Below are 268,850 nucleotides of genomic sequence, written 5' to 3'. Positions count from 1 at the left end.
CAACAAGTTGAGCCTGGCTTTTTTTTTGGGCTGTGGGGTGTAAAAGTAATTGCCAGTTTGGGACCAATTACGAAAATTTCACCATTAACTCAATTGTTGGTTCTGTGCAAAATGTAAAATGGATTCCCGGGCATTTATCCCCATAGTTCTCCGCGGATGATTGCCCCAACGATTTCTCTATTAGCCATAACCAGGGTAAATAGGCAATTGACTTGAAATTGGCAATTATTTTGTGTCTGTTTCGGAGACAGGCAAAAGTTAAATGGTAAATAGAGAGACTCAGACAGACGTCCATATGTGAATGGTTGTCTCTGAGCATTTTTCCCTCTAAACCTGGGCCTGGGTCTGGGTCCCGTGAAAAGCCCATGTGCATTATGAATGAATAATGTATGAATGAAAATTGCATGCACGTGCCCTCGAGCTATAAAATGTTGCACTCTTTGCTGTTGTTGGTTTTTGTTGTTAGCGGAGTCTGCGTAGAGAAAGAACTTTTGCTAGAATTGAAGTCAGACAAGGAAATGCCAAAGTTTTTTTTTTACATAAGAAACTACTATAACTATTGAAACTGTATAAGGTTAACTGAAAATAAAATAAAGATTAACATAATAATTAAAACTTTAATATTATCATATAGTTCATCTAAATCAGTTTAAATAAAAACATATATGTTAATTTTTACTCTCTTTTTAGACCTAATGAAGTTTTGGTTAATTTAAGAATTATACAATTTATGGTTGTTATATTTAAGTAGAAAAAACAATACTATTTCCTTTGACTTCTCAAAAAAGAACATACCTTTCAGCTCTCTTTTTAACTTGATAGCTTTTAAGATCTAAATAGTCTCCTTTGCCTTCGTCACGAAACTGATTCGAAAGAGTTCGTCAAGTTCGTCACCTCAGTCTTTTGTTTCGCAGCGCCTCCGTTGATGTCTTCATTAGCAACGTCCTACGATAAGCGTGTTTAATGCTCGAAATTTGTTTTTAATAACCCCCAGACGCGGACGCTTTTTTAATTAATTGAGTGAAAGAAAGGCAAAGCCTTTTGTCACAAATCCATCGGCAGCGGCGGTAGCCCGACGATTTAAATGCAAATCCATGGCTGCCAGTGAGTGCATCGGATCGTTAAGTTGGTCAAAAAGAAATTCAATTTGGTCACTTTTGGCCCTCCAATTCTTAAGCATTGTTAGATGCAGTTATTAAATTTGACAGTTTACAGTTGGCGATAGCTTTGAAGCCATGCCGCCGCGGCTACTAAATTACTTCGAGTTGTCGCATTATCAGCAGGTTGTTTGATTTTCTGGTGCAGCGACGGCACTAGATGAAAGGCGGCGAAAAGCGGTAACAAAAACCGATTTCAATTAGCATTTTGATGGCTCTACAAATGAGCGGATAGAACAAAAATCAACGCCATTGATAGGCCCATTGATAGCACATCATAAAGCAGGCGATCATTTGTCGATCGATTCGTTGTCGTTCATCTCGTTTCATGACACTCGAAAAAAGAGAGTGGCTTAAATAGCGATTTATGTGAATTAAATGAAGGTGCCTAAAATTCCTATAAATATACTGAATAATTATTAATTTCAAATATAATTTATAACTATTTTGCTTTGGTTCATATACACCGCGGCCTGCCCCCAGTGTCGCTTACATTATTAAATCATTTGGAATTTATGATACGTCACGCGATTTTCGAAAGACACAAAACCATCAAAGTGGCCTCCAACTGAGCCAGCTATGACAATCTTCGGGGTAATTAAGTTTTTGCCAAGTGACAAATTAATCGAGCGCAGCAATTGCCGCAATGACCGTCTGGGCCCGGACCGCCTGGCATTAATCAATGAGATGTCAATTCAACTGCGACTCGGGATGCAATTTTACTCGTTTTTTTTTTTCGTTTGTTTCCTCCGATACATCAACGTTTTTGGCCGCAAACAAATGGCAGGCGGCGAACGGGCATTCAACGGGCCAAAAGACAAGACGTCAAGCATTTCGGTTTGGCAATAAAAGTGTAAGCATTTATCTTGTAGTTCGTTGGCGTTGACTTCGCCCCGAATCGACGAGGTCCGAGGTCTTTGCATTGTGCGTAGACCAAAAATAGGGTCTTACTTTTCTCTTTTTGCATTACAAAAGTATTGAGTTACCGAACGATTTGTCAACGTTTAGCTACATAGTTATAAGCCAAGAGCGGGCACCGGGATCCAAAACATTTTGTTAGCCTCGTTAAGATTTGTTGACACTCGTGTTAATGTTTTGTGTTATTTTCATTTCTGCGAGTTGTTTTTTGTTTTCCTGTATTGGCAGACCACCTGGAAAGCTACAGTTGAGAGCCATAGATCTGTGGGAAAAAATATCTAAAAATAAGAGGAATACTTGCAACTGTAAGCCTTGAATGCTAAATTGATGTTTTCAAGATCTTTAAAACTATATCCTGAGTAAACAATTATTAAAAAATTTATTTCAATTAGTAAATCTAAAAAACAAGAATCCCATTAATAACTCTCCTATCCCATAAATGATTCCCGATCATTACAAGCTCCAATTTCCCATGAAAAACAAAACAACCACTGAATATTACCAATCCAAAGACAATATCAAACGTTGGCCGCATTTTCTTATCGCCGTATTTATGACCAAAGCGATCCAACTTATCCGACACAGTACACCACTTAAGGGAACCTTTTATGTTTAATTTAATTATGGTAAAATCAGTTGATGCCAGGCGGCTTCATTTCATTTAATTTGATTCGATTCGATTTCTTTAACATCGCAAATCCATATAGTTATGGCTTCCAACTTTGAGTCGTGTTCCAATTTCACCTGAAAATTCGATACACTTGGCACAGGTTTTCCACAGGTCGATGGGTTCCCAATACCATGACGAATCGAGTGCCCAATGTCATGTTAAATAAAATTAATAGAGAAATTAGGCAAAGCGTTTGGGACTTGACCGGAGAGTGCGATGCTGCGGACCCGCCTTTAATTGGGTCGCATTAGTTTTGGGCCTTAAGTGGTGCATTTGTCTGGGATGCCCCTGCAATTAGTCAATTAATGAAAAACCCATAAATATGCCGGTCGATAGCCGAAAAGCTCTCGGAAATGGCAACTGCAACGGTCAACCGATCTCTGCTCTGTGTTGGCCATAAATTAATAGTCCATTATTTCTAAATTTTTGTCCACTTCAAACTGTCGTCGCCGAGTCGCCCAAAGCCAACTAACTAACTGCCTTCGTTTGCATTTTAATCTCTCGATTGGGCCACAAATTAGTCCAGGCCCGGACTTTGTGTTGACTTGCCAGTGCGGCCAATAACTTAGGCCAACGGACAGCATTTGGCTCACGTAATGCTGGAAAACGAAAGCAAAAATGCGTTTATTTTTTTTCTAAGCCATACTTTTTTGTTGGAGGGGAAGAAAAGTTATGTAAATCATTTTGTGGCTGCGCACATTTTTCAAAAATTGCTTAATTTCCTTAGCATGCAAGTACACATAAGGCAGAGGGATCGAGGGATAGGTTAGCAAAGAGATTAAAGTTTTTAAGCAGAGTTAAGTAAAATATACAAATAATAATAATAATGTTTTCAATAAGAATAATGTTTGATGAATATCAAGATTTATTTTCATTTGCAACTCTCTATAAATTTTTTATATATATTTAATAGCGAGCATAGTGTCAAAACATATTGGAATACTTAAAAGTAATTTGTTGTAATTTTGTGTGATATATATAATATATTTTTTAAACCATGTGTTCTTTTATATTTCGGCAATATGTTTACTGTTTCTACAATAATATTTTAAGTACAGATTTTAACCGATTAGCTGTATTTCCATATCGCATAATTGCCAGCCCTGAAGTCACAGAAAGCCAAGGCAAAGTTGAGTCAAAAACCAAAAGCCAAACTTCAACTGTTTCGACCATTTTGCCAGTTGGTCAAGTGCTGGATAAAGATGAGGGGATCCAAGGGGGAGCTGCGTTGCAGCAGTCGGCAAAGAGCTTTGGGCACTTTGCGAACTCATTTTCCGACTCAATCAAATCAAATAATTTATGCCTCGCGAAATTAACTGGCCAAGTGAGTGGAGGTCATGCCACATGTGAGGAGAGTCCATGGTGCACAACTGGCAACTGGGACCCCAGAGCACAGTTAAATCTTTTGGCTGGCCATAAAGTGTGTTGATTTTTCCATTTGCCAGACCCTAAAGCGCTGCAATGCGAAATAAATAAATGGAGGAGAGGAGTCCGCTTGGAAAATTGCCTGCGATCGGGGAGTGTTTGAGAATGAAAATCTGCGTTGCGTTCATTTAGCCAGTGCGTCTTATTTATTTATGAGAGATATATTATATGTATATACAAAAAAAGGTAGGAAAACTAAATCTAAAATATAAAAATGTGTATGTGTGTGTATGTACAATCCGGAATCCTTGAGCATTGGTTTACTCAAAATCGAACTCGAAGCCTTCCTCCTGGTACTCGTATTCGCTGTTGTCGCAGGTGACCTGGACGTACCTGTTGCCACACCACTGATGGTATTCGTTGGGCGTAAAGTTGGCCCACATCAGATCGCTGAAGACTTGCAGGGGCTTTGGGTTCCTCTCCTGGTTGCGGATGCTAACCAACTTGTTCAGTTTGTCCCAGGTGCTGTGGTATCCGTTCAGAGCCAAGTGCTCCAGTTGGGTGCACTCGGCCACCATTTCCAGGAGCTGATATTCCCGCACTATCTCCCAGCCGCTGAAGCTGAGCACCTCCATCTGGTGGCAGGGAATGTGCTGGCGATCCAGGAAGAAATCGTTGTGGTACCAGTTCTCGCAGATCAGAGCCCTCAGTTTGGGCAGCTCCAGGAGCAGGCTGTGCTGCCAGCGGGAAGGAAGCTGCACCACCTCATTGTTAAGTGCAATCCGGGTGATCGAGTCACTCTTGGCCACCACAATCTGCTGGAAGATGGTCTCCTCGTCGGCATTCAGCTGCCGGGAATCGTCATATCTTACGGCCAGCTTCTGGAGCTTGGGCAGCTGTAGAACATCGGATAACATGCACTCCACGGTGCTCAGGTTGATCTTCAGTACCTCCAGATTGGGCAGCTTGATGTCTGTGAGTCTTACGCCACTGTCGAACTGATCGGTGATGTCGAGAACCCTCAGTTGGGTCATATTTAGGCAGATATCCTGCATCCAGCGGCTGTCCAGGGGCACCGAGTGGTACAGAGAGTGGAAAACTAGCTCCTCCAGTTTTCTGAATCCCCGGATATATGCTCCCGAGATGTTCATGCAGGTCATCAGTCGCTTCAGGTTGGGCAGCATTGCTGTCAGATCCCTGATGTCATCATCGACCACGATATCAGGATTACCCGCAAGAATGCAAGTGTCCACATTGGGAAACCTGGTGATATTGATGTCGCACAAATGTGTGATGTAGTCGTAGAATTCCGCAAAGGATCCCACTCCATCTTCGTGAACATGCAGCTCCGTAAAGCGACTGGCCATGTGCTCCATGAAGAAGACATAGTCCTCAATGTCCAGGAGCAATAGGAAGGCGGTATTGGGTCCCATGGTGAGATTGAGCCGCTTCTCCCAAATCTTGAGGATCTGTGGCACAAACTGGGGATACGCCCTGGCCATTCGAACCTGATCGCTCAGATTGTCGATGGCCTCGAAGATCTGCTCGAAGAATATGATGTGCAGGTTGTCGATGTAATTCGGTTCCCGCTCCTCCACCGGTGGCAGAGTGTTGTGCTGAGCATCCAGGGCGCTCTTGTAGAAGGCAGTATTGTGCATTGACGACATGCTTGTATAATTTTTAATATTTTTTCTCTGATTGACAGAAGTAACGATGCTACCTCGATGGTTGCTGTTGGTTGAGTGTGCTATTCGAGTGTCGAGCCTATGGTTTTATGCAAATTTAGGTAGCCGATTAGGGAGTGATTCAGGTAGTTACTGGCGAAGAGGATCACATCACACATTATCCTTATCCCAGGCCCACCAAAATTTCTACTAATCCTTTGCGCCAACAGCTGCGACAAGCTTACCTGTTCCTGTTACCTGGACGTGGAGGATCGTGCCCGAGATTTGCGGATCCTCATAAATCGCACTCCTGCTCCTCGCACTGCCTGCAATTTGTAAGCTAAGGAAAACCCCTATCTGTACAGTTATCGCAGAGAGTCTCGCTAGTTTGCATATTACACGAACCAAGACGTGTTCCCAGCTACCTCCACTCCCTGCCTCAGTCCAGATTCTTGGCCGGATGCGTTGGACAAAACGTGGTCAGCATTTGGTTCGCTGGAGCTTCTAGGAATTGCTAACAACAAGCAGCCACAGAGAATCGTCTCAAAAGAACAGAATGGACTCGGTGAGCTCCAACGATCTAATAATCAAAGCAGTGTCTTCTTGTCTGGCAGCTTAGCAGGCGATTAGAGGAATCACAATTGGAAGTCCAGAAGTAAGAGAAATACACATGGAAAATTTTATGATATAACAAATTGAAACTTTAAGAAATTTCTAAATAGTTTGACTTATTTTCTAATTTTTCAATTAGTAGAGAATGAAATTCTTATATATAAAAGGGTTATCAGAGGTTGCATTAAATCATACTAAACATTATTAAATATACCCCGTAATAATTTGGCTATTTGTATTTGACAAATGTATTCTGTTTAGTTCTCTAAGAACTTCATACCCCAATAGGGTTTATAGACTTTTCTTTGAGTGCACCAGGAAGGTTCACACCAACTCTTGGCCAAAGCTAGACAATTTCCTCTCCGTTTCCCATTGATAATTTTGTGGATACCCCGTGGGGTTGTCAATTGTCATTGCGTTGCCTTTGTCAGGAACTAATGGTATTGTTGCCAGTTCTGTGTGTGTATGTCTATGGCCTGTCAAAGCATAAAACTGGGGAAACCGACAATGCTGACAATCTTGGCAACTTAATGTCTATATAATGCACATTTATGTTTTGGCCTGGATGGTGAAAATATTTTCATTTGTTCATAATTTTCAACAAGTGTTTGCTGTGGTACACCCCAAAAAACAAACGCATATTCATAAATTCTCAGCGTTGGGAAAATGTTGCTTCACACGAGACTTGTGACCGAGTTGAGATCTCTCTCTGATGCAAATGCACTTGTCTCTGGCTTTCAGTTTCAGGTCTTTGGTTATTCGGTTATAATATTTTTTGGTTTGTTATTTGACTGTCTTATCTGAGATCAGTGTCGATCAAGGCAGCAGACGAATTGTGAAACACGGGAGACTCGAGACTGCTTTAATAATTTTGACGTAATCACATCACAACAATCTACCATGGAGTCTGCTTTTTGGCCTTTTGACTTTTGTCTGGCTCCCAAGTGGACAGTTCTCGATATATCTCTTCTTACTCTCCCTGTGATTTGTTCATTTAAATGAATTACAATATTTTATCTTTACGCTGAGATCGATGATGGAGCTTAAAACGTTCAGGAGCATGTAGTTCCCTCTCCTTTTTTTCAGGGAAGTGAAATCAAAAAGTTGAGAACTTTCCAAGCAGCTGCCTGGAATTCCAATAGCAATAAAATCCAAGGATCAGGCAGCTGCTCCTGCTTCTGCTGAACCAGGTAAAGCCCTTTTTGGCCAAATTACTTCACACCCCGACGACAGACGACGAACCAACACGATCGGCAAGAGTGCACTGCACGTTTTTTAATTCATTTGTTCTAAAACTTAATCAGAGTGCAAGGCTGCGTTTTTTTGGGCAGAGACAAGAAGTCGTGATTGCGCAACTCATAACTCACACAGGCCAACTTGAACTTGGCTTCACTGGCTGCCACTTCACACTCCATTCTCCACTCTTCCTCTCGCCATTTTACATTGTTTAATTAAAAACCAAGCTGCTGCTCTGGCAACACGTAGCAAGATGATGACAACAACAGTGGCAGCAACAGCAGCAACAGTGGCAGTGCAACAACGGAAGGCTCTTCAGATGAGGGGCAGCACTTCAAGTGGCTCAAAAGGACGACACGTTTTGGCTTCTGTGTAGAGCTGTTGTTAGCTGCGGCAGTTGCAGTTGCAGTTTGCAGTTTGCAGTTGCCAGTTGCAGTTGCTGTTTGCCCAACTGAAGTGAAAATGCAGTAGCAACCACAGGCAGGCCACAAGAGGCGCACCACTTGCCACAATTACCGAGCCGGGCTTTTGCAGCAAAAGTAACAAAAAAATCTGCAGTCTGTCTGCGGCTGCTGCTTAATTTTCAGACAGCCTGCGATTATATTGCTCCAGAAATATACGAAAATTATCGTCAAGATGCTTCTTCAAAGGGGGTATGATGGAAGCTAAGGATAACTAGGGATTTCTTATAATATAAATAAATTTTCAATACATAAAATAGAGCTAAGTTCTATAAAAGATCTTAACTATCAATATTTATATTCTACAAATGGGCTTTAGGGTTTGTAGTTGCTAAGCAGATTCTAGAAATTCCCAGGTCTGAATTTTGTGACATTCGAAGTAGGAAAGTTTTCAGAAGTCCTTTCTTCGGTTAAAGAGAAATAAGAGATGAGATGTGATATATAATTATATGTTATATATATTGACCATGAAGTTTTGTTTCTAAAATACTCTAGGGTATATGATATTCGATTTCTCAATTTTGATTTGATTTTATTTTGGATCAAGTCTTGGTGTTTATAATTCGCGAATCATGTTGCATTGTTCGGGGCGTCTGCAGCAGCTGTAGCTTCTGCTTCTGCTTCTGCTGTTGATTCCGTTTTCTGTTTCGGTGGCGATGATGAGGAGCTTCACTTTTATGGGCCCCGGAGCCCCGGAGCCCCGGATCCCAACCATCCAGGCATGATGGGGCACATTTGGCACATGGATTTGAAACCCTTGGCTCCTGTGAGCTCGGCTCGCCTTTAACAATGACAATTGTTAGTGCCGCCAGTCCAGCACGGCCTGCGGCTGATTATTTTGACTTGATAACGAGCTAAACAATAAAAACAAGCATCAGGCCAAACAAACTGAACAGAACTGTTTTGCCAAGTCATGTTTATCAGGAGACCGGGACACAGGACTCATCCTCATCCCCCGGGCTATGTTTGTCTGTGTGTTGTAATCAATTTGAATGCCTTTGGGGTTCTTTTTTTATTTAGTTAAATCCGAGTTTGTTTAGTCGCTTGTTTGTTGTGATTTCTTAAGTTGTTGCAATTATGTTCAGTCTGTCGCCAATGTATTCTGCATAAAAGTGAAAACAAATTGAAGAGGAGATATCCCAAACAATCGAGAAATTAACATGTTGTCAGGTGTGGAATTGGTAGCACTTTGTGTCATTTGACACTTTGAGTTGCATTTCCTTCTTCTCGGCTTAGCAGTCGTAAATTTGCGATCCATAAACCGGCCAAACAATACGCTACTAACAATCGCTAACAAAATGTGGAACGACTATGATCTCCTTTTGTTGGAACCCCAAGGCGATTTGCATAAGAATGCAGATGGATGTTCCACTGCATTTAGTCACCAAACGTTCCTCGGTCATAAAGTAGATCCAATACTTGATGTTGCCCAAATGAACTCCAGATGAAGTGTATTGTGCCAAGCGGATATCTATTGTGTTCGATGCCGATGCCGGCCAATGGAATGAAATTTATTTAAGTGTCGTTTTACTGCAAATTGTTTTGCTTCTGAATGTCCAAACTATCGATCTGAGATCTCAATCCTAAAAGAAAAGCATTGATTGTTTTGCTTCTGAATGTCTTAAGTGGGGGATATACTATTGCAAGTCGTTATGAAGATAATTGTTTGAGTGATATATTCAAGTTTGGGACATTTAAATTGACTCTTAAAAGAGAATTCCAAGAATTCCAACTCACCCACAAATTTCCCAGGGGACCGCACAGACAGTGAACTCTCTCCCCAATCCTCCTAGCTCTGAATATCTTATGTTTTCGCCTTCGTTTATCATTGTACACTTGACTTGACCTCCCGTTCCAATTCATAAATCAACAAATCATTAATTTTTCACTCCTCCGAATAAACTACACGCCCGAGTGCCTTTGGACCCCGTCTTAAAAAACCCTCAACGCGATCATAGAGAACGAATAAGATTGAGGGTAAGATGAGAACCCTTTCGCAGTGGGAAATATTGGCTCCCACAATTAATCAAAGTTGAGTTTCGAGTTTGAGGTTTAAGGCAATGAAATGGAACACGCACACCCCGGTAATTTGTTTATTGATCCATTGTGTTGAGTTGTGCCTATATATTGTATATACGAGTATAACCAAACATGCTAATTAAATGTGAGACTCTGGAGAGGGGGAGGGAGATCTTTCATCATGGAAATCCATAAGCCACTTCTGAAAATCCGTATCCTGTCGGCCTTTAAGATCGCATTCCACCGAGCGGCATGCTAAGTAAGATCGCTTATCGACGGTTCTTAATAAATATCAGTGCAAGGCGATAGCACTCACACTATTTATTATACAAACATATTGTAGATTGGTCGCTTATCGTTGCATATGATCAGTCGAGTCGATCCCTGCCGCAGACTTGCGATCCGGCCAGCGATCGAACGATCGAACGATCGACCGATCGCCGATTGATTGATAATAGCACGAGATGCTGTATTACTGTACGGCTGAAACGGGTTAGCTGAAAGGAAAAAGAGTAAACAGAAAACTCATTAACGCAATAATTAAGACGACAACAAGGTTTTTAAGATAACAGACAGCAGACAGAGACAACGACATGCTACAGGGTACACTGTTCTTTTTTTTTCGGTATCAATACACTGGAAAAGTATGAACAAAGAGTAGAAATTCAGGTAGAAAGTGCTATAAAATTAGGGGAAATTTTAAAGTGATCAGTCAGCAAAGGTAGTAGCAAAAAGGGTTCTGTAAGGGGATACTAAATCGATATATGATGATGTATTGAATATATATTTTAAGTTTAACCTTTTTTTGTTGGAAATAAATAAAAAAGGAATCTTGGGGGATAAGTAATGCTAAGAATCCTTTAAAAAATGCTTATTTTAATTTGTACTCTCTTATTTCAGACTTCTTAATATCTCTGCTTGGACTAAATATTTTCTTCGAGTGCTTAGGAAATATACATTACGGATCTGGGCCAGACTCTGTGACGCTGACGGGCTGCTTAGGCATTTGTCTTGAGCGGGACACGAGGCGACTCTGTCACTGTCTCTCGTACCTGCCCTCGGGCCAGATGTGATAATGATAAAGGGTTTCTACATCAATCGCTGACAGTTGGGCTACCACACTTTTCATTTGTCCCGCCTGTTGCTCCTTCAATCCTGGCTCCCCGTTCCCTATACCCCTTTTCCCGAGTCCTCCTAAGTACCACTTCTTGGTTCGCGATGCCTGGCGGTGATAAGATATTCTGGTTTTTCCCCCTCTTCGGAGAGAGGGATATTTATTGTGAAATTGATTTTTTATTACACTGTCACATTTGCAGAAGACGATCGCACATTCTTCTCCTTCTCTCTCGTTTTCTTGGCTTAAAGAAGGTTAAAAAAAAACTGAAACCGCATTCAAGACCGGCAGCAACGGGCAATTTTACGCTTCATTTAGCGTGACGTTTAATTGGAAGTTGCTCGATCTTTCGCTCGACTTGTTTCCAGTCCGCGGGATCAGGTGGAGCGGGATCAATGCAGGGAGGGGGTTGGAGGAGAGAGGCGGATCAGATCGATTGCGATCACTATCTCGCACTCTCTCTCTCTCCCTCAAATGATCGATTGTTGCCTTCAGTTTAATTGATTTTTGTTTTGACTCGCTCTTGAATTCGGTTATTTTTATATCTATGTTAGATAAATGCAATGACTAGCCAAAAAAACCGAAACCTATACTGCCCTCTCATGGTAATTAAAATAACCAAGATCTAACTGGAAGGTGTTAGCCATAAAGGTTTATTCCGAGCCCTCCTGGCGTTATTTAATTATGGCGCTGATAAGGCTCCGCCTAGATGGAGGCAATTATTCATCGGACGGGATGCAAACAAACGGCAGTCTTCTGGGTGGAACTGAGATCGGCTTGCAATAAATAAACCAAAATGATAAATGGGCCAGCACTTTTTTAAATGTATTTTAAATGCAATTCGAATACCGGCAAATGGGTAGCAAGGGGCATCGGAAGCACCAGCAGCATCAGCGGCGCCTGTTGAGTCTCATTACGAGGATAATTTATGACGGGCAAGTGTGAAGGACGATGGGGACGGTGGACCCAAGACAAGTCCACTAAACCTGTCGACAGAACTCAAACAGAAGGAAAAATAAAGAAGCTAGTTGAAAATTATAAAAAGGAAGCCATTACAGAAAAGTAAATCAATAATTCCTTATAATATTAAAACAAGAAAATCTTTTGAAATTAGGAGAACTTTTTTATTATAAAGATAAGGATCATTTTCCTTCCAGAACCCCCTATAATATAAATCCAATATAATCTTGGAAAATATATATGACATGTTGAGCATACGTCACATTTCATTTGGAACAACTTAATTAGATTGCTAATAAGTCACCCAGTTGTGGCACTTGCCACTTGAGGGGAACTCCCAATATGCCACTTGGCGCCATTGCTGACAAGTGCTTGGGTGGCAACAAAAGGAAAAGACCTCAATGAAAAAAGGGGAATCCCCCTACACACTTTTTGCACATGTTTATGGCTTGTAAATCGTGTAAATGATTGAGGGGGCATCATTAGCATGCAAAGGGTGAATTAATGAGCACTGAAATTAAAGTAAATGCATTCTAAAGTATACTTTACTTTTGTCATTAATAAATGGGAGTGTTTGTAATTAATAAATATATACATACTTATATTTCTTTTATTTACTTAAAAATATACGACTATAAGAGTATTTTTTGAATTTGATTAAGGATTGCTGTTATTTAGAAATGTTATAAATCTCATAACTAAGTCTAAAAAGCATTATTTTAAAATGGAATACTTTTCTATGTTAGGTTTAGGTTATTTTCCCTACACTATAAGAAGCTGCTTCCCAGATCCCAGCTATATATTCTGAAACACTGTCTTTTTCAGCTACTTTCTTCGATCTAAACCAGATTGTCTTTGGGGACACCAAACTGTGTTCCATTTAAGCATTTGCATCTTAAATAGTTGAATCGCTTTTGTAAAATGGATGTTTGTATGCATTATTAACAAAACATTTATGAAGCTGAAAACTCGGGGCCGGCTCTTGTTTGGCTTTGTTAACACCTGCTGTTTACATACCGAAATCAGCATCTAATTGTGAACTGCCCATATTCCGCCTCTTGGATTGGATTCGAACTCAAACTCAGACTAAAACTGAGACTCCATTATATCTTGGAGCTACATAAATTAACATACGCTTTGCTCCAAATAAACTGACATAATTGCCGTTGAATTTATGGCTGCTGCAAAAGGGGTTTCTTCTCTAAGACAAAGCCAAAGTGTCAAAGCAAGTCATTAGGTCGAAAATATCCAAATGTAAGGGGTTGGGAGTTCAATTAATTAGGTATTCGTATGCCTCTGTGCGTTGTTTTTGTTATGCCAGATATTTTTCACTTTGTCGCCTAAAGATGCCGACTCAACCGATCGAGATAAAGAGATACCAGGCACAAATAAAAATGCGATAAAATCTGATCGGAAATATTTTCCTTTTAATTTTTTCGGTCCACTTTGCATTTAGAGGCGGGGAGGGACGAACAGCTTAAACTGAAATAAATTGCGGTCTAATATATTATGGGCGGGGAGAGATGAAAAACGGTTTGGAGGGTGCTGGAAAAACCTTTTGGAGATTGTTTTGCGGCAATTTTCCGGGGCTAATTTGCCAATTTCGAGGCACGCCAAGTGAGATTGATCATAAAAATTGATTTTTTCTTAGTCCCAAGTCGTGCCCCAGCGACGAAGCCAATTGAATTCAATTGCCTTGTGGTTAGATCCGATGGATAGAAGGTGTTGGTTGGGAACGCCTTGGGCCTTAAGTGAAGTGAGGCCGCTGGCTAAGTGATTTGCTTGTCAAATAAATATGTTTGATTTCCCTTAGTTTTCATGGAGCTGGGAAATTTATGAGGTCCCCTTGGAATGTCCAACGAATGCTAAGCTCCGATAATGAGGCTAAGCCAAACTGGAGTTAAAACTGAAGTTAAATCTTTATGATAGACCCAAAAAATTGTGTACCGTCCATAAAATAATTAAATACTACTCAAAACACACTGAAACTCCAAGAGACTTGGGGGACAGTCCCAGTTTGGATCATTAGGTCCAGAAAGTTTTTCGTGAGCCCGCATACCTGTTAACAATGTTAACAAGGCTGTTATAGTTTTCTAATGAAGTCATTCTGGTCGATTTCTAATTGGGAATCTTTGTGCCTGCGGCTCTGAAACTCGCTTTCTAATTAATGAACGATGTCATCGATGTAATGCAGCCATGCAGGCATTTATATGCATTTATTGATTTGCTCTCTTGCCGCGTCTGCCTGATATATTTTGAATTTTTATGGGACTTTAACAAGACGAAACTTTGAAGCCGAGTTAATAACTTTATTAGCGGTAAAGGCTCCGTCGCTCTGTCGAGGCTTTCCTCATCGTGTTGCGTGCCGTAATTTAATGGGCCCCCAAATGGAATTTATAACTCCAAATGAGTCTGAACTATATTTTACAGTAGTTTAAGCTGGTTTTATGACCCCCATGTACCGTAACGCCATTACCAAGATTACCATAGACACACACCGCTCTCTGCATCCTAGGCCCTTGCGTTTCTGGGCCCCTCGAAGGCCAAGACTCCCAAACTCACTTTGGTTTTGGCTGCGTTTTGTGGTCAATAAAAAATGGTAACTGACATTTTTCGTTTACGAAAATGTCACAAATTCACAGCGGGACTGTTGCCAATACAAGTGATTTAAATTCAATAAATCATTGCAAGTCGCTCTGTTCCCTGCCGCAGTCGCAGTCCATTGATGAGGCCTTGGGACCTCTTGAAAAGCTCTTTCATTGGGGGATATGGCCACAGACGCAGCCTCTGAGCCGTGGATACCTCAATCTTGGGAGTAAGTCTTTGGCTCTGACCAGGCCATCAGAAAAAAGTATATTCCTGCTGCTTATTGCGATTTAATTACAGTTGGAGGCACTCGCATTTGGTGCGTCCTTTGCCAAGACATTATCTCATTTAAATTGGCAATTAAGTAAGGCGGAAGGGGAGGACCAAATGGCAGAATGATTTGAGTTATGTCTGCGTTATGACCTAGATCAGGGAGGCCTTAGTTATAAGACTAGATAGCTAATAAATAAATCCCAGCCTTAAGTTTCTAATGGAGTTTTATTAACGAAAATTATTGATTGCTTGGATTTATAACTTACAATTTCAATAAGATCTAAATGGAAATTTTAAGAGATAAACAAAATAGCATCCTCTTATTCGATGTATATTTATTTTATGATATTTTCTGTATAATATCCCCCTTAAAAATCACATATTTAAAAGTCAATTCTTGAGTTCTTTTCATCTTCCAAAGAGCTTAGCTCCACTGACTTACCTTCACGCCTTGAGGACCCTGACCTGCCCATCGAATCGAATTGAACTCTTCTCCTTAATGAGAATGGTGGATAAGTCGTTTCTTTTTTTTATTCTTCAGCCAGACCTCACAGCACCAGCAAACTTTTGACTTTGACTCTTAACATATTTATGGGTTTTTGTGTTGCCGCGTGCCGTGTGCCAACTCAAACTTGCAGATACTCACCCATACACACGACTTTTTGTTGGCAAATAAAGAAAAACAACGAAGAGATTCAGCCACAGACGCCCAGCCAGTTTTTGGAGGATGGAGTGGAAAAAGGGAGGAGGGCCGCCTTTTTGGCATTCATAAATTTGTAACTTCACTTGGCGTGACAATTGCAACACATTCGTGTGTACATTAGCCCGATCCCCAAGCCCAATCCCAATCCCCATACCCAATCCCAATCCCAATCCCTATTCCAATCCTCCCCTGGTGTCGGGATGCCGGCATATGTCTGGGATATGTGGGGAAATAGACGTTTCATTGTCGCCTGGCTCTTGGAGCTGGGCTCGGATCTGGCCCCGGATCTGGAACGATCTGGGCTCTGGGGGCCAGCGCCGCTTTTATTTATCGGGGGCCGGTGCACCGGGCATGTCCAAAGTGGGGGTCACAGGAGTGTCGGGCTCAGGCCGGGGGATCTTCGATCGCGCGTGTGGCGATGTGCCCTGGAGCTGTGGGGTTTTTTTTTGTTTTTGGATTTGGAGTTTTGGCTCTCGGTTTTGGCCTGTCCATTATAATGTTGTTGTTGCTCTCATTGTTGGACGCCGCCGCGAATGCGACGATAAGAGCCATGTCCGCTTCAGTTCCAGCTCCAGACCGAGCCCTTTCATGTTCACAACATGTACCTTTAGCTAGTTTTACAAGATGTTTCCTGTCGTCGCAGCCGCATCGAATTGTTGTCAATATGCACTGAGAAAATTATAGATTTAAGGCTTGTATTGATTATAATTGGAAATTTATACAATATCTTGCTTGCTAGTTGTAAAGCTCTTAGGAAAAAGAGATCAAGGTCATCTAAAATAACGTATACGCAGAGTTAACCAGTCTATCTAAATTATAAAATATCCTAGAATATTAAAAACTAACTCCGACTTTTGCTTGGGCCATTTGATGGACCTTAAGTTAATTACATATAAAATGCAGTTTCAAATCCTTTTACAAATACTAATTTTATTTCCCAGTGTAGTCAAATATAAAGGCAAGCAGAGACAATGAGGACTCTCTCTCCTTGTTGCCATTTCAAGAACTCGGACATTCTTAATCATTGATTTAGACATACGAAAATTGATTAGATGCAAACCCCCCCAGCAAGCGGAATATGAAAATGTTGCATGATGGAATTTATAGAGCTCCCCGTGATAAATAACAATTTGCGCCGGGGAAAAATAAGAGAGTTGATGATGAGCGGACGAGGACACTTTTATGACCATCTCTCTCTCCCCTGGAGCTTTATTTTTTTTTCGCATTTTTCTTACCTGATTGCAATGGCAATGGCAAAAATCAGCGTTTCATAAATTCCAACCGCAAATGGCCAAGCACTTGGCCCGGCAATTTATGCGCCTGTAATTGGGTTCCTTCCTTAGACGAGGAATAAAATGTGGTCGCAGCGAAGGAAGGAGCGAAGCGGGACGGGACGACCTCATAGCGTTATCAATAAATTCAAATTGACACTTCACACTCGATATGTCACACGATACTCGCCGGTCGACACTTTACGCCAAGAAGGCAAAACACGAATACGCAAACTCCGACTCCGACTTGGACCCTACTCAAAACTGCAGGAAATAAGGTGGAAAAACCTGCGACAGATATCGAAAGGGAAGGAAGGACGTCTTGGAATACCTGAGATAGGGACAAACTCGTCGTTGCTGGGCCCTCTCTGGCCCTGTCCTCAGAAATATGATTGCGATTGAACACTGCAGGTTCATGTAATCTCTTAGCCAGAACAAACTTATTAAATGAGTGCCAAAGCACCAAAAACCGGCCGATAACCGGCCGCCATCGGGGGGACAAAAAGATAAACGCATATGATCATGTAAAAAAAAATAAAATGCATTAACCGACCATCCTCGAATCGGGCGCCAGCACAGAATGGCCAGTCCCAGTCCCAGTCCCAGTTCCAAGTCCCTGTCCCAATCCCAATCCCAATCCCAGTTCCAGTGCCAGTCCCCCGAAGAGCATCATTAAAACAATCTGCAGAGGAGCGCCGCCGTCAAATCAATGGAATCGGGTTAGGTTCTTCTCAGAGTATTCTCAGGCAGTATTTGGGCTGGAGGAGCGGTTAGCCGCCGCCAGTGGTTGACAGGAAGAGGCAGCCCAGCGATTGCCACTTATCGCTGGACTTTTGTTGGGTTCTATAGGTCCACAGATGACCTGCAGAGGAGCTAGCTTTTTGGGGGAACTTTTTAGAGTGTATTATATTGCATTTTTTAAATTCAAATTGTATCGGAAATATATTAGAAATAAGCTTAAAATATTCTAATTCTTTAAGTCGATATTGACAAATCCAAGTTTAAAAAAGTTTCGGAAAGCATTCCTCTGCTAGTTTTTGTTAGGTTAATAAATATGCATAATCTATTTAAAATTTTAAAATCTTAAAATTTTTGGCGATTTTGGAAAGTTTTAACGATGTAACTCCTTAATTGTAACTGCCGGAGATGGCTAAATCAATTTCCCTGATGATGCTGATCAAGAATATATATGGTTTATAGGGTTGGAAATGACTCTTTCACAGATTTTCAAGTTTCGGACTAAAATTGTAATACCCTGCAAGATTATGCTAGATGTAAATATAAGGATTGTATTTTACAATATATATTTATTTTATTTTGTTTTTATTGCCATTAAATATGAACTAGACTTGAGTAAATATATATATTTATTTTATTTTGTTTTTATTGCCATTAAATATGAATAGGTTATATAAACATTGAGTAAATTATAATCTCACTATATAATAATAATATTTATTATTAAATATCCTTACTTTTCTCCCTAACTACCCTCTTTTTGTACCGCACTTTGTAGAACAGAAAGCCCCACCCGATGCAATTGCAAATGCAATGGCCGATAAAGTTCACATTAAGAGTCTCGTTTTACAAAATGTAAACATGTTAAGGGTTAATAAACATAAATAATCTACGCTTATTAACGGGGCACCAAAGGGAATGCGACTTTTATCAGTCGCCGAGTGCATTTTGCAAAGGTGTTTGTCTGTTTTGATTGGATTGGCACTGTCACTGGCACTGGCACTGGCACTGGCACTGTCCTCCTTCGACACGCTCCCAAAGTAGCCGCAAGGAGTGCAACCTGTACGGTGCAAATCCGTCCGTCAAGCATCATGAAATATGTGTGTGCCAGCAGCAGATAGTGGTGCCAAAGTGACTTAATTAGCTGGGGAAAGCCGTGCCAACTTTATCGCCCTTTAATTAAGTTGCAGCCAATTTGTCAGACAATTAAATGTGTTTTCTTTTTTTGTTGCCATCTTTTGGTGTCGCTCATTCCTGGATTTGTGTGTGGATTTAGAGCTCCTCCTTTATTGCGGCAGGTCGGAGGCACAAAGTCCAAAAATAATGCAAAAACTGGTAGTCCACGAACCGGACTCTGGCTAGTAAGTAGCTACTGCCAGACTACCTACCGACTAAGCCAAGTCAAAGCATTTAAACATCACCTTAGGCCTCATTAAAAACAAAATATTATGTAAATTTCATTAAATTACACACAAATCAATGTTGGTGGGTCCACCGGGGGTGGGGTGTGTGGTGCGGTCAGATTCAGATCCCAGGAGCCGGTGCCGGTGCCAGTGCCAGTCCCAGTCTGTGGACCTGCTGCTTGTTGAGCCAATGAGTATTCAAATGGACACTTGTCAAGCCATGCATGCGGCTACTAAATCATATTAAGACCAGACAAGGATTTCCAGACTGAAATTGGTGTAACATGTAAGCCGTTCCCGGCCAGCCAGCTGAGGGGGAGGAGGAGGAGGTGGCTGTCAGGAGCGGAGTGTGGGGAGAGAGAGGGATCTCTAGGCTCTTCCCCGAAAGGGGGAAAGCTGCGCTACGCATGATGTTCACTTGACACGCAAGGCGACAGGAGCGAAGAGCCGGTGATGGTCCAGAGAGGAGACTGGGATGCTGCGACATGTGCTGGCGGCCCCAACAAGATCGCTTTGGAAAAATATATATATATTTTCATTTAATTATGTTGAAGTTACATTTTTTTATATTATTTCGACTCTCTATTTAAATACCCTAGCTGGAGGGGGACTTTGATTTGTGGTCTAGGTTTGATGACGATCTGAAAGTTTATTAAAATAGCAAAAAAGAAATATTAAAAAAACTAACCATACTTGATCCTAGAAAATATAATAATCTATATAATCAATTGCAATTAAATTCCATTTAAAGTATCTCACATTTAACTTAAATCAAAGAACAATCTCTATTTAAACAAAATTACCTAAATAATCTCTTCAAGCTACTCCAGAAATATATATATATTTAAGGGAACTTTCCACTTCGCATTTCCCACCCAGTTTTTCCTACTCATTTTCCGTGCTTTTCCTGTGACACACCATGGTGATGGGAGAAATGTAAACATTTAAACTCCTGCCCCGCTGTCCGGCATTTCAAAAAAGGCGACGGACAGCTCCTTGATGCTGACCTGACACCGCATCATCATCATCGCCGCCCCGAGGAGAGCGAGAGATCTCTTCCAGCTTAAACTGACGTGCCCCTGTCGCAACATGGCTAAAACTCTTGCGGCTAAAACACAACCCGCTCATTAATCAACATGGCAATGGGATGCTGATGGGGAAGCGGCGGTCCCGACCGACTGCTGGTCAACTGGTTATGCAATCTGCAATGGGTTTGGCCTTTTATGTCAATTTCATCTAGTCATAAGGCAAAAAGGCATACACCTCCACGCAGAAAAGTTTTTCAACTTTTTATGATTATTTTATGCTTTTGAAAGAGAAATTAGGGTTACAATATTTTTGATCGATTTTTTATGAAGTAGTGATTTGTAGAATGAACAAAAAACACTAATATAAACCAATTTATCCTCATAATCAATGATTGGAAATCAAAGATTCAACAAAAGGGCTTTTAAATCACTTTAATTAACTTTGTTTATCGGGTAAGCCTTCTATTGTAATATCCAATTTCCTTAAAACCTTATTTATTATTTGTCTTTTGACCCTATTTCCTCAGTGCATTATCTATCGCTTCCGGAAGTCTATGCCTCCTACTGCACCTGAGTCGAAATACTGCAAGATCCCAGATCCTAGTCAAAGATCCAGCTCCATCTCCATCTCCATCTGAGCCTCCATGTCGGGCTTGGCTTTGCTTTGTCATTGCCGTTGGCTTGGATCTGATATGAGGCAGAAACATATGTTGGCCCCCAATCCGGCTGCTGCCCCTCTTTGATTTTTTTTTTTGGGAGGGTATCCGTATCGGCAGAGCCAGCGCCATTTGAGATTAAGTAACATGTTGCCGGGGTCTGTCTGCGAGTCGGCGGGGACCTGGTCTAACCATTTGGTTGGCCAATAAACGAAGGCTTATCTAAACAAAAAATCTTTAAATTGATCTAGCGAAACCTTTTAGCATATTTTGTGCGATTTGGCAGGCGATCAACGCACCGGCAGCCGCATTACCAACCGCATCGATACCAGGGTCCAGTTTTTCAGTTTTTCCGGGGCGTAAAAGAGTTGTTGCCTTGCCTTGCCTTGCCCCCCTGCAGTCCTGCCTTTGATATCAACATTTCTTTTTGGGCAACATAGTCCGAGAGTCGGTGTTGGAGTTGGACTTGGAGTCTCTCTCTGTAGGACCGTAAGCCGCCCCATTAAAAACTGCCTGGCCACAGTCATAAACATCTGAGCTATCAAATTACAGAACGATTTGTTAGATGCCGACGATGCAAAAAAAAATAAAGAAATATCAGCAACAGGCGAGTGCGAGAGCCCCAGAAAAACGCACCAAGGAAACCTCAAGGAAAAGCAGCAAAGAAAACAACGCAGTTGCTAATGGATTGCCTGGGATTGCAGCGGGTTCTTCGGGGCCCTGACTTGGTTTCGCTGAACTCTAATAGCTCATAGCATGAGGTAAGTCTAGGCGGAGTCTCTGCACTGCAAACAATTGGGATTAAATTAATGGAAATTTAATTATGAATCGAAGAAACCATGAATCGGTAATCAATATCAGATGGCACTAAAGCTTCCTGGAAACTATAGAGTTTTAGCATTGATATTAAATATTTTAAATAATATTTTCCTAATTCCAATTCTATAGCCTTTCCCATTTTTAGATTCAATCCCAATCTTTGCCTATATCTTATGTTAAACCTTTCTAAAACTGAGTTTTGAAAAACAATTTTTCTTACAGTACCCAAAGTTTTCGAGAAGACGACTCAGCGTGTCGGCTTTGCCGGCCGATATCTTTGTTATAAATCTGTGAACCGAGTTCAACATGGTCCCGGGGATCCATGCTGGGTTTGTTGGTGTGGCCCGACCAGAGAGTTGGAGGCAGGAGGTCCGCATCTCGTAAAAAGCTCGTTTGTTGCCTTTTGGCACGCGCAGAGAGCAGCTAAAGGTTAAGCTGGACAGCTTAACCTGACTCGGCGGATCGAATGCGAAAGCTTCCAGCTAACCCAAACCCAAAACCCAGGCCCAAACCCAGGCCCAAGTCCAAGACCAAGTCCAAGTCCAAGCCTAAGCCCAAGACGCCATCATAAACGATTGATGGAGGCAATTTTACAACTTTATAACAGCGACCAGGCCGCTGTCCGACTTGACTGACTGACCATAAATGTCTCGCCGAGCTGCCAAATGCCGTCCAATCTCTGAAGCTGTCAACCCGGGTCGAGATCACGAGAGGGAGAGCCTCCGAGCCAAATGACATCATTTGCATGCTACCAGAGAGGCCGGCTAAAAACTAAAAACTAAAAAACTCCGGCAAGAGTGAGCCATTAACAGTGCTTTACAGCTGGGAGCTCCGTTTAATTGTTGTCCACGTTTGGGGGCCAAAATCAATAGTTGTTTGTTCCGCCTGCTGCGAGCCAGTCCGCCTCGTAAATAAATTGTTTCCTAAGCTCGCCGGCTCTTTCCTAGCCAAAGCCTTTTTGGCCGTCTTTTGCCAGTTTATGGCTTAGACAAAAGCGACCGTTCCGAGCCGTTTCGAGCCGTTTCTGACTTTTATGGCTACTGGTGGTGGTGCTTGGTCACTCCAAGCATCCATCTACTGCCAGTCAAAAGTCACCGCTCGCCATCGAACTGACTTGGGAGGGATTGCAGAGGGAACAGAGTAGATCTCACTTTGCCGCTTTTGGAGGGGAAACTTCACAGATGCAGATACATTTTCGAATTTCGAAAAAATGCAGGAAAAGTAGGGGAGAGTCTCTCAGAGAGGGAGTAAAACCATGGTGAGACTTCAAGCGACTGTGGTGAAGAGCAAGAGATCGAGGCATTGGCTGATCGCGAGTTGAATTCGGTTCCAATTTGAAACCCAGTTTGAATTGGTTTCTGGTTGGGATTTCTGCTCATACCTTACCTTACTTTGATCAAGTCTAATAAAGTTGATACATAGATCATACTGGATAATCCGTAATTAAGCTCAATCAGTATTAGTTAAAAGACCTTGATCAAGGATTTACTATTTTTAACTGATTTTGATAGGTTTTGTCGAGTTTTTATGGTTGTATACCTTTACTAGAACTTTAAGTTTGAGTTTCGGTTATATCACTAGATTTTCAAAAGGGATATATTACTATATTCTAGATAAAAGCTAGGATTACTTGGTCATTCTTGAGTTATTTATTGATCTCTGAGAGTTTATATTACTTAAAAATAACCTCTACCAATTATTCATAATATTTTCACAACTCCATTTTAAACAGGAACCCTAACAGAGTGTAGGAGTTTAGTTTGTCTTTACCAATTCACTTTCATTTAGAATAAGCAGCACCGGCGCCGGCGCCGTTTGTCAATGGATCTGTCTGCGAAATATGATCTCGCATAATCAAGCCTAATCAGAGACTAACCCTTGCGTAGAACATGTATTTTCACGCCATTAAATTAGCCAAAGAATGCGGAAAATCCAAGCGAGTAAGCGACTCCAGCAACTAGTTTCAAGTAGAAATTCAAAACGTGAATGCAACTGCAACTGCAATGCAACTGCCTCGGCGGCGACTGCAATTCACTTTGTTTAATGTGCACTCTTTGGTTTTTTGAAGAAGTTTTGCCCTCAGCTACTTACGGACAATCAGCACGAAGGCGTAGACCCCATCTCCAGTCTCCAGTCTGCAGTCTGCAGTTTCAGTTCCAGTTCCCGGCTGCTGCAATAATTCCTCCGCTGTTATCCAGCATTAGAATTTGTCTCTGCATCGGCCGGCGGCTTTGCGCACGCGCCACCAGAATTGAGTTCGAGAACTGGGAACGGGAATGGGATCGGGATCTGAAACTGAAACGAGAACGGACCAAAGATACCTGGTATTAATGAGGGGTATATTCGAATAGGATAGGAAGGATTGCTGATATTACTTTCGTACTTTTTTTTAGATCATATTTAAAAAAATAAAAGAATGTTACGTATACATAATAAAATCTATATAATTAAACATCCCAAATATTTTCGAAATATGTTTTTAACATACTAATATTTCAGCTTCCCAAGTTTCTATCTATCTTTTAATACTGTATAGAAGGAATGCAAAAATCTACTAGTTAATGTATGTAATGGATACCTCCACTGTCGAATGCAATGCAAGTAATATAAGAGATGCTCCCCTGGTTGGGATGCAGGCAACCGCATCCATTCTGCTGGGCTGGCTGTTTGTTATGTGCACTCTGTCGCCGGCGGTAGAATTATGCTCAAAGTGTTAATCAGGAAATCGTTGCATGTACATACTCCTAACCGAACTCCGCCCCCTCTAAAAAGGCGTTGTTATACTGAACCCCGAGCCCTTATAATACCCTATAACAGCAGAACGGCGTCCGATCTACTGAGCATTAACTTGTTGATTACCGGAGAGAATAGAGGAAGCTACTTTCAATTGCCGCCGCAGTGAAAGTGGAGTGATTTAGAAGGAGTCATAAGCCCATTATCGGATTTATTGCCAGACTACAGACTACTGTTTCGAGAACGCCCACCCCCAAGTCGTAAGTCATAAAGCACCAATGGATGATGGTGATGATCATAAATCAGGATCTCAGCTCTGTAATCGAGCCGTGAGCGAGGAACGACAATTCAATTGGGATGACAGTTTTACAGCCGCCAAAACAAAGCCAAAACAAGGCAATAGGGTCAAAACAAACGGAGCTGTGACCGCACCCAGAGACAGATATCTTTCCCGATCACTAAACTAGTTGAATTTCAATTAACAATAAAATTGAATCATAAATTGGACAAGGGCCACACGCAACCCGCAGCATACGGTGACGATTGTTATGATCGGCTGCTGTCCCAGATGAAAACATTGGGGGATACAAAAATAACAGATCGCCGGTGGTCCCCCCCCCCCCCCGCTAAAAAAAAGAAAATTAAGTCTAGATAACGACAGCCGGGTGGGGAAACTCTAGAAGAAATTGAATTATCAATGCGACAAGGAAAGTGGTCGATACCTATCCTCCCCTCCCCCAGGTTGTAACGATCGTTCGCAGCGACACCTTGAGAGCGCCGCACCACCATGGGATTGGATCACCATATAACCACCAACCGTCGGTGGATCAGATCGCCAGCGGTGTGTGTGGCATACTTTAAAATGTCACATAAACTTGAACACTGATTAGCACAACAAAGTCGGTGCATGACGACGGGAGGATTAAGGCCTATATCGAGCCGGCTGGAGTTCGTTCTTTCTCTCAACCGATTTTGCTATATAAATCAAAGAGCCGAAAGCTCTGCTTTACTCTGCTCCATTGTTTACACATAGTGCGTCACAGACATTTTGGTGGCATTAACTCATTTGATTTAAGTAGCCGACCATCTCGGTGTTATGACAATACCTTAGTCGCTGTGCTCGTGTGGGGTCCAGAGAGACCTCCCAGGAGAAAGAAATTTCCGAGCATTTTTTTGGACCAGTTTGAGACAGTGAATGATTGAGATACTTAAGAATCAATGGGTTTTCTTTATTCACTTTTGGTATTATTTAAAATAACTGTATGCTGAGATCGATTTAATGGAGATTGCGAAATGTGTTTATATGATAAAGTTCATTGGCATTTTATAAACGATTTAAGGTGTAAAGGTATCGGTTTGTTAATTCCTTATTCAATTAAAATCTATATAAATACTTTACTTAAAACCTGTCAGAATATTCAATATAAATAAATTATAATATTGAAAGAATTCCATTTATAGAATTAATAGGAAGTAAAGGTATCTTCGTGGGGTAGATATTCATTCTAAAATGCACTCAATGAAGTACCGACCTAAAAGCAATTATTATATTCATTTTATAGTTTCACCTTTTATTAATTTATTATAATGACAAAAAAATTAGAGCGCCGCCAATAAATATTAATCGTTTTCCTTGTTATCTTGGCAAATCTCATTTTTTAATTTCGGGCGACAAACTTGCATGCTCAATGAGGAAGTTTATTTCAAGCACCTTAAGCTAAACAAAGTTGGTATTAATTTTTAATTGATCAATTATGTTTGCAACAACAACAACCACAGCGGTAATAACAGAGGCAATAGTCGGAAACCACAACTAAAACTACCAGCAACAACAACCTCAACGGGAACCCAAAGTGGTGCAGCTTAAGGAAAACATAACGCCGAACGATGCCTGTTGCTGATCATAATCGCAACGATTTAAGTGATTGCCATTCCGCAGTCTTGAATTGTGGATTGGGGTGGAGTGCCAGAGCTGGGTTGGGTTGTTGGGAAGTACACAGTGGTTAAAGATTATATTTAACAAGATATTTAATAACAACATAAGGCATTTTGAAAGGTTTTCTTAACAAGACCAGAAACTAAGTTTGGGAAGCCCAAGTTTATAATTAATTTAAATTATAAGATCGAATTGAAAAGCAATCATACAAAAGAATATAATATTCGCATTCTTTAATTCAATATTTATCGGATTTTTTATATGAAAATTTTTTCGTAAGATAAAATTTGGGAAAAGTAATGTAACTAAGCCACATCGTTATAAGCTTCTGACTAAAATTATAATACCATGCAAGGTATATAAATGGGTGCTATACATTCCGGGGAGAGGTATCTACAAAACTCAGATATATTTATTTATTAACCTTTAGTTCATGGTAACAGTTTATTTATAAATGTATCTAAACATGACTTGGATTTCAAATGATATTGATTTGTATTCTAAAAATCTACTATACTTATATTTTCTCATAGTGTTTTTCAGAAGGTGGGTGGAGCTGCAGTCTGGGCCTTCAGTCTGGCTAGACTGGAAAGCCAACGGTTAATGCCAAAACAAGCACAACTACCGAGTGTAGGAAAAATAATAAAAAGGAAAACCACCTAAGATCGTGCCTGCACCTGTTGCACGGTTGCCTTTTGCTGAGGGTCGCACGCCGCTCCATCGGCTGATCGGCTGATCGGTGGTGTGAAAAGGCATTTGTTGGTCGACCGCCGATGATGATGGCACTGATGATCACGATCACGAGAGCGCTGAACGCAAATAGGCGGAGTCTTAATTTAATTAAAAATTATTAGCAGCAGCCTTGGAGGCTACAACCAGTGGGGTTGCTCTAAGCGGATCTTTTTGCCGCGCAAAACGATCTTTAATGATCACTTTACGGCGAACATTTAGTAGCTGGCAATTGGCCATAGATATGGGAATCGATTTAAGCTCAACCCATATTTTATTTAATTTTTTTTTTTGGGAGGTAATTGCAATTGTTGCTGCTGTCGATTCAATGGTCGGCGGACCTTATTGATCACTCCGCTGATCGCCGGGCTGATGATCTCGGCGACATGTGTTAGATCGTTGGACAACTCATTTGGCCAACGTTGAAATGCCAGACACGTACTGGCCACGAACATGGCGATCAACACCAGGTGAAACGATCATCGGGATCGAGATCGGTTCGATCAGCATCTCGCTGAGATCGCCTGATTAATTTGTGGCGCTGCCGTCGCTGTTGTCGGCCGTGCTAGAAAATTGTTTCAATTAATTTAGTGATTAATCCCAGTACGTGATCGGCGTAACAAAGACGCCTGTCCGGCCAACTGGGTCGTAAAACGTAACGCAGATTAAGTGCGGTCCGGTGGCTCCTTCCAGGCTCTGGGCGGAGTCATAAACCAACTATAAAGATGACCCAATTTCCTCATTCTGCGCCTCCCCTGGCCAATAAAATTCGAACTTAATTTGGTGTTAATGCGGCTCGGTCACAAAAGGCACTGATTTTGATTGCCCCCAGAATGGCCATAAACGGGCATTGAGGAAATTATAAACGCATAAACCGCAAAAAAAGAAAATGAACGAAGAAAAAAAGGAAAACCCGAAACAGTCGCATGCCAGGATCTCAGGTGCAGACGTTGTCTGGTGCATATGCATTTGATTTATTAACCTTTCATAGCCATTCGTGTCGACAACAACAACGGCCGGCAATGCAAAATTAATGCGCATTGAAACGCCAAACATGCAAAGCCTTAGACCAGGTCCACCAAAGCCAAAGCCATTTTCACAGCCACACAGAACCAAAAATAATATAAATACTATAATATTTAAATTGGGGTTATATTGTTTTAAGATATATCTTTGATTGTTTGTTAGAAGAAAAGTGTAGAAGTTGGTTTAAACATATTTTTCGCTTCTTACTTTTGCTACTGTACTAAACATTTCTTTATTTTATGGTATGATCTTGATCAAAATGATCAAAATATATTATGTATCCTTAGTTTGTGGTTCCTTCGGCATCATTTTAAACATTAAATTCCGATTCCTGTCCTATGGCAACTTTTCTTCCTGTGCACTTCCCAGATATATATACCGATTCGGATTCCTGGTCCACAGCCAGCGATCCTTTCATGTGCTTCGACATGTGTTTGATGCCAAAAACAGCGACGTTAGCCAAAAATCTGGGGCTGCCAAGCCGCGGTTCTAGAATCCCGCAAAGCCACACACCACGCAAGACCGCTCGCCGGCTGGTACAGTTATGTCAGCGACGTTTTTGGAAGGCCTGCCCAAATGCCAGACAAACTGGCACTGGCACGCAGCTCCAAAAGATTTACCCTCCTCTGGAGACCCCCCTTTTCCCACAGACTTTTTGACAGCATCGGGTAATTGCGGGGGAACCAGAATGGAGCAGCAGGGCAAGATCAAATACGGTAGCCTTTTGCGGAATGGATCGCAAATCGGCGGTTCGACCGACAACCGACAACAATAAATTTGCGTGCCAACACTTTTTTGTACACTTTAAGATCGGAAAGGGTATGTGGGCTTTACTATGAAGGATACGAAATGTTAGAGGATTTAATTAAGCTTACAAAAAGTGGCAAAGGAATCAGGGAATAAGGTTTCTGAATGTAGAAATAGATGAACCCAAATTTCTTCACAACAAAATCAGTGAATTCTTTTAAACATTTTTTAATTTGAAAATAGAATTTTTTCTCAATAAAAAATTAATAAATTGTACTAACTTTTAAAAAGAAACTAACAAACATTATTTGTTATATTGTATATAAATCGATGACTATAATATATAAACGTAATTAAAGAAGTAGTTAAACTTCGATACAGAAGTACAGAGGACAGGCAGAGAAACTTTCTTTCTAGCAAATCAGAGCTTTAGTAAATTCTTTAACTAATCGAATATACTAAAAAAATTAATTTAAACCCTTATTTTTTAATAAAATTAGTTCTAGGAAGGGCATAAAATCTTCACCTTGCTATGAGCAGGCCATTACCTTAACTGACTTATGCGAACGCATTGGCTTTGTGTGTAACCTGCCCGACATACTTGTATGCTTGTGTAGGGAGGCATGCTTATGTTCCTTGTAAGCGACGCCGGCGTGTGTGGGAAATATTTGTTGAGCCATCGAGCCATCGGGCCATGGCCAGTAGCAGGCACCCAGATCGTAGTCCCAGGGATCCAGGTGATCACCCCACTCCGCCAATGCGGCTCCACAGCCAGGACAGTGCCCACCTGCCCCCTTTTTTTTTTTGCTATCCCAGGTGCAGTTATGATTTATGCGATACTCCTTCTCCGCCTCCTGCTCAACGGTTTGAGGTGAGGCCTCAATGTTTCCAACGGCGTAAATTATATCGGGCTTAGCATAAATCGTCAATTACAGCACATGATTATTATTAGGGATTATGGGGACCAGGCTATGAAGAAAAAAAAGGAAATCTCAAGGAACATATTAAAAGGCCACGCCCGAGCGCCAAGCCCAATCCGGCCGAAAGGTCTGTTTAAACGCACTTTTAAGCGCCAGTTTTAGCCACTCGTCCCCATCCCAAGTTGCTCCTCTCGGAGAGCACGTTTTAAATTATGGCCTAGACCGAGACGGAGGCCAAGGCCCTTGGCCAGAACGAACAGATAGAGTCTCCATAAGCCTTAAGCCCGGATCGAACAGTAGCCAAGAACAACGAAGATCGTGTTGCCTGGGATATCTAATATAATTAATACACCTTTCATTAGATTCGCCGACTCTGAGATCGAGATTTCTGGCTGTGTGTTTTCGTTTCGGTTTCGTTCCGAGGATTCGAAAAGGGCTCCGAAAGCAAGCAAGATATCAACGGTTAAGCTGATTTACCACAGATACAAAGAGATACCTCTAGCCAGCACAATATAAATCAATCAAGAGCATACAAGTTCATTGACAGCTCGCACAGCTTGCCGAGCCCCGAGCTCTTCGATGGTTACAATTTCCAGCCCCACATGATCCATGATCCTCAGCACAGTACAGCTCAGCTTAGACCAGGCATCCAACTGGACCCGGCCAGGCCAAGAGCCAGAGTCAGGCTGTAAGCCAGCAAACCCGCCTGTCAAATTGCCGGACCACATTGTAAGTTATGATTAGCTCACGCGCTTAAAGATTTAAGACCGGAAATGCTGGCAAGGTGGAGCCAATAATTCAAATTCGAATCTCCTCCAATAGTATTTGAGTGATTTGAAATTTGATTTTTGGTTTTGTTTTGTTTTCCGTCTGTCTCGAGGGTTATTGCATTTTCATTTATTTATTTATTTATTGGCTGCTCTTGTGGCAATGCAAACACACCCGCATAATTTTGCCAGGCAGCCCACTCAGATTGGGAAGATGCCAAATTGCCACGCATAGTTTATGCATAAATTATCGACAACAGCCAATGAATTGGTCTGGTTTGGAAGCGGGTTTAGGATCTATGGCCAAAGTGGTTTTTATTTAAATTTGTTTTTGTAAGCAGAATATAGTAAGAAATCTAAGGTAATTTAAATAAAAAGGAAATAATCGTTTCATTTTAAATTTGATGAACTCAAACCAAAATGTGCATTCCTCTTAATATATGTAAAAATGAAACTCATCTTGGTTCGCTTGTCTTTTTTGGTAACAAAATTTTGCTGACCGAAAACATTTTCCCATTGGCATATTTCGTATATAATTGGCTATAAAAATTCATGTTAATGTGCAATTAATCATATTAGCAATTAACTTTATGCTGTTTGGCTGCTCTGCACGAGATCTCGGCGAGATCGTTGCAGATCGTGTCGCCCAACTCCATTCGCGGGATCGTGTCTCCAAAAGCCGGTCTCCATTCCCGATTTCCCATTTCCCATACCCAGAGGCAAAAGGCTCCAAGATCGGCGTCCAGACTTTGCGCCAATTTTCCAATATTTATTTCTATGTTCGAAACGCTAACAACTTGCGTTTCGTTCTGGCCAAATTGAAAAGCCATACGGAAGCTGAGAATCGGCAGCCCGAAGAGTTGCGAGCTGTGGAGCTGGAAGCTGGAAGCTGCAAGCAGGGAGTTTTGCCCAGGAGTGCATAAAATTTAAGTATTATGACCATACACCGGCTCTCCCCGATCTCTGGCTTTACGATGTTGTTAACTGTTGAAACTATCCTAACCACTCATGGGGATCCTCCCATTCCCGGCATCAGCAGCAGCAGCAGGCATCAATTAATCAGTCAGGCGTAACGCCATTTGGCACAAAACGGGCCCCTCGGCCACAATTGATAGTCAATAATCGTTAATTGTTTTCGATTTTCGGCTAAAATCCCCTCAGAGTCCATTGTTTGGTCAACCCCTTTGAGGTCGCCATGGAGACAAAACGCTAAACGCGCTAAACGATGCCATTGTCTTTGGCTCACAGCGTGTGTGCTTTGATGGCTTTTTCTCTTCGAGTGTCTGTCATTAAAGTGGCTTTCATCCACATCCACATGGAGTTCTCTTCAGCTACTGGTTGTGCCACTGCCTTGGGCCATCTCACATTTACCATAAGTAGCCCATAATTAATAACTGCTAACTTACTTAGTGAGGTATTGTTGTGTCTAATGAATCCCATTCCCGACTTTCAACCTTTTGAACGAACCATGAAGAAATGTGTGTATGGTTTTTTCTTACAGTATCACAAGGGTATCAAGGTATAGATTCTTATTTAAAATTTATATCTATTTATTAAAGTTAATAACATGTAACGAATTCGTAGTTGGATTTGAAGGCAAGTGAAATATGATTTATCTTGGTGGGTTTCTATTATTGATTGTTCTTTTGATACCTTTTGCAGTGTTATTTATTTAAGACGATCTTGAAGTCAATGAAGGAGTCATTTCCGACGCTATAAATCATATATATACATATATTATTGATCTGCTAATTCGAGATTTTATTCATAAAAATACACTTTATATAAATTTTCATTACTATAAACTATAAGTTTATTTTATTATTATAATTATTTTCTCTGCAAAACTACATTGCACATATTATAAAAAATAATAATTTTCGGCAATGAACTGATAATGGTTAAAAGTATAAATATTAACATACTGATCAATGCACCCTTTCAGCTTAGTTTTCAGGCTTAGTTTGTAATGTATAAGAACACTTTAACATAAATATTAACAATTTAAAGTGCTTTGATCTAGTATATCTCAGAGGTTTTTAAAAGCACATGACATTGTTAAATCCTATCCCTTTCTTATCCCTCAGTTCTGGATTATCTAAGTAGATTCCTATGGATTTACCAACCCCATAATGATATGCATGAATTTTTTTCGATGCGCTCAAAACTATGCAACATATTGTGTCAATCCCATAGGTTGAGATACTTCTTTCGACTCAATTGAACGAATTTAGAACGAGCGCGTCGGGGTCTGCTCAACACTCAATTACATTTCACTTTCCAAGGGAAGGCCGCTCATATACACACACATGTGTGTAGCCCCTAGCCCCTATACCGTCTGTGCTCCCGGCCCTTCTCCCCCTATTCCTTCACCGGATTATACAATGTGTGGCTGGCGTTTCTGTTCGGTTTCTGTGTGTATTTTTCTGTATTTGTTTATGCGGCTGCCGCGAAAATACATTGCGGAGATGTACTGTGTTGTTGTGGTTCTCCAGGCCTGATGGGGGAACATGAATTCGAATTCGTTCATTTGTTCCCTCATTTAATTGAAGAGATTTATTTTGCAGCGCTCGCCCGGTTGGCTGCGGTTGGGCCTCAGTTGCGATCGGACTGCATGCCGCTACAGTTAGGAAATCGGAGGAAAATCGGAAGCGAAAAGCCATCCACCCAGTCAATCAATATCGCTCATTAATAATAATATTGTTAATATTTATTTGAAATTCGAAATACCGGACTGTACAAACACGACACACATACGCACCGAGTGAGGCTGAGTCAAGTGTGCAGCCGTTTCTGCTTCTGTTTTAGTGCCTAAGTGCCGCATAAATACGTACTAAAATATTTCAAGAATTTTAAGTGGAAACATTCTCGAATTCTGTGAACTTTCTCAATTGTGTTTTTGGTGAAATATTTACATTTAACAGCGAGGGTGATTCCACGGCAGAGACACTTTTGGATACACAGAGGCCACTATTTGGCAACAGAAGCCTTTTGGTTATTCGATTTTTTGTTTTTTGTGTTTTGGAGCAACACACAGATGTGAGGTAAGTCTTTAAAAATACATATACTCGCGTGTTTTGTTGCTATTCCTACGCTATATAGTCAACCATATGTGCAGCCACTGATTTTGGTTTATTTTGCTTTTTGCGTAATTGCGCAAATTATTTGTTTGGTCTACTTTCTGATTGACCGCGCACAGCAGCAATTTGACTTTTCACCCAAAGGCCAAAAAGTGTAAAATGTGTGTTGTGATGTGTTGTGGTTCCACAGCAATTTGTGTCGTTTATCTCGCTATCTGTGTGTATGTGTAGTCAATCGTTCAATTATCTGATCTCTGGCCACGACTATCCCCAACACAATAACGTACCAGGGAACATGGTCTGAAAGCCCCATAGAAATCTGCTTTCAGTTTTTGTTATGGTTCATGCTCTCGAATTGAAAGCACTTTTCCAACGGGGTTCTCCTACATATTCTAATTTATATTTATTTATTTACTTGCCTTTTTACAACTGCGCTGGCCCAGGGCAGAGCTGAGAAAAAATATTTCAAATTCAAATTCATAATTTAGTTTCCATCTCCACATTGGGGAGGGGGACATTGTTTATTAACTAACATCGATGGAGGGAACATGCAATATTTCCTAGCCGCGTAAACAAACATTTCAACTTGTCTGCTTTTTGTCCGTATATATTTCGGCCTGTGTGTATATGGATGCTATATAGATATTCTTATATATTTCTCTGGTATCTGGTATTTGGGAAGCTTTACGATGCCATCTTCTCTACGCTCCGGCTACTGTTCTGTTGATGCCTTCGGAAATCATTCAGTTTGATCTGGCTTCTCTCCTTCCTGATCTGCGATCGTACTCATGAATGATAATTAAGGTTAAGATTGTTTAACAGATTACCCGCTCGATTCCTGGTATTATTGCGATCTCCGGTGTGATCCAAGAATACATGATTATATCCATAGATACATTGCCGGTGTAAACAATAGCTTGTAAATATTATTATTATTAGTAATCTATAGGAAGAATAAATTATATACCTATTTATTAAGGAAAATTTACTTGGACACTAGGTTTACCTAAAATATTTTTATACTAATGCTTGCAATACATTCATGGAAATTTATGAGGGGTAACATGATGAATTCTTAAAGATCTCAGTTCATCAAAAGTTCTTAACTTAATTTAATACATTGTCAAAATTAATTGAATTTTCAAGTTAAATATCTCATTTTTATTTTCCAAACCAAGTCTCTTGAAAAGTTGCTTTTAAAAGTCAATCTTTACCTTCTCCTGCACATTTTCTCCATTGCCCCAAGTAAGATCCAACCTTCTCCCTGTCACGTACTGAGTGGCATATGGTAAATGGACGGATGGATGGATGGATGGGTGGTTGGATGGATGACTGACTGGACTGGACTGGACTAACCGTGCGAAATTACAGACTCGTGCCGGTCTCCACTTGGCATCGAATCCACCGGGGTAGGTGGCGGGGTTACCAAGTGCGTCACTTGGGTTCAACCCGTGCGAAGTGGACGCAAGCTGACCACCGGTTCAATGGATGCGATACGAGATGGATGGATGGGTGGATGGATGCTGTGTGTATACTTTGCGAATACTTTGCACCGTGTTTGTTTATTTTCGGCAATTTTTCGGACTGCACAGGAAATATACTAAGCTGTCCGATCGCTGTCGATCGATGGAGGTGAAGGTCAGTCCTCCAGTGCGCCGGGGGAAAACTTTTTGGCAGTTTCCGATTTGCCGGTCGATTTTTGCCTTCCGGGAAGTCAAAAGGAACATTTTCGAATAACCCCATCTTGCCCAGGAGTCGGTTTACGTTTTCCCCCTCGGAAAACGGCGACAATGTCTGTGCAACACATGTGGCACGATCTTAGGTAGAGATGCTCGGATGCACAGACGGCGGGCCTGATGATGTGCCCACATGTTGCAGTCAACAATAGAGCACCAAATGCAAACCGAAACAATATTTGCCCTTGTCTCCGACTCCGTGACTGTGGGCGTGGCCAGGGGCGGGCGGCGGGCGGATGGCAGTCCGGAGAACAGAGACAACACATTTTATTTTTTGTTTGTTGCTTTTAATTTCTTAAATTTTTTGTTTTGCCTCAGCCACCAGATGTGGGCTGAATGCGACTGGAAAGATCACCAGAATATTGAGAGAAACTGTGTCTGTTTTAATTAAAGATGAGACATAGAGCGAGAGAGCGAGAGTGAGAGAAAGAGAGAAGTAAGAGATAATCGGGGCAAGTCAGAGGGAGAGAGAGAGGGGGTGGTATCGGGCGAGCATATGTGAAAAATTAAGGCTGCCGTTGAAAGCGAAAAGATGCGGGAAGCCAAAGGCAACGACCAGCAAACAGTACAAGGCAAGATTGGTGGGATACCTGACACGGTCTTCAGTTTATTTACAAAAATTAATAATAAATATAATAACAATAAATTAAAAGAAATATGTAATTACACAATTTTATTTGACCTTGATTTAATTTTCAAAATTAATATACAAATTCGATTTTCTTTAATAAATATCATAATGATAATTTGAACCTACCGTAAAGGTAATCATAAAATTATAGTTAACAATTGAACAATTTTAAAATGTAAGTAACAAATTATTTAAATTATGTTTACAATACATTTAAGAATTATTAATTTTAGTCAAGTCTAGTCTATTTAGGTTAAATATGATTGTTTGATAAAGATATGATTGAAAACTGTGAATGATATACCTATACCTACGAATATCTTGAAGATACGATGAATTTCCAACCCGAACCCATATACCCTGCACACACACAGGGTATGCCGCCATTGGAAATATAACGGCAAAAGTGGAAGCTACTCGAGGGCCCACTAAATTGAGTCGTTCTGTTCCGACGCCGGCGCATTGTATAGGACATTGTGTGGGAGAGACAGAGTGAAAGAGAGAAGGAGTGAAAGAGAGAGTGTAGGAGAAAAGAGAGAGAGGGAGATCATACACGATCATTGGGAATTGGAATTGGCATTGGGCACATTCAGTACATCGGACTACTCAGACCAATTTGGAACACTTTTCGCTAGGCTCCGTGAAAATTTCGAACGCGCAAAAAGCCGAGAGAGATTCCATTTTCTCTATATTTCCCCCCTCTAGAGAAAACGTGAGTGACAGGGCCGGAGAGTTGTGCAAAAAATAGCATAGAACATTTAAGGCTAAACTACGTGCATTTGAGGGCGCAATATATATACATATATATAGAATCGGATCGTAAAGTAAACTGGCAACAAGTTGAAAAGAGTTTTTTCACTCGACGAAAAGGTAAACTTGACGCAAGTCTCGTTATTTAATGGCCTTATAAAAAAAAGTGCTGGCCAAAATGTTTTGTGTGTGTCCCGTGGCCATAAAGCTATTTTCGAAATCAATAAAATATGCAATCCGTGAAAGATGAAGAACCTCAGCATTCACATTCTGAGATCATGCCTCTGGACCGTTTTTAATTTATGGCACGCGCTGGACGAAAATCAGAGCGGGAGAGCCGGACCAGTTACCGGAAATGTGCGCGACATTTTAATTAAGCCCACCAAATGGAAATGGCCTTTAATCAAGTCAAGTCCAAAAAGATTCTTCGCAGAAATGCTCAAGCACACACATACTAGAACGACCTGTAAACAAATTGAAAGGCAATTCATTGACTTTGTGTATATACAATGGGATGTAGCTTTCAGATACAAAGATACACTTCCTTTTCCCCATTTATTTTGGCACTTGCCACAGTCTTGAAGCTATTTTGCCTATACATACTAATATTCCCAGCGGATGTGATCATAAATCTAATCGTATGCATTCTTCCAGGTGTTGCAGTCACATTAAACACGATCCAGAGAATCCAACCTGCACCCTCGCAGGCATCCCTCGAATGATCTATGGAATGGGCCATCATCTACGCCCACGATCACAGCTCCTTTGGTGACAAGATGGCTGCCATAAATCCATCAACTCGCTGAGTAAATCACACGCACCGCCCCCGATAATTAAAAGACGCCGCTAAGGCATTGTTTTTTGGGGGGAAAAAGTATTTCCGTTGCACCAAACAAGATAGGTGATCATCCGGAGGATCATCAGCATCAGCATCAGCATCATCGGCATCCGATTGCAATCGCCGGCAAAGTGAATTGGAGTGGAAGAGGATCACTTCAAAGGCACATACACACACACATGTTGTGCTAAAGAGGCAACTGTTGTTGTTTCCATCATAAATTAGAAACTAGAAGATCACCGATCTTCTTCCGCTGTGAGAGGGAGAGAACGCGATACAGAGTACATAGAGCGGAGCACTTTAAAGTGGATTTCCGGTGAATAAAAAACCGACAGCAGCACATGCGACAAAACTCCAACTCCAACAAGGGAGTTGCAGTTGCAGTTGCAGTTGCGTTTGCACTGAGAAGTGGCACTTTTAGGGTGCCTGTGCTGCCCCTCTGGCAAGAGTTACAAAAATAAATATCCTCAAAATGGCTGCTGCCTGGAGCTGCCACAGCAGTCTCTGTCGCAGACGCAGTCACTCACCACTCATAATGTTGAACGGATCGCTATTGGTGATGCTTATGCTGCTGGTGTTGTGGCAACATTCGGTGCCAGTGGCAGGTCGTCGTCAAATCGCCAATAGCCAGGAAGTGCCCAAGGATTACGATAATTTAGCCGCAAAATCAAACAAAACTTCGACGCTTACAAGTAATGCTAACAGCAGTAGCACAACAACGGATTTGAATGATGGAGCTGGAGATGATGATGACAATAAGCCCGATGTGCCGGAGAGTGCTAACACGAAACCCTACTGGCGGTATCCCAAGAAGATGAGCTCCTTGCAGACACGACCCTCGGGTTCCCTGCTTTTACTAACCTGTCACGCCTTGGGCAATCCGGAACCGAACATCACCTGGTACCGGAATGGCACTAGCGAATGGAGCCGGAGTTATGGCAACATCAAGAGGAATCGATGGACTCAAACCATGGAGGATCTGGTGCCGGATGACTCCGGTAACTATACCTGCAAGGCGTGCAATCCTCTGGGCTGCATCCGGCATGACACTCAAGTGATTGTAAGCGATCGGGTGAACCATCGACCTATCCTAATAAATGCCCCAGCGAATCTCACCCTGGTGATCAATGGCAGTGGCCACATGTACTGCAAGTACCTCTCGGATCTGACCAGCAAGAAGGCCTGGATCTTTGTGCCCTGCCAGGGAATGACCAACTGCTCCAATAATCGTACCGTCATGGGTTACGACCAGGATAGGCTGGAATTTGTAAATGTAACGCGGGAGCAGGAAGGTTGGTACACCTGCATCGAGAGCAACAGCTTGGGGCAGACCAATAGCACTGCCTACCTGCGAGTGGTGCGAAGCCTTCATCTTCTGGAGGCTGGTGTGGCCAGCGGAATGGAGCGCACCAATCTAATGTACTTCTTTGTCTTTGGAGGATTACTCTTCATCATCATGTGCACCTCGTTTGTTTTCTATGCAGTGCGTAAAATGAAGCACGAGAAGCTGCTGAAGCAACGAATAGAAACCGTCCATCAGTGGACCAAGAAAGTGATCATCTTCAAGCCCGAGGGTGGTGGGGACTCTAGCGGTTCCATGGACACCATGATTATGCCTGTGGTAAGGATTCAGAAGCAGCGTACAACCGTGCTGCAGAGTGGCAACGAACCGGCTCCGTTTAATGAGTATGAATTCCCGCTGGATTCGAACTGGGAATTGCCACGAAATCAGCTCGTCCTAGGAGCCACCTTGGGAGAGGGTGCCTTTGGCAGAGTGGTCATGGCGGAGGTGAACAATGCCATTGTGGCTGTTAAAATGGTCAAGGAAGGTCACACGGACGACGACATAGCCAGCTTGGTGCGGGAAATGGAGGTGATGAAGATCATTGGACGTCACATTAACATAATTAACCTGTTGGGATGCTGCAGTCAAAGTGGACCGCTTTATGTAATCGTCGAATACGCTCCCCATGGCAATCTCAAGGACTTCCTGTACTCGAATCGACCCTATGGCAGGGACCAGGACAGAGATAGCTCTCAGCCGCCGCCATCGCCGCCAGCCCACCTGATTACCGAGAAGGATTTGATCAAGTTTGCCCACCAAATTGCCCGGGGAATGGATTATCTGGCCTCGCGGAGGTGCATTCACAGAGATTTGGCTGCCAGGAATGTGCTCGTAAGTGATGATTACGTGCTGAAGATAGCCGATTTTGGCCTGGCCAGGGATATCCAGAGCACAGATTATTACAGGAAGAACACGAACGGAAGGCTACCCATTAAATGGATGGCTCCAGAATCCCTCCAGGAGAAATTCTACGACTCGAAGAGCGATGTCTGGTCGTATGGCATTCTCCTGTGGGAGATCATGACCTACGGACAGCAACCGTATCCCACAATTTTATCAGCAGAGGAGCTCTACAGCTATCTGATGTCGGGTCAGCGGATGGAGAAGCCAGCCAAGTGCTCCATGAACATCTACATTCTCATGCGACAGTGTTGGCACTTCAATGCCGACGATCGGCCACCCTTCACGGAGATCGTAGAGTATATGGATAAGCTGCTGCAGGCGAAGGAGGATTATCTGGATGTGGATATAGCCAATCTGGATACGCCGCCTTCGACGAGCGACGAGGAGGAAGATGAAACGGACAATCTGCAAAAGTGGTGTAATTACTGATTACATATTCTAATTACTAAGAAATATGGTTACTTTCGACACCCTCCCCACCAGATGCAATCAATGACTAAATGAAAAGATTTGACTTAAGCTGAAATCTAGGTTTGGATAAAAAAATTAATCCGAGTGGCGCAGAAATTTGATCACAAAGTATAAATTTAGTCACCGAACGATCATCGAACGCTTTTGTAGGATTTAGGACACTCCAAAATTTTATCTTTCAAGTTTGTTATTTAATGATTCATGGATAGGAATGAGAGTATCAAAATATGGTTTAACCTTTACAAAATTTAAATAATTTAAAAACTAAGAAATATCGAATTTAAGCTAGAATATTCTGTGTATATATATGTAGCTCTCGAATAAGTCTGTAAATCTCTTAAAAGTCGCACCAAAATTGCACCAAAGGCGTAAAACCAAAAACTAGGAGCAGATCGAATGTATCCATACGTTATGTTCTATTTAAAATATCTTATAGTCTATACCTAAGAGATTACTGTATTTAAAGTTAAGCTTCGATTAAGACTCGGTTGTATTTCTGTTGTATTTCTTATTGTACTGATCTTTGTAGTATTCGCAGTTTTATACTCGCTAAATTATACTCGTAGTTTGTAAGCACAACAATGTTCTATCCTACAGTTAGTTGCATGCCCGCAGTGCCTTATGAAACAATAAATGTTGTACGTATATATCCCAAAAATCACATCCATAACCATAATCGAGGGGGGGCCGGGAAATGCGACGAGATCATGACGTCTCAATTTGAAAATCTGTGAAAAAAATAACACTCGATTTGAGGCGCACGAGGCACGCGCGTCACTAAACGAAAAATGATGAATGGAAAGGCCTGCGGTCCACTCTGTTGTTGTTGTTGTTTTTTCCTTCTTTATATATATGTATATATATATATATCTATGTATATATTTTTCATCTTTGAACCGCTGCCGAGAGGTGTGAGAGGATTAGGAGGCTGGGACTGGGACTGGGGTTGGGGTCGCGGCGTTGGCGGCGGCTCGTTTGTTGACGCGCTAAATGCCATGAGCGTCGGCGATGCAATTAGACGATAATACAAGGCCCGAAATGGCAGAAGAAAAATAAGTTTATAAAGTATTGTAATTGCGGGAGATTTGTGGAGTGTCCGCCGTCCAGGGGTATTTGCAATGAGTAGTCCGCCAGGGGCCAAAAGTTGGCCGACTTACATCTGTGGACCGGGGTCCCAGCTATCCATGCGATCCAAGTGATCTTGCAACATTGTTCGCGATAGTTGTGGGATATGGATACTGGGGCAAATTTAAATTAAAAAATTGTGTCTTGATTATTAGCCGGTCTAAGCCAGAGATCAACAATAATTGCCATGACTTAAGGTGGGTGTGGAAGTCAACAGAAGTATGAATTAATATTGGCTTTGGGTCTTTATGACCTGTTCAATTGATTGTGAGCCATGTTGCAGATACAAATCGTATTTATTTTTATTATATGTACCTGAATATTTATTAATTGCTTATTGATTGTTTTATATTGCCTACCAATTACTTAGGCATCCCTGCACATATCTTTAAAATATTGCAATACGAATTACGATTAATTAATTGTTGTTTTCTTAGCTTTCTTAATGAAGGCACATTTTGATATTGTTTAGAGAACGAGCAATAAATTCTTGAAGCCAACACTACCGTATCAAATTGTCAAATATTTTCCATCGGCTAAGTTTTTGTTTGTCTAACATCCATTTCCCAATGACCTACTGGATTATACGACAACATTTCCATCGCTTTCCATCCGTGGCAATCATTAATTATGCGGCATTACCATAGAAGATCGCCAACGCATCGGTTTGGATGATGACGAGTTGCCGCCGCCTGGTCCAATGATTAATCTCAATATCTTTTTGTTTAAGGCACACGCTAAACTGCCTTTTTCGATAATTTATCAATTCGAGTGATTTTCTATGATGGGTCCTAAAATTGTTTTGTCTGTTTATTAATTAGGGCCCCTCTGGATCGGCAAGTGGGCGTGGTGCGATGAGCGACTGCATCCACCTAATGATCGGAAGTTTGACACGTGTCTGGTGGGGATTGAAGCGTGGGCAGCCTTCTTTTCGATGTGCTGACCGCAAGCGACGTGGGCCGAGGGACCCCTGCAATTATTGCGTGAATATGTTAATTGAAATTTGTTCATGGAGCCATGAAAAAAACATTTCACCGGCTTAATCGAGCCTCGGCTACCTCAGGAAGTCTGTGATCAGCTCGAGTATGCGGGCACTTACACACACCGGCCCGGGCATAATTCGCAGCGATCAGCCGGCCATCGATCGATCGGCGGGTCTATGTATAAGTCTGGTCCCGCAATCTCTGCAATGTTGCCTGTCTCGAGTGATCAATTAATTTTTGGCCAAAGTTGGCTATTAATTTGCATGCGCTATTTAGGTATACCCTTTCAAATGGGGGATAGCACATGAATGAGGCTTAGAGGTTTCTACTTAAACATTTCATTAAGTATTTTAATGGATAAATAAGAATTTATATATTTTTTATTAGTTAATGATTTGAAAACTTCTGTGCGGCTTAGACTTTAAAATATACTTTAAAATCGTATTTACGCTTAAGGTTTATCTTACTAATGCAAGAACCTTACAACAAGCTACTTTCTTAGGCTTGTTAATTTAAATAGCTTAAAAATTTTAACAAATCCTGGTAAGAAATATCCTGGCAAGAGTATAAAAGACTTCGTTTCATTGAAATCGAACTCCTTTATTGTTGTGTTCAATGTGGTCGATTGGACAGCGTACAGGTTGTCTGCTCGAGTGCCTGCTGGCGGACTGACTGGGCTCCATTTGAAACTATTTGAAAAGTCTACAAATTGCCTGTCTGCCGTCGATCGTCCAGATCGTGGCCGTCAGTCAGTCATTCAGTCAGTTGGTCGATTGCACAGCTTGAGTTTGACCTCGTCTTGGGGCTTTTTGTTTGGAAAGGCAGGCGGCACAGCGATTGGGCCAGTTGAGGTATCATTTCGGCACCGACATAATTGGCACCTTTTGTGGGCACACAAATTCACTGAATGGAACAAACAGAGAGTGGTATTTGACAAGTGTTTAGAACATTAGATATATTGTCATTCCGATAGATCACCTGGAATTTGTTTTGAGCTCGGCAGCAACTTGAACACAACGAGCACCGGAAGTAATAAATTAATAATAATTCATTTTGCTTATTTGAATTAGCAGAGTTGTTTGTGCAAAGATGATTCAGTTTGGCGCACCTGTCAGTGAAATGTTGATTCATAATAGAATCAGCTTTTTTCCCGCAAACATCTACATATTGGCGGAACTAAATCGCGCTTCCTCTCCTTTGGTTCAATGGGGCGTATGAGTAATATTGAGTGGTACTTCACGTGTTTCAAATGCAAATTTTACACTCTTCCATTCATAAAAACACCAAGACACAGTCCGAAAACCCCAAAAACCGATAAAATGAAGCAGAAACAGACAGTTTCATAACCGACGAACCGGTTTGGCAATTCTCTCTGCAACAATTTTTTGAATGATCGAAAACAAGCAAACGAAATCTTTAACGATTTTGTGTCTTTTTACTACAGCAGCAGCAGCAGCAGCCATGATCACTTGACTTGGCTTACGGGCTATGCAAATCCAGCTAACACAGTTTGCCATGTGGGCAGCAGTCAGCCGGAGAGAAAACTGTGACAGAGTCTCAGTCAGATTTTTATGAATGAAAAAACCTGGGGCCGCCGAATCGCGGCGGAGTGGAGGTGACAACGCTGAATAAGCCAAGCAGCGGATGTGCCTAATTAACATTGCTGATTACATTTTGTGTGTTATTAATTAGAAATACTCGAATGGTCGCATAAATTTATGAGTCTATATATTGCATTTGCATTATAATGAGCGAATGGCAGGGGGGCAGACGGGGGGGGATGATGAGCGGGATGATCAGTAATTCATTTCATTTCCCCAACCCTCCACCTTCTCACAGAGTATCTGTCGCCATGGTCCGTGGTCGCTGCATCTGTCGGATTTGTGAAATCATTTTCGTTGAGGTCCACAAAATTACGATCCAGAGGATCCCAAAACAATCCGTACCGAAATGGGGATTCCCTTTGGACTGAATTATTCTTGGAAGCTGTCAGGTGATTTTAAATTGTATATAACGCTTTAAAAAATATACTGTAAATGGTAAGTAATTAAATACAATGCAACTATTCTTTCAAAGTCACTAGATTTATTTTCTTTCTTAAATTTACTGTATATAAAAATATAAACAATTGAACATATAAATTAGATTTGGTATTTGCAGAGTATCTACACATTCCTGCAGAATACAGATTGGGGATCATTTCAGTTACCCAATTCCTTGGCCCCAGCCTTCAAAGGTCTTGTATTGGCCAGACTTTTGTGTTCATTTTTTTGCCGTTGCCTTTCTGCTACTGTTAAACGCGAAATTTATGAACAATTTTCAAAAGAAGTCACGCGTTAAATGTACGACACGAACTCACGCGACATTCCCAGGAGCGGAATGGAGGGGCCTTTCGGCCAAGAGGAGGCAGATGATTTCGTTAACGCATTTGGGCCTGAAAGCCACAAGAGGCCGGCTGCTGGCTGCTGGCTGGTTGGCCTTTTGTATTGCGCCTTGTAATATATTTTATTAACAATAAAATGTTAAGTGCCACAAGGCAGGGGTAAGCGGACAGGGCATCCGACGCGGACTCCTCCAGGAAAGTGTTCGGATTTCAGGCCTTCACGCTGGGCCCAGGCTACTGTGTTGCTGCTTACTAAAAAAAACGTTTTCAAAAAAAAGGAGCGAAAAAAAGAAAAGAAGATAAACTGCGTGCGCACAAATAATCGCGCCATGAATCAAAATCACACCAGTTGGCTATATATAGATATCCGGCTAGCTGCAACAGCAACGTGCTGAGCTAACGAGGGCAAAGCTCGTAAGAGGACACGACCACTGGAGTTCCTCCTCCTCCTCCTCCTGCTCCTGCTCCTGCTCCGGTATCTCCATACCAAGTGCCACCTGTGCGAACTTAGATCAGAGAGCCATAGTCACAAAGAGCACCATGCAAATGCCAAAAGAGGAGGAGGAGATGCAGAGCAACGAAGCTGTAAATACCCTTTCTCCGACGGGAAAACTATCACCACTCAAATGTTACTGAGACTTTATATAAAACCAAAAAGGAAACTAAGTTGGGAAAGCTAAAGTTTATATACCATTTCAGTATTGGGTATGGAAAATCCATCATTACTAAGCTTAAAATATTCTCATTCTTTAAATCGAGACTTATAGGTATTTAAGAAACTCATAACTAGGTCAAAAATTCATAAATTTCAATTTGAAAAGCTTTCCTATGCTAGTTTTTATTAGATAAATAAATCTGCATACTCATTTTAACATTTTAGGAAGTTAAAAACTTGCCAATTTTTGACAATTTTAATGATGTAACCCCTTATGAAAATTTGAAATTTTTGAAAATTTTGAAAAAGAATAGATTTTGGTCGGACATAGCTAGATCGATTCGGCTTTTAATGCTGATCAAGAATAAATATGGTTTATAGTGTCGGGAATTACTGCTTCACAACTTTAGAAGCTCCTGACTGAATATATAATACCCTGCAAGGGTTTAAAAAATGCAAGCTAAAAACGTAACACACAATTTTCAGACCTTTAAAAAAACCTATAATACCCTCCCCGAAAAACAGTAACTGAAAGAATGAAAACCTAAACCAGTTCCTCCTTTTTTTTGTTGCCGTATGCAGAATGCCTCGACAGACCGAATTCGGTGGTTCGGTGGTGCTGCTGCCACCCACAATTGGTCAACAAATAGCGGTCACAATTAACCGTACGATGCAAATGCGTCCCGGGACATTGACAATGCCCATAAAGAGCCAATGCAGATGATGATGATGATGACGATGACGATGACGCAAAGGCGAGCTGGCCCTGAATTCCAGGCCTGAATACTGACTCCCTGTCAGCATCATCAGCGAAGCATTTATCTTGCACCCGCTACCAGAGCTGGGAGCAGAGGTCCAGGGAACAGGCTGGAACAGAGCGGCCCAATGGGTTTGGCCAACAGAAGCAACAGCAGGTGATCAGTCCTGCACGGGGGACCACACAACATTTGCCATGTGCCTGGTCATTTATCTATTTCGGATTTATCATTGATTAATCGGCCGGCGGCAGTCGGAGATGCCGGTAGCCAGTAGTCGGTAGTCGGTAGTCGGTAGTCGGTAGTCGGTAGTCAGAAGTCAGTCCAATCCGGTAACCAGTCCCAGTCGAAATCGTAGTCACCGTCCTAATCGTCGGCATATTTGCATATGCCACTTTATATAGCAAATGGTCTAGTCAATGATCGTTAAGCCGACTTCTGATTTGTCATACCCTTACGAAGGGGTAGCTTTATTGCTAAGACTTGGAGTATCTGAGAAAATTGATAAAAATTAATTTAGAAATTGTACTATTTTCTATAGAAACTAACTATTGAATTTATGAGGAGTTATTGAACAATAACTTGAGTTAAATTGTTCAGTATTTGACTAAAGACTTTTGTTAAAACATTTCATTTAGGAAAGTTATCCTTAGAGCACACAAAACTTCGGCTTTACCACTTTAACCATTCCTTAACTGCAAGTTAAGGCCCTCCCCGAACACATTTATGTTTGTCATAGATCCCGGCTCAATTAGCACACACGGAGACAGCGGAGATGGAGCGGCTGCACCTGCACCTATGCTGGATCGGGTCAGTTCCCCCGGATCTGGAGCCAGAGCTGGAGCAGGAGCACGTGTTAAATGATCCGCTAATTGGCCACAGTGCCACAGTTGCTGGACGCATTCGCCATGCCCCCCAAGGGCCGAGAATGTCTGTCCCGATCCCGATCCCCGATTCTGTGACTTCTGACTTGTGACCAATCAGTTTTCGTGCCGCCTGTCAGCGGCTTTTCCTGCCTCTCTGACCCTGTATGTGCTCGCGTAATCCTGTCAAGCTGTTAAATTAATTTCTGTACCCCCGAGCCCAGGACCTCAAGCTATATGTGCCATATATGCATGTGAGTATGTGTTTTATGCGAAATGGCAATCGGTTGTTGCCCTGCCCCCAAATGCTGCCATTCCCGCTTAGCCCATTCCATTTTGCTGACTGAGGCTGGTCCAGTTTTTCTAGCCGCCACTGGTCCGACCACTGGCCAAAGTGTTATAATCCATCATCGTAATCAACGCAAAAAGTTGATAATTGTGCCCCGGCCAAGCCCGGTTGCCTCACTGTGGCTGTTTCGGTTTCGGCCAAATAACTGTAACTAATGGAAATTGTAACACTTTGGCAATGTTTTTTTAAAAATGCAAAAAATTACAGCCTCTTTTTGGCTCCATCTCGCTCTTCCTGCCGCACTCGGTCTTTATCATCAGCCAGAGCGTATTTATGACGCCTCGTGAGGCATTCAAAATTGATTAGGATTAGGAACGACTACCAAAGACAGTTATTACACTAGGTATTAACAGATTACATGGGGTATGCTGGACAGGAGCAGGGGATTGATCACACCTGTCTGACTTAAGGCTTTATATTACATTTTGGAGTTAGAGAAATTGACAACGTTGCAAAAAAAACTATACTGTAACTATATTGATCTTTGAGACACTGAAAGTATAACAATATCCAAAACAATATATTATTGAAAAAGTTATCATTAACAAAATAATATAATATAACAGATAGATCTAATATGTCAATTAAAATCTCCCAGGTACAGTATAAAATCAGAGAAATATTATAGTATAAATCTCTTATATGTATTGGGTACCATAATGTCTTTAGTATAGAAATATTACTTGAATTTACTCAGCGATTACTGCCGGTCGTTGAGTGGAGTTGGCCACGCATTTAAGCCAAATTATCAGGCCATATAATGCCCGGGTCCCCAATCAAGATATCCAGCTGGCCGATCCATCAAGATATTGGCAACGAGACACGTGACCGAGAGCCGCAGCAAATTAGAGCTTGACAAACCTCCGCTCCGCGGTTTTTGGCCAAAAACAAAGAAACAACAAAAACATTCTCACGCAACGGGGACCAGAGAGGCTTTTTCGTCTTGGCCATAAGTGAGACATTAAGCACAGTTTGCAGTCGGCTTGAACTCCGACCCAGGCCATATTTGAGCAATTTGTGGAGTGAGCCTGTGGAGTATATGACCACGGCATCATTAGGAGTGGAAAACATTTGGCCAGGCACGACCCAAGGCGCTTGATTAATTGCGTTTGGTGCAGAATTTGACTTTTTTGTTGCTCAAATTGCAATGCGCCGGCCAAGAGGCTGAGACTTTTTAGCCAGAGTAATTACCATGCCAGAGCAGCGAGCCCCACAATGGACCCAAACCCGACTCAGTTTCACCATTCGATTCTATTCCAAAATGCACTTAATATGGAATTTCAAGTTCAAACATGGCCTATACCTCTCGTATGCTAACTGATAGCCAATAAAGCATTTAGCCGTGTGGTCGATATGCGACGAAAAAATCTATTTGATCTGGCCGTTTAGTGCGATGATGGCGAATGATGTCATCTGCCAGCAGCTCGAATGGCCCCCGAGAGATCAAAGACTGTCAGATTGGCAAATCTTTTCACAAAATGCTATGCTGTTGCCCGCTAATTTCTACTTTAACTAATTGAATTATTTATGTGAGATCTGTGCAAGGCACGGTTGGAAAAACACTGGAGAAAAAGGTTTAAAAACCATAGAAATGAAATTAGTCAAGGGGCCTTAATAAAGATTACAAATGAGTTGGTTTTCTAGACTCCATTAGCACCTTTGCACCTTTTAAATAGTTTTTTAAGTTTGTTGAAACTATATATATTATGTATATTATATATATTGATTCCACTTGATACTTTACTCCCAGTGCATTTACAAAGTGGCCTAACGATTTGCACACCATTTTTGGCTCTTATCCCGCGTGCGTCGTCTGCGTTTCACAGTCAATTTGCATATGTCGATTGTCGTTGCAAGTTGCCAGTTGGCAGTTGCCTGCCATTTGGCTTCAAATGTGGCCTGCTGCTGATCTCCGATGTTGGCCAGATCTTTGGCCAAATTATGTCGTTATTTGTGCCATTTTTGGCAAACGCCTCCTCCGCCACCGCCGCAGCTGCTGACGATCCATCGTCCATGATAAATTCCGTGCACTTAGTGCTCTCCTCCGAGTATGTCCGTCAAGGAGTATGTCAATTGCCTTGCTAATGGCTGCCAATGGAGTCGAGGCAGTAAAATCCTCTTAAAGTGTTGTAAACGATGTTCGAGAGAGACGGCTAACGAGCCGAGTCGAATTCGCATATGAAGTCGCGGAGATCTTGGCATTTATCATAAATTTAATGCCAGTCGCCCCTCAAAGCAGCATCGGCGGGCGGAGCGATGAGGGAGCGGGAGTGGGGATCCATTGCCATGTCTCAAGGCAATAGGAAGCAGCAAAGTGCAACAATTGAATAGATAATAACTCACGCCCCACCTACCTCCACCCACCCATCGAAGGCAACCAGCCAGGCCAATGTAATAACCAAAATACTTGCCACAAGCCACTGACCGTTGACCACAACAACAATTGCCTATAAATCGAGACTTAGTCTTTGGGAACCGAATATCCTAATGCTCTTGAAGCCTCATAATCACACATAGAGGGATTTTCGATTTGTAAAACTTTCAGGGATTGAAAAATTACTATCTATAAATTTTTGTAGGTTGCAATAGTAAATATTATCTTTTAAGAAACCAATGTAAATGGTTTGTAATTTAATTTTTCAGATGCTCACTTCTGTTATGGTATTCCTAAGAGGCTATTTAACTTAGTACCAATGTAAGCCAACGTAATAAGCCCCAACTGGTATCCGTAGAGCGATATACCTCCTATCTTAAGGGTATTCATAGCAGCAACAACAAGGCCTGTTACTGTTTGGAGCTGGCGCTGTCATATTCAAATTGCTAATATGATTGGTGTTTACAGATTAGAAAACAAATATTTCACAAATATTACCACTAATAATTTTGCCATGTAAACATGCGGCAGAGGAGAGTAGCGGCATGAATGCCCACAACGTTGCGATCGGCGTCATTATCATCATCGTGATGATCATGCCACATGATCAGGCCGTATAAATGCAGCAAGTGTGGCGATAACCTTTTGACTCCATCCAGGGGCAAGGGGAGAAGCGATCTCGGCTTGGCCCGGACTGGAGTGGGGTGGTGGAGTGGAGTGGACTGGGTTTCGTTTTGTGCTAGTGCAAAACTGACAAATTGAATGAATAAAAGAGCAACAAGTGGTCTTGCGGCTGGCTGGTTGCTGGTTAAACATTTTGAATGAAATCGCCGCAGCCGAGTCAGCCAGCTAGCGAGCATGTGGCATGTAGCAAGCTGTGGCAGCCGAGGCGCAAAAACATAAATCGAAACACTTGCCGCATTGTACACACTCAGAGTAAAATATTAAAAACAAAAAAATACAAAGTTATAAATATAAAATAAGTGTTCTAACACGGGTTTGTGTTCTAATAAATCTGTTAGAAAATGTTGGTCTAAAATTATGTGTTTAATTGAGGATATTAGGGATCCAACTGTTCTCATTTTATGAAATTCAATTGGTTTCCAAGTTACTCTGATTTAGTTTTTTAATCAAACCACACAATATATATAACAAATCTTAAAGAGGCATTTATCTTTCGAAACAATAATTAAATACTCTTTGATAGGACAATATCTGCTGTCTGAAAGCTAAAGGTTTAATTTGAAATAGCCTTAAATACTGTCAGTATAAAATAGTATAAAATATTTGATTTGATTTGATTTAGTTTAATTTCTTTCTATAGTAAGATTTATTCGCAGTGTGTCCTTCCTCCCTTTTTGCTCCCTGCCTCAGTTACAACCGCCCACCGCTGGCTCTGCGGGCTGTGTTGGTTTGCCCATTTGGTGCCTTGGTGCCTCGGTACCTCGGTAGGTGTTGCCTTGTGCCTCGAACCCAATGTCTTCTTGCCTAAATAAAAAATAAAAACCCAAGGAAACCAAGGCGTTCAAAGTCTGGAAATGAAGTCGAAAATTGCAATTCCAAAATGTTTGCCCTCGGCTAAAAAGAACGGGCAACAACAAAAGTGGAGTGCAGTGCATTGGAGTGGTCAGTCATGTGGCATCTATTCGCCATTCGTACTGGAACTCGCACACATGTGGCCCGGGTCCTCGGAATAGAGCCTGAGCTCCTCCTGCCCCTCATCCTGCCTGGATTCGCCGGTGCAATGTTTTTTTGCTGTGTGTCGTTTAATGCGTGGCCGCCTCGCGAGGCGCTTTATTAATTCACTCGACGGTTGTTTAATATTTTTCCCTCTTTGGAGCACTCTATAAGGTTGGGGTAAATCAGCTTTATTATAAATTAACTAATAAATAAATAAGTTAACTAAACCATAACTGTTCAATGTTTTCTAATATGGATGGAATAATCCTTGAAAAGACCTGAATGGGGTTTCGGAGAAGAAGCTTGTTAAGAAGAAGCTTTAAGGAGTCTAAGCAAAAGTATCTTTAGAAGTAGAAGTATTCTTACACAAAACTTTACTACTGAGATTTGGAAAGGGATTTTGACAATAATTTTAAGAAAACTTTAAAGATAGTGAACCTAAAAAATGTGACCATCAAGAGCATTCGAGAGTCGTTTTAAATATTTTTGCATTGTTGTCTCTTTTGTGTTGCGGGTGTGGACCTCCAACTGTTGTTGTTCCTTTTTCGTTTCGTTTGTGGCATAAATCGGCCCCAGGTGTCTCGACGAGCATTTCCCACGGATTAGTGCATAAATAAAGGAGGTCAGAGCGGCCTCAGAGTTAACTAGATATTTCAAATGTTGTGGCTCAGGGGTCGTCCTTCCTCCCCAGAGCATTGTGCCCTCTCGATTCAACCCCACCAGGGCACGCACCTTTCCTTTTGGCAATCTGTCGAAATTGCTTTATTACCCCGATCCCATGTCGATCGGTAGAACGGCTTAATTCCGACAGAGCCGCAGCCCAAGGTGGTCCTTTGGCATTTCCTTTGGCTCATTAACACCCCCTGCGAAAAAAAATGAGGAGCAGCAGAACACACGCAGCGCTTCTCACGCTATAAAACAAAAGCAAAAGCCTCTCGACTTCAATTTAAGATTAGCAACAGTTAACACACACACACACAAAATGGAATTGGCGGAAAGGCACCGGGATCTCATAATGATAATGCCTTTAATAACAGCGGTCATCCTGCGCAAGGACCACACCAAAAGTCAGTCAGCGAGCTGATAAGATGGCCAAGTGAGCGGTCTGCGTGCTGGCCAAGATCCCTTCATCGATAATCGCACATTAAGCGTGCGTAAGTCACGTCACAAAGCGCTCGTTTGGGGCCACCAAGGGGTCCGCGGGGACTCGACCATCGAGCACCGGGATGGAGATGATCCGAAGATGCCGGATCGAGGAGACCTTGCCCTGGGTGCGATCGCGATAAGCGCGACTTTTGCCTCGGTACGTGCTAAACCCTCGGGCAGCGATCATTTTAATTATACCCCATATCGGCAGGGTTGGTCACGCCCATCGTCCGTCGATGCGACCCCTCCCTTTGCCTTTTCGACCGGGGTCAAGCAACGCAAATTGCAGGCTGGGTCAATGTTTGTTTAAGCCAGCCGTAAATACTTAATTTGGCCAACGGTTTCGAGCTGACGAAAGCCTCAAAAAGGTAAATAAAAAAAGGGAAAAGGTTGGGTCTTCTTGGAGACCGAATATGATAATACTCTCATACAGGGAGAGGTACCTTTACCAAGATCTTTAATATATTCTGTGAAAGAAAGGGAATTCAGTTTAGGCTTCCGATTTCCTTAAAACAGAACTCGATAGAGTTATCCAAAGATCAATTGCACGGTTATTACCAGCCCCCTTCATTTAGCCAGAAAGTAATCTCTAGAATTTAACACAGAAAATTTATAAAGTCTTTATTGGGTTAATATGACGACGTACGAGAATCGATATAGCAACGATCTAGACTACTCGGACCCGGATCCGCGAGCCGATACAGGAGATGAGGCATCCACCTCAAGGTAGTCGTGCACCAGCTGGCAGATATTCTCCGAGGCTTCGGCAAAGTTACCCTCCTCGAGACCTTCGCCCACGTAGTGATAGACGAAGGCACGCCGCTGATAGAGCTTGTCGAACTTGTTGACCAGCCGGCACCAGGCGATCCGGATGTTCGTGTTGTTCGAAATGGCCACGCAGGCGCGGTTGGTGGGCGCCAGATCACCACCAGGGACATACACCGGCGGCATGCTGCTCACACCGATCTTGAAGCCCGTGGGCGACCAGTCCACAAATCTGAACGACTTGTTCCGCTTGATGTTCTCCAGGGAGAAATTGATCTCGTTGGGGGCGAGGTCGCCGCGGTAGAGGAGAACGCAGGACATGTACTTGCCATGCGAGGGATTGCACCTGACCATTTGGTTGCTCATCTGGAAGCACTGACTCGTCAGCTGGGCCGTCGACATGTTCACGAACTGCGAGTGGGAGATGGGAACCAGGGGAGCGTAGTTTATCAGCGGATAGTGGATTCGTGGATACGGGACCAGGTTCGTCTGCAGCTCCTGGAAGCTAACGTTCGATCCCTGACCGAAGCGCTGGGATGCCGTAAAGCTAGACACCACCTGACCAATGATACGGTTCAGATTCGTGTAGGTGGGAGCAGGCACATTGAGGGTATTCGCACAAATGTCATACAGCGCCTCATTGTCCACGATGAAGGAGATGTCGGTGCAGTCCATGGAGAAGTGGGCCGACAACAGGGCATTGTAGGGCTCCACAATCACCGGTGAGATGCTATGAGGAATAAGGTCAACAGTGGCTTAGGCATTGTAAACGAAGGCAAACTGACTCACGAGGGCGATGGATACACTAAAAACTCAACAACAGTCATCTTCCTGCCAAAGTCTTCAACAATTTTCTCCATGATACGAGTTCCCAGACCAGACCCGGAGCCGCCCCCTATGGCCCGAAATATCAGAAAGGCCCTGAGGTTCCGGCAGCGATCGGCCACACGACGAATGGCATTCATGGAACGATCCAACAGCTCGCTGGCCATTAGATTATAGCCACGGGCAAAGTTACTGCCACTATCGTCCTTGCCGGTGATCAGAGTGTCTGGGTGGAAGAGATTACGATAGGCACCCGTGCGGATTTCATCTGGAAAGAACGATTTCAGTGCTAAAGCCTTGGATAATATATTGGACAAACCAATGACTGTGGGTTCCGTGTCGATCACAACGATGCGGGGCTGCACACATGATTGACTGTTGGTGAACTCAAAGAAGGTGAGAAACGAGTCGTCCAGGGGACTCTGAGGCAGCCTTCCGTTGGCCAAAATGCCATGCTCCAGGCAATAGAGCTCCCAACAAGCGTTGGCGATCTGCACACCGGCCTGGCCAATGTGCACTTGGATGATCTCCCCCTTTACGGACATCTGTCATATCTTAATTTTTCCAAATTTTAATAAAATACTTTACCGAAATAACACACAGATCTGAGTGACAGACTAGGCCAAGAAAAGTTTGTTTACGTAACACAGATTTATTGTCCGCGCGCGGATTATTCAGTTTTCAAAGCGTTAGATACATTTAGATACAATTTCATAGATATTCAGATATACTCTTATAGTTATTTAGGTAATTCCGTGCTCGAATACGTTGCTGGACTGGTCCATGGCCGTTGTAAATTGGAATGTGAGAGAAGATTAGGAGGTCGCCCTATAAAAAATGCACCTGTATCTATCTACCGAGATATATGTGTGTTTGTGTATAATACAAAAGCAGTCGCGAGGTCAAGCTACGTAAGTAATTTACAAAGATTAAATAAATAAAACAATACTTTTCGATTTGGGGAGTGCAAGGACTAGAGTGGTTACAAAATTTATACACGTGATGCCTAAACAATGAAAGCAGTGCATCTCACAACTATAAGACAGTCAAATAGTTAAACATTTTATATTATTTTATTAACTTTATATTTAAGTTAAGCTTGATAAATCTCAGTTCCTATTTGGGACATTTCTGAATACCTTTTTAGTTTACTTTGATTTACAATATTTGGTGACTAGACAGGTGTAACTATGGCCATAACTTTGTTTTTAGAAATTGATTTATGCTTTTAATAAAATTAAACTGACCAGAGAAAGTAAAATATAGGTTTTTTCTATAAATCCCATCACTTGGTTATCTGAATAAATTAACTAAAAGAGCGAGTAAAATTAAAGTAAAAAATGTTTTTAAGTAAAACATATTATAAGGCCTTGATGCCCGGTATTATTTTCCTGCCCTATAGTCCTAAAACACACTGTTCATCTATTATTTTTTTCAACTTTTTTTGTTCTGAAGCTGCTAATTTGTTCAAGACTTTTGGTTTGGGATGCTATCTAAAGGAGTGACTGCTCCAACAGAATACGCTCGAACCCAGGCGGTGGACCATGCGAGAAGTTATCCAGGATTATGTCCAAGATAGCCCCATTGCCAACTAAAAGAAATCATTTTAAATTTGATACGCAAAACCTGACAGGAAACTCACCATAAATTACGGGAAAAAGAGCTGCTCCTCTCACGTTCCTGAAGGGAACCTCCAGATTCTTCCCATTAAAGTAGAAATTCAATTCCACATGATCGAAGGCAACTCCCACGATATCGCCCTCGTCGGGAAAATCTCGCTGCGGCGATGCTATCAAGGAATCGCCAATCCCCACATCGGGCGAAGCCACGCCGGTGGTCATAAGCAGGTCCTCCTGCTGCAGATCTTCGATGGCAATGAGACCCGCGGCCTTTGCAGCACTGCTGTTCAGGATGCCATTGGTTGTCTTCGACGGTTGGGTAGTGCAAGCTGCTTGCACCACTGGGCGGAACTCCTCCTGGTCGTTGTGGCGCGTGGCATTGTCGGAACACAGGCACCAGGACTCGCGGTCTCCGCCGCCGCACTTGCGACTGAGGTCCGTTTGGCGGGTGGCCAGTCCCACGGACCAGCTGCCGCCTTGCTGGATCTTCACCTCGAAGTAAGACTTTGACTGGACTAAAGGGGCAGTAGCCAGGACGCCTCCGGTGCCCGTAACGCGTAGCTGATGCGACAGCAGGATCACATCAGCTCCTGGAAGGTAGGAAGGGTTAATATAAGCTCAAAGTTGCTTCAAAAAATGATACATGACAATGATATTGGCAGCAAAAGAACATAGAAATTTGCAATATTGCCGTAAGACTTGATTTGTTTACCCATATGTGCTGCGTCCAGGTGGACATCGGGCTCCCGGAGGCGACTGGCCGCGGCTACTGGCTTTCTCAGGTGTCCGCCGTTGAGGCAGGTGCGCAAACAGCAGAACATTCCTGTATTTACTATAGACTATGCTAAATTTAATGTAGTTTTTTGGAGGGTTTGTAATTTTAGCCAAACAATGTTTGGCAAAACACAAGAAGCTGGAGCTGCAAATTCATCGATGTCACTATCGATACTTACATGTTACTTTCCATCGATATTAATCTTTATTTATTTTGAATTAATAAATTAATGTGCACTTCAATTATAAATTATTATTTATTCTACTTTAAATATTATATTCGAGAAGTATAGTAATTTTTATTTAGCCTCTAATTTTCTAGTACTATCTGCATAAAACATATATGATTTTTTATTATACCCGTGAACAACGAAAGCGCCATCTTGTTTAATGAAACTAGTTTCAGTTTATCCAAGTTTTAAACCCATTTTATATTTTGTAAAAAATCCGACATTTTATTTAAATATTTTTAAAAGCTTGAAAGTCATAGTTATTTGTCTTTGAAATAATCAAGACTACATCTGTGCATTCACGAAATGTTTTGTGACGCTGCTATAAATTCCTATAAAAACATTTAAATAAGTACTTTTGCTGCCTCTTCGGGAGCACTCTAGCGGCTAAAAAGCGAACCATACCACTAACGCACAGAGCTTCCTGTCAAGTTCAGCGCAAAAGTATGTAATGAACTGTCTCTATCGCCGGTTACTCATTAATGTTCAAATGCCCAAAAGATGCAATAATTCGGCCATTCGTTCTTTATTATTCCTAATTGCATACTTCGCAGCGCAGAAAAATGCCCAGCCACATGCAAAACAAATACAGCCCAAAAGATGCACAGCTTTTATCACTGTGTTTTAATATTTTTCATTGCCTACTTTTGCGATGAAATCAAATTGAAACGGTGTTAAAGTCTAGCATACTGTTTTGGGCCTAGTCAAATAAAAAAAGTCTTCGTCGCTCTCTGCTGCATTCTTTTCATGGGAAATGGAAATAAATATTTATCGTTATTTTTAGAGAATTGTATAATTTTTTAAACTTTGATTGGTCGCAACAATTTTGGTATGAAAATATAGATAAATATTGGCTCAAAGAATGGATTTCAATTTTAGTCACAAGGTGGTTTAAAATGTTAAATTAAGTATGCAGTTTTGTTACCCAAATAGAAACTAACACAGAACAGCTTTCCGAATTAAATTAAATGAATTTTTAGCTTTGTTATGCATTTTTTAAACCTTGATTGGCCGCAAAAATGTTGGTATAAAAATATAAATAATATGGCTCAATGAATGGATTTCAATTTTAGTCCGAAAGTTGTAAAACGTGAATGAGTCATTTCCGACCCTATAAACCATATATATTCTTGATCAGCATTAAAAGCTGAATCGATCTAGCCATGTCCGGCCAAAATCTATTTCTTTGCAAAATTTCCGAAAATTTCAAATTTTTATAAGGGGTTACATCATTAAAATTGTCAAAAATTGGCAAAAAATTGAATTTATTAAAATGTTAAACTGAGTATGCAGGTTTATTATCCCGATAAAAACGAACACAGGACTGCTTTCCGAATTGAATTTAATGCACTTTTGGCTTTGTTATGCATTTTTTAAAATTTGATTGGTCGCAACAATTTTGGTATGAAAATATAGATAAATATTGGCTCAAAGAATGGATTTAAATTTTAGTCACAAGGTGGTTTAAAATGTTAAATTAAGTATGCAGTTTTGTTACCCAAATAGAAACTAACACAGAACAGCTTTCCGAATTAAATTAAATGAATTTTTAGCTTTGTTATGCATTTTTTACACCTTGATTGGCCGCAAAAATGTTGGTATAAAAATATAAATAATATGGCTCAATGAATGGATTTCAATTTTAGTCCGAAAGTTGTAAAACGTGAATGAGTCATTTCCGACCCTATAAACCATATATATTCTTGATCAGCATTAAAAGCTGAATCGATCTAGCCATGTCCGGCCAAAATCTATTTCTTTGCAAAATTTCCGAAAATTTCAAATTTTTATAAGGGGTTACATCATTAAAATTGTCAAAAATTGGCAAAAAATTGAATTTATTAATATGTTAAACTGAGTATGCAGGTTTATTATCCCGATAAAAACGAACACAGGACTGCTTTCCGAATTGAATTTAATGCACTTTTGGCTTTGTTATGCATTTTTTAAAATTTGATTGGTCGCAACAATTTTGGTATAAAAATATAGATAAATATTGGCTCAACGATTGGATTAAAATTTTAGTCACAAGGTTGTTTAAAATGTTAAATTAAGTATGCAGTTTTGTTACCCAAATAGAAACTAACACAGAACAGCTTTCCGAATTGAATTAAATGCATTTTTAGTTTTGTTATGCATTTTTTAAACCTTGATTGGCCGCAAAAATGTTGGTATAAAAATATAAATAATATGGCTCAATGAATGGATTTCAATTTTAGTCCGAAAGTTGTAAAACGTGAAGGAGTCATTTCCGACCCTATAAACCATATATATTCTTGATCAGCATTAAAAGCTGAATCGATCTAGCCATGTCCGGCCAAAATCTATTTCTTTGCAAAATTTCCGAAAATTTCAAATTTTTATAAGGGGTTACATCATTAAAATTGTCAAAAATTGGCAAAAAATTGAATTTATTAAAATGTTAAACTGAGTATGCAGATTTATTATCCAAATAAAAACTAACACAGGACTGCTTTCCGAATTGAATTTAATGCACTTTTGGCTTTGTTATGCATTTTTTAAAATTTGATTGGTCGCAACAATTTTGGTATAAAAATATAGATAAATATTGGTTCAAAGAATGGATTTAAATTTTAGTCACAAGGTGGTTTAAAATGTTAAATTAAGTATGCAGTTTTGTTACCCAAATAGAAACTAACACAGAACAGCTTTCCGAATTGAATTAAATGCATTTTTAGTTTTGTTATGCATTTTTTAAAACTTGATTGGCCGCAAAAATGTTGGTATAAAAATATAAATAATATGGCTCAATGAATGGATTTCAATTTTAGTCCGAAAGTTGTAAAACGTGAAGGAGTCATTTCCGACCCTATAAACCATATATATTCTTGATCAGCATTAAAAGCTGAATCGATCTAGCCATGTCCGGCCAAAATCTATTTCTTTGCAAAATTTCCGAAAATTTCAAATTTTTATAAGGGGTTACATCATTAAAATTGTCAAAAATTGGCAAAAAATTGAATTTATTAATATGTTAAACTGAGTATGCAGGTTTATTATCCCGATAAAAACGAACACAGGACTGCTTTCCGAATTGAATTTAATGCACTTTTGGCTTTGTTATGCATTTTTTAAAATTTGATTGGTCGCAACAATTTTGGTATAAAAATATAGATAAATATTGGCTCAACGAATGGATTAAAATTTTAGTCACAAGGTTGTTTAAAATGTTAAATTAAGTATGCAGTTTTGTTACCCAAATAGAAACTAACACAGAACAGCTTTCCGAATTGAATTAAATGCATTTTTAGTTTTGTTATGCATTTTTTAAACCTTGATTGGCCGCAAAAATGTTGGTATAAAAATATAAATAATATGGCTCAATGAATGGATTTCAATTTTAGTCCGAAAGTTGTAAAACGTGAAGGAGTCATTTCCGACCCTATAAACCATATATATTCTTGATCAGCATTAAAAGCTGAATCGATCTAGCCATGTCCGGCCAAAATCTATTTCTTTGCAAAATTTCCGAAAATTTCAAATTTTTATAAGGGGTTACATCATTAAAATTGTCAAAAATTGGCAAAAAATTGAATTTATTAAAATGTTAAACTGAGTATGCAGATTTATTATCCAAATAAAAACTAACACAGGACTGCTTTCCGAATTGAATTTAATGCACTTTTGGCTTTGTTATGCATTTTTTAAAATTTGATTGGTCGCAACAATTTTGGTATAAAAATATAGATAAATATTGGTTCAAAGAATGGATTTAAATTTTAGTCACAAGGTGGTTTAAAAATTGAATTTATTAATATGTTAAACTGAGTATGCAGATTTATTATCCAAATAAAATCTAACACAGAACTGCTTTCCGAATTGAATTTAATGCACTTTTGGCTTTGTTATGCATTTTTTAAACTTTGATTGGTCGCAAAAGTTTTGGTATAAAAATATAGATAATATGGCTCAATGAATGGATTTCAATTTTAGTCCGAAAGTTGTAAAACGTGAAGGAGTCATTTCCGACCCTATAAACCATATATATTCTTGATCAGCATTAAAAGCTGAATCGATCTAGCCATGTCCGGCCAAAATCTATTTCTTTGCAAAATTTCCGAAAATTTCAAATTTTTATAAGGGGTTACATCATTAAAATTGTCAAAAATTGGCAAAAAATTGAATTTATTAAAATGTTAAACTGAGTATGCAGGTTTATTATCCCGATAAAAACGAACACAGGACTGCTTTCCGAATTGAATTTAATGCACTTTTGGCTTTGTTATGCATTTTTTAAAATTTGATTGGTCGCAACAATTTTGGTATAAAAATATAGATAAATATTGGTTCAAAGAATGGATTTAAATTTTAGTCACAAGGTGGTTTAAAATGTTAAATTAAGTATGCAGTTTTGTTACCCAAATAGAAACTAACACAGAACAGCTTTCCGAATTGAATTAAATGCATTTTTAGTTTTGCAAAATTTCCGAAAATTTCAAATTTTTATAAGGGGTTACATCATTAAAATTGTCAAAAATTGGCAAAAAATTGAATTTATTAATATGTTAAACTGAGTTTGCAGATTTATTATCCAAATAAAAACTAACACAGGACTGCTTTCCGAATTGAATTTAATGCACTTTTGGCTTTGTTATGCATTTTTTAAAATTTGATTGGTCGCAACAATTTTGGTATAAAAATATAGATAAATATTGGTTCAAAGAATGGATTTAAATTTTAGTCACAAGGTGGTTTAAAAATTGAATTTATTAATATGTTAAACTGAGTATGCAGATTTATTATCCAAATAAAATCTAACACAGGACTGCTTTCCGAATTGAATTTAATGCACTTTTGGCTTTGTTATGCATTTTTTAAACTTTGATTGGTCGCAAAAATTTTGGTATAAAAATATAGATAATATGGCTCAATGAATGGATTTCAATTTTAGTCCGAAAGTTGTAAAACGTGAAGGAGTCATTTCCGACCCTATAAACCATATATATTCTTGATCAGCATTAAAAGCTGAATCGATCTAGCCATGTCCGGCCAAAATCTATTTCTTTGCAAAATTTCCGAAAATTTCAAATTTTTATAAGGGGTTACATCATTAAAATTGTCAAAAATTGGCAAAAAATTGAATTTATTAAAATGTTAAACTGAGTATGCAGGTTTATTATCCCGATAAAAACGAACACAGGACTGCTTTCCGAATTGAATTTAATGCACTTTTGGCTTTGTTATGCATTTTTTAAAATTTGATTGGTCGCAACAATTTTGGTATAAAAATATAGATAAATATTGGTTCAAAGAATGGATTTAAATTTTAGTCACAAGGTGGTTTAAAATGTTAAATTAAGTATGCAGTTTTGTTACCCAAATAGAAACTAACACAGAACAGCTTTCCGAATTGAATTAAATGCATTTTTAGTTTTGTTATGCATTTTTTAAACCTTGGTTGGCCGCAAAAATGTTGGTATAAAAATATAAATAATATGGCTCAATGAATGGATTTCAATTTTAGTCCGAAAGTTGTAAAACGTGAAGGAGTCATTTCCGACCCTATAAACCATATATATTCTTGATCAGCATTAAAAGCTGAATCGATCTAGCCATGTCCGGCCAAAATCTATTTCTTTGCAAAATTTCCGAAAATTTCAAATTTTTATAAGGGGTTACATCATTAAAATTGTCAAAAATTGGCAAAAAATTGAATTTATTAAAATGTTAAACTGAGTATGCAGGTTTATTATCCAAATAAAAACTAACACAGGACTGCTTTCCGAATTGAATTTAATGCACTTTTGGCTTTGTTATGCATTTTTTAAACTTTGATTGGTCGCAACAATTTTGGTATAAAAATATAGATAAATATTGGCTCAACGATTGGATTAAAATTTTAGTCACAAGGTTGTTTAAAATGTTAAATTAAGTATGCAGTTTTGTTACCCAAATAGAAACTAACACAGAACAGCTTTCCGAATTGAATTAAATGCATTTTTAGTTTTGTTATGCATTTTTTAAAACTTGATTGGCCGCAAAAATGTTGGTATAAAAATATAAATAATATGGCTCAATGAATGGATTTCAATTTTAGTCCGAAAGTTGTAAAACGTGAAGGAGTCATTTCCGACCCTATAAACCATATATATTCTTGATCAGCATTAAAAGCTGAATCGATGTAGCCATGTCCGGCCAAAATCTATTTCTTTGCAAAATTTCCGAAAATTTCAAATTTTTATAAGGGGTTACATCATTAAAATTGTCAAAAATTGGCAAAAAATTGAATTTATTAAAATGTTAAACTGAGTATGCAGGCTTATTATCCCGATAAAAACGAACACAGGACTGCTTTCCGAATTGAATTTAATGCACTTTTGGCTTTGTTATGCATTTTTTAAAATTTGATTGGTCGCAACAATTTTGGTATACAAATATAGATAAATATTGGTTCAAAGAATGGATTTAAATTTTAGTCACAAGGTGGTTTAAAATGTTAAACTAAGTATGCAGTTTTGTTACCCAAATAGAAACTAACACAGAACAGCTTTCCGAATTGAATTAAATGCATTTTTAGTTTTGTTATGCATTTTTTAAACCTTGGTTGGCCGCAAAAATGTTGGTATAAAAATATAAATAATATGGCTCAATGAATGGATTTCAATTTTAGTCCGAAAGTTGTAAAACGTGAAGGAGTCATTTCCGACCCTATAAACCATATATATTCTTGATCAGCATTAAAAGCTGAATCGATGTAGCCATGTCCGGCCAAAATCTATTTCTTTGCAAAATTTCCGAAAATTTCAAATTTTTATAAGGGGTTACATCATTAAAATTGTCAAAAATTGGCAAAAAATTGAATTTATTAATATGTTAAACTGAGTATGCAGATTTATTATCCAAATAAAAACTAACACAGGACTGCTTTCCGAATTGACTTTAATGCACTTTTGGCTTTGTTATGCATTTTTTAAACTTTGATTGGCCGCAAAAATTTTGGTATACAAATATAGATAAATATTGGTTCAAAGAATGGATTTAAATTTTAGTCACAAGGTGGTTTAAAATGTTAAACTAAGTATGCAGTTTTGTTACCCAAATAGAAACTAACACAGAACAGCTTTCCGAATTGAATTAAATGCATTTTTAGTTTTGTTATGCATTTTTTAAACCTTGGTTGGCCGCAAAAATGTTGGTATAAAAATATAAATAATATGGCTCAATGAATGGATTTCAATTTTAGTCCGAAAGTTGTAAAACGTGAAGGAGTCATTTCCGACCCTATAAACCATATATATTCTTGATCAGCATTAAAAGCTGAATCGATCTAGCCATGTCCGGCCAAAATCTATTTCTTTGCAAAATTTCCGAAAATTTCAAATTTTTATAAGGGGTTACATCATTAAAATTGTCAAAAATTGGCAAAAAATTGAATTTATTAAAATGTTAAACTGAGTATGCAGGTTTATTATCCCGATAAAAACGAACACAGGACTGCTTTCCGAATTGAATTTAATGCACTTTTGGCTTTGTTATGCATTTTTTAAAATTTGATTGGTCGCAACAATTTTGGTATAAAAATATAGATAAATATTGGTTCAAAGAATGGATTTAAATTTTAGTCACAAGGTGGTTTAAAAATTGAATTTATTAATATGTTAAACTGAGTATGCAGATTTATTATCCAAATAAAATCTAACACAGGACTGCTTTCCGAATTGAATTTAATGCACTTTTGGCTTTGTTATGCATTTTTTAAACTTTGTTTGGTCGCAAAAATTTTGGTATAAAAATATAGATAATATGGCTCAATGAATGGATTTCAATTTTAGTCCGAAAGTTGTAAAACGTGAAGGAGTCATTTCCGACCCTATAAACCATATATATTCTTGATCAGCATTAAAAGCTGAATCGATCTAGCCATGTCCGGCCAAAATCTATTTCTTTGCAAAATTTCCGAAAATTTCAAATTTTTATAAGGGGTTACATCATTAAAATTGTCAAAAATTGGCAAAAAATTGAATTTATTAAAATGTTAAACTGAGTATGCAGGTTTATTATCCCGATAAAAACGAACACAGGACTGCTTTCCGAATTGAATTTAATGCACTTTTGGCTTTGTTATGCATTTTTTAAAATTTGATTGGTCGCAACAATTTTGGTATAAAAATATAGATAAATATTGGCTCAAAGAATGGATTTAAATTTTAGTCACAAGGTGGTTTAAAATGTTAAATTAAGTATGCAGTTTTGTTACACAAATAGAAACTAACACAGAACAGCTTTCCGAATTGAATTAAATGCATTTTTAGTTTTGTTATGCATTTTTTAAACCTTGGTTGGCCGCAAAAATGTTGGTATAAAAATATAAATAATATGGCTCAATGAATGGATTTCAATTTTAGTCCGAAAGTTGTAAAACGTGAAGGAGTCATTTCCGACCCTATAAACCATATATATTCTTGATCAGCATTAAAAGCTGAATCGATCTAGCCATGTCCGGCCAAAATCTATTTCTTTGCAAAATTTCCGAAAATTTCAAATTTTTATAAGGGGTTACATCATTAAAATTGTCAAAAATTGGCAAAAAATTGAATTTATTAAAATGTTAAACTGAGTATGCAGGTTTATTATCCAAATAAAAACTAACACAGACTGCTTTCCGAATTGAATTTAATGCACTTTTGGCTTTGTTATGCATTTTTTAAACTTTGATTGGTCGCAACAGTTTTGGTATAAAAATAAAGATAAATATTGGCTCAACGATTGGATTAAAATTTTAGTCACAAGGTTGTTTAAAATGTTAAATTAAGTATGCAGTTTTGTTACCCAAATAGAAACTAACACAGAACAGCTTTCCGAATTGAATTAAATGCATTTTTAGTTTTGTTATGCATTTTTTAAAACTTGATTGGCCGCAAAAATGTTGGTATAAAAATATAAATAATATGGCTCAATGAATGGATTTCAATTTTAGTCCGAAAGTTGTAAAACGTGAAGGAGTCATTTCCGACCCTATAAACCATATATATTCTTGATCAGCATTAAAAGCTGAATCGATCTAGCCATGTCCGGCCAAAATCTATTTCTTTGCAAAATTTCCGAAAATTTCAAATTTTTATAAGGGGTTACATCATTAAAATTGTCAAAAATTGGCAAAAAATTGAATTTATTAAAATGTTAAACTGAGTATGCAGGTTTATTATCCCGATAAAAACGAACACAGGACTGCTTTCCGAATTGAATTTAATGCACTTTTGGCTTTGTTATGCATTTTTTAAACTTTGATTGGTCGCAAAAATTTTGGTATACAAATATAGATAAATATTGGCTCAAAGAATGGATTTAAATTTTAGTCACAAGGTGGTTTAAAATGTTAAATTAAGTATGCAGTTTTGTTACACAAATAGAAACTAACACAGAACAGCTTTCCGAATTGAATTAAATGCATTTTTAGTTTTGTTATGCATTTTTTAAACCTTGATTGGCCGCAAAAATGTTGGTATAAAAATATAAATAATATGGCTCAATGAATGGATTTCAATTTTAGTCCGAAAGTTGTAAAACGTGAAGGAGTCATTTCCGACCCTATAAACCATATATATTCTTGATCAGCATTAAAAGCTGAATCGATCTAGCCATGTCCGGCCAAAATCTATTTCTTTGCAAAATTTCCGAAAATTTCAAATTTTTATAAGGGGTTACATCATTAAAATTGTCAAAAATTGGCAAAAAATTGAATTTATTAATATGTTAAACTGAGTATGCAGGTTTATTATCCAAATAAAAACTAACACAGGACTGCTTTCCGAATTGAATTTAATGCACTTTTGGCTTTGTTATGCATTTTTTAAACTTTGATTGGTCGCAACAATTTTGGTATAAAAATATAGATAAATATTGGCTCAACGATTGGATTAAAATTTTAGTCACAAGGTTGTTTAAAATGTTAAATTAAGTATGCAGTTTTGTTACCCAAATAGAAACTAACACAGAACAGCTTTCCGAATTGAATTAAATGCATTTTTAGTTTTGTTATGCATTTTTTAAAACTTGATTGGCCGCAAAAATGTTGGTATAAAAATATAAATAATATGGCTCAATGAATGGATTTCAATTTTAGTCCGAAAGTTGTAAAACGTGAAGGAGTCATTTCCGACCCTATAAACCATATATATTCTTGATCAGCATTAAAAGCTGAATCGATCTAGCCATGTCCGGCCAAAATCTATTTCTTTGCAAAATTTCCGAAAATTTCAAATTTTTATAAGGGGTTACATCATTAAAATTGTCAAAAATTGGCAAAAAATTGAATTTATTAAAATGTTAAACTGAGTATGCAGGTTTATTATCCCGATAAAAACGAACACAGGACTGCTTTCCGAATTGAATTTAATGCACTTTTGGCTTTGTTATGCATTTTTTAAACTTTGATTGGTCGCAACAATTTTGGTATAAAAATAAAGATAAATATTGGCTCAACGATTGGATTAAAATTTTAGTCACAAGGTTGTTTAAAATGTTAAATTAAGTATGCAGTTTTGTTACCCAAATAGAAACTAACACAGAACAGCTTTCCGAATTGAATTAAATGCATTTTTAGTTTTGTTATGCATTTTTTAAAACTTGATTGGCCGCAAAAATGTTGGTATAAAAATATAAATAATATGGCTCAATGAATGGATTTCAATTTTAGTCCGAAAGTTGTAAAACGTGAAGGAGTCATTTCCGACCCTATAAACCATATACATTCTTGATCAGCATTAAAAGCTGAATCGATCTAGCCATGTCCGGCCAAAATCTATTTCTTTGCAAAATTTCCGAAAATTTCAAATTTTTATAAGGGGTTACATCATTAAAATTGTCAAAAATTGGCAAAAAATTGAATTTATTAAAATGTTAAACTGAGTATGCAGGTTTATTATCCAAATAAAAACTAACACAGACTGCTTTCCGAATTGAATTTAATGCACTTTTGGCTTTGTTATGCATTTTTTAAAATTTGATTGGTCGCAACAATTTTGGTATAAAAATATAGATAAATATTGGCTCAAAGAATGGATTTAAATTTTAGTCACAAGGTGGTTTAAAATGTTAAATTAAGTATGCAGTTTTGTTACCCAAATAGAAACTAACACAGAACAGCTTTCCGAATTGAATTAAATGCATTTTTAGTTTTGTTATGCATTTTTTAAACCTTGGTTGGCCGCAAAAATGTTGGTATAAAAATATAAATAATATGGCTCAATGAATGGATTTCAATTTTAGTCCGAAAGTTGTAAAACGTGAAGGAGTCATTTCCGACCCTATAAACCATATATATTCTTGATCAGCATTAAAAGCTGAATCGATCTAGCCATGTCCGGCCAAAATCTATTTCTTTGCAAAATTTCCGAAAATTTCAAATTTTTATAAGGGGTTACATCATTAAAATTGTCAAAAATTGGCAAAAAATTGAATTTATTAAAATGTTAAACTGAGTATGCAGGTTTATTATCCAAATAAAAACTAACACAGGACTGCTTTCCGAATTGAATTTAATGCACTTTTGGCTTTGTTATGCATTTTTTAAACTTTGATTGGTCGCAACAATTTTGGTATAAAAATATAGATAAATATTGGCTCAACGATTGGATTAAAATTTTAGTCACAAGGTTGTTTAAAATGTTAAATTAAGTATGCAGTTTTGTTACCCAAATAGAAACTAACACAGAACAGCTTTCCGAATTGAATTAAATGCATTTTTAGTTTTGTTATGCATTTTTTAAAACTTGATTGGCCGCAAAAATGTTGGTATAAAAATATAAATAATATGGCTCAATGAATGGATTTCAATTTTAGTCCGAAAGTTGTAAAACGTGAAGGAGTCATTTCCGACCCTATAAACCATATATATTCTTGATCAGCATTAAAAGCTGAATCGATCTAGCCATGTCCGGCCAAAATCTATTTCTTTGCAAAATTTCCGAAAATTTCAAATTTTTATAAGGGGTTACATCATTAAAATTGTCAAAAATTGGCAAAAAATTGAATTTATTAATATGTTAAACTGAGTATGCAGATTTATTATCCAAATAAAAACTAACACAGGACTGCTTTCCGAATTGACTTTAATGCACTTTTGGCTTTGTTATGCATTTTTTAAACTTTGATTGGCCGCAAAAATTTTGGTATACAAATATAGATAAATATTGGTTCAAAGAATGGATTTTAATTTTAGTCACAAGGTGGTTTAAAATGTTAAACTAAGTATGCAGTTTTGTTACCCAAATAGAAACTAACACAGAACAGCTTTCCGAATTGAATTAAATGCATTTTTAGTTTTGTTATGCATTTTTTAAACCTTGGTTGGCCGCAAAAATGTTGGTATAAAAATATAAATAATATGGCTCAATGAATGGATTTCAATTTTAGTCCGAAAGTTGTAAAACGTGAAGGAGTCATTTCCGACCCTATAAACCATATATATTCTTGATCAGCATTAAAAGCTGAATCGATCTAGCCATGTCCGGCCAAAATCTATTTCTTTGCAAAATTTCCGAAAATTTCAAATTTTTATAAGGGGTTACATCATTAAAATTGTCAAAAATTGGCAAAAAATTGAATTTATTAATATGTTAAACTGAGTATGCAAATTTATTATCCAAATAAAAACTAACACAGGACTGCTTTCCGAATTGAATTTAATGCACTTTTGGCTTTGTTATGCATTTTTTAAAACTTGATTGGCCGCAAAAATTTTGGTATAAAAATATAAATAATATGGCTCAATGAATGGATTTCAATTTTATTCCGAAGGGTGTAAAACGTGAAGGAGTCATTTCCGACCCTATAAACCATATATATTCTTGATCAGCATTAAAAGCTGAATCGATCTAGCCATGTCCGGCCAAAATCTATTTCTTTGCAAAATTTCCGAAAATTTCAAATTTTTATAAGGGGTTACATCATTAAAATTGTCAAAAATTGGCAAAAAATTGAATTTATTAAAATGTTAAACTGAGTATGCAGGTTTATTATCCAAATAAAAACTAACACAGGACTGCTTTCCGAATTGAATTTAATGCACTTTTGGCTTTGTTATGCATTTTTTAAAATTTGATTGGTCGCAACAATTTTGGTATAAAAATATAGATAAATATTGGTTCAAAGAATGGATTTAAATTTTAGTCACAAGGTGGTTTAAAATGTTAAATTAAGTATGCAGTTTTGTTACCCAAATAGAAACTAACACAGAACAGCTTTCCGAATTGAATTAAATGCATTTTTAGTTTTGTTATGCATTTTTTAAACCTTGATTGGCCGCAAAAATGTTGGTATAAAAATATAAATAATATGGCTCAATGAATGGATTTCAATTTTAGTCCGAAAGTTGTAAAACGTGAAGGAGTCATTTCCGACCCTATAAACCATATATATTCTTGATCAGCATTAAAAGCTGAATCGATCTAGCCATGTCCGGCCAAAATCTATTTCTTTGCAAAATTTCCGAAAATTCCAAATTTTTATAAGGGGTTACATCATTAAAATTGTCAAAAATTGGCAAAAAATTGAATTTATTAATATGTTAAACTGAGTATGCAGATTTATTATCCCGATAAAAACGAACACAGGACTGCTTTCCGAATTGAATTTAATGCACTTTTGGCTTTGTTATGCATTTTTTAAAATTTGATTGGTCGCAACAATTTTGGTATACAAATATAGATAAATATTGGCTCAACGATTGGATTAAAATTTTAGTCACAAGGTTGTTTAAAATGTTAAATTAAGTATGCAGTTTTGTTACCCAAATAGAAACTAACACAGAACAGCTTTCCGAATTGAATTAAATGCATTTTTAGTTTTGTTATGCATTTTTTAAACCTTGATTGGCCGCAAAAATGTTGGTATAAAAATATAAATAATATGGCTCAATGAATGGATTTCAATTTTAGTCCGAAAGTTGTAAAACGTGAAGGAGTCATTTCCGACCCTATAAACCATATATATTCTTGATCAGCATTAAAAGCTGAATCGATCTAGCCATGTCCGGCCAAAATCTATTTCTTTGCAAAATTTCCGAAAATTTCAAATTTTTATAAGGGGTTACATCATTAAAATTGTCAAAAATTGGCAAAAAATTGAATTTATTAAAATGTTAAACTGAGTATGCAGATTTATTATCCAAATAAAAACTAACACAGGACTGCTTTCCGAATTGAATTTAATGCACTTTTGGGTTTGTTATGCATTTTTTAAAATTTGATTGGTCGCAACAATTTTGGTATAAAAATATAGATAAATATTGGTTCAAAGAATGGATTTAAATTTTAGTCACAAGGTGGTTTAAAATGTTAAATTAAGTATGCAGTTTTGTTACACAAATAGAAACTAACACAGAACAGCTTTCCGAATTGAATTAAATGCATTTTTAGTTTTGTTATGCATTTTTTAAACCTTGATTGGCCGCAAAAATGTTGGTATAAAAATATAAATAATATGGCTCAATGAATGGATTTCAATTTTAGTCCGAAAGTTGTAAAACGTGAAGGAGTCATTTCCGACCCTATAAACCATATATATTCTTGATCAGCATTAAAAGCTGAATCGATCTAGCCATGTCCGGCCAAAATCTATTTCTTTGCAAAATTTCCGAAAATTCCAAATTTTTATAAGGGGTTACATCATTAAAATTGTCAAAAATTGGCAAAAAATTGAATTTATTAATATGTTAAACTGAGTATGCAGATTTATTATCCCGATAAAAACGAACACAGGACTGCTTTCCGAATTAAATTTAATGCAATTTTGGCTTTGTTATGCATTTTTTAAACTTTGATTGGTCGCAACAATTTTGGTATAAAAATATACATAAATATTGGCTCAACGATTGGATTAAAATTTTAGTCACAAGGTTGTTTAAAATGTTAAATTAAGTATGCAGTTTTGTTACCCAAATAGAAACTAACACAGAACAGCTTTCCGAATTAAATTAAATGCATTTTTAGTTTTGTTAGGCATTTTTTAAACCTTGATTGGCCGCAAAAATGTTGGTATAAAAATATAAATAATATGGCTCAATGAATGGATTTCAATTTTAGTCCGAAAGTTGTAAAACGTGAAGGAGTCATTTCCGACCCTATAAACCATATATATTCTTGATCAGCATTAAAAGCTGAATCGATCTAGCCATGTCCGGCCAAAATCTATTTCTTTGCAAAATTTCCGAAAATTTCAAATTTTTATAAGGGGTTACATCATTAAAATTGTCAAAAATTGGCAAAAAATTGAATTTATTAATATGTTAAACTGAGTATGCAGATTTATTATCCCGATAAAAACGAACACAGGACTGCTTTCCGAATTGAATTTAATGCACTTTTGGCTTTGTTATGCATTTTTTAAACTTTGATTGGTCGCAACAATTTTGGTATAAAAATATAGATAAATATTGGTTCAAAGAATGGATTTAAATTTTAGTCACAAGGTGGTTTAAAATGTTAAATTAAGTATGCAGTTTTGTTACCCAAATAGAAACTAACACAGAACAGCTTTCCGAATTGAATTAAATGCATTTTTAGTTTTGTTATGCATTTTTTAAACCTTGGTTGGCCGCAAAAATGTTGGTATAAAAATATAAATAATATGGCTCAATGAATGGATTTCAATTTTAGTCCGAAAGTTGTAAAACGTGAAGGAGTCATTTCCGACCCTATAAACCATATATATTCTTGATCAGCATTAAAAGCTGAATCGATGTAGCCATGTCCGGCCAAAATCTATTTCTTTGCAAAATTTCCGAAAATTTCAAATTTTTATAAGGGGTTACATCATTAAAAAAATTTGAAATTTTCGGAAATTTTGCAAAGAAAAAAAAAAATTTTTATTAGGGGTTACATCATTAAAATTGTCAAAAATTGGCAAAAAATTGAATTTATTAATATGTTAAACTGAGTATGCAGATTTATTATCCAAATAAAAACTAACACAGGACTGCTTTCCGAATTGAATTTAATGCACTTTTGGCTTTGTTATGCATTTTTTAAACTTTGATTGGTCGCAACAATTTTGGTATAAAAATATAGATAAATATTGGCTCAACGATTGGATTAAAATTTTAGTCACAAGGTTGTTTAAAATGTTAAATTAAGTATGCAGTTTTGTTACCCAAATAGAAACTAACACAGAACAGCTTTCCGAATTGAATTAAATGCATTTTTAGTTTTGTTATGCATTTTTTAAACCTTGGTTGGCCGCAAAAATGTTGGTATAAAAATATAAATAATATGGCTCAATGAATGGATTTCAATTTTAGTCCGAAAGTTGTAAAACGTGAAGGAGTCATTTCCGACCCTATAAACCATATACATTCTTGATCAGCATTAAAAGCTGAATCGATCTAGCCATGTCCGGCCAAAATCTATTTCTTTGCAAAATTTCCGAAAATTTCAAATTTTTATAAGGGGTTACATCATTAAAATTGTCAAAAATTGGCAAAAAATGGAATTTATTAAAATGTTAAACTGATTATGCAGGTTTATTATCCAAATAAAAACGAACACAGGACTGCTTTCCGAATTGAATTTAATGCACTTTTGGCTTTGTTATGCATTTTTTAAAATTTGATTGGTCGCAACAATTTTGGTATAAAAATATAGATAAATATTGGTTCAAAGAATGGATTTAAATTTTAGTCACAAGGTGGTTTAAAATGTTAAATTAAGTATGCAGTTTTGTTACCCAAATAGAAACTAACACAGAACAGCTTTCCGAATTGAATTAAATGCATTTTTAGTTTTGTTATGCATTTTTTAAACCTTGGTTGGCCGCAAAAATGTTGGTATAAAAATATAAATAATATGGCTCAATGAATGGATTTCAATTTTAGTCCGAAAGTTGTAAAACGTGAAGGAGTCATTTCCGACCCTATAAACCATATATATTCTTGATCAGCATTAAAAGCTGAATCGATCTAGCCATGTCCGGCCAAAATCTATTTCTTTGCAAAATTTCCGAAAATTTCAAATTTTTATAAGGGGTTACATCATTAAAATTGTCAAAAATTGGCAAAAAATTGAATTTATTAAAATGTTAAACTGAGTATGCAGGTTTATTATCCAAATAAAAACTAACACAGACTGCTTTCCGAATTGAATTTAATGCACTTTTGGCTTTGTTATGCATTTTTTAAACTTTGATTGGTCGCATCAGTTTTGGTATAAAAATAAAGATAAATATTGGCTCAACGATTGGATTAAAATTTTAGTCACAAGGTTGTTTAAAATGTTAAATTAAGTATGCAGTTTTGTTACCCAAATAGAAACTAACACAGAACAGCTTTCCGAATTGAATTAAATGCATTTTTAGTTTTGTTATGCATTTTTTAAAACTTGATTGGCCGCAAAAATGTTGGTATAAAAATATAAATAATATGGCTCAATGAATGGATTTCAATTTTAGTCCGAAAGTTGTAAAACGTGAAGGAGTCATTTCCGACCCTATAAACCATATATATTCTTGATCAGCATTAAAAGCTGAATCGATCTAGCCATGTCCGGCCAAAATCTATTTCTTTGCAAAATTTCCGAAAATTTCAAATTTTTATAAGGGGTTACATCATTAAAATTGTCAAAAATTGGCAAAAAATTGAATTTATTAATATGTTAAACTGAGTATGCAGATTTATTATCCAGATAAAAACTAACACAGGACTGCTTTCCGAATTGAATTTAATGCACTTTTGGCTTTGTTATGCATTTTTTAAAATTTGATTGGTCGCAACAATTTTGGTATAAAAATATAGATAAATATTGGTTCAAAGAATGGATTTAAATTTTAGTCACAAGGTGGTTTAAAATGTTAAATTAAGTATGCAGTTTTGTTACCCAAATAGAAACTAACACAGAACAGCTTTCCGAATTGAATTAAATGCATTTTTAGTTTTGTTATGCATTTTTTAAACCTTGGTTGGCCGCAAAAATGTTGGTATAAAAATATAAATAATATGGCTCAATGAATGGATTTCAATTTTAGTCCGAAAGTTGTAAAACGTGAAGGAGTCATTTCCGACCCTATAAACCATATATATTCTTGATCAGCATTAAAAGCTGAATCGATCTAGCCATGTCCGGCCAAAATCTATTACTTTGCAAAATTTCCGAAAATTTCAAATTTTTATAAGGGGTTACATCATTAAAAAAATTTGAAATTTTCGGAAATTGTGCAAAGAAAAAAAAAATTTTTTTAAGGGGTTTAAATATTAAAAAAATTTTAAAATTTTCGGCATAACAAAACTAAAAATGCATTTAATTCAATTCGGAAAGCTGTTCTGTGTTAGTTTCTATTTGGGTAACAAAACTGCATACTTAATTTAACATTTTAAACAACCTTGTGACTAAAATTTTAATCCAATCGTTGAGCCAATATTTATCTATATTTTTATACCAAAATTTTTGCGACCAATCAAAGTTTAAAAAATGCATAACAAAGCCAAAAGTGCATTAAATTCAATTCGGAAAGCAGTCCTGTGTTAGTTTTTATTGGGATAATAAATCTGCATACTCAGTTTAACATATTAATAAATTCCATTTTTTGCCAATTTTTGACAATTTTAATGATGTAACCCTTTATAAAAATTTGAAATTTTCGGAAATTTTGCAAAGAAATAGATTTTGGCCGGACATGGCTAGATCGATTCAGCTTTTAATGCTGATCAAGAATATATATGGTTTATAGGGTCGGAAATGACTCCTTCACGTTTTACAACTTTCGGACTAAAATTGAAATCCATTCATTGCGCCATATTATTTATATTTTTATACCAACATTTTTGCGGCCAATCAAGGTTTAAAAAATGCCTAACAAAACTAAAAATACATTTAATTTAATTCAGAAAGCTGTTCTGTGTTAGTTTCTATTTGGGTAACAAAACTTCATACTTAATTTAACATTTTAAACAACCTTGTGACTAAAATTTAAATCCATTCTTTGAGCCAATATTTATCTATATTTTTATACCAAAATTATTGAGCCATATTATTTATATTTTTATACCAACATTTTTGCGACCAATCAAAGTTTAAAAAATGCATAACAAAGCCAAAAGTGCATTAAATTCAATTCGGAAAGCAGTCCTGCGTTCGTTTTTATCGGGATAATAAACCTGCATACTCAGTTTAACATTTTAATAAATTCAATTTTTTGCCAATTTTTGACAATTTTAATGATGTAACCCCTTATAAAAATTTGAAATTTTCGGAAATTTTGCAAAGAAATAGATTTTGGCCGGACATGGCTAGATCGATTCAGCTTTTAATGCTGATCAAGAATATATATGGTTTATAGGGTCGGAAATGACTCCTTCACGTTTTACAACTTTCGGACTAAAATTGAAATCCATTCATTGAGCCATATTATTTATATTTTTATACCAACATTTTTGCGGCCAATCAAGTTTTAAAAAATGCATAACAAAACTAAAAATGCATTTAATTTAATTCGGAAAGCTGTCCTGTGTTAGTTTTTATTGGGATAATAAATCTGCATACTCAGTTTAACATTTTAATAAATTCAATTTTTTGCCAATTTTTGACAATTTTAATGATGTAACCCCTTATAAAAATTTGAAATTTTCGGAAATTTTGCAAAGAAATAGATTTTGGCCGGCCATGGCTAGATCGATTCAGCTTTTTATGCTGATCAAGAATATATATGGTTTATAGGGTCGGAAATGACTCCTTCACGTTTTACAACTTTCGGACTAAAATTGAAATCCATTCATTGAGCCATATTATTTATATTTTTATACCAACATTTTTGCGGCCAATCAAGGTTTAAAAAATGCATAACAAAGCTAAAAATTCATTTAATTTAATTCGGAAAGCTGTTCTGTGTTAGTTTCTATTTGGGTAACAAAACTGCATACTTAATTTAACATTTTAAACCACCTTGTGACTAAAATTTAAATCCATTCTTTGAGCCAATATTTATCTATATTTTTATACCAAAATTGTTGCGACCAATCAAAGTTTAAAAAATGCATAACAAAGCCAAAAGTGCATTAAATTCAATTCGGAAAGCAGTCCTGTGTTCGTTTTTATCGGGATAATAAACCTGCATACTCAGTTTAACATTTTAATAAATTCAATTTTTTGCCAATTTTTGACAATTTTAATGATGTAACCCCTTATAAAAATTTGAAATTTTCGGAAATTTTGCAAAGAAATAGATTTTGGCCGGACATGGCTAGATCGATTCAGCTTTTAATGCTGATCAAGAATATATATGGTTTATAGGGTCGGAAATGACTCCTTCACGTTTTACAACTTTCGGACTAAAATTGAAATCCATTCATTGAGCCATATTATTTATATTTTTATACCAAAATTTTTGCGACCAAACAAGTTTTAAAAAATGCATAACAAAACTAAAAATGCATTTAATTTAATTCGGAAATCTGTTCTGTGTTAGTTTCTATTTGGGTAACAAAACTGCATACTTAATTTAACATGTTAAACAACCTTGTGACTAAAATTTTAATCCAATCGTTGAGCCAATATTTATCTATATTTTTATACCAACATTTTTGCGTACAATCAAGGTTTAAAAAATGCATAACAAAGCCAAAAGTGCATTAAATTCAATTCGGAAAGCAGTCCTGTGTTAGTTTTTATTGGGATAATAAATCTGCATACTCAGTTTAACATATTAATAAATTCAATTTTTTGCCAATTTTTGACAATTTTAATGATGTAACCCCTTATAAAAATTTGAAATTTTCGGAAATTTTGCAAAGAAATAGATTTTGGCCGGACATGGCTAGATCGATTCAGCGTTTAATGCTGATCAAGAATATATATGGTTTATAGGGTCGGAAATGACTCCTTCACGTTTTACAACTTTCGGACTAAAATTGAAATCCATTCATTGAGCCATATTATTTATATTTTTATACCAACATTTTTGCGGCCAATCAAGTTTTAAAAAATGCATAACAAAACTAAAAATGCATTTAATTTAATTCGGAAAGTTCTGTGTTAGTTTCTATTTGGTTTAACATGTTAAACAACCTTGTTAACAAAGCCAAAAGTGCATTAAATTCAATTCGGAACATCCTGTGTTTGTTTTTATCGGGATAATAAACCTGCATACTCAGTTTAACATTTTAATAAATTCAATTTTTTGCCAATTTTTGACAATTTTAATGATGTAACCCCTTATAAAAATTTGAAATTTTCGGAAATTTTGCAAAGAAATAGATTTTTTTGCCGGACATGGCTAGATCGATTCAGCTTTTAATGCTGATCAAGAATATATATGGTTTATAGGGTCGGAAATGACTCCTTCACGTTTTACAACTTTCGGACTAAAATTGAAATCCATTCATTGAGCCATATTATTTATATTTTTATACCAACATTTTTGCGACCAATCAAAGTTTAAAAAATGCATAACAAAGCGAAAAGTGCATTAAATTCAATTCGGAAAGCAGTCCTGCGTTCGTTTTTATCGGGATAATAAACCTGCATACTCAGTTTAACATTTTAATAAATTCAATTTTTTGCCAATTTTTGACAATTTTAATGATGTAACCCCTTATAAAAATTTGAAATTTTCGGAAATTTTGCAAAGAAATAGATTTTGGCCGGACATGGCTAGATCGATTCAGCGTTTAATGCTGATCAAGAATATATATGGTTTATAGGGTCGGAAATGACTCCTTCACGTTTTACACCCTTCGGAATGAAATTGAAATCCATTCATTTAGTCATATTATTTATATTTTTATACCAAAATTTTTGCGGTCAATCAACGTTTAAAAAAATTCATAACAAAGCTAAAAATGCATTTAATTCAATTCGGAAAGCTGCCTGTGTTATTTCACTGGTTAACAAACCTGCATACTTAATTTAACATTTTAAAATACCTTGTGACTAAAATTGAAATCCATTCTTTGAGCCAATATTTATCTATATTTTTATACCAAAATTTTTGCGACCAATCAAAGTTTAAAAAATGCATAACAAAGCCAAAAGTGCATTAAATTCAATTCGGAAAGCTGTCCTGTGCTAGTTTTTATTGGGATAATAAAACCTGCATACCATACTCAGTTTAACATTTTAATAAATTCTGCCTAGCCCCGGCTCGGCGTTGTTTAACCATACAAATTTATTAATTATACCAGGCAAACAGAAACGGCTGGCAGCAACCCAGCATCAGCTCAACAGCATGAGCTGATTACAACGGATCTTTTCAACTTTCCTAATGGCCGCCCTTTGTTTACGTTTGAATTGACAAATCAAAGAGGTTACTTCAGGACTTTAATGGCCGCCCTGTGTTTACAATTGAATTTAACCTAATGGCCGCCTTTTGTTTACGTTTGAATTGACCAATCAGAGAAGGTTCTTCACGTTCCCCTCTTTGAAGATCCGTTATTTTAGGACATTTGTACCAGCGGAGCAGCTGCTTGCTCAACATTCTGTTTGCCTGGTACATAAAGACGAGTTGAATAGCGAATTTCGATAACTCAGCTACGTGTGTTGTTGGATTTGTTGTTATATCTTACAAATATGGACTCTAGTCAGACTAATTCAACAATTGGTGTAACCAGGCAAACAGAAACAGCTGGCAGCAACCCAGCAGCAGCACAACAGCACGAGCTGATTATAACGGATCTTTTCAACTCTACTAATGGCCGCCCTTTGTTTACGTTCGAATTGACCAATCAGAGAGGTTGCCTTCTTTGGGGATCCGTTACTTCAGAACTTTTTAATGGCTTCCTTTGTTTACATTTGAATTTATCTAATGGCCGCCCTTTGTTTACGTTTGAACTGACCAATCAGAGAGGTTCTTCCCGTTCCTCTCTTTTAAGATCCGTTATTTTAGAACTTTTTAATCAGCCGAAGAGTTGCTTGCGAAGCTTTCTGTTTGCCTGGTACAGAAAACCAAGAAATTAAGAAATTTGTATGGAGAATTCGCCAAATTGGATTTGCATTTTGTTGTTGGATTTGTTATTTCTTACAGTTAAGTTAAATATTTTGTCGAATCAATTTTTTAAAATCAGCTTTAAATGCTGATCAAAACTTCATTGGCAGACCATAAAATTGTGTTACAGGAATTAGGAAGAAATTAATTCTGGTTTATTTATTTTGCAGTTCACTGTTTGACAATATTTCTGGGAATCCATTACTCCTCGGCACACTTGTCGTAGTTGGCGACCAGCTGGCGGTACAGGTTGGAGACTCTGGCGCTCTTGTGGCACACGGTTCCTCCTCCACGCTGCAGCTGGCCCTGCTGCCGGTTGATGTCGCCAACACAAATCCAATCCCCGCCGCCGACACGCCAGTGATAGATTAGAATGCCGCTCGGACGGGATACGGCCCACTTTGAGTGGTCCTGGGTTGTCTTGAAGTCCACCGAGAGCTCCAGGTTCGAGATGGACTCAACGTTCAGTACCTTGTCGGATTTCTCGCAGCTATTTGGCAGATTTCCGGCACCATCGCGCCACGCCTCCACAAAGAGGCTAACATCCAGAGCAGGGGCCACCACATCGGCGTACAGCTCCACATTGGCTCGTCCACTCTTGCCGAATAGCCGGAACTTCTTGCCGTCGAAGCTGCGCAGCTCGACTTCCTTTTGGAATGGTGACTCCGTACGCCACTGACCATGCAGAGCTCTCTCCAGACTCGGGAACAGTTCGTCGGACCGACCGACCAGGGGATTTCGCTCGTAGTAAAAGTGCGGTTCATTGTAGACCAGCACCTGACCCACCTTCTCCAGATCCTCGGCCTTCAGGGTGATGCAGAGCATACTCTGGGCGTACTGCTCCCCAGATGTGGGATACGAGTAGTCGGGGACAGTGGGATACTTGGGCACCGAGTGGACGAGCCAGATTGCCGTTTCCCCATCGCTGGCCACCACTCCCTTGGCATGTCCTCCGTTGCTGAAAACAGTGCCGTTCGGCTGCTGATCGTTGTAGGCCGCCAACAGGATATGCGTTGGATCGGCGTTCAGGGGATTAAGGGTTTGGGCCGGTAGGGATCCGGGTTCATTGATCCGCTTGCCGGATAGCTGCCAGGTTTCGTAGCTCTGGCTGGTCACATACAAGTACCGGAGTCCAGTGACGTCCTTGCCCAAGTCATTGTGCTGATAATGCTTGGGCAACTTGTACAAGTGCCACCTGTAAAGGTTAAATAAATGTGGATTTTAGTATGGAGTTCGGTTTTCATTTTTACAGAAATTGCAAGACACAAATCTGTTTAATTTGATTAAGGCAAAAATATAGCACAGGGAAAAACAATGATAACCCATGATTAGACCTCCTTAGGGAGAACATCTTACTGCTTGGCTATTAATAGCAATATATAAAATTATATCACACAAGTTCTCGTTGTATCACTTAGTACACTTTAAAGTTATCTTGATATTTACAAATAGTCACTCATATTTGCCAAACGTTTTCAATGCAAATAACAAATTATGTGTTCAGTTATGGCAATATTTAATTTCAATTCAGTAAACCCTTCTTATAGTTTTAGCCGGAAAAATTAAGACAATGAATCCTAACTAAAAAACTCACCAATCCACATCGTTGCCCTGTTCATCCTTGCAGGACACCTTTTTATTAGCCTCGCTTTGGCTCGCAAACCAAACGAGCAGCAAGACGAAACACACAGATCTCATTGCACAACCTACGAGTAGCTCAGTCGGAAGACAACTAAATGGGAGATAATGAATCTATATCAATCAACAGCTGCCCTAAGTGCCGGAAATACAGGGTGTTTCCAAGAGGGGCATCTTTCGCAGCGTCTCCAGGTAGAAAAGCTGAGCAAATAACACTTGAGTTATTCCTGTTTGCATTTATTATCGTTGAGCTGGACTCTAATATGTCTGTGGATATTTGTGTTCAGGTCTTCCTGTTTGTTGTTGTTATCGTTGAGCCGCTCTAAAATGACCCGTTTTGGGTTTTTTGTACTCGGCTTATCAACATCTGAGAGGTTAGGTACTTATTGCCAGAGATCATTTGAGCAGAGATAAGAACATGCACAAAAATGTATATAATAAAGACTATAATACACCCTATTATATCATTAATTTAAATTGAGATAAAAATCAAAATCACCAATTTCTGGATTTTATTGGATTTAAAAAGAAAGCATTTTACTTTCATATTTATACATACCTTTAACCGATCTTGCCTTGCCAAGGCCCAGCCACAACAAATTCCATTTGTTTACAATTACACAAAACAATTGTTAAAGTTTTTATTTATTATTTGTATTATTATTATTATAATTTGTCGCCTGCTGCAAACTGCGATTTGTTCTTTTGCTTCCCTTTGGATGCAGGGCGTATCGTTTGTGCTTTCCCCGATCTAGATCGCTTGAAAATATTATCGTTATCAAATTGTATAATTTGTCTTGGGCCTGACCCCCTGCTATTATTGATTTGAAATAATCTGCATGGTACTTTCAATTGAATTTAGTTTCGATTAGTTCTTATCGCTGGTTGCTGTCTCTGAAAAAATGGTTCACCTTACTTTCGTTTCGGTTCTGTTCTGTTCTGTTCTGTTCTGATCTGATCTGATCTGTTCGGTTCTTGTCAATCAAGTGTCACTGCCAATCGGTTGGTATTGCCATTTAGTTTTACATTTAACTTAACTGTACCGATTTATGTCTTTCTTTGGTTTTGTATGCAACAATACATTTAAACTCACAATACAATATTTTCGCTAAATATTTTTTATGTTTTTGTATCCATTTTTTTATAGTAGTTAATAATTTATTAATATTTTGTATGGTTTCCTTTTTTTGTTTGTTTTTGTTTTCAAATATATATATAAAGAACAAGGCTGATATTTATATTTATATATATACGAGTTTTGTTTCTGCTTTATGTAAGTTTTATAATAATATTTAGCTATATATTTCTTTTTTCATTTGCTTTGAAAAATCAATTTGTTTTTACAATATTAGCAAAAGATCTTTGTTCGATTGTTGAAAAGAAAGTTTGTTTTGTTTTGCAAAAATTTGAAATAAATGAGCCTCAAAATAGACAAATAGTTGCCATTTGTTGTAGTTTCAATATTATAATTAATATTAATCATTTTGTTCGTATTATTTACTGATAAAAGTACACTCAACATTGAGTCATGCAAATAAAAGATGCATTTCCCGTTTGACATTCGGTTCATGTTTAATAATTTATCAATTTTCTCCTTCTTTTATCATTAGAAATTGCTGCGCATAATTTGTGGCTGCTTTTAATTTATATATAGTGTATATATATATATGTAGTTTTAATCGGGCACGAGTTTGATATGTTTTGACTTGTGTTATCTCCATTTTCTGCTGACCGTACTTTCTCTCTGCCTCTGCCCTGATATTTTCAATATTTAATATCAGTTACCTTTCCTACTTAACCTTCTATAGATATACTATACATATGTTTCTGCATAGTACTTTATGTATTACAAATTTACAGCGAATTTTCTGCTCTGTCTGTAGCCAGTTGTGGTTGAGTATAATGCTTTTCTAGGCTTGGCTCTCCCTCAAATGACTCAGAATTGTAAGAGGGGAGAGACTCATATATGTATGTAGTATAATATATGTAATTGTATAGTTGGTTTTAATTTTCTCGCAAAAATTTTCACTAATTTAAAATTCGTTTCTTCAAAGGTTTATCTTGTGTGAGTGTGTATGTTGAATGAGCGGAATGAAACAAATAAATAATTTGTTTAACGAACAAAATATAAAGTTTTATTATGCATAATTAATACCGTCAATTGAAAAGTTCTAAGTTAAGGCTACACAAATGATATAAGTATATTTATATATGGGGTTTATAATAGAGGTATACAATACATATACATGTAAATATAAATTACTTAGAAATTAGTATTGAATTGTTCGTAATATAATTGTTTAGGCAAACATAAGGCAATCAATTGGGCGGGAACTTAAACTAAACAAAGAATCCAGTACGCAACGGAGGCATTCTCGAGACGAAAATCATAGCAAACGCAATAAATACAATAGAGTAGAATATTTGTTGTTAATGAACTATCGATACGGTTACTGTTTACTGTCTTTCTATTACTGCTTCCACATATATACATATATAGATATGTCGTTACTATGTAAGCATATAGCTAGCATTTATGTAAGTAGTTCCATAATCTATTACTAAGCTTCCATTCAGTTATGCTGTCGTCTCCCTTTCCATTTTTGGTAACTGCTTTCTTGCCTTTTTACGCTTACAATGTTTAAAAATTTAAAAACCACATCAAAACATATCGGTTTTTGTTTTGTCTTAATAATGCTTCTTGTAAAAGTTTCTTCTCATTTTGTTCTTTATCCGTTTGCTGATATGTATTTGTTATTTTTCCTCCCTTTGTAATTGTTATTAAGTTTTTTTCTTTTGTTTCCTTCAAAAATGTTTTACATATGTGTGTGTATATATATTCATATAATGTTCCCATAATTCATATTGTTTAGTTTAGGTTTTTTCTGTCATTCATTCGTTTTAGCATTCTTTAGTTTATCGTCTACGCGCTAAGTTTCTCCTGGTGTTGCTGAGATAATCCGATTGGAGTCCAAGTCCAATATTTGCATGCTGCAGATCGGTATAATCTATATGTATATAGCTATGAAATTTCGATTAAAGAATGTCTGGAAATTAAGCCTCGAAGTGGTTATGGGGGTGGGAATCGAACAACCTTGCCACCGCGCTGGTTATCTTTCCTTGCCTTCTTTCTCATTGAAAAATTGCACAAGATTTTCCTAGGAACACACACGCACACACACACGCACACATACACAGGCACACTCCCACACATATGCACTTACACCTGCGATTTATGCGTATGTTCATTGCCTTTGTTGCATATTCTTCTTAGGCTCCTCGACCATCTCTTGCTTAGAATCTAAAAATTAATTTCGAAAATATTTGTTTCATACATTAGCTTCTAATAATGGTTTTTCTTCTTGTTATTTAAGCTTATTTATAGTTGTAAATATTTTTGTTTTCCGTCATCGGGCTTCTTGTTTTAATTTAAATTGTTTTGAAAGGCGCAATTTTATGATATGCATTAGTACAATATATGTTTAATCAAACACTTTCCTTCCTTACTTACTAAAACTTTTACTAATTTAGTTGTTACTGTGGTAAGTGTGTTTCCATTTGTGTGTGTGTGTGTGTGTGGGTGTGTGTGTAAAGATTACAGACTTATAAGTAGACCTCTGTTCTTAAGTTCGAATGATGCTTTCGAACCAACGCGATGCTGGCGAAGAGATGATATTTTCGGGCAAGAGGAAAGCAAGAAATGTAATTGGACGGAATATGCATTTTACATTCGACTAAAGTTAGACAGGGAATTAAATAAAAAAGAAAACGTGTAGAAGAGGGCTAAAATTGTACCAATTAAACAGTGTTTCTCATTAGGTTTATCATATTTTCTCTTAACAATTGTCTTATTACTTCTTCTTTTTGTCAAATATGCCTTTGGTATGTCTAGTCACATCTACCCTAAACTAAGCTTTAAAAACATTTAAAATTAGTGGATTTACTCATGGGTCTATTCTGTTTTGTTTGGTTTTTTTTTTTTGTTTAACAAATTGTGTGAAGCCGTTAACTTAAAGTGTTAAATTAGTAAGGACAACTTTGGTAAAATTTGAAGATTTTATCCGTATATATACTTAAATTGGTTTAAACGAGACTGAACGAACTCCTTCGAAAACATTTAAAAATTATTATGTAAAAAGCTTGCCTACAAATGGTCGTTTATATATGTAACTATATATAGTTGGTTAGCCTTTAAGCCTAACATGGTTTTTATCATTAATTGTAGTTGGTTTCTGCTGTTTTGTTGTTGCTTTTAGTTACAATTGAATTTGTATTTTGTTCTGATTTTAGTTATACATACTCGGTTTATGCCTCGCTACGTAAGATGATATGCAATTGATTTTATTTATTCGTCCTTGTTCGAGGTTACACTCTCCTCAGTCCCTCCTGCTCATTCATTCTGCGCCCTCCCCCCACTAAATCGATCGTTGGTTTAGCAAGAAATGTGATTTGATTGTTCTAGCATTTCGAAAGTTAGTTAGGAATAGTTTCTCATTATTTAACCGGAGTCCTTTAGGTTAGGGGGCCCTCTAGTAAAGTTCAAGTCTTTGTAAGGGGCATGCAGAAAATGCTCAACAAAATGGCGAAAGAAAACATATGTTTTTCTGGGCGGAAAGTTTAGAGTGTCCTGTGCCAGTTTCCGTTAAAGTTTCGGTTTCGGTTTCGTTTAACTTTACATCTTTGTTAAAGATCTGTTTGTTCGAGTCTTTGCTTCACTACAGCGCACTTGCAACGTTCACTTCAAGTCGTCGATAGGTCCTATCGGGTAAGTTTCAAATTCACATTTAAATTTTGTTATTCTTACGTTTTAAACAAATAAATTTCGAAACCAGCTTTCAGTATGCCTCAATATAAATTGAAATTCATACGATGACGTCGACTACTCGTTGTTGTTCTTTTTCTTTTTTTGTAGAGTTTTCTTGTTGAGTAACATTTTTGAAAATTACCTTACTAGTTATACAATTATTACATTAATGCATATATTTAAATTGTTTTGGTTTTGTTTCGTAATATTTTATAATTCTAGAAAGAGAGCTATTTAAAGGGCACATTCGGTTAAGCTATAATTATATATTTTTCTTCTTGCTTTACTTAATTTTCGTTATATTCTGTTTATATTTCTTTATTCCCTTAAACTGTTGTCTGCTTGATACCATAAAAACGAAAGCAATGGGAAAAAAACGTGTCGAATTTTATGTCTCAATTCCATTTGTTGTAGGTCGGGTTCAATCGGGAGTGATAAGGATAAATAAAAACGAACATAAACGTATAAACAAAATCATTGAAAACTCTTAATGGGAGCTAAATAATAACCTTTGAATTCTTGATCAGCTTTCTACACATATATATAAATATAAATATATATATATATATATATATATGGATATACATAGTGTTATGGATATATGTGTATTCGTTTAAGGGGACATATCGGCTGTATTGCATTTAACTTAGTTAAGTAGTTCGCTCAGCTTCCGATCTATCGTAAATTGTATATTTTACTACAAGTTTTCCCGTTTTCATATTTTTGGTTTTCACTACAATCGTTTTTGTTGCCTGTCGAAAAATTTCACTAAACTGGGTTACGGGATCTGAATCCTTCTTTTGTTTTCTGTCACATATAAATTAACTTTCTTTTTTCATTTTTTCCATTTTGTTTTTGTTATTTTTTTTGTTGCTTTTTTCATTGGTTTTTTTCTTTATGTCTATAACTAAAGGTTTCCCCTTCTCGCATGAATCCGTTGCATGCGGAGCGTCTTAGCCCTCAAGTTCAAACTCAAATGTGGTGTCATCAGGCTGCTATGTGACTGACCGCCGGCAGCACGTACGAGTAGATGTGGTGCGGCTGCATCGTCTGCGGCTGCTGCGGCTGCTGTGCTGCTGCGGCTGTTGCTGCTGCTGCTGATGGAGCTGGTGGTGCGGCTGCTGCTGATGGTGGTAATGGTGGCTCAGAGTGCCACCGGGTCAGGTCGCTGTCGGCGTCATCAAAAACTGTTGCTGCTGATGATGATGGTGATGATGGTGGTGGCTCAGGTGCTGCTGCTGTGCCTGCTGCTGTTGCTGCTGCTGTTGCTGCTGCTGTTGCTGTGGTGGTGCGCTGTCTGGTGGCTATGATGGTAGTGCTGAGCCGCTACATGGTGGTGCTGCTGTTGCGGTTGCTGCTGCTGCTGCGCCTGGTGGTGCACTTGCGTCTGCTGTTGCTGCATCTCGCGCTCTAGCTTCTTAGCGAGCAAATCATGCCTTGATTCCATACCCGCTCCTCTGAAAATAATTCACAAATCGAAGGGGATAGTTAGTGTGTGTCAGTGGGGCGGAATGGTTGTTTGGTGGCTAGGCATGCCGGCTATTATGGTGAATTTTTGTGATTCTAGACATGCGAGGAGTTAAGTTAAATATTTAGAGAAACTACTTAAAGATTAGCATTCTTTAAAAATTAAATAATTGCTTTAAATTCCTAGTAACTTCCTTCTACTTTTGTTAGTTTGCGGCTTGTAATTTAATATGATTATTTTTATATCCCTGCAAAGGTATTTAATTTCAGTCAGAAGCTTGATACTGAGTGAAGGATTTATTTCCGACCCTATAAATCAAATATATTCTTAATCAGCATCAACAGGGGAGTCGGTCTAGCCATGTCTGGTAGAAAAATAAATTATTGAAAACTTTTCAACATTTTATAAGGGGTTACATCATCAAAATTGTAAAAAATCTTAATTTGAGTATGCAGATTAATTAAAAACAAGCATAGAAAAGCTTTCCGAATTGAAATTAATGTATTTTTGGCTTAGTTATGATAGTTTAAAAGTTCGAAATCATGATCCTATGACTAACTGTAAGAATATACAAACTTTCCCTCTTGTTCTACATTACTATAGTCTATGAAAACCAATGTCAACTCTTAGTAATTTAAATATTTCTATAATAGAGGATAAGAGTCAGTCTAGTAACCAGATTTACCGCTGTGATTGCTATAAAATTGACTACAGTTTAATCGTGCTTTGCCCCTCTATATGTAAATCGATTTTCAAAAGCAAGCCAACAACCGAGCGATAAATTAAAGAAAAGTTCATGCCTTGAACAAATAAAATAAAAACGCTTGAAAGCTTGAAAGTTAAACGTTGTTGTGGCAGTGGTTAAGTCGGTGTGCCAGCCATGTGGGTTATGTGTGTATGGCCATATGGGTGTGGCATGCTGCGCTTAATTTTTTGCATTTTTTATGAAGTTGTTGCTACTGCTGCTGCTTTTGCTTGCAGCAAATTGAAAAAAATAAATTTATGTGGTCTCTTAGCATTTGAGAAACGTGAGTCACACCACAGACACACTACACACACACTCCATGTGGGGAGTGGTGCTCAAGTTAGTGGATGGCTGGTGCTTCCGCCGGTCGTTCTCCCAACGGAAGCTGCCGTTTTAATGGCGGACGTCTAGGAGGCGGGCTAACCCCTAACCTAACCTTCAGCTGCGTCGACCATAACCTGTGTTATTGTTGCCAACTTTTCGTGTGTTATAATTTGTATTTAAATGCGGCTCCAATTGCTACGGTTATGACCCACTCACACTTGGGGGAGTGGGAGAGGCTGTGCGAGTGGTGGTGGGGCCATCCCTTAGGTAGGTTCTTACTTGTTGTTGCTGATTGCTGCTGGATTGTTGCTTGCTGCTCATGTTACTGCTGCTGTGGTGTTGTTGGTGGTGGAGGTAGCATGCAAAGTAAACGAGCAAGCTTAACAATAACAATTTGCAAAATTTTATAAATAGTTAATGGGGTTCGTTTTTTGTTTTTTGGAGAATACGGGGCCAGGAATAAGGAATGTGGTTGGGTCATGCATTTGAGGGATTTTTTTGGGACCGGGCAACCTTTTTGCGGATTGAATGGCTTATTCTAATATTTATGGGCTAAGGAGAGTATGCAGTTAGTGAAGCAACTAATGACAATGGAGGCGGGGATTGGGGGCTCAATCTAGGGGTTAGATTACTATACACGGGGCACACAGACATAGGCATAGACATAGAAGATACTTGGTTCATTTGGTTCACCCAGAATAATACATACGTCTCTAAAGAGATGATTTTGGTGGTGCTGATTTGGATGATGAAGTTGGTGGTTCTGTAGTGAGTTAACAACAACGCTAGTGGTGGTGCTGTTGGTGGTGGTGATATCTGTGGTGCAGGGTGCTGCCGCTGCCAGCTGAAGATGCTGCTGCAGTTGCAATTGCAGGTGCTGCTGCAGCTGCTGCATCTGTAGTTGCTGCTGTGCCGTGGGCGGTGGTGGTGGTGCAGACAACAGCATTTGCTCCACAGCACCGCTGCTGTTAACGATATATAGGGGTGGTGCTGGCGGTGCCGGTGGTGGCGGTACTGTTGCCGGTGCCGGTGGCGGTGGCGGTTTGGTGTTCATCATGGCCACCTCGGTGATCATTTTGCTGCGCGCAAACTCGATGCGAATGGATCCGCGATCCGAGCTAAGAAGATATTTACCCTGCAGCTGCTGCATGGCTTGGGCGGCGCTCGGTGGGTCCTTGAACTCGATGAATGCCACCGGATGTTGCTGGAGGGCAGCGGTGGCGTTGCTGCCGGTGGTGCTGCTGCCGTTACTGGTGGAGCAGCTTGAGCCAGTTGCTGCTGCCATGGCTGGTGGCGGGTCGAGGTCGAGGGCGAATATTGAGGAGTAGGAAGTTGAAGTTGGTTTTGTTGAGGTCAGAGTTGAAGACAAAGTCAGAGGCATAGAAGTTGTGATTGGGTGCGTACCTTTTGTGTGCATTCGTAGGCGACAAAAGCCAGGCATACTGTGCATATTATATATCATAGTTGGTTATATATATATAATTTTTTAGATATATATGTCGATTATCATGTATCATACAAGAGAGTGATCGGGTGGGAGATGGTGGGCAACAAACGAACCAAGGAAGAGAACGCAAAAGTTTTCGGTTAGTATTTGGTTAAGAAAGTTCACGAGGTGCCGTCAAGAGTGGTGTTATGCTGCTTATGTGTGGTTAGTGGTGGTGGCTGGCTTTACTGTGGTTTCCCGTGTGATTTCAGTGCGGTATTCTTTGTGTCAACAATAGTGGCCTGATCAAGGTCTGTTAAGGAGCGCTTGTCCTGCTTAAATTTACCTAGAGAACACCTCCTTCAGCTCGTGCTCCGACACGAACTGTCCAAGATTGGCCACGAACAACGTGGAGCAGGGCGCATTGGCCGCAATCTGTGGGTTTCCCGGGTGGCTGGCGTTGTTCGTGGATCCAGCGGGACTGGCCAGCGCCGGGCTTGATAGAAAGTGGTGGTGCTGAGCAGCAGCAGCTGCAGCGGCAGCGGCGGCAGCCACATTGTTGGCAGCCGTCGCAGCAGCGCTCTGTGGTGTGGCAGCGGCACTAGCCGCACCACCGCCACCGCCGGCAGCCGCAGCCGCCGCGGCCGCAGCCATGTGAGCCATCGCAGCTCCGGGATGAATAGCAGTAGCAGTTGTCTGATGATGTGGCGGCATGGTCATTTGAGTCTGAAAACGGGCAACGAATCAATTAAGTATGTTTTATATTAATGGTTTGATAAATACAGAAGCTTGCACTTACTTGATGCATAGGCTGCTCCATTACTTTGTCTGTATTTAGTCAGAGATAAGAGCGCACTGGCACCTGCGGATGCAGGGCCGGATGCACTAGCGTGGCATGCTGCAGTGCAGCGGCTCCGGGCAGCTCAGCGGCGGCGGCTGCCGAGTAGGCTAACGGATGATGCCATAGCTCGGGTCCGCCCGGAAAGAAGGGCCCACCCAGATCTGCGAGTCGAGAAGAAGATAGATGGGGTAAGTCAGATGGTAGATCGCCTACATAAGAATGGAGTATTTAAACACAGGTTTTAGTTGACAAAAAATCAAAATGGTAAGAACGAGAACGGGTTTTAATACAAGAAAATAATTTATAAATTCAATTTTGAAATTTTGAAAGTTCGTTGTCTCAGTCTTTCGTTTGAGCGGAAATTGAAGATGGGAGCCATAAAGTTGAATATAATTTTTTAACTTTCTTAACCGTATTACAAGTAGAATTTTCTGAAGACTTTGTTGGCCTAGAATATCTTTGGTTTATTTTCTTCTCTTCTTTTTGTTAAATGTATTATGGTTTTGGTGTACTGCTGAGCGTGTGTGTGAGTTGCACAAAGTGTTACGAGTGATCAAAGTGCGGTACATTATATATATAGTTGTTGTTGTAGTTATTGTGGCTGTAACCTAGTTAGGAATATTTATATATATAGCGACTTTGCGTATGCAGAGATAACAATTTAATACGGTAGATATAGCATACGATAGTATTTACGATATATATTTTGCTGATATGTATAAAGTTGTGTGCATTTGAAGCAAAGTTTGGCTTGGTCTTGTCTCTTTGTTTAATATTTAACATTATCAACTGCTCAATTGTTGGATAGATCGGTGTGTGGGTGTTCGGTGTGTGTGTTAGAGTGTGTGTTTGTTGTGTTCTTCGATAGTTGGAGGTGCTCAGCATACGTTATCGAGTACGCCTTCGGTTCGGTTTTGTTGTACCCTTAAACATAGTTACTTTTGGTTTCTTAAAAATATTCAACTACATACACAAAAGGAAACGAAACAAAATTAAAGAAATTAGCAGCTGCCGAGATCTCATTTTGGTTTTTGTTTTTCTTTTGATTTTCTTTTCATTTTTTTTACTTACGTCCAGTGAGTGGGTGCATCAATGCAGGATGTGAGGCTGTTGTCGCTGTATTGGGCTGTGGTTTGGGTTTGCTCACTTTCGTGTTACTCTTGGCGAATTCCAAGCGAATTGTTTGGGGCATATCGGGATCGAAGCGTACACCCTGCTGTAAATGATCAGATCAAAATACAGCGGTTTGTATATTCTCTTTTTTTAGGTAATTTTTATTCATTTTCTTTCAGCAAAGTTCAAAAGTTTTTGGGGGAGACTTTACATGTAGTTTTATTTTGCAACAATTCGCCAAAAATAATTTTGAATGTCGCGTAAAAGTGACGTTAAAAAAAAACTTGGTGGTAGATTTAGATATATATATATATTTTCTCTTAAGAGATCTAACATATTGCTTGAGGGTGGGGTCGGGAGACATTCAACGAAGATATTGTATTGCATGGTGCCTGCTCTGTAAACGGAGTTTTGGGACAGGTTAGTGGCGGTAAATGGTCTTGTTTTTGGCGATGTGTAATGTTTTCCTTTAACTGGATTTAAAAACGAAGGCAAGAAATGGATTGAGCATTGTGGATTGTTCTTGAACTCGAGATACAAATTATTTAAATCGATTCCTAAGTTTATACATGATTTTAGATCTATTTAGATTTTAGATTTCTGTTTAGCATTTAAATGTATTTGTTTTTTAAACTAATAATTTTTAATAAACCTTACTTTAATGCGAACTTCCTTTGCAAATTAATTTGAACAAATTCCTAAGATTTACTTGATTTAAAAAAATAGTTCTGTGAATAAGTACAAAACCTATTTATTTTATTTTATAGCAATCATTAAAATCTGAAGGTATCATTACTCTAATTTCCTAAAAAATAACTGTGCTCTTCCAGAGGGCGGAGTGGTTTTCTTGGGGGCGTGGCTGGGGGGGGGACATGCACCACAGGCTTGAGAAGTTGCTTTCATTTTGTTGCTTTCTGGTTGTTGGTGCTTTTTGCTTTTGCCATTTTGCCGAGTTTTTGCCAGAGATGAAAGTGTGTGTGTGTGGGTGTGTGTGGGAGTGGCTGTGGCTGTGATGAGTGTATCGGTTTACGTGTGTGTTTGTGTTCTCTGCGTGTCAAAGAGTTTGGTAGAATGAGCAAATAATAGGGGGAAGTGATGCAAATACCATAAACAATACGATAGATAACTCATTGAGAAGTTTGAAAGAGATTGAGAGGGAGGAGGTACACAGAGATTTAGATAGAGAGAGTTATATAGATAGTTGGAGAGCGGGATAGCAAGAGCTAGACAGAGAGGGAAACACTTAATGCGATTGAGTGACATGTCAAAGTTGATTTTCTTTCAAATGCAAGCACGTGTTCGTGTGGATCTTTGATGTCTTTGGTTATAGTTTTTGCTATTTTTGTATTTCTTGATTTATTTGGTTTTTGGTTTTTCTGTGGGGTGATGCAAAAGGAGCTTGGGCTCGATTGTTGAGCAGCGGCGACAGGGGCCTAACGGTATTTAAGCCAGGCAATACGAGTATACAAGTATTTTAATTGTTGGTTTTCAGTACATTTCATTTTGGGGTGCTTTACAGTTTTGTTTGTTGTTAAAAGTGTGTTTGGTTTTTTGCTGTCGCTGAATATAATCATTATCGGACTTTTCTTGTGTTGTCTGACACAAAAAAATCGGCTAAAATATGTTGGTTTTCCTTCGATTATACAAGGCATGTGAAAGAAGGGTTTAGAGACTTGGTGTTAATAATTACCTGGAGGTCCTGTTTGGCGGCCTCAGCTCCAGCTCTTGTATGGAATGTCACGAAGCCAACTGGCTGTGGAATATATAACAGATAAATAATTTATAAAATAATAATTCTTAGAATGTAGAAAAATGAATAGTAATTTAATTTGAGTAATTTATCAATTAAAACAAGAAAGAACACTTGCAGTTTGCAATCAAATTTTAGGAATTAAATCGGAAATCGATCATAGTTAAGCTGACCTTTTTTGACCAATTTTTGTTTAGCAAATGAAAGTTTAAAAAATTTATAACTAAGCCAAAAATCAATGCATTTTAATTCGAAAAGCTTTCATATGTTGGTTTATATTAGGTTACTAAATCTGCATTCCAAATTTCATATTTAAAAAACTAAAATTTTTGCCAATTTTTGACAATTTTAATGATGTAACCCCTTGTAAAAATTTTAAATTTTCGGAAATTTTGCAAAGAAATAGATTTTGGTCGGACATGGCTAGAATATATATGGTTTATAGGGTCGGAAATGACTCCTTGACAGAATTTGAAGCTTCTGACTAAAATTATAATACTCTGCAAAGGGTATTTTTTTAAATATCTTTACTTACCGATGCAGTTTTGCCATTTTTGCTAGTTACTTTCAAAAGAGATCCTTCATAGCCCTGTTTTCAGCGAAAGAACATATTTATTGATGTATCTATTTATTCTCAGATTTGTTGTTATCAAACTCACCTCGTAGGCTCTGAATAACAAATAAAGCTCGCGCGGCTTGGCGTCCATGGGCAAGCCGCTGACGAACAGTGTGCGGACCTGCAAATATGCGAAAATAGATAGGAGAACGGTTAGATGATTGCTAGTTGACAAAAACCAATTTCCTATGATTACGTAATTAAGTTGGAACTGTCACGTTGTATGCCAGTCCCAATTTTGAACTTTGAATGCGTGTAATGCGCTTTTGTTCTATCCTCATTTCCCCTCCTCCCCCGCGGCAGACGCAGAGGAAAGTTCACGACCCTTCCCCCAAGCACACACAAGGGCCTAGTGGTGGTGGGGGGTGAGGGGTCACATGTACATACTGATAATGAAACCAAATGGAATAAGCGCCATAAACGCTGAATTCATTATGACAACGCTAGAGACGTGACTCTTGTTGGGGGTCCGGACTGGGGCATGGGGCATGGGGCATGGGGCAGAGTGATTCCAAGGGCGGATAAAAAGGGAGCGGCAGCAGGTGAGCCAGGTATGTGTGCTGCAGGGACTAAATGAGTCCCAAGCTCTGACAGCTTTTTATTTTTAACACCTAGGCGAAAATGTTTGAGTTGAGGTGGCAAGCGTTACTCTGAGCGATGTTGAATGTGTGTGGAACTGGGTTGAATTCTCACCTTTTTTCGTTTATTTTCACTCCGGGTTTTTTTTTCAAGAGTACATTTTGTGCTGAGAGAGTAAATTTACTTTGTTGCTAGCGAAATGAAAATCATCATTAGGCTAAGGGTGAAATGTTAAAGGATGAATGCCAGGGAAGAGCTCTTATGTTTTTCCATATCTTAACATAAGATTAAATGGTAAAAGCGTAGGGCAATTTTTAAACAGCAAGAGAAAGAAAGTAATATCTTAATGACAGAAATATTCAAAACAATATTACTAAAGTTTCATATCAAGTTCATTACTTTATTTCCACATTCTTGAACACAACCTATTATGAAAAGCTCACAGTTGCACTCTGTTCATATAAACTATTAGCAGTTTAATATATCCAAGTTTCAAGACGGTAAAGTTTATCTCTTTTCCAGCTGCTTATATTTTCCTACCCTCCCCAAAGAGCGTACTTTCAACCCTCTTCGTGAGTGTTGTTTAAATTAAAACGTGTTCTATCATTGCCATCTACCTTCTTTTTTATTTTGCAGTTCCTGCTCTGTAATCTACTGCCAACTCTGGCCTTGTATGTTTTGAATTTGGCTGTAGAAAAATACAACAAGTGATGCAAGTTAGTTACATGCCACGCATATTGAGTTCGAGTGGAGTTGGGGAACCGTCTACCTCTGGAGGGTTCAAGTGCATCAGGAACAGGATAAGGAACAACAAACATCAACAAGAGCAGCAGCTAATCTCTTAGGGCTCTGTCATGTCCTTGGCAGGCAGCAGAATTTTTCGCTAATTAATTAGCTCAAGTCCGGCAGAATAAAAACCCAAGCGCCGCCGAAAACAAGCAATTGATTGTGTTCAGAGAGCAAAAAAAAAGAACGAAAAGAAAGGCAAGGCGGTTGGCTGAGGAAAAGCCTTAGCATGGTCAGTTAAATAGCAATTTAAATTAATTTTTATGCAGTAAGCGGTTTCTGCCACACCGACCTGGCTAATTGAAGGCAATAATGAGTCTGCGGGTGGAAAAGGCAGCCAGCCAAGCGGCCTAATTAGGGGGAGTCGGCCGAGGGGAGGCCTCTGGTGTTGGGGCTAAAAGGCTTTCCAGCTAATGGCAATTGAAATGCAATTATTAAATGCTCCGAAAAGTGCAAATTAACTCAAGGCAAGTGGAGAGAAGATGCTAAACATTTTATTCATTTTTATTTGAGTTCTGACTCTCCCAATTCCCTTTCCCCCTTGGGCACAACTTCCCCTATTGGTTTATCTCTGGATTTGGCTTGTGTGCGCTTGTGGGCATTGCGGATAGACATTTAGTATTTTGGCAACTTCAACTGCAATTGCAACTCCAACTCCGGCGGCCAACTCTCAACTTCAAATGCAAACTTTGGCTAACACATGCAAGCGACATTATATCGAGTCACTTGGAGAAATGACTAAAAGATTTAGTTGTCATAAGGTTTGAATATTCCAAATGAAGATTCAGCTAATCCCAGTTCGGATAGCTGTAACTAAACAGACTGTTTCTCTCAGTGTCATTCTGGTTTCAAGTTGGTGTCTGAAGCTGATTTCGATGCTGTGGGTGTTCCGTATTCCCGTATCTGTATCTGCATCTGATGTTGTCGTTGTTGTTGGCGCTCTTTGCGGGTTTGTCTAACTCTCGTTGCCAAAATCCATTTAAATACAGTCGAATTGTTGTTGCTGTGGCTGCTGTTGTCTGTTGGTCAACCTTGCAACTTGGCTCTGATTTTGGCTTGCTAAACATGCACTGCTCCCCCCTTATGTCTCGACTTGGTATGTATGTTTGTGTTTGCTATTTGCGGTTTGCTGTTTGTTGCCAAGAAGTTAAAGTCCCTAGCCTCTGACTCTTTCATTTGCCGCAATGCCTGCCACTTTCCCCCTTCTCTCTCTCTGAAAACACAACCCCCTTTGTCAGTTTATATTCCTTAGGCAAACTTTGTTTATAATTATGCTCGATTCCATTTGCTTTCCTTCCCCGTCTGCCCTGCAAACTTTGGTGATTTAGCTAGAGTTCCTATACATTGCGCATACGCAGCGTTGTCCTCATGGGAACACTGTGGCGAATAAACTGTCAGCTGACCTTGTCTTGTGTATAACATTGCTGGGCCAACATAAACAGTGCGAATAACAAGCTTTATAAATCACTTGGTAGTCGAGTGTTGACTAACAGTAATTACGCATGACAGCGATACGAACACTGACATTTATCCACATATATGCACTATATACTATATACTAGCCATGCAGCCAGTCACTTACGCCCATTCAGCGCTGACGTGGGCGTGGCAATGGCATATAAAATCAAACAATTCGCTGACCAAAGTAGCCTCCAACCAGCACTTGAACGTGTTACAGGCAGCGCTAAAACTATTTAGCCTTAGCAAATTAACATATTTCCATGCTGGGGCTGTGAAACAACTTTTAAGCTGATTTGTTGCTGATTTTTATCGTTTGGCGGCATTTCCACAAAGCCATCAGCATTGCTTCAATCGCTTTTATTTTCTATAAATATAGTTGGCAATTAAATTGCAATTGCAATTGATGTATGCAAAAACGAATAAACCAGCGAATGGCGAATTGCGAGAAAATTAGAGAACAAAATATGAGGATGGGTGGAAATGAGCAGCAGCTTTTTGATTGAAGCTGATTTATTTTAAAAGTCAATTGATGAAAGCTGGTTGGAAATATCAAAAAAAGCATATAATAATGTCCGCAAGCGATTATATTTATTTGATTTAAAATTATTTGCTTAAATTAAGTCATAAATTATTCCTCATATTCCGATTAAGCCTTTTTTAATGTTAACAAATATGTTTCCAATTATTTGCATTGTTAGGCTTTATTTATTTTAATGTTATTATTATTATGTATTTCTTATTGAATTTCTGTAGTATTTAATAAGCTTTTGTTTGTGCTTTTCCTCTAGCCCGCCAAATATATTTATAATTTATTTTGTGATTTCTTTTCCAAGCAAATATTTTCCACTACATTGACCGCATTTAGGGGCCCGCGCAAGTTTCTGTTTACTTTATTTTTCGTATTTTCCTTTTGGCATCGGGTCAGGCACAGAGTCTTTTTAAAAGTCTGCAGTATAGTTTTCAATGCCTCAGATTTTTTTCTTGTTCGCCCTATTCTGGCTCTACCCTCGACTGTTAGCCAATTAAGTCGAGCATTTAGTCAACTGAAATGCCAGCGGCAAAAAGTTTATGTTACAATTTGTTATTGTTGTATTGTTAGTGCTGCTCTTGTTATTGTTGCCAGCTACTTGTGTTTGCTTAGCTTTTCTTTGCTTTCTCCTCTCCTGGGGAACAACAATAATAACAATAATAGTTGCAACACAAGCAGCAGCAGAATCGCAGGAAAATCTTCAAGTGCCACAGCAGCGACAGTAAGCCAAGGAGGCACTGAGAAAAATATACAAATTAACTAGTTTTGATTGTAAACTAATCAGAAGGATGAATATTGAAAATATTATAATTAAGATGTATTAAAAAATATTACTTTCTTGCGAGTATCATAATTTTATCTTTGATGAATTAATTAAGCAATTTAACCAAGCATTTTCTGTGTGTAATCTTCAATTGTTGGGTGCCACAAGGAATGGAGCGATGAGAGAAAAGAACTGCAACTAAATGAGTAAACCGAATGAATGAATGCATGTGGCTTGACTCTTGTTGTGTTCATTGTAGCTGCCGTCTTTTGTTGTTTCATTCTTCGTTCCCATTGATGTTGCGCTGCAGTGTTGCTTTGCCGCATTTTGCATGCAAAATGTGAACTGAAGTCAGTGAAAGGATAAACAAGAATTGCAAATTGTTCTGCTGCCTGTCTCTTTCTGCAGTTGTTATCCCATCTCTCCGCATCTCTCTCTGTGTCTATGCAGCAGTTCTTTTCTTTGCCACTGCATTGCAATGTGGAAAACGTTTTGTTCCTTGGCATTTTTTCGCGCTGCCATTCGGTTTTGGCATTTAGCTCACGCGTCGGGCAAACATCGCGTATACGCGATGTGGACCGCTCGGTCCTCCCGCTCCTCCGCTCAATTAAGCCTGGTCGAGGTTTTAATCTCTTCACAATCTTACTATTTTTTGTCGTTGTTCCTTCGGCTGTTGTCTTAGCCTTGGTTTGTTGTTGTTTCTTTGCCTTTGGCTTTGGCTCAGCTTCCAGCCATTGTTTAAGCTTGTTTTCTTGCCTTTTCACTCTCGGGCTTGCGCCCCCTCCCGGCGTCTTGTTTGTTTTCTTTCTGCAAATCTCTTTTCTTTAACAAGACAATCGCGGGGGTGCTGCGAATAATTAGCGCCTGTCGCCATTTTGCATTTAATTAAAGTTTATTTGTGTTGGCCAAATCTCGGCATAAGCCACGCTCAAAACTAATATTTTAATTGCACATCATACACAAGCGATCCGCAAAAAGTAATTAAAGTTTATGCACTGGAAAAAAAAACTTTAATTTCTTATGATCATTATGAAAGGTTATGTTACTCATTGATATATTTCTAAGAAAGTTACGAAAGTAATATTGTAAATTAGATTTTACTAATATTTTGTATTAAATTTATAGATATTTTTCCCTTGTGCACATCTCTCTAAGGCTATTTCAGCTTACTTTACAAATTAGCCCGAAATCAGAATGGGAAAATTTGGAAACAGTGAGGATGAGTGAGACAGTGAGTGAGACAAATAGCTAAAGGCCATGCCACGCCCACACACACACACACACACACACACGCAGAGAATTTTCGTAGCCGGCAACTTTTGATTGCAAATTATTTGCAACACACAAACACAGACACACAAATACACCCACATACAAACTAAAAGTCACTGAATTTCATACACTTGCTGACAAAAGTTTGTTGCCAGCAGCAAAATATACTTGTTGTTATTATCACTGTTGTTGTTGTCGTTGCTGCCTGGCTTGGCAGTTTGGAAACAACCAAAAATTTATAACAAGATAAACCCAGGAAACCCATTTTATGAGAACTGGGAATTGCTGCAGTTAAGGCAAAAGTATCCAAAGGGGGGAGCGGAGTATACTCCATGAAATACATAATATCTATAAATAAAACCCTCCCGCCCTTAAAAATGCAACAGCAGCAGCAGCAGCAACTTCAAAATTTTAATAATTAAAACTCATTAACACTTTCACTTGCCAGCGGGTGTAAGGGGCCACGCAGACCTAAGTCCTTGGCCGGACAAAGATTAAATAACAAATGAGCGATGACTTTTCCGGGACGATGGCGTTGCATACTTTTTGGGGAACGACGGGCTTTAGTGCCTGCCTGCCTTGGTGTTGTGTCAGTTGCTCTAGCTTATTAATTATGAAGTGAGCCAAAGAGAAATCTTCCCTCTCAGCAGCAGCAGCAGCTGCCCTTAATTTATGGGATCTTCTGTAATTGCAATGAACTAACTATCGTATTCAGGCGGTATTCCCCTTTGGCAATTGCTACGTGAAAAACGGGACAAGGCCTTCTCAGCACAAAAGTATTAGCAAACAATTCAGCGTTTAGGCCAAGGTAACCAAACAAAACAAATTGCTTCCGCCAGCGGAGCAGAAAGGAATGAAACCAAAAGAAAAAATAGTAGCACAAAAAATTGAGAGCCAGGAGCAGCGACAAATGACAAAACAATGGCGAAATCCTATGCAAACAAAAGTACAGGGGGGGTTTTTCTTTTTACCAAGAAATAAATATCCAGGCAATTTGACAAGAACCATTATTCAAAGTGAAAGATCTTGCAGTGAATGGAAGGGAAGGGAAAGGAGGTGCAAAGGATTAAGATAAATGGCCAAATGAATGGGAAACTTTCTGCAAAAGTTTATTATAGAGACAGTAATTTACTATCGTTACTTTAATTAAATTGCAAACAATAATTTGGTCATTTAATATACACCTCGACGGGTAATCGCCGTTTACACAAATATACCAGAAACTTATATCATTAATTACGCCTGCCGACTTTCATATCTATTTCTTGGTAATTTCGGAAATTCCGACAGCCTGATGATGTTCATTAGCAGAGCTTACTCCTGCCAGCAATTGCAACTTTAGTGTCGTCTAACAAAATGCATATGCGGCGTATACGTGATATGTTGCCACAGCAACAGCAACACTCGCAACTACTGCTGGATAACTGTAAACTGCGTCGACATCAGTTAATTAAGATTGAAGTTGCCGCAGTGCCGGGAGGAGGAGAAGGGCGATGATGAAGGAGCGGCATGGAGCAGCAGCAGGAGCAACCGGAGAAGCTAATTTATTATGCCAAAAGTATGTTGTGGCAGGCCGCAGGGGTAAAAAAGAGATAGAGTGTGTGTGTGTGCGCGTCAAGAGGCAGGGGCAGGGACAACAGGGACAGGGGACAAGGGACATGGGAAATGGGAAAACTGTGCTAAGCTGGTCGTGCATCGTCTATATGTGTGGGTTTTACAGGTGTTGAAGTGCAGGTGTTAACTGGCAGGTTTAGAGCTGATCAACAGCGTTTTGCTTCTACTGCTAATTAAAGCCATATTATTTTTGCCAGCCAATTGTGAACTATAATTGAAAACTTGTTAGCTTCGGAAAAACGAATAAGTTTCGTCCTTTGTTCAGCCTCCTTGAGTTTTTGGGCCAATTTGAAAGTTTGCCACGGGCCACACATTTTTGTTTTCAATTTTCTGGCAAGCTGGGGAACAGAGTGAAAAATCAAAACGAATCATCGCATTTTTGGGTCAATCACGGAGACAGAGAAAGGAGGACATGGATTACGTGCCTAGGATATGCTCTCTCTGCCTCTTTCGTTGTCCACTCTTCCCACTCTGTGCCTGTGCCAGATTTGAGCCATCTTTTTGGTTATCCTCCGGCTAACGAGCGCTCGTCCTGCACTACTTTCGTTACTTTTCCGGCATGTCCTGTTCTGCTCCGATTGACCAAACAACAGGGTACGCATATTAAACACGCTCCTTCTGCTCCTGCTCCTTCCGCTCCTGTCGGTTAAATAAATAATGTTGACCTAAGCAGCGCTGCGGCTTTTCAATCAAAGCCAGTTCAAAAGCTTTGCTTCAAGTGCCAGGAAAAATGTGGTGAAAGGAACTTGGCAGTTTGCTTTCCTTTTTTCCCCCTGAATTTGCTTCAATGCGGCTGTTTAATGATTTGTCCCAATTCGCTTCGTTGCAGCCTTGTGGGTTGGTGCACAACATTTACATATTCCCTTTACAAATTGATTTTGTTGCTGCTGGTGCTGCTGGCTGATTGTTTTTGATAATTAGTTTTGTCGCTAGAAAATAACATTTTTATTGCACAAACAATTTTGATGATATCAATTTTTAAGCAAGTCACCGAGGACATCAGACAATAAAAACATTTTTGCATCCTTGTAGAAGTTCATTTCGCATTTACCGCAAAACAACAATGAAATTCCAACTGAATTATTGAAGAGCTGACAATTATCCAGAGCCGATGTGTCCGCCAGTGTGCGTGTGTCAGGATGACAATTAAACATCGGCCCTGTGAATTGTTGTCAAGCTGTTGTTCGCCAGAATGTTGGGTCCACAAATATGTAATTAAATATTTATAAATGTTATTTACACATTCGGTCAGGTTAAGTGCATTTGGGCCGGGGCTTGGGCGAGGCATTATCGTGGCAGTCGGAGGCGTATTGTCAGTGGCCATTGTGGCCTGATCTGTCCATAACTATTTGAATTGCTGATTAGTCGTGGCCCAATATAAATATCTAAAGCAAACTTAATTTTGTTAAGCAAACAATCGAGGGGAAAATGTAAATTGTCCAAGTAAATCGAAAAGAATTTATCTCAATTTACATAATACAATTTGCTGAGGTCGAGCAACATGGAATATTGGAAACAAATTTATATTGCTGTTATTGATTTCTTTAAAAGTTTTTGTTGATCGAAAAGTTTTTTTTGAAACATAAACAATTTGTTCTGTATTTTAATAAGAGATATTTGACTTTTTTGTGTTCTAATTGAACTGTCTTAAAGTTGTTTTTATTTTTAGAATAATGAAATATTTGTTGGTAAAGGTTGTTTCATATTTTGTAATCTTCTTCTAACTTTTTCAGTAGATGATGTTGTTATACTTTTAATTGAGTGAAAAGTATATAATTTATTTTTCTCAAAAACACTTAAAGGTGTAAATAAAAGAAGCACTTCCTCTTATAGTTTCTAAAATTTTCCAGCTTTTTTTCTTTAGCTTTCTTTTTGGCAACCAAATTTGAGGTGGTTCTTGTGGTTTGCTGGTTTTATGGCCGGGACGAAGCGACCGCAAATTAGAGAAAACTTTTCGCCCCTCGCTTTTCACAATTTCTGGCGACTTTCTTCTTATTTTAGTTATTTTTATTTTTGTTTTTTGCCATTGTTGGGGAACTTTATTAGCTAGTTGGCAGGTGGCCAAACGGAAACAAAGGGAATCTTAAACTTGCAGCAGGATCTGTTGCCCCAGCTTGCAACAGCTTTTGGCTTAAATTTTCATCCGTTTTTGTGCTTTTCAAGGCCTTTTCGGCCGGACTATTTATAGAGAGATAAATGTGAATCCCCTTTTGAAACGCAGGGGCACAGCAGTTTTTACACCCACTTGAATTGCCATCGATGTGCACACGCATCTAATACCCTACACCCCTCCCCCCGTTCCGCTTGTCATTCACAATTAGCCGCTTGGCTAAAAATAAAAGCGTTAGAAGGGGTCTACGGTATGGTATGGTATTGGGGATATGGGGTATATGTGGGGGATATGAGATGGGGCAGTGCTTCAAACTGACTTGGGGCTAAAACGGGTTTGACAGCGTGTGACAATACAGAGACACACACAGACACTTCAGCGGGCACTTGGGAGAAAGAGAGATGCATAGAGAGAGGGAGAGCGAGAGGGAGACAGGCGATAGCCAGCGCTTAGCATATTTTTTCGAAGCTGCAGAGAAGGACAGAAACACTTGGACACAAGGATTCAAGTGTCCTTCAGTCTATTTGGATACTTTGCATTTTCTACCGTTTTTTCAGCTTTCTCTCTGTGTGTGTGTGTGTTTCTTTTTTTTCGTGCTTTGCTGTTGTTTGCTAAATGTGCTCTATTTTTGAGCCAACGGTAGGGGGACGGCGGGGGCCAAGATGAGTCTCGCTCACACACACACACAGACAATGCCACTTTGGCTAATGAAATGCAAACGCCAAGGCAAAGCCATGTCCTGGTGTGAGTATGTGTGTGTGGATGCGGGAGTATGAATATTTATATGAACAGGCGGGTGTGCGAGTGTGAGAGTATAGGTGTAGCTGGAAAATAGCCGGAAAAACACGGCCAGCACTAACAAGAGAGAATCTTCAGCTGCCACATTAATATTTATGCTCAGAAGCTGTTGGAAGCTGAAACGCATACCGGATTCATAAAAGTTTGCAAAGCGTTTAAAGAGCTTATTAAAGCGAATTTGTTTTTGGTTCCAGTTAAAGGGATCATGGTTGTAATTCCAGCGTTAGCTCTCACTTATTTTTATAACAACTCTTTCCAAGATATTAGTCTGGTTTCCAAACATATAATGTTGCTTCAACAGAAAAGTCCAAGAGGTACGCCAAATCTTCCACACCACAAGTACCTTGTTATATATTTTCTCGGTATCTCTAATAGAATTATAACTTATCTTAATCCTGGACAGAAGTTTTCGTTTTAATTGAAATTTGATAAAATTCCGTAAAATTGCTCGTTATTTTCATTTAAGAACTTATCTGAATAATACTTCCAGGAAAATTTTTAAATATTGTAAGCAATTAAATTGCTTAAATCAAACGCACACCGCATTTAATTCTTTATCAACATTTGCAACCTTTAAATAAAATTAAGCCTCACTGTTTTTTTGTAATACAATAAAATCCAATTCAAAGGGATTACAAAAGTAACATTATTGCAGAAATCGTTAAGTGAAAATAAGCGGATTTAATATGGTATTGAAATCATTACAACTATAATAAAGGAAATACATGTATAAAATCAATATTGAAAATGTATTTTTATTTCAACTTGTTAACAAAAATGTTAAAAGTTAGAGGAAAATTCAATATGAAACACTTCCTTGTCTACCCACCAATTTACACTGTGAAACTTCCCGACTTTCGCTAAACACTTTGAACGGTCCTTTGAACCAAATAAAACTTTTGCTTCTCACAAAAAATAAATGACGACTTTATAACGAAAATGATTCCTGAAAGTTGAAAGGTGAAATTTCCGCCCCTTTGACGGCTGCCAATTTGATTTGCAAATTGGCATCTGAAATCTGGTTTCGAAATTAGTTGGGCCAGAGGTCGGGCTCTGTTGGCCCGGAGTTCAAGTTGGGGTTAGGAGTCGATGATTTTAATTAGCGACTCGAGTGGGGAGCGGGCATTGACAAGTGATTTATTCACTGATTTATTCATAAACTGCAACTTGAGGCAAATGTTTGCGGAGCCCCGGGAATATTTGATTGGGTGCAAATAAAAGAGTTGCAAATGCATTTGAAATATTCCGCATATTTATTTTTATTTATTCTGCTTTTTCTGCTCGGTCGGGCAAATTGAAATTAATTACTTCATTTGTTACTGCATTTCCGAAATGGCCAGCAGCAGGGAAATTGCGTTTCTTTTTTATTCTGCATTTTAATTTTCTTCCTTGCTGACTTGCAATTGAATTCAATTAAAATCTTCACGTACAAATATTTGGCTTTAATTTCGCATGATTTGTGATTAACAAGTCATTAAAGTCATTGTTGTTGACGACAGTTTGCCAAATATAACTTAAAGTTTTACCCAAATCGTCCATGAACTTGAATCGATGAGCACAAAAAACGGGGTAGATCCGATGGCCAATGGCCAACCAATTGAGTTTTTATTGCACAAATATCGACACAAACATTCGCGTAATTGAGTCCGCACACCTACGCTCTTATCCCCAACATATTGACCAAATAGTTCCAATAGCATAAAAATGCAGCAGGATACACAAAAATGAGAAGGATGCCAAAAAAGTAGAAAGAACGGAAAAAAAGGTTTTGTTTGGTTAGCGCATCAGAAAGGAGTCGGTAAATGTAAGCTCTGAATTGGGAAACTATTTCTTTTCTAAACAATTATTAGGAAAAATAATATTTTAAATATTTAAGGAGAGTATTAAATTAAAATTTTAAATTGAAAACGTTCTGGGAGATTTTATTTTAACAATCAATTTGTCATCAAATTAAGCTGCTCCCTTTGCCTGGTGAGTGTATAAAATAACATTTTTTTATTGGCTGGCCGACAATTGCGATGACAGCTAGTATCCTTTCTGCATCCTGCATCCCTTTCCCTGGCCCGCTTCCCCTTTCCGTTCCCCCCCGCGCATTACTCTGTCAATAGACATCAAAAATGAAAATTGTAATGCGAACATTTCGGCAAACGCAGCCCGGTACTCGCTCCCGGAATTTGTCCGGTTCGTCAGGCAGTGTGGATATAACATGGCGGTGGCGGGTATCCTGCAGGAAGCACGGTCCCGCCCGTTTGTTGTTTTTATGCAGTGTCCCCCAGTGTCTGTCACACCCTTACACCATCCGTTGCCACTGGTAGTTGGTAGTTGGTAGTTGGCCATATTGACAGCGGCAAATTCATTAATGTCAGACAGGAAGGATGGGTGCAGGTAGGTATTGTTGCAACTCCAACGATCCTCGGAGCCTCCCACTCCTCCCACACTCATCCACCTCCTTCGGTAATCCAAGTTTATATTTCTGGACGCCATTGTTAAATGGTTTGCATGCACAGAGGCAGCCCAAAAGGGTGTGGTGTGAAGTGAGTGCAGAGTGAGTTATTGGAGCACCGTGCTGAAGGCAGGACCAGGACCAGGACGCAGGACGCAGGACAATGCGCGTAATGAAGTGACAGCTTTATTGACAAATAAATTCTGTTTGACAACACTCAGCCAGCGTGCGAGAAAATTCCCTTAAAAAAACTATTGGAAACACTGGAATACACTTCAATCCAACTGCTGGTGGTGGCCAATTGTGCAATTTGCTTTGATCTTTGGCTGTAAAATAAATTGCGTAAATATAACAAATGGCCAAAGGGAGCCCAGGGCGAGGCGAGGAGTGTTTCATTTAAAATTCAAATCATTGGAGAGATGATGGCCCATAGAGCCGTGGAGTTAGATGGCGATGGTGATGGGGCCACAAACATTGCATCACTCAGCGAGAAGTGCACACAAAAACAAACTACAATCGCTCTGGCTGGGGCAGTTGCAATTTCAGTTTCAGTTTGCGACGTGGCGCCATGAATTATGCAACAAATGTGCAGATTAAACACAAAATACCAGAGCACTTAAAATGCCCAGAATAACTAATCCAATTGGGGAGACTGGGGTATGAAACTGCGGATGCTAGATTGCCATCCGCCATTCGACTCGACGACAATGCCAGCCGAAGCGACGAAGGACAATGCATCGACAGAGACAATTATAATTGTTTAAATTATTTAACCAAGTAATAAAGTGAACATAAAAGCCATAGCTTGACCCAAACTAGGAGGAATGAGTGAGGGACTTCCACGAGCTTTGGAATGCTCAGGATACTATTCCCACACGGATGCAACTGACTTAGTAACACAATCCGAGAGGTATCTCCTATAATCGCATAAGTTGCTATTTAATTAAGTTTGCCTAAGCCGCACAGAGACAGGATGTCATAATAATACGCTGAATTATGTGTTGCCAAGGAATGTTGATTTGCAAAATGTATGAAATACTAAAACAGCTTTGCATTAAATGTTAAACTATGTCATAACTTCAGTTGTCTAATTGACTGAACCTAAATAGCTTGCACACTCTATAGAAATTCCAATAGCATTTTCCAGCATTCTGATAATAACCAAGAAATTAATGTATTTAAATTACTAAATTGTTCATTATAATTAAAGAGTGAGGATTGAATAGACATTTACACGTACCAATACCTAAGTAACTATAAACTTTTGGCATACAAATAGTTTCAGATATGAGATTTGCTATTATTTCTCATTTACAAAGATGAGAACTTTAAGATTTTAAGATTATTAAGTCAAGATTTTCTACCTTTCTAGCTGAACAGAAACAACTTATTACAAGTTGTAGTAAATGGTTGTATCATGGTGTAATTTCAATGAGGAAATCGCCCATCTTATCTGAATCATCTGAAACATTTTCCCAAGTCTCATGATGATAAGTTTAGTTGAATTCCAGCTCAGTCCTCAGATCATCGCCAAGTGGAGCTTTGTCTCAAGCTCCACATCTTTGCGGCAACTATCCACAGTGGGCATGTATGTAACTACATCCAAGTGTTCTCTCCCGACAATTGCAAAACTCAATCTCGAACCGCAAGATGAAGACATTTTTCATCCCTGAGAGTGTGAGAGTGTTTATCCCTTCATGTGTGTGTGTGTGAATTTAGCCTCAAGGATAACTTGCATGGCTGTGATTTTTGCGGCGGAAAAGGAATGGAATGTCGCCCGGCGCGTTTGTTTGTTTGTTTGCTCGGAATCCCAAACTGTCTGTCTGTCGGTCGCATTTTATCTTTTGCCTTTTTATGGGCAACCATTTTTTTTATCGCTTAACGTGGCTGAGTTGATAGACCACCAGCAGCCACCAGCCACAGCCACCAGGCACCGCCCTATCCATCTCCTGGCTTATCTTCCCAGCGACGTTTTGTAGCAATTTTTATTGTTTTTGTGTCGCCATCGCCATCGCCTGGAGTTTTGGCTTTTGTGCAGATTTATCAGCCAGGGGATAAGGGGAAATTCGGGGGCTAAGTGTGCAGGGAATAGGCTCTGAGCTAGAGCTTTGCCGGCGATAAGGGCGCCAAAAAAGAGCTTCGGGCTGGCCAAACGTTGAACGATTTATTTTCTATTTGTTGCCTGCGAAATGAACTCAAAATTAAATCAGCCGCAGTAGCTAACAGGCTGCGAGCAAAGAGTTTTCCGATCGAATGCGGGCCATATTTTCAGGCTCAGCACGTTCGTTCGAGTAGGCACAGCCACAGCCACATCCACATCCAACTGCACATCCCGGCTCCTTCTCATTCATTGTCCTGGCAAACAACGTGGAAATCCTTGCCCTGGAGACGCAGTCGTGGCAACTGCAGCAGCAGTTGGCTGCTTGATTTTTATGCGATTTCCGGCTTATTTCACAAATTTCGCGCCAGTTTGGGAATCAGGCAGAGCGCCCAGTCACGTTCCTTCAACCCGAAAGCCTCAAAGCCTCATCAATATTATGGCCCCTGCCTGCGGGACACGGAATTATGATGCAGTAAATTTTATGCCCATTTCCCCGGAGTAGGGGATAAAAAATATATAAATGCATATACATAATGGAACATCAAATGGCAGCTGACGACATTGAGTGACAATGAAAATGCAACCAACAAGGCTCCACCAGCGGCTGTCAGTTGCATGTCAAGCTGGAAAGCTGGGAAACTGGGAAAGGAAACAAACAGGAACAAAGGGGCTGGGACTTGGGCTTGGACTGGGATTGGGATTGGGATTGGGATCGGGAAATGGAGATGGACTGAGAGTGCCAGTGGATTTCCCCGACGACTGACAGCAGGCGACAAAAGGCAAATGAAGCAAACTCTTAAAAGCCACAACCAAAACGCACACACACCAAGCTGGGTTTGCAGTCACAAAAAATTATGTACAAGCAACATTTTTCACACCCTAGCTTTTCTTTCTTTCCCATTTTTTTCCTCCTGAAAATGTGTTTTCTTGGCAAGAAAGCCAAAGTGCGCGACATGTGCAAACTTCTTGCACTTTTTCCCTGCACGAAACTATATTGGATTTTCCGCACACACAAAAAAGTGTCAAGCAAAATTTTGAAGCATAAGCTGCCGACTTAGGTATACTTCTCGCTTGAGCTCAGGTCTATGTGTAATGTATATCCCGGGAAACTTATATCGTATCTCAGGCATACACACAGCACACTCTTTCCTAATCATTCCAAATCAATCAGAGGCTATAACTATGCCCAGGTAGCCAAGGGCAACGTCCTTCGTCCTTCAGATAAATGAGGAATGTGCGTGTTCCACTCGAAGCCACTCGCCAGATGAGATGGCAGAAATTTAATCAAGTTTCCACGCTTCACGATTGATGTGCATATAAATCAACTTAATACCGGCCTGAGAGCGCGGCAATCATAAGCGTCGAGTACCGTGTCAAACGGTGCGTATGCGTGATCTCTGTCAAGGGAACACTTGAAATGCTTTGTGTTACTTCAAAAGTCCTTGATGTTTTGGATGTAATAAAGTTGGAGGAAGCTCACGATTTAATAATGAAAATGTTAGTTTGATTTTAATTTTAGGTGTGACTATACATTGCCTTCTGGAAGGTTAATTTTACCACATTACGTATGTATACGCAGTGTGGGGGGCCTTGAAGTTACAGAATTGGCTGGAGTATGGGCCGCTCGACCGCCGTTCTGATGGCATTTCCCAATCAACGCCAATCAAATCAATGCCGCCTAATGGCATTAACCCATCAACTTCAGTGTCAGGCTCCAGGTCGCCCGGTTCTGTACTCATATGCATCCCTGCTTTCCAATCGAGTCTCTCCCCGCTCCCTCTACCTTCTGGCTGACTGAAGTTTTCCCCTCTTGCACTTGTCGTTTTTGCCTCGATTCGTGCAACTCTTGTGCAAACTTTGCTTTGATTCGATCAGGAAATGTTTTGGCCGTTTTTTTTCCGCCGGTACATGTTTTTTCCCTCAAATTTGTTTTTGCTGCCTGCCGTGCTCTTCGGTTCTGTTCTGTTCTGTTCTGTTCTGTAATTTTGCCAACAGTCCGCAGTGACCTGGCCAAATTGTATTTGACCGAAACGTCAGCAACATCGGCCAACGACATTTGCAATATTCAAGGATTGCTACCGCCATATGGAAATTGGCCGACGTGGGAGGGGCCAGGCAGGAATCAGACTTGGGCCAACTTTAAGCTCAAGTTGCGTCCAAGAATTATACTTTCGGGAGCGGATAAAAGGTCTGGTCGAAACGTGCCGAAATGCCAAATCACGTAACACCTCATTGAGCTCATTAAATGGCCACACTGGGGTTAATCCGAAAGTTCGCCTTAAAGGTTTCGTGAAATTTTAAACCGTTCGCCGGCGCTGTCATAAAAGTTGTTTGCCAGAGCCTAACGACTGGCGAAAGGCGTCCAGCAGCGGCTTATGAAACATTAAACAAAACAGCTTGACGGGACAGACGGAGGGACGGACGGGATTCTGTGGTGTTTGCCTGTCATGTTATTGATGAAATGTTGTCGGGCGAATTTTTCTTGTTCGCCGCCTCCTCTTATATCGTATCCTGATGAGCGGAAAACTATGGCAACAACAAACAAAGGACAGAGAGACTGCCATCAGGCAGGCGCCTGAAAACACATAAAATTTTAAAGGGGGAATGTACTTCGGGCGGTTGCCTAGCAATTCGGCAGACACGAAAATTTAATAGCCTCCACAACGGCTCCCAAACTTGATGGGCCAAAAAGTTGTGGGGGCCACGTCAGAGGGTGCATTAAGGGGGAGCGCTGCTGTGCAACAAAATTTTCAACACTTGCCGAAACATGTCATGAATGCGAACATGAAGCGACGTGGCCAAAAAACAGAAGAGCGATCGAGCAAAGGGGGGAAAATTCTGGGGCTTACCCCTCTGGGCATAAAGTGGAGCACCCACACACGTGACAGGAACCGGCTTCGTTGGCTCAAAGTAGTTTGTCATAAAAAAAGGAACCGGGCCGGGCGAGGCTCTGGGACGAGCGGTAAACAAACAACCGGGGGAGCATTAAAATTATATAATGCTCTAGCATATTGTTCTACAACATTTTGGCAGTTACACACGCCACAAAAAGAAGAAAGAGCGAAGTCAGTTCAATGAACCAAATTCTAGAACTCAAAAGATGGTATTTTGGCAGCCCTTGGGGCCACATTGTAATTCGACTTTTGGCAAACCAAGAAACGAAAATTTAATGCCAAATGCCGAGTGCAATTTTTAGCATCAAATTGCAATTAATCAGCGACCTAGTCTCCTTCAAACCTGCTTTATTTGTCTCAGTCTGAGTGCTGTTTTTTTTTCTTCTATCTGTGCCACTTGTGTAGCCCTCCCTTTTCATATGTGCAACATTTGCACTTGTCGACGGGGGAACCAATCTGTTGACAGCGATAAATGTCCTCGCATTTATAATAATTTGCGACTAATTTATTGCCGGGCACATTCCCTTCTTCGTTGAGTTCGTTTTTGGCTTCGGCTGATCGGCGGGGAATTATGTGCTTATATGCATGATGTATTTGGTAGGACTTACAGATGGACGCAATAAATGAAATTTATGTTGTATGTACATACCTGCAACGAGAAGAGAAGAAAAGAATCAAATTAGAATTTAGATTTTGCATAAAGAGAGCTAAGCATTTAATTCAATTTAATTTAATTCAACTAATATAAATATTCTCACTGAAAGTGTACCAACTTACTTTAAAACCACTTTGCTATCGTAACTAACATTTAAAAACTTTTCAAGACCCCATAATTTATAAAGAAAATCCCTTCCCAGTATACCTTGACTACCTTAAATCTTTTTTATGCCATCTTTCACCGAGTTCTCTGTATTTATGCACATTGTCGCATAAATCTTTTGCATATGCATTGAAATGTGTCTAATGGGAGTTAAAGTTGCCATAAATAAGCAGCTGTGACCGGTTGAAGTCGGGGAGTCCTGTCTTAAAGAGCTCCTGGAATCGGGTGGCAGCAGGAAAGGACAGGGAGCAAGGACTTGTGTGTACGCACGTTCTTTCCTGGACACATGTACAACAACCGCTGGGTAATAACTGTCCTCGCTGCTCGACGATGCTGTTGCTTGTCCTGTTCGAGGGTGTCTCCACCTCCACATCCACCTCCACCTGCCCCACCACCATCACTGCCCAGTTTCAGTTTCAGTGCCTGTTCTCAGCTCAACTTCCGTCTGCCTGGCACAACATATTTCGTATTTTATGCAATGCGCCGCATAAAACTTTGCGCTTAAACCCTCCTGGCAAACACTCGGCGACAAGTGCACCGAAGCAAATGTAATTTAAAGTTTAGAAACTTAAGAAACACACAAAAACTATATAAATACATTTGTAATACAGTTTAACAATTACAACTACATAGATGGGAAATATGCCACATTTGGTAAGTAAGCATTTAATATCTGAAAATTTCTCTTAGTGTTGAGACTGACCAAAGTCCCCGGACACTCACGCTCGCACTCCCACTTCCCACCTCCCACGTATTATCCTTGCGACCCATATCTCCTCCTGCACGAGTCCTGGTGTCCCCGCTCCATCCTTCGGGAGTCCGTCAAGCAAGTGTCTCGACACATTTGGCACGGTTCGTTGGGGGCGCGTGACATGTATATGAGAAATTATACCGTTGACTGCCCCTTTCGAGTTCCGAGGATGGATGCATGTGGCACACGCTGCTGTTTTCATGCTCGACTGGCTGCCCACCGCCATTTTCCCGCTCCCGAACTGGCGATGGCATTTTATTCGATTTTCCTTTTGCCTCTGCTACGTTTTTGCACCTTTTTTCGGCTGGGGAATAATTTATTATTGTTGTTGGTAGCTGGCTGGCTGGCTGGCTGGCTCGCTGGCAACTCCTTCGCTTTTCCCCGTGTTTTTCTTTTTCCCTCGGCAAATGCATAATTCTTACTTTTCGCTTGGCCACAACTTTACTCCTCTTGGCCTTTGGACTTTGGTCTCTTAATTCACTGCAGGACATGTCGTTGTAATGAAATTATTTGTCAACGTAAATGATTTTTTGCGGCTCTTAAAGGTTCTCACTTTCAACTGATGCTGGATCCGGATTTAATGCGACTTTTTATTCCGTTTCTGCTTTTGGTGGCCCCAGTGTAAATGTTTAATGATTTTTTCCGCCAGTTGCAACAATTTTGCCCAAATATTTGTATGGAATGGGGAAATCTCTATGGAGAATCCACCTCGTCAGCTCACTCGCAATCACTTTAGGCATTAAAATATTAATAACAATTTTGTGATGCATATTTTCAGGCTGATGTGCTGGGAGCCAACACCAAAAGCAGGAGCAGGAGCAGAACCAGCAGAAATGGTGGGGAAAATGGTGGAGAAGGTAAAATAAATTGGCAAAATGCAAATCAGCAAAAGGGTAAACTGTTTTTTCTACATATATCCAAACTTTCACCGGGGCATGTGTGACCAACGAAAGGCTTTGACATCGGATCAGTGCGGTTTATTTTTCAAAAGCGAATGAAATTTAAGCTGGCTGACCTTTAGTGTTTTAAAATGAAATATTTAGATATGGAATTCATTTGGCTTATTTCGTATTTCCCTTCTTTTATTATTCGGCAATTCAACTGAGTCTTTTGTCGGAAATGAAATGAATAACTCATCGTTTTGTCAGTTGCTTTATGGAAACTCAAAGGATTTGCTTTCAAATCTCCAGACAGCACTCTGCAGACAGTGTTGCAACAATATTAAGAGATTTAATTTCAACATCTTTTAAGTCTTTGCATTCTGAAGTCATTTCTTAAAATATTATTTTTGATTCGCTTGAATTTGTTCTGAATAAATGTAAATGTTTTTTTCTTCCTATGAACCTGAATGTATCATAGTTTTCGCTTTTGGATATTTGACATAAACTATTAAGTGGAACGACAATTGAGTCCGCTCGGTGGGTAGCGTTCTCGGAGGAGGAGGCTCTCGATTAATTGCCCCGATAGGGAATGGTAATGGGGCACGCCCCTTCCTTTGCCGCCCCTTTCATCTGACATGCATTGTGAGCAGCTAATCACTGTGAAATCTGCCCGAGCGATGATCATTGGACCAAAACGTGACATAATTTGGCCTCTCAATGGGCGGGGGATGTCTAATTGATGTTGCAACTGCTGTTCGGGCTGCACCCCTTTGTAATTAAAGCTGGCAAGGCTGCGCCCATTTCCGCCATGAGAATGCATTTCCACCATTAAGCCGATTCTAGTCATCCGAGGGTTTTCCCCCAATTACACCAAAAATTCGATGTGGATTTCAGCCATATTTAGTTTCAGATTCCGACAGACTTTATCGGAAATCCAATTAGATAATAATATTATTGTTGCGCCACACATTTGCTTTGCTATCAATTATTTTTGGCTTTATACACTGCGTATTTGTTGTGCACTTTGTTTCTGCACTTAAATTATGAATTAGGCATTTAATTAATTAAATAAATTACCAAACTGAAAGTGATTGCATTAATTAATTAATTAATTGCAACGCCATGACTTGTCGTTAAAATTTAGGGATACAAAGTTAAAGCTTAATAGAGAAATACGAAATAATAACGAATGTTTTGTGCAGAATTTAAATCGGTTATATTGGTTTATGAAAGAACGTAAACCGATAATTTCAGATCAAAAAGGAAATGTATATGTGATTTTTACCTCCTTTCTCATTATTCATTTAAATGAAACTTAATAAAATAGTGTTTGGTTACAGAAAACAACTCTATTTAAGCCAAGCTTACAGATTGTAAAGTAGACCACACAGAGGGAGTAATGAAACTGACTGAACTTTTTCCATTTATAGCTTCTCCTTGGCCAGCATGTCATTCATTAGCTTTCGCATTGAAGAACCCTTATTACATTCCAGCCCTGCACTTTCTGCTGGCTTTTGCCGTACACGATAAGCATTTGATTGGTTGCCAGGAAACCTGGCGCACACAAGGGGTTTGTCGAGCTTTATTAAAAATTCCATTTCCCCACAGAATGCTACCAAAAACTGACAAATCAAAATTAAAGTGAACTACTACGCCGGGCCAAGTAGCGACAATGTTAATTGCAATTGTAATTGCAACTCGCACACACTAAACACATAAACACACACATGTGCACACAGGGTGGCAGAAGTGAAAATCACAGCAAGGCAAGAAATCCGCTTTTTGCTTTTTTGGCTTCCTTTTCTCTATCTCTCTCACACACTCTCTCTGTTTGCAGGTGAAATATTCGCTAATTAGTGTGCTCGCAGGGTGCAAAAAAGGTGGACTGAGAGGTTGGAAATACACCTCTGAGGGGGTGAAATGCTGAAAACTGGCGCAGCAAGGAATGCCACTCCCTGGCGGAGTGTGTGTGCAGAGGCAAGAGGCAACAAATGTCTGGTAGCAGCCATACCTGCTACCATTTCAGCGGCAACAATAGAACAACAGCCACGGCAGCGCCAGCAACAACCATCATCAGCTGGAGCAGCAAACAAAAACCAATTACAATTATATCTGCGCTTGGTTAATCATGTGAGGCCGCCATAGGAGCGAGTATTAACTGCTTGATGTTGCTGCTGCTGCTGCTGCTGCTTGATGTTGCTGCTGCTGCTGTGCGCATTGCTGCTGCTGCAGTTTGCACGTTGTTGCTTGTGTTCCGCTTGGTGGCCATTGTTATCGCTGGAAATCCAGAATGGGTGTAGGCCAGTTTACGGGCAGAAGATTCTTAAAAGGGTGCCAGTGCCACCGATTCGAGCGATGTTGCAGCTGCAACTGCCATGGCAATTGCTGGTGTGGCCAGTGCTCCTTAGTTAGAGTTCACTTCCGCTCAATTGTATTTTGGCGCAATGGTTTACCCGCTACGGAATGCGTTCATTTATCTTGCCCATCCTCTCTACATTGGTAGATGAGAGGATGTGCTATCATTGACGCTTTAATACAAATACCTTTAAAGGTATACAAATGTAAGAATACCTTAGTAATTTATCAAAAATCTTCTTAGTTGTAGAGACATAATTTTAATCAAATCATAAAATACAAACCTAACAGCTTAAAAGCATTTGTTATACAAGCACAAGAAAAATGTTTAAATAACATTTTATTTGCCGTGAAAAAGATGAAAAAACAAGAACAGATTTCCCTATATGTACCTATAATTCCCTTACTTTTCCTGGATTTTTATTTTCCCATTTTATATTCTGTTGCACTCTCTGTCAACATAAACAATGACCCACCCAACGAACTGGGGTTGCGTGAATGCAGATTCTTTTTTCATCCTGTTTCCTTTTGAAAATTTGTTTCATATTGTGGCTGTGGCACGTGAGATAAGCGTGAATTGGCATGGCGAAATTTAAGTAAATATGACGCGGTCGGAAAGAGCTTTTGCTGCAGATACAATTTGCATTCATTTCGGACCGCCATTGATAGGGTGGAAAATGCCACACATTACGCATACGCAACGTGTTGCGGCTGCTCCTGGAGGAGGCCGCCGTCGCATCAGAATCACCGATCACGTTGCCTAATCAGGTTGCCAAATCATTTAATGATGCGTCATAGTGAGCCGGCCAGTCGGAGTGCGCCAGGACATTTTAAATATTCGGCCATGACTGGGCCAGAATCGTTTGGCCTTTGCTAAATGCCATGTGGTGGGTGGTGGCAGGCACTGTGTAAATAGTGGGTGGTTTAGGGTTAGAGGTCAACCCAGTCTAGTCATTCGGTTGGCAAATTGACGTTGACAGGCGGCCACACAACAGCAGCAGAAACACAATAACAACTCAAGCCCAGAGAGCAGCAGATGCAGGGGCAGCTGACAACACTTGTTCCATTGATTTGTGAGTAGTTTTTGCTGTTGTGTCGGTTATGGCCAAATTAGTTTATGGCCCAAACATATCAGATAACCAAATGGGTTTGGCACTTTACTTTTTCAGATTTTCAATGCCTCCATTTATTCGCACTCTAGCATATTTATTGATCGCATTTCGTATTTAAGAGCTATGCAAAAATGTGCAAATTATTAAAAGTAACCAATTCGTACTTTTTTCGCTCATTGCCATTGGTTAATTATTTAATTTTGCTTTGTAAACACAACAGTCCTCACACAGTCATTTGACTTATTGGCTTTTATTGCTAAATTGTAATGCCCGCCGGCTAGGCTTTTTTTATTGCATTAACTTTTTCAGTTTATGCCGATATGCTTAACAAGCCAAATATATTTATTTGTGCCACACAAGTTTAACTGCTCTTTTTCATGGTCGCACTGAATCTGCGGTTAAACCACAATCCATGATTCAACAACGACGATCTGGACCCTCCGGCGGATGCCTCAGCCAGATTTTTGCAATTAATTTAATTAGCTTTAGGACACGGACATGACAAAAAAATGTGCATTTAAAAATGCATAAAACGCATGGCAGCAAAATGAAAACATTTTAATAATTAAACCGCAAAAAATGCTTATATTTCTGTTGTATTGTATATTTTTCTGTTGGTCCCAAAAAAGAAAGCGGCAAATGAGCAATGCACAAAATAGGGGAAAAATAAAATATTTTCAAGCGCGTAATTTGTCAGCCTGGCAAAAAGCTGGAGGGCCGAAGGGGCAACAACAAAAGCCAGTGGCAGGTCAGTCAGCCAACTGTGGCAGGACTCAGGACCGAGGACCGAGGACCGAGGGATCAGCGCCTGCCATAATTAGCATCCCACTGTAGCGACCTGCTGAAATAGCAACAGAAATTGCTGGCAAAAGACGTCCAAAAAGCTCATTAGCATAATGTGCGGTTACCTGGCCCAAAAGCCCCCTGCACCTGCATCTCAGCCACTGCAGCGTCGAGATTTTTATCTGCCAGCTTAGACACGGGCTTTATGAGAAATCTGTGGTCCACTTAATGGCTCTCCAAAAAAAAGAAGTAGCGGAATAAATGGCTTAAAAATTATAACGTTCCGCCAACTGTCAGTCTAAATCATTAGCACTGAGTTACCCGACATAATATAAAACTTGTTCGAAACACTCAACATTTTGATTAAAATAAATACTAGTTAGCTATTTATTTCTCGATGGGTTTAATGGGTTAATTTATTAAACATTTACTCCATCTTCTTCAACCATAAATGTACCCTTTATATGTGAGTATTCTCCTTTTTCAGGACATTTCTCTTCAACGCATTTAACTTTTGCATATCATTGAACATAGCTTAGCCCCGGAACAACGTGCCTGGCATGCTGAGCATTGAATAGCTCCTCCTCTCCTTTCTCACCAAGCACAACATATACACAGGACACACCGCCCCCTCGTTGGCTGAAACGTATCGCACATTTCACTTTGGTTTATGAAAAATTCATAACAAAACATTTTTGCCTGTCACGGGCCACGACACAACAAATTCCAAATGGAATTCACTGCCCAACCTCGCTCTTTTCCTATTTAAATGTTAATGCAATTGAAGTACTATTTGCCGTCGCTTCCTTCTTAGCTTGAAATCCTTGAAGTTTTCCCCCCAAAGCTTGCAATAAGCTGTCCGAGGGACAGCAGTCAAATGTCAGTAATTAAATGGAATGTTCTCGCCAGCAGCACATGGGGAGAGCCAAGTGCTTCGGGAGCAGGACTCAGGACTGACTGCAGGAAGCATTAAAGTAACTTCTTTCAATCTCGAAAACATTCAACAATGAGCAGCTTACTGCTGCTCTCCATTTCTCCTGGCAATTGCCGCATTTGTATTGCTAAACCAACAGCAATTCACAACGCCAAGTTGGCTTAAACGATTCCACATAAATATGACAAGTTGTCGCCCGGCAAAGGGCGGAAACGGAAAGGGGATGGGGAGCGGGTGCCAAGGATGATTCCCACTTTTCCGCAGTTGAGACATCCTTGTCCTTGGCCAGGGAAAACATCTCCAAGCAGCGGGGAAGGAGAAAAGCTGCTGAAGCTGTTCAAGTGGCGGGCGACGCTTATGAAAAGTCATGTGATGTATTTGCGGCCATTAAAGTGGCAAAATGGCTGCCTTACACACACACACATACACACACACACATACACACACACACACACACAAGATAGACACACTCACCCAAAGCGGAACACAAACACAGTTAAGCTATTTCAGGAGTGCGTGTGGTAAAATGAATATTTATGTTGGCCATGTGGCGTATACATAATATTTTCATGGCATTTATTAGTTGGGGACATAAGCTTATGGGAAAACCTTTTAGTTAAATGTCAGAAGCTGCGGACAGTTTTCATCTCCGCAAATCATTAATCAATTTTCCACAAATGTCATCGTCACCTGGTCAGAAAAGATGCAGAAGCGCAAGGGAAGGCGAATGAATATTGTGATGTAGATACTGCGGAAGATAATGTTAATGATATTTCCCAGGCGTTAATTAACAGTAAAAACCAGACAGACTCGACTCGTCGACGCCTGGCAGGCGTGACCCTGCAAATAAACTTTAACCCCGACTGTTTCTTACACCGGGGAAAATTCTGATATACCAGTAGACTTTCTCTTTATGGGTTTTTAATATGAATAAATGCATGATTCCCCTTATTAGTCAGCTATTAGTAAAATGGATTTTAGGCAAGTATTACTCATTTCATAACAAACTCTATCAATAGTAAGATACTAGGTTTTTCTCTCTCTGCAGTTGCCCTGCCAACCAGTTAACATTTTTCTGCCAACTGCACTTTTGCACATATGCAAAATGAATGTGGCGAATTCAGTGTTTTTTTTTTTGCATTCCAACCTCACATATATGTATATTTTTATGGTCTGCTGACAAATTACGCGAACTTTCCATTAGCACAGGGTTATGGGGCTGGAAGGTGGTACATACTGCTGTTAGAAAGAGAAGGGGAAGTGCTCCGCCCCGTCCATGACTTGTCATAAAAAGTTTGAACTTTAAAGTGGAGAGTGTAAAAAAAGAGTTATTCCCAGGCTCGCTTGCAATTGCCTTAAATGGCTCTTTAATTGTCTAAGCCAGAATGGGATAGTGGAGGAGGTTTCTCCACCAAATAAGTTTCGAAAGGCAGCCAGGCAGGTGTATATCTTATAGAACACCTGTCGCCCGCAAAGATTAATATGCTGGAGCTCATTAAAATGTCAGTTTTAATATACATATATAGCAAACACAGGGCTGTCCCTGTCCCTGCTCCTGCTCCTGCGGGCGGAAAATTCATGCCGTTGCCGGAGCCTCTAAATAATCTGTCTACATGGCAAGTTCAAGGAACTGCCGTGGGGCGGGGAAACTCCGCCTTTGTTTCAGGCTCCGAGGGGGCGAAAAGAAGAAAAAAAAAACGGGCTACGACTTGGGCCCTTGATATATGGTCCAGCACATCCACCATGCATCATTTGCTGAGGCAAGCACACAGGCGGGGAGCGGGAGATACTAATAAATTTATTACTGCCACGGGCACGGGGGAGTCGGTGGTACACGCGGGTGTAGACACACACGCTAATGATGTAACCACATTTGGTTAGAAAATTATCTCCACATCAAAAGGGGCTGGCGAGGGATGACATGATTTTAATGAGCACTTTCAGTGGTTTTCATTAGACTTAAAGTTTGACTTTAAACCACCTAACGCCGAACGTTGTCGACGGCGGCTTAAAAGTTTCACCATCTCAGCCAACCGTTGCCACCATCTCCGTGGAGTTTTCCCCCCTGGTTTTTCCTCGCTGCTCGCTGCCCGCTGCCTTTCCGTTTCCTGTTGACAAATTGGCTTAGTCAAAGTTGCTTAAGCAAAAGTTGGGCTTTAATTTCGGCTTAGCCTGCCATTAGGCAGCATCTGGTCGTTCTTACCAACTTACTACTGCTATATGTAGATGCCCCTCCGCTCGGCTATTAACGGACCATTTACCGAAATGGATTTCTGATTAGATGGCAAAGCGGCACGGGGAAATCTCTTATCAAAGAAAAACTACGGCTTCGGTTCATAGTTGCAACTGCCACTCAACTTTGCTCTCAGACGATGCCTAGTCAGTCATGAGATGAAATTGCCGCGATAAACTTGATGGAAGTGTCTGCTCTGTCTGCTGGGAAAATTGGAGTGGAAAGCGCACGGCGAACAGAAAACTGAACACTGAAAACTGAAAACTGAAGCGGCGCAAAGATTTATCAAAACTGGGCAATCTGCCGGAGTCTGTGTCTGTGTTGCCGAGTGTGTAAAGTAATTTGTTTACCAAATGACAGGCCAGGCAGTTCTTGCACCGGGGAAATGGCCAGATTTCAAATGAAATATTTAATTATGCGCACACAGCAACAAGTTTTTCCTGCCTCCTTCTTGGTTTTCTTTTTCCCTGGCAAATGGCAACGTGCCGAAATGTCCATGCAAATCCACTTTGCACCATCTTACAAATGCCAAATGTGTTTAGAATTTTTGAGCAGCTCGCCGCGGCAATTTCGAGGGAGTGGGATTTGAGGTCTATTTTTAAAGCCTTCTCAAGGTGGAGCAGGAATTTAAAGAAGCAAGTTTTAAGATAAAAGATTTTATATGAAAACCAACCCACTTGCAACATTTAATAACATTTTGTTCCCTCCTAATTGCTTTCTCTTTGTGCAACATTTTCCGTTTAGCTAAAAACAATTGCAACTATTTGATTTGCGGTTGAGTTTTGTTTAATTTAAACTAGAAATTATTCAGCAATTTTAAGCTTGCAAAACTGGGTTAAATGTGCGCTGAGAAAACTCATTTTGGTTAGTCTTTGCACAAGAAATCAATTCGGAATTTGGAATTTATTTCTATATACAATTGAATAAATGTTTTCTTTGGTTTGACTTTCATTTCCTAATTGTATGCTTTTTTAATCATTTCTTTTGTCTGACGAAAAGCTCATGAATGAATTTAATTGCATTATGCGATTGTTAAATGTTGCATATGTAGCATTTATGAAAGGTTAGTTTAATTATTTGACGTAGTGACTGATGACTGGTTGATGGACAGATCATAGCCCGATCAGTCAGGGCCGTCTAATTCGATTAATTCGTTTAATTAAGGCTTTGCCAAACATTGTTTCCCCCAGCTCACACTCAGAGTCCGCACTCAAGGCGATCAACTTTTGAGCCAAATCAGACTCTGGCGCCTGATTAATATTTATTATTTCATTAGCTCATTACACCACATGCAATTGTGGGTGGGGTGCGGTTTGGGGGGTAATTTGAGCCGAAACCCTAAGGCCTGGGCGTGGCCAAGACCGGGAGTGAGTGTGTGAGTAAGTTGAGCAACTCTTTGGGGGTAAGGTTGGGCAACTTTTGCGGCCACTCGGGTTGCATAAGGCGTACGGGTGTAATCCGAGCTCAACCGCATTTGAATGTAAACATTATTCCTCTTGCCAGTATGTATGTATTAGAGGTTATTATTATTTCTCCTCTCGGTTTTTCTGTCATGTGTTTTGTACAACTTTTTGCCATTTTCCATTGTGTCGTTTGTCTGTTGGCAGCGAAATGCCATTAACTTCCTGTACTTGCCGCTGTTAATTGTTGTTCTTGCTGCGTCTAATTTGTCAAACATTAGGCAGAGGGTCGTAAATAAAATAATCAACTCACAAACAGGCGACATTTCTGACATTTTGCAATGAAAATGTTCCTTACTTATCTTCGCTTCTTTATATATATTTTGGAATCGGCGAACCATGAAGGTTGAATGATGGCACCAGATGATACGCAATCTATACAAAAGTGGATGTACATGTATTGTTTATCGTGGGAAATTTGAGGGGTTTTGTGTTGTCAAAGCTGCGGCTTAGAACGTAATAAAAGTTCAGTAAATTTAGATGCAGAAGATGATTCAATTTGATATATTTCTATACAATTGAATTATTAATGCTTAAAGTATTTAAACCGATCTTCTCCTATAGTACCTTTCTTTAGAGTAAACCCATTGGGTTTGTATTTAATATTTAAACGAATTTTTCCCATATTAATGATTTTTTATCGAATCGGTGGACTATATATATACATATATATAGCTGATTCAAAAAAAACTATGATCAGTAAGTATCTATTAGCAGTAAGTAGCTCTGAACAGTAAGTATATATAACCAGTTAGCAACTATGATCAGTAAGTATCTATGACCAGTAAGTATTTATGATCAGTTACTAACTTTGAACACTAATAAACAACAATAAAACACAGATTTTATAATTGCCAAAGGTTGGATTTAAACTCAAATTCAATTAGAAACGTATACTTTCAAGAAGAAGAACAAAAATAATTGTGTTTGCAACGGTGCTTAAGTACACTGGTTGAGAAGCGCAGAGGAGGGCACTTTTTTGAGAGATAGTGAATGCGAGGAAAGTATTATTTTTGAGAGAGAGAGTAAAAGAGAGGCAAACAAAATTTGGTTTTTTGAGAAGCGTACGAAATGTCTCATTGTGTATTTTGGAATAATGAGAATTTGAGTAAATAAAAAATATGTGATAAATCCGTAAATTTGATCAAAAATAACTATCTATAACCATTAATTAATTCTGAACACTAAGTATCTATGAGCATTAAGTAACAATAATCAGAAATATCTATGACCAGTAATTAACTATGAGCAGTAAGTAACTCTGAACACTAAGTATCTATGACCAGCAAGTAACTACGATCAATAAGTATATATGACCAGTAAGTATCATCATTTTTAATGATTTTTTTAGAGTGAAGATTTTCCTCTGCTGACTCTCCATCTTCTGAGCCATAAACTTTATCAGCAACAATAACAATCACAAGGGAAGCAATCTTTACTGTCTCACTCACGACAATTGTCAACGGCAATGACGTCGTACGAGACACAAATTAGCATTAGTATGAGTAATTAACTTAAATACAATAGAACAATTTAGTTTTCGCCAAATTGCACACATCCAGCGAGCGCTAAACAACAACGAGACATCATTAGAGGGGGCAACATTGTCCAACACAATTGAAAATTTTGCATGCCAAATAAGGCTTTGGGGAGGGTGGAAAATGGGGCTGGGCCGAGGATTGGGGTTGGGGCTGGGACTGGGGCTGGGGCTGTCGACATTTTGGACTGTAATTACGCGAGAGCACGTCAACTGACCGCTTCAACGACTATCGGAGCCATCGTCCTCGGCCCCCTCTCAACCACCCCCCTCCGCATTATGTACCATGCATATTTGATTTTCAGCTGGGATTATACATATATGTGCTCGTTCGCTTGATATCGTGCACTTAAAGAGGATGTTAGGAGGGGTGGAGTTACGTGGAATCGGATCTGTATAATTTGTGTGCGATTTTTCAGTTTTTTCCACCGACTAAATGGACATTTCATGACCCAAATTTCTATGCCGGCTAATGAGCATTTGATTGAGTCGGGTTTTTATACTCCTCCCAGCCAAGCGTAACTGAATATGATTTCTATATACTTGCGTGTGGTACGAGATAAATACCGATAGATACATGAAAATAGATAATCTATATAATGAGCACATACCTGCAAAGATAGGAAAGCAAAAAACGTACATTAGTCAAATGTAAAAATATATTTTTCATATATGTTATATATAAGAATTTCTAACAAATGCTGAATCAACAGTTAAGCCACGGCTCCAAAACCCACTTAACCCATGCTGACCGACGACAATTCCTTCTCACAGATTGCCAATGGCCCTCGAAATGGCTTTTCCTCTTTTCATTGCCAACAATGGCCATTCAAAAAGCTCGATGATGTTTTCTATGCGCCAGAAATTTTTTCTTTCCTTTCTACTCCTTTTTTTGTGTGTGTTTGCGCTCCTGCACACATTTTTCTTTGGCTCCAGCGACATTTCGGAATTAAGCGGTGATTCCTTTCTTATTTGCCGCCTTCCTGGGTCGCCTTTTGTGGCGTAAATAGGCGGAAAAGAAAATTATGTTTACGCAAAGGGTGCGGGGGGTGAACTGGAGTGGGGAGTGTTGCAAGGGAGTTTCCGCAGGATTCAGGTTTCAAAAGCACACTCCCTTTTGGCTAAGGCCCTACAGTGGGCAAAGAGGCATAGGGAAATGCTTGAATTCATTTTATATTCAACAGAATGAATTATAAAAACCATTAACCTTAAGTTTTCTTCATTTTGCCAAGGGTTTATAAAAAGAATGTTGTGAGCAAATACCTTAATTGTTCAAATAACTAAATTTCTAATAAAATACATCTTTTCTATAAAACTTTATAACTATGCCAATTAATTAAATTTAAATAAACTCCCATAAGCTCAGTACTAATCTAGTTAAACTTTCAAAATCCATTTATTGCAGCCTCGGTGCATCCTTAGTTTGACTTGAATAACCCTTCAATCGAATCAGTTCGATGGATGTGATGGAGGACCACAGTGCATCCTGCTAGCCATGAAACTCGCACCCCCTATGTGGCACGCAAATTAAATGAATTGCTTACCGAGCCACAAGGATACCCAGCACCACCCCCATTTTCGCTGCCATTAAAATCATGCTTCAATGGTTTTTGACCATTTTTGTTGGCTTCTTTTTAGCCCTAGCTGCCCGTTTCTGTGGATGTTGTTGTTTGTCGGGCTTCAATGAAGTTTTTCCAGCTTTGTTGCAGCGCCAGATGAAGGCAGCACAAAAGTTTCAAGCCAAGTGGCAAAATGGAGCACGGTGCATGGAACATGGAGCATGGAGCATGAAGCATGGACTCCACCCACTGCACCCAGTGCTCCTTCTAGGTAAATGAACCTGTGGAACAGGAACACTTGCCTGCTAAATGATTTACGCACTTTGCAAAATTTAATGGAGCAATTTTCCCCAGTCAGTTGGGAGGGAAATCTTAAGAAATCGCCAAGGGGCTGGGCAACCCGAAGAGGATTCGCCTTTAATTTGTTATACCATCAAGGAGTGTTCTCTATTAATATTGGAACATTTCCAAGTTATTTGCAATTGGGATCGCCTTAAATTGATGATAGTTTGCTTTAAAAATTTGTTTGAAAAATGTTTTACTTTCTAACTTAGCTGCAATTGAAGTTAGTTAAATACCAGTTCGATCCTTATTGTAAAGGTTTTGTTCCCAATTTGCATCAATATCTCGTGTTGCAATCAATCTTGCAGAATTTTTTGCTCAACTATTTTCCGTATCCCAGCAATTACCATTTTGTACTATTTATCCATGGGCAGGCTTCGGTTTCGTTTTCATTTTTTTGGCGTTATTCTGTGGAATTCCTTTTTTGCTTTTTGCTTTATTTATTGATGTCAGTCCCCTTGTTGAGGAACCTGACAGCGATTCTTTTTGGCTTGCATAAAACATCAAAAGCTGTGTGAAAACAGAATCCCCCTGCCAAGGCTTTAACACGCCCCTCCCTTCGCCCCTCTTTTTACATGCTAAACAAATAAGGACCACCGAGCGGAGAAATATGCAAAAAAAAAAATGGCGAGAGAAAAACCAGAACTGCGTCGACTGATGGCGGCAGCCCCTAAAGCTGTGCTATGATTTTATTTTTTTTTTTTCGAAATGTTGCTTGTTGTTTTTTCTGTAGTGTAGTACATGTTGTACTTGTTTGTTTTTCGTGCTCTATTTGAGTGGGGGAGAGCGAGGGGGACAGGCAGGAAGAAAAAATAAAATCGCATAAACAAAAGGCGCCCTTAAGTTGATTTCCGGTTTCCGCTCAAATGGCTGCCAGTGCCCTGCCACCACACCCACCGTCGAATTTTCGTGTGAGAATTCCGTGCGAGATTGAGTGCAGCTGCAGGGTAATTGTTGCTATGTGTGCGTGCGGGCGTGTGGGCGTGTCTATTGGGGTGTATAAATTTCATATTTTATGATTGACTCTCCCCCCCGGCCCCCACTGCCAGTTCGAAAACTGAAAACCAAACAAAACCAACGATTCAACCAAAAAGCATGAAAACAAAACTTAAAGTTTTCAAAGCACATCAAGCGAGAACACAGTTGGTGGTCAAAGTCTAACAGATTTGTTAAATAAATTTGCTTTAAATAAATGCATTTAATATATTTTAAAAAATTTCATATTCTAAAACTTGTTAAAGTATTGAAGAAACTCAAACATTGAGTCGGGCTAAACTGGAAATCAATTGGTCATTGATTATTTTATTCAGTTCAATAACTAAATAAAATTGAATTAAAGCTGTTCTTATTGACTAGTGAATTTTACTATTTACTTCCACTGAATGTATTTTTTTTTTTTTTCATTCCTGATTGGATGATTTCGTTGGTGGTCTAACCCTCAATAAATTCGTAAAAAAAAGCTGGAAATAAAATATCAATGTAAGCAGAATGTCTGCATGAGTGCAAAAGGTTACAGCGAAGTGGGAGGGAAAACACATGTTCCTAGCTGCGGCCTAATTATGATGGACGGCAAACACTTCTGGTGTTCTGTGCCCACTAATGAAGGCCTCCCAAGTGCGACAGATCAAACACACAGCACGCGCCGTCCAAGAATTATTTCGACTCTCCGAGGAGCTCAGGCGGAAACAAAGCAAATAGTCACACGGAGAAGACGCACAACTCGTGTGTCGTGTGGCATGTGGCATTGTCATTTGTCTTTCGTCTGTAGTGGATGTTGATCCTGCCCCTCAGTCCTACGAAAGCTTCCTGATTGCGTGTTGTCAGCACATTACCGCCAACATGTCCAACACATTAACGTTGTTGGGGTTGCAAGGAAGAGGTTACAGAGAGAGAGAGAGAGAGCACTGCCTAAGAAGCGGCAGCTATAGGTTCCTCTATTTATTTAGTGCCCCACCACTTGCCACTGGCCTCAACAATTCCCGGTCACTTTGGTGGGTCATTTGCAATTTGAGTGAAAACAAATAAAAGTACTTTGTCCCTCGTCAGCAATCTGAAAAGTGGGATTGAAAAAATAGATGGCGATGCGATGGATGTGGCATGTTATCTAGAACAACATTTTGCTGCCAATTACGCCCTCTTTGTGGTTAATTATTTTTGTATTTTATTTTAAGCTAAGCATGTGGGGCCTATAGAAATCCTTATATTAATGAAACCAATTTTAGAGGCATTAAAACGAATTGTGCAGGCTATTAATAGAATACCCCAAAGGTTAATTCATTTCATTTAGATTAATTTAATTGAAAAAGAAAAATGACTTAAGTTTCCTTTGAGTAGTTCTTACTTCTAAATCTCTCACAATTATTCTTTCCTTATTTTAATATTTTTTTGTTCTCTTAATAAAAAGCACATGAGGTTTTTTAGTTGAACAATGAAAACCCTTTCTATCTTGAGCTCTTCATTTCTAAGTGCGACCCAAATTCCACCGCAGTGTGTAAATTAAATTTTCCGCAGGCAGAGCCGTAAGGTTACTTATAAATTTTCAATTGATGCGAATACACTCTTCCCGCTTTCCCCCACCCCAAACTTTACCCAACTCTATCAATATTTAATTAAGCTTAACCTTTTTTTTCGCTCATTCGGCGTTGTCCGCAGTAACTTCAACTTCGACTTGCCAACAGTTTGTCCACCCCCCGAAAAGAACAACAACAAGGGACAACTCAAATGAAACTTCAATTATTCCACGTAAAAAATAAAATAAAAAAGGGTGGGGAGTGGTCAAGGCAGGTGTAAAGGGGGTGGTGGCCATAAACTCTAACTAAAACGAGAAAAACCTTAAGGAGAAACCGAAGCTTGGAATACCCTAAGAAGATAATTTTGTATTGATATACTAAATATAATTTTTATTAAATATTGAAATCGAATGGAATTTACATTAAGAGAGCTTTAGAAACTATAAAGGTCAAGGTAATTCAGTCAAGCTCGTTTCTATCTTTAGAAAAGCCATAGGAAATTGTAATATTATTTTCTATCATTTCGGAGAATTTCTTCTCTGACCTTGTTTATATAAATATCCATAAAATTCTACGAAAATTCGAGGGAGCCCATTTATGGTTCCTTTTTAGATACATCAGTCCGAGTTCAGGGTTAAATTCGAATATCCTCTGAGAGGGAATGAAAGAAAACAAGAAAGGTGGGCGATTTTTTCCTGCTGTACTTTGTTGTTTTGGCCTCGTCACGATTTTGTGTTTACATGGAAAATGGGGATGGGACTTGGAATGGGAATGGAAATGGGAATGAGGATGGGACATCCCCTCCACCAGTTGCTGTTGTTGGGTAGAATCTTTTCATTTACCTTTACCGCTGCCGTTACCTTTGTGCCGGCCATCCCCAAAATGGCCGTTTGCACTTATTTGTTTGGTGATTTGTTTGACTTGCGTGTCGATGATGACACAACACAAAACAGCAACAGTGGCAGCCGCAGCAACAACAATAAACAACAAAGGGAGCAACAAAAACGCTAAGTGAAATTTTTACCACCCAATGGCAGGACCACCCACAGGACACGAAACGACAGAGAAAAAAGGAAAACCCTGGCAAAAACTTATAATAATCATAAAAAAGGCAGCAGACGGCAGATGTCGCATTGCATACAAAAAAAAAGGAGTGAGAGAGCGGGACTTGGGAAATGGGAAATGAGTGGGAAAACGTGCAAAGTGAGGAAACAGCAAGCTGACCGAAACCGGAAATTGTTGCAAATGTCAGCAGCATTTTTTGTATATGCGTGTTTGCAGCCAACCTTATTTATTGATGGCCAAAAAGGGGGTAGAGAATAGGTCAAAAAGTGTTTGCCAGTAATGGCAAATTTTATACGAATTTTCACACAAAAGTTCGTGCCAGACGCCGGAGAAAAGAACAGACGGAAGAAGAACATTTTTTATTAAATTTTATTTTACAAAATGGTTCCTGATATTGAAGACTGAATTATAAAAGGATTTAAAACTTTTTAGGACTTTACTTAAGTTGTATTTAAGATTAAATAGAAACTAGTTTTCTCTTATAATTATCTACATCAAATTGCTCTTTTATTTTGAAGGAAACATCAGCGAAATATAATCTTCATTAGTCCAACATATACCATTCCTCAAAGTGCAAAAGCATAATCTCCAAGCAAGAATCACCCACAACAATTAAGTCCTTATTCCCTTGAAAGAAGAATGAACCCACTCTCCGCCAGAAATGAAATCCATTTTTATTATGGTTTAATTACTTGTTTTTGCTCCATTTTTTTTTTCTCCATCCTTTGGCCGATGTTTGCTGATGGGGAATTCTCGTTTATGAGGCGTTTGCATGTTGTGTCGATTTGATGGCAACGCATAAACAAGAACAAGAACACAAGACCGAGAGGGACCCAGCGGAGGGATAGACAGAGACAAAGCACTGTATTTAGAGAGAGACAAAGCAGCGACTAATGAGTTTTAAGGGGGTCAGGCGATGGGGCTCCCGGGTGCCATATCCCGGATGTAATGAGCAGGGAAAACAAAATGCTAAAAAGCAACCGCAAAATGGCCAAATCCAAAATGAGCAGCAGCACCAAAGCTCCGAGAAAAGGCGATTCCAGGACCAGTTGAAGGAATATTAATGATGAGAAAGGATGGGGGAAATAAGCGATGAAAATAGGGCTCCGTATGGGAAAAATCCCAGTGGGAAGGCTGAACACAAACGTGGGCAAGCAAACTTCACCGACCTGCAATGTTTGCCAGGGTTTATGGCTGCACTTCCTCCTCCTTCTCCTCTCCTCCAGCCTCGCTTTCTTTCCTCAGTCTTCCCTTTCGGCCCACGCATATAGGTAATTAAGAATTATGGGGAAAAGGGAGTCGAGGCCGAACAGAACTTATTAATTTCTGCATTATTTAAGCGTGTAATTTATGTGTTCAGCTGGCATTTTTAATTGCATTACACGGCGGTAGGTTAATGCATGTTAAATGCATAATGAGTAGAGTTTGGGGAGCGGCCAACGGAGAAGTGTCATGCGAGGCGACATTCCGTGGCGTTTGTTTTATTAATTGAAGTTTAATCAGCGACAGCTGCCACAAGTCACGTGCCATTTCCCATTTCCCCAATGGCCAGAAAAGGTCAAATCCACTGATGGGTTCGATAGGAAAGCCACTTTAACTATGCAGTTCAGTTGCAACTGCCCGGCAGATCTCAGATCTCTTCTTAGCCACTTTCTCTGGTAATGCAGCTCCTTTTCGATTCGGTTTAGCCTTTAGTTTTTCACAAATTATTTCCGATAACATCTTGCAGAACTTTTGCGCTCCTTTCTTTTCTATCCCTTGGCGCCCTTTGGACCTTTTAATAATTTCATTTAGTGGAAAATTGTCTTAAGCCAAATTGAATTAACCCACCTTCCCACCATTCACTGGTAGCTAGAAAGGCATCTTCTTCGTTTTAGCCTCTTTCGCAATTTCATAAAGTTTGCAGATACACTGAGAGGAACAGGGACTATTGTGACCTTTTGGAATTATATGTGCTCCTTTGTAGATACCTCATTTAAGAATTAATGCAGCTGTTGTTATTTTCCAACCTTGCTCAAGTTATTTTTAGTGTATTTGGGTCAACTTTTCCAAAACCCAAGGCTTGGCACTTGACTTGGCCTAATGGCGTTCAAGATGCTTCAAGAACTTGGCCGCAAAGTGGACATTGTTAAGGGGCGGGTCTGCCTGATTGGAAATGGAATTTAAAAGTGGCACCGACGGGCCAAAACATTTGGCCACGTAAAGCAATTTGCCAACTGCACCGATGTCGACTTAAAAGCCTTGTCAAATAAAAGAAAAATCCTTAATAAAAAAAAAATCTGAAAACCAAACTCTTTGGCATTTTCATGGGGTTAAGGGAGAACGGAAAAGAGCAAGGACAAACAAAATGCAAATGTAGATAAGTAAATAAAATACAACACAGTTGACATTTTGTTTTCAGGGGGGGCGTGAATTGTTTAGCCAAATTCATTGGGCCAAAAGCATTTGTTTTCCCTTTCTACATAGTATTTTCTCTCTCTTTTTCTGTCTTTCCCCTTTGCTCGTTTTTATTTTTAGCAAGAGCATTCACATATATAATACTACATATATGTGAGCAACAGTTGCAAAAACTTTTCTCTGTGCTCTCGTGCTCTCTGACAGTCTGACGCGTGCCACCTAGTGGCCAAAACTCACAACTTTTGATATTCTTTTGGCCATTATTCTATTTGCAATTTTGCGCACAAACAACGGAAAATAAATAAGCAAATTGAAAAAAATGCAAAAGCAAAATAATGCAAACAAAATGGAAACCTGCAAGCTGGAAGCTTCAGGCACCAAGGAAAGCGGAGGCTTCTGCCATTTTGCCACATGGCAGTTTCCGTCGAGTGCACATGACAAAAATGTGGAATGTGCAGGAAAATCGAGAGCAGAGGGGCACTTGAGGGGCAAAAGAATTCCTTCGGCAAACTGGCAAAAAGTTAAAAGTTTAATTGTGCGCAACTTTGGCCAGGATGTGATGTCAGCCCAGGCGACCGGGCGAAAGGACTTCTGTGACAACTTCTATTAAGTTTATTTTATATATGTGATATTCTCGCATTTTGCATTTAAACAAAGCAGAACGTGCTGCCACAAACTTGTTGGCGGCACCAGGACACCAATGGGGTGGCATTTTGGGGGGTAACTGGACGTCAGGGTCACTCGATTGCAATGCACACACATTTTTATATGGCAGGTTGCGCACACTTGACTGCTCGATGGCCCCAGCAGTCTGCCACTTTGCATCAGTTTCAGGGCTCTTGGGCAGCATCCAGGTTTCTCGGGTCCCCACCTCTTAAGTAGGTCCTTCTTCCCCCAAGGGAACTAGTATGGTCACTTGAGCACGGCAGGATATATCACATATACCTTGAAAATGAAATACAATCCTTGAAAGGTAGCTTCATGCTTAAAACTACCCTTTTAATTATTATTTTTTACATAGGAAATTATAATTTTTTTAATTAATTGTCTCTGTGTAGCTCTCCCAGTTGAACCTTAAGGGAATTGACTCCTTGGCTTTCACATAAAACGTTTAAATGAGAGAAAAGCAATATGTTGCCGCCTGCAGATGACAAGCAAACACACGGGGCCAGGATGCAGACCAGGTTCGGGCTTTAGTAACGGCTTGAGGTCTGTGTAAAATATTTACCAACCATCAGCCGCTGTCATACTTTTTTAATTGACTTATCAATAATTCATGCACCTGGCACATACACAAACACACACAGGACACACATCGAGAGTGGGAGGCAGAGCCGAGAACGAATACTCATAAATACAAATGAAGTCAGATTGCAGTGTGAATGAATAGCAGGGATGGAAAATGGAGAGTGAGTGGGAAAATGTAAGGGGAACACGGGGGCTGGGAAGAAGGTGAATTGCATTTCCAACTCTTTTCCCCTCCTGCCATGCACAGGTCAACGACTCAACTCGCATTTTCCTCCCTTTCTTTCGCACTGCCGCTGGGAGATAGCCTTCGTTTACTTTTCGGCTTGATATTTATTTTGATTAATTTAAGTCTCCTAGTCGGTAATATTTTCCATTTTCATGTGCAACTTTATCTTCTCTCCTCTCTATTTTTTGTTTTTTTGGGCAATGACTGCAGAGCAGGAGCGAAAAATGCAAGTGGAGCCAAGTGATTGATGCATTTTTAATGCGCATTTCCGTAGGAGAATGCCAGCACTAGCAGTAAGGTTCTTAACACTTAAAGGAATGTCCCAGCATATTTCTGAAATATTTGGAGACTCAAAAAGGCTCGTTATTGGACTTTGGTAAAGATTTAGGACTTTGGGATAAGGTTTATATAAATCCTTAAAAGTTTATCCTTGAATTTAAAACAAACTTTAAATATTCAGGCAAAGATTATTCAAACTAAATTATTATTTGTTAGAATATTAAACACAAAATGAAGTGTAGTTCCTATAAAAACTGGCAATAAAAGTGTTAGTGGCAAACTTTTAACTACCAAATCGTATTTCTCCGCGTTAAAGGCCTTCAATAAGTTGGCCAAAATCACGCGCGCATAAAAATCCATAATCGCGTTGGAAATGAGGAAAGTAAAACAAAAGTAAGAACATTTTTTTCTGTTTTTATCAAGGATGAAATCAAATTTAACGCATCGCTTGGAAAGGGTAGAGGTAGCCCCCAGGCCCCCCAGCTCTCTCGTCTTTTAGCCCAGAGCCCGCCCAGCTGCCTTTGTGTGAGTCTAAGGCCACGTACCCACTTGACATGAAGGCAGTGCAGCGAGGCAAACGGTGGTGGGTGGTGGCTAAGTCGGGGGGTAAAAGGCGGTGGGTGGCCCGGTGGCCGGGCACGTGCCGCGCGGATTACGCGTGGCATGCTGCTGCGAAGAAATATGAAAGGGAAGCAGCGTGAAATATGTGTAGCATAAGACAAGGCGCATAATCAAAATGTTAGCAGCAGCAGCAGCACCACCACCACCACCATTGGATGCACATGCCACTTACACAACTGCACAGGACCTGCCCCACCGTTCTCCCCTTATTTTTCGGCTTTATAAAGCAGCAGGATTCTCTCCTCTACTCTGTTGAAAAACAAAGGGCGCCAAGCAAAAATTGCACGCCCGAGCTGCCAGTTGATGTAGCGCTCCATTACGTTAGGGGAGGCTGAAGGGGCTGTTGCAACAGCACTCGACATATCGATCATCATTGCAGCCATTGCAGGCGAAAGTCTTTAAATACATTGAATGAAAGCGAGTGATTGAAAGCGAGTAGTTTTCACACATATGCACATTTGTATTTATATTTATATAAAGCACTTCCGGATGGGGATAGTTGTGGTTTTAATACAGTGTGGAATATGTGGAATATGTTATTATTCAATAGGGCCCCTTGAAAAAATATATAAAAAAGAGATAGAGATGTAGAGAAAAACTCAATAAATTTACCCGAAGCAACTTGGCTTTTTAATCGAAACACATTCAATAAATAAACCTTTTAAATCATTAAAGCTTTTAAACTCTTTCAAATTTCCTTGAAATATTCCTGCAAAATCGCTTCAAATGGCTGCACAGACTTTAGTGAAAAATGTATATATTCCCATACTTTCTCCATCCTTATTCTGGCAATTCTTTAAATAAATATAAACCCCTCAGCATAATCCCCAGAATGATTTGCATGGACTCGGCTTTTGTACATAAATGTAAATTTTAGCCCAATATTCTAGTACTCTACTTAGACTTTGGAGCCGCCAAAAAGAAACTTTTCGCGACTTTCCACAAGCTCATGCAATAATTCAGTATGCAGGACTCCGGCTTTCGGGTTCCGTATTCCCCAAGCTGTCACTTTTGCCGCATTTCGCTGCTGGGCCCATCTCTTTCGTATTTTTCCGCCTCACTTTCTATATGTTATTTTTTGTGGAATGAAAACTGTCACTCACCTCTTCCTCATTGCTGGCCGTATTCACGGAGTCCATGCTCTGGGAGAGTCCCAAAGGGGCCAGGGCCATCTGGTTCTCCATTATGGCGTTGCTGCTGCTGCTGTCCCTGCTGCTGTTGCTGGTGTTCAGATTGTTGTTGCTGTCGCTAACGGCGGATGTTGCTGCAGTTGCTCCTGCTGACGATGCCGACGGTGCTGCTCCTGTTGCTGTGGGGGCGGCGCTAGTGGCGCTGCCTGCCGGCGAGGGCGTGGTTGGCGCGGAGGCGGTCGCGGAGTTGGACTCGTGGGAGTGCGATTCGTGGGCGGGACTGTCCGGCAAGCTGCCGCCGCTCGTCGGCACAGCTGCAACGGATGTTGCTGCTGGCACAGTCGCAGCTGTTGCTGCCGGGCTGGCGCTGGTGTTGCTGCCGCTGTGCTTGCTGCTATTAGTACTGTTGCTGTTGCTGCTGCTGCTGCTGCTCAGCAGGATGTGCTGTTGCTGCGGCTGCGCTGCGTATCTGTAGTAATGGGCCAGAGATTGCTGCTGGGCCTGCTGTTGCTGCTGCGCCTGCACCTGCTGTTGCTGCTGCTGCAAGTGTTGATTGAGCAGAGCTGCTGCTGCCGCCTGATTGAACTGGGCCAGTCGCTGCTGCTGCTGCTGTTGTTGCTGCTGCTGCTGCTGCTGTTGCTGCAACTGGGGGGCAGTGGCGACCGCGTACGCAACCTGTTGCTGCTGCACCTGCGCTTGCTGCGCCTGCTGCTGTTGGTGGTGGGCGGCAACGGCGGCCGCGAACTGCGTGGGATGGGCGAAGCTCAGCTGGTGGTGGTGCGGATGCGAGATCGAATGCTGATGCGAGATCGGATGCTGATGCGAGATCGGATGCTGATGCTGGTGCTGGTGAGCAATGGGGTGGCCCTTAACGGAGACGGAGACGGGCACGGGTACGGTGACGGGCAGCGGTACAGACACGGGCACCGGCACGGGAACGGTCACCGGCAGCACAGAGACGGCGGCGGCACACTGGCGCTTGGGCGACGGCGACAACACCTGTGGGGCACTTGCTGGCGTCTGCGGCAGCGTCGGCCTGCGTTTTATCGCAATCGACGAAATGGTGATGGCTTTTTCAAACACCGCCTGCTGGTTGTTGTTGTTGCTGTTGTTGCTGCTGCTCTGGTTGCTGATCCGACTGATCGAACTGATCGAATTAACGGCCGGGTGGTGGATGGGGCTGATCGGATGGCTAATGGCTGCTGGAGTCGTCGGCGCTACTGGCACCAAGTGCTGCAGTTGCAGTTGCGGTTCGGCGGCTGCTGCAGCGGCGGCTGCGGTGGCGATGAGCAGTTGATGATGGCTGCCCAACAGGTCCTGATAGTTGGCTATTTTGACGAATCACTTTAACTGCAAAAGAATAGAGAATGTTTATTTAATAATATATAATTTTAGTGAATTATAACACGGTATTTTGTTAATAATTAAAGTTATGTTAACGAATTTTCAAGTGTCAGTGCTAACATAATGTATGCCATGAAGTGGTAAAACTTTCTTTTTGACTTATGCCGATTTATTTTTAAATAATGACATTAAATTACATTTTATTATTTAAATATTTCCTATAATTTATTAATCCAGAAATACACTTTGAAATATCTGTTGCTACAGTAAGAATATAAATCATAATCCTGCAGAAAACAGAGTAATGAAGGTTTCAAATTTTGACTCTGAGTAGAAAACAAATATTTGGCCAGCGTGTGAGTTATTGTTTTTTGGCATATGCAAATAGCATTCAGATACTGCTGAAATACTTTTAGCTTATTTAACATAATGCAAATGTTTACACAACGCAACAAGAGATGAGGAGATGGATGGGAGGTCTGGAGCAACGCTGCATAAATCAAAAACAAATATGACGACAAAAATGTGTTCGATGGATGGGGAAGGCAGAACAGTGAAACCCAGAATTGACTGAACTATGAATATGACTTTTTATTTGTCTTTCCGATTGTAAAGCAATCGAAAAGTAAATGTTTTTCTTTAAATTCGCATGACTCGAGTGGAAAGAAGAACAATTTATCAATATCAATTAATCGAATTTCACTTATTAAAGCAATCAATTAGTTTGATATGAAAAACAGCAATAAATGTCACATTGTTAATATGAAAAGTTCCATCTCTTGATGTTTGTCATTGCTGATATTTATAAAGCAAGCTGCATTTTGGACTTTAATCGTTGGTAAATATGCAAGGAATTCCACTTTAGTGGGTCAGATTGGCAACACAGACAGTCCCTTTTATTTCTTGCAGTGTCTATTTGCGTAGTTGGGTAAAAAAAAAATTTAAATACACCGAGGCAACGGCAGCGGAAAGAGAATAACAGCAACCGCAAGGCAAGCAAACAAACTAAACAAAACACACAGATACACTCCGGAATTCACAGGGGAACAGGGGTCATAAGGGTATCTGAAACAACTTGAAAATTGAGCTGACAACAAACCAAAATTGTATTACAAACGCACGCTCCAGCTGGCAGAAATATGCACATAACTAAAGCCCAGATCTTGAAGATATGTTTGGGGATCTCTATATATGCATATGGATGTGCGATGTGTTTATGTGCAAATATATGCAAGGTAGAACCACAGGCAGGGCTTTGAATGCGGATTATACATAGTAGAGTGGAGCAAGGACAAAATCGAACCCAGAATCGAACCGCCAGCATCCCCGAAAAGCACTTTGACGCCTGGTGACACAAGATACTTTGCATATCTCGAGTTATGCAAGCGATAAACGAAGCTGAGATTTCAAAAGTTTCGAGTAACTAAAACCTTATCAGGTTTGAGGAAGAAGAAGTTTAGCAGAGACCTAATACGAATTTAATATGACCCCAGCAAATCAACGGACAAATGACGATTCGGGGATGACAGCAGCTATAATCCCGTATGATTAATAATTGACAAACAGACCGCACTATGCATATATAATAGACAATGAAACATGTATAGTTATGTGCGGGGGCTTCTTCTTTGCATTTATATCAATAAATTTATCGAGTGGTGTGAGATTTATGGCCAAAAATTGCGGACACTTTGCGATTAATGAGCGGACAACCAGGCGTATACGCAATGTCCGAAGAACATGAGAAATATATCATAGTTAGAGCGCATCAAACAAAACACTAATATCAACCATTTATGGATAAAGCCATGAACTTGATTATTGTGTTGCGCAAAATGATATAAATGAAATTGATTTCCGTGTGGGCAATTAATTAATTTTCGGAGCTGTTCGAACAACAACTTGTTGCCATAATATGCCGATGCGATGTGGTGGTGATGATAATAATAGAATAGAAAATTCTCCCCCTGAGAAATTATCCCTTTGATATTGTATTCTCTTTCTCCCTCGGAAATTCTCAATGCACTTTTGCAGCAATAAGTAAGTGACTAACACTAACAAAGTATTGTTTGCATAAGCAGCAACAGCGACACAATGGAAAAGGTGGACAAAAGGGGGTCTCAATAGAACCCAGAGAGTAAAAATAATGACGCTTTGCTATCTACCACATTTTGTTGTTTTCTGTCTATCCCATTGCCATGGAAATTAGTCAGTACAAAAGTACGAAAAAAAACTGTATGTGTATAGAGAAAAAAAATTGTAGAAAAAGCGAGTCATAAATATTGCTAATGAATTTCCCGCACGCTTTGCTGAGCTCAACAACAATAACAACGAAAACAGAACCAAAACCGAACCGAATCGAGTCTCTCTGCTAACTATATAGTATGCTGGAACGGAAGTTGGGAGCGGGAGCATTTGTTGTTTTTTGTTTTTTGGTTTTGGCATAAAATAAATATAATTAAATGTAATTTTTATAATGACAAATGCTTTGTTGTCGGCGGCGCGCCCTCTGAGCAATTATGGCAGCGCGCTCTCGACACAGAAAACAGGGAAAAAAGCAGCCATAAGGTTGATGCGAAATCAAAATGTTTTGTATCCCGAAAGCCGCAGCTCGAACTAGAGCAGCTGAAAGTTAAATTTCGTTGATCATCGATTTTGGTGGCTGGAATAAAAGGCCCAAAATTGAGTTTTGCCTCGACTGAAGCTTGTTCCATGGCTTTGAGCCCGCTGGCAATGTCGATTTGCCTGCTGCTCGCTCGATTAGCTGGCAATTGGACGGATGGGAATGGCTATGGGGCTATGGGGCGATGGGGCGATGGGGCCCTCAGCTCAATCAGTCGAGATTCGTTGTAAAAGATAGAGATACACACACACGCGAGAGCTAATAGATGCACGCCCACGATCCTCGGGGGCATTATGATGATCAGAGCTCGGTCGCAAACGGGTTTCGCCATAAAAATAAAGATGATTTTGGCCAGATCACTTGTCAGCAACTGAAATCGCAATTAGCATTGCTAATGCGTGAGGATAGACGACGGCCCAAAGTACTCGGTATCTGTGAGTACGCCGCAAGTATCTGCGGCTCCCACGTGATCTGCTTTTTCGTAGATTGCTGCACATTCCGCACTTGAGATACGAATTGTTAAAGATACTCGTTCAGCTCACGGGAGATGCAAATGTATCTCGTTTCGTGTCAAATGCCCAAATTTGTCAACAACTCGTCGCAATCATGAAGATGACGATGACGATGATGATGATGATAATAGGAATAATAACAATAACGACAACTATTATTAAAGACGGACCCCAGAAAGACACTTGGATGAGCTGACACGCCTAGTGGCACTAGAATAATAACTTGTCTCCAAAACCCAAGTGGTTTTAGCCATAAAAATGGGAAAAATATCTACCGTGTCATTGTTATTGCCACCCATACTCGAGGCAGTCGCATAATTAATATTTAATAAGCCAAGTCAAGAGCGTTGCCAAAAGTTTTCTCTAGTGAAATATTCTGTTTCCGAGCAACTCCTTTACCCCCTTTTTTTCACTTCTTCATGCATGTGTTTTCATACACTTGTTTGGGGCTTAGTTACATTTTATATGACGTATTTTCTATATTAAATATTTACCCTAAAATCTATACATTATATACTTAAAGCCTTTATGAGTTATTTCGAATATGAAATCTAATAACTGGTAAGAATCGTTTGAATCATCTAAAGATGGCTTAAAGCTTTCATCTCTGCCTTTAATTTTGTACATATTTCGGTACTTCAAAATTTAATATAATTTTTGCAGTGCATGAAATATTCGGTTTGTGTTTGAAGCTCACCTACCAAAATGTTTGTTTTCGTTTTCAACTTATTCCCTTACTGAAGAGAGGGAGAGCAGGATGTCTTGGTTTTGGCTCGTTGCGATGCCTTATGTGCCGCATATATTATGATGCTCGAGCAACATTTTTTATAACTTGGCATGCTCCAATTCTTTGGTGCAAGAGCTCGGCTCATGCCTCACGGCAGCCCGTCTCTATTTGCCATCGGAAGGGGGATTTAATGGAGGGAATGGGAACGGGGACTGGGACTGTGACTTGGACTGGGCGGGAGCAACTTGAGGATGAACCATTCGGAATGTGTGCGCAAGTATCTGCAAGATAGTTTGTTCTGGGCAACTTTTCTTCCCTGCCTGCCTGCCTGCCCTGCCTTTGGCTTCGAATCTTTATGTACACTCGGCAATGTATAGAGAGTCGAACACAGAAAAAAAGTAGAGTGTACCTCCTTCGTTTTTGAGAAAATTACAAAATCCATTAAGTTGCTTGCACGCAACTTAAACATAAATCCATCATACGCCATGTGGCACACATACAGAGCAAGGAGACAAGGACAAGTCGCAAGTGGGGGTGGCACCACTAGCACTAGCATGCAGCTCCAGATCCAGATCCAGCTCCTCTTCTCCGCCTCTGCTGATTCGGCTGCTTTTATTATCCACGCCATATTTAATGCACAAACATTCAGACACTCGAGTAGGTAAGTAGGTTGGGCTAAGTCTACATCGACGTCTATATAGAGAGATATATATACATAGTAGGTAGGTAACCGCCCCCGTTCCCCCTTCGAAGACATTTTCCTCTCGGCCTGCAAGGCTTTCAATTTAATTTCCTAGCCATCCAACTGACGAACTTTGTACTTTGTTCGTTGCTTTCGAAACTGCTTTCAATGCAGCAGCAGCAGCCTTTGATGGGGGATGTGTGTATCTTTTGGCTGATGGCTGGCGATACCATAAATCATAGAACCGATTACGCCAAATTGCAAACGTTAATGTAATAAAACCTCGGACCCAAAATTGCCCGTGGGGATAGAGGGAGAGATCTGGGAGAAAAGTAAAACTCACGTCTCTTGGGGGAGAATTGAGGCGAAGCGAGACAATAGACAGCTCTGTGTGTCTGCAGAATCTAGTTCAAAAGTTCAAGCAAAAAAGCGAAAAAGCGGAGATTGAAAGGCAACAGAAGACACGATCGCGGAGAAAGGGAGTCGCAATGAGACTGCACGTTTTGGAGCTTCTGTTTTGGACCACAATCGGAGACCCACTTTGGAGGCTTTACTTTATAACAACAAGGTCCAGCAATGAGTCTTTGTGGTTTTTCACTTTGAGTATGCTTTCATCCGCATCAAAGTGTAATGCCAGCTTGGCCAAAAGACCGCAAATCAAATGCCAGCAATGTGCAGCAATGAGTTTCGTGTGGGTGACAAGTACTCATCGTATTGGTTTTGTGTTTGCACCGAGAGAAATATGAAATTCCTGTGCTGCAAGGTTATTATTCAAAAACTCAACTTGATTTGCCTTTTCTCGCAGTGCAGTTCGAAGGAAGCAATATCGACCGATTAAGGTGAGAGAACTGCCCCTGGTCGAAGGCAATTTGCAACCGCAATGTACGAACTTAGGTACCGATGACAAATGCCATGACGCCTGACAAATGCCATTGCTGTCTCCATCATCATCAATGTCAAGATGCCACCCATTTTGCACCCACTGTCCCTTTGTTTTCAGCCATCTCCGGATCTCCGGGGCCTGTGTTCCATTAGTATTCGCAATTAATTTCCATCTGTGCTGAATTTTTTTCAAATTTCTAAGCTCACCGCCCAGGGAAACGAAAAGCAGCAAAAGGCGATGGAACAAAAAAAAAAAAAAAACAAAATCCTATACAAATCGCTGGGGAAAAATCTCTAAGCTTGGATATATAACTTTATATGTCTCTTACTCTCTATATATATACAATTTTTTGTTATTCCGACAATGGAGGTTAATTAACATTAATTTTGCATAATTAAAGCAGAGGCAGAAGTCAAAAACAATAGTACGAGCCACTGAAATGTAGTGGGGCGGCCGGGAAAATCTCCACGAGCAGTCACCAGATTATCTGTCAGTGGGTCAGTGTCAAGGGTTTTCCCTCGAGGAGTGAACAAGGAAAAGCTTTTCGGCCCCTCGAACTCGATTTATATTAATTTCCATTGCCAGAGATGAGGAGATAAAGCCGCACTTGATTACTCAATTATTTTGCATAAATTAAGAGTATTGTCTTTGACATTTAACTGTTGGCTTTTCGCAAATCCTTGGCCAACCACAAATGTCTGTGTGAGAGACGCCAAGACAATTTGTGGTCAAAGTTTAATTGTCAAGAAAGAAAGTTCAAGATTTCTGGTTGTGAAGTTGTGGTTAAGATAAAAATTAGTATTGTCATACGAGAAAAATGAAAATTGTATGGAAATTTAAATGACAAATATTTGATGTATTTGAAAATTAAATTATTACACATAAAGCGTATTAAACATATAACAAAATGTGACTGTTTTTTCTACTAGCTTGACCACAACTGTATGAGCTTGGAGCCTACATATTTCTACTTCCGCTTGGCCATTGAACAAAGTGCTCTCCTCTTTCTGTGCATTTCTGAAATTGCCTCAAATCAAGCTCAAAGTGCGTGTGCGTCTTCTGCCTTCATCCGTTTGTTGCTCTTTTTCTTTTTTCTTTTTTTCATAAATTGCGCTTTGTTTATTATGCCTCCGTTGCCGCTCAACGCTGACCCGGCTTGAGAATGATGTCATTAATTAATGTGAATGAGTTCAGTATGATGTCAATTAGCTGCGGAAAGCGCACTTGGCGGCAGAAGGCAGAAGCAGCGACTCAGCAAAATTCAATGGATAATTTGTTGCTGGTCAGAAAGCCACCCACACTTTGGCAAAAATAAGCACACTTGGCTCAAAAAGGGGACGGTGGAGTATAGAATTTTAAATAAATGTATACAATAATATTAATAACTTAAGGAAAATTGTTGGAATATTGTACCCTTCCAGGGTATTGCAACTTTAGTTAGAAGCTAGAAACTAAGTGAAAGAAGTCATTTCCGGCCCTATAAATCATATATATTCTTGATCATCATCAACAGGCAAACCTATTTAGACATCTCAGAAAGAAACAAAAAATTTACAAATTTCTTCAAAATTTTATAAGGGGTTACATCGTAAAAATTGTCGAAAATTTGCAAAAATTTTAAATTTTAATAAAAGTCAAATAGAGTTAATAGATTTATTAACCTAATGCAAACTAACATAGTAAAACTTGACGAAATGAAATTAATGCTTTTTTGGCTACGGTATGAGTTCATTAAGTTTTGATATTTTATCATAAAAAATTCAAAAATTTTAAGCTGAGTTTTGATCGATTTCCGATTCTATAATTCATTTCAGATTCCCAAAATTAGTTGACTTTCTTGTTTGGGAATAATCTTCACATTAATTTGCAATTCCTGTTGGAAAATGATAGTTTTTTTATTTATTAAAACGTGTATTTATTACTTTTCCATGAATTTTATATCAGAACCTAGCAGATTTGATTTTCAAGTGTAAGTACATCTACTGCACTTGGATAAAAACGCAGACAGACCCACTGGCGGCTTAAACAATTGCGGAAGCTCTTGAGATTCCTTCTTCTCATTTTTTTGTTGCTTATAAAGAACATCTCTCTCGATTACCATAAGCAGCTGCGCTGTGCTTAGGCAAAAGTTGAGGACTTTATCTTCGGCAGGCAGGAAACTTTGGCCCAAAGTACTTAACAATAGTTAAGACCTACTCCCAGATGCGGCGAAGAAAGAAGGCTGGCTGGCGCAATCATTAAAACTCAACTCCCAATGGAAGCGGTATACCCGAAATATAATAACACTAAGTAAATGCAATAAAATGAAAATCCAACTGGGGAAATTTCGCAATGATTTATTGTTGTTGCCGAACAAAAAGAACTACGGCGAAAAACAAAAGCGAAGAAGAAAAAGTAAAAGGCATTATGCTGATCAAACTCGGATGGAAAACTTTTGGTAGCTCTGCTTACTTACGAAAAGATTTTTGTGTTTTTCTTTTGGAGCACTGAGAACTGACTTCGATTTCAACTCACCTGCAAAAGATAAAAGAGAAAGAGCCATTAATTTATTATTTATTACGATTTCTTCTTAATTCATAAAGTAAACTTAAAGTTTTCGTTTCCCATGCAGCATCTCTAAGCTTTGCCCGCTACTTGTAGGGTTAATTAATAACGCTAAACGAATATTATTTTGATTTATGGTCTTTTAAATAAACTATACTTAAATAGCATATATATAAAAATATTTTAAAAATACCTATTATCACTTACAGACTCGCAAAATAACAATTAAAATTCAGTAGGAGGAGCCGGAAGATGTGTAAAAGAAAACAAAAGAGACGTAAATGTAGACAGAAGCTCCATAAATTTCTCCTTTTTCAATATTCGAAAGTTCCCCAGGCCTTGGATGGATTTTCTTCCCTTGCAAACCCAAATTGCATGTTCCAAACAACCGGACAAACGATTGTTTAGAGCCTGGTCAGTGATTTTTTGGTCTTTGTTTTTGCAGGCCAATTGTTGCTACAATTTGTTAATGCAAAAGGCGAAAGGCAAAATTCGGACCGAGTTCAGTTCCTATTCCAGTCTCAGTCTCAGTCTCGGACTCAGTTTAGTTTAGTGATTTTGTGGTATGTGTTTCTGCAACGAAGGCGAAACAATTTCTGTGGTCAAGAGCCTTTCACCAAACAAGAGCAGTTGAGAGGGAAAGAATAACATAGAGTAGAGCACCGAGTTCATAGCTCACGAACTCCCATCCCCGAGATTGAGTCGGCCCTCTTTTTTTGGGGGGGCTGGTCATGTTATCGCCCCTCTTTTTGGCCTGGCTAAATCTGCCATTGAGCCCCCTCTCAGTTGTGGCCATTACTCTGGGCCATCCCCTTGGTCTGGGGAATTTGTTTAGACCCAACCGAGTCTGAGCCCCGTTTAAACAATGTGGCTTTTTGTTTATTCCTCTTCACTCCTGGCCGACTTTTTGGGGTTTCCCCCCACAGGCATTGGCTGAGGATGAGGAAAAGTGGTAAGTGAGACTTGCAATCAGCTTGCATTCTTATCTGTCAATGGGAAATCAGTCGGAATTACCTCTCCAAATCAAGAGTATATCAAAGTACCCGCCTGTCTTTACTAATGATGAGCAAATAATGAGAAAAAAAAATATTGCAACTAGAGAGCGAGAGGTGACAGATAAGAAAAAGCCGAGCGAATTCTTTAGTCTCTGGGCTCTTTGCCAGCAGCTATATACATATATTCCTCAATTAGCTTCTGGCGGGTTAGACAGAGAGATATATACATATAGAGACAGAGAGAGAGAGCATCCCACACATAATAAACTAAGTGCCAACCCTTGAACAACAAATAAAGCGATATTTACTTATGAGCAACTCAAACTTACTCTCCGAATCCTTTTTATCCTTAGAGACAGGTTTTGTATTATATTTACACATGCCATTTAGTGCAGAGACAGAAATTAGGGTAACTTTTCTAATAAAAAGCTTATAATAACATAAAACATTACAGTATCTTTAATTATGTGATTTCTTCAGTCTTTAATACTACAAAATTATGCTTAAGAACCCTGTATAATGTCGCGGTATTATCGATTATCTAAACCCTGTATAAACATAGACTTTCTGTGACTTTAATTACCTCAATTGTTCAGTGTTTAATAATATAAAATTTAGCTAAACAAACCTGCTTAATATCATATATAAAATTTGTATAACTATATTTCAGATTATCTTTAGTAAGTTCCCAGAAAACCCCCTGATTTTTCGTTCTCTGTAGCTACCTGTTTCCCAGTTCGCATGGGGTGGCAGATATTTTGCCTGATTGGGGGTGTCTGGGCTCACACACAGAGTGTACAGGTCTCAGATTACATGCTGGCAGCCCTTTTTTACCATTCCTCCTTCGTTTTTTTGATGGATGGATGGATGGTTTCCCTTTTTCCTTTTGCTTATTTACTTAAGCAAGAACACAGAAAACTGGTTGTCGCCGCCAGAGTGAAGAATCATGTGAGTTGAGCAGGAAAAGTGACAGCGGAAGGGGAAGTCGGTTGTGAAAGGGGTTTGGGGGGGATGGGGATGGAGATGGGCAAGTGACAGTTGGCACCACGGAAGTGGTTTTGATTTAAAACCGCTTCGCGCCGAATGACGCAAGATAAACAGATGCTTGCCGACGGAGAACAGGTGCCGACAGGTGTGAGAGAAGAGCGAGAAATATAAGCCAAAGAGAAGGCTAAAACAAAAGTCAATTAGGATATGGGAATCTTAGCCGAAGTCGAACTGGTTTTCGATTTATTTGATTTACTTTCCTGAGCTTCCAGCAGGTAACCAATTTAAGGAGCTTCATAGGAATACTATCTAAATATTCTGGCATCTACATGACTTTATTTTTAAAATTTCTATCAATTTTGTAAGCAATTTGAAAGAGGAAAATACTACTATCAGACAACTATCAGACTTCTAAACCATTCTTAAACATTTCTTGCTGCAAAGACTTTATTTAAAGTCAAAATGTTGTTGAAATTTGTATCGTTATTTTTCCCCATCATCAATTTAATCATTGTTCCTTCGTTTTCTACCAAATTGTTCACGCAATTTTGATTGTTCTGATGCGGTTTATCTAATTTGTAATTACTGCTGAAAATGAAATTCGAAAACAAAGACAGACAGAGGGAGAAGCGAAACCACAAAACACAATCACAGTGAATGCAAAGGGAGAGGGCTTATGGAGGATGAACGGGGAAGTACCAGTTCCAGACTGGCTAAATCCCCCCACTGGGCATACTGGCGGCTTATTGGCAATCAAATTTGGAGCAGAGCTCGTGTCTTAGTCTGGGAATATCGTGGGAACGAGATGAACAAGGGTGGCTCAGACCTCGTGGAGTGTGGAGTTTCAGCTGATTAGCATAATTGACTTTGTGTTAAATTTAGCATTTAATTAATGTGAGTGTGTGTGTGTGTGTGTACAGAGCAGGCGAGGTGGTAACAAACATTTGGTGGAATTTGGTGTTTCCCCGGAGCCAATATACCTAAGCACCGGATCGATTTGAGGAGTAACCCAGAATTACGGAAACACCACGCACACTTACGACCAATTGTTGTGCCTCCTTTGGCGCTCAGTTTGGCAAACACATGTGCTCCCAATTCCAAGCCGAAAACTCTCCCAGCGCCGGCACTTGAACAAAGCCCGGCCATAATTGACTTTTCCAGCGGAGCAGCAGAAGCCGGCAGGCAGGCAGGCAGGCGGGCAGGCATACCACAACCACTTAACACCTCCCAAACCACCCACAAACAAAAGGAGAAGGCAACGGCAGAGCCGGCAGAGCAGAAGGCCGCAGAAGGAAAGGCGCTCTAGAAAAACTTTGGGCCAACCCCTCGGCAAAGCACTTAACATGTTCATCAATTGCGCTCTCGCCACTCGCTTCCCAGACACACAATCCCGGTCCCGGGCCCACAGACACCAAGACAAAGTGTCCCGGCTCACAGGGCAGCCGGGAAATGGAACGGAATGGGCTGAAATTCCTCTGGGTAGTGAGTGGTGGGGGATGGGAGAAAATCTGGGCAAGCCAAAACAATGCAACGCTCCAAGCCACGAAGAAGCCAGAGCCCCAAAGAGAGTGCCGTGAAATCGTTTGGCGACAGGAAAGACGGCCAAGAAAGTAGAACACATTTTGACAGTGAAAGAAATTTGATTGGAAAAGAATGAATTTGAAATGCAAAGTCAAGTCAAGTATAAAGTTTATCAGTACAACTTTACCTCTAATTGAACAACAGAAGTTTATGATTTTTGAAACAACATATCATATATATGAAGCCTTATAATTTGTTGTACCATTTTCTCTCTGTGCACTGTCGGGGGAGTAGGTTACACGCCTACGCTAGAGCCACTGTAATTTGTTAGATGCTCCACGCCAAAAAGCCCAAGCCAAGTCAAGGCCTCAAGATGTTTCGGGCTGTAATTCAAGCTGAGCTTTAGCCGCAAGGGGAACCGAAATGAAGAGGAGTCCGCGATGTAGGCGATCATAAAATCTTGGCTAGCTAACTTTGGTCAATGTCTAGACTCTAGACAAGAATCTAAGGCTAATGAATGTCATCGCGAAGAACTAGTTAAACCAGTTTAAGGAGCATATGGCAACTGGGGGAAATGGAAGAAAAGAAAAGATGCGAATGCCCTTTGGGCACAAGAATTTTCCCCCAGGCACTTTAATCTTCATACTCTAGATGACAGGTGATGGCCTTTATTTTGGGTTAGTTAACTAACTTTAAATAATTATAAATATTAAAGAGAAGTAAGCTTAGCATGAAGGAGAATTATACTATAATCTTTAACTAAAAAAACTTAACATAACTCTTAAAAGGTGTAACTAAAACTTGTCACTATTTAGTTACAACCCTTTTTTATATTTTGCTGAATTTATATGGAGTATTGGGTATCTCATGGTCGGTTTTTTTTCTATTTCAGTCTCAGAGACATCTCGGCGGATGATTAATTTGCGCTTTTGACCGCACACGCTGAGTGGCTGAATGGACTGACAGAAAGGCTGGAAGGTTTCTTCACTCAGCGCGATGTCAAACTCAAATGGGACAGAGCTCAGGCTGATGAACACTTTGTGGAGGTTTATGCAAATGAACAGTGATTGGGGGGGCAATGGAGTTGTCCGGAGAGTAGCTGCATAAGTATCCGCATAATTACCCATAATGAGTAGAAAATGGAAAGTATCCGCCGACTGGGTTAAGCAAATTGTGGTTGAGTGACCGAGGAGCGAGAGGAGAGGGGAATTGAAGGTAAACAAAGATTTTCCCATTGCCTTCGGTCTTCGATTTGCACATAGCACACAGCAAATAATGTGAACATAATGAACAGAAGCACATAGATCCAGAGATTTCAATTCAATTAAAGGACTATGCTTGAAGGATTAAAACCTCTTTGTTAATGCGCACTTTTAGTGATTGTTTTTAATGGAAATTTTGCCGCTCTGTTGTTTTCTCTCTGTGTAGATACACCAGTACACATCATCAAGTTTAGGTGTAAACAGATACAGAACCCGGGGAGCCGGAGGTGTTAGCAGTTGCGCAAATTTGCATGGCGTCAACAGGTGGCACCGCTGGCAATGCCAAAGCGCGAAATCTATTTATTTAGTTACACATTTCGCTGGGGCTTCGTCTTGCTTTCAACTTCAGCCAACTCGAGTGTGTTTCAATTTTTCAACTTCAACTACTTCGGCAACAGTTTAGCCTGCCACAACACACTCTCCTCCTCCTCCTTCTGCGGCTGCGGGCAATGTCAGTCTGTCCACTCTGCTGCACTTCATTCCAGTTGCTCCTCCATGGAATCCACACCGCCGACGAAATGCAAATGTGGCAGCCAGGCAGCGACTCTGGCGAAATGATGCAACAGTCAAGCTCAGCGGAAAAGTCGAGGCAAAAAGCCTCGAGTCAACGTTTTTCTCGTTCGATCTTCGATGCCTTCGAGGTCTCGACTCCAGTTGAAGGCAAACAAAGACAAGCCCCGCGGCATCGGATACTTTGTAATAATCCCCAACTAACAGTTGGAAACACTCGCAGTACAGCGCTAAAATATCTCCATATGATGTGGCTCTGGGGGGAACGAATGGCTTTCTGCTGCTGCTGATGATGATGATGATGATGATGACGATGTTGAAGGCAGTCTGTCAGTGCAGTTTTGCCGAACAGAGATGACTTCGTGAGAGGAAGTGCTTGAAATGTGTTTAAATATAGTTGTGGGTTCATAAATAAGATATATAGTTGCAAAATTAATGACAAATAATCGATGATTCTCTTCAGGAGATCTTTTTCTAGTTTCTAATCTAAGTGGTTATTCTTGTTTCTCTGATGATTCTCATTTAAATACTCAGTATATTTATTGCACAAGACACTCATGACTTTCCCGGGCATTTTCCTTTTTCACGCCACCATCTCCGGGGGCCACCACCACATCACGTTTCCCTCCGAGTTGGCCTCGCTTATTGGCATTCACCATTTCCCGCTGATTTCTGTTGTTTTTTCGTCGAAGATATTGTCTCTTGAGCTTGGCTTCGGCTTCGGATTCGTATTCGTATTCGTTTTGCTTTATTTTACTTTTATTTATTTATATATGTACATATATATATCTCTTCTTTTTTCACTGCGGCGCGTCAGAAACTCGTGCATGGGGATCAATCTCTCCATTAGAGTCGTCATCGTCATCGTAGCTGGGTTTCTCTGGTTATTGCATTGTAAAGACAGAAGGCAATGTAATGATGTTTGCGTCATGAGCGGCATTTCTAGCTCAAGAGTGTGGATTGTCTCAGGCCATGGATGTATCTGTATCCAAGTAGCTGAGTATCCGAGTATCTGAGTATCTCTGTATCTGTTGTCGTGGTGCACTTGTAGAGCTCCGTCGCCCGTCACTCACTCGTCTCGCATTTCGCATTTGCGGGCGAATATTGTGTAATATGCATTGTTGTTGGCTCTGCCAGGAATTGGGTAATCCATATGGCCAATATCAAATATGAACCACCTCAACTGAAAACGAAACTCAACAAATGAGAGCTGTATATAAATACATATATTTGTGTTTGTTTAGATATTTATAAAACTTCCATCTCTGCACATTGAGATGGATTGACGCGAAACATTTGCATCTTTTGCATAGTTTATCAATTTAAGGTGGCATCGGGGCTAAAGCCTTTTGATAAATTGCCCGACACGAAAGCAGCATTCAACATTTGTATCTGTATCTGTATCAGCGCGTATCTGTATCTGTATCTCAGAGATATGAAAATATAAAACGGGACAAATTCAACAATCAATCAGATGGAGACGACACTTAATGCAAACGGCAAATTTTTTATAAATAAATATTTAACATTTTCTGAACAATCCACAGGGGGAAAATCGGAGAACTTTAGCATTTACTGAGAGCTCAGTCGTAGTACATATAAATGAAATAAATAAAAATAATTCTGAGGAAGGCTTGAAATCATTAAAACTATATAGATATTTAATCAGAATCTAATCTAACCATTATGAAAAGGATTTATATTATAAAGAAAATACTTGTAACTTTTCAATTGGCTTTCTAATTAATCAGAAAAGGATTCATGTCTTAAAAGTTAGTAACCTAAAATATATTCCTGATATATAAACAACAATCAATCAACAAATATTAGTTTTGTTGTACTCTAACTATAATGTTTTATAAAAACTGATCTTTATAGTAAGAATTGTTTTACGATAATTTAATTTCAGTGCATTTCCCTCTTAACTAAGCACGTGCGCCTACAATAAAATTTGAAAATTTATTGCCTGGTTACAGCAAAACGCAGGATACCTTTTCGGCCACTTCAACCCCTCGATTGTCCTCCCTCCTGAGCCCTCATCCCTCAGCTCTCGGCTCCTTGACCCCGCACCTCCTGCCACCGTATGTATGTGTGTGTGTCTGTGTGTGTGTATTAATGTTGCATGTTCATTTGGTTTGCGTGCAGGTCTTCCTTCTCCTTGCCTTGGCTCCACAGCTCATGCTGGTTGTAAATTACAGTGGCGGAGCCATAGAACGAGCACTGTGAGCAAAAACGAACCCCTAACCCTGGTTGCAACCCTCGCGTACCAAAGTAGCCAGCATTTGGACTGGTTTCCAGGACACAGGACCTGATCCTTTTGCGCCCCGCCTCTAACGAGCCGCGCGACAGCTGATGGCCATGGTTTGCTCTTGGCCGTTGGCAGTTGCCAGTTGCCAGTTGCCAGTTGGTTTTATGGCCACCCAAAGGCCACTGAACCGCACCTTAAAAAACAAAAAAAAAAAAAAAGGCGCTAAAGCAAACTGTGGCCAAGTCGCAGTTTGATTAAAACTATACACAGACAGATACACACATGGCTACAGTAATAAATGGCCAAACATGGACACATGGGAGCAGCCAGCCGCCTTAGGTCTTCAAACTCGTTGCTGTCGTCTTTTTATTGTATACCCTTACATAGGGCTTTATAATTATGCCCCGGAAGTTTGGCTCTAAAGACTTTGTAAAGATGAAGAAGAGTCTGGAGCATTTTTATTAGTTGTCCAGATTTGGGCATGTTTCTAAGCTAAGACATGCTAAAGTCAGTGATTTGTGAAGCATATCTTAATACTGAATTTATTTTAATAATTTTCTTTTAAAAATAGACCGTCCCCTTAATGATTTTCTTCCCTAACTTATTCCCTGAATAGTTCATTTCGAAAGGGAGTTAAGAATATTCGGTTTAAAAAGTAAACTTTCCTGTTCTCGTATTTTGTAATGTATTTTATTTTTGTTTTAATAGTCTTAGCTTGACCTCGTCACCGGTCCGCGTTTTGGCCCAGCGGCGCTCCCTTCCTGACCCGCTGTCTTTCCTCTTCCTGTCGCCCATCTGTTGTCCCGCCCGCCCCTCGCTCACCTGAGTACACAGGGTGTGTGTGTGTATGTGTGTGTGTGTGTTTGTCGTGTTTCATGTCGGAAGTGGAAATTATCCGCAGTGCACTTTGCCATTGCCATTGCCCTGGTGACTGACTGGTTACCCACTCCCCGTGCCCCTGACTGCCCCTCTCTCCCTTTGGACCTCCCTTCGGCTTTAGCATTTTGGTTTCGTTTCGTTTTCATTACCCGCTATCGCAATCCCCAGGCAAGTCATTGACACACCTGTGGTGAGCATTATCAGGGAGAGGTGACGCCAGGTGAGGTAAGGTTAGGTATATCTTTCGCTGTTACCACTCTCTTTTTTTTGTCCCTTTTAGGCACATTCTCTGGAGAGTTTTGAGCATTTGCAGGCGTTTTTCCTTAGTGAATTGCATTGTTGATGGGCGGATTGTAGAAATATACCCAAAAAATGTTTATATACAGACCCTTAGATTGTTAAATAGCAATCCAGGTGAAGGTATATCATATAAGAACACATTTTAGAACTTTCTTTCTGCGATTTGCATAGATATTTACAGTAGTTCATGATTATATGTTTAGATTTCATGCCTTTTAATTCTTTTTGTACATCTGGAACTCACAATATTAATGGTTTTCTATAATATCCTAATTTCCCACAGAGTTATTATTAATTATGTCACATTTTAAGGATTACTTTCAGCTTAGTTACTAATTTAAAAAATAACCTAATAACCAAAACAAACTTGCTAAGTAAACTTGGTTTAAATGTCAGCTGGCAAAGAGTTCAAGGTGATTATCAGAATTTTCTTTGCTCTTATCATTTCCCCCTAATGCCTTTCCCTGATAGAAAACAATTTCAGGAAAGGTAATTTCCCAGAACAGAAATTCCCCCAAAACCGAAAATAGGAAATGGGAAACACAAAAGTTCAAATAACACTTCCGAAAACCATTTGCGATGTTGGCGATAATTGTTTGTAACTAGTTACAAACCAGACCCGCACACTCTGCAGAGCAAATGACCCTTATAAGTCGAAGTGGTGAACCTCATTACGACATTTGGGCATTCGCCACGCATTCCGATCTCTAAAACTATAAAACTCAATGATCATTCGATTCATTCATTCAGCATGTATGGCGGGTCGAGAGAGTATTCCCAACTTAAATTCAATTAGATTTTATTGATGATTGATTTCTATTGAGGCGGAGAAAAGAGAGCGGGGTCAGAGGTTGGTTCCCTCGATCGGAGGAGAACGGTGGGGGATCTTTCTCTCTTTCTCTGTGGGAAATCGTGCACTAATTGTCTTTAATTCAATTAGCACACACTCCCCACACACACACACACACACATGCGGACACTTTACTTAAATTGCGGTGACCTAACAAGCCACCCATCAGATACTCGAATTTATCTCTCAGATTGCAGGGCCTAGATGATATCGACCATTTCCCATATGTAATATCTATATATACTTTATGGATCGTTATATTATTTCCGCTGCCAAACACAAATAAGCACGCACACATTCAGCCAAACAATCCAAGTTTATTGATACAGTTTCCTATACCGTTCTGACTGAATATATGAGTAAAAACACACACAATTTCATGCAATTGCCGAGGCTCATGTTATCAGCTGAAGCCACATACAGAGATACCTTGATAAACGTATTCATATTTGTGTTCGATTCGGTCCTTACTTTTATCGATATTGTAAACAGACACCGTTTGGCCATCACCACCGATAGATACATTGATAAGTCGGAGTTGGGCTTAGCTCTCTGTGCTGCTCCCCCTCACATTTCTGGAGACAGCTGACAACACTCTACCCCAAAAAGTAATCACTCCTCCCCTCGGCCATCGATCAGTGGGACTTATTGCGCGGCTCGTTAGGCGGCGACCCATGACGGATATTGTGTAGTATGTACATATGGATGTACGTACATACATATATCGGGAGGTCTGGGTCGCAGCTCTGGCATTCCGGGTGAGAACGGGACGCAGATATGGCATACGCGGCTGCAAGCTCTATGCACAGTGAGAAAATGTCACGAAATTATGCTCAATTTAAAGATTTTTAAAGAACTCTTCTAGACTAAATACTAACAAGGTCTTAACGTCTGCTATATAAATATTTAAAAAGGTTTAGAAAGTATGCTTAAAACACCTTCAATCATCCTCTAAACTAACAAATTACCTTATATTAATTTCAAACCCAAAAATCGAATAATTTTTATGTTTTCTGTTCGCCATAACAAACACACAGTAAAAACATACTTTAAAAATAAGGATAATGAGCTTGAAAAAGTTAAAAAGTTTAAGGAAGTATGCTTAAAACACCTTCAATCATCCTTTAAACTAACCAATGACCTTAAATTAATTTCAAACCCAAAAATCGAATAATTTTTATGTTTTCAGTTCGCCATAACAAACATACATTAAAAGCAGAAGTTTAAAATTAAGAAAATAAACTCGAAAAGGTAAAAATACTTTCAATTAAATAATGATATTCATCTTGTTCACCCAAGAACAATCTTTTCTTGACCCTCCAGAGAAGTACATTTCATGAATAATAATTTTTAATATGAAATTAAAACCATAACCATCCCCCCATCGCTAAGAAGCCAACTAAAACTTGAAAACAAAGTTTCAGAACAACAACTTCTGGTCATAGAAACCTTACCATATATTTTTTTCGCTGTACAACACAATGACTTGCCTAAAGTTCGCTTTTCTCTCCAAACAAGCTATGTATCTTACTCTCCCATTGCTTTGGGTTTATTGTTTTAGTCGCCTTGCTCCGCTTCGTGCTATTGCTATTGTTGTCGTCGTCTGTCTATATAGACAGACCGGGAATTATATAAAGTCAACAGCAACAGCGACAGAAAAAAGCAAAAGCAAAAGCAGCGGCAACGACAACCACAATCTACATACAGTTCACTTTAATTGACATCGATAATTAAAATACTATTTTGTATTTGACATTTTCTCCAGAGGTTTTCCCCCCCATCGCTCTGCTGAGCTAAACAGTTTTCTCTCCCTTATATTTTCGTGAGCTTGCATATGTTGCTCCATGATCTATAACCTCATTGCTTTTGTCTGACAGATACTTGATCCACTTTCCCAACTCTTTGTTGTTTTTAGCCACAGCCACACAAAGGTCGAGGTGCTGCTGGCTACTTGAGACCGAAAGCCAAGTCAAGTGGCGAGATACAAAGTTTTGCCCTTACCCCCCACCCAACTGTAGTAAATGCTCTATCTGTTTGCCGTGATAATTACCCAACAATTAATAAAGTTAACCACTTTCGTTGCTTGATATCTACCTCATGCCCCCAGTCAAGTGCGAGGTTCTGATTACGAATCACGGAAACTATCGCGTTCATAAAAATAAAGAAGGCTATAAAGGGAACGAGGAAGGGGACAGTAGGCCGTATGCCTCTGACACACATAATGTAATCGCTTCTTATTGGTATATTGATAAAACGAAATGAAGGAAATAAGTACCTTTTATGAGTTGGTAGGCGACACCAAGAAGTTGGCTTTAGATAAGAATTTATACTTAAAACAGTAGCAGCCGGCGCTTGGTAATTGAATTTAAAGGTAGTTGCTTCGTTCTATATAGAGATACTGCATTGAAAACTATGAGATACTTGGGGAAAACCTTTGAGATACTTTTTGTTACGTTTGGGATACTTGCTTGAAACCTGAAATTGGTTATATTTAAAGATATAAGCCTAGAGAAAAAACAATTATAGATTATGGGGAATTCTACAATTCGGAAATGGTTTAAATACAATGACTCATAGCTAGTAAAATAAAGCCTTTCCTTTACTATTTATGAATATTCTCAAATGACTCAATTTCATACCCATTTGAAAGCAAACTGAGTACTCATTTCCAGCATTTCGACTCACACTGAAGTCAGAAATGTTATTGCAAAACTATTTCGCAAGTCGACCCCCAAGACAGAATTCCAGGGAAGTTGTCGCCAGCTCCCAAGCCCAACTCAGACATAGATAAGCCCCCATTATCGTAGGTACTGTTTGCGAATAAACTCAGCCTATGCATATAGTTTTTATCGTCACGTCGCAACTATAAAACATTATATAATGTTCCCGGCTTGGTGTGGCTATCCGCGGCTCTAGTTAAAGTTCCCATTTCGAAGTTCTCCCCCACAGGGCAGACCCAGCGATAAGAGTTCTGTTTCCCTAAGCATAATTAGTGGGTCAAGTACAGAGAGTGGTGGCAGTGGGGCAAGAGTGGTTCGAAAATCTCACTCTCTGAACTCTTTTTTATTTTATACTATTTCAGAGGTTTTATTGATTTCCTATACACGTATATGGGATTTTTAATAAAGGCTTTATTGATATTTATAAATATTGAATGGCTTTCGTATAGTTTGATTTCTCTTATAATTTCTTTAAAGGCAAACTCAATGGCTATTGAAATATTTTACCTTTTTGTAATTATTATTTATTTATTTTCCTCTCGTTTCCTTCTGCTGCTGCTGCTGTTGCCTGTCACTTTTAACTGGTTTTAGTGCCGTGCTGTTGGTGGTGTTGCTATTACCAACGTTGTCGGAGTTTTACTTTTCAGCTGCACTGTAATTGAAATTTTTGTAACCGTTGTTGCTGTAGAGCATTTCAAATTGTTTTGCACCGCCCACTTGGAATTATTTTTTCGCGTTTGATATAGGTTTATATATATATATAACTATATATATATATATGCACTGGGGAGCTCCGATGTTTTGTAGATTTATGGTTTTGGTTCTCTGGTTCAGTTAGGGTTTTGTAAATCGAAAATTTCGTATCACAATTTTTTGGTTTGTTTCTTTATTTTTTCTTAGTTTTGCTTTGGAAATATTCTCACTTTGATGCCTCTGGGGGAATAATTATTAGTGGTAGTAACAAGGTGTTTAAGTCGTCGGTTATTAGCACATTTTATTGTCTTTCATGCAACATTTAATACAACAAATACTCGTATCCAGTTGAAAGTTCTTGCAATTGCGGCGAACTAACTATAAACAAATAAACCTGTTAGCCCGGCCAAGAACGCAGCAGCAGCAGCTGATTTATGTTGCCGTGCTGGTAGATATATGTTATGCACGAATATGTATATTTATAGAGGTAACGCTAGTGAACCGGTTTGTATCTGGTATTCTTGGCCCGCAAAAGCCGAAAGTCTTGGACTCGGCCAACAATTGATACAATTTGCGGGATCATTTTCTGCTGGCTGGCTCTCTGGGCCCTGTCTGTTCTCTCCAACCGATTTTCATGGCCGTTAGCGGGTGTCTGTGTGTGGGAAAGCCCCAGCAAACGGACCCCAGGCACTCGGACCAATTGCATAATGAATGCAGCGGTAAGAACGCTCGAAGTCAACGACTTTCACACGCCCAAAACCAAAGCCAAATGCCGAAGGGAAGCGGGCCTAATGAGGGGAAAGGCAGAGAACAGTGCGCGAGTTGAAAAGGTCAGCGGCACTGGCAGATGGAGTAAGGGGGAAGAGCGGCACAGATTGAGCTAAAAACACGGCAAGAAATAATCATTTAAGATCCTAAACATATTTCAATTTCATTCTTGACTTTTTTCTTACCAAAATCTATGAAATCTAGCAGAAATAATATGTATACCTTAAGCTAGTTATATTTATCTTTAGCTTTTTGCAAGTCGTTTTTAAACTGATAATTAAGATTAATTGAAGGAAATAGAAAAAAAAAATCATCAGCTCAAAGACACAATAACTCAGTTTAAAAAGGTCTAAAATAAACCCAATTGTCAAGCACATCAGTCTTAAGAATCATATTACTGACAGCTTAAAATAGTTAATTTTTAATATTTTAATGCAGTTCTTTTTGCCAGTGTATTTGCTGACCAAGTCCAAGTCGAGCCCGATCCCATGTCCGCATTGCTTCAGCGGAAATAATCGTAAAGTAAGGTACCACCGAGGGCACCAACAGACACATAAAGACAAAAGCCAGGTTCAGATGGCCAAGAAGCAGGCGAATGAGGCAGGAGAGGCAGAGGCATGGACAGATGGAGTTGGCCAAGAAGCAGCAGCAGCAGCAGCGGCAGCGGGACAAGCTGGAGGAGAATGAAAGAAGCAGTAGGCAATGGGCATAAAATAAAAGTTTAGCGCAAAGCGGAATTGAAATGGATGGCTGGCCAAGAACTAGACTCTCGACTCGACTCGCCTCCGAGCCAGCTCGCCCGACTGTTGACTGTTTGTCGACTGCTGTTTGAACTTGGCTAAAATAAATAAAGCCATACAACCGACCAACTGGGAACAACTCCCCCCCGATCCGCGCTCTCTCCGGTCGGTTGGGTGTCAGAAAAGTTTTGTCGCTGGCAAAGTTAACATTTCGCACCCCAAATGAAAATGAAATAGTTTTCCTTTCGGCCCTCCTCCTACAAATACAAATACAGATCCCGAATACTGCAGGGAGTTTGTATTTTTTTTTTTTTGCAATTTTTTGTTTTTCGCATTTTCCTCCTCTTTCGGGGTGATGTATTGGATTCATAATTAAATCTTCTGCTAATTGTGCGGCGTTCGTAATGAAGACATAGAAGAATGCGTCGAAACTTCTGAAGGTTCCAATTAAATGGATTTTCGACCAGCCAAACCGAACCGAACAAATGGGGGAAATTCCTGATGCCCTGAAAATTATTTTGCCACATTGCAATCGCATCACGCAATTGCAATGCGAACTGAGAACTGAGAGGCTAGAGAGCTAGAGAGTCTCGTCTAGCCCGTTGCCAAGGGCTTTGGATTTCAATTTGCGGTTGCAGCTGCTTTCCTTGGCCCCCGACCCCCCTGTCCCCTGTCCCCTGGCCAAATGAGGAAAATATTTTGCGGTTCACTTGCAAGATTATGCCCGGAGATTGGCAATCCCTTACTAACTAACAGGCTAACTAGCCAACACTATGGAAAGCCCGCGGCTGGAAAATTTCCATAACTGAAAACGGATCTGCGGCAGCGCATTGAAGGTGACTTGAGGTGAACAAAACATGAGAGAGGCTTCTGATCTATGGGAGTGAATTGCAGAATATATTTCATTATTAATTCGAACTCACACTCTTTGGGAAATATTTACATATTATATATAATGTATATAAAATAATAGCAACATTCAAAGCGGCATTCTAAGAAAATTGAGATCAATTGGGAAATTAATAGTTAGTTTAAGAGTAGTAGATATAAATAATTTCTATCATGTGATCATAGAAGGTTACTGTTTTAAAAGAAAACATAGAACAACTTTCCATTTAATGCAAAGAATTTTCAACATTAGGAACCTGTTTCTGTAAGAATGCTTTATTTTTACTACTTTTTTGAAATAAGACATTATGAAAACACTATTAATTAACAACCCAAAAAAAGGTAAACGACTTCAATGGGTTTTCAAAATGAATGTTCGAATCAATTAATTAAAATCGAGATGGATATTGCCTTTCATTTCTTCGATCTTCACTCAAGATGTTCACTTCTTCACCATCCATCCACTAATTCTACAGATTCGTTCGTTTAGAGAAATTTGCATAGCTAAATATGTGTTTAAATATTTATTTTTCATTATTTTTTGTGGTGTTTTTTTGTGTTTTTGGTTCTTAATGAATTTTTCGGTTTTTGTTTTATATATTTTGCTTTTTATTTATTATCTTATTTGCATTTAACCCAAATAAATGGGCGAGCAAAAAGTTCTTTTGCGGATTGTATTTCACCAATCGCGATTTGTGTGTGCGTTTTCAGAACGTGACTCATTTTCCAGTTGTTGTTGTCTATTAGTTGCACACACCGAGTAATTAGTTAATAAACAATTACTGCTCTCCGTGCTCGCGTGCAATTAAATGTTGAATTAAGTTAAAGCCGCGCTTGTGAAACGGAGCCAGACTTTGAACGGTTTTTCTATTTTTTAGTTCGAAATTCACGAATTACACACTCACACTAATTCACGAATAATTGCTCGGTGTTTCCGCCTTTTGGGTTTCGCGATTTATTTGTTTGATTTATGCGAATTGTTTCTAGTTTCGAGATAGGACAACTTTCCGTTAGTGCATGTATTTGTATTTGTTTTTGGCTTTATCGCTCGACTGGCGCATTATTTACTTTGATTTACAATTAGTATTTCGAATTTCGACCGCTGGGCTGGGGTAATCGTAATCGAAGGGAGGTGGAGGGGCAGGGGGATACCGCTTTAGCTAGTTAGTTACAGTTATTGCAATTGTGGTGCTTGTTGTTCTATTTGTTGTTGCCTGCTGTTGTGTCTTTTATTCGGCCAGTTGAGAGTTCCACACGAGACGAAGCAGTTAACTGCGATTCAAAAATTAGACTGACTCGGCAGCGCCAGCCGAAACCGAATATCCAAAACTTATAACTCTGCCGCTGCTTCGGCTGCCGCTCGGCGGCCATTCGGCTCTCGTTCGGCAATGGCGTCGACGTCGACGCCGGCAGCGCCGCCATCGACTGGTTGCTTGGAAAATCGTCCTCTCATTTTCCCCTCCTCGCACTCGGGCTCACTCTCTTCCTAGCCCACCCTTGCGGCATTTTCCTGACATTTGTTTTGCTTTTGCGGTTCGCTGAGAGAGTGAGAGAGAGCGAGTGAAAGAGTCAGCGTAATGGTGGGGCTTTTGGCGGCATGTGGAGCTTAAGAGAGCCGCAAGTGTGGATCCCATCTAGCTAAGAGAGCGCTCAAGTAAGCTTATGTTTTCTCAGGTACTGCTACCCAGTGATATCATTTCCGCTATTTTTTTTTAAGTTTTCCCTTTATACTGAAATGTAACTGCTAATACATTTTAGACTTTTTAACAAATTTAAGCATATTGTTCTTAACTTATTACCCCTGGTATTTGTTAATCTTCTATATATTGTTGATCCTGCTATTTTAGCTTAGAGAAGAAATGACATCACTGCTGCTTGCTGGCAATTGTGTTCCCATCTAAGAGAGGGACTGGGAAAATGGGGCTGTTGGCGGTGGGAAAAGCGTCTGGGCACTTGAAACATGAAAGCGAAATGTTCTGAGACCCTCAAAAAACTGGAAATATGCAGTTGCATAGGGAGAAAAGCGTTGTGACAAGAAGAAAATATTAATATTTGATATATTTTCAAATGAAATATTCTCATTTTAATGAAATGCAGTCTTCCTATATAAAAACAAATCAAGAAAGGTTTATATATCTATGATAAAACTAGCTTTAATTATAATTTCAACAAGATTATAAATAATAATCTTGATAAAGTTAAATTACAAACAGTTTTTGTAATGAAAATTTAAAGTATTATGTTTATGTGCGAACAATTCTTGAATAACCCTTTTATCTTTATATACACATTTTTGGTAATGTAAACATTTTTAGAATATATTAAAAATTGATTTAAACAATATTGAGATAGACTCAAAATTGGGCATTTATAGTGCTAATTTTCTGGTAAAAAAAGAGCATTTCTTTAAGTCTCTCCCATTTTTCTGCGGTGCAGAACAAAAGCTTGGTGAAAAATCGGCACACTGACAATAAATCACGTGCGGCTTCCCCTCAGGTGAAAATGTACATGTGTATGAGTGAGTGTGTGTAGGGCAGTAGTGTGTGTGTCAGCTACTTTTCCAATCAAAAAGCAAAAGTCTCGTCGTTAGGGTTGCTGTTAGGGGAGTTGGCAGTGTGTCATAGAAATGGTTAACAAATCATTTGCCATTTTTAGAAATCTACTTGACTCGCACACACACTACACACACCGGCACACATACCCGACACCCATTATGTAACAGGCAAGAAAACTCAGTCGCTAACTAACTAGCTACCGCTTCTCCGCCCATCCCCCCGGATGTGTGGAAAACTGGATCGCCACCGCAGGAGAGGTGGAAAAGCCGGGCAAGTCTCTGGGAGTGTCGCCTAGACAGGCTTGCGGTTCAAATTGCCCGACCAGAGCCATGAACAACACTTAAAACTTCATTCGCCATATGCCCCCGCTTCTTTTCCTCCCACTCCCACTTCCATACCCTCTTTTTTCCTAGGATTTTTCCTCGTTTTTATCTCTTTTCGCCTGCTATAGTTTTCCTCCTTTTTTTCCACGACGATGTGAAGCTCTGAAACTTGCACTTTTTCGGGTTACCCCCATTTAAGGAGTGGGGGATCGGTAGTGGAGAGTGGTTATAGTTGGTATAGTGGAAGCATCCATCCATCCATGGCCTGGGAGTGCTCTCCATGTCGGTGTTCATTAATTGAACAGGTCGAAAGAGCTCACTGAACGTTTGACCAAAAAGGATTTCCTTTTGGGCCACCAATGATGCTCTCTAATAGTTTTACACAACTTAGGTAGGAAAATTTACTCAAATCGAGCATTTAAAATGAATGTATTTAAATAAGAGTTGTTAAAACTATTGGGTTTTCCGGTTGGATTAACTAACTATATACTATATACCTTGAATAAATCAAGTTTCTGTACAGGATAGGCAGTATCATAGAAAAGGTTCATATTAAGGCATATAATTTATCAATAAATCATTCATACCTCCACCAGGTATCCAGGAAATACGTATTGAATCTAGAATAACCATTTCGTATATGAATAGTTAATAACTAGCCATTAAATCCTACAACTTGGGCAAAGGAAATTGGAGCTACTTCCACGAAACCCAAACCCATATATGTATATATGAACAACCCCTCAACCACAGGCCATCGTTTACACATTTTTTTTTGTTTTTCCTCGATAATTTGTCATAAAAATTGATCAAACAACCCGGAATAATGACAAAATGCAATTTGCATGTCATGAGTCGCCGCCCCGTGCCCCCGGATCCTTCCTCCTTTCTCAGTCAACCTCCATATCATTTATCCTTGAAGGCATTGCATGTGTGCCGTGGATAAAAACAGAGGGGAATTCGTTGTACACAACGACAGGCAGTCACGATAAACCATTTACAATATTTATTTATTCATAACTCAGCAAGTGGAATTAACTTTACATACAAGATGGCTCGGTTCAGTTTAGTTTTGGTAATAGTTGGCCGGATTTAGTTTCTTTTTTTGTTATTCCTGCTCGGCATTAGCTTGTGTGTTTCATGTCAGGCCACGATTTCCTTACGATTTGCGTACACAAATTGAAAATTGAAGGAGGGATCTCCAGGACTCTACTCTGACGTGATTCGCAGTCATAACTTGGTCATATTTATTGACTCTGCCGGGCCTAATCAGAGAAGGGCAGCGGAGGAGGGCGCCGGCAAATTCCTATTACCAATTCTTGTTTATGCATCGAAAACAAATTCTAAAATTCAATTTTCCTCCTGCTTCTCTCTAGCTCTCTCTTTTGGGAATCCAAGCAGTCCAAGTCCAACTTTATCCCTATCCTGGCCTGTTCAAATAACGTCCACATTGCCATTGCTATACACTCCATGGCCCGATGGTCTTAATGTTTGGCCAATTGTCCCAGGTAGACGGCAGACAGCAGACGGCCAAAACACAGACGACAGACGACAGTCGGCAGCCGGCCTGTGAGCTGCCTTTTCCTCTGGCCAAAGATGGGACAGGTGCTCAATACACTTGGAAAAACAGTGCACTAAATACTTGGCAGAGAAAAGAAGAAAACCTATAGGAACTATGGTATACAAATTAACTAAAGAAAGTTCGTTGAATCTATTGGATTTAAAATATTGAAAACTTAGGAGATTCCTTGTGAACTCATTTCTCTGTTCAATTTCTTAATCTCTTCTTAAAACTAAGTAATCTTGATCACTTCTTTCAGTGTCCGATTCGTACTTTGTTTTGCTTGTAATAAATTCAGGAAAAAAGGGAAGTACACAGAATGAGAGAGACACACAACACGCGGCACAAAAGTCAGGTGTTTCTATCAAGGCATATGCTTTATGTATTTCCCTGCTGCCTTCATTCGAGGGTTACTTTTTTTCGGGCAAGGTGAATGGACCTGGGGTGAGGTGGTGTTGTGTTGTTCGGAAACCAGTCCATTGCAACTGCAGTCGCAAGTACGGGGAGCTGCAATTGCAATTGCGATTGCCAGAAGACAATGACAGTGACTAAAGCTGGTGCTGGGGGTCTGTGGGTCCCAGACAGTGGAATTCCGTCCAGTCAGGCCAGTCACTGCGGCACTTACTCGCCATGAGTTGACCACTTCTTTTTTTTTGGGAGGGGAAGTTCCATTCGATTCTGCAGACGACCCAGACTTGGACAATGGCAATGACCACGACCAGGCGGGCTCATAATGCAGTAAACAATCATAGAAATGCATAATGCATGTCAGATTAAGAAATTATTAGCCACATGCGAGGCGAGAGATGGAGTTGGAGTTGGAGCTGCAGGAGGAGATGGAGATGGAGTTGCCGTTGCAGTTAGGGGTTTTCCTCCGGGTTCTGCCCTTTCATGAGGGAAAACTTCTTAGATGAAAGGCAATTACACTCATGGGGCTAAGCAGTTATAGAACGGAAAAGTATTTGCTTAGAAAATGTTTTACAGAATATTGATTCGAGAATTTGTAGGATCATTAGGTAAACAGAAGGACCCAAAATTCTATTTTCTTTTATAATTAAATAATGTAAATGTATTGTTATAAAGATAATACTATGCATTTTTAATTAATTCTGTAAACTCAACGGTTTCTGCTTTAAGAAATAAATAATTGACTGGTTTCTTGGTTTCTAGATGATTTCCTTTTACAACATCTCCTTTGCTTCTTCAATTTCAACTGAAAAACACCAAGTATGATGTGGACAGCACTTCTTATGATCTTACCATCTGGTCTCTACTTTCAAGCGAAACAATTACGAGATGCACTAAGAGCTCCCCTGCATAATAGAAGAAAAGTCTGTCATTTGGGAACTGCTTAGTTATGCAAGTTCCACCTAGAGCATCCCCCATTGAACAAAACTGAGCACACATAATGCCAAAAGAGCAATAATAGTGGGTGAATGGGAGTCAGAGGAGATATGGTATAGGATCAGGAGGGTCCAAGTCCGGGTCCGAGTCCGGTCCGATGGGGAGGGACAAATGTTGACGGCCATGCTTCAATGCGTGCGCAGCGGCGAATGCTTCCGTTTCCGTTCTTAATAGCTTTATTGTGATTTACTCAACAACAAACAGTAGGGGCAGCCAATAATAGCGGCCACTGCAGCAGCAATGAGCGAAAGCAATCAACGGAATTACAATAGCGTTAAAAAAACAAGAACAACAACAACGAGACAACCAACGATAACTGATAAAAACAGCATTCAATGATTGAGAACAATCGAGGAGGGAAAAAGGAAAAAAGTTAAGCCCCCAAATAAAGCGGGGGAAATTTAAATGCTGGAAATTACTTTAATGGGGACAGGTGAGAACTGGGCGTGTCTCACAAAAGATCGGAAAATATGGCAACTTATGCCAAAGATACATGACCCACCTGCATGTATGTAGGTACGGTATGATGGCTGACATTTCAAGGCTAACAAAAAACCAGCTAACAAAAACAGCTCGACAATCGGCCAACAAAGCGGCGACCAGCCGCTTTTTGAGGCCACTGGGTGAGTTACAACCCCATTTTGCATAACTCTTGGTCTAAGGGTGCAAGGCCCTGTGTTCAGAGCCTGTCAATCAAGCCAACTAAAACAACCACCACCCCGGTTGAGCCAACTCCTGACTCTATGGCACTTGAAAACAAGAAAGGGAACTAAATTTGGAAAGATTTAGTTTATAGTCTTAGGTGCAGCTTGGGAATGACTTATAGGATCGAATAGGAAATCAATCAAAACTATCCTTAAACTATCCTTCTTTGAATAGATATCTCTATATGGAAAATCAATGTTTAAAAATCTCACAACTAAGCCAAAAAAGCAATAGAATTGGATTTGGGAATCTTTTTAATGTTAGTTTTTAATTGGGCAACAAATCTGCGAACTCTATTGAAAATTTACAAAAACAAAAGAAACATCTTATACTTATTAAACATTTTAACAATGTAACGTTATAATATTTTCATAAAATCTGTGAAAATTTGTTTTCTTCCAGACATGATCTAAATTAACTCGGCTGTTGATGCTGATCAAGAAAATATATGATTTATAGAGCCGCAAATAACTCCTTTATAAGGTTAAATGCTTTCAATATCTTTGCAAGGGTATAAAATATTAACATTTAAAAAGTCTATAAATTCTTATTTCATACACCCAAATCATACACTTTATGTACATTTTTTATTAATTTCTTAATAAAATATTAATAATATACTCTTTTTTTGCCCTGAATATATTTTAATTATGGTATTTCTGATACTCAAGTATATTACAGAGCCTGAAATCGTGCTCAAATTAGTTATTTCATTATTATATGATTGCTTCACAACTATGTACTTTTAATTTGAATAGCATACAAAAAATGTATGAAATTATTAGTATAATTATAGATAAAGGTTTCAGTTTTAAAATATATGAATGGCTTTTATTTTATATAGTTTTATATCTCACTGAGGCCCATCCAGACATAAGGATCAAAGTCAAAACTCATCGATTTGTTCCATATTTTTTAAAGTATTATTTTTTTTCCAGTGTTCTGAACTTCCCCACTGAATGGTCAACGTTCTCCAGCTTAAGTCACACGCAGTACAAAAAAGCAAAAAATAAAAATGTAAAGAAATGAACAAAAAAACGGAAACATCACCCAAAGCCAAAACTTTAATGTTTTGCTTTGGCGTTGTCTCACTTTATGCCAAATGATACAAGTATATGGTACAAATGGCGTACATAAAGCGGGGCAGGAAGCCCGGGATATAGTCAGGCTATGCTATAGAGCTCCCTTACTATATACACATACTATATAGATATAGATATGTCTGTTGGTAGTGGTATATGGCATTTGGAAAAGTGGTTGCTTGGCCCGAGCTGCTTTGTTGCTTGGTTGCGTTTCAAATGCTCAGCCAGGTGAGACGCGTTTTTTTTTCTGCTCACCTCCCTGCTGCTTTTTGTTGTTGTCTGGCCCCGCCAACTCAGGTGTGACAAATAATTATACATACCTGTCTGTGTACAGAAGGTATAAGCACATACATAAATATATATTCAGTAATTTTAAAAGAAGCGTCGTCGGCAGCAAAAGTTCATTAAGAGGCGCACAATTTCCTCAAAAAAAAGAAGAGCACACGCTGAACACAACACAAAACGCCTTTCAGTCAAAACAGAGTTGGGTTCAGCCAGTTGTCAACCTTTTTTGCCGACACTTTTCTGACTCATTAATGCCGTCGAGTCTAAGGCAAAGATTTTCAATTAAAAAGGCGAGCTCTCCCAATTGAGTTGCTTTCCACGCAACGCCTGCAGTTCCGATTAGATTGTCGGCTTTTCAGACGAAGGCCAAAAATAGCGGAAAATGCTGGTAAAACTGGACCAACAGTCGCCAGCGGGAAGCTGCGAGAATGTACACCACGTGTGAGTTCTGGCCTTCTCAACTCGGCCAATTGTGCAACAATTTGTGGCACTCACGCCGCAGGGAAGCCGCTCTAGAGTGCATTGGGCCAAGGGAATTGGGTTTTCGAATTGGCACTGGGTTTTGCTGGACTGAAGAGAAGATAGTTTGGATGGATAGAGATGGCTAAGAACAAAGATAGTGGCCAAGGGACTGGTGAAAACTAAACGACAATCAAGCTAATCGGTTTTCAGTTAAGATCAGAGGAAGAAAGTTAATGATCTAGTTTTGGAACACTCTTTTCCTTTAGGGAGGAACTTGATATAACTTCCTTAGAATCAAGTATCAAATACTTACAACAATAAGTCAGGGAGATTAAATCTAAAAACCATGAACTTAAATATTCCTTCATATTTGGGATTATTGTGTGACAAAATCCATCATTATGATTAATAATGTCTTGCGGTTGGGGCTTCAAATTAACTTGACTCTGCTTATTCCGTATTGCGGTTTTCTAACTTTCATCTATACAATTATCTGTTACGTAATTTATGACTTCCTGCACATTTGCATTCGAGATTAAGCTATCAAATGAGCAAAAGCTGCCTCTAATTACAGCACATTCAATGCAAATGAATTTCCAATTGTTTTGATGGAGCTCAAAATGCGCTTCAATTAATTGATTGCCTTCGGTCTTTGCATGCATAATGGTATAATATGACTTGGGAGATCAAAACACTAAACACTCTAAACACTCGATGGCTAAGTGCCCGAAACTACAGATCAATTTTGCTACCAATTAATCGTGTACTCACCTTGGCAAACAAAATTTATACAAATTGCTTGGCGCTTCCGTTTATATTTATTTTTTTGCCCAATTAAAGTCTGCAAAGATAGAGAGGTGTACATAAAGATTAGATTTTACATTTCCAGTTTTTAGTCAATGATTAAGGTGGAATTTGTGTGGCATATGATAGCAGCTACCGGAATTTAAATGTTACACGCAGAGAAATAGGGAAATGTTGAATTACTAGGCAAGTTATTATTTTGAATTGCTCTTAAGCTTTTATATATATTTTAATATACTTTTTTCGATAAAAACCTAAAAAAAGGGGCAAGTTTGTTAAAAAATATTACTTAATTGCTCTCAAAATTAAAGCTGCACGACATTAATGAAGCTTCAGCATACTCATTACCATGCATTCACCTTCTGCATCAATTTCTGAGATTACTTTTGTTGCCGGTCTGACTGCATTGATATATATTTTCCAATCTCTGGCATCACTCCCACCATGTCCTTTTTACCTTTCCAACCCACTGCTGCTGCTCCCCTTTTCCATTGGCCTTTAGTTTTATTGCAATGCAATTGGAAAATACTCACTCTTTCGGAGTTCAATTCAATTTATCTTTGATTTTCACGGCACTCCGCGAGAATCCATTCCACTTCACTGCCACCTCTCTCTCTCTCTTTGGCCTTGTCAGTTTGATTAATTTTGTATATTTTTTCGAGTTGAACGTGCAGCATCTTTTCCTGAGTCTTTGCTACGACTACCTTACGATAAAAACGGATCCGGACTAATTACAGTCCGCCTTTGGTTCCCTTTTAGTAAATTACATTTGCAATTAGCGACCACCGGAATCAATTTGCGTTCCTGCCTCTGTTGCCTGGGTGTCCTGTTGTAAATTTACTCATACCTTCTCGTAAATTCCTTTGGCGCTGCCAACTGCATTTATACAGCAGGCCCCAAGCCTTCGCCGGAGTGGTTCACCCGAAAATTGCAGCTGACAAAGGACCCCGCACGGTGGAACTCACCAAAAATTACAAACCTGCAGAAGAACAACAAGGCCAGCAACTAACGATAAAAAAAATGGGAAGAAAAAAATGTATAGCCTGTGCTACCAAACTAATTTTATTACAGCACCATCGCCAAAGAGCCCCCACAGGAGTGTCCTTGCCGCTCTGCCATCCCCATATTCCCTTTACTATGTGAAAACAATGTCATTTTTACACTTGGTCATTTTGCTTTTTAGCCATGTCCCCTCTCTCCCTCTCTCCCCTCTCCCCCTTCTTTTGCCTACAATTTTTTTTTGGTTTTCGTTTTTGGCTCTCGGTGGAAATTTAGCATATGTTGTTTAAATGTTTAATGAAATCCGCCGTAGTGCCAAACACAGAGTTGCATTTTAAAGTTGTCCAAGGCATCCCTATTTTTTTTTTTGCTGTGTTGTGTTGTGTTGGTCTCTGGGCGGTGAAGGCTCAATTTTCTAAGCCAATTTTGTCGCACAACAGTGCCGACCAACAAGTAAACAAAAGCAACACACAGAATGGGCACTAAAAATCGAGTGCGAAGGGGGGGCTTTTCCGGGCTTTTCCGGCCTTTCTGGGTTATATAGCTAGCTGCTGCTGCACTGCATGCAAAGTGAATCTAATAGAATAGTCAAAAAGTTGTTGGCAAAGTGCTGCGAGCCGAGGAGCCTGTCAATGGCAATAGATGGTTATGGTTATCGCAGAGGAGAGCTATTCTTCCAATGGAGATAATTCCAAAGTATCTGTCAGATAAGGTGTGGGAATGCCGAGGCTTCACTTTGTTTGTAAACTTTGGCTTATTTAGAAAATTATTGGTTCTGTAGATATCTTGAAAATCATTAAATTAATTGGTGAAATACTATATTCATCTGTATATTCCTCTAAGACTACAGCTTGCTTTCAGTATATATTTAAGCTTAAAATGTATCGTTCGAATGCATCTTATATCCTGCAAGAATAATACGCTTTGGATATTCCCCAAGATGCTTCCTAATCGAAGTAGAATCTTCTATCCTCCTACAGTCCATCCACTCGAAAGACTTTAAGCATTTCTTGAACTATTTTTTCGGCCATAATTTGCCATCGAAATGGATGTCTGTGAGTCTGGAGAGCGGCAAGGAACTCAACGAGTTTTGGGGAAAGAACTTAACGGGCTTTCCTCTCAAATGCTTTTTTTTCTTTTTTTTTTGAAGCCCGGTTCAAAGCCAGCCATCGACAGGCTGTCAATTAAAATGGAAATGTTTAAGTTTCGTTGGCAATAAAAAGGCTGCCTGGCTGGCTGGCTGGCACGGCTCTTGGCCCAGTCCCGAGCAAGTAAGGTTTGGCTCGGTTTAGTTGAGCTCGGTTTCGGATGGCTTTGGTTGTTGGTTCATTCATCTAGAAAGAAAGGCAGGTTCTTCCTGCTGCCTTCGCTTTTTTTCCCCCCCGCTGTATATCGCATTTGAACTTTGACCCAATTTTGGCCTCTGCAAGGCGTCCTCCAGGATTGCCTCAGAGCCTGCAACTCCATATCCTCCATCACCCATCTTCCATCGCCAAAGTCGAAGGCAACTCCTTATGCACCGCCACTCACACTCACATCCACATTCACAGGAAGATATGGCACAGAGTGTGCTACAAATTGAAGTCTTCAGCAACGAGTCACGAAATCTAGAGTAGTAGTCTCCAGCACTGAATATGTGGAGCGCCCCGTTGCACGTTGCACGTGTATTATATTTTCGTATTTCGCATTTCGTACTTCGTTTTCCCTTTGCTGCCGTTGAAAGCAAATTGTGTGATGTGCCTAGCTCTAGTCCTGCCATCTGCCTACTCTCTGTGGCGCCATGCACTGAGAGAAATGCCAATGGAACAGTCATATGGAAACTTGGAAAAAATCGAGATGAGGGAGCACATCCTGTGGGCTCATCTAGATATTTTTCTCTAAGACTTTCCCACCATTGTTTAAGTAAATATAAGCTGCAAGGATTTTAGATAAAGCCTAATTGCACGTTTAGCCAAGTCAAGTGCTTTCTTTCAGTGTATTCACACTGCTAATAGCCGGCAGCTTGTTTAAGCTAGCTTTTCCTTCTTTTTCCAGGCAGACAGAGAGACAGAGCAAAGTAGGGGGAAAAGCGGGGAAAAACGAGAGGAAGGAGCTGCTGGAGGAATAGTAAAGTGCGGAGACTTGTCCCTGCTGCAGAGTCGATTTTTATATGCAACTCTATAACAATTTCACAGACATATACGTAGACGGCTACGTGCAATTTCGCTTGGGAACACGCTCCTGTAAGCCCCGGTTTAAATACAAAGATCTCAGCCTTTGGCTGGGGTGTTAAGTCACGAGGAGCGAGGAGCCTCCTGGCCACCCTTTTGCATTTCGTTTACTTTTATGAAAATGGCTTCCATGTGTTCGGCACGAGTATTTTTAAGGATTGCGCCAATGTGTAATGAACTGCACGGCAACTGAAGTGCAGGAGGGTCTTCTGCCTTCACCTCGGGTTTTCCTCGAGTTTTCCTCAGCTTTCTGCCAGAGTCCAGTTTCAGTCCAGTCGCCTGGTTTATTTGAGTGAATTCAAGAGCTTCGTCATTCTTGAAAACTAATTTTATTATTTATTATTTATTTATTTTTTACAGGTAGAGAGCGCTGCAATTCGCTCTTAGAGGAGGCCCCTCTTCCTGTTGGACGACAGGCACTCGATTTATATTGAATAAATGCAAAAGGCGTGTTAATTGACAGACCATGAAGAAGGAAAATATATTTTTCCAGGGGAGAGGTGGAGCAGTCGAAGCTCTCAAGCCTCTGCCTTCGTGTACTGTACTGCAAAACGACCAACTAAATGAATGGAATAAAAGTAAAGTGGGGGAAAGGGTGTTGGTTTGGGGTGGCATAAAAAGCAGTAAGCATTGCTCAGTTTTTTACCCTTTTCCGGTATTATTAAATGGGCTTAATGCTTTGGCTATTCAAATTGTTAAATAATCAAGACAAAGGTTAAAGAAAGTTGGAGCTCCTAAGGTCCTTTACTGCCTTAATGATATATTTAAAATGGAATAAATTAAGCAAGCTAAAGATATAGTCATTATTTATTTTATAATTATTATTATCCCCCCTGCTTTAAATCAATGATTTACCGATGTTATAAACTCTATAATTATCTCATCATTTTCATTAACATTATTTTCGTAAATCACGATTAGAGCATTCAAACTTCGATTTGGATTTATGCTAACCACCTTTTGGCTGAAAAGTTATTAAAGTTGTGTATAATGCAAAAGTTTTTGGTAAGTACGGTTAAGTCCGCTGCTTTTGGCGCATTGAGTACTGGCTGAATGAGAATGATGCAAGGCAATTATGGTAATTTGTTGCTGCTTCTACTTAGCCAGTTCTTTTATTTATATTATTAATAGCCGGACTAACAATCAGAGGAACAGAGGTGGAGGAGAAGAGCCCTGGATGGCGCCTATAAATCTGACGGCTTGAGGCGTATATACTTTATGACGCTCCGCTGGCTGCGAGTCTCCTCAGCATTTTTACCACTTTTCCGCCCCATTTTCCCACTTTTTCAGGCATTTTTTCGTCGCTCTCTTGGTCAGTTTAAGTTGCGTGCGGCATTAAATCGTTCATATTTATCTATAATAAAGGCAATTTTGAGCCATTTCCCTCCATGCCAGCCACCCCCTCCCGAAGACTCGTGCCATCCCTTCCACAACCATTTCACATTTTCTCGGGCTTGAGGTACTGGCAGAAAAATCGATTAAACAAATCGAGTAAAGTGTTGCCAGTGCCTGCCAGGCACGCCATACAACAGTACATGGCACACATATACATAAACACAAAAAGATACACATTAAGAAAATAATTCATTTTATGGAAAAGTCTTCTTTTTGGCCTTAAGAAAAGGATGAATGGAGTTTATATAAATATTTAATTGTATAGGGTACAATCAGTAACTATTGCTGTATGTAAAATGTATCACATAAAAGTAAATCATTTATATTTATAAAACAAAATCAATGATTAATTAAATACTTCTAAAGGTAGCTATTAAGTTAGGATAAGATTTTTATTTTTGTTCTAATAACAAACAATAAATTACAGAAATGGAAGCCTTATTTTCAATATTTAATATATTTATTACACCTTTAATATTACAAATTTAGAGAAATCTATTTCAGTGTATGTATATGGCATGTGGGTGGTGGGTTGGGGGTTACTGTTGGTCTATAATTATATGCCTGGCCCCCATTTCGCCGCCTCTGTTTGTTGGGGCCAACGCGGGTTGCCTTGGCTACGCGTCGTCAATAAGCCATGCACACACACACACTCGCACAGCACTTACAGCAAGGATACACACTTGCCACACACACACTCATAGACAGGACACTCACTGAGCAGGAAATGCAAATAATATTTATTTATTTTCCCTGTGCCCTCGGGCTTGAGGGAATAATTTAATACTGAATATGAACCGTCACTTGTTTGTAATTGAGTTCACTGTCGCTGGTTATGATTAATTATTTACAGAGCTCGCCAGTAAGTAAATTTAAAAAATTCTTAACTGGCATATTCTCACATAATAATAATGTCTTTGTTTTAGTTTACATAAAACCCTAAGAAAACTTTCTTCACTTTCATTGTTCTTAGTTTTTGTTAATAATTTCCGAGGTGGTCTTAAAGTCTTTTCCTTTCCTACTTTTTCTATTCGTTTTTTCTGTCTTTTATATTTTTCATTCTCACCTCGCGTGTCCTCGCGGCGAGTCCTTGCGCAGCTTGACCGCAAAGTTCTGGCAAAATCTCTGCGTATAAGTTTTTATTTTGTAGATCTTCTGACCCAGCGACATCGTCCCACTCTCTCTTGATCTTATGTCACCATTTTCGAGTACCTTCGACTCTCGTTCGGTTCATTATCGGGTATTTTTGATGTGTATTTCTCTCGTTATTAGGATACGTTATTGGTATTTTCACTAGTTAGCTGCTGTTGCGACTGCTGCCTTTTGCCACTGAGTCCAACTGCCAACTGGCGTGCCAGGACAATGCGTGTTTTGTTTTGGCCTCCCCCAGTTCGCGTTGGTATCCTAGCAATATGCTTTTGGAGCTTTGGAATTTCGTTTTTTTGCGTGCCACTACTTCTACTACTACTACTGCTAGCCAGAGGAGGTCCTTCTTGGCTCGATAGGCTAAGCTGGCTAAGCCGCAGGGCTAGCACTTCCACTTCCACTTCTACATTCACATTTACATTCACATCCCCATGCCGTGGACGTCCTTCGTGGCTAGCCCTCGTTTTTAGCCAGAGAAACGTGAAAAATGCGCAGGAGAGATACACTAAAAGAAAAGGATTCTTTGTGGCAAAGTTGGAAGACAGTTTAAATTGAAAATTGTCAAGACAATCAGGGGTTTTCTGCGAGGAGTTCTACCCCTCAATTTGTATTTCTATTTATATACCAATAATAAATGAATTATTCCATATAACTTCAAGGAACTTTTGCCTTTACCTCCCCTTATTTCTGTCTGTGTAGTGAACGTGTTACTCGTTGTTTGGGCAGCACCAATAAGGAATCGTTGTTAGGACGTTGCCAGGGCAGCCAACACCCACACCTTCTAGCTGGGGTGGAAAAGCAGGCTTACTTAATTTGTATAAAAATTTCCCACTTCTCCAGCCTGAAGATTTCAATTAAAGCAGACGCTTCAAGTGCCCGCAATTGCGGTAATTAGAAGAGCAATCACAGTGACAGGACCTACGCATATCGATCTAATTGTGGGGCGTTGGGTGTGAGGCCAGGCTTAGTTTTCAGTAAAGTGGTACCTGGGTGGTGGGTGAGTGGGTTGATGGGTGGTTGGGTGGTTGGGGATGATGGCTTCATTGTTTCAGTGGTTCAGTTGGTTCAGGTCAGACTATGCAAATTTACTTGGCATACATCGCTTTGTCCCTGTCTATTTCTGCTTCGTCCTTGCAACTTCTCCTCTTTCCCTTCTCTTACCTTCCGCCCCCTTGCTCTCATCGCTTGGCATAAATAACAAGAGAAACCTGTTAATCGAGCTAATTGCATAAATTATAATGGATAATGGGCACGCACACCGAGACAGCAAGGACATTGCAGCCAGGATGGCATCTAAAAACAAAACCGAAACAACATTAAAGGAAACAATCTAGCAAAACCTGAAAGTTAAACTACAAATTTAAATCTGCACAATATTTAAAGAAATTAATTATTCTGATACACAATAAAAATGTTTACAAATCAATATAAAAAATAAGTAAATAAGAGGAACTTTTGTACACATAAAAACATATTTATAATATTTTTTCGTTATTATTTTTATATTAAAAGTTTAATTATGTGTATTTTGCAGAACAAATAAAGCCAGATTCTTTCGCTGTGCTGAATTTTCCTCGCTCAGTTTATGGGCTTTTCGCGTTGTCAGCGGCAGACTTCTCCGCAGTTGGTGGGCCAACTTCAAAGTGAAAATCAATTTCTCCTTAAACCATTTTCCAATTGAATCGAATTTTCATTAGACAACAGCACACACAGCACAGCAGGAAGAGCTGCGAAATGGGGGAGGAATTGGCTTGGTTTCCGGGAAACGGCAAAACTGGCGATTGAATTTCCATAAATTCAGCGCTGCGACCCCTTAACCCGTTTACTGACACTTTAAGGCTCCGCCAGGCTCTCAAGTTGAACTCTTGTTTTTTGCGTGGAGTTTTGGCAATGAAAGTAAAAATTGCTTGGCAACGGAGAAAGAGAAGAAAGGGCAAAAAGTTGGAGCTTGATTGACGTCTGAGCCGCTTGTCATTTGCCAGGACCTGCCGCTGCCAGTGACAGTTTTTCGCCTATAATAAAACCCATTCTACTGAATAAATAACAATTTTGGAAATTGACAAATCGTAGAGGGTAGATTTTAAACAGGATATATACTTTCACAAATAATTTTAATTATTTAACAGCAAACTCAACAGCAGAGACAACTATCCATCCTTTTGCATTGTCCTGACTCCTCCTGGTGTCCCTTGGAGTGCCTTTCTCTGAACAAATTCAGGCTAAGCTAACGAAATATATTTTATGCCACTCAAAAACTTTCTCTCAGGACTCTCGGCTCATCACAATAAATCAAATCAAAAGCTTTCCAGAGCAAACGGGGGAATTATGGCAAAGGGGCGACATTGTTGTGTTTGGTCTGCCCTGTCTGCCACTCATCAATTTTTGAAAGATATTAAAAATTTAAATGGAATACCAAAATACTTGAAATGCACTCCACACACCCAGGGACACACACACTCGGATAGCTGGCCATAACGAGGATATGCTCTATATCCTTCCACCGGCGGATGAGTTGCTGTCTTTATTTGTGTGTCAGGCATGTCAAACATTTTCCCAGCCCCTCCGATGCGTATGAAATTTTAATATTAATTGTTCACCAAATGCGCCGGACAAAATATGTTCACAGGCCCTTCGAACACACTCACAAATACATCGAAGTCCACACAGAGTGCCCAAAGGATCCTCATTTTTCGAGTGTACATTCAATATATATTTACTGCCACTGAGAGGAAGAGCATGTGTTTTTATATACGAGCGGCGTTTTAATGGTTGAAAAGAAAAGCCTTTAACCCATGCCAAGCATATTTCCACAGATTTTCCGCAATAAAAAAAATTACCCAGATAAGAATTGAAGAACAATTGTGGGCGGCCTCTGCAATGTAAAGCTCTCTCTTTTAATGACTTCCACTTTATTGACTTTCTTGCCGCAGTCCAAGGAGCCGCAAGGGCAAGGACCCGAAGTGTCCGTCATTAGCCGACAATCCGGCCGCAAAAAACAAAAAAATCCATAATTATAATGCACCTTACATAACGCTTCATTAAGATAATGATAATGAATACGTGACCGCAGAGAGAGAGGGCAAGCGCAAGCGGGAGAGTGAGAGGGTGCGACACTTCCTGCTAGGTAATGGCACGCATGAGGATTCGTGTGTGCAAGTGTATGTGTGTGCGAGCAAACTCTGCATATCCTTCTGGTGTAAATGTAACCAGGCCCGAGGCCAGCCCAGAAATGGCCAGCGGGCAAGTGGCATTAACCACTTACCGCCCCAAAGGCAGCGGTGCTGCGTGAGAGAGCCACACTGCGAGAAAATAGCATGCTATTTGTCGAATCCTCTTTTATAATTTTGCTGACTATTCTCACTTTATTCAGACGTTTCAAACTCCGCAAGAAGTTCTAATAAAGGGTGGTATGTACTGGTTTTCTAACTTCAGCTTCCTGAACTTCCTTTCTTGTTTTCATTTTTAGTATATTTAGCTTAAAAGTACTGTTTATTTCAAAAATTAGCACTTGAATTTATTAAATTTCTAAAGAGTTTATAATATTGGTTTATTACGTATTGGAAACCTTTCACTAGATATATTTTTTCCTATGTAGCCGGAATATAACAGGCGAGTTTACCAAGCCAGAGCCGGCCTCGTGCCGAGCAATAAGGCCTTCGTCCTGCAGACGAGCGTCGTATGAAATGCGGTCGATAATTTACATAAAAAAAACGGACAAACACAGACAACACAACGTGAATGAAAATGAAATAATACTTTATCAGGTAAGCCACCATGTATACCCTCAAGAAATTATCGACCACTGAGGGTACATAAGCAATGATAATCAAAAGGAAATTGATAAAATTTTCAAGATAATACTAGCTTTTAAGGGACTAATCAAATCCATTAAAACTTAATGAACTCTTTTTAGTATTTACCTATAGTTCCTAGATACTTCACCCCCTTCTTTAATGGAAGAATTCTATTAGAGATACAGATAATAAAGCCCAATAATCATTAAATGCCTAGAAAAACAAATCGATGGCAAGCATAGGCATAATTGGGCGTGGTCAGGACATACAACCTTACCAGAAAATATGTAGGTTTTGTGGTAAAACTTTAACCTATTCCGTCACTCAACTCGACCCAAAAGACAGTCATCAATAAAAACAGAAAATAATGGACGAGGTCTACCAGAAATGCAAAGGAGGGTTGGTAAGCAAACAGTTTCCTGCAGGAGAAAGGGAGATTTAAAAGAAAGATGGCCCCCATAATTAATTCACTTGCATGATAATCAAAATATCATTTGATTAATGTTATGCCAAGGATTACACACACACACCGTTGGATTTTGGCCTAACAAAATATTGTTTTCGTATTTAAATAATACGCCAAAAAAGGGGTTGCATTTGGGGTTGCTGGACTGGGTTTACTGGGAGAAATGTGGTCCAAACCCCTGGAAAATGAGTTTTATGTTAAGAGCTAATTTGGGTTAATGCCGTAAAATGTGGCGCAGTTAAACAAATGCCAAACGAGTGTGGATGTGAGAGGGCTGCAGAGGGGGATGTAGGGGGTTCTTAGGGATGCTGCTGGGGGTCGGTGTGAAGAGCAAACTTTCATCTCGCTCTTGTGCGAAGGCAGCTTTTTAACATGCCCCTCAAAGTATGCTACATAAAATTGCACAATATGCGCATAAGCCACAAGAAATGTGGGCGAGTGTGTGTGTGTGCTCGGTGTGCCTGTGTGTGTTCATTAGTGTGCGTCTGAGTGTGTCTGCAAGAACCGTAGCATACTTTTGTACGTTTGCCTTTCCAAAAGATTTCATAATATATGGACGCGTGTATGCATGTATGCTCTCCACTCTTCATTCTCCATTCTGCACTCTCCTTTCTCCCAGCCGCTTTTCTTTCCGCTGCTCCTCACTCTCCTTCATCTGATTTCCCTCTGCCTGTGCCTTGGCCACCCCGAGGCTTTCATTTTAAATTAGTCAAAATGTTAACTTGACACAGATTTTTGGGGCCCCGGCAGCAATGAAAAGCGGTTTGCGGCTAAGACGGAAAATGAGGGAAACCTGCCCAAGCGGATGCCTTTAAGTTCGCATCTTTGAGTCTTCCAATTAACTTCTCGCCCATGAATCGCTGTCGGGCGAAATACGACCACTTGTCTGGGGTACACAGCGGTGAAAGTGATGGCCAAGTCAAAGAAATGTATTCATTAATTAAATTAAAGAATGCATTTCATTTCCTATGAGGTTCCCTGTCTTCTGTGTCCTTTTCTAATCAAATAAATGTTCAATAATGTTCATAATTTTCAATAACAAAGGGCAAGAAAATAAAGCACAAAATATTTAGAAAAGATTATAAAAAAAACGTAATAGTGTTTGGTTTTATTAAAAATTTTTAATTCGTTTTATGATCCAGGTAATTAAGTCCAGCAATCAGGATTCTCAAGCTTGAAATAAAAACTAAAGCTAAACTATATTCCAGATCAGTTCAAGACAGATCTCAAGTCTTTGAGCCTTCAACCTTGTTAATTCCAATGCAAACTCCCTGAACTATTTGAGTGTTTAAAGCATTCCCAAAACACTCACCTGAGTGCGCCTTCAGCTTCTCAAGATAAATATTGACAAAACATTTGCCTTGCTTCTGCAGTTTCCTGTGCCGATGCCAAATCTAATGCTGATGCTGATGCTGATTCTGATTCCGATTCCCGATTCCCTTAGCAGCTCCAGCTGCATTTGCTTATCTTAAATTACAAATCAGTCAATATCGAATCAAAAGCAAACACAGAGACAGACGAAAGGCGAAAGAAGAACGAAACTGCAGCTGGGGAGCAATTGGCATGCACTTGAGCTGGAAAATCAGTTTCGAGTTTGGATCTCGTCCTGTCTTTCCTTTGAGTTTGTCCCCAGCGCTCTTGGAATGTGAATTTCCGTTTGCGTTCGAAAAAATATGAGCAACTCTTGAGGGGGCGCACCTGAGAAACGATGGTAAGGAAGTGGGAGTGGAGGCTGCTTGGGGACTCAAAGGGGGAGGGACACATCCGTCATTTGCATGTCTAGAGAATTAGTTCAATTTAAAACGCCTCACGGAAACCTGACAGCTGTCCATTTAATTACGACTGGTCAACGCTGCGGGGTTCTCACAGAACCTGCCGTCTACTCTTTTGCTCTCTCCCCACCATTAAACCCCAAGTAAAACCCTCAGAACATCTGTTCATATGTGAAGTACTCTAAACTTTCCCACTGACACATTAAAAATTAAGGCAAATGGGACAATTAAGAAGGAAACTCTGGGAAAGTCGGCACAAGTCTGAGTCCCCCCCACGGCCCACAGCCAACTGCCAATCAGCCGTCAAGCAGTCAGTCAGTCAATCAATTTCCCATGTATACATACGCATACGAAGATAACTTTTTGTATATATATATTTGCTGGGCCCTTAATTTCATAAATATTTAATGCCAACTCGGGCCTGGGCTAAAGTATATAAGATATGAGACAAATACATATAGACAGGACCTCAGCCGTAAGTGACAATTATCCATGTGCCCGGTCTTGGGCTTCGGGCTTTGTATTTTCCTTGCCTTTTCAGTGGCTTGGAAAATTTACTTGGACTTTTTCCACCAGCTCGCCTGGCCCCACCTCCTTGGCCAGGTTAACATTAAGTGTAATTTTTTGTTAGTGGCAAACATTTCATGAATTAAAAATGAGGCATCGTGGTGGTGGTTGGGAAAAGTGCGTGGCGCCGTTGGCAGTTAGTCATCTGAACTTTTTTTCCTGCCGCCGAAAAAATGAAATGTTCTACTACGTCATTGTCACACGTCTGCATGGTGGCTGAAGGACGAAGGACGTTGGAGGCGTGTCATCTAATGTAATGAAGCGTGGAAAATGCCGGGGTTTAGGGGTTTCGGCGGGACGAAAAGAGGGTCAAAGGTTGCTCGGCTTTTCCGCTTATTACCAAGGCAGCAGAAAATTTCGTATGCCAGGCATATATATTTTTTCCAAGCTCGCATATGATATATTTGTGCGGATGTCAGGCGACGGTTGAGGTGGCGGCCAAAACGTAAGCTATTTAAATGATTGCTCTGGGCCACACACACACACTCCACACACACCTTTGGCTGGGAAACAGCTCAGCCTAATTGCATTTGTTGTAAGTCTGCCTGGCAGTCCTGGGAGCTATGCTACATGAATTTTGATTAATTTGTGGAGCCAGCGATTAAGCTAGATTGTCCACCTGTAGAAGCTACACCTACGAGGATCCTTCCTCTGCTTCAGTTTCCCTCCTGGCAGTCCTGCAACCTCCCTCAACTGACTTTTTCACAGCCCTGTTGTTGATGACATCATCATCTGCCCTGCGTGAGCCCTCAGAAATGCCATAAAATATGCACTCAAGTTTTGAGTTTAATAGAATGTAGACGACTACATGAATACCGCTTAAAAGCGTTCTCCTTCTGTACAAACTTTAATTTTAACTAAGTAACGAACAAGAAACGCAAAAAAACGCTCACGCAACACAAGCTGGTGGAATCTGCACAAAAAATAAAGGAAAATGGAATTTTGCATGAAATGTCGACACGACTACGTGGAAAATTACCTTCACCCACTTTGGTGGGAAAAAGTTCCGCTGTCGTTTCTTTGGCCATATAACCTTCAGCTTCAGGTACACTTTAACGTTGGCCAAAAGATGGCAACGCGTAACGAAACGGAAGGACTGGATTACTTTAAATCGGTTACATTTTTTTCATTTGGATCTGCACAGAAAGCTGGGCATTCTTTTCTGTCTGAGATGAAGTCGAAGGACTTTTTAATGGTGCTTAATTGTTAAGTTTTTGCATTGAAAATGCAATCTATTATGTTCAGAATTTCAACTACTTAATGAACTTTGATTTTTAATCAAGGTAAAACTATAGTTTAAGAAGTCTCAAAAGACTTGAAAGTAACTAATTAACTAATGAGAATATATCTTATTCATTAAGACATCAATCATTGACTATACATGGGTTAATTAATTAATTAATTCAGTTATTTTTCATTTGCTGTATATATTTATATTTGTTTAATTCAAAAACAAGGCAATTTATATTAATTGATACAACTTTATATTAAAGTTCAATGTTCAATTATGAAATTATAAGTTTGTTGTTCAATCACCTATCTCCTCTCAACCCAACCTGTTTAAAGATTTAATTTATAGCCGTGTTGCCCAAGGAGTTAAGTGTAATTATGATCTCCAAGGGAATTTTCCGACTTTTCTTTCACATTGCCGCTGATACATTGTTGTTGCTGCTCGCTGGCTTTCTGCATTCCCCGAAGCTCATTTTTGCACTCATTAGGGGATGACGCCTGAAAGTATGCAGTGCAAAGTGGGCAGCCCAAACTGGCCCGCAGAAAAGGCCAAGCAAAAAAAATAAAGATGGGGGAAATTCCAGGTAAGAAGGGTAAAAATAGCGAAAAGCCAGCAGCTGCTGCTACTGGCCGCTGGCTGATGGAGATGAATTTTTGATGCTGCAAAAGTGAGCCAGCTGCAACGGTAGCGGCCTTAAAGTGGCCAACGCTCTAATGGCCGAAAGGTAAGTCGCTGTGGCAGCAAAGATTGCGGGGAAGTTGGGGGAAAGATGGGCCACCTGGATAGGTGGAAACTTTTTTTATAATCACTCTTTTATTCGGCCGGGGGGTGCAGTTTCGGCCAGGCCAAAAGCAAACGATTGCCAACCGCAGTAATTGAAAATTAAATTTAATTTTATGGCCAAAGTTAAACATTTGCTCAGTCACACACACACACCACAAACACATACAAACACGCACTCGCACTCTCAGTTGCACTCCTTTCCTCGTCATCGTAGGTGTCCTTAGTCCTTTGCTCGATCCTGTCGCACCCCCTGCCCCTTGGCATCGTGTGAACCCGCACAATTGTTGCGGATTTTCGCAAGCGATAATCATAAAAATGAAAATTTTAATAGCGCGCGTGGCGACGATGCCGAGGAAAACTCCCCAACCTCCCCACCTGCGTGTGTGTTGGTTGATTTTTCTAGCTGTTTACACGCACAAACACACACACACATACCCGCCTATTGATTTTGTTGTGTGTTTCGCTGTGCTTGCCATGTGTGTATGTGAGTGTTTCCGGCACGCTCTTAAGCGCTGCAGCAACAAATTTCACTTCGACAGGCTCATTACGGTTTAGCGAGGGGGAGGCGGCATTTTGCGGAAAGGGGGCGGGGCAATATGGCGGCAGGGGAATCCCCTCCAGAGCCATTGGCGCATAAAATGTTTGCCTCGGCTCCGGGTTTTATTTTAGGCTGTTTTATGGATTACCTATGCTTCCATGCCTTAACCGAAAAGTTTATGATTGGTTTTTAGGGTAGGCGGGTGTTTTCAGCGATATTTCGGGAAAGCGACTACATAGAGTCTATATTTTCCAAATTGGAATATTATATCAAGGCAGAATAGAATGTTGAATCATTTCATTTGAGTTATCTTGACATATATACACTCTAATAGATGTGTATATATTTGTGATTATTTTGAAATTAAAAAAAAAGAATGCTCTTGCAGATATTGAAAAAAGATACTTATTTAATATCTTTATGTTTATAAGTTTAGTAAGACATTGAAAACTTTTTATTTGATGTGTGCTAAGAATTTTTTAACGACCCTACATTTTTCTGCTCTATAAATTCCCATCTAAAAGTACTCTCTAACACTTATAGTAATAGTTTTATTTTTATGTTTACGACAAACACATTTTTACGAGTTTTTAAACACAGAAGGTAGTATCCAAATATAAAATGTTAGTTTTGCAACAGTTTTTACCAGAGTTTATTTTCATTTTCTAATAAAAAATTTCGCTGTGCTTTTTATACTCTTGACGGGTATTATAATTTTAGTCACGAGCTTAAAACGTTGGGAAATATAAATTTCCGACCCTATAAACCATATATATTCTTGATCAGCGTTAAAAGGGTAATCGTTCTAGCCATTTTTGGCAGATAAAAAATTTTATAATTTTTCAACACTTTGTAAGGGGTTAAATCGTTAAAATTTTCAACCATTTAAAACATTGTACATTTTTTTAGATTTTAAATTGAGTAAGAAGATTTAATAGCCTAATAACTAATCGAGGGAGGATCTTTCCGAATTAAAACGAATGCTTTTTTGGCTTAGCTATGAGATTTTTAAACTTTGATTTGTTGAAAAAAATTGTCATATTAAAATAAGGATTAATATCAATTCAAAGATTGCTAATATTTTAAGTTTAATTACAATCCTTTTCCGATGCAATTCTATAAGTCAATTGTAAACTGCAAAGGCTTATAAACTTTGACTTCCCAGGGTTAGTTTACTTTTTAGTTGTTTATCAAATTTGAGGTATATATATATATATTTATATATAAATATTTCAAAAAAACTCACCTTTCAACAATATTATATGTCCTGCTCCGTTGTCTGGAATCTAAGTAAGTCTTCTCGTCATTCGAAATTGGTCCTCTTAATAAAGTAAATAACTTTAGATACGTATTCTCTATGTATATAATTTATATGTTTTTCTAGCTGTTATTATATTTCACTTTTGCTGAGGTTTCCCCAATGATATGTGGCGATATTTATGTATATATTTCTTTATATATTCTTATTATTTTATTATATTGGTATATATTTGGTAACTGATGTAAAACTTCTAACAAAAATTGCTGCTTGGCGATATCCTTTCTACGCAGTTTAATTATATTAATATCTTATAGTTGTAAGTTCTAAGATTTATGCTAGTGGTAAAGACTCTTTGCAAGAGCTTTGATATGTATGCGATATGTTGCACGATTTTTCCTAGACTAGTTCATTTGGTTTTAGATTTTCTTTCTGGTTAAATAGAATAGCTTGGTTTTTATGGTTTCAGCTTGCTTTTTGGGCGATTTACATGATATGTTTTCGTTTCCTTTTGCTGAATTATCCTTGATCCTTCATTAATTATTTTTTTAATCCTTTTGTATATTCTTCCTTTTGTCTCAGATGCTTTTTCACATGATATGTATGGCTATCGCATTTGGTTTTTAATATTTATTCCTTTAATATCTGGCTTTCCTTTGGGTATTTCTGGTTTTACTTTGCCTTAATTATTATTTCGCTAATTCTTAACGATTGATATGTATTGATTTAAGTGTTTAGCTTTATGTTTAACTCATATTTTTATTTCATATTTCTTTCCGGCTGGGAAATTTTCAAGACGAATTGCTTCCACCTCTTTGTGGACTTTGAGTTTTGTTTATAAATTTTGGCATCCACAAAATGGCGCAGGTCTCTTTGGCCTTTACTCTCTCTCTCTCTCTCTTACGCAGTAATGGCGGTTCTCTTGCTTGCTCCAACTCCACGACCGCCTCCGCTCTCTCTCTCTCTCTCTTCGGTTTGCTTCCTGCTCCTTCCGCCCACTCCCGGCTCTCGTCCTTCGTCCTTCTGCCTCGGCTCCCCCGCTCCTTCACCTTTTGCTTTTACAGGCGGCAACGACAGCGGCAGCGGCAAAGTTCTCTATGTATTCCCTTTTTTTTATATCCTTTTTTGGATTTTCTTTACTGCCTTCCTGGCTGTGTTTCAGTAACTTTTTCCGATTCCGCTTTGGACCCGCATTCGCTTTCACCGAAAAAACCGTTGGCGCACACAAACACACAAACTAGAATAACAACAACAATGGCGACGAGGAATCGCAGTCGAAATTATTTATTAAAGTCAATTAAGTTTTCATGCCGCAGAGCCTGCGCTCGGGGGAAATGGAATTTTCCAAACTTGACAGAGACTTGGGAACTGGATAATCCAGGGATATATGGAATATCCTTTAAACCGCTGCCGCTGGGCCTCCACACACCCGTAAAAAGCACTGCAAATTATACAATCACTCCTCGCAGACGCGTCGCAAATGGGTTTAATCTATGTATTTTCACTGGCACTCGCGTGGCGATTTCCCAACCTGGGCTGGGGAAAAACTCGCTGGCTGGCTGCTGCGCCCAATTTATTTATTGCACAATTCGATTGATCTAATGGTTCCTCCTTTTGGGGTTTTGAACTAATCTCTCTGGGCTGGGTGCCTGTATTTTCGCTGCGTGCGGCTGGGTCGAAGTGTTTTCGTTTACTCAGGAGCCAGCGCAGGCTGATGCTGCTGCCAGGACATGAATTTTTCATCATCGGGCATCCTTATTAGAGATTTTAGCCCCCATCTCGTTGAAATTGCTGCGCACAGAGCCGCGAAAAGCATCCCAAAGAGAGCCGGCAGAGAGGCACAGAGAGAGTGAGAGAGAAAGCGTAAAATTCAGAGCGGAAATGTTCCAAGGGATGTTCAAAGGAATGGCTAAGGTGGTGCATCTTCTGCGAAAATTCCCCCCCAAAGGCAGTCAACTTTCTTTCTTGGCACTTGCATTGCCCTAAGAGCTCATAGCTGGTATTCAGGTATTTTCTTTGAATTTTTTCTCTGCCCTTTCAGGGGTTGTTTTCTCCGCGGGGAGACGCACTTTGGGGGCGGCTTTTTTGGGGGTGGCTTTATCTGTTTGTTTTTCGCTCTTCTCGCGCACACAGCTTTTCTATTGTCAGCCTTAGCATGTCACTTTTGACATTTCCCGCTTAGAGAGAAATGGAGAAAAGCTGAGAAACAAGTTTGTAATTTTGGCGCAAGCGTTTTGAGTGCTAATATCCGGGTTAAAAAACTGGCTAAAGTATAAGACTATTTGGGTTGCCATCTTGGCTTGGGTAGCTTGCGGCGAATTCAATAAATTCTTATATATGATATAGTATGTAAAATCGGTACTTTCATAAGCAAACCACCAGGTGACGCTTAGAAGATATGTTTATAAGTGCTACCCATTTCTAACAGTCCTTACAGTCGTTTTGCAGGACTCGGAGTACAAAAGGACATTATTTTGAAAATGGTATTTATTCTTGTCTATTTTTAAACCCTTATAAAATTGACCACCAGCTAATAGCCCATTGCAGGGGAGGACAGGAAACACTATTCCATGTCTTAATTAATTTTAAAACATATAAATATATTATTTTGTTATATTCAAATGCCTAATATCTTTTTTAATTCAATTTATTTTTTTTGCATACACAAATTAGATTAACTTGCAAAAAATAAAGCATCAGGAAACAAACTTCATTCATTAAAGCAAACAACAAATCATTGTACCTCATTATTATTAATATTACAAAAATACAGTAGTAGGATATTTTCTATTAATATATAATAAATACCCCTTACAAAATGAAATGTTAATTTATAAAACTGAAACACAAAGAATATTAAATACCCTTTTATTAAACAACAATCATTGTTCTGTCTTCCCTTTAAACTACAATTTCCTTCTCCCCCTTTGCTGTCTTATTTTTCATTTCCAATATAACTAGTGATAATAATAATTTGCCTCTATTTAAATATTTACACTGCCACAACCAACTCTTTCGTAATTTCCTATGCAAATAATCCTAATTTCCGATAGCTGCCATAAGGGGAGACCGACCGAATAACGAAATCAGCCATAACGATTGTTTGCCAAACAATAATAGAAAAATCAAAATACATCGGTCTATATATGTATATATCTATGTGTTCAACTTCTGTTGAATAAACATCCTTATTACGCAGCCGAGCCAAGTGCAAACAATAAATTAAATTACACGATTATACATTGACTTGTGTCTGATGGGGTTTTTATTTACGTTGAAGTTTCACTCTTGCCAACTCATATCATTTACTGACAAGTCGAAGTTTGCCCTCCCAATCTTTCTCTCTTTAATTGCGCTTCTCGTCGCTTCTTGGCTGACATCTGTTGGCCTTCCTGCCCTTCGTCCTAGCCCAAGTATATTCCTGCTTCTTTTTTCGGTTAAAATGAAAATCAATATAAAGCTCAATGACGTCAGCCGTCCCCCGAATCACACAAACTCACACACACACACAATCTAAGCGGCAACATCGCAAAAATGCTGGAGGCAAAGAAAAACAGCTCCCGGCTCTCCCAGACTCCGCCAGCCGCTTCACCCGCCTACGGAGAGTTCTCTCATCTCCGCCGGAAATCCAATAGCTCCCCTTTGTGTGTGTGTGTGTGTTTTGGGAATGTGTGGGTGTTTTGGCAAGTGTGTGTATGTGTGTGTGTCTGTGGCAAGTCGTTGCACGTGAGCAGGCTATCAGCAATGGACTAAAAGTTTCGACAGCCAGAGACCCGTTTATTCCTTTGTACTCCACTGCCTTACACAGAAAAGAATGATTGGTAAGAATATATAAAGAAATTATAGGTGGACAATTTCATAATATATAAAATCACACCAAAACATAAATCAAAACACTCTTGCGTCTTTGATAAATCGCAATATTACTAAATTTTAATTCTCTAATTAAATTAACTATTATAGGCATTTATTTTAATTGGGTAGAAAATATGCATTTCATATATTATGAATACATATTTTTCATAGATATATGCATAATATTTTACTTAACCTTTCCTTCTTTCTAATTTTCAGCTGCGAATAATCTCTGCTATCCTTCCTTTGCTTATATTGCCTTACAATACTCCTAAAAATTATGGATTTTATTATAAACCTTACTTTTTCACTAAATGAATTATTATATTATTTTACTCCACGTTTTAATTACCAATTTAATTAAAATCATTGGCTTTATATTCAACTAGTTTATATTTAATTAAAGTTATACATTTCAAGTGTTTTTTTACAAAATTTTTTTCTCTCTGTTGTTTTTCAGCAGCATAAAGGAAATGCATGGCAGCTGAAAATGGTGGGGGAGGAATGGAATGGAATGGAAAGCCGGTTTGGAGTGGCTCTGACAATTTACGCCAAAATCTCATGATGGCTGCGATAAGCTGACAGATAAACCCAAAAGCAGCAAACGACAACTCAAGTCAAATATGCAACAGGAGAGAAGGAATTGCGGCAGGCTTTGTGTCTTGGATATTTTTTGACAAGCACGTGATGCGTTAAGGTCGAGCGTTGAGTATCTAAATATAAATTTGATTTATACGGATTTAAAAAGCCACATAACTTTTGAGAAAGAGAAGTAATAAAGAAGGGCAAGTATTTCAAGGCAAGTGTGGAAGAAAGGCGCAGATTAAGTTTATGATGAATATGTGAATGTTTATATAAACTTTAACTAAGAACTAAGTACTTTTAAAACCAAATTTATGGATATTTAAATCATTTTATTAAGACATAACAAATGGGATTAAATAAATACTTTTAATATATGTACATATTATATGCACACATGCAACAAAAGCAAAAAGTTATTTAAGGAAATGATTATGCTAATGATGAATGTCTTGTTTTTCAACTCAAACGAGATCTATAAAAAATAAAAACCAAAAAGATATATATAAGATAAAATTCATATTTTAAATTTCACCCACATTAAGTAAATTTTTCATTTTTTAAGACCCATTAAGCTCGTCTTATTTTCAATCAAGCAATATCACTTTTCCCTCCGCATCACGTGCCCGACCCGCAAAAGTATGCAATAAAAAGTGATTCGTTCCAATTTGGCTTGACTGCATCCCCTCCCTTTTTCATCCTTCCGTTTTGGGAAAATGCATTGAAAAATTGTTTTCTTTTTTTTTTGGCAACGAAAGCGACGGGGCACCAACACACATCTCTGTGAATACAAACGAGCGCCAAGAGTTGAGTTTTATGAATATGCAACACGATGTTGCTGCTTAATGTTTGCCCAAAACAACTATATGAGCATGTTATGCCCCCATGGGGCGGTTTTTGGGGTAGTCAAAGGGTGGAGCTAAAGTCACACACGCTCGTACACACACACACACACACATTTATTAGAGCAGTTAGTTTGTAGTAGGTGTTAAAATTGCACATGAAATATGAAAAGCCACTCATAACACTGAGAGAAACATGTGCCATGCTCCCCCAAGCCTGCTTAACAACTCCCCTAACAATTCACCACGAATTGTGGGGGGAGGGGGGCTATATAGCCCCATAGAGAAAGAGAGAGAGGGAGAGAGAGTGAGCGCTAATGAGAGAGCATGAAAAAGGGGATAGCGAGAGAGAAATTCCTGAACTGCTGACGACAATCGAAGCGAATTCCTGATGTAGGTGGGCTCTATATCAGCTCTCGGTTTTACTCAGCTTTTCTCAGCTTTTTCCAGCTCCAGCTGCGGGTCCAGTTTTCAGTCGTTGTCGTGTCGTCGTGATGTCGTTGCCGTCGTCGCATCCGTCGTCGTCGTCGTCGTTGTCGTTGTGGTTGTCGTTGTTGTTGTCGTCGTTGTCGCCGCTTTCCCTTTAGCTGTTGTTGTTTTGCAGTAGCAGCAGCAGCAGCAACACCAACATTAACAACACCAACAACAACATACATCGGGCTCTATACGCCAGCAACAACAACAGCAACAATTTTTGACAAAAACAAATGAAAATGAGTTCGCTAAACGGAAAATTATTTTGCGCATATGGAATGCTGCATACTTAGAGATATATATACTATATATACACACACACATATATATATATATATATATATTTGCCTATGTTATACACACACAAATCTACATAAAATCTAAGTGCAAACCAATTGTGATTTAATGCTAATGACCACAACAAAATCCGCTGCAAAACCAATCCAAAATCGAAACCAACAAAATCTAAAGAAAAGTGTATAAAGTGTAAGAAATTCGTGTATTTTCCCTGGGCTTTTCCAAGATAAAAAATTCTACGGTCTTCAGTTTTCCTTCATCAGTTTTTTTTCTCCTCGCTGTTCGTGCGCTGCTGCTTGCTGCTTTTTTCTGTACACACAACGCCACGCAATCCCACCCAAAAAATAAAAAAAAAACTCTCCTCGCTCTCTGCTCTCTTCGCTCCGAGCCCCCTCGCCCCCTCACCACCCCCTGTGCCTTGTGCTCGCTCCTTTGTTGTGCTGTTGGCCGTGATCTCGCGCTGCCCTCTCGCTCGCACTCCCCGCCCCGCTTTAGCCACGACACTCGGTGCGGATGAACGCATTAAATATGCAGAAAAATAAAGCAACACACACAGACACACACGCACACAGAGAGAGAGAGCTGTTAACTGGTGTCCTTTATCCTTGAGCTGCAGGAAAATTTCATTAAGCAAATGCCTGGCTCAGATTTTTCACAAGCTCCAAAACAAAAAACAGTAGATTCAACAAAGATTAATTAATTGCATGTTTATTTTTTAACACAAACACGGAAAAATGGGAAAGGAAAGTCTTCATTTTAAATACAAATTTAATAGAAAACTGTCAGTAGTTAAAGCTTACTCATAGAATACAAAAGAAACACAAAAAAATAACAACAAAAAAGCCAAGAATTTCAAGTCAATAAATAATCAAGAGAAAAGTTTTTAGTTGGTTTCAGGTACACCACGGCGTATGATTAATATGGAATTATTTATGCGCTGAAGCTACTAAGAAATGTTTAGGTAAAGCCTTGACAGACATTTTTATTTTTCATGTATATACATTCATAATAAATTAATAAATTTAAATTTGATTAACTAGAAATACCAAAGAACTTGAGCAAGAGAGCTAGGGAGAGTTGGAGTAAAAAGAGACCAAAGTTCACCATTAACAATCAAGAAAAGAAATGCAACAAAATAAATAACTAAAAAACTAATGAGAAAAAAAACCGATTAAAACAAAGCAAAGAGTAAACAGGAAAACCACAGAAAGCTTAAATAAAAGTTCAAGTACAACGGTGCGTATGCTTAATATGGCTAACCCTAGTTGGCCTTTGATTTCCGTTGAGTGAGTGAAAACCCAGTATTGGCGATAACATCCCAGTATTTACCGTCAGCTGCAGTGTCCTCTCTCAGTCAGTCTCCGCTCAGTCTCTCCCTCTCTCTTTGTGTGTGTGTGTGTGTGTGTGTTACAACAATGAAGGCAGCATGCAACATAATTACAACTCAACTTCAACTTTACACTTAGACGCCAAGCGAAGCTCGTTAGAGAAACAACAAAAAACCGAGAGAGACGCGCAAGTGTTAAACGCGAAATAATTAATACAGTGAGTTATAATAACTAAATCTCTCTTTTAAGCAGTTTTCAAGTTTATTAAAAGTATAATATTGTATGAAAATCAACCGAAAGCCTTGTATATAGCAAAATAAACACACAAATCCGACTAACTAAGGAAGAATACACTTAAACAACGTTTTCTATATGATTAATAATAATCGGAAACTTGAAGAAAATAAGCTAACAATCCTAACAACGAATCAACAAACAACGCCGTTTACACAATAACCATAAATTGATAGAGGAATGCATGTAAGTCAAGTCCTTAAATAAACAAAGAAATATGTATGTTCCTAGTTAAAACTACAAACTAATTTGCAACAACAGTTGCCCCAAACAATGGCCAAAGAAATTGCCATAATATAGAGAGCAAATTTCCCTGGTTTTTCTCCTTTCATTACTTTTATTTTTTGTTGTTCTTTTCTTCTCTCCTATTTTATTTGATTTCCTTTTGTTGCCACTGCTCTGTTTACTGGGCATAATGAATCGTGGGCGGCCGTGGGTGGTTGCGCCATCGATGGGCGTTAAATTTAATTAAAAGGTATGCTTGTTACAACACCAGCAACAATTACTGCGACAACGGCAGCAACAGGCAGCCAGTGGGAATCGATTTTCCTTTCGACTTGTCTCAGTTGGCAAATGGCAAATGGCAAACGTCACTAGGCAACGGAGGGGTATGTGGGTGGTGGTATTTGTCGGACCCTTGGCCACATAGACAATTGATAGTAATGACGACACAAGCACCCACATTCGAATAAACACTCGCCAAGCGAACCAAAATGGACGTCATAAATGTTTGACAATGCACACGAGGCGTATGAGTAATAGCAAGCAGTTGAACAGTTGGTAAACAACAGGGGGAACAATAATAGGAAAAGTCAAGGAAAATTTGTAATTTCTATTTTCATTAAACAAATAAGAATGTGTGAGAAATTTTATGAACTTATTTTAAGTCAATAAATATAATTATTTTATATATAAAGATGCATTGTTGATACAATTTTAATTTCCTGAAGTTTTAAGCCAGATATTTGTTGACATTCGACTCGTAATTGTATTTATTTTAACGAAAAATCATGATGTAGATATTTAAATCTTAGCAAAAAAAAGAACATTAATCATTCATTCATTTCGAAAACTTTTTCTGTGTTTGTTTTTAAATTAATTTTGGCACTATTTTGTTTTTGCATCCGAGGCCAAGCATTTTTAAACTTATAAATTATGGACTTATAATCCTTTTGAGTGCTATAATTAGGAAAGAAATTTCTTCAAATCTAGAAAGATTTATCATGGTTGTATGGATATTTATTTGATCGTAAAACAATGGAAATTTAAGGGTTATTTATCTTAAACTAATTAACTATGTACAATAATTAAGGAACTATTAATTGCAACTTCTGCATCACATACTCGACTCAGAGTTGGGCAGCAGCCGTCACTTCATTCTAGGAATGTTAGAACTATTTGGGAATTATACAAGCACAAGTGCAAAATTTGAGAAAATTTAGAAAAAAGAATATTAGAGATAATTTGCCATGTTGTAACTCCCAAAAAAAAGATAAAATGTAAAATTATTTGTAAAAGACAGCTGTAACAATTTAGTTTTTGCTTCTTTTTCGAAACTATGTGCTGCCATTTTGCCCATAGCTGTATTGCTTTGTTGCATGGCTATAAGGGGGCGTGTGTGTAGGCGGCTCGTTGGACATCATTGAAACAACTATCCATTGACACCGCCCCCCCTTTCCCACCCTCAACATCCTCTGGCTGGGGGTCAATGGGTGCATAAGATTGCTTTTTATGCTTCGATGTCATGGCTCGCCCTTTGGCCAGTTTCCTCTCGCCCCCTCACATATGCAGTCTCTGTGTTTTAGGGGACCAACTTTTAGACATTTCTCCACCATTGACAAGTTTTTGCCAGTGTTTTGTCGTTCGCATTTGTTTGCCGTTAATTGCATGGAAATTGTGCGCGCAATTGAAAACAAAAAAAGTTGAACAAGGCAAAACGGGGACAGTGGCATTGTTCCAGCTTCCCTTCGTTCAGGAAGGACCCACATCCCTGCCACTCGAGTCAATGGCCAACTACGACTAAAATGAATGAATGAATGAATGAATGAATAATTGTAATTACTGGCTGGGCAAAATAGCCATGAATCAACCACGCTGGCCAGGCAATGGCCAGCGAATGTAAAATGGTCATTAGTCAGGCCGGCGGGGAAGCCCGTTCTGATAGGCCGCCTTTTTGGCAGGCCAACGCAAAAAGTCACCAAGTCATTGCCTCGTTTATAGTTTTTTTTTTGGCTGCAACAACAAATGGCAACTTGGCCACGTTTTCTTTTATGGCTCCATTCGAGTCGAGTCGAGTCGAGTGTGTTTATGAGTGTCTGTGTGCTCAGAAGTATGGAAAGTCCATTGCACCCGTCATTGAAAATGGCTGACGCCGCGAAAATTCAGTTATCTGCATAAATTTCGAGCGATCTCAGCGGGGGGAGGGTGACGTCACGGGTCCAACATTATAAACCCCCCGTTGACAGGTGATGTCAGTTGATAAATGACCCAGTTCCCAACCGACGACCAGTTGAAACTTTTCCCTTTTGCTTAATAATATTAAGTGCAAGTCAACCAAACCGTAAAGGGTTTAAAATTTAAAGTGCAAGTGATAATATGTAGGAAAAAGGGAGGTAAAGAAGATGTTTCTGCGAATTGGGTAATTGGAATTCCACGGAAGAGAAAGATTGAAAAAGGATTCTTTATGGCACACAACTGAGCACAGGAGAATTTATGGGAACAAAAACTATTTACGCCATTTTCATACTCTTGTAGGATAAGCTCTTTTTTACCAGAACTGGTCTTTTCTGACCCTGTCAAAGAATAATAATATACACCTGATCCTGATGTGTGCAAACTAAGCTTTAAAGGTAAAAACATATAGTATAAAAATCAGGAAGGGATAAAGTGGTTTTGAATACAAGGTAAAGAGAGAAGAAATCGTCCGTTTTAAAGGAAAGTAAATATTTGACCAACTATCTTAAATGTATGATTAATAATTATAATATTATCTTTTTGCCTAAAAGGTCTCAAAGGAATACCTGCTGACCCTCTTTATCTCTTTGGTTTTGTTATGAATATATACTAACTAGTGTGCATTGTTTTTGCTCACCTTTCTTGGCCTAAATTTAGCAAGCCATACTCAACTCTGGTTACCTAGCCTTTAATTTACATTATTTTTGACTGTGGCCAAGCATTTAGCATTCTGACCTTTTGCTTTATGGCTTTCCTGTGTCGCTGTGCACCGACCTCTTTTTTTCGAGCATTTCAAATGCATTTCCGATGAGGTTTCCTTGCCGCTGGGCACATTGTTGTTGTTGTTGTTGATGCCGTCTCTCTGGCAGTGATTGCGATGGCTAATTGAAAGTGTCAATTATCAGCTGGGCAGGCGGCAATGGCAATGGTAACGGCCTGCATTTGACAGCTGGTAGGTAGCTGGCAGTGAACTTTCACATTTGTGAGCCAGAACCCACTGTTGGCCTGCGGGGCGTATGCGTAATGTGCAGTAACCTTGGCCAGTGGACAAGGAATGCAGAATTTCCCGCTCACCGCTCACCGCACCACCCCCCCTGGATTTTTCATTATTATAATTCATCCTTGTGCCTGATAAATTTTTCCTCTGCCATGCTTTGGGGTTTTCTATTTGCTGCTCTTTTTTCTTTGTTGTTTCAGTAATTGCTCTTATTGCTGTTGTTGTTGTTGTTCGCTGAGTTCGCGCGGTCAGCGCATGAAATTTCCATCTGCTCCGAGGCAGGCGGCAGGGAAATTATAGTGGGGAAATTTTAAGGAATTGCGCTCTCAAGGATTTAATGGCAAGCGCGCGCACCGAGAGGAGTTTCGTGGTGAATTGTTAGTCCTGCTCTCTTAATATGCTGATTTTTGGCCCTACTTTGGGAATTTTTCCGAAAAGTAAAGCAAACAAAAGTCATTAAATGACCAAAATAAAAACGAGCCATTGATTGAAGAGCTCAGAAGATTGATTTCCGGTCCGGCCAAGCCATGTCCCGCTCGCTCCCATTGCTTGCCATCCCATAAAGCAGCCACTTAAGCCCACCGCACACAACCCACCCAACGCAACCATCAATTTTGCATGGCATGTTGGCGCCGTAGTTGCAGGCCATGGCATCGCCTCCTGCTGCAACTGCTGCATTATCAATTCATGAGGAGAAGGAGCACAGGACACACCAGAAACAAGATACTATACACGATATACGCCATCGCCGGAGGACCTCTGTGGATGGCAGCATAAAGCAGGCCCATAAACACCATGGAAGCTGGATTTTATCTCGCTTGAACTACATAAGTTATAGGCCAAGAGGGGCTGGCCAAGGCACTGAACGAAAATGAGTTACACTATTGTGTTTCACATTAAGAATTTTTCAAAAATACAATTTATAAAAGTAATAATCAAGTTTTGACTTCAGACCTCACAAAAATCAGTAACCAATAATAATAAAAGATATATTTTGAAAGCGAACAGATTTCAAAAATAAGAATATTTTATATATTTTATATTAAATATATTTTAACTTCCACTTGTTCCAATTTCTACAGCTTTCAGTCCACCAATGTGGATCGCATTTTAGGATCTACATTTATATTACCCATGGGAGCAGCTTACGATCTACGCATTTTATGATCTACATAGTACCCATGAAAGTGCATAAAAGATTCATTTGTTAACATTCAATTTTCAATTGCTGTTATCATAAATATAAAACCTAATGGGAAAGTTCAGGCACTAGAAAGCCCATATCAAAGCATAGGTCAAGAAAAAAAGATGATCTTCTTACTCACTCTGTCGTTCGTCTCGGGTTCAAGCATGAAAGCTCTTCTTCGTCTTCTTCTTTGAGTTAATTCACAAAGCTTTACACTGAATACAGTCGAGGCCAGAGGAATTTCGCACATTGTTCCTGTTCCAAAACCTTTGCAGGGCTGGTATTTCACAACGGGCCACATATTACGCTAATATCACCAACGAAAACGATTTTCCGACCGTTTTCCCAACTTTTCACACTTTTATCGAACGCGCTGTAAAATTATCGACCGAACTAGGCGAAAGCAAATGCAAAATGCAAAGAAACTTGAAGTCATTATGGGAATATCAGAGATAAGCGAGATCTTAGAGATAAGAACTTAAGAAGAGCGTAAGCGGGGAGCGGCGCTATATAGAGAGAGGGGCACTCTCTCACTCTCCCTCTCTCCTCCCCACTCTCTTCCCGATATTGCAAAACAAAGCCAGCGTTTGCTTTGTTCTCCCAATTTTTGGCCTCTCACCTGGGAATAACGATTTATTTTACTAAAGTAAATGTGTAATGAAAACCCAAAAGCCTTCAAGCTCGCCCTTTAAGTTCCGATTGGAATAAGTCGCAAAATAAAATATTTCCTTTTTCTATAAATTTCTGGATCATTTATATGGCAGCTATATGATATAATTGTTCGATTTTCTTAAAATTTAAATTATTATTCTAAAATCATAAGTCTCAAAGTAGATGAAAATATGTTGAAAGCCAGCAAAGTTATAATTTGATTTTTCTACACAGCCTGTTCTAATTTACATGCTAAAAAGAATATATAGAAGAGTATCTGTTAAGTTTTATTCAGATTCAGCTTAAAAACTAGAAAGTTGGTTACATAGAAACAGAAAAAACAAATATATATAGATCGACTCGGCTTTTGATGCTGATCAAGATTATATGTTCCTACTTTATAGGGTCAGAAATAACTCCTTCACTGCATTGCAAAGTTATATATTATATATATACTTATTATATCAGTTTTTAATTATATTTCTCTCTCTGTAGAATGTGCGAACTTCTGTGTGTCCTTTGTGTGCGTGCTTGTGTGTATGCCCTAAGGATTCGACACAGACAGCAACGGCAGCAGCGCCATAAAGCAGCAATAAATTTACATTCATGAGAGAAATCAATCGCATTTAGCATGTAGTTGATGTTCCGACTTGGATTTTAATATCTCCCGAGTTCACACTGATTAAAAGTGTGACGCGAAATTCTTCTCAGTGATCCGAGGATACACCATCTCTGACCTGCCTTCGTTTGCTGCAATATTCATGCAATCACACAGCTCCTGCAATATGTTCTAAAAGGACCTCACTGCTTCTAATGCAGCAGTGAGCTCTTTGGTTCTTTAACTTCTAAATTGCAAAAGCCTTGGTTGCTGGTTCTACTTTTGAAATGGGATTAAAGGTCGATATCCTGGCCTATTAATATTTAAGGTCGATATCCTGGCTAAGTCGCCTATCTGTCGGGCATCTGGCTGGCTTTATTTTTTCGAAAGCAGCTTGATGGCTTTTAATTACGATGGCGTGGATTGCTTCCTGGGCCATTGAATGCTAATTTTGAACGCCTTTTCAGCCGGAGGAAATGAGGCGACTGAAAGCCTCTTGCGGAACCCCCTCGGGAAAGTGAAGTGTCGCCTTCCGGTTGCATCCTGCAGTCTTTTCTATATACATAAATGACAACCCCTCTCATTTTTCCGCAATTCCTGTACGCTCTTCCGTCTGAGTAGGCAATCTCCGCTTTGTGCGTGAACACTGAGAGATTTTTATAGAGAGTATTGATATTGATAGGTAATTTCTTATAAAGCAAAGACATTGTAAGACTTGAGGCAGCTGATTAAATACTTGGTTTTCTACACTTTTAAATTAAATTATAATTAAGAAAATGAATGCCTCCTTTGCCGTATCAAATGCTTGGATTTCTTATCTATATTTTTTCCGAGTGTGTGTGCCTGGCCTCGTATATATTTTCGCATTTTGTACGTGCGTCACCGTGTCAACCGCAATGCCCCCAAGCTCCTCCCCTTTGCATTACCCTTCTACCCTTCGTCCGTCGTCCTGTCCATCTCACTAAGGACCTGCCTGGTTTTTGCGGGCTGGTTGTTTGCCCTGGCACGTTGATGGCCATAAATACAGTTACATATGTTTGCATTGCGGCCAGATACTGGCCACCCCAGCAGGACTCTAAGGACCTCCCCATTCTATGCCTGCTTTTGCTCGTCCTGCTCATCTCGTTAAAATTCTCATTTCCTCCTGACATCGTTTTTTTTGTTGTTTTTATTTTTTAATTCCACATTGCATTTGGTTTACGAAGTTTAATTAAATTGTTCAGCTGTAATGGAAGTGAAGTGCCTTTAGTTAAGCTTAAATGAATTGATATGCAGCAAATTAAAAGTTAAAACTATATAAAACCTATTATAAAATTGATACAGAAAGTGTTATTTAAAAAAAAATGTTTGGACCGCTTACAAGTACAATGCATAAAAATAATATAAACAATTTCCTTGTTTTTTATATCCCCTTTGCAGTGTTAAGCTAGAGGAGATTAAAAAAAACTCCCTTTAAAACGAGTGGCCTGTAATTTGGAAAGGATCTCGACATACAAAAAAAATGGCGCCGCAACGCATGAGGCAGCTAAAACGTCGGCAACAAAGGACGAAACTATCTTGGCAAAGGCTGCAGCAGCAACAACAACAGCAGCAATTAGAAACAACAACAAAGACCCGACAACGATACAGAGCGGTGGAAAAATGAAACAAAAACCAGAAACGAATTTTCCACTCAAATTTGCATTCAGCCAAAGAAATACAAAAGTCTAAACAAAAGAAGGAAGGAAACGACACACACAGAGACCTCGTGCACAATAAGAAAGTCGCCGGCAAAAAGGGGTCAGAGGGCAGGCACACACACACACAACCACACACACACAGACATGAACCACAACAACACAACACACACACTCACTCTGTATAAAACAGCCGGCACATAAAACATATAAAACATTAAACCGACGGACACAGAGAACGACGAGGTGCATTGCGAACAATTTTCAACGAATTTCCCAAAAAAGTCTACAAAGAGAAAACCAACAAAAGAAGTTCATTACAAAAGTAACAAAAAACGGAAACCATAACACATTTTGAAATTTGCTCTGTGATTTTCTATCAGAATGGTTTAATATAATCCAAGTAATAATAAATAATAATATGTAATAACATAAAGTATTTATAAATATTGCTAAACAACTGCGCTCTACAAAAACTTATCGAATTCCCCCAAAAGAAAAGCTTTAAATCTAACCTAAAACGTAAAACAAACAAACAATTTCTATAAATATTACCAACCAAAGTTTACTAAAGACGAAAAATCACTAGATAGAGCGAGCGGCTTAAGCTAGCTGAAAGCCCCAAAAAAAAAACGTCAACGAACCTCGATCAGGACCACAAAGACTCCACCAAAGGAAGGACTCACCCAGACCAGAGCCATGGACGAGATGCCCGATCTGTCGCACCTAACGCCCCATGAGCGGATGCAAATCGAGAATGTCCTCATGCGGCAGAAGCAGGAGGAGGAGAAGCAAAATGAGATCATGCGGTAAGCAATCACTATTATTTAAATACGGATTAATCACAACCATAAAAATATTCATGCACTTGTTACTTGAATTTACAATAAACCCTTAATCCCTTTTGCAGGCGAAAACAGGACGAAGTGGTCACGCTGGAAATGCAAATCAGGCAACGTTCCGAGCAACAGAAGAAGGCCGGCGTTGAGCTGGATGCCACCTGTCACATATGCCTTAAGACCAAGTTTGCCGACGGTGTTGGCCACATTTGCCACTACTGCAACATACGCTGCTGCGCCCGTTGCGGTGGCAAGGTGACGCTTCGCAGCAACAAGGTGAGTGGATACGATCCACCTGACAGCACTCTAGCTAGGAGCTCTAGCTCTTGAGTGTGTGTGAGTCCTGGCATCAGGCTTAGGTCCGTGTTCGTGGCTCCGCGCGTGACAGCGGGAAAATGGTTTCTTTTTTTAAGGGTGATGCGCTCATTTTCCGCTCATTGACAAATAGAACAACGCTGGTGCCAAAGGCTGACGCCAATATTGCTGGCGGCACGGCACGACAGCCGCTTGACTAAGCAGCCATCACTCATACGCCCCATTGCCACATCGCCAATAGACATAGAAGCTTGTTGCCAACTGTCCCCAGTGACGCGTAAAGCATCGCGTAATAAATAAGTGCCATTGTCGCCTTGGTGTCCACCATTGAGAGTTGGATAATTGTGCGAGTGGGAGGAGGAGTATAATATATCGTATCTATCTTCCATTCTGGCGCCTCTCAAATTCACACTCATAACTTACAAATAATTTCTGGTTCCCAACCAATGTCTGGGGGTCAAGGATATATATAAAAAGCGAGCTTACGATTCAAAACCCTTTTTCTTATTCGTTGTGGGTAATATTTTAGTTCTCGTTCCGATTATTATGGCATTTCCTTAAAAGAACTAGGAGGAGGAAACACCATGCAACATATTTAAATATTCCCACAGTAACCAAGTGCAACACTGTGCAATTTTATTGGTTTAATCATCTATTAAATTCCTTTTCAAAGTCAATGTCAAACTCAAGATGACTAACACAGGCAGCGTAATTAAGTTTTAAATTAATAAGTCTGCTTTGGATAACTTTAACCAATAAAAAAGAAAAGAAAACGTCCTTCATCCACCTTACCATCTCATCCGGGGATACCTTAAGTAATAGCCTTGGTAACCGGATATTGATTGCTGGCATTGAAGGAAGCTACCTCCTTTGACTCCCCTGTACCCCCGCCTTCCCTTGCAGTGCATTGCATTTCAATTACACATTTGATTTTCCTCTTTTTTTCTGTTCTGTTCAATTTTTATTTAACCCAGTGAACCGTTTCGTTGTCTGTGTTCACTCGTTTTCTTTTTCTTTTGCGCTATTCGGGCTTATCATTTTCTGGTCGTGCTGCCAAACGTTTTTCCGTTGAACTTCTGCCAAAATGTCACACACACACACTCACAAGCTTGCAGAGAAAATGAAAACCATGGAATGGAATTCACTTCACGGCAAGGCATCATCTTCCCTAAAACGGTGTGGATCTGGATGCGCGGAATATTAGCGACATGGAGAGCCAGCGGTATCCAACCATCCTTCGGCCATCCCGTGCGGGAATCTCCAGCATATACGCATTGGAGAAGCCGGCAAAGTACTCGTTCCATCCACGCTCCACGTAGGTGGTCACACAGACGTTCCTCCCCAGCACCGCAAACAGTTGCATGAATAGATAGAGCAGCGTGGGTCTGACATGCCATGGAAATGTCGGTATTATTCGTCTAGCTTCCAATCTCCGTTCGGATTCTTCAATAACCGCCAAAAGGTCCTGTTCGACTTGGGCCATGCGATTCCTCAGTTCGATGTCCATGCTAACCTCTCTCTCTCGGTGAATTTGAAACCGTAGCAAATGTGTGTCGGTGTAAATTCCCAGAAGAGTGTCGGAACTATAATCTAGTGATTGACTCGGTACTCAATGGGATTCGTTTGACACACAGCTAAAGGGTGACTATCCAAAGTGACACATGACTCCCAGGTATCTTGATGCAGTTTGGATTTTGTTCGTGACACGTAAATCCCTAGAGAGATTTTATAGTTTTTACTTTCGATTCGATAGGGTTGCCGTTTTGATGGGGTTATTTCGCAAGGCGATAGGTGTTTCACAGGGTAGATACCTTCTGCTAAAGACTTCATTGATATAAGTCTGTATTCTAACTCTACAATTCCTATAATCTTTCAGGTTATTTGGGTATGCATTCTGTGTCGCAAGAAGCAGGAGCTGTTGTCAAAGACTGGTCAATGGATTAACAAGACGGCAGCCCAACAAGATGGTTTCATCCGACGCATCGAGCCGGATGGGAGTAGTGTAAGTACCAACTTATCGGATCTCCAGTCATCCAGCTTAATCTATATATATATTTCTTTTCGGCAGGACATCTCCCAGCAGGCCATTGTGGATCCACGGGACACCACGGACAAGCGACCCAAGTTGGAAAGAACTCGCAGTGCCGCCGAAAAGGAAAACCTGCCCATGCAAAGGGCGGGCAGTATGCTAAGGCGTCAGTACTCGCAACAGGAGCAGCCCACGAACCGCCGGATGTCGGCCTCGGACAGTGGCATGGATCCCATGATGAGTCCCGGCCAGCATCCGCATCAGCATCCGCACCAGCAGCAGCAGCAGCAACAGCAGATGCAGCATCACCAGCAGCAGATGCAGCAACAGCAGCGTGCACGCATGCAGCAGATGAATCCGCAGCAGGCACAGCAAGGATACGGAATGCAGCAGCAGGGGCAGCAGAGATCGGGGGGTGGTTATCCCGAGGAGGATCCAAGCTACTATCAGGTATATATTTTGCTTTAATACTATCTCTAACTTTAGTAAAGTTTTCTAATTCAATGAATTTATAAGTAATTATTAACTAATTCATGTTCATTCCATATTTTTAGGGCGAGCTGGACGGCCTGATGAGGCAGCATCCCCATCTGGCGCATCCCAGTCAGGTGCAGCAGCCGCATGCATCGCAGTCACAGATGCAACATCAACAACAGCAGCACCAGCAGCAAGTCGCAGCAACATCTCATGCAACAGCAGCAGCATCGCCAGTCGCCGCAGCAACATCCTCAACAGCACTCGCAGCAATTTGGAGGCAGGCAGCCGCCACAGCAGCAATCCTACCAGGCGCAGGTGCATCATCAGCCGCAGCAGCAGCATCATCAGATGCCCCAGCATCAGCATCAGCACCAGCATCAGCATCATGGCCAGCAGATGTCCCAGTCACAGTCCCCGATGGGGAGTTACCAGAAGCCGCCGCCGCTGACCCGCAACCTGACCATCAGCGGCGGTCATGCAATGGATACCGGTGCCTATAGCCAGCAGCAACAGCAGCAGCAACGTCGAGCGTTGGCAGGATCACAGTACGCCTCGACGCAGCAGAGATCCTTCAGCAGCTCCGAGGAGGAGTTCCAGCACCAGATGATGGCCGCTCAGGCTCAGGCGGCGGGAGCAGGAGCCACGGTTACCGCTGGATCGGACTATGATGGTGAGTTGAGACGTTTTGTCCAATTTGCATCCATCTTTCTCCCTCTGTCTCGCTCTCGCTCGATCTATCTATCTCTGCTCTATCCCGCTCAGACTACACCTGAGCGATCCTCTGTCTCTCCTCTCCGACTCACCTCTCTACCTACCGTCTATCTCTATCGCTTCCATCTCTTCCAATCTCAATGTCCCGCAAGGCAATGCCCCAATCCAAATCCAAATCCGAATTAAATTTTCCAACGATTAACTATCTCTCTATCTCGCTCTCTGTAAGCTCTCTCTTTGACTCGCTCGCTCGAAAATATTAAAAAAAAAAACCCAAGTCCTTAACAACAAAAAAAAGCAATGAATAATCCTCTCGAAAATGTAGCACTCTCTTGTCTCACATTGGTGCGTTGTCTTTTTCTTTGGCTCCCTCTTGAGATCCAATATTTGATGTTTTTTCCAAACCAAATCAAAAGTCTTTTAACTTTGTGTTTGCCTCACATTTCTGTGTTTCTTTTATCGGTGTAAATATTTAATTTTCAATTTCTATCAAACTCATCCATTAAGTTAACTTTAAGCTTACAATAAGGTCATAAGTTTGAATTAAGATTAATGGGGTATGTATCAACAGGAGAGATTGGATAAGACATATTTATAAAAGTATGAAAGGAAACTAAATTTGGGAAGCCCAAGTTTATCATTAAAGTTTTCAAATGCATTATAGAATCGAATTGGATATGCGTTGCATATTTTGAACCGATGTTTATTGCAATTTTTTGATGGCAATTTCGTCCACAAATCAAAAATTTTAAAAACTCTTAGCTAAGCCAAGAAAGCATTAATTTCAATTCGGAAGGTTTTCCTATGCTAGTTTTTAATAAGTTAATAAATCTACATATTCATTTTTTTAAATTTTTGACAATTTTGACGATGTATAACATTTTGAAAAAATTTGTACCATTTTTTTTTCTTTATAAGATGGCTAAATCGATGCCGCTTTAAATGCTGATCAAGAATATATATGATTTATTACTATTACTTTTATGCTTAGTTTTCTCAAAGTTTTTATATATACCTATTCCTATTCCTAAGCCAGATCTAAATCTCAGCAATGAAAAACATAAAATTGTGCCCCCAAAATGAAACTTCAGATGTCTAAACCGCAAAAGTTTTTCCAAATATTTTTCCTACAAAAGGAAAAATGCAACTTGCATGCCGGGGCTTACACAAAAATAGAAAAGGACCATATACACACCACTACACCTACACACACATAATTGCACACACACACACACACACACACACGTGCGGTGGCTAAAAATGGAGGCAATCGTACAAAGGAAACAAACTTGGGAAACCCGAAAATGTAATACCTTTGCTGTAAATATAGAACCCAGTAAAAATACTAGGAAACTGTAACTAAGTTTACCTTTGTGCACACAAAATTCTCTGCAATTAATTAATTCCGTCCAAGAATAGAGAACTTTTCCACAAATTTCTGCTTAATTATATCTGAGAATTTAAAGCATGAAAACCAGCTGAAAGCCAAGCATATTGTGTCCATTGAAAGGGTATAGAGAATGCGAAAGGCGAATGCTTTGTAGCGGAAACATTTCGATGCGCTTATCTCGGAGGCACTTGACTCGACGCTCGACAACAGCCAGCGAATGGTTGGGAAAATCTGAAGAGGGGCTTCGACGCAAAAGCGGTGTGGAAAACCCCGACGCGAAGGTGCCGAGGAAATGGCGGAAAATAAAAATAAATTGTTTACAGAAAGAGGGGGGCCCGAAAAGAGGCAACCGCGAAAAGTGCGCACTTCTGGACGCTGCATACTTCGTCGCTGGCCGTTAAATGCAATCAGCATAAATTATATGCCAGTGCAAGGCAGGAAGGTTGCACAGCTGACCCGAAAACACATTTTCCATCAGGAAAACGCAGCAGGGCAAAAAGAACAAGAAAATGCACATAAAGGAAGGAGGAAGGAGGCGGCAGGCCAAGCAGCTTTTCCCTTTTTGGCAGCCACCACAAAACATCAAGAAGTTGGCCAAGCAGCTGCACTTGCCTCATGAAAGAAGGACGGGTGTGGGTGGGATTTTTCAAATATATAGAGAGGAGAGGTAGGGTGGGAAGGGTTTCCTTCTGCTCTTCATGTTTTGAGAGATGCCCGGCGACGTTGTCAAGTGCGATGCTGGCAAATTTATTATCCTAATTAGAAAGTTTCTTGTTGGCACTTGCTGCTTTTCTGCCACAATTTTTTTTCTAGCATGCACCGGGGAAAATTAGCCCCAAATTGCATCGATCATTGATTGAGTATATATTCCAAGTCAGAGAAAGTGTCCTGAATTTACTTGAAGAATTTAAAGAATATTGTGTCATTCATATTTGAAAACTGAGATAAGGATTTTATGCTTCCAAAATAAAAGTTAATGGAACTTTCGGGACTTTTCTGTATTTCAGAAAATATTTTCGACTGGCTGTTAGAAGGCTTCAATAGTTACTCTTTAATTATATAATTAGCTATCTTTGCTGAAACTAATGTGTAGTTTGTATACTTTTGGAATTATGAAATCTTTAAAACAAAATGGATCTTTTAATTCTAAGAAATTCTACAAAAATCAAAAACAAAAACCTTTAATAACCTAAAATCTTTAGTTCTTTTCTGTTCGGCATTTAAAATACCAAAGTGAGTTCCAATTTCTCTCAGTGATTGCCTTGGTGGCAGTGCAACATGCGGCGCTTGGTGATTTAAATTTTTTATTGCTGCACATTAGCGCGCAAGTTTCTGGCAAGCATGTTGCACTTGCCCCGCAAAACTCCAACTGTCATTTTCAATTTCCCGACAAACTTGCATATAATAATTATTGATTTCAACTTTGACCCCCCGTCCTGTGTGTCAGTATCAGCTGCTGGCCACAGCGTGTGTGTGGGGTGATCTAGTGTGCCACAGGGTCACACTCTGCAGCATCTCATAAATTAAATGCTAAAATGCAACCTAGTGATAAAGGAAATCGAAAACGACTCCGAAACGGAAACGGAAACGGTGGCAAGTGAAAGTCTCGCGGGAAACAAAGAAAGTGCGGGAGATGGTGGACTGTGTGTGGACTGTGTGTGGACTGTGTGTGGATCCTGTTCAGGTGCAGCTGCACCTGCTACACACCACAGCCGCGCCAAACACCAAATTCACCACATTGTTTGCCAGTTCACAATGCTCACAGCGTTTCCCCCAGACGTCATGCGTTGGAATTTCTCATCCAAACGTATTGTGGCCTGGAAAATTCCCACACACCAGTGTGCCAGAGCAGCACGCATGCGCTGTAATTTCCCCCTGTCCTACTGCATCCTTCGTCCACCTTTTTAGGGTTTTCCATTGCTGTGGGTGGTGTTGGAGCTGGGCGGCGGATGGAAGAGCAGCTGACGCTGTCGAGAAGCGCGCGTAAACCCTCCAAAAATGGGAGCGTATCCGTGTTGTGTTTTGTGGAAAATTAACCTCTTAAAATTACTATTGTGTTCTTTTTTAAAGAACACTTTACTAACTGAGGAGGTTTTCTAAATAAAATTAAAGTCATGGAGTTAAATTTGGGGTTTTCTTAAATGTGTACTTTCTTTCAAAAGATTTACAAAATATAGTTTAGGTTTAAAACCATGAGATTTCTATTCTTGGGGTAAAGGCTTTAAATATTTTGAGTTCTAGAGAGTAATCTTAACATTCCAATATTATATATTTTCATGAAATACCAATTTAAATCAGAGGTAAAAGATATGTTAAAATATATCTGTCGTACTTTTTTGATTTTAACTTGTTTAAGTTAACCCTTAAAGCTTAAACCTTCAATCAGAACCCAAACTCTTAAACTCTTTTTAATAACCACCACAAAACGCTTCGATCTGCGTCACGTTAGCCACTTTTGAATCCTTTTTGCAATCGGACGCCACTTGGTTCTTCGGTTTGCCCTGCAGGCGACGTCACTTCATTCAGTGCATCGCATTTCGGTCTTGTGCAGCGTCATGGTCTTTACTACTCGTCCTGCCAGCAACTACAACTAATGCACTTGCACTTGCACTTGCAGCAGCAGCGACAGCAGTTGGTTGCCTTTCCGCATCCAGCACGCGCCGCACCACCCACTCACCGCACACCCCTCACCCTGGGACGCCCACTGACCACCACCCCGCCCCCTATTGGCTGGAAGGCAAAGACAAACACGTTGACTTTGCGGGAGATTCGCCTTGAAGGTGGCAAACACAAACACCAACACACACACCAACACACTCACATACACACCACACTTAACCCCTTGTAGGCCAGCATATATGATTTAAGTAAAATATTTACTTTCCTTGGGAATTAATGAAGGGAATTCTATGTTTTTCTTTGGATTCTTTGTTTTTAATCTATGCTTGAAAGTATTTTCAATGAAATGGTTTAGGGAAATTTTTAGTATTTAATTTTAAATAAGAATTGTTGGAGAAACCTGCTTAAGTTTATTTCCTAGATATTTAATTGAGCCTTAATTTATGATTATTAAAATCAATCCTTAAGCAAGTTAATTAACTTTCCCCAAAGACAAAGCACATCAATGAATAGTAATCAGTATTAAAAACCTTATTTTCCCAGCTTCTTTTATGTTAAAAAAAAGTACCACCTTTAATTTTAAAATATTATTTAAAGATTATAAAATAATTTAGGAAAAAGAAAGCATATCCTACACACAACATTTTTATTTAAAAATGTTCACCAATATGTAAATCAAAATGGCTGCCAATTTTGTAACCATGGCCAACCATAGGGTTAAGGGAAATGGATGCAACCCGCTGACCCCAAAGATGGCGTTGGGTGGCAAGGGGCGGGGGTGGAATGGTGGAATGTGGGCAACAGCAGCAGCAGAACCAGCAGAAGCAGCAGAAGCAGCAGCAGCTGTCAATGTTATCGCTGCTGGCTGCGACGCCGGCGTCTACGTTGGCAGCGGTGTTGGCCACGCGCTTAACTTTATTTTTAGTTCGGCACTGGAAGCGCCATGGGAAAGTGGCGGCAACAACAAGCCGCCGTGTAACATTGTTATTGGAAATGTTGTAGGCTCCAGCAACAACAGTGACAACAACGACAACAACAGGCGAGAGAGAGTAGGCGCAAGGGAAAGCGAATGGCAGCGTAAAGCGAAAATTCCATTGAGATTTTTTATGAAATCGAAACGAAATTAGTTTTCGATGAACTTTAAACGCGAGTAAACAGCCGCGGCGGTCGTTCTCGCGCCTTTCGCACGTGTCTCGCAAAAAAAAAAAAAACAAGAAAGCAAAAGGAATCAAAAATAAAATAAATATAAAGGAAAAGCAAAAAATAACACAGTGCTGGAAAATCGGATACGGAAAATCCACGCTAACGAAATACGGCCAGGAAAAGGCACCTGGCTGAGTGAGTGAAATGAAGGGAAATGCCAAAGCCAAACTCTGTGAAATGTGAATGTCGAGTTTTAAAAATAACCTTGGTGGCAAAATTTTGGTACAATCCCCGAAAATGAAGCGAAGCCTGTCTGTCGGAGAAAGTGAAAAAGTGCAGAGAAAGTGGTGAAAGCGGCGTCGGTTAACGGGACAAAAAAGAACAGGAAGAAAAACTGCACTTAATTGGCCATGAAGCATGGATAATTGAGGTCTTGGCATTGAGAATTAGCAGCAGCCAAGGCTAATTAAGTTGCAGCGGGAGTTAAGCTGAATTAAAGTTAAAAACAGATTAAAAAAAAGTGCTCAAAAATCATAAAGTGTTGGGAAAATAATTGTTAAGGTATGCGAGATGACCTTGAAACCCCTTTAAATCTGTCTGCCTAATTGGCCATAAGCAAAACCAAGGCAAAATTTTGCTTTTGAATCAGTCAATCGACGACACAAAACACTGCGCAAATTGTGGCGCCCAGCGGACGCTCCTTGCATATGGCCAGCCACTCGACCTCACTCACGCCCACACCTTCACCCACAGCCACCAGTCACCACACGAGGCCCGGAACCACCCACTGAACCACCAAGAACGACGAATCCACCTTCCACCACACGTTGAAGGGAGCACCCTTACCTCACCTCACCTCACTCTCGGCGACAAGAAAAAGCCGAGGCAGCAGTAGCAACTTAATATTATTGTTTTATTTTTGTTTGTTGCTTGCCTTTTCACCTACGTTCCTTTTTTGTTGTTGTTTTTATTGTGTAGAGCAGGTGGAAGGAAAACGCTCGATTTGTTTACTGTACTGCCACGCAATCTCTGAAACAGGGGGGTGGTTGAGTGGGTGGTGGGAGGTGCTGGTTCTGTCCTGTGTGGCTAACATGCCCTCCAATTTGTACAGCAAATTAGGCAACGTTCTAAGCCGGAATTCAACAACAAAAACAAAAACCTACCCAAATAAGTGAACTGAAAATCTAAAAAACAAATGAAATTTGAATCAAAATCAAACTAATTAACTAACTGAATTTAACAAAATTCACTGAACAAAAGCCGAGTTTAAGGTGAGTGTCAGTTGGAATTAGTGTGGAGTTAGTGAAGCTTCTCTTGAATTGCACCCACAACAGCCACAAACAAGAACAAAAACCAACCAACACACACTCACTTTCACGAAACACATTCAGAATCGCAGAAACCAAAATGCTTAGACAGCCAAAATGTGGAATATTTAAATGCAAAATGCAAATAGATTAGCAGCTGACATACAGAAATGCTTATAGCATACAAAAAGATTTTGGCAAGTGCCAAAAAAAAATTCGAGAAGGAAAAATTCAAATCCTGCAGAAACAATCAGTAACAAGAGTAGCAAAAAAAAAATCCAAATTTTGGTCACCAGCCAAAAGTTTTGGTATTCTCTTGGAAACGTTGTAATAAGAATATTATTCTCTAGGAAGTAAATTATTATTTTCAGTTAAATTTACTAGACAGGACAGACTTTTCCTGGCATTGAATAATACAATTAAAAAGCTGGAAATATACATAGAACATATTTTATACTTTCCTTTGATATCTTTCAACAATTATTCATATTTTAGTTATAAATCACTAGTATCTCAACGTTTTAAAGATTTTAATTGGCTCTCAATTAATTTGATACGTTTCCAATTTATATTTGGTAAATATAAACTTTATGCAAGCATTAAAATCTAAAAGTAACTCAACATAGACTGGTTTTCCGACTCTAAAACTTCATTTAAATTCCATGTCACTTAGCAACAAAAATGCATTGCAATTTAGATGCTCTTGGTGTTAGTTACATGTTACAGCTTCAGTGTTTTGGTCGCAATATTTATGCGGATGCAATATGTTATGTGTGTGTTTTGTGTCAAACCCTGAGGAGAATTCCCACGCGATTAGGCGCCTGGACGTATGCAACGAAATTTGTGAAATGAATTACATTTTCGATTAAACACACACAGAAAATCAATAGGGGGTGTGTGTGTGCTAAGTGAAATGGCAACCACAACATCAACGCGAAATGTGTCGCATATGGGCAACCAGGCTGTGAATAAGTAAATATAGACCGCACACACCTGCTTGGGTGTGTGTGTGCGAGAGTGCGTGAGGATGTATGGCATACTGGTGTGTTTGGCTATTTTAAAATGCGACCACCAGCTGGTGGAGGATCTGTGGGGAATGGGTTGAATTTAATTAAATCGTTGACCAACACCAGTTGACGTTGATGTTGTGCGTGGCATGGCTCCTTGTTTGTTTGCATGTGCAACTGTGCGTATGAGTGACATTAATGCGAACATTGCGGCTGGCCCACGCAGAAAGTGCGTGTGTGTGTGTGTGTGTGTGTGTGTGGGCCGCTTATGCTCTCTTGAGTGTGTGAGTGTGCGTGCGTGCGGGTGCCAGTGGCTGTTTGTGTGCCTGTTTGCGGCCATTTGTGTGCTATTTATGCGCCTGCGTCTGTCGGTGTGTGTGTGAGCGTTGGTTTAAAAATAGAACAAGCTACGACAGCCTCTCCCGTTTCTTCCATATATCCCTCTCCCTTTCTTCTCTCCATCGTTCCTTCTATCTATCTCTCTTTCTCCCACTCTCGGTGTGCCAATGATGATGATGATTTTAGTGTCCTTTTGCCAGCCCAACGCCCATTATACCGACTCCTGCCCATTCCAAAAATCCTCCTGTCTTTCCTCCCGATGCCTGTCAACCGAACTGGCTTGAATTTATGGCCAAAAATATAAAAACAGGAAGCAGCGGCTCACACTCACAAACCAACATACACACACGGACACACTGGGACAAGAATAATACAGGATCAAACAAAATTGGCATCTTGTCTTTGACTCGTTGGTTTTCCCAGTTGCAAACTGATTGCATTTCGTTTTTGTTTGAAATCTTTTGAATGGAACTTTTTGTTTTGTTTCTGATTTATTGATCTATATACAAAACATAAATAAATAAATAAATGTATCAGATTTGAAAACAAAAAGAATAGCTGTATACTTTACTTTCAGTTATAAAATAAACAGGACAATATATACACTTTAAATAAACTTATTTGCTTTGAGAAGTTAAGTTTGGACTTATATATTTGATTCGGATATTTTAATTTAGCATAGGGATTTGATTTTAAATTATATTAGATTATTGCTTTTAATAATATAAATAATTTTGTATATAATAAATGTATTATGCATTATTTATAATATGAAAATAAATAAATTGATAAAATTACAGACAAGTCAAATAATGTTTACAATCTCTTTCTGCGCTACAATAAAATGTCAATAAAGGAAAGTCTTGATGTAATTATGATTATAAATTTAATGTGATTATAAATAACTTTCTAAACACTCCTAGCCCTTTTATCATTAGTTACATTTTGAGTAAATTTAGTTGCATTATTTGTAATAAAAGCGGTATAAGAAACTGTAAATAACAATACCATGATATATCTTCACAAATCAAAGCAAGTTGATAGTTAAAACTAGGATACATTTCTCTTACTTACATTTTAATATGATCATGTTCAAAATTGATTTTCCCTGTGCATGGATGTAAAATTTGTTTGATTTTTCATTTTCTTTGTGTGTTGCACAATGCGATGATTGTGCGCAGCCTTTACACAAGAAGCAACAACAATAACAACATCAACAACAAAATCAACATCAATAACAACAAAATCAACAACAATAACAACAACATCAACAACAAAATCAACAACAAGGGCAGGCTGGCAGCAACAATAACAACCATAAGAAAGGTCGCCAAGGGACAGAAATGACCGTGTTTTTTGTGTACATTATTGATTTTTGCTTTCTTTTCTTGGTCTTTTGCGCCTTTCACTTTCACCCACCTCTCTTCCAACCCATCCATATACACACATCCCATAAAAAAAACCCAAAAACCCCAACCCTATTTGCAGATTGTGCGTGTGGTTTTCTCAAATAATTTACTTTACTTTTGCTTTGTTTTACTTTCGTGCCTTCCTTTGTTTACATTGTTATCGCTTAGGTCTGGTTTGTCGCTGCTGTCTTTATGTAATTTTTTTTTGGTTCATTCTTTTTATTTTCCATTTTTATTTTTATTTCACTTGTTTTTGTTTTGTTTGCCGTCGCTGCCGTTGTTGTTGTTGCTGCTGTCGGCCATTATGCGCACAATAAACGTTTTGTATCGTGACCAAAGTCAAATGAAAGTATGCCAGGGGTATGGCCCACAAACACACAGAAGCAAGTGTGTGTATGAGAGAGAGTGTATCTATGTGTGTGTGTGTGTGTGTATAAACTAGTTTTGCTTGGCACCCAAGGCGATTGTCTGAGTGAGTGCTCTATATGTCTGTGTGTGCGGGTGTGCTTTTGTTTCAAATGCGTTTACAACCATTTTCATTGCCTACTTTCAAGGGCAGAAGTAAGCTGCAAATTTTATCGAATACAAATGTATCAGTATTGTAAGTTTTTGAAAGCTTTTAGCCGCTTATAAGCACTTAGATTCCTCAAAAAACCAGAATATTTAGTCCTAACACATGTTAGTACTTTTAGGGACATATTAAATAAGTAATTACTAAAGAAAACTACCTGCTATACATCAATTATTTGCTTGCTTAACTCAATAGTTTTTAAGTATTTCGCATAGATTATTCTAAGTTAAGTTAGGCTAGTTATGTCTTAGACTTAATCACATTAACCACTCCAAAGTTCGCCTTTTGAAATGTTATTTTCATATATATTTTTCTCCACTCTTTCTCTCTCTCTGGTCTGCCCCCCCAACCAACTTGCCCGCCACAAAAACCATTATGCCAAAACCAAAACAAAAAAAACCACCTGAAAAATATCTAATATACAACTTAAATGAAACAAAAAAATATATATGTATAAACATCGAGTAGCAGGTAATTTTGGCGGCGTTCAAGGTGTCCAATCCGTTCTCTCGCCCGGCGATCTACAGATTCATGCAAATGTAAGCGAAAAGATTCAATTGAGGCCCCAAAGGCATTTAATGCGAATTAATTTGAATGTGTGTGTCTTCTTCGATGTTATTGTTTCCTTATGAGTTTTCACGTCACAAGCGCAAGCAAGGAATGTGCGATATCCTTAGTTGTTGACTTTGTTTTCTTTGTTCGAGCACTGTCCTCCCCACTCACCCTTTCTCCTACACACAAACACACCCCCTTTCTCCACCGCCCTCTAGAGTTATCTTCTCGATAATAGCCATTAAGCTGGTCAGTCCGTCTTTCTTTGCTTCTGATACTGCTAATTCTTCGATCATTACTTGATTTTTCCAATCCACCAAAAAAACACAACTCTCTCTCTCTCTATTTTCTGGCTGTGAACACACGTTGTCGTCACTTGACGGATTTTCAAACACTTTGTCTTATGTATTTGTTACTTTTTCACCTTTTTTATGTATCTTCTACGTTTTTACTTACCCCACCAACTTACCAACCTACCTACCTGTAAATGTGAACGAAAACAAAAAGAAAATTTTGAAAAACAAGAAAACTTGGTGAATAATTTGCATGGATATCGTAACGCTGTTTCCCGTTTCCTCCTTACTTCAAACCAGAATTCACACACTTTACACACACACACACAAGCCACACCCCCTAGCATATTCAGAACATTCAACAGTGTACACTGTCCTTGCCCCTGGGATTGTCCCCACCGAAAGTCTTAGCCTGTAACTTAATGCTCTTGCAACTTTTAGCCACACAAACAGATAAGTATTGCCATGCCTCGTATCTCTAAATCTCAAAACTCCCGATAACTGATAACCGATAACCGATAACCCTTAACCCTTGATACGCATCCTTTGCGACCCTGGCACTCTTAGTCCCAGCAATGATGGGCACTTGTAGCTTTAGTCGTAGGTCTACTTACTATACTCTTATTAACCATATTTAGATTACTCATGCAGTTGTGATTAAAGAACAGCAAAGTCACAGCTTTTTCGAAAATTTATTGTACATTGGTATTAAGTTTAAAAGAAGAAATTAAATTTAACTGACTCAAATTCTTTTCTGCATAATCGATTCCGATCTTACAGTCCTGGTTACAGGGAGAGAAAAGACTTTAACATTAGCCCATGAATTAGTTTTCTTATAAATAACCTTGAATTTAACATTATATTCTTTAAAATTGGCCAGGAAATACAAAACAATAAAATAAATCCGATTTAAAACAATAAATATACATTATACCCTTTTAGCCTTATTCATTAGCTTCATTTATTTAAGTACAGATTTAGCTAGATAAATTCAGTTAACAAATGTGCCCGAAACACATAAATTTATACTCTGAAACCAATGCACTTGCATCCAAAAAACAAAACAAATGTAGAAGCAACATTTACTTGCTTAAACTAAATACTTTGTAAAATTTTCGAAAAACCATGACGGCACCACAAATCCATCTGCCACAACAATCGATCGATAACTCACCGGGCTGGATCAGACCCGGGGATCCCCCACAAATAAGTCTTCTTATCATACGTATTTATTTGCTTTGAACTTTTGCTTTCTCAATGCCGAATACCATCGATTACCATTATGTTTGTGAGCATTTGTTGAAACATCTGAAAAGGACAACAAACTATGGCAGGCAAGCGGCGCAGTCTCTCGAAGTTATCCCCCTCCCCTTTAAGAAACCCCCCAAGAGACCCCTGAAAACCCGACCCCAAATCCCCCCCGCAGAGCAAACAAAAACCCGTAGTAGTGTTTATAGCCACACCCAATCACCATCTACCACCCCTACAGGCGGGCGCCTCCAGGTGCGCACCTCTCTGGATCCGTGGCGCCAGCAGCGGAGCCTCAACGAGCGGGACCTGCTCAGTGTCAGCGGCGGCAGTGGCGGCGGGTCCGCTGACTTCCGCCACCTGTCGCACGCCACCCAGCGGCTGTATTCCTCGGCGGATCAAAGGGACCGCTACGAGCTGCAGCTGCAGCATCGCGAGCGACTGGAGCAGTATCCTTTGACGCGTACCGCTCGCCTGGACGTCCAGCAGCGCAACTCGCTGAATCGCACCAACCACGATCGACAGTTTTCCGGGGGAGGAGGTGGCGGAGGTGGCCCAGGACTGGGACTGGGACCGGGACCCGGACCGGGGGCAGGTGCGGCAGGTGGTGCTGCTGGCGCCTACCGACGTGCCCCGCCCTTGGCAGCCGCCGGCGGCGGCGGCAGCAGCAGCAGCAGCACCACTAGCAGCAGTTACTACCCACAGTCGAAGCCGCAGATCGTGATTGGGCCAGGATCGGGCTACGATCGCGGATCCATGACAACGGCAGCCCAAATGGAGGCCCAGGGTCAGGCGGCGCGGGGCGGCAATCGCGGCCTGCTGGGCGCCACGCGTGGCGGTAACGGTGGCAGTAGCTCCGTCAGCTCCACGGAAGCAGCCTATTGGGATGAGCCGGCCACCAGCTCCTCCTCGTCGGCGGCCCAGGATTCGCGGCGCTTCACCGAGCGCAGAATAAAAAAAACGGTGCGTTTCGATGCTCACGATGATGAGGCCTCCATGTTGGCGGCCAGCTCACTGCCCCCCGTGACCGGGATCCTGCCCTCGACGGCGGTCGATGTGGGAGCAGCCACCATATTGAGCAGTGGCAAGAGCAGCAGTGGCCTGGATGCCGGAGGAGCTGACTGGACGCGCTGGGAGGCCGAGCGGCAGGGCAGCCAGGACTCGGCCACCAAGGATTCGGGCATTGATACCAGCAGCACGTTCACCAGCAGCGAGGATTCGAATCGAGGAGATGGGCCCAAGGTACACGAAGGGCTACACGATGATGGTCAAGAATGCATTGTGTCTGTGTAGAGTCTCTCTCTGTTACTCTGTCTCTCTCTCTCTCTCTCTCTCTCTCTCTCTGTGTCTCTTTCTAACCCCTCTGGACCCCAAAATTTCCGTTTGTCTGTGTGGAGAATTCCCCAAGGGAGATACCCCCAACCACCTCTGTGTTTGTTGTTCTTGTCATGTCCAAAGCCCAAGCCATAACCCAGACCATGATCAAGCAACAATATCGTTTTTGGTTATCACTCCCAGCTCGCAAACCAACCGACTTCCAGCTATTATGACAACATTTTGACAATTTCAGCATACGAACCCACCAAGAAAAACCACCCAGAGAAAATTCGAAAACCCACAATGAACAAAAATTTTGCATGTCCCAGTAATCAGACCTTTTTGCAAAACCTCTAAATGTTGTGCTTGCATGAAGTCCCAAACAAAAAATAACCCCTATTAAGCACGTCCTTGCATGCCTTCTACTTCTATCTACATGTCGTTTACCAACACTGTTTTCAGCATTCAAAACTTGATACTTTTTCATATCCCTCGAATCGAGGGAGAATCTCTTGAAACGTGTGTGTTCTCAAAAACCGTAGGAAGCCCTCTGAAACGAAACAGCAACTGTGTATCTATATACCTATGCGTTATGCCAACTATCCGTAATTGAGTAGAATATGTTTCTATAGCTCGTAAGAAAACAAACAAACAAAACAAAAACTGAATGTGAACAAATATGTACAAATTGTTACTTTCTGCTGTTATACATATCTATTTTCCGTTTACCAAACTCTAATTGTAAGTTTAATCTAGAACTGTAAGTTCTCTATGCCTAAGGCCTGTGAGCGGTGCAAATTGCTAACTAAAAACAATTCTACTTCCCGCATACGATGGCTCCCCCACCGACACCACCACATCCAACAACCAAAATCTATGCACGATCATCCGCAATCCGAATCGTTAACTGTAAACCACCAAATCCCACCTAATAATTAATTGACAAAATCACAATCAATTAAAACCACCATCCCACCACACCCACAACCATCGTAAACCGATCGATCGATGCATATAGAATCCGGTGAATTGGCAAACATCCGCGGACAATACTCGCCTGATCGGGCATATGATATTGCGTAAATACTATGATGGGGAGGATATATTAGGCTTAAAGGTCAACGGCGGTCAGCCGCTCCTTGGAACGGCCGGAGGATCTGCCGGAGGTCCATGCGGGGCCATTGTGGAGAAGGTGAAACGCGGATCGGTGGCCGATCTCGAGGGCCGTATACGACCAGGTAACATCCATCCCAGCATCCATCACTATGCATTCCATCTCTGACTTTTCTCTCTCTCTCTCTCTCAATCTCTTTCCTCTTCGATCTCTGATCTCTGATCACGATCATACCGCTCACCCAACTCATCAAACGTGCATCCATCAGGCGACGAGATCATCGAGTGGAATGGCCGCGGGCTGCACAACAAGAGTGCCGACGAGGTGTACGATATCATCGACGAGAGTCGCCTGGATGCCCAGGTGGAACTGATCGTAAGCCGGCCAATTGGCAGCGGTGGCGGTAGCGGTGGCAGCAGCAGCAACGTTAGTCCCAGCAGCGCCTGTTCCGCTTCCGGTGGTTCCGCCAGTAGTGCGCCTCCCCGCCGCTCCTCGGCCAATTTCCCGCACAGCGGGCTGGCCAGCAGCATGGCCGGAAGTGCGGTGGTCAGCAGTGGCGGACGATATCTGCAGCGCAAAGGTACAAAAATAGTAAATATATTTGAATGTGGGTTGGTTGTGTGTGCGAGTGTGTGTAACTGAATGTCATGAATAGGAATTAATGAAACATATATAGGGAATTTTTACTGGGTCCCATATCATTTCATTATTATTCAATTCTTTATCATTAGTGATTTACTAGTTTAGGTAATTGTTTACCTAAGAGTTCTCTTAATTCCACAAATTTGCAAGGAAAAACAAGGCTAAAAGAAATCATTTTAGATCAGAAAAAACAAAGATACTAATTGGAAAAACTAGGATACATCTTAGTTGTATTAAAAATATGAAGTCTTTCATTAGTAAATTACATTTTTAGCAACTTATTATAGTGAAGGAAACTGCTTTTATTGAAATGAATATACTATAAACTTTGTTTTAAGTCCCATTAACGATTACACCACCAACACAGTAAAATCCAAGCTAGCTGCTACTCCAACTCTCTTGATTCACCAACAACTCTCCCATGATCTTAACCAACTCTTCCCTCGTTTCCCCCCCAAAACAGCACCCGCGGTCGAGGCCATCGAAATCCATCGGGATAAGCCAAGTGTTCTGATCACCTCGCCCGGCTCACCGGATATCCATACAGGATCGGCATCGGGAGCTGGCAGCGGACTCCGGCAACGTGGCGGCGTCGGGCCGACGCAGCGACTGGGACCAAGTCACAGCAGCCACAGCCACAGCAGCAGCGGTAGTGGCAGCGGCAGCAGCACCAGCAGCGCCCACGCCTCCAACTCCGCCCACGGATCCGTCCACGCTTCCGGCTCCGCCTCGGGCGGTCTGCACGGCGCCACGACGGCGGGCCACCATCACCATCATTGCCATCCGCACCAGCATCCGTTACAGCACCAGGGATCGCCAGCCGCTCACCTTCATGGCCACGGGGTGGGCGTCGGCATGGGCAGTGGCTCCGGTACAACCACACAGCCGATACCAATCGAAGGGCGGCTGCAGCTGAAGCTTGGCTATGACCAGAACACGCTGCAGCTGATCGTGACCCTGGTCTGTGCCACCGGCCTATCCCTGCGCCAGAGCGGTGCTGGCCGCAATCCCTACGCAAAAGTGAGTCTTATATATTTAAACACATTATAATGAATAAGATGTCATGCAGTATCTTGAATTCCTTAATTAATTTATTTCCTGATTACTTTGCAGGTGTTCCTTCTGCCCGACCGAAGCCACAAATCAAAGCGGCGAACAAAAACGGTGGGCACCACCTGTGAACCCCGATGGGGTCAGACCTTCCTCTACTCCGGTCTGAGGCGCTGTGATCTCAATGGTCGGCTGCTCGAGGTAAAGCGTTAATTACTGCAAGTTCTCTACATCGAATATATATAGTAATCACAACTCTTATTAATCAGGTAACGCTTTGGGATTATGTGCGGTATGGTGCCAACGACTTCATCGGCGAGGTGGTCATCGATCTGGCACATCACATCCTGGATGACGAGGCCGAGTGGTATCAACTCCAACCTCACCAGGATACCTCCTATCTCGTATGTGTGGGCCGGGGATCTTTCAGTTCTCGTTCCTTTGGTTTCCATTTTGCGTTCGTTCGTTTCCGTTTCCTGGCTGTCAAAGAATAGGTGTTGGTAAACGCTTAAAAATTAACCCAAAGGGAACCCCAAGAGTTTCGGTTCATGGTTCCACGAATGATGTTCTGGCGAGCGAAAAACTTAACACAAAAACTGGCTAAAGATAATATTGAAAATGTTATGATTTAAATATGTATATTTATTTTCGTTTTTAGTCCCATGCTAAGCTCGATGTAAAGCTTCGGGTTTTCACTTTTGCAAATGATTTTAAAACTCTTAAAGTTTTCTGGCTGAGATGCTAAATTAAGTATGTGAAAGTGAAGGCCAGAACTGATCTGTTAATGTCCTTTAATCAAAAACCCTTCACCCAAAACCGCAGCCGCTGCCCGATTTGAACAAAATTATTAACCCGGCATTGTCATTATCTGTTTCCTTTTTTTTCCGTTGGTTTTATGTCGTGCACCCGCCAACAACAATAACACATCACCATCAAAAAAAATATCCCCACCACCCACCACCATTACCAACCAACAACAACAACAAAAACACGTGCGTTATCCATATCACCAAATCAACAACCAACTACAACAACCACCAACAACCACATTGCAACGGCATCGGCAAAAAATTGTATGACAACAACGAAAACAGTTACGTGACGAGGGCAGCGATGTGGACGGCCTGATACTGACACCGACAGATCATTTATCACCGCCGAGCACCATGTCGCGTCTGAGCGACTCGGACACAACGTCCGACTGCGACATCGATGGAATGACGCCCGGGGCCAGCATCTCGTCGATGGGCAGCTCGGCCAGCCCTCCGCCCCTGCTAGAGGTAACAGCAACAACAGCAAAAACATCAACAACATCAACAACAAGAACAGCTCTAACAGCAACAACAAGCAGTACAACAACATTACACTGAGAGAAACACATATACACACAAGGGGAGCAGCAAAAAGACGAGAAAAAGAATTGAATTAAATTTATTATTTCATATGTACATATATAATACACACAAAGAAGAAAAAAGAAAGGAGAAAGAACCATAACAACAACAACAACAAAAGGAAAAACAACTGACAGCAACAAGAGTGAGGACACCAGACATACTCACACTCACAGCACACACATAAGTCCTCAATCGCAGCTTGCCACTTCCAGTGGCTCTCAGCCCTTCTCACACACAGACTCATGCAAGAACATTTCCGCTGTCGTCGAAAAAAAAAAGCTCACACACACACACACACACACTTGTGCAGAAGCCAGAAGGCATTCGATGCTGCTTATGATAAAGCAAAAAAAAAGGATAATAATAACATTTTCTATATACTCTTGCTTGGGGAACATAAACATCTAGAAGCTGTTTTCCAAGTCTTTATTCAATGAGATATTGCCAGCTTTATTATATACAAATAAAAATAGATTCTTGATATACAAGATATAGATATTTGGCGCTCAAAGTCCTGACTTGCAAGTTAGCAATCACTAAATCAGTCAGGATCACTTCAAAATCATATAATTTAAAAACAAAGGTCATGATCTTTTATTCTTACTGTAAAAGGATATCATATTACTCACTCGTATTAATTTTTGATTCGCTCTTAAAGAAGAATAGTTTTAATTGTTAAAAAATTATCGGATCCTTAAATATTTCTTAAGCAAATAATAAATTTTTAACATAACATCTTTCCCTACTCAAAAGAACTTAAAAAATAGATCTAAATATACCCCAGCAAGTTTATATAGAAATGATATCAAAGGGGTTTTGACCTGTGCGATAGCAGTGTCTTTCTTTTATTTTATTATCTCTCTATATATGTGTGTGCGTGCTTATTTCAAACTGTAACTCACATATCACATGCCAAGTGCAGCATCAGGCACAGCATCAACATTCAGCATCAGCATCAGCATCAGCCAGAAAACTCAGCACTGCGAATGCGAAAAGAAAGAATAGAGCCCGCACACAAAAAGCCCTTGCCACATGCTCCGTCAGGGGACTCGGACTCCATTGCGGTTTCAGTTCCTGTTCCTGTCAGTTAACAGTTCATAGTTCTCGTTCATAGTTCGCATGACACAGGCACAGGACATAGATACGTATTCAGATACGCATACACATTGACACTATTAACACATACACCAACTGGTTCATGGTCAGGGACGAAATCAGAGGGCCCAAAAAACATGACATGACACCTCCCAAGCAGCAAATTGTACAAAGTATTTTTGTTTTCATGATGTCTTTTTTCAGTTCGTTTTGAAACTTTGATTCAACTAATTGGTGTATCGTTGTTTGGTTGTGCGTGTGTTAAATTTTTCTCTCTCTTCCTCAATACTACTACCATATACTTTCTCTTTGAAATCTAAACTGTTGCTATCTGAAACTGTACTAAAACTCCGAGCGAAATCCAAGCGAGACTTGGCCGCGTCTTTTCAGCTAACGATAACTATAACTATTGCATTTAAGATGGAAGTAACTCTAGTCTAAGTTGAATAAGCCGAATGTTTTAAGCTAAGAATCCGTGTAAACTTAAACATGAGAACACATACTGTCCAAGGAAATCAATCTCTCTCTATCTCTGTGTATAAGCAAACTATATCTATATATCTTCTCTCTCACGATCGATCTGTCATTCAAGAGCACCTTTAATACGCTTTGCATGTCCTTGTAGATAACTGCTTTTGTCCATAAATCCAATCACCTTATCACAATGCATTACTCACCTCGCTGCTTTAGCTGTATCTTGAAGTGTGTAAACGTTGCGTATACTTGATGTGCGTTGAGTTAACCGAACACAGACCCCGAGATACACCGAACACCAGCAGAGTACCTTGAGATACAGATCCCACACAAACACAATGTAGGGGGCCAGTAACCAAATGCAATACCCAATAGCCCGCATATTGCCACACCCCGATCACACTGTGCTCCAGACTCTCTCTTTCTCCATGCATATTGATCATGATGTAAATTTCTCTATTGTCTACTCCTTCTTTTCTCTTGATCTTTGCCTCTCACCGAAAACATTCTCTCCACCCACACCCATATATGTCCCCACGCTCCCAAAATCCCAACCCGAAACACGACGATCCAGCTCGATCTAAACGAGCGGCGGTCTCGACGTGACATGTCGCCCCAGGGCCGCAAACGAGTGGCCGGAATGGTGGCCCGCGACTACCGCACTGTATCTGGCATTGGACAAAGTTACCACAATCAGGTTTGCACCCAAGCTAAATTAACGAACCACCTCAACAACAGGGCCAATAAAAAAGAAAGTGAAAACAAACAGAACAGTACAGTACAGACACCGGAAATGGAAACACAACAAGTTGAGGGAGCACCTTCGGAGCAGGGTTCATTCCATAACAATGCTTCATTAAGTAGAGAATCTTTTAAATATCAATATCATATGGAAAACTATATATGGATCACTCTTCTTCATCTTGTCATTACTAAAAAGCCCTTTAAAAAAAAACCTTTCAACTTACATATTCAAATTCTACAAATTTCAGGGAGCCTTAAAGTCCCTTTGTCCACCATTTAGTTAATCCAGTTAAAAGGCTAAATCCTCAGCGTCAGTCCAAACATCTATTGACCATTCTTAGCCCCACAGTTATAGCCTAGCCTAGTTAGACCAAAACCACTGTCAACTTACTGCACTTTCAATTCCAAAGTTTTATGCTAATCTTTTACTTAACCTAACTAACCGATTAACCCACTAATAATCTTAAGGGTCGCCTGCGACCCTCATTGTATTTTAATTGATTTCGTTTCGAAAATGTACTCGTATCCAATTATTATGGCTCTCTATCTCTTGCTCTCTACCTACGTATTATCATATATATCAATGTTCCAGTAGAAGTTGCAGTAAAGTTAACCGATATACGAAAAATACACTCTATACACAAACACATATGACCCAGCACACTGTTATGCCTGACCCAGAAACCACAGCCACTCACATGCCTAGTCCGTAAGCTCCGATCCGTGTGATCGTTGGAACCCCCTGGTCCTGGTCGTAAATGGGCACAACACTAAACCACACTCTACTTTCCATGCCACCAATCTCTGCACTCACACAGGCCTCTGCCACCGGTTACTATCGTCGCGGAGGCGGTAATGGTGTCGGCTCGGCCATCGGCCCTGGTGGCATGAGCCTTAGCCAGCGAAGCCATTCAGCGGCACCCAGCGACGGTTATCACACCAGCGGAGGAGGAGGAGGAGGAGCCGGCGGAGTTCCATCCGGTGGATCGGGCTACGGTTATAGGAGCACCAGTCCCCGACGGGGCTCTCTCTCGCCGCCAGACGATCGCTACATAGACTATCCAGTGCTTCCAGTTCCATCGGCCTACCAAGGTCCGGGTGGTGCCACCTCGGCGGCATCGGCTGCCTCGCAGCAGCAGAGATTCCAATCGCGTTCGGCCACAGCCACGCCCACAGGCTCGCCCAAGAAGAGGCAACTGCCACAGGTAACCCAAGTGGATGATCACAATATGAGAGTTAACTGGGAAGGAGTTAATGAAAACGCGATACAATTTCCGACAGAGTTTTTGGTATTTAAAACATTGTATTAGGTTATAATTTTAGTTGCTGCTACTAACTGATCATGCAATTGCTTTTTCAATAATTATAATGAAAACTCTGAGATCGTATGGCTTTAAAAGTTAAGCTCTTTAGAAACAAAATAGAAAAAGTACGAGTCACCAATTAAGACTTGCAAGACTTGCTTAAAAGAAACATATATCCGCCAGATACATTCACATGCAAAAATATCTAGAACACTCTTAATCACCACAATAAAAGTTATTAAATTTTCTCTTAAAAATCAACCAACAGGTGCCGCAAACCTCACGCAGCGCCATGCTGCGGGATCGTCTTGGACAGGACTTTGACGAGCGACTGGCCTCCGGTGGTCGCTTTGGGCGGCATCGCACACGGCAGCCGCACCACCAGGCCACATACCGCAGCACCGGCATGGGTGGTTGGGAGCGACACTACACTGGACTCTCCGACAGCGACCTGCACTCGATGGATGCGCGCATGCGTCCGCGTCACTCGCTGTCCCCGGACAAGGACTTCATGGGCGAGTTCGGTGACTCGGACATGGAGTCGGTGGTCAGTGTAACCTCCAGCGCCTTCTCCACGCAGTCGGAGCGACCGCGCACCTCGCGCGGACTCAGGTAAGTGGCTGACAGCTGACAGGCTGTGGAGAGCCCTCTGGAGCAGCCAGGAGCGATGAGAAAGGGCCCATCAAGCCAAGCTAAGCAAGCCAAGCAACGCTGCCAAAATTACGCTGAAATTTCGCTCTCGCCACACATTCTTTCCGAGTAGAAGCTAAAAAACAAAATCCGAAATTCCCCTGAATTAGGCTCCCAATTCTCTTCAAGTCCCCCCAAAGTCTTGGTATTCAAATTTGATAAGAATCTGAAAATGAAACTGAATCTGTATCAGTATCGGCGCGCTTATCGCCCCACTCTCTCTGTGACTCACACATACACACGCCAGAGACACCAAACTCTAGACTCGCACACTGAAACCAGTGAAAAACGACAGCAAAAACATTAAGTTTCTTTTCTGCATTTACTTTTTGCGTTTTGCCAAACCAACCACCGACAAACTAAAATCTCTATGAAATCCTCAACAACAATCAACAACTCGAACAACTCGCCGCGTGAACTCTATTTGTGTTTGTGTTTGAATGCTTCTCTCGCGTGCTGTGCTCACCACACGCTTCACCACAAAACTCAACAACATGTTCGCAACAATACCACAAAACACTCCAACAAACACTTCACACACACTCGACTCGCATTGGTGACCACCACTCACCTTGAACCGAACGTTTGACCTCGGACGCTGTTCGTTCTTCCTGTCGATTGTTCAACAACAACAACAACAAACCCACCACCCTGCCATCGAACCCAACACACGCACACACACTCAAAACTCACCACTCGCCGAGCGCTGTCTCACTGGGAATGGCGTTGCGTTTGAAACTATTTCCCAACACTGCATGCCTCGAAACCGAAATGTTCTCAAACCACAAACCACCCACCTACTGCTGTCACACCACCGTTACCACCACCCGTTACCACCACCCGTTACCACCACTCGTTACCGTTGCCGCAATAACCGATAGCTTCCCCCGCAACTGGCGCAATCTCTTTGGCGTTCGCAACAGCTTCCTCAGCGGCGCCGCAGGTGAACCGATCACCGGACTTCGACTCCATCATTCGGAGACCGGCAGGGCCAATACCATCGAAGTGGACGACTGCGACTATCTGCCATCTGGTGGTGCCCAGCAAATGGTACTCCTGGAACAGTTGGAGCAACTGCAGCAATTGGCTGCCCTAGCGGCTGCAGATTCACCGCCGATCTCCGCCGGCGGCATGGGAATGGGCATAGCCCCGCATCAAGTGCTGGTGACCGATGCCAACAGTGGCCAGCTGGTGGAACAGTTCTTCGTGGAACCCGGCACCGTGGCCGAGGAGACGCTGGCGCCTCTCGATCCACTCGATCCCCATGCGCATCTACATCCTCACTCCGCCTACTACTCAACCCATTTGCCACCACCGCCATTTGCCATCGACATGGACATGTTTCCACCACGACGGCCTAACGGACAGAAACCGAACGTACAAGCCACCGCCGCCTATCCGCTGCCGCTGCTGCCGAGCTTTGAGCAATTCAAGCGCATTACCACGCCCATCACGAATCTCTTCCGCAGCTCCTCACCCTCGGGCGTCCACGCCCACGACCATGTCACCTCAGGGGTAACAGCCTCGCCCAGCTCGCTGGTGGGCTATGTACGTGATCACCTGGACAAGAGCTGCAGCCACTGCCAGAATGGGAGTCAGCCGGTGGTGCTATCCACGCATCATACCCTTCACCTGGCCACCGCTGGCCTAGCAATTGGTGCCTGTCCCGATCCCTGCTGCCTTGCGGACGCTCATCCCCACCCCCAGCACCAACCCATGGGCTATCCGTATGTCGGAGCCAGTGGTGAGCCACCCTCAACGGATCCCGCGATGTGCGGAGAGTGCGTGGACCAGCACTTCTTGGGCGGGCTGACGGGACCGCAGATGAATCTGGGTGTAGTGCCCACCTACCATGTGCACACGCCGACGCCCAATGCTCATCGGAGGGCCAGGGGACAAATGGCGACGCCGCCACCGCCACCCACTCAGTCAGTGCTGCGTCTTTCCCGACAGCTGAGCGAAGATGCCTTGGTGTCCGCCGTTCCCATCTCAGAGGCCAAGGCGCAGCCCACTTCCATCCTGAAGAAGCCGAAACTCGAGCGTAGACGGCTCTTCCACGAGGGTCAGTCACGATCCCTGGACTACGATGATCTGCACACGAAGAGCTGGGGTCGCCGTCGCATTCGGTATGAGGACGAGGTGGTACCCTCATCCGCAGACTATCCCTATCCGCATCCCAGCTCCTATGCTCACTCACCCACGTCGGCAATGTCGCGTCGCTATGGTTCGGAGACGAATATCCGCCAGTCGTACATGGGTGCCAATGTGGATGCCAATAATCCACTAAGTCACTCCCACTTCCTGGTAACGGACGACAAGATCGTGACCATAATGTATGACTCAGATGTGGGCTGGACGCGACGCGGAGTGGCACCGTCCCTCTTCCGTGGGGCGCACCGTCAGCGAGGATTGGCGGATGCCAGACACCACATGTCACTGGATTTGCAGCGCACCAGCCAGCAGAAGCTATATGGACCGGCGGCGCCATATTTAAAGCGTCGCCGGAATCTGCCACATCCGCCCAGTGCCCAGAATGCGCACAACTTCTCGCCCATGGAGGGCGGACCGGGATTGGATGCGGGAGCGGCGGGAATGGAGCACGGCAACGGAATGGGTAGCGGTGGTGCACACAACACGAGCAGTACACACAATAGCAACCAATACACCAACCAAAACAATAGCCAAGCGAGTAGTGTTAGTGTTAGCCAAAGTCACAACCAACAACTACAACAATCAGCTAGGCAAAAAGGGAAAGAAGGCACCGCCGCCGCCAACAGCGGATCGATGATGGCATCGGAGCAGCTGACGAAATCTAGTAGTGGGAGCGGTGGTGCCACATCTGCTGCCGCTGCTGGGCATCTTGTCGTCGGTGGTACTAATGCTAATAATGCTTCTTCTTCCTCTTTTGCAAATCCCCAACAACAACTACCTTCACAACAACAACTACAACAACAACAACATCATGGATCACCCAACCAAATCAACAACAATAACAAACGTCTCCCATCATCAACAAATGCAACAACAACAACAACCACACCAACACCACAACAACAAAACATAAACACTAACAACAATGACGTTAACAACTTGACGCTTGACGCCACACACCAACAACACCAACCCCCACCACAAAATACATGCACAAATCTTATCACAAATACAACAACAACATTAACAACAACAACAACACATCGTCGAATGCAACGAATGCGGCGACAACGACAATTGCAACAACCGAAACAACAAATGCTACAAAAACTGCCACAAATCCAACAACAACAACTACAACAAATAACACGAACGAACCAAACGCAACAACAACAACAACGAACGCAACTGCCGATGCGGATGCGGATCCGGATGCTCCGCTGGACGTCATCGACTGGGATGCCATCGATGCCATGCTGGACGACGATTTTAGCGAGTACGACAAGGACAAGAACGGTGCCGATGAGACGGGCGGCGCCAAGTCAACGGACGGCGGTGGAGCCGAGGGCGAAGAGAAAGTCGGTGAGTATTTGGAAAATTATGTTCTTTAAGCTTCAGTAGTCTTTTTGATATTCTAAAGGAAGAAATAAACAATTATATAGGACTCTCCCTATACATATTTTAATAGTCGCAAAACGTTGCATACTTTTTTGGGCTTTCGTTTTGTTTGCAACAAATATTGTAAGAATATTGGAATAATTTTAAGTTTCACACCTTTTCCGTTTCTATTTCCATCTTTTCTAAAGTTACAAAACTATTTTAAAGCTCATTTTTTAAGAATTAAGGAAATCGAAAGCGGTATTTGTCTTCAGGAGAAAGCTTGTTAGTTTGTTAGATACGAAGAGTACTTTATAAATAAGCAAATGTTGAGAATATTCTTAAGAATTAAATCATAATTAAATATTGACTACCCCCAAAACAGATGGCAGCCTCTCGGACACCGCAACGGACCGAAAGAAGGGCGGCACCGTGGATCAGGAGCGTTCGCCCAAAGGCGGCAGCGGCATGGGCAAGAAGTCCAACTCCACCTCCCAGCTGTCGGCCACAGGTAGGCATTTTTGTTCCGTTCTCTGTTTGCGCTTGAATACCGTTCTTGTTCCGTTGCCTTGTGTTGATCAGTCGTCAACCAGTCGTCAATCAATCAGTCAATCAATCAGTTGAGGCATCCGTTATTCGTAGCATCGTAGACGAACGAATTCATCATCGTCTTCAGTTGATCTTATTTCTACTTTTCATAACCATATTGCTTTGCCATTCGATTTTTTCGTTGCCCTAACAATTACTAACCTCATAACGTAACCATAAGCATAATCATAGCCAAGTTAATCCAACTAACCAATATTTAGTAAAACTAAGAAATACTAAAAACTTTGTGTAAAATGCCATACTCGAAGGTCGTAAAAGACGTATGGGCTTTGGAAAGAAGGGTAAGAACTCGTTCACGGTGCATCGCAGCGAAGAAGTGCTGCCCGGCGATATCACGCGGGAGCTGCGCACCGGCGGCGGCGTCGGCGGTATTGGCGTTGGCGGTGGGCTTAGCGGGGCTGGTGGTGCTAGTGGCACTGCCGGTGGTTCCGGTGGTGCCGGCGGCGGTGGCCTGTCCCGCGGCTCCTCCTCGGAAGCGGACGCCATTGAGCAGTTTTTCGGCGATGGCGCCGGCGGGGAAAGGTGCGCACAAGTCCAACTTTCTCTATTCTAAAACTATCTTCTCTCTCTCTCTACTCTACTCTACTATACTCTACTTACTACTCTAATCTGCTCTCTATGCTATGCTATCAGTTATTTTCGGTTGATTATCGTTTTATTTTTGAGACTTTCTTTTTGAGTTTGCCTTTTGGAGGAACATTAAAATTCGATAAACTAAAAATTTAAAAGTAAAAAATCTAAAAACTGAGTGAAGAAAAGCGTCAGCCAGGCTGTCGCTGTCGATTGAGATGATAAACATTAGTCACTAACAGTGTCCGGTAACAGAAGAACCCCTTTTCCCGAAAACAAAGTCCCACTCAGCACACAGGATATTATATACCACTTCCCTAGATGTAAGAGCTTCTCACCCTTATTCCCTCTCTGAATTTTCGCGCGCGCTATATTGCCAAAGCTTCAGCCAAAGCTCTCTCTCTATCTCTCTCTTCGCAGGCATGAAAACCGTATCCGTATCCGCATTCGAACCATCCGCCTTCCCTCGTTTACTTGATTTATTATTTTCGACCACCTTGAAAACGCAGGCGCAGCAAACCAAAAGAAAAATAAACAGATCCAGAAATACCCTAAATAACTGAAAACCAAAACCAAACCAACAAACAATCCAAAGTCGATACGTATTTTTAGGCTTATTAGGGGAAAGCCCCCCTCTGGTAAGGGGCTTCCCCATAAACGAAGCGGGTTGCACTCCGAAAGCTTTGCTCATCCGCAGTTTTCGAGTAAAAACTGCCGGACACTGGGGAAAGCTTTCGGCTGTGCGTTAGCCCAACCAATTGCATTTTACTTTCGTAGCAGCATTACTACTTACTATTACTAACCAAAAACCCCCCGTATCCGTACGATTGCTAATGCCATTTGTAATACCCACACAACATTTATTCCTAGCGTTCTGTTCAGTTCGATATCGATTTGCATGCATTGAATTAAGCCAGCCTATACTTTAATATACTCGTAACCACCCGTACTCGACATACCAGCAACAATCAATCTATATTGCAGCCTCGTTTTAATACTTTTATTGCCATAGAGCTTGAGCTTGAGGTTTAAGCTTGAGCTTCGGCTTTAGCCATGGTTTCCTGTGGCGGTAAGCGGTAAGAGCTAAGCGTAATCAAGGAGCTATCAACACATCCGGTCGGGCAGTTTCCCAAAAACAAAAACTAAAAAATTATATATATTATTATGTATACACCAAAGACAGACTCCAATTCTGGGAGATCCCCATCAGCGAACTAATGTTTATCATCTGCCTCCCGCGAGATTCTACTTCAGTTCGATTATGTTTTTCTGCAATTGATTCGGATACCTAAGTATATACACAGGGAGCTCTGTCACAGAAAGTCAGCAGACATTCAACAACAATTACAACAACTACTCCAACTACAACAATCAACACCACATAGATCACAACAACAACAGCAACTGCAAACAACAAGTAGTTAACAATAACAGCTGCATTAACAACAATCAACTAAAAAACTCATCTGAAAATTGGCCAATCAAGACAGCAAAATTCGCATTGCACACGATATATAGCGGAAGGGAGTGCAGTAAATATCACCGCCAAGCATCGATGTAACAATTTTTTGAATACTAGAACCTTAAATACACAACCAAACGGGTTGAGTTTCTAGTGAAAACTCTCAAATATTGCTATAGTTCTTTTCAGTTAAGCTACTAGTTCTGATGATTTTGTTTCGCTGATATATAAATATATATATATATACATATAGTGTGTACTTTATAATCTATGTTCTCTTATGGTTATTCAGTTCTCGTTTACTCGTTTTGATTTCCCCCTGAGTTTTTCGTATTCAAATATATATATATATATATATACTTCCGTTTACGACTCTACACTATCTTGTCGCTCCTTCGGGGAACCCCAAAAATGATTTTTGCTCTTTTGAGGTTTTGCATTTTCCAAGAGCCCAGCGTCGCGTATCCAGGGACCCGAATTCAGCGTTGTAATCTCACCTCACCATTCATGGTCGCCTTTTGAGTTTCATCATTAAGAAAAGCCCAAACAAAATTCTCCAACTTTAAGGTTCAGTTTCTTAAAATTAAATTCTTCATTAAGAAACTGAGCCTCAGACAAAGAACTCTAGAGATTTCTAGGTCTTCATTTCGGTGTCTTAAATTTGGTTTTGTAAAAAGATGAAACATTATAGATCCCACTTTAAGACACCTTTTGCAATTATGGATTAAGGCTTAGCGATCTCTGGAGTATCCCAGATGATATTCAGATCAAACCTTTTGTATATACGCGCTCACACACCCATAAACACACACACATCTGTATAAATATGTATTGTTGTCTCCGACAGAACAAGAGCAATACCAGGCACAGTTCTCAGGCAGCTCGACCAGTTCCGCTGGTCACCACCATATCACACTACCACCACCACATCCATACCACCAGCGGCAATCGCGCGGCTCGGCGGGCAGCATCCAGCGGTCGGTGGAGGTGCCCCTAATGCCAGCGGTGACGCGTTACAGTGCCGGCAGCATTCACTCGATCTCTAGCTCCGAGGGCTCATCGTAAGTCTCCCGATCGCAACCCGCATGGCATTCGGCCATAGCAAAACTATATACCATTTTCCGGCTGAATAATTAAATCTCTGCCTGCCTCTGTCACTGTCTCTGTCACTGACTCTCTCTCTCTCTACTTTCACTCTCCTCCGATCTGTCCTTAAACTCAAACTAAACTATAATATCCATTGGCTTTTTGTATATGGTAATCTGTGTGGCGATCCCATTTCCGGTCATTTCATCCTGCAACTCTCTCTCTCTCTCTCTCTGTATCTCTTTATAATCGTTGTCTGTGTGAGTGCGCCTTGAAACCGTTGAAAGCGAGCCTGCATTTGCGTACAGTTTTTTCTCTAAGTGTTTTCCACATTTCCTTACTTTCCTTGAGTTCTATTTGATTCTTCGACTTGTTTGTGTATTTTTCTGTCATGTAATGTGTATAAATTGTAATTTTTTAAGCTCATTTTACACCTATGATTTTTCAGCAATATCTATATATAGTATATATATTTATATATATATATATATATATATATATATATATATGAAAGTTACTCTCACCTTTCGATGTGTGTATGTATATAAAGGGTCTAGACTAAGCAAGCACTCAAAGTGCATTAAACTAAAGTAAAGCTTGGAAAAAAGGACCCTGATCCGTCAGATCCTGCCCTCTGTACCTGTAGAAGAATTAGGGTTCTGCTAGAAGCTGCTTAGACCAGCGTCTCCTCGATCGTAAATCTACCTTCTCTGCACCTCGGAACAAAAAAAAATACACACTTGCATGCACCACCATCACCAACTGTGACTCCACTGGTTTCCTCTCCGCACCACCACTATCAGTATCAGTATCACTATCACCTCCAGAGTCTTTGCCTCTCACCCAAAACACACACATTGAACCATTTCAGACCACAAATGTTGCAATCGCAACCACCAACTGAAACTATACAACATTTACTGTCTTTCTACAACTCCCTGTGTATAAAGAGTTCTATCTTTATGAACAAAAAAAAAAAAAAAAAAAAAAAAACGTACAACAACCTTTCTTTGTGTGAATTATGTTATCTAATTTAAACCAATATTTAGATGAGAGATGATACTAAAACACTCTGCCAAAAAAGCTGTACTAAAGTGCTTTCTTTAATGTACCCCCCAACCCCATGTTCAAAAACCCAAAAACCCAACCAAAAATGTAGATTCTCCCCCTCGTTACGCAATGATGGAGCCCTCAATGAGTTCGTGGATGGTCTGGGGCCAGGACAGCTCGTGGGTCGCCAGGTGCTGGGAGCTCCCTCGCTGGGTGACATCCAGCTGTCGCTGTGCCACCAAAAGGGCTTTCTGGAAGTGGAGGTCATCCGGGCTAGAGGGTTGCAGGTAAAGTAAAAGGAGGAATTTATAAAACTCCAATTTACAAATTTTCCAATCCATTTTCCCTTAGCAAAAACCCGCGTCTAAGATGCTGCCTGCTCCATATGTGAAAGTCTACTTGGTGTCGGGAAAACGCTGTGTGGACAAGATGAAGACCTCATCAGCGCGACGTACCCTGGATCCACTGTACCAACAGCAGCTGGTGTTCAAGCAGTCCTACACAGGATGCATACTACAGGTGAGTCCTTAAAATAAAATTCTCTCCAGAGCTATAATATTCTGTGCTAACCCTTAGATCACCGTGTGGGGCGACTACGGACGCATCGAGAAGAAAGTGTTTATGGGCGTGGCACAGATTATGCTCGACGATCTGAATCTGTCGAACATTGTGATCGGCTGGTACAAGCTCTTTGGCACCACCTCACTGGTCAGTTGTCCCACTAATATAGGCTTAGGCTCTAGGCGCTCATCCATAGCCTCACTCGACTCACTCAAACTCTAGAATTAAACTGAACTTAACAAAACTTTCAAACTCCATTCGAACAAGAAATCTATAAAAGAAACTATAAATAGAGATATCGCAAAAATTGATAAGACAAATATACATTTGCATTATATATTTATAAAAGAAACATACACAAAGCATAACATATACATATATATTTCTGTAGTATTTAGCTTCACGTTTTGTTCAGAACAAGAACTATGCGTAGATAGTCACAAAACACCTGTAAAAATGTTGAATTCCAAAAAAGATCTCAGTTTAAAGAAAGAGAATAACCAATCAGATATTTAAAGTATTCGTTTTTTTAGTTAACAATATACACATATACACTTAAGCACCCTTGTAAATGAAAAGCTTGACATACACATAAATAAAAATACACACAAAAGACAAAGTAGAACAACAATTCGCATTGTACACTGAAAAAAGATGAATGACACAAAAGTTGTTCAAAATCAAATCAAAAGCTTAACGAAATTCCAAAACAAAATTAAAGTGAAAGTCACCATAAATCACCGTTACCGTTACCGTTACCGTTGCCTCAACGTAGTTTTCACATAGACTCGTATAATACTCATATAGGTATGTTTCTCTATCCCCAACTATCCACTCCAATCAAAATCTAAATTTATTTAATAGAACCGAAACCCCAACAATCGTTCTGCTTAGCATTTTCCTAGTGCATGCGTAGAGATCCCCGTGTCCTATATTCATTTCGAATCCTTTTCTTTAAGATCCGGGCAAAAATAATTTGGTTTGAAACCCCATATTTTGCTTAATAATCTCACAACCGTTTGATTTAGCTTTGGTAACATAATAGTTTTAACTAACATTTTGCATTCTTATCGACATACTAACTATATCATAAAATGGCAAATCTTGGCTAGTTAAAGAAATACGTATTGCTTAGGCCTAGCTCTCTTATAAAAACAAACCTTTTCAAAAGAATGCGAACAAGTGCAACAACATAACTTTGAAACCACCACAACCAGGGTCGTCCGATTGTTTGGGCCGGCGAGTCAGTCATTATGGAGGAGCCGGGCGAATAACAGTTTCCAACACTCTCAACACCAAAACCAACAACCACAACAACGCTTTCTATTCCAACCAACACAACCACAACAACGAAAACACTTTAGGCACCCAAGCACAATTCAATTCAAGCCAACTCGAAACTGAACTGAATTCAGTAAGTGTGCACCAAACAAATTAATCAATTTAAACTCTACAACTTCAGCTTATTCTCTAGTGCGCTATAGACACCAGACATTCCGCCACTTTGCCATTTTACACAATTGAAAAATATTTAACAAAAAAATAAGTAAATACTACAAAAAACAAAGAATCGATTAAGATAAATAACCCCAGTAAATACTTACTATAAAAACTCAAAAGCCGCTACTAATCCACTTTGCCCGTTTCAAAAACAATTAACAAACACCCGCCAGATCGATAATCCTTGAGCTCGCCCGCTAATCCTTTCATATCCTTGCAGTAACCCTTGGCTGGAGCTGCCAGCCTTGCAGCCAAATAGCAAAGGACCAAGGTCAGCCTGCAGCAGCGGCTCCCAGGATGCCGCCCGGTACCCCTTCGGCATGTTGCTGGCCTAGGCTAAGTCCACATCTGTTTTTTTTTTCTATTCGCCGGCGGAGGAAAACCTAAGGATAAAAAAAAGGAAAAAACAAAAACATTACAAAAAATTATGAACTGGAAGGATATCTAATTTTTATAAGTCATGAAAACAAATGCATTTAAATGAACCGAGAACAGAGAACACAAGCCGAGCGGTTAAAATGATTAAAGAAAACTTTTCGGATGCGGATACAAGATAGATGTAATGGAGATCTATATATATATATATAAATACATGTACACACATATAAAGGATAACATTTGACAAAAGGATACTTGTAAATTATGCATATTTAAAATAATTTTTACTACACACCTAAGATCACTATTATTTGCGTAATACGATTACTACGATTATTATAACTTAAAACTATTATTGATAAAAAAGATACAAAAAAAGCAGTGAAAACAAAACAAGAAAAGCAAAAAAAAAAAAAAAAAAGAAAACAATGATAAAATGGAAAAGGTGGAGAAAGTTCAAGTGCTAATGTCAGTCATGCCTAAGCCTGAGCCCGAGCATTGGCGCTTAAGGACATAAATTGTTTATTGATTAAATAGCTAAATCTAAATCAGTCAAGGGGAGTTATAGATTTTCAGTGAGGAAGTTATTTAAGTATATATATACATACATATATAAATCGATATATATACATAAATATATTTAATGTTTAAGCAAGCAAAGAACCACTAACACTTAAATAAGCCTAACTTACGATCGATGAAACCGAAACCTAAGGTAAAAGCTTAAGTTTAGGTAATTAAAAAAGCGAGATATGAGATATGTATTAATCGAATCGAAAATGAACAAAATTATTTACCAAGGACGAGGACGATGAGATGATCAAGTTAAACTTAATAATACAGAATCTGAAACTTAAGCTGTATATAGAGATTCCTCACACGTTGCATATACCTACATACATACATACATACATGCCACATCCGGTAAACCGATAACCATTAACCGATACCCGATTTCCGATTACCGCCAACCACTTTTCCGAGTTTAGGCTTTATAGCTATTGATTATGATTAGCCTCTACGAACACGACAAAAACTCCGCAGTCACCCCAAAATGCCTGAGTTTTTGCCGTCATCGATGGGGACATACATACATATATTATCTTTGAGGCAGACATATAGGATATATATAATTTAACTATGAATAAAAACTATACTGCGATTTTGTTGTAGCTCCACCTACTCGCTTCACTAGAGACGCTATAGAATTCATTTTTACACCTTTGTTCCAATCAACTTGCCTCGAAACGCATCAAGTACCTTCAAGTTAATAGTGTGAGCTGTAAAAATCGTTACCTGCTTGCCAAAGATACACGTACACTTACATTAGCATAGATGGAAATGGGAGGAATAGTTTGCAATTTAATGCATCTTTTTTTTGCGATACATTTGTCGTTCTTTTGCGCAACATTTTGGAATGCATTTACGGTCTAAAGGATCACTCTCAGCAAAACATATCACAGACAGATTGACAGAGAACAGAATTAAAGTAGTTACTTTTATATATACAGAAGGACATGTATATGAGAGACGACACTTAGCTATTGTTCCTAACCAATACACATTATTTTTCCCTTCACTCATGGCTACGGATATTGAGTTGAACCTTTCCGTCCACTCATTCAAGTACACACATCAGCATCAGCAGCTTTGCAGTTACACACAGTTGGCACACACATAAGGGGTCAGAGTTAAATATTATATATTGACATGTGCATATCCATCCAAGCAACAGCTTCCTATATCAGAAATAAACAACTAAGAGATACGTAAGGAAAGGCCAGGTCACTGGGAAAAATGCATTCAAAATGTTGCTGCAAAACAACAACTGAACAGGATCGGACATCAGAAAGGAAGAGATATTTGGGAAGAGTTTAACTACCAGCGAGGTTTCCAGAAACTAATTATATGATATAGAAATCAGAGAAGCATACACATGCATTCATTATAGATAATCCACCACACTCCTCACGAGCCCCATACAAACTTTTCTTACTCTAAAAAATCTCTCTCTATCTCTACCTTTAAATTTTTTTCCACTGATATCCTTAAGCAATCATTCCGATATGCTTTGATAAATCAGAAAACCAGCGAAAGGATAAACAAAACCACAAACCAACCTTGGCAGGATCGTAGACGAAATGCCCTTTTCGAAAGCGATTGGCTGGTGAAATTAATAGCGGAAGTTTAGGAAAATTATAGAACGCACTTGAGCCTCGGGAAAAACGAGGATTTTGTAAGGGGCATTTTCTACCGTAAAGTCAGACAAGAAATTCTAATTAGGACTCCTATAGAATTCGTTACATTTAAGCCACACACCAAAGACAAAAGACAAAGAGACAAAAAGCATATAGGAAACGTTAATGACGCAAATGATATATTATGGCAAGTTATTTCAATGGCAACCAATACAAAAAACAAAATGCTATTTACTAAGTTCAATCTGAATGACAGGCTACGTAATTACACTATACACACAAGAACAAGATCAACAAAAAACACGAAAATATATCATTTATTGCAAAATGTTGAACTAAATTGATTAAAAGGCGACGGTCAGCTCTCTCGCTGACTTATATTGTATTTTAATATCTCGACAACAATCGAAGGTCGAGAAACGACAATAAACTGTGAAAGAAATATGTAAAAACAAACAAAACCAAAAATTAAAAATACAAACTAAAATTATATTAAAAATTGCGACAAAGGCATTATTAATATTGATGAACACAGAAACTTGAATTGTGTAAAACTAAAACTAATGAGAAAATTTAATGAAAAACAACATTTAAAGAACAAAACAAAAAGAAAATTCATTAAAAATTGTTTTCTAATAAAGCAAAAACGTGGAGTTTTAATTAGTTTTGGAACTACATTTTTTCCATTTTCCTTTCACCCGCAATAAAAGATAATTGTCTTTGGGGTTTTACATAAAGCGGTGGTATTTCTTTATTTACCATTGATAAACCATTTAATCCGTATATTGTATATATAAATAATTTAAACATTTATTGATTTATAATTTTAAATATAAATGTTTTTAGATGCATGCGCCGCCATGTGGTGTCGCTGGCGCAGAAAAGATCCTAATCCAGGTTAATAAATAAGTCAAGATCTTTTGGATATTTCCTATGAATTAATCTTTAATTGAGTTGAAATTATCTTACAAAAGTTTTTTTGTTTCTTTAGCTGCTGATATTTCGTTTAGTTTAGTGCGTGTTTCACAAAGGAACCAAGTTAATGATGACATACTAAACTATACATATTTATGGCCTATCCTCTATCGTATCATTGCTATGATTTTCTCAAGCTATTTTCGGATCTCTTCTTATAAAAAAAAAACAATCTGTGATGGGAGTGCATTTCGAAATGTATTATATTACTAATCAGTCTTTATAACGAAAATAAATACGACCGGTCTATCGAATGCTCTCTACAGAGTGTGATCAGAGGATATTTAGGGGTTATCTTGATCTGATCTTATTCGACTTTATCGAATAAATCGATATTGAGCATACGATTCAAAAGATATTTATCTACTTACGCGGGGACACACAATAAATAAAAACTTAATAAGCAGGTGTATGGGGAGCGTGGAGTCCAAGGACAAGAGTCTTGTGCATGTGAGATATGTATGTATGGGCCGTGAATAGTTGTCATTAGTATCATACATTAGATAATATATTCATATTGTCGCTTTGTTACATTACATTTTACATTCATTCTTAAACAGTAAGCATTGGAGAGACGATAGAAAATACTCGTACATATGCCGAAAGCCTTGCTGGGTATATCTGTCATCTATGCCGACTAGCTGAAGAAGCAATAACGTGTTATTGGCTAGTTAGTGCCATAAAATTACTATTTGCCATTTTACAGTGTGTATCCTTACAGTAAAAACCATAGAATTGCAGCTTAAATTCGTATGCCTTTTGTTCCTTCTGTTTTCTTTTGCTTTTCTTCGATTCGATTAGAGAAATTGCTTAGGGGAAAATACTTTGAGTGCTTGCACATGATCGAGCTATGATATTTTATTCCTTTTCAGATTAGATTTGTATATGTTAGGGCCTTACACTTAGCTATAGATAGATATTCATTCATATATGATATGATAAACTTTAGTTTACATTGATTACTTAAACACGATTAGCTTATTATCTTACACATTGTATACGAGCATAGCATATATGTATAAATATAAATATAAATATATATTTATTTAGATTTAGCCGTAGATGTTTAGTTTAGTTTAGATGTAGATATAGTTAAATGGTAAATCTTCTGCGTGGGTCATCTGAGTGGTTGTGGTTGGTGCCACATTCTTGTGTGTGGATCATCGTTTGGGCAAAGCAAATGAAGGTTGTTTCGGTCACCAGGCTGATCCATTGGAAGATAAGTGGATTTGGTATGGCATCTCTTAGGGGCCCGGGAGCTGTACAAAAAACCGAGAGGCTAACTTAGAACATTACGGGTTAAGCTATACGACATTCCAGAATCCTAATGCTATGTGATTTCAGCTTCAATTTCACTTTGATAAAAGAAAAATCTTTTCCTTTCTCAGAAAATGTCAAAATTCTTGCATTAAATATTTTTAAAATATCCTTGCAATATTGGAACTTGAGAAATCCTTCTCCAATTGAATTTGTTGGCAAAATAATTGTTTACATAGTACTGGTATTTCGCTAACTGAATAGGTTTGTATGTCGTAATGCAATCAGTATTGCAAAGCTATGAATCTAAGGTTATAGTAAGGTATAGTAGATCCTCCCATCCCATCCTAGTGCAGCTGAGCCGTCACATATAGTCCGCAGTCCTGGTCCGAGGCCATTGAATAGTTGGCCGAATCACGATCCTCCGGAATGGTGGGATGCGTCTCATGCGGCAGCTTGGCGAATGCATGATGACCGGCTCCATAGCCCAGATGTCCATACGGTGACTCTGCCGCCTTGGTCACATGCGGCAGGCGGCGCAGGAAATGTGGATTCGAGTATCGCACTCCATTCGGCAGCGTGGTGTGCGGTTGCTGGCCACCGTTGTTGTTGCCATTGCCCAGGGCCACCGCTGCGTTGGCATAGTGTAAGCTGGGTGTCTTGAAGCTGGATACTTGCGGCGGCGGCGGTGGTGGCATGGACCCCCCGCCGCCCATGGAGCTTGTCATCGCCGAGGTGGAGGCATAACCACCGCTCCCGGCAAGCTGCTGGCTGTGGCAGCCCACCGGTAGCGGCATTGTGCTGCAATGCGCCGTGTAGTCGAATCTCTGTTCGGGAACCGTTCGCTGCAACGGCAACGTGGCACTGTTGATGACCGCCGACGGGATGGTGGGTGGATCGGCGTTAAAGCTGGACATACGCATGTTGGTGCAGCGACCGTAGGGCTCCTCCTGAATGGGCGGCTGTGGGGGACGCGGTGGCGGCTTGCTGGTGGCCCGCGGCCTTATGATGACTTCCAGTTCACGCTCCTCGCCAGAGTGAACGCCGCTGGAGGACTCGGAGGGGGCACGCTCCGGCGGCGATGTGGTATTGGTGCTCTCGGTGGTGGAGGTGGTGTCACTGCGAGGCGTCAACGCCTCATTGGGAACGCCCGAGTCGGCGCGTCGCAGGCAACGGGGTGTGGAACTGGAGGCGATCTGGGGGATAGGGATAGACAGACACACAGAGGAGGTCAGTGAAAGTGGTCAAGGAGCAGCTGGGATAATGAGTGATTCAGGGGAGGCAGGGTCTCTGCTTCAGTTGGTCCTGGTCTGCAAAGTGAAAATGAAATCAAGTCAAATCAAATTCGTGGGGTCACATCCCAGGGCCATCCATCAACTGGAGCACTAATTCGGACACTGTCGCCGTCGCCCAGTCCAATCCATGTCGCTGTCTGTGGCCCTGGCACTGATTTATGCTGTCTCATAACGGCAAACATAAATCTCGGTGCTGCTGTTGCTCCGAGGGCGTGACATGCAACACGCCCCTACATGGCAACGCTGCAACACAGCGGCATCGCCCCCCTCGACAATACCACATGCAAATCACGAACAACAGCAGAAAATTATTCACTATGCCTTGCACTAAAAGGGGAATACCCTAGCTAAAGGAGAAGCTGGCTCTTTGTTTTGTGATTTTTGTTAAGAAGAAATCTGACAGACAAATCTTTAAAGCTCATAAGCGTTTGACTATGTTAAAGATTGTTTTGAATGATTAATCTTTTCTTCAAGAATAAGATCTTAAAATAAGAAAAAATTGTTTCAAAGTAAAATAATCATTTAAGACACCGAAACATGTATAGAAATCTTCATTAAATAATGATTTGTAATCCTAGAGGCATAAGTTCCCTTGAAATTCCTTCCACCTAAAACCTGTCAAACTAACTTATTGACATTCCCCACTGATATGTTAGAGTATCTCGGAAACCACAATAGGAATACACTCCACTTCCTTCACTTACATGCGCTTCGTTGGTGTGAACTGCGACCGTGACCGGTGCCAAGGGGCTGACTAGATGCTGATGCGGATTGCTCGGCTGCTGCTGGAGAGGATGGTGCGGCGGCGGCTGCTGCTGCGGCTGGAGAGGATGCTGCTGCTGATGGTGCTGCAGGGAATGCTGAAGTGGATTGGGGTGATGGTGCTCTGGCGACAACTGCATCATCTCGGGCATGGCTTGGGGAGCACGGCCATAGATGACTGTTCCTGGGTGAGGCTGCAATGCCGGCGGCTGTGGAGTGGGTCCACCCTTGACGGGCAGCGGCGGCGGTGGAGGCGGCGCCTGTGAAGCGGTCGGATGTGGAGGCTCCAAGTCCCTGGTGGAGGCGTAGGTGATGCTGTCATCTCTTACGCAGGCCAGCAGTTTGCCCTCCTCGGAGATGTTGTCGTCGCTGATGCCCCCCAATCCACTAAGGTTGGCATAGTCATGGGTATGGGGCTGTCCATGGGCAAAGGATTGGGCATGCCGCTGCTGCTGTTGCTGGGGGTTTGAAGTTGAAGACGATGGCAGAGGCGGCGGCGGTAGTTCATCGTACTCGGAGAGATGGAGCAGACTGACCCCCACGGAGGTGGAACTGATGCCACCACCACTGCCCGTCTTCATGCTGCCCATTGTGATGCCCACAACGGCGCCGGCGGTTGCAGCTCTTAGTGTCGCGTACTCGCCGTCGTCAATTTCCCCCGCAGCACTGGCAAAACATATCGAGGCTCCACGGCTCGTATGGCTAAAGGATAATAGAGAGTGATTAGGAATGATGGCAGGATCAAGAAAGGATTGTCGCCTTGTGTTGGTTGCTTTTTTAGGTCTTAAGGAAGGAGGAACGAATCAAAGATTTAATAATATTTAAGATTTTATATTTAAAAATATATTTAACTATACTTTGACTGAAGAAAGTGTAAATGGTATTAGTATTATTAATTTGATTTAACATTTTCTTGCTACTTTAAACGTTTCCGTTAAATTTTATTTAACAAGACCATCAAATATCTTGATTAAAAATTAAAACAATTGCTTTAAAATTCTTCTAAAATTCGTTCACTCTCTCTCCCATTGATTCGTTTTAATACTGTCTGTGTTAGTTCAATGGTTTTCCAGTTAGTTAAACAAATTACGAAGACCAATAATAGTGGCAAACATCAACAACACGGCGACATCGACAACAACAATATACACAGTGTGCGAACGATTTGTTTTTAGTAGTTATTTAGTTGTTAATTGTTAATTACAATTCGCCCACACTCAATTAGCTAGAGTTAGTAGTAATTAAGTTCTAGTAAATTAAACAATTGACAAAATGAAATGAAAAGAATCGTTTTTAAAAAACAGGCGACAAGCGGAACAAAATAGTTTCTCATCATTATCCTTCATCCTCTATACATACATGTCTCACTATATATATAAATATAGTATATGTATATAGATAAATCGTTTATTATGTTAAATATATGGAATAACAATCGTTTTAGTGGACAAACAAAAGAGTTTCGATTAAACAAAAACGCAAAATGTGGCGAATGTCAGAAGCACGCACGAATATTCAAACTGAGAAATAGTGCTGGAAAATGAGGGGCAAATTAGGTGAGTGGCGAAATACGCTGCACTAATGACTAGTGTTGGGCAATTAGTTTTTAAAACCAGGGGCTTCCCCAAATGGGACGTGCAGAGGAAACACACCGATAAATTACAAATGAATGAACAGAGAGCAGTCTAGGAAACAAACAAACAAAAAAATAAAATAACACATGGAATTCCTGATTATTTGGTGCTGGAAACGGGCGTGGTTTATGTTGTGGTCTTGTGGGTGGGTGGTGCAGAATATGTGTGTGTGTGTTTTGTGAACGAAAACTAAATGAAACTAGTTGCTAAGGTTAGAGTTAAGAGAACGGACAAAAACGGAGTACGGAGTACGGCGCTTCGAACCCGCAATGCTCTTTGTTTGGTTGTTTTTTATATATTTTTTTTTGTTGGTTGTAGCTAAAAAACGATTTTTTACCGCTTGCCATCAGTTTGTTCTTGGTCACCAATTAGTAGGACATCATCAGACGTACTCGTAACTTCGTTGAAGGTGACCTTCAGCTTGGGCGAACTGGGCGTCAGTTTGGGCCAATAGATATCCTCCTGGGCAGCCAATCCCATGACCCCACTCCCAACGCCTATTCCGCCACCCCCTCCGCCCATTCCCATGCCTAGCTCCGTGCTGGTGGCGGTGCTCATCATGTCCGGCTTGGAGGAGTCACCTCCATTCACCATGGTGCTGGTGGAATTGCATCCGCTGCTGCTCGAATTGCTGCCCGTCCGCTGACCGCTGGCCATGAGGAGCGGCTGGGCACTGGCCTTGCCCAGCAGGCCGCCATAGGAGCTATCCAGGGGAGGCAGCTTAAAGTGCCACCGCCGCTTGATTGTGAGGCACAGCCAGATGACGATCCACAGGAGCAGGTGCGTCACCCCAACGAGAGCTGTAGAAATGAAGGAAGAACGAGACAATGGTTATGAGAGGAGCACTGAAAGAGAATTCTTTAATATTAAATGAAAGAAATAATAAGAATTTATTTGTTGAGGCTTCTCAAGGAACACTGAACGAGAATTCTTTAACACTGAATGAAAAAAATATTACGAACTTATTGATTAAGGTTCTTTCTTTGATACAAAAATGTACCTTATATTTCTCAGGGGTTCCTCTATCAAATAAAATCTTTTATAGTGATTTTTATGAGATTGTATTTATTGTATTTGTATAATCAGTTTAATATATTCTTGAAACCTTTTTCTCTGTGTATGTTGAAGCAGAAATTGAAACGTAATTCGGTTAAGGCAGCAGGCGTCTGACAGCTTAATTGGACGCTGTCTGCAGTTTGATTGTCTCGCTTCGAGTGACACTCAATACCTTTGCCCATCAGGCCTTTTGTCTCGACGATGGTCGATTGGGTTATATACCCCAACGATTAAGGCCCGGTCAACCCCAAAGCTCAAGTCTAAACAAGGTCGCTAATTGGCTTAAACCACAAAACAGACTACTAGTCGGAGTTCAAGATGTTAATTCACATTGATTTTGCTATCAAATTATGCAGATTTTACGAGGTTACTTAAGCTATGGCTGTAAGCTTTATAAAAAGCAGAGTGGATGCTTTGAAAGAGTAACCAATCAAGGTGTGAATATGGAGAAATTTCGATAAATGAAACCCTTAATATTTCCTTAAATTTATGAAAATAATACTACAGAACCATTCCTTGAATTTTTGCTCAAATAAAGACACTTACCCGCTAAAAACGTAGGACAATGTAGATTGTTCTTGTAAGTGGCACTGAGATCATTGAGCAGCGGTGCCTTTACCACCGCCAGAGCAAGGACAAAGCACAGGGAGGCGCAGTGAGCAAAATAGATCCAGGTTTGATTACTCTTCAAGGTGATAATCGAGCGATCCCGCATCCTTGTGGCCAGGCGTCCGTGTCCATACAAATACATCACCATCGAGGAGGCCAAAACCAAGGCAGTGGAGAGTAGGTACAAGGCTAGCGTTACCACAGCATTCAGAATGAGACCCGGTTGATGCACAGGCATGGCCTCGGCATAAATCTGCAGCTTGTACAAATTCGAGACTCCCACATAGCCCAGGATGATGTCCAGGGCAGCCACCACCATCTGTAGGCTAAAGACACAGGCAAAGGCCTTGGAGGTGTTCCAAAATACAGCTGGATAACGAACTGACCACACCAGCAGGGCACACAGCAGATTCACAAACTCCGCACTGGGAGGTTGCGAGAAAATTGCCACATCGATGGGCTTGTCAATGCCAAAGAAGAGTTGCAGCATTCCGGCAAAACCATCCAACCGGACGTAGTCCTGGCCAGCACCCTTACCAGGTGCCGGCGTTGGGGGAGCCGGGGTTAGGGCAGGCACTGCCTGAAAGTCCGCATCCTCCAGCTCAAAGTCCTCACTTTCCTCCGGCTCATCCTCATTGGACTTGGCCACAAATTCGCTGGAATTTATGGTGGAGTCGCCTAGCAAGTACTCCGGTTCAATTTCCACTCCGGCAGCACGTTTCGAGATCCTTCGCTTCTGATTCTTTGGCTTAATGGCTATAATCTTGGAGTTGGATGTGGAAACGGGTGTCGAGGGAATGGGCACCTCGGGCAGAACCTCCGGTTTCACGCGATGAATGCTGCTGTCACGGGTGGTGGTCTCCTCCTCCGGAAAGCTCTCGAGGATCGCCTGTTCGTGCGAGGCCACGTGGTGACGACGCGGTGTCTGCTGCTGTCCCTTTTTATTGTGGTGCTTGTGGTGCTTCCGGGTCTTGCCATGGTGATGGTGTTGCGGTTGTCGGCTGGTTGCCAACACAGCAGGTTTCACTGTGGTGCTTGTTGTGGTGCTGCTACTAGTTGAAGTTGTAGTTGTAGTTGTCGTGGTGCTGGCTGTCGTTGTACTTGTGGTTGTGGAAGGAGTAGTACTCGTACTCGTGCTGGTCGTGCTCCTTTCCTTTCCGAGGGTCCCGAGTGTCTGCCAATTTTCCACATTCAACTTGTTGCCACCAGCGGTTGTTTTTGGCATCAACTCATCGAAATCGGGCATGATGACGGTACCCTCATCCGGATCCGGCTCCGGCTCCTCCCCGTCGTCATCGTCGTTGTCGCCCCGCATGGCCTCCTCGAGCTCCTGGCGCTCCTCCTCATCGATATCTTGATTAATTAAATCGGGCACTTCAAAGTACTGGCCCCTGCCAACCTCCAGTTGCGTTGAAGTTGTCCTGGTCGTGGCCGTTGTCTTGGCCGCCTTCCTGCCGCCGGCAGCAGTCTTGTCGGGTCGCAGGTCGAACAAGTTGTTATTGCCTCCGACAACCGGACCAGAGCCCGGGAAGGGGACCTGTTTTCCTCGGAGAGCCGTGAACATGGTATCGTTAAAGTAGTCTTCCTCATCCTGCTCCAAACTCGTTGCGGTTAGATTCAGCGTGGACTGTTGTTGATGGTGGAGGTGATGCTCCTTCTGCTTGGAGGATCCTGATGCGGATGCGGGTGTGGGTCCCACCACCGACATGGCCATCAAATTGCGTCGATTGATCACAACAAAGTCCAATTCAGTGGCCCAAATTTGTTCTGCAATAAACGTAAACAGAGTTGAGGGGTTGAGATTGATGGCCGCTCAAGTATATAGAATTAATTGCTTTGAACTCGGGCATCAGGCAAGATGCTTTCGCATCTAATTGGAATACATCACGCAGGATTACATGGTAAGCACCTGTTAAGAACAAACGTACACACTCTCATTCGTACACACCCCTTGAATAAACATGAGGCGATGTAATGAACAGGATGCAGGACTATTCTCCATCTGCCTTCAGCATTTTCATCCACTCTCCATCTTTGTGGCAATCGTTAATTAAATGAGGCATCGATACTAGGCAGGGACCTCTATAATCCACGCCCAGTTGATTATTAGAAGGCAGTGTGTCTGTGAGGCGGAAAAGAGGAAAGCAATTTTTGGTGCCTCCTTTGGTGCTGACTTTGAATTGCCATGAATCCCAATGAATCCCTATCAATCCTTATTAGAGATGAGCATATATCAAAGAAGAGGCAACGATAAAGATAAATCAATGCCAGTAATTTATTGAAAGTCAATCGAAAATATCTCTTTAGAATTGCTATTCAACCAAGTATCAGTTCTAGCCTTGAGGCATGATTATATGCATAATATAATTGACAATATTATTATATTATTCAAAAGAAATAATCTTTTTTAATTGATCGACAACATGTTCAAATAAAACAACCTATAGAACCAACCTTTAGAAGTAAATTTATAGGTTGTCATATATTATATAAAGTAATTATAATAAAATAATCATAATAATACAAATATCCCCTTCATCTTCGATACGATATATCGATACTATCTATCACCCCTAATCCCAATCAAGGCAAAAAGCTAACCAAAACCCAACTGGAATGTCCAGACAAAAGGGAAGCTGTGCTGTGCGAACCATTGTGTTGGCCATTGAAAGGCAAAGGGAGAAAAAAAAAAAAAGGAAAACAAAACTATTTCTCTGCCAATCCCATTTCAGTTCGATTCTGGCCAAATGGCAAAACAATGCACACAAGTTGACCATTAGCCACCACCACCACCTCTCTTGGCCAGATTTGAAGGCCCTAATTAGTCGCGTATTTGCAACACATTGTACGTGTCGGACTCGATCTGTTTATCCTATCTACCATAAACCCCATCTCATATAATGTGTGTATATAACCCATTTATGTTGCAGGATTCAGTGCTCTGCAGAGGCTTAACTCTTGTTTTCGGGGTCAAGCCTAATATCCATGTTTATTACTGTGTCCTCGTGGTGCGATGGAATGAGCTGGGAAATGGGGATTTTCCAAAGCATTTGCCATTCCTCGATTTATATTTGTCTGTGTAAAGGAGTTCCGAATTTGCAAGAGCGATATGAGCATCAAAATCATTTGTTAACGTAAAAAGTAAAGGAGAAATTCAAGGAAAAATATTTAAACAAATATTTAAATGCCACATAGCATACTATCCTTTAGTTTGTAATCTTGTGGTAAAATAGCAGACTTTGGGTAAATTCCAAAGCATTGAACATGTTAATTGAAAAGCAATCACTCACGGACACTTGTATTAACAGTGCAGACAGATAACTTTTCCGGACCCCTAGGAATATTCCACCTGATTACACCGCTCAAACCCTCTGGGCATTCCTGGAAAACTCACAAACTCATACCACAGCTTCGAACTCCTATAGACATTAAACCCAATTAAAGCCGCCTCAAAGCCACAAAATTTGTTTGTCTTAGCCCAGTTAAGATGCCGCTAAGCTTTGTGAAAATTCCCTAAAAAGCTTTCTAATTAGTTTACTTTATGATGTTGCTCATGGCATACAGATATTTCTTATATAGACAGAGAGAGAGAGTGCCCTATTTGATAATGGAGCGGTTAAGAGAAAGAAAAGCGGAAAATCGCCAAGTTAACACTTTCATAAAATTATTTATTAGTTGGGTTTGCAAAGGCTTTAAGGATACTTACCCGGCGGGCGGTAAGAAATAAAAGAAAAGAAAAACACCCGTCAAAATGAGAGAATTGCTGAGCAAATATTAAAGACAATGGCCCAAAACCGAGGGCGAAGACAAAAAGACACGAACCGAGGCGGGATTACAACAATGGATGCCATAATAATATGTCGTCGACGATGCTGCCGGAGCGGCAAGTGGCTCGTAAAACCGACAACACCGAGAATCTGAAGATTAACCCGCAGGCAAAGTCGTCCTGCCAGGCTGAGACAGCCTGCCACCTCCGACTCCCCCTTGATTATGGCAATGACAATAACACCAACGAGAATGAGCGGCCAAAAGGAGGACTCACGAAGGACGACGAACGACGAACGACGAAGCTCGGGAGCGGTCCACAGCTCTAAGGATAAGAGTAATGAAAATGCGCAAATCCAACCCGGGCCACGCCCCACCGGAGGCAGGGACTTCCCCCCGCATCCGCTTGCCTTCCCGCTGCGGTAATAGTTGCGATAAGGAACGAACCCACATCCTGATCCTGCCGCCTCCTGCTGCCATCTCAAACTCGCGCTCGTTAAGTCTTTAGCATGAATAATGATAAGTTCTCGGCCCTAAGCCAGAGTAAAGGTACAATTGCAGTTAAATTAATAGATTTTTCATTATATGAAACGGTTTCTAATATAACTTTTTAGCATATACTTTCAAAAATACATTTAAGTTTAAATGATAAGTAATTTTATTTATTCTTGAACTTCTACAAGTATTAAAGGATTTAGTTATATTATTTTACCGGCTGCTGTGCCGCCCCAGTGGGCAGTCCGGGGCCAATGTCTTTAGCCACTTCCGGACCACCCGTCTGGGAAATCCACCCCCGTCTTCAATCGCACCCTCAAACGCCACCCCTCCCTCCCCAGGACTCGTGGTAATCTGAGCGAGCCTGTTTAGCAGCCTTTTATGCGCTCAATATGGCGCAATGTTGGCAGGAGCCTACTGTTATCCATCCACTCGCCCTATCTCATCTAAATTTTCATTTGTTTTCCCGCCCGAGATGTCAGAATTAATTATTTATGAGTACACCATGGCGTATAAGTGATTTCGCCATAAAATGGTCAGTTTCGAGTGATTTTTGTGTCATCTATAAATGAGATTAATTAATGAATTGTGACCACTTCCACGAGGCATATCGAAAGCTTTATTTGTTTTTTTCTTCTCTCACTGCTGACGACAGCTGCCGGCTGTTTGGGAACTTTTTTATTATATTATTTTAATAAGTTTCCGTTTACTTTGGGCCTGCGAAATTTTAATATCTTGAAGACTTTAGTATGTTGAAGAGATTTCAGAAATATTTGTTCGCTTTTCCTTCTCATCCTGTTTCTGATTCAGTTTTAACAGCTGCCTGGGCCCACATTTCGTATACGCAATTTCTGAGAAGCCGTTAATAATGTTGGGTGAATTTAATGAAACATAATCATGAAATGAAATGCATTCACTGCCTGCCTCTTCTTTAATGGCTTTTCCCTGCAGCCTTTTTTTTATGTGAGTTGAGGGAAAGTTTTAAAAGGATTTTTTTATGATTCTTTTAGCCTAATTGCGTACATAACTACTAGTTACCTTAGACTTTAACTTTTTAGTTTTCAGCTCTTGTTCAAGACCAGTCAATCATTTAAGAGATAGCGGATAATTTCCTAATTGCACGCCGGAAATTATAATTCTCAACTTACAGACATAAGCTCATCATCAACTGGCCACGACAGGCCAATCTTACAGCCAGCTTAAGTCTTTAAGAATGTCAGAATGCCGTTGACAAATTGTGAAGCGACAGAAAGAGGGTGCAAAAAGCCAAGGAAAGCCATTTAGCCAAGCGCGAAAACGGCCAAAAGGAGTCGCGCGACAAGGCATTGCACTTAGCTTGACCAACTGCTCCCTTCGATCCCATTCGGTCCCATCGCAGCCCCCATTCACTCCATTTCGCCAAGTGCAACTTTGCCTTTGACTGCACATTTTATTTTTGTGCCAATGATTTTCTAATTTAAGAGCGGGCAGCAACGGATGAAGAAACAATTTCCCGCCCAGCATGGATTTCACCAATGCGAGACCCGCAAAATGTCTGCCGGCGACAAGGGATCGCTGGAGTAGCAGCAGCTGCAGGAGGTGCAATGGATGAGACAACAAAAAATAACAACGAAATTAATTGAAAAATCACATGGAAAGGACCAAGGGACAGCATGCCAGTGAGTCAGTCAGTCGACTTTAAACCCTCGTCTCGTCATGGTTTTTATGATGCCAATGCAGCCCCCGCTGTCGATGCCACATTTTTAATTTACTCGGCGCGGACAGGATGAAAACTGTGGGCAGTCCTACGCTGACTTGCTGCATTTCGCTTTTCTCTGTTTTTCCGTTTTCCCTCACTGGTTCAATAAACCCCATACAATTCGCTATCAACTGCTGTCCGTGGGATACTTCGAATGGAACTCGGACTCACTTCAAGTGTAGTTAATTTTGATTTGCCTGCCGACGTAGCCTTCCATTATTGTTGCATCACCCAATCCCCACCAGTCAATATCCAACATTTCCCATTCGTGGCCATTTAGCGGATTTTCCACGTTAGTTTTTTATGTGCAGAATATGTGAACTTTGTAAAGTGCTTTAGAAAGTTAAGGAGGACAGTCTATATAATCCAATGAGAAACGAGGTATTGTATAAAGGAGTTTAGAGTATTCAACGCATTTTCTCTTAAAACCTATCAAAGAATTTCCTTGCTTCCGTTGGAATGAAAGATAAATTGTAAAAGGGGAAATTTTCTATGGATAAGAGCTCTAATTGCTAATTTATCTTTTACTACTATTTCTCCGGCTTAGTTTTCAAAAGGAATTTTGTTTAAATGGATCTTTAAAGACTTATTTTCTCGAGAACACAATCCCCTTCATGTTGTTTCAGCTAATTTTAAGTTTGCATTTTCATTTACATGTTTTTTCCGCCTGTCATTAAGTGTGGAATTAGTTTACTGTGCTAGAACGACAGCATCATGCGAGTGAGTCCCTTCGATCCGATTCTACACACGCATACAAACACACATTGGGGCCTCTGGGATGATATACAAACAGAGGCCTGTAACGACTGCTGTGGCCCAGGACTCATTCGACGGGTGTCCTGCCGTCAGTTGGCCAACATTTGCACAGTTTTGCGTCGCTCGGTCTGGCTTCCGCTGGCAACGTTGCCGCTTGCCTTGTTATTAACATGGCTTATTGCTGGCCATAATGGGCGCACCTCGTTCCCTGTCAACCTGGTGCTCCCCCCCTCATGCTATCCTGTCCTGTCCTGGCCGTGGTCCGTGTGCCCGTGTGGGTAGTGTTTACTCCTGCGGTTGTTAGCCTGTGTGCTCGCTCCTTCGCTTGTGTTTTTGTTTGCTGAGCGGTCATGCATATACACACATATACACACACACACATTCTGAATGTAGATGTTTGGCCAGCAGATTTCCCCAGCGATTTCCTTTGAAGCTGCTGTTTCAGGCTGCTCCTCGGCAGCTTTTTTATTCGGGCTTCCCTCGCATATTCCCTCAAGTTCACTTTGTTAAGCGTCCTTCAGAGCATCCTAAACTTCTTGGTTAAACAGTTTCGCTGGCAACATATTTAAATTGGTCCGCCAGTAGGCAAGCCTCCCAAAAGGATCCTCCAATTTGAATGCAATTTCAGTTCGTTTTAAGGACAATAAATGGGAATTAAAACGCTGAATGAATTGATTAAATTGACAATGGGAATTATGATTGATTTAAGCCCACCCATGGATGGCACTCATGTTCATTTTAATAGTTGTCAACGTGCGACTCATGGCCCATCATCAATATGACAATGTACAACGTGGCGTATGCTTGACAACAATGAAAATGGCCATAAATGCAATTCGTGCTCGGCAACATTGTGCGCGGGGGTTTTTGCTCTTACTCCCCTCCAGTTTTCCGCGGGAAATGCATAATCGACATGCAATAAAAAAAGAAAAACATCACTGAAAGATGCCACTTTGGGGGCGTCGAAAGTTTGAGTACCCTTTCAGTGACACTTTTCTGTACTTGGGGAACTTGAAGAACTTATTCCATAGATAGATGGGAATGGGCTGACTAAATCTGCTCGTAAAATATTTTAAAGACAAAAGTCTTGCCTTGTTTGTCCTTATCAATAATAAATAATAGGTTTTATTCTTTGTTATTTTTCAGAGGTTTAATGTAAAATGTTATATAGTAGAAACTATTGTGTTGAAATTATCTTCTTGCAACAATTCGTACTCCTCTTAATTTTTAACAATTTCCAAACACATGAACTTCCTTAACTCACAAAAGTAAATAAACAATCATCTCAATAATTGAAAATCAACCCCCCGGAAGTGCCAAAAAAACAAGAAGAAGAACCATAGCCCTCGCAACAGTTTCCTGCGCTTTCGCATTGTCCCATTTCCGTTGCATACTTATGGGCTACTTCCGCTCTTGATTTCGTCCATACAATGCAATGTGTGTTTGTGCCCCCGAGTTAATTAAGCTTACCTTTTGGCAGCAATCCGTTCTCAATGATGCGAGCCTCGAGCAGGAGTCGGGGCAGGAGCAGGCACAGGGCAATCAGGATGTGAACAAAAGCCGCCGTGGGTCCACCATGTGTCCACAGGGCACGCAGGGTGCCGCCCCGCGATTCCTCCTCGAGGCCATCCTGCGGCGAGAGAGTGCACCGTCGCTCCCTGGCACCGGTGGCCAGTTTGATGCCATCGTTCGCCAAGTTGCCAACCTGTCGACGAATAGTTCACAGAATTTTGAGATTATTAAAATATAATATGCAGTTCAGATTCAGTGGGTCGGAACAGAGGGGAGGGGAGATGGAGTGTGCGTGCCAAGAGTGTGTGTGCCAAAATAGTTCACATATGCAAATGATTTGCCATTTGGGCGGGATTAAGTTTAGGGGGTCAGCAGACTTGGCAATGAATGCTTACACTAGTTTCCAGGTATATTTGTGGTCAGAATTTGAATTTAAATCTGTCACAAATGGGTTTGGTTTTAATTTAAATTTGCTTTTGGTGAACAATTTAAATGTTTAAGTATAAAAAAAATAAAAAGTAACACGATGGCTTCATTATAGATGAGATCCTATGTTTGTATTATTAAAGATTTTGAGTTCAATACAAATAGTATTTAATCAGCTTAACTTTTTGCACATCATTATATTTATTTGCCAATATTTTTAAAGTAACATATAATATTATTAAAGTAAAGTAGAAAGCAGATTATATTTCCAATTAAGACTAAACAATTAATCGTCTCCTTCTCTCTTTTACACTTTCTCTAAATATATTGCATCTCAAAATGCACTAAAACATGTTAAATAGTGTTATTGATTCAAGCACGCTTTCGCTTCTGGCTCACAAACGGAAATTGAAAATTTCCCCCAAGATGCACTCAACTTCCTGGCAAATGTGCATACATATGCAATTTAATTTTCTGAAATATAAGGTAAAATAATTTAGCAAAGGACAGAACAGCTAGCATATAAAAAATTGCATTATATCGTAACTTAATTGAATTAAATAATCAGCCAATGGCTTTTCCCATTTGTGAAAAATGAAAAATTCAATATAATAAAAAACTTATATCCAAAACCAGTCATTAAGTTTAATTAATGAAACGGCCAATAGCTTTTTATATTACCAAAACCTGATTTGAAAAAATATATATATGTTAAATGAGTGGAAAATGTAAAGCTGAGGTAATTATTTAAAAGATGACTAACTATAAATACTCCAAGTAATTAGTTCAATTGAAAATCGAAAATGCTGCAGAATGTTAATAAATTATTCATTGAATTTGTTGAGATAACTACAATGGTGTTAAAACCAACACCACAATATGTAAAGCTTCCTTGGTGGAGATTCTCTTATAATTCAATACCAATCAAAATCAGACTTTCCAATAATTTATGCATATTAGCAGCTTCACAACTCCAATTCTCTGACTCTGGTTTAATTAGTAGATTTGCTGCATAAATTATCCATTTGTTTCGTGTGACAAAAACACTTCATAATTGCTGGCAACAGGCAAACTGGCCATAGGGACTGTCAGAGCTATATCGACCGCACACCGACTGAGAGAATGACAATTTAGTGTCCTTGGGGCTTGAGGCAATTAATAGTGAAAACTATATGCACATACAAAATTCACGAAAACTGCAGAACGAAACTTCTATTGAACATGTGTAAAATGAAAAACCAAAACAGCACAAAAAAAGAAACGCACAAAAAGTGCCTGTTTTAATGCATTTTTTATGAGCACGCGGCGTTGGCGTGAGAAAAACCAAAGCATTGCGCATACGACGCGTTGGCGCATAAACAACAGGCAACTAAATAAAGGAAACGTTGCACGTGACAAATGGCAAAATGAAATATTTATATACGCTAACACATGCAATATACATGCATCTATTATTTCCCTTAAATGTATGTATATGTATATATCCTCACGCTCGTTTGCCATTTATTTTGCGCGGATGGAAGAATAAAAAAAATAAAGGAGCATAAAAATCACGTGCACGTTATATAAATAAATGCGAGCTGTCGGGCTTTTAAATTAAAAACAAGCAGACATCAGCATGATGAAGGAGCTTCGGCTCGAGGTGAATCTCCATCTCCATCTCCATCTGGAGCTGGAAATAAGGATGAAATTGGAGCCAGGACCAGGAAGCAGCAAAATGGAACAACAACTCCACTCGTTCACTTTGTTTTGCTGCCGCTCCGGTTTCGGTTTTGTTTGGTTCGTCTGGTTTTGGTTTCGTTCCGTTTCGAGCAGCAACAATGATTGCAATTTGCAAAAAGCGAAAATGCATTTGAAGTGCACACAGCCGGCGGCAAGGGGAGTGAGTGGTTTGAGCCGAGTGCCAGAATGATAATGCATTTAAATGTGCCAACAATCAACTCAAAATTCTTGTCGAAATGCGGTGCAGCCGTTCATTAACGTTTACGGTTTACAAAATTCTGGTGGCTATGAGACTGGTAAATAAAGCTAAACCAAAAAGTTAAAACAACAAATTGAAATAGACATATACGGAGTAGGGAAATCCTATGAGATATAGCATATTAAAAAGCTATGAAGTATATATACTAAAATACAAACATTAAAAACCAACAAGTACCTTCTACGAAAAGATGTAATGAAACAAATATAATCCTTAATAGACTTCACAATGAGGATCATAAACTTTTGGCATCTAGTACTAAATCAACCAGCTCGTTTCCGGCTTTTCAAAGTTTCTCACTCGAAAACACCTCACAGGGGAGGAAGGTATGTAGGTGTTGGTCAACCATTTTGTTAGTTGTTCTTTTCCACACATATATAAAGGATACGGGGATGTGAGGATATGAGGATGTGGGGATATGTGGGATGTGGTTTTGCTCTGCCACCCCATCGTTTCATTCGTTTAATTTCGAATGCTGTGCAAATATGAAAGTCACAAAGTTTTCGCATCTCGTTGTTATGGCGATGACAGTTTGCAGCTCCGTTGTTGGCTAGCTCTTTTGCCGACTTTTCCCTGACTTTCCCTCAGCTGGTGACTGGACTAACCACCGCTTTTCCCACTTTCCAATTGCCCCCCAAAAGAAGCCTTATCGGGCGACACATACTCCAGCCCGTAGGAGAGTGGTCGTAATTGTGACTGGTCTGTGGGTCTGCTGGCGAGAAACTAAAGCTAAAACTATGAACTTCTGTTCCCAGTTATGTCCCCGTTCTGATTTCAGGACTCCGAGTCTCTGGCTGGACTCCGATAGCCACGCCTCAATGGTCAATGGTTGGGATTTTGGTTTGCAACCAATTTCTGTTCCGTTGTCCTTGCTGTTGCCTTTTATTAAATGTTCGGCAACGTGTGATGGACCACAATCCCCTCCGCTATCTGTCTGTTGGCAGTGCAGACAATTTGACATTTTTACAGAGCTTTTATTTTCACAATAGAGAAAAATATTAAAAAACAAGTGTCTTTAGGCCGTTGTCAAACAAAAATTCTTCAAAAAATGTCTACTAATTCTAAATAATAGAAAATCGAGTAGTTTCAGGTCCCTTAAAGGAATAAATTTTAATTAAAGTACTTATAAAACAATATTATTAAAAATAACTAAAATATATTATGGTACATGTTCTTATAATATTGAAATTTTCCCATTTATATTTTTACCAATTATTTATTGCTATATCTTTGTACTACTCAGTGTCAGCACTATATTTTTACCCCTTTTGTGACTCTGCTCGTTGGCGGTTTTTGGTAGTTTTTCCCCATTTTCCCGCACTTTTCCTTGCTTTTCATCGCCCTCTGTCTGGCCGCTGACTGATAGGCAGCTTTTTCAAGCATTTTTTGGTCGCTTTTGATGATGCTTTTCGTGTTGTTGATGCTGTTGCCGCTTTTGTGGCTGTCTGGCGGTGGTCGAAAAAGGAATATTTGCATACAATTTGTATACTCTTTTGTATTGGAGAAAAGTCATCGTAGAGATTTTTGTGACGGGTCTATGAATATTAATTTTAAAATCAATTGGCAAGGACTTTGGCTAAAAAATACTTCTGTTTTAATAGTAAATAAAATAAAAACAAATACTACAGTAACTGAAAGATACAACTTCTGAGGTAGCAACCCAATTAAAAACCTTATAACCTACTTCAACTTTTATTGAGACCTTTAATAATTTAAACTAAAGCCTTAAACTTGGTAAAACAAAAAGAGCACAGTAAACAAAAAAGTTAATTAAACGCACGAATAAGTATATATCCCTTACCCAGGTAATAATACTCTTACTCTAACAGGAGTATAATCAACTCTTCTGGGGCTCGAGCAGACGCTTAATGGAATTATGCTTTCGATGACAAGGGGGGGTGGGAACAGGAGAAAAGGACTTCCCGTGATAGGATCTATGGTCTGTCTGCTGTCACTTCGAATGGCCCCAGTCCATTGCCAGTCAGTGACCATATACAGGAGCCACTCCCACTCCCAATCTCTCACACCAGATGCCTTCCAGCTTCCTTCCATTTCGCTTGTTTTAAAAACAAGCCAATTATTTGTGAAAACTTTCAGATGAAACAGGGAAGAAGGGGACAGAACACAACATACGAGGATACGGGGGCGAGGATATGGGGGCGAGGATATGGGGGCGAGGATATGGGGGCGAGGATATGGAATGACAGCCACTACAGTACTGAAACAGCAGAGAAACCTGAAGAAAAATCTTTGGGGAAATAAAATAAGGTATTTTGGTTTAAAGTATAATAAATATATATAAAAACAATTGGTTTTTTATGTCAAATTTTAAATTGCAAAGCGTCTAAATGTTTAATGTGATTATTAAATTATATTATTTATATTTCTACTCCTGGTTCTTTATAATTAACTTTAGAACTTGAGGCTATTTTTGTTTCCTAGATTAATATTAAAATAAATCCTTTAACAATCTTAAATAAAATTCATATATTTCCAAAATCGAATGTCATTTCTTATTGTATTATCAATAATAGTAACTTCTAAACAGTGTAACACTTCTCTTGTATTCCATATCTTCGAATCGACACCAACTATTTATTACTTAACCATTTTAACATTCACAAAATAAATATATTGCAGTGCATTTTCGCCTTCTTTACCTTTCGTCCTGCCTGTCTTTCATTTTAAGTGGCTTTTACCAGTCGAAGTAGAAGGGAAAGGACTAAAAAGTGGTGGAGTAAATGCCGTTTGTCGGTGATTCTATTTTTCTATTGAGTTTTTCTACCATCATCGCCGTCTGCCATACACTTCATAGATATAGATGATAAATATAAAACACTACCGAACAGCATATATGTATGTACACTGGGAAAGGGGTCCAGTTCATGGCTAGACCAGGGGGAAAATACTATGGGGGGAAAGCCATAATTGCATTTATTATGCTGATAAAAACAGAGACACTGGGGGGAGCACACAGGACACACAAATGGAGGACACTCTTGCCACGAGTGTGTCTGGGTGTCGTCAGCCATTTTGTTGGATGCTCTGAAAAGGACCTGCAACGTATGCTGCTCCTGGTCCTGGTCCTGATCCTGCTTCTGTTTGTGCTCCTCTGCTGCTGTTTTTGTTTGCAAATAAATTTAATAACGAGAATAATGCCACTAAAAATAATTCACACAAACACAAAGGCAGCTGGGAAGAGGGGGAGAGGAGAGCACCAGGCAGACAACACAAAAAATTTAATTATTGAGTGCAACCGAGCACACACACACACACACACAAAATACAAACACACATACATACCCAGGACGAACACTACACAGTTAATTATTGCAGGAGCATGATCCCGGTTAAAAACCTATTGGTACAATATAACCACAGCAAAAAACAAACACTCACCTTAAACACTGCCGATGTAAAAAAGACTGGCAAAAGGATGAACACCACTCCGGAGAGCACTATCTGCAGATTTAGTTCCGCCACGGGCTCTATTTTCCAGGGAATCAGTGAGCAGCCTATAAAAGTAAATAAATAAATTAAATAATATATCAGAAAAAAGATGAAAATATATTTGATGTATTTTATTTTCATTTTTATTAACCGAAAATGCTTGAAAAAAATAATGATAAATCAAGAAAAAATATTCTGGTTTCGTGTCTTTCATACACTTTTTTATAGCACTTTCGTTACATGTTTAATTAAAATTTTTAAAGAAATTTACGAAAGGATATTTCAAAATCCTCAGCTCAGTATCAGATATAAATTTTGGAACTCAATATATAAAAAAGAAATGTACCGGAAATCCACTATTTACTGAAGGATTACTAATATATTTCCTATATTTTAATATTAAACCTCACAAAAAAACCTTAGCAAACTGTTGCTTAAACTCACCTAGGAACCTGTAAGCTCCATGCATGGCCAGGTATCCCTGGAACAGGGTAAGCAACACCCCATACCAGATGGACCAGAGCGAATTAAGGTGCAGATAGCTGCCAGAATCATGGCCAGGATGCTGGAGGCTGGTGTAGCGGCTCTGATGCCGCTTCGACTTGATGTACTTGGCCTGCAGCTGCTGTTGCTGCTGCGTAAGACTGTTGCTGGCCGTTGTGGCATTTGTCAGCACCGAGTTGCACAGGCTCGAGTTGAGACTACCGCCACCTCCAGAGGAGGCTCCTGGTCCTCCGGATCCACCGCCGGATCCGTGATGCTTACCGCCCATTTCTTCGCTGGGGGATTCCCTTTGTTCGTCGCTCGCTTCGGTGCTTTCTTTGCAATCTCTATTGAGGGCTTTGCTCGGCGGTGCGACAGCGAATAATGTTGACAATCAATTTCCGTCTATCTTCACTCACTATTTGTATTGATTCTGTATTGATTCTGAACGCTGATTTTCTATTTACTCAAGTGCTGCCGCTGATGATGATGACGATGCTGCTGATGCTGCTGATGATGCTGCTCATTGTTTTGGCCATTTCCCATTCGAGTGGCTGTTGGCATTGATAATATTTGTTCACTGATATGGCTCATTATAGCGTCCGACGATTGTATTTGCCGGCGCATATTTTGGGAAATTTCTGTCGTTTTCCCCCGCCTTGATTGACACTGATTCGCTTCGACTGCAATGACAGATAAATGAGTGTGAGAATTATGTGTGGTCGCAATAAATCGTACTTATATGTATATTTAAGTATTTATGGAAATAGCAATTTATTTAATGTCCTAAAACCCATAGAAGCGTTTCAACTAATATTCTGTATTATAATTTTATATGGGTTCAAATAGTGTCCATTTTGTTCGGATCATTTAAATTGATTTAATGGCTAAACTCACAATTATGCAATTATTAATTTGGGTGAAAAGTTGTTTGAGAAAATATATAGAATATGATAAGTAAACCTTATTTATTTAATTACACCATTTTGCTGCAATTTCGGACTTCTTTTACTGATTAAAATAATGTAAACATAAACATTTTTCTTTTTTAATGATTGTTATACCCGTAAATATTTTCCCTATGCAATTCTTTAATTGCCAAAAAAAAAAAAAAAAAAAACATTATAATACTACTAATTAAAAACCCGCAGCAATTTTATTGCGATTACACTTTTTTAATTAAACATTCGATTATATAATTAGGCAGACAATTATCAATCTGCAAAAGCGCTTTAAAAATTCATCAGGATTTAAAAATCCACTTAAAGCGTAAATAAATTATGGAACAGGCAGCCGGCAAATCCAAGCCGTATTTTAATTAGTCACCAATGGGGATGATGCAGATTGTTTTTGGCCGATAGCCAAATTGACGCGTTTAAATTGGCAACAATTTAAATAAGATTACCATTTTCCCACCCAAAAATGGGGGGATGAGGATGAAAGGAGGAACCTATAAATCAATCCGGTGGGAGACCGAAGGAGGAGTTTCGCCCCGTGCGGTGTCTGTAAACCAATTTTGGCACATGGGAGTTGCAGTTGTTGCTGCTGTCGCTGTTGCTGCTGCTGCTGCTGCTGCTGCTGGGTGTTGCATATTGTTGCATGTTGTTGCATGTTGTTGCTGCTGCCCCTGCTGGGTGTTGCCAGCACTGTTGGCTGTCGCATAATTAAGGCAACGCTGGCTGCCAGACAAACAGACAGACACAAATGCGACGGGAGAACCAGATCCTCCGGGGAGAAGCCTCCTTTGTCTGGGGCCTTGTTTAATGCGTCGCGCCTCGTATTCTGGCACATCGGAAGCAACATAATTATAGGCCAAAACGACACTGTGCCAAATAATTTTTTGCAACACAGTCCGAGAAGAACTTAAGGGTATTTAAAGTATATATTAACTATATATCTTATAGATATAGCTTTGATGAGAAACAGCATATAATGTTTTACAATATTTATGTTAGAATTAGCAATTATTTAAACCCACTAAAAATCGGCAAGTCTTTTCTTTTTCTTTATATAAACCTATGATTTACTTCTAATTTGTGTACTATTCCATGACCAATTTTCTTCAAGTGCATTTACAATGTGTAAGGCAGGTAAAACTATTTGCAACTCTGCGTGTCGGTGTTGCATCTAACATGTGTAGAACCGTTAACATTTATGCCGCTTCTGCTGCCTGCTGCCTGCCTCCTTTTTACTGAAAATGTTGCGTTTTGTTCAACACAACCACGAGTTGGCCAAAGGGAATACATATGGGGGAAATGGGAGAAAATGGAAAATGGAAAACGCAGTTCCTTGGCCTTCCCCAGGCCCTTGTTGCCTATGCAAAAATAATAAAATGTTTGCAATTTGTTCGCGTTCTCGCTGTTTGTAATTACGCGCGGTTAACAAATGGTCGGTCTATGTGTTTTTATTCACATTTCTTCTCTTCTGCCCAGTAATTGACACGATTTAATTGATAATTGTTGTGTCCAGCACAAATGTCAATGGCCAAGGGACAGGAAATCGCAATGGAATTAAACACCTGCTGCTGGCAAACAGATAATAAAGCTATAAATTATACAATAATTTTAAAGCATTGTATTTATAAGAAAACCGTGTTTACCTATTTTTTAAATACTGTGTCACATTTTCAAGTAACTTGATCATTAATAAAGTTATTTAACAAATCACAAAGTGACTAATGATATTAACGAATTATATGCTTTGAACTATCAAGGACTTTAGGTTATTTAACATTGGAGTGAATATGCTTCACCATTTCTGCTGGTTTAAATAATATACCCTATTTAATTAAAATTTTGTACTTCTTCCAATAAACTAGAAGGTATTCAAGTCTCTATAAATATAAAAACCTAATATACTCAACGTTTACCTCCAAAACCTGCTACAAGATTCACACAGACACAACAACACCAGCAAGCAGCAATTCAAACAGTGTCAGTTAAGATCCTGTAAGTCCTGTTCCGTTTACTCTTGCCAGTGTCTTGTGTTGATATTAATTCTATGTTAATTACAATCTCCGCCAGCCCAGTACCGAGACTTTGTATCCGAGTTCTGTTTCATGTTTGTTGCCTGAGGAGGAGTCCAGATCCGGGGGCCATGTGGCTGCCTCTTTTGGAAAGGGTGGCTCTAATGTGTTCCCAAGGCAACCAAGCCACTGCCACTCCTTGAACTTCCTTCCTTCCTCGTCCCTCCTTTGTGTCCTGTGACACACACTCAACATCAGATTAGCCAGCCGCAAAAGTCATAAATGCAGATGTTTACATTTCTTTTTCCCGCTCCAGCATCCATTTCCTTCGGTAGCATCCTTTGGGGCATTTGCTTTGTCTTAAGCCGGTGCAGTGGCCACCGGGGGGAGGGTTTTAAGGTGGTTTTTGAGGGTGGTTTTTCCACAGCCACTCGGTGGAGATAGAACTTTGTGCCCCCGTCCTTGGGGCAATTTGTCGCGTTCGCACGAGTTTTACGCAGATGAAACTGCCACTTTATTGCCATCATGAGGTGTGTAGGTACACAGAAAGAAAATGGTTATGCCACTTAAATATTAAAGGAAAGAATGCTAAGAAATGTTTTAAAATTAATTTCAAACTTAAAAGAAAAGTCTTTACAGAAAGGAAGAGATTTCCTAGAACCCTCTACAACTTTCTACTTCTAAGACTTTAACAAAAAAAATATTCTTAAATTCCATGAAGCATTTAAATATATAATTTTATTTTCCACAGTGTACCTGTGTTTGCTGGCATTTCCTTTGTGAGTCGTGGCGTAAAATTAAAATGTTTTGCTGTGGCAGCAGAAAAAGATAGCGCAGCTCCGTGACGTCTTAGCTACTTCTCCCTCCTGATGTTAATGCAAATTAAAAACTTGACTCAACTGCATTTATTTGGTTAGCACAGTTCACAGTACGTCTTTCAAGTTTCACATACTCCAGCTTCCCGGGTGAGTCATTCATTCGGGGGTTTTCTTATTTTCCCCCCCTTTGAAGGGCGCAGACTCCACTCCACTTCACTTCACCCTACAGAAAAAAAAAAAAACAGAAGGGAAATGCTACAACAAAATATGCTAAATGGCTCTTGGCTTTCCCCTCAACCCATGAATTCCAGACTCACACATTGCTTCTGGCATACTCAAGTGAGCCCACTCTGGCTAATTTATATGGCCAAGCAGCTTCTTTCAGCCTCCTCACTTTCCCCCATTTTCTTTTCTGCCTCATTTGTTGCAACCCTTCAACCACCAAACACCACCCACAACTGCCACATTTTATTTTTTTGATGGTCGAGAGCGGACAATGTTGAAGAGCTGGACAAAGAAAAACAGTGGCAATTTTCCTTTTGCTTTTTAAATATATATTTATTTAAGCTGCCATTGAGATGGCTTTTCTCCTATTTCGCCATTTTGCATAAATGAAAATGTTGCATTTTCTTTGACGCATCATTTACTTTCGTTTTACTTATTCCATTCAAAATCAAACACAATGCAAACTCTCATTCGCTTGCTGCATCTTGGCTGTTGGTTTTGTTGCTGAAAGCGTGACCAAATTCAAGGGGCACTTGGAGAAAAAATTAACGGACTTAAATTTTTGGGATAATTTAGTTACTTTAATTAAATATTAATGATATATAATATATTTATTTGGGTGGACATATTCTGCAAATTTGAGTGTAAACGCTTAATAAACATAAAAGTTATTAAAGAAAATGCCTCTTGGTATCACTATCTCGCTTGCACTTGCATTTGCTAATTAGTCAAGTCTCAAAGCGTGGTTGAGAACTCAGACAATTTAAAATTAAACATGATTTTTAAACTTTTGTTCTTAAAGTTAATTAGTTTTGGGGTGTCTTGATTAAAATAATGTTCAAAAAACTCCTGTAACTTACTTGCCAAAGCTGCCTCATCAAACCCTACTGTTCCTCTTGATTTCTAGTTCAAGCTTTAATTTTATTTTAAGTGCATTAGCTTCCCTGCATCCCCACATCCCCACATCCCCACGAAACATCGTGACTCACTTGTTAAATATATATTTTTTAGCAAGAGTTGCCAACAAACATGAAGAAAGTAGAAGGAACACAAAAAAAAAACAAAGGAAAAGAATTTATTTTCTGCATTGGCTGGCAAAAGTTTTTGGCAGAAGAGACGGGTGGCTGCACGTGGCATGTTTTGAATTGGATTTACACATGTGCCGAGTTAATACGTGACCCCCAACCTCCAACCTCCCCCCTCCCCCACCCTTTTGTCACAACGTATGGTGACATTTTTTTCAATTTCAACTTTCCAACACAAGCACAGTACGTGCGAAAGCTGAAAATGGCTTGCCTACTTTTTTGGGCTCCCCCCTCAAACACACAAAAAATTTCAACTGAAATAGGTAGAAATAGCCAAAAATGGTGGCAATTAATTTTGATTTATTATAGGAACCAAAACATTATGGAAACTAGGCAAAAACATAACTCAAAACGTGTTACTAAAATCAATTCCTTTTTTTTTCCGGGAGGTTTAGAGCTCCACATTTAGGTCAGTACAAACTCATAAATAGCCAGGGAAACCCGAAATTACCAGCAAATAAACAAAAGTCAAACAAAAAAGGCAAGCCACCAGAGAGAGAGTGGGTAAAATTTATGACTGCAATTAAATGGCTAGCAGCGGCTAAATAAAATTAAAATAAAACATAATAAACTATATAAATTAGAATGAAAATCGCATAGAAATGGCAGGAGCCATTGTCTGCATCTAAATTATCGCATCGAGGGGCGTGTTAACCAAAACACTCGCCTCCCCCTGTTAAACCGATACCCCAGAAAAACCATCAGAAGCCAGGACAACAACAAATGAGCCACATGCCACCACTTGTGCAGTGGGTCTAAGCCAAATATCGCGTTGAAATGTTACCAATTTTGAGAGCGCTTAAATTGCGTTACACGGGGCAAAGGGATGTGGATTGGGGAGAAGGATGAGGACAAGGATGAGGTAGATGAGGAGCTGGAGCTGCGTAAAAGCCACCCCTCCATGGACATTTTGTCGCTTGCATTCCCAGAGAGCACTTGGCCCCCGGGCTCTGGGCTCTGGGTTCTGGGTTCTGAGCTCTGAGTTCTGGGTCGTAAAAATGCCGGCGAATTTATCGCATTCGAATGGATTTTTCAAAGGGTGGAACTTCAGAGAGGGGTGGTGGTGGTGGTGCTCATGGGGGTGGTGTTATTGTGCAGCGGTTCACAGTGTTGCTGTGCACATTGCATGAGTGAGTTTGGCAGGTTCAAAAAAATATATTCAAACCGAAAACTTTGGCCGCTTAAGAAAATCGATGGATCCCCCAACAATAACAACAACCATAACATCCCCCAGACGTTGTGCCACCCCCCCTCATATAT

At 40.1% G+C, this 268,850-nt stretch overlaps 11 protein-coding genes across 15 annotated transcripts; 2 read left to right on the top strand and 9 right to left on the bottom strand.

The window, feature by feature from the left end:
- Positions 1–4,307: 4,307 nt before the first annotated feature.
- On the bottom strand, positions 4,308–5,838 carry bard (protein). Its single transcript, XM_020961906.2, has one exon. The coding sequence runs from the start codon at positions 5,775–5,777 to the stop codon at positions 4,431–4,433; it is 1,347 nt and encodes a 448-aa protein (XP_020817565.1). The 5' UTR covers positions 5,778–5,838; the 3' UTR covers positions 4,308–4,430.
- A 27,158-nt stretch (positions 5,839–32,996) lies between these two features.
- Positions 32,997–40,923, top strand: htl (heartless). 3 transcript variants are annotated; one of them, XM_020959397.2, is made up of 2 exons: positions 32,997–33,555; positions 37,363–40,923. In XM_020959397.2, exon 2 carries the CDS (start codon positions 38,019–38,021, stop codon positions 40,221–40,223), a length of 2,205 nt encoding a protein of 734 aa, XP_020815056.2. In that variant the 5' UTR covers positions 32,997–33,555; positions 37,363–38,018; the 3' UTR covers positions 40,224–40,923. The 3 variants fall into 3 exon arrangements, with proteins under 3 accessions (XP_020815056.2, XP_020815049.2, XP_020815063.2); XM_020959390.2 differs by lacking the exon at positions 32,997–33,555 and adding an exon at positions 36,550–36,670; XM_020959404.2 differs by lacking the exon at positions 32,997–33,555 and adding an exon at positions 36,550–36,828.
- Positions 40,924–53,173: 12,250 nt separating this feature from the next.
- Positions 53,174–54,827, bottom strand: LOC110191208 (tubulin alpha chain). 2 transcript variants are annotated; one of them, XM_020961976.2, is made up of 3 exons: positions 54,488–54,827; positions 54,133–54,436; positions 53,174–54,073 (listed from the first exon to the last, which is right to left on the bottom strand). In XM_020961976.2, exons 1-3 carry the CDS (start codon positions 54,711–54,713, stop codon positions 53,251–53,253), a joined length of 1,353 nt encoding a protein of 450 aa, XP_020817635.1. In that variant the 5' UTR covers positions 54,714–54,827; the 3' UTR covers positions 53,174–53,250. The 2 variants fall into 2 exon arrangements, with proteins under 2 accessions (XP_020817635.1, XP_086695410.1); XM_086839284.1 differs by lacking the exon at positions 54,488–54,827 and having other exon boundaries at positions 54,129–54,270.
- LOC110191209 (SPRY domain-containing protein 7) lies at positions 54,801–56,752 on the bottom strand. The gene is made up of 3 exons (XM_020961977.2): positions 56,500–56,752; positions 55,811–56,377; positions 54,801–55,759 (listed from the first exon to the last, which is right to left on the bottom strand). The coding sequence occupies exons 1-3, from the start codon at positions 56,606–56,608 to the stop codon at positions 55,662–55,664; spliced, it is 774 nt and encodes a 257-aa protein (XP_020817636.2). The 5' UTR covers positions 56,609–56,752; the 3' UTR covers positions 54,801–55,661.
- A 23,098-nt stretch (positions 56,753–79,850) lies between these two features.
- Positions 79,851–81,569, bottom strand: DNaseII (deoxyribonuclease II). Its single transcript, XM_020961725.2, has 2 exons — positions 81,312–81,569; positions 79,851–80,912 (listed from the first exon to the last, which is right to left on the bottom strand). Exons 1-2 carry the CDS (start codon positions 81,413–81,415, stop codon positions 79,919–79,921), a joined length of 1,098 nt encoding a protein of 365 aa, XP_020817384.2. The 5' UTR covers positions 81,416–81,569; the 3' UTR covers positions 79,851–79,918.
- A 2,554-nt stretch (positions 81,570–84,123) lies between these two features.
- On the bottom strand, positions 84,124–90,842 carry LOC110188649 (RNA-binding protein). Its single transcript, XM_020958430.2, has 4 exons — positions 90,469–90,842; positions 90,101–90,138; positions 89,406–89,983; positions 84,124–87,616 (listed from the first exon to the last, which is right to left on the bottom strand). Exons 1-4 carry the CDS (start codon positions 90,840–90,842, stop codon positions 87,590–87,592), a joined length of 1,017 nt encoding a protein of 338 aa, XP_020814089.2. The 3' UTR covers positions 84,124–87,589.
- On the bottom strand, positions 90,637–162,018 carry LOC147642694 (protein couch potato). Its single transcript, XM_086839283.1, has 9 exons — positions 161,884–162,018; positions 158,130–158,555; positions 136,009–137,385; positions 94,486–94,563; positions 94,362–94,415; positions 93,767–93,829; positions 92,035–92,179; positions 90,922–91,124; positions 90,637–90,848 (listed from the first exon to the last, which is right to left on the bottom strand). Exons 3-8 carry the CDS (start codon positions 136,087–136,089, stop codon positions 90,961–90,963), a joined length of 585 nt encoding a protein of 194 aa, XP_086695409.1. The 5' UTR covers positions 136,090–137,385; positions 158,130–158,555; positions 161,884–162,018; the 3' UTR covers positions 90,637–90,848; positions 90,922–90,960.
- A 29,702-nt stretch (positions 162,019–191,720) lies between these two features.
- Positions 191,721–240,950, top strand: Rim (Rab3 interacting molecule). The gene is given in 27 exon segments (XM_086839281.1): positions 191,721–192,290; positions 193,682–193,909; positions 201,029–202,094; positions 202,196–202,400; positions 204,316–204,441; positions 204,508–204,918; positions 205,023–205,142; positions 205,144–205,615; positions 217,776–218,776; positions 219,870–220,089; positions 220,234–220,545; positions 221,071–221,627; positions 221,721–221,858; positions 221,927–222,061; positions 222,752–222,937; positions 225,198–225,320; positions 226,186–226,572; positions 226,940–227,283; positions 228,243–230,548; positions 230,551–230,874; positions 231,275–231,400; positions 231,747–232,020; positions 235,776–235,953; positions 236,018–236,185; positions 236,243–236,374; positions 237,445–237,641; positions 237,948–240,950. Coding segments are annotated over 24 exon segments (8,412 nt in total). The 5' UTR covers positions 191,721–192,290; positions 193,682–193,909; positions 201,029–201,984; the 3' UTR covers positions 237,502–237,641; positions 237,948–240,950.
- On the bottom strand, positions 197,671–197,949 carry LOC110191436 (uncharacterized). Its single transcript, XM_020962299.1, has 2 exons — positions 197,895–197,949; positions 197,671–197,831 (listed from the first exon to the last, which is right to left on the bottom strand). Exons 1-2 carry the CDS (start codon positions 197,947–197,949, stop codon positions 197,671–197,673), a joined length of 216 nt encoding a protein of 71 aa, XP_020817958.1.
- LOC110191259 (uncharacterized) lies at positions 203,378–204,078 on the bottom strand. The gene has a single exon (XM_020962050.2). It carries the CDS (start codon positions 203,944–203,946, stop codon positions 203,608–203,610), a length of 339 nt encoding a protein of 112 aa, XP_020817709.1. The 5' UTR covers positions 203,947–204,078; the 3' UTR covers positions 203,378–203,607.
- A 72-nt stretch (positions 240,951–241,022) lies between the features above and the next one.
- tinc (transmembrane protein tincar) lies at positions 241,023–263,610 on the bottom strand. 2 transcript variants are annotated; one of them, XM_086839282.1, is made up of 7 exons: positions 262,459–263,610; positions 261,964–262,079; positions 256,116–256,350; positions 247,829–249,658; positions 246,564–247,026; positions 244,535–245,294; positions 241,023–243,731 (listed from the first exon to the last, which is right to left on the bottom strand). In XM_086839282.1, exons 1-7 carry the CDS (start codon positions 262,784–262,786, stop codon positions 242,883–242,885), a joined length of 4,581 nt encoding a protein of 1,526 aa, XP_086695408.1. In that variant the 5' UTR covers positions 262,787–263,610; the 3' UTR covers positions 241,023–242,882. The 2 variants fall into 2 exon arrangements, 1 of the variants encoding a protein (XP_086695408.1); XR_015273130.1 differs by having other exon boundaries at positions 242,103–243,731; positions 246,619–247,026.
- Positions 263,611–268,850: the final 5,240 nt, after the last annotated feature.

This window comes from Drosophila serrata, unplaced genomic scaffold (genome assembly GCF_035046125.1).
Source record: "Drosophila serrata isolate PLE 108 unplaced genomic scaffold, ASM3504612v1 contig_364, whole genome shotgun sequence".
In the NCBI taxonomy this organism is placed as follows: domain Eukaryota; kingdom Metazoa; phylum Arthropoda; class Insecta; order Diptera; family Drosophilidae; genus Drosophila; species Drosophila serrata.
The sequence above is the reverse complement of the archived record's forward strand: the minus strand, read 5'-3'. Positions and strand labels throughout refer to the sequence as shown.

Coding starts and splice junctions, on each gene's coding strand:
- bard (XM_020961906.2), bottom strand. CDS start 5,777: ATGTCGTCAATGCACAATACTGCCTTCTACAAGAGCGCCCTGGATGCT.
- htl (XM_020959397.2), top strand. CDS start 38,019: ATGGCTGCTGCCTGGAGCTGCCACAGCAGTCTCTGTCGCAGACGCAGT.
- LOC110191208 (XM_020961976.2), bottom strand. CDS start 54,713: ATGTCCGTAAAGGGGGAGATCATCCAAGTGCACATTGGCCAGGCCGGT. Junction 54,437..54,487: donor CACGGAACCCACAGTCATTG/GTTTGTCCAATA, acceptor CGTTCTTTCCAG/ATGAAATCCGCACGGGTGCC. Junction 54,074..54,132: donor TTAGTGTATCCATCGCCCTC/GTGAGTCAGTTT, acceptor TATTCCTCATAG/CATCTCACCGGTGATTGTGG.
- LOC110191209 (XM_020961977.2), bottom strand. CDS start 56,608: ATGTTCTGCTGTTTGCGCACCTGCCTCAACGGCGGACACCTGAGAAAG. Junction 56,378..56,499: donor CCTGGACGCAGCACATATGG/GTAAACAAATCA, acceptor CCTACCTTCCAG/GAGCTGATGTGATCCTGCTG. Junction 55,760..55,810: donor TCTTTTTCCCGTAATTTATG/GTGAGTTTCCTG, acceptor GATTTCTTTTAG/TTGGCAATGGGGCTATCTTG.
- DNaseII (XM_020961725.2), bottom strand. CDS start 81,415: ATGAGATCTGTGTGTTTCGTCTTGCTGCTCGTTTGGTTTGCGAGCCAA. Junction 80,913..81,311: donor CAGGGCAACGATGTGGATTG/GTGAGTTTTTTA, acceptor TAACCTTTACAG/GTGGCACTTGTACAAGTTGC.
- LOC110188649 (XM_020958430.2), bottom strand. CDS start 90,842: ATGACCATGCCGCCACATCATCAGACAACTGCTACTGCTATTCATCCC. Junction 90,139..90,468: donor CTGAAGGAGGTGTTCTCTAG/GTAAATTTAAGC, acceptor TAATATGCACAG/TATGCCTGGCTTTTGTCGCC. Junction 87,617..89,405: donor AAAATCATCTCTTTAGAGAC/GTATGTATTATT, acceptor AATTATTTTCAG/AGGAGCGGGTATGGAATCAA.
- LOC147642694 (XM_086839283.1), bottom strand. CDS start 136,089: ATGGAGAACCAGATGGCCCTGGCCCCTTTGGGACTCTCCCAGAGCATG. Junction 94,564..136,008: donor CGGCCAGCAATGAGGAAGAG/GTGAGTGACAGT, acceptor GCATATTTGCAG/GTCCGCACACTGTTCGTCAG. Junction 92,180..93,766: donor CCGCCAAACAGGACCTCCAG/GTAATTATTAAC, acceptor GATCATTTACAG/CAGGGTGTACGCTTCGATCC.
- LOC110191436 (XM_020962299.1), bottom strand. CDS start 197,949: ATGCTGCCATCCACAGAGGTCCTCCGGCGATGGCGTATATCGTGTATA. Junction 197,832..197,894: donor TATATCGTGTATAGTATCTT/GTTTCTGGTGTG, acceptor TTGCAGCAGGAG/GCGATGCCATGGCCTGCAAC.
- LOC110191259 (XM_020962050.2), bottom strand. CDS start 203,946: ATGGACATCGAACTGAGGAATCGCATGGCCCAAGTCGAACAGGACCTT.
- tinc (XM_086839282.1), bottom strand. CDS start 262,786: ATGGGCGGTAAGCATCACGGATCCGGCGGTGGATCCGGAGGACCAGGA. Junction 245,295..246,563: donor GAACAAACTGATGGCAAGCG/GTAAAAAATCGT, acceptor ATTATCCTTTAG/CCATACGAGCCGTGGAGCCT. Junction 243,732..244,534: donor TTCACACCAACGAAGCGCAT/GTAAGTGAAGGA, acceptor CCTATCCCCCAG/ATCGCCTCCAGTTCCACACC.